This window comes from Mastigoproctus giganteus, chromosome 4 (genome assembly GCF_048544385.1).
Source record: "Mastigoproctus giganteus isolate SK-2022 chromosome 4, ASM4854438v1, whole genome shotgun sequence".
In the NCBI taxonomy this organism is placed as follows: Eukaryota; Metazoa; Arthropoda; class Arachnida; order Uropygi; family Thelyphonidae; genus Mastigoproctus; species Mastigoproctus giganteus.
In genome coordinates this window covers 70,297,175-70,585,532 of record NC_143578.1, presented here as the reverse complement: position 1 = coordinate 70,585,532, position 288,358 = coordinate 70,297,175, and the positions used below count along the sequence as shown (strand labels likewise).

The following is a 288,358-nucleotide window of genomic DNA, read 5'->3' as shown; positions in this document are numbered from 1 at the left end:
TTTCTCGTCGTCTACTGCAGGCAGTGCCTGAAAACATTTTGTGCGTAAATAGTTTCATCCTCATTTCATACATTTATAAGTAATTGGAGGTTGAGCCTAAGGTCTAGATACAAATAACAATCAAAGATAAGATGTTCAGCTGTCTTCTGGGCCCCCATTTACACAATGGGGTTAACTTATAGTTAAGGCTACCATGTCCAGATAATAGAAATGACGCATTTAATTCAAGATTCAGCCGTGTTATCTGTTGTTTAGCAATTTCCGAGACATTTGGAATGAATTTGTAAGTTGTTCTGCCTGTAACTAGACAGTTTGCCAGTCGTTGATTAGTTCAACTCTTGAATAAAGGAGGATAATTCTTGAATTATCCTCCTTTAACGACAAATTCAAATCCAATGTGAAGTTTCCTATTCTTGCTGGCAAAGCTATCCTTCTGGAATACTGTAGGTAGTGAAACATTACTTCGTAATTAATTGGTAATTTTCTGTTTAACACCTGCAGTGCTAGAGTAGAGACTGTTCTACAATTTCTAGATATGGCTAAAAAGAAAAACTTTTGAGCTTGTATAATATATTTTTTAACTAGGCAGTTTGCAACAGAAAAACCCCAGTCTCCTTCTGTATAAGAGATAAAGATACATTTGTAATGTAATTTAATTGTTGTTGGTCTAACGCCCCAGACATTTTTAGAAATCCTGATTAGTTTTGATTTTTCTGAACCACATATTTAGCGTGCGCTATAAAATTAAGACGGTCATCAATTATGATTCCTAAATATACGTTCTTACGATTTGGATTGCATTATCATTCAATCTATCTAACAGTGGGTGGTCTATTCAGGTTTAAATACTCTTTCATTAACATTTGTTTAGTCTTTGTTGTAGAATTTCTAATTTCTGGGTCAGAGACTAACAGTTTAGGTTACTTAAAATTTCATTACCTCTCTCCTCTAACTCTAACCTGGATTTCCCCGAATACTAATACCACTAGGTCATCTGCATAACAATTTTAGGACTTTCTCATGTCTAACAGAAATGAGAACGTCCTAACAGGCAAAAACCCCGGCCTCCCAGAACCTCGCCAAGACACTCTGCCACCATAAGGTGTCAAATGCTTTGAAGTGACCAAGAGGCCAAGGACATATTTCCAGTTGGTAGTTAGCACAGAATTCATAACATGTCTGATCGCATCCACAGTGCATTTTCCCTTAGAGAATCCATATTGAGTTTCCATCTGTAGGTTTTTGCCATGATAATATACTAAGAACCTGCCAACTATCAATTTCTCTAACACCTTGCCTAGAACAGGCAAAAGGGCAATTGGCCAGTATGACGATGGTTCAATGGATGTTTTAGTAAAATTTTGAGATTGGCTCGTTTCCAAAGACTAAGGAAATAACCATCCCTAAGACATGAATTTAGTAAATTTGAAATAAGCCGTGGGGACACAAGCCAGATTCTTTTTAATACAATGACTTCAAGCAGATCTAATCCAGGACATTTTCCATCCTTCATCGAGTCAATTGCCTGAGCTATTTTTTCATTGTAAGACCAGAATATGACAAATGCGCCATTCTTAAATCTGTTTTCTCTGTATTTTCTGGTACAGCGTTATCTTGGTGGATGATGCCATCCAAGATTGAATTAATTGAATCTGCCCAGGAAAGAGTTTCGTGACTATCAACTGTCAGAATTGAAGAATATATCTCGCTAGGGTGAATTTTTTCTGCCACAAGTTTGTATGCCAAACCTCAGGGTTCTTTGTTTAATGTCTGCTTAACCATACGCTCCCAAGCCAGTCTTTTTTCCTTATAAATTGCGTTGAAATAAAGGCGCCTGGCAGATTTATACAGTTCTACCAAATGGTCAACTTCATCCCTTGGTCTATTTGGCACGCTTAGCTGGAGGTTTCTCCTAGTAGTCTTAAGTTCCCTTCTCAAATTCATTAGGCTTTATAATTACAGGTAAAATATACTGAGGATTCACAGGCTTAGTTGCTTTTATGCCCAAAACACATCCAAATTTAAAACTTCGTCATTATGGACGTTCTGAGAGTAGAGTGTAAAAGACATATATATAAAGTGTTTTTTTTTTTCCCCCCTTCTTTCCCTGTATTTATCCCGTAATTATGCATTGGTAGTGTAGTCAGCTCAGGGTTCGTTGGGAGGAAATAGTCTTTGCTCTGCTCTGCATAGGATTGTCACAACCAATATAAAAATGTTAATAACATCCTATATGCTGATTGTTGGTTGGTGTAGGGTTTCTTTAGGCGCATCAGCAGTTTAGGTCATATTGCGCCATATATATATATATAATATGTCTGTAAATTGTGTGTGTTTTGAGGTCGATTTTCTCAAAACACACGCAAGCTTATGAGAGATTTGCTGTACGAAAAACCCGAGTTTATGAGAGATAAAACCATGGTACCCTCGCCTGATACCGATTAACTCAGGCACATTTTGAAAAAGACCTGTAATAATTTTTCGGGTCATTGACGGGATTCGAACTCGGGACTTTTCCACCCGCTCTGAGGAGGATGGTGATTGTACCAACCGTGCTACCCAAGAAATTCCTATATGCTGAGGGCCGATGATCGTCCTGTGTGTAATTGGGCACATTTTAATCGAATGTATTTTAATAATGGTCGCCGTCTGGTTTTTAACCATTTGTCTTAGCCTTATGCACTTAGATTTTATAGGATGATAATGTGTTCAGCTATCCAAGCTTTTATAACTTATTAATTTATATTATAAAATCTTTTCTAATATATTAATTTATTATATTGTTTTTTATTTATATTTTATACCCTTTGACTTGGTGCACTATAGCCTCAGACATTGATGTGCCACAAGCTCCCTAAACAACCAGCTAACCAACCGTATTCACCCCAAAGTGCAATACATTTATTGCATTTGCTGGGTATGGTAACGTTGGGTCCCACCAGGGGCCCGGCGGCTAACAGACCGGATGAACAATGAGCACAACACACTACATATCACATGATCCATACACTTTTAAAATCTCTGGCTTTGACAGGGTACTGTCACTCAATACATAGAATGTACGCGGAGATGGGAGAAATCCCAAGAGCCGTCAGACCCTCAATTTACCTATACCTATTGTATTTAATCTGCAGAGTTTAATTCTTCAAAAAAAAAAAAAAAAACAACCACCCTTTAGGCTGGGACTGAAGCTGCACAAAAAGTAAAAAGGAAAAAAAAAAAAAAAACTCATATTAACGTTGCCCGAAAATTACTTCGTTCACGGGTGAATGAATAATGTATTATGCCTATAAACTGCGTACGTTCAATGTTCGGTTTGCCGGACGAAAATCCCGAATTGTCGGGAGGTGGGGGGCGGGGGGGGGAAGAACATTGCTTTTCTCGCCTGAGACCGCCTAAGTCAGGCTACATAGTTGTTATTATTTGGTTTTTAGGAGCATTAGCAACTAAGGCCATATTGCTCCGGGATATGCGGTGGTCATTTCCTGACCTTTCTGTATCCTTCGTATTTGGTGGTGAGGCTCGAACCCCGGTATAATCAAGAAGCGTGTGCTACGCACTGCTGCTCCTTCCCACCTGGCTACGGAGGCGCACAGCTACATAGTGAAAAAAGCCAATAAAAGTTCGCGTCATGGACGGGATTCGAACTCGGGCCTTTTCCATCTTGTGTGAGAAGGACGGCGATTATAGCGACAGTGAAGAATCTACTCGTGAAGATTACCAGGCTTCAACAACTGCTTTTAGCCTTCATTATCTTTAAAATGAGTTTCACGAAAATGCAGTCTGCACGTGTAGCACAGTGGTATCGTTGCCGTCCTCCCCACACCGGGTGGAAAAGGCCTGGGTTCGAATCCCGTCGATGACGCAAGGAACTTTAATGGGCTTTTTTCACTCCGTGGCTGAGTTAGTTGGTCTCAGGCGTAGATAGCAAGGTTTTTCTCCCCAGTAACTGGGGTTTTTTCGTCCAGGAAAACAGGCAAATCAACCATAGAACATACGCAATTTACAGACACAAATACGGGTTAATGTATTTAATTACGGGTAACCCTAAAATAATATATATATATATATATTTTTTTTTTTTTTTCACGAAAATGCAACTTCAGGTTTCTGAACAAATAATAAACAATCACTTGGGGCCAGATCTGAACTGTATGGAGGATGGCTTAATTGTTCAAATTGACATTCATGAATTTCAGCCTGTCTCCATGACAATACACACGTGCACTCTAGGGTTTGTGCACGTGTATATTGTCATGGAGACGCAAAACCCGATGACCCAACTTTCCTTTTCTTTTTTTCCCGAATTATAGCTTATAACTTTAGCATAACATTTCTCCTTTATTATAGTTTTAGGTGCAAGGTAATCAATTAAACAATTCTTTTGCGTCCCAGAGAACTGAGTCCAACACTTTCCCAGCTGATGGTTGTGTTCGAAGATTTTTTTTGAGGTTGGAGATCCCAATTTGAATTTTCCATCATAAAAATGCAGCCAGGTTTCATAACCAGTTGCCAAACGGGATGAAAATATTTATCTGGATTAGCCAGAATTAATTTGAAGTTCTCTTTTGAAGACTCCACCCTCTGATATTGGTCATGAATGGAAAGGTGTCTGGTGATCCATCTTGCGCAAACTTTCGACTTTAAAATGCTTCCTTCATTAGTCGGTCGGTCTCAGGTGAAGATAGTGTAGTTTTACTTCCGGAAACTTGGGTTTTTCATGCTGTTTTCTAAAATTTTCTTCTTGTTTCTTTCTTTTGTTTTCTGAATTTTTTTTTTTTTTCAACAGTGGCAATTGTTTCAGAATTGAGTGCTTCAGATGGCCGACCAGACCTTGAATCATCCTCTTTTGAACCCTGCCGACCATCTTGCAACAGCAACGTAATTGGGTGATACTCCCCCAAATACTTCAGTCATTATTTCCCTGAATTTTTTAGTATGTTTGCTCTCTTTTGTCAAAAATTTGATTACTGAATGATGCGCAATTTGCTGGATTTAATTCATCTTCCGCCTACCAATATATAAAAAAAAATAATTTTAGAAACTGCATGAGACACTAGCATATAGTTTTTCATGTTATTTTATAAGACATTGAGTTATAAAAAATAACCAAATCTATAATTTATTAATACATTTTATATAATCTGTTCTCAGAATTTTTTGACCAATCCGCGTACAACAAGGATTCTAGCAAATCCGAACAATACCTAAATTTTTAACTGCGTCAGGCACTTCATAATAAGGCGCATATTCCAAATGTAAGGCGATCATTTTGGGCACTTACTTTAAAGATAAGTTGGATTATTATTGGAGCACAAAGGAGGCTATAACTAGGAAACAAAGTGATTTTGAGCATATGCTTTTATAAACTTTTTTCATTGTTCAAGTCCTGAATCGATCCTGAAGGTACATAAGGTACATCTTATGTATTATGAAACCACACGTGTAGGGAGCATTACAGAACGATATTCCAAGTGTGTGTGTGTGTGTGTGTGTGTGTGTGTGTGTGTGTAAGAGAGAGAGAGAGAATAAAAATACGGTGAAAAGAACGTTAAATTAGGCAGACTCATGCAGTGTTCTAAAGCTTCATTATTTGAACGGTTTCATATTTACAGAAACACTGAATGCAAAATCTTGAAAATCAGTATCTTCCTGATTTCTGGATAGAGTGCAGAGGAGACCCATTATTGTATCCATTTTGTCCCCATTCCCTCTCCCCAAAACCTTTATTTATGTATTATTGTTATTTTCTTTTTTGAGAATATTAAAAATGAAGCTGTGACCATTTTAAATAAAGGTTATATAATGAATGCATTTTGGAAGAGTTCGCCACTTCCAAAATGTGTAACTATATTGTCCGGAAATACTGTATATTAGAGAATTCGAAATTCTGATTTCTGCGGGGCTACAAATGGAAAGCATATCGAAGTTTATTAGCTATAAAAGTACAGTATTGTAGTTTTCTATCTCTTTTTATGTGTAGGTTTTTTTTTTTTTTTTTTAGGAGCATTAGCAACTAAGGCCATATTGCTCCGGGATATGCGGTGGTCATTCCCTGAACTTTCCGCATCCTCCGTATTTAGTGGTGACGGGCTCCAACCCCGGTCTAATCAAGAAGCGTGTGCTACGCACTGCTGCCCCTTCCCACCTGGCTACGGAGGCACTTTTTATGTGTAAACTGGCTCTTAGCTTACATTGTTTTAGTCACATTACATAATTTGAAATAGGGAAGGTGTTTTGAATTCTCCGTCGGAAATATATTTTCGACTTTTCTTTATAGCAAATAAATAAAACAAAATAATAGGTATGGGTGATTGCAAGGAGGATCGTTAGAACTCGGAAGCTAACTGTTTATGAAAGTAGGACGAATTGCTCTAAATCCTAAGATGTTAAGAGATTAGTGGTTTAATAACTACGCAGTATGAAATATGAGGAACAAGGACGACAAGTAGAAATCCGACGTTTAAGTTAGCGTGGGGTCTTCCACAAGGCCACTTCAGTAAATAGACACAGTTCCTTATTATGTGTGTGTGTGTGTGTATATATATATATATATATATATATATATATATATATATATATTTTTTTTTTTTTTTTTTTGTGAACGAGAGCCACCATTACAATTAGGTCATGAAAATTTATTTTTAACATATGGAATGATCTTAACGTTGCTATGCAACTAGTTTCCACCCGCATCGTTTAGTAAAGTAGTGTTTACGGAGTTATAATGAGAAGAATATGAGTTGATAAAACCATAAAGAAAGACTTATTCACTTACACTTATTCTTTCATAAAAATGCGTGAACCGTATCAGTATTTATTTTTTATACTAATCTCAAACAATAGGTTGTTGAGCTTTGAGTATACTTTCGTTCCATGGATGGGCTTGAGGATTGGAAAGGAAAAGAAATTTAACATTGGACTTGAATTTGTAAGGTTGTTTTCGAGTACTGTACACATAATGGAAGAAGAGTAGAGCTGAAGAATGAACGTCACTTTATTATTTTTCAAGTCATAATAACCTTGCCGTCTCTGTACATGAATGAATATATATATATACGTATATATAAAAAAAATGTGTTATCTCTCAAAGCATTTTGAAATGGCCAACCTTACGCATTCTAAACAAGAATTAGTGTGACTATCTTTTTTTTAAGCCGATAACTTCATATACTCAGCAGCCCTCACTGGTTTCCTGTTGGATAAAATAACTGCTCTGACACAACTATTCCAAAGATATATTCCAAGTGATCGCTAAGGGTTAATAGTAAGAAACACAAATTGCCCTACGTTTTTAAGAAGGAAACAGATCTTCAGCGTGACTAGGTTTAGCGTCGTTACTTTTTCACACTATATGGAGATGGCTTGTTTATGCGCCAAATCTACTAAGGTTGTGAAGCGTTTAAGTTGATGTTGATAAATTTCTTGTATTCTGTGGTTTGTGTGCCTGTTCTGATTGATGAGAAACTTAAGTTCTTGTGTGTGTTGGGGGAAGGAGCTAAAACCATGCAGTCCTTGAATGAGATTAACTAGGCCATGGTGTGAAAAAAACCACAAAAATTCCTCTTTGAGGGGGATTCGGATCCAGATGTTTTCCGCTTATCAAAACCGCCCATCAAAGAGCACTGAAACCAGTTTAAAAAAAAGACTATAAGAGTTCCTCCTTCTTAACAAGGAGTATTTCTGAACCTTGCCATGCAGTACGACTATCCTCGCCGGTGTTTAACTTTATTTTTTATGAAAACTGTAAGTTTTTTTTTTTTTTTTTTTTTAATCTTACGGGTACTCGAGTTTTTATTCCGCAAAACAGGTAAACCGACCATAACATGCAATCAGTTTAAGGTTGTTGTTGAAGTGGGACTTATTGGCGCAAGGTCTGCTATGGCCAAAATGCGCTATAACTTAAGATTGTTGATCAATATATGAAAGGAATTGTTCTAGAAGTGACTGTATACGTTTATCATTTTTAAGTATTTAAACAGTTCTGATAGATTGGCATCATCTCCAAGTATTGTATATGAGCTAGTTGCGAGGGTTTTTTTGAGTTGGTTAAAGATCTGAAACATTCAATTCTAGCTGAACCATAGCGTGCACATTCAATAATAATATGTTTCACTGTAAGAATGGAACTACAATGCGAGCAGAGAGGAGGCTCTTCTCCTAGCAGTAAAAAAAGGTGCGTTAGGTGCGTATGACCAGTTCGTGCTCTTGCAAGCACGACCTCTTCGTGCCTGGTTAATCGGGAACTAGATCTCCATAGCTGTGGGTTTTGTTTTATTTCAAGAAGTTTGTTTGATATCTGATTATGCCACATATGTACAGAGATGTTCAGACCACATCTCTGTACATATCCTCCGTATGATTGCCTTGTAATCAGAAAAAGGAACTGGGATGGGATCAAAGCAAGCAGGGTGTTTTGCTGCTTCGTCTGCACACTTGTTTCCTGGAATTCCAACGTGGCTGGGTATCCAGCAGAACGTGACAGTCAGCTTATTTTTATTGAGGTAATATAACTGGGATATGATTTGTGTGAGAAGTGGATGGGAACTTTGTGGCTTTTCCTGTAGGGCATTCATTGCACTTAAAGAGTCTGTGTATATTATGACCTGGGTATTTAGAAGATCATTAAGGAGATTTAGAGCCATTTTGATTGCATATAATTCGGCAGTAAATACACTGCATTCACATGGTAATTGTACAGAAACAGTGGATGTAGGACTGATTACTGCAGCTCCCACGGATATATCAGTTTTGGATCCGTCTGTGTATATCTGAAGACTGTGAGCATTAGTCAAAGCATGGTCCTCATGTAACTGTCTAAGATTGTGGTTTGATAGGGAGTGTTTTCCCCACTGTAGAAAATAGTTATCGCAAAGAGGTATATACATTGCCCATGGTGCTTGTACTACATCTGCAGCTTGAGAGATGTTTCCTAGACAGACGTTCCAATGTCTGGTTAGCTCTTGTAGCCGGATACCAGCAGGTTTGTTTTCATTGGGTTTATTTTTATACAAATTTTCCCACTGAGGTTCAAACAGATATGTCCAGATGGGGTGAGAAGGGAGGCTATGTAGTTTGTCTGCATAGTTAAGGAGCAATACTTTTCTCCTAAGATGTAGTGGTGGTTCATTGGCGTCTATATACAAACTTTGCACTGGGGAGGTCTTAAAGGCTCCTAAAGCAATCCTCAGAGCACTATGCTGGACTGGATTGAGCCGGGCTAGTACTGTCTTACGCGCAGAGTCATAAACTGGGGCTCCATAATCTAAACGAGATCTTATTAAAGTACGATATATAATTTAAGAGTGTGAAGCGATCAGCTCCCCATGTCATAGAAGAGATAACTTTGAGAATATTCATCTTTCTCATGCACTGAGTTCTCATTTGCATTATATGTGCCTGAAAGGTAAGTTTAGTGTCCAGTACTAAACCCAAGATCCTGATATTGTTGCTAAGTGGTATTAGTTGGGCTCCTAACCTTAGCTCAGGATCTGGATGAAGCTGTCGCTTTTTACAAAAGTGAATAGCAGTTGTTTTTGTCCTGGATAGGCGATAGCCATTGTGGGATGCCCATGACTCTATTTTGTTTATTGAGAGTTGCAGTTGGCGTTCAATGGAGCGCATATTTAGTGAATGACAGGATATTGTAAGGTCGTCTGCGTATAGATAAGTGTCGACATTAAGCGGAATATTATCTGTTGCATTGTTCAACCTAACTGCAAAGAGCGTTGCACTAAGAACTGATCCTTGTGGGACCCCTTCTTCCTGAACAACTTTTTGGGACAGTGTATTTCAGTAACACACCTGAAATGTTCTATTTTGGAGAAAGCTCTGTATGATTAGTGGTAGCTGGCCCCGAAGTCCTATGGCATAAAGATTTTGAAGAATGCCATAGCGCCAGGTTGTATCAAAGGCTTTTTTCAATGTCCAGGCAGACCATGACGAGATGTTCTCTACGGATAAAAGCATTCCGTATGTTGGATTCTGCCTTGATCATAAGGTCTAGAATTGACCGATTTTTCCTAAAGCCATATTGATTCTTGTCCATTACCGAATAAGATTCTAGAAACCAGACTAATCGAACATGAATCATTTTTTCCATTATCTTACCAAGGCAACTGCTGAGACATATTGGTCGATAGTGTTTTGGATCTGACTGATCCTTTCCAGGTTTAGGAAAGGCTAGGACAATTGAGTGGCGCCAAGAATGAGGGAAGTAACCTTCTGAGAACAGCCGGTTGAAATATGCCAGTAGTGAGTTCAGAGCTTGATTGTTTAGGTGTTTAAGCATCATGTAGTATATTCCATCAGGCCCTGGTGCAGTATTTGCTGACCGGTTTAGGGAGCTCTCTAGTTCCAGTAATATAAAAGGTCGGTTATATGAGAGAGATGCCGTTGTATGAAAGTTCAGTTTATACTTTTCTGCGTTGGCTTTATGCTGTTTGAAGGCAGGCTCATATGCTGCCGTGGCTGATATTTGAGAAAAGCATTCTGCCAGGGCATCTTGCAATATCCACTGAAGAGGAAACTCTTTACCCTTCCATCTTAGAATAGGTGTTAGTTCTGGGAGGTATTTTCCATTTAGTTTCTTTATTTTATTCCACATTTTTCTACTTTCAGAATTTTTGTGATGGTAGAAGCAAACCGGATCCAAGAGTCTTTTTTTTGCTTTTTTTCTTTTTGCTTTTTAATTAGGTTGTCGGTTGTTGGGTGCTTGCGAAAAAGATTCCATGCCTTATTCTGTTCTTTTTTAGCATCTCGGCAATCACGATTCCACCAAATATTAGCATATCTATATGGACCAATTATGACTTTGGGTATGGCACTGGTTGCAGCTGTTATTATCTGTGTAGTGATATGGTCGGTAACATCATCAATAGGCTGGTTTTTAATAACTTGATCGTCAAAGGAAATTGCATTGGTGAACTTGTTCCAATCTGCTTTGGAGAATTTCCATTTTATGGGACTGATTATATGTGACGTTCTGTTTGTTTGCAATTTGCAAATAATCGGGTAATGGTCGCTGTTCAGTGGGTTATTTGAGACTGACCACTGAATGATTGGGAACAATTTTGGGGAACATATTGATAGGTCTATGGCAGTAGACACTCCGGTGGGAAAGTGGATATAGGTGTCAGCACCAGTATTTAATAATGTGAGATTCTGGTTATCAATAGCTGTTTCAATGAGTTTTCCTCTTTTGTTTATCTGGGGAGATCCCCACATAGGGTGGTGCCCATTGAAATCTCCTAGCAGAATAAAAGGAGATGGAAACTGCTTTATGAGTTCCTCCAGCTCTTTCACAGTGAATTCTTTGTTTGGGGAAAGGTACAGTGAGACTACGGTTAACATAACACTCAGATCTATTCATACTGCTACAGCCTCTAATGTGGTCTGCAGCGGGATCTGTTTTGTAGGAACCTTGTTGTCGACAATTATGGCTACGCCTCCTCTTGTTGAATTAGTATTGTTTCTGTTCTGTTGATAGATACTATAGTTTTTGATCACTGGAGTCACTTGTGGAGTTAGATTGGTTTCTTGCAAGCATAGGATAACTGGACTATGCTGTTTGATTAGTTCATAAATATCAAAAATATTGCTTCGTAGACCTCTACAGTTCCATTGTATAATGTTGTGCATTATTTAATTTTAGAAATTGTGTATGGTTCTGTCTGTTTTTTATATCCTGCCTGTTTGGCTCGATCTAGTTTCATCTTTTCTTTTTTTGGAAAAGTGGGGCGTCCAATTTCTATATCATCTTCTGCATGTAGATCTAGTATTGGTTCATTCTGTAGGGTACCAGAATCTATATCTATATTTGTTGAGCCTGGTTGGTTTGAACTGTTTGGTGGTGATACTTTTAATTTTGCAGTTTCTGGTAGGGTATCAGAAGCGGTTGGTGGAACTGTTAGCGGGGTATTGTTAGCAGAAGTTACTTTACATTGTTCTGTAGGTGACTGCTGTGGGGATGATAGCACTGATCGAGCCCAATCAGCAATTGAAATGGATGGTGGTACTGTTACTGCCGTTTGTGTTGCTGTTGACTGGTATTTTTTTGTTGCTGCAGCATATGTAATTTTTGGTATATCGAGCATAGCTTGCTTTCTAGCTTCCTGATAGGTGACCTTTTGTTCGACTTTGTACTTCTGAATCTTTTTGCCTACTCTCCAGAGTTCGCAATTTTTTGAATACGCTGGATGCTGGCCTTTGCAATTTGGTCATTGTGGCTTTTCTGCAGTGCAGTCAGTTTGTGCATGGTCTTTGGAGCCGCAGTTCGGGCAAGTAGTGTCCCCTCGACATACTGTTTGCGAGTGTCCAAATTTTTGACTTAAAACATCTGATTGGGTTGGGAATGTACGGTCGTACTCGGCAATTTAGGTATCCGGCTTTCACACATGATGGTAAGGTAGGTGTATCGAACGTTAGAATAATGTTTCTAGTTGGAACAAGTTCACCATCCTTTTTAATCATTATTCGTTTTGCCTGGACGACTTTTTGCTCTTTTAGTTCTTCGACTATCTCATTTTCATCGACATTCATCAAGTCCCACTCAGCTATTACTCCTTTTGAACTATTTAGTGTAGCATGAGGGATGACCTGTATAGGAATTCCTCCCAAATTTGATAATTTTAGTAGAGCCTGAGAATGCTGATATTTCGCTGTTTCAATCAGTAGATCTCCGGATCGGAGTCTTTTCATCATTTTCGGTGAACCAGCCACGCTTTCTAAACATTTATGAATTAGAAATGGTGAAAGGGCACTCATAGGCTTGGATGAGAGAGAGAATGGAATATAAGGAATGTTGGGAATTCCTGCTGATTCTCATTTCTACGTTGTCTTTTGGTTTGTGATACGTCATTTTCGGTTTCAATCAGGTCATGAGTTGAGCGTTTAGGTCAAGTGCGGGATAATTGTCAAAATCCATGATTGCTCCTTTTGGCCCCGGAGGATAACTTTTCCCCCAGGTTACCGGCCCCGCCACGTGGAGGCAGGAGCGGTGCCACCAGTGACCAAGCGATCAGAGGTTAGTGGTTAGTGTGTTACATAAATTAGTTCAATGTACAAGAAGAAAGGTACATTTCCTTTCTTTTTTTAAGAGCTTGCTTCTTTATTCAGAAGAGTAGAAATGAAATAATTTTGCAAATAAAGACTTAAATTCTCAGTAATCTGCTGATTCTGGAGAAGTCGCTTTGATGTTCACTTTTTAAATTCGCTTTGATCACTCGCTTGGTACTCGGGGCCATCAGTTTAAGGACGTTTTATACCAAACACCTTAGTTTGCCTGGTGAAAATTGTAATCATTCACGCAATTACACTGATTGGCCATTACATACCACTACTTAATGGCGATAGTTCCCCTTTTCGCCCACCGAACAGCCTGGATTCCTAAAGCCATGAACTAAATGAGATGTCGAATGTGTGCTACAGGGATATTAGGCCGTTTTGACTCAGTTGCTTATCACACTTATTGCAAACTCGATGGATGCAGATATCTATTCCAAAGAGCTTGTTCCACCTCATCCCACAGATAATCAGTTTCATTGAAATATGGTGAATGGGGAGACCACTGCAGCAGGCTGAATTCACTCTTATGTTCCTGGAATCAGTTCTGTACAATTTGGCTTTTTGTAACGGCATATTATCCTTTTGGAGAACTATGAAGTTAGGCGCCTGTCGGGAACAATTTCTGGGTAACTTGTGGCATCTAAAAGTTGCTTTACTTGTATTAATGGGGGAAGTGTACATTACAAAAACTCACCACACCATTATACCACACTAGAAAGGTTGGGTCATGGAATCATTTTTTCCATATTTTGATCCTACCATCAGCGTGAAACAATAGGGGCTAGCATTAGTCAGACCAGGCAACATTTATCCAGTTGTGCAGTGTTGGTGTTCCTAAGCCCATTGTTTGTGAATATTCAAAGTCACTTTATTCTTTCTTCGTTTTACTCATTCTAGCAACGAATTGTACATACATATATCTTTCCTAAGTATCCACCCATTGGTTTCATATCTCATAGTACAAACACGTGATGCTGTTACTTAATGAGCTCTATGTTTCGCAAGGTCGGTACCTATACCTAATAAAGTGGCTAAGCGGCCACAGATGGATAAAATACACCATTGGATTTATATCCATGGATGAATAGCAAATGCAATTAATTATTTAATTACGTCTGTAATTACCTTCGGATTATCATAAAAGAGAGGTGTTATACTGTTGGTATAAACTGATTAAAATTTGATAACTCGAAGAAAGAGAGTGACAGATCTCAGAGTAACTTTTATTAATCGCACAACTGCAGTTGAGTGATTAATAATCAAGGATTCTATGAATTTTAAATCGCTATTTTAGAGACTTTTAACACCAGCTGTGTGGACAAAATCTATTAGTTAGCTTTAATTACAATTTTGGAGTATGCCACACTCTTTGGTCGCCATAAAAAATGAAAAAAAAAAAAAAAAAAAAAAAAAATTATACTCGGAATGACCAAATAAAGTCAGAGGAGTTTACAAGACAGAGCTCCAAGAAACATTGCCATATTTAGTACTCATGCGAGCTTGAACCGCGGTTATTCAAAGCGCGTGTGCTTCTGTACCCTCTGGCTCGGCTATGGCGGTGTTGTATTACGGGTTGAGTGAGAGAGATATCGAAAGAGTACAGAAGTCACTTATTAAATACCTTTGTTTCAGAAAACACCTAATTATAATACTAAAAATTATAAGGAACGGTGTGCATACTTTAAACCCCTTTTTATTAGAGGCACAACAAAAACTTAGAGATTTTAATTTAATAAGCAAACAAAAGTAATCACGCGATGTAATCAAGTAACCTGCCTTCTGGCAGAAGTGAATTTTTATTGAACACCTTGACGCCAAAAAAAAAAAAAAAAGAAAGCAAAGTGCTGTTTAAACCGAGAACACTTCTAATATTAGGGGAGTTCAAATGGAGGAATTTATTCTAAGTCAGAATTTGAATATATTAAATTTCCCTGACAAACCTTACACTTTTGATAATGTTCATGGAAGCTCTAATATTGATATAACCTTGGCTTCTTACCAATTAAGTAGGAGATTATTTCATTGGGATGTAATTACTAATTTTACTAGTAGTGATCATAGGTCAATTGTATTTTATATTAATTTGATGGATGGACAGTTGGTTGAGACACATTTGCAGGAGTGTTCAAGGTTTAATTTCAGGAAAATTAATTGGTTTAGATTTGATAATTAGGAGTAATATTACAAATGAAGTTAAACTCAGTTTCTGTATATTGAATGCACTTGAGTTAGTTTATTTTTTTCAATCAGTTATGCATAATGCCTTGAGCTTTGCTGCAAGAAGGAGACGAGATAGGGCATACAATGTACCATGTTGGTCTGATGGTTATCTATATTAAGATCAGAGATATTTAATCTGAGGAAAAGGTATCAGAGATTGAGAAGTCGGAGTATGGCTGAGGCCCTGGTTAGTAGGGAACTTTTTAGAATTAAAAGGAAACAGTGTCATAAGGCAATCTATTCTCATAAACTCAAGGCATGGCAAGATTTAGTGTTGTCTGTTGGGAATAATGACCCATGGGGTTCATTATTTAAAATATGTAGAAACAAGTTAAATATTAATAATATAATAAGTACTGTCATAACAGATGATATGGAATCCTGTGATTGGTATACAACTATCAAGTCTATTACTGATCAGTTATTTTTAGCTGACTGTGAAGCACAGGATACTGCGTATCAGGCTATGGTTGGGGGGAGGAAACAGAGCTTATCAGGGTTCTAATGACACAGACTTGTTCAGTTTAAGTGAGTTAATGGTTGTGTGTTCTAAGTTAAATATAAGACCCCAGGGTTGGATGAAATTTAAAATAATTGCATTATTAGAGCCACACAGTCGTGTCCTGATGTGTTATTAAATGTATTTAATATTTTCTTGAGGGGATTTTTCCCTCATTTTGGAAGTTTGCTTTATTGAAGTTGATTCAGAAACCGGGAAAGCCTTTAACTGATCCCAGGGGGTTTCGCCCAATTTCATTACTAGCAAATTTAGGTAAAATATATTGGAATCTTTGTTTCTGGATGGAAATTTCGAATTCAAGTTTCAGTATGGTTTTAAAAGGGGTTGCTCTACTGAGGACGCCATCAATGATTTAGTGAATTTCAGTAAGCAATCTAATAGCAAGTATGTATTGGCCTTATTTGTTGATTTTGTAGGAGCATTCGATACTGTTTGGTTCAAGAGTGTTCTTTTCTACCATTAAGATTATTAAAATGCCCGGATATGCTATGTGGACATGTGTATAAGTAATGGGCAGCACCTAGAACGTCTGTTCAACTCCGCGTCGTGTCTCTGTGAAGAACAGTATCACTACTAATGGGCCAGATATGTGTGTGACGTAGGTTTGTGTGTATTATGTGTGTGTTCTGTTATGTTCTGGCCACTTGGCTACCCAGAAGCATCAATCACCTGGACAGATGATCCTGGGTACTCGTCCACGCCACGGGAAGGTGGGCTAGTTCCAGTAGAGCACGTAATGCCTCAAAAGAGACTCTGACCCACCTGATGTTGCCAAAAGGTGGGCCAGATTCCTCCGGGGGCCCATTCCAGAGGAAAAAGGAAGGAGCGAGAGAGAAAAGAAAAAAAGAATAATAATAAATAAATAATAATAATGATAATAATAAAGTAAGCACAACCGGTGGTGCTGGTAAAAAAAAAAAATCATTAGCGAGAAAAAAAAAAAGACACGTTGCGATAAAAACAAAATACTAAATAAATAAAAGAATAAAATAAAATAATACTAAACTAATATTAAAAAAAAAAAAAAAAAAAAGGGGTAGTCTTCTATAAATACTCTTGTATCCAGAATAATTCAGATGTGGAACTGATGACCTTTAGGATCAGTGCAATGACAGACAATTCATGCACACATGAACCATAGAAGAAAATAAATCAGAGAAGGAAACTATTGTCCCGCTTACACAGTTGGATTTGGTGGATTGTTCTGGTGCGCTAATCTGGCGTTGATTCTTTTTCTGCGAGCAGACACCTCGGAGGCAAAGTTCTGAAGAGCTGAGAGATGATTCTTATTATGCAGAAGCATTTCCTCTTTCCCCGGAGAGAGATCTGGCATATCAGTTCGGAGCTTCACCCTAAGATTGTCGTAGATTGCACAGTTAAAGAGCAGGTGACTCCAATCTTCTGTATTCCCGCAGCTGCAGAGATCGGTGTGATGCAAGCGAAACTGAAAGAGTTTTTGATTGAGAGAGCCATGTCCTGTTATCAGAAAGGAAGTTTGCATAGTTAAAGAGCACCAGGTTTTAACCGATTTAGAAAGTAAGAAGGTCACATCAGGCAGGAATTTTCTTGTCGTCGCTCCAAGTGCGGTGGTGTCCCATCTGGTCTGCCAGATGCTAATTAGCTCGTTAAACCATCTGGATTTCTCTTTTTTAGGATCTTCATTTAAATTTAGCTGGATACCAAGTAATTCTGAAGGTATTTGTTTTTTGTGTCGAAAGCAGATGCCACGATAGATTACAAATAGATCCAATGGGAGGGACCCCGCAATAACTTGCACTGCAGCGGTGGAAACTGTTCTACAGACTCTAAGAATAGAGAGGAGCATGCTCTGCTGGATGGAATTCAGTTTTAACCTCATTTTGGAATTAGTGGCCCGATGAAACCAAGCTCCTGCTGCATAGGTGACTATGGGCAGGAAAACAGCATTATAGTAAAGAAAGAGTGACTTCCTAGAGAGACTACACTCCCCTTCTGGAAATTTGAATAATTGACTCTCTGAACTTTTTGATTTTGGTACTTATGTGAATCAGATGAAGATAGAAGGAAAGCTTATGGTCAATAATGACCCCAAGGAGTTTTGCCTCAGTTACTATAGGAAGCCGCTTGCCAAATATTTTGACTTGGAGGCCGCCTGAGATCTAATTTGGATTTAAAAAGCATCATTTTTGTTTTCGCTGGATTAATTTTAAGTTTGTTAGCCAATGACCAGGTGGAAAGGTCAGTTAAAATCTGGTTTGCATTCACCTCCAACACTGCCCGAGACCACAATTGTCAGGTCATCGGCGAAAGCAAAAATTTTGCAATTCTGGAGAGAGTGGCCCAGCCAGTCTTGAAGCACAATGTTCCAAATAAGGGGCCCCAGGACTGAGCCTTGGGGGCTCCCTCGAAAAACCTTCCTAGAGACTTGGAGGAATTTGGACTTGACAATTATTGAGCGGTCAGAGAAATAGTTTTGAAATAATTTGTACATATGAAAGGAGCATCTGGCAGACCGGAGACGTTCAAGGGCGCTGTCCCACCAGACAGTGTCAAAGGCGCCCTCGAAGTCGACCATAATAGCTAGTTCAAACTTGGATTTAGAATTTATAATGTGCCAGACAAAGTCAGACAAGGCCTCCTCGCAAGAATGACCTGGGGTGAAGCCATATTGACAGGGAGAAAAGAGATTTTGTTGTTGAAACAGAGCTGTTAGTCGAAGAGCCATAAGCCGCTCCAAGATCTTCCCTAGATTAGCAAGCAGAGCAATTGGTCTGTAGGCATGTGGATTTGAGGCAGGCTTATCTGGCTTTTTAATAAGACGGAGCAAAGAAACCTTCCAAACAGAGGGGAAAATGCCTTCCATGAGGCATTTATTGAAGAGCAAGTAGAGAGGTCTTAATTTTAACAGCCGGAGAATGAACACATATTCAATCATATCCATTCCCGGACACTTGACATTGATCGTCTTGACCACCGGTAAGTTCCTCTAAAGTAAATGGCTCGGTACGTTGCTCAGTGGTGTATTTGTTATTTGCCTCCCGAATTGCCATATGCTCTGAAGAATCTTTAGAAGGATTATCCATAGGGAATAAGTTATCAAGAATTTGGTTGATAGAGTCTGTCCAGTCAGAGGTGTCATGAGACTCAATGGTAACAGTATCAAGGACATCAGAGGTAAATGTTCTCTCCCGAGCTATCGTGTACATGAGGCCCCATGGGTTTTTGCTGTTGGATTCTTTTACAAAGATGGTCCAGGTTTCTCTTTTTCTCATTGCAATTGCCTTACAGAAGGCATTTTTTTGGCAATGTAGTCATTATATAATAGCATAACGTCGTCAGCAGGCCAGTTGCGGTGTCGCTGATATGATATAAACCCCGGATATGCTATTATTATTATTATTATTTTAGGGTTGCCCGTAATTAAATACATTAACCCGTATTTGTGTCTGTTCTATGGTTTGATTTGCCTGTTTTGCTGGACGAAAAAATTCCAGTTACTGGGGAGAAAAACCTTGCTATCTACGCCTGAGACCAACTAACTCAGCCACGGAGTGAAAAAAGCCCATTAAAGTTCCTCGCGTCATGGACGGGATTCGAACCCAGGCCTTTTCCACGCGGAGTGGGGAGGACGGTGACGATACCACTGTGCTACCGCGCAGACCCCCCCCCCCGGATATGCTATATATATATTTTTTTTATTTATTTGTCTTGGGCGGCACCTGGAACGTTAGTTCATCTCCGCCTCGTTAACTTATACAACTATACAAAGATTAAATACTGTACAAAAGAAAACCTCAACAGATTGAGGTACACACAGATAATTTCAAAGTAAACAATGAAAGTAATCTTATATTAACGTATTAACATAAAGCATATTAAACAGAAAGCATATTAACATAAAAAAAAAAAAAAGTTCAAAGAAAATAATTAAGGATAACAGTACCATTCAACCGACAAAACTTTGCACAAGCCCAGAATCAGGCACAAACCTTAAAAACAGTTGAGGTTAAATCCAGTAAGTCCTGCAGTCATTAGTAGCAAAGTCACAGTCAATCACCAATAACAAACTCACAGTCAGTTAACAGCCATCCGAGCAAAGGAGCACAGGAATTTTCATCGCCTAATTGAGTTGTAGTTGTAGGACACTTGTAGAGTTTCAAAAAAAAAAAAAAACACAACACACACACACACAGAGAGCACAAGTCCAGAGTTGTAGATCTTGTTGAGAAAATGGACGTCACTGCAGTGAAGGTGAAGAGTCTTCAGCTGAATTTGAAACATTCGCATGTATAGTCATTGCAGTGAAGGTGAAGAGTCTTGAGCTGAATTTGAAACATTCGCATGTGTAGTCATTGCAGAAAGGATTGCGAGCCTTTTATTGAAGGTTGCCTTAGCAAAATCCTGAAGAGCGCGGTAACTCGTGGCATTTGATACAAAATTAGGTTCCAATCCTAATGAAAAGTTGGGAATTACATTCTGCAGAATTACTCGAAATTCATTGTATGACGGACAAGAGTACAAACACGTGCTGCCAATCTTCCACACCGCCACAATGGCAGAGTTCCGTAGGAGAGAAGCGAAATTTAAACAATTTCTTATTTAATGATCCGTGTCCTGATATCAAATAGGAGGTAAACAAGTCAAGGCTAAACCAGACTGTAGATGTTTTATCCGTAAGAGAGCCTACTTCAGGAAAAGACTTACGCGTTACACTGCCCAGTGTTGTGTCATCCCACCTACCCTGCCACAAGTTGATCAACTCTTGCCAAATTCTTACCGGTATTTGGCGCATTATAGCCTCAGTTGCTGATGCGCCAATAAACCCCAAACCAAACCAAACCAAAGCCAAATTCTTTGTCGTTCGGCTTTAACATCGACTTGAGTGTTAATAGAAATACCAAGGATCTGAGTGGGAATCTGACGTTTCAGGCGATAACATAAGCCTCTGAAAATTACGTAGAGATCGAGTGGTAACGTCCCGGCTAAAACCTGTAAAGCAGGTGTTGAAACTGTTCGACAAATCTTCAAAATACAAAGTAACATTGTACGCTGGATTGACGTCAATTTTGATTGAAATTGTACAGTCCGCACCCTATGGAACCAAGCGCCAGCAGCATAGGTCACCATAGGGAGAAACACAGAGTTATAGTAGATTCTTAAACACCTTCTAGAAAGACCCCACTCAGTTCTAGAAACTCTGACAAGAGCGCCGGTGAAATTTCTGATCTTAATTCGCAGATTGGATAAATGAGGGAGAAAGTTTAACTTGCTGTCAATAGTTATTCCAAAAAGTTTAATTTCCGTTATTAGATTTATTTGTCTTTGTTTATTTTAACTCTTGGTGGTCGACGAACATCCAATTTAGAGCCAAGGATCATAATTTGGTTCATCAAGGATCATCTTGGTAGAACTAATTTTTAACTTATTTTCAACTGTCCATTGTTGAAGATCAGATAGAACTTTCTCAGCGGTTATTTCAATAGAAGACCTTGAATTTCCACCAACAAGGACTGTCAAATCATCCACATATGCCATGATCTTCACGTTGTCAAAAGTTCGGCTAATCCAACCTTGCAGGACAAAGTTCCAGCCCAAAATGGAGCCTTGAGGACACCCTCGAAAGACCTGACGCAAAATTTGTCTGTACTTAGATCTGGCGGTGATAAATCTGTTAGAGAAATAGCTCTTAATTAGAAGATAAAGTTGCTGGGAACATTCGGCATGACGTAAACGTTCGAGGGCACTTTCCCACCAAAGGGAATCAAAAGCACCCTCGAAGTCAATAAAGATAGCAAGAGTATACTTGAAACTGGAGTATTCAACAGAAGAAATGAAATCTACAAGGGCGTCCTCGCAGGACCTTCCAGGAGTGAATCCGTATTGATTAGGCGCAATTAATCCCCGTTCCAATAACAAGTTGTTAATCGCAGGGCAATTAAACGTTCTAATAGCTTACCAAGGTTGGCCAATAAAGCTATAGGCCGATAAGATCTCGGTTCCTGGGGGGGCTTGTCAGGTTTCCTAATCAGCTTGATAAGGGCTGTCTTCCACAGATCTGGGAAAGTCTCAGCATCTAAACATTTATTGAAAAGTTGTAGAAGTATACTGGGCTTAATCTTTGCGAGCCGTACTATAAAGGTACTCTCCAGCATGTCCATCCCTGGGCATTTCTTAACTTTCACTTGTTGGACCGCTGTGTCCAGCTCGATGGCACTAAAAGGCTCAGTCTTAATTGAAGAAACATACAGAGAATTGGCAGAACGAATATTAGTGTGAAAATCAGAGTCGGAGCTCACATTGTCCTGTAGAAAAAGATTATCTAGAATAATGTTTACAGAATCCGTCCAGTTAGTGGTCTCCAGACCATTGTATATGATCGATCCATACACTTCTTGTGTAAATAATTTATTTCTTACAATTTTATAAAGTAGCCCCCACGGGTCTGCATTACCAGAGTTGTGCACAAATTCTGTCCAAGTTTGCTTCTTCCTGGTGGCAATTGCCTTCACATAACGTTTCTTGAGATCAACGTAATTATTATAAATGATGCGAACATCAGCCTGAGACAAATGACGATTGTGCTGATAGGTGCGTCGAGCGTGGTGGACCTGTTTCCGAAGCAAAGATAATTCTGACGACCACCAGGAACAAGTTCTGGAATTGACACGTTTTTTCCTTGATGATTTATATGATGCATTAATCAAAATTTTTTGAATCTGTGTCGCAGCTTCAGACACAGACATGGCGTCAAAATGAGAGTTAGTCAGTTTGGAGAAATCAGCATTTACAGAGTATTCAAATATGTCCCAATTAATGTTATTAATTGAGAAGCGAGCGTACTCAGGCACACAGATACTCGAATCTGAGGGAGGAGAAGGTATGGAGACCGAGAAAAAAATTGCCCGATGGTCACTTGTTGTCCACTTAGGCTGTACAGTCCAATCGTTGATAGCTAGATTGCAGAAGGAATTTGAAAAAGTGATATCAATATTTGATTCTCCCGAAAAGCTGGAGAACGTAGTGAACTGTTGAGGTCTGTTAAAAATCTTCATATTATTATTAATAATAAATTCTTCCAGTAATTGCCCTCGAGCATCAGAGCGTGCATTAAACCAAAACTTAGACTTGGCGTTTACATCCGCTGAAATAAGGACATTATGAGGACCCAGAAAATTCAATGTGGATTCTAAATAATTTAATGAGTTATTTAAGTCTTCAGATGGAGGGCAGTATATTGAGATGATATAAAAGGTCATGGTAGAATATGTGACAAGGATACAAGTCGCAGTTTGGTGACAGAGACCATTAATGACAGTTACATCAATTTTGTCGTTTAATACAACAATACAAATCTTCGGTTGCTGGTGAGCAGGTTGGATTACTCGGGTGGAAAGAGAATAACCTGTGATCTTTGAACAATCTCCCATTCGTCCTTTAGCAAAATATGGCTCTTGAATAGTGATGATGTCGATTGAGTTTTGTTCTACTGTTAATCTAATCTCGTCCGAAACAACTCGAGAATGATGCCCGTTGATCTGCATAAATTTCAGATTAATAGACTGAACACTAGGCAAGTTCGTACTATTAACATCACCAGCAGGGGAATTATTTACACTATATACACTGGAATTGGGTTTGTTACTCATCGGCAATCCTCAGTCGTGTTATTTCAAAGGCCTTTTTGTAGACAGGACAGTTGCTATCTCTCACCGAATGATGAAAGTCACGTTTTCCTCTCTTACAATTGATACACGATGGCTCTTCGTTTTTATTGGGACACTCGTTAAACACATGACCACCCTGCGCACAGTGACTGCAAGACGGGGACTCGCGCGTGCAGTACTGAGCGGTGTGACCATATCCCAAGCAGTGAAAGCATTTCGTCACAACAGTATAAGGTCTGTGTCTATGGGAACTCCAGGCAAGAAATATGCGCTCCAGAGTAATTTTATGTTTGTAAATCTTGGGAGAAAAACTAACAGCCCAGTTTACAGATAAATTTGACCTTGCTTTAGTTGAGAAACGAAAGAAAGTTCCGTTCTTAACCTCCTCAAATGTAAAATCCGAATCGCCAAGATTTTTGTTATATAAATTTTCAAGTATCTCGTCACGTGTCAATTCCTTTGGGACATCATAAATCAGTACAGTGGGGTTTCCCTAGAGGCCGTTCCAGCAAGACTCCTTTGTTCCTCACTAGCCTAAGAGACTTGATCTTAACATTTTTTAAATCCGATTTAAGAGTTTTAGCCACCAATGTCTTAACGTCAGCACTTGACTTACAATCACTGTTTTCAGAAGCTCTAAGAATTAAGACATTGTCAGGTTTCACTTTAGGAACATTTGCAGCGGAACGGACAGCATCAGCAAAGGTCCTGACAATAGAAGTGTCAATAGCAGTGTCTTCTTGCAAAGTTGAATCATCCGTGACAATCGGGGAAGGGGACGCATCATGTCTTAATGTAGGTTTGTTGTCTGTAGAGGAACTGTCACTAACAGATTGTTTGGCCAAACAAGCCTTATTTGTTGTTGTTATACCGGAAAATGTATTTATAACTCTTTCCAAAAGATTGGTACGTGTATTTATTTCTATGCTATTTAAAAAAATATATATAAAGCATAGAAATAAATACACGTACCAATCTTTTGGAAAGAGTTATAAATACATTTTCCGGTATAACAACAACACAGGAAATTCATAAATAGTAAGGTCCCAGCATTTGAAATATGAGAGGGTTATAAACCGCGGATGTCCTCAGGGATCAGTGTTGGGCCCTGTTTTTTGGAACTTGGTTTTAAACTTGTGGTTAGCCTTTGATAAGTCTGAGTGTTTTAAGATAGCTTTTGCGGACGATCTGGTTTTGTTGGTAGAGGGTAAATCTATACAACAAATTGAACATAAAATTGGAATAGTGGTGAACAGTCTTGCTCATTGAGCTTCGAATAACAAACTCAAGATTTCTCCTTCTAAAACAGTGATGATGCTTACGAAAGGTAAGCTTGATTACAATCGTCCACCGAAAGTAGTTATTGATAATAAACAGATACCTCTTGTTCCTTAGGTTAAATGTCTTGGAGTTGTTTTGGATGATAAATTTACATTTACTGCTCATTTAGAATACTTAGCTAGCAAGGTTAAAAATTTTACAGCCTCTGTTGTCAGAATTACAAGAAAAGACTGGGGATTGAATAGAATTCTTTCCTTGTACTACAAAGCTATATTTTTGCATATTGTGTCATATGCTTCATCTGTTTGGTTTTTGCGAGTGAGTACTGTTAAATTTAGGAGTAAGTTAAATTCATTACAAAGATCTATGTTATTAACTATATTACTGGCGTGTAAAACGGTATCTACGAACGCAATACAGGTTATTGCGGGTGCTCTTCCATTGTATTTGTTTATAATTTTAGGGCATTTTGTTATTTTACCAAGAACTCTGTAGGTACTTATTCAGGTTGATCGAAAGATATCTAATAGGAATATTATGTCAAAACTAATAGAAATTTGGCAGGAAAGATGGAATTCCAGTGTGACCGGAGCTGTGACCAGGAGGTTTATTCCTGATGTAACTTTTAATGTAGATTATAAGACAAGTGGTTTAAATTGAGAATGTAGACTTCTTACTTATTAACTGGTCACGGATCCTTGAAGGGCAAGTTGTGCGAGCTAGGGATGGAGTCTGACCCGTATTGTGTTTGTCAGATTTAGAGACTTGGGACCATGTGTTATTTGATTGTTCGGTTTACCATCAGATGAGAATTAATCTTGTAAATGTGGTGGTTGATTTATGCAGAGGTAATGAACATAAATTGTTATCTAGGTTTGAGTATTTTCAGACATTTCAGGAGATTGCCAGAAAAGCTTTTCACAAGAGGAGGCAGCTTAATGTTCTGATTGACAGTGATTAAGTTTTTTTTTTATTATTTTATCTATGCAGTCTCACCCTCTTTTTGTTTTTTTTTTGCAGGCAGTCAGAAGATTGTTTTTTAATTTTATTTTATTATTTTATTTTTTTTTTTTTTTGCTGGCATTACGAACTGATGATGCGGGATTTACTCCTGACTGCTTGCATATGTTTTTTTTTATTTTTATTTTATATTTTGTTTGTATTCCTGGTGTGGGCAGCCAGGATGCGGGAAAGGTGACACCTATCGGTATTGCACTTCATCCGATGGTTGTGGAGTTCGTGCATTGTGCACAAACAGGAATAATTTACCCAGACTCGGCTCTAGGGATGGGCACCGGGAGGCAATCGCCAATTTGGTGTTTGCTCCTCGGTTGCAGAGTGAATTTTTTTTTTTTTTTTTTTTTTTTTTCACTATTGGTAGATGTTCTGATTATGTCTGATTATGATGGAAGTCTAGGTGCCATCTTACATACATCTATATACTATGACTGTTTAAACCGAGTTTTGCACGCATTTACCATCTTTTATTCACTATTTTGACAACCAGGCACCTTAGAGATGACCTTATTGAAGTTTATAAGGCTCTCAGAGGGATTAGTAAAATGAATGCACGTGGAATTCTCACTGTCTAAAGAGTTCAAGAACTAGGGGTCATAAATTCAAATTACAGGCTTGAGATTTGGATTAGACTGTAGGACGTTTTCTTCTAGCAAGCAAATCGATGATAGCTGGAGCAAGTTGCCCTCGCAGGTAGTTGAGGCTGACATTCTTCTCTTTCTTGGTGAATCCTTTCTATTTCTGACTCTTGTTTTTTCTCTGTATCTCTCAGGGTAATTCAAAAAAAATTTTTTTGGATGGTGCAGCATAAGCTTCAGGCTTCCTTGCACCATATAGCTAATAATAATACCTAAACAACGTGCTCTGCTGATCCCGCGGCATTCCACAAGCATCCTCCTCGATTACGAGTGCAATGTTTCAACTGCGTGTGTAGGAAAAAGTTCACTTCCTTGTCCGCTTTGCACGTTTAGGTACTTAGAATCTTAAAATTTTGCTGTCATTTTATTGAAACTATTAGTTAGTGGACCTCTCCTGAAATTTTTTAACCGAGTAAACTCGCAATGAATGATTGGACACTGTTGTTCAAGAAATAACGCGGATCTCCCTATAACGTACTTCATTTGCATACAATCCCGGTTCACGTTAAATTGGTGTATCGCGACGTGTTTTTGCTTTGTGCGCGCCTCACTTCGATTCCTTTGCATGCGAGACGGCGCATCTTTGTACACCACTTGACCTGGAATCAGCTACAACGCAATGCTGTGCGACGTTGGCGGCGCATATTCTCCGCTAGTGTTATGTGGATATACAGGTAACCCTCGTATAACGGTAGTTAGGTTCCTATAAAATGTCGTGTTGTGCGAAACCATGTTATACTGGACTAAGAAAAAGAACAAAAAGGGAGGTTACGTTACAAAAGCTAACAAAAATACAGAATTTCGTTAATAAAATGTTAACAGAACTAACAAAAATACACCATTCTAGATTTCGTGCATCTTCTGCTCTCTTTAAAAAAATCAGTAATCTGGTTTTGTTTACTTTTGCTTGATAAATCTTTGTGTATTTCATCGTATGGAAGGAACTAAGCATTTTTGAAGCTCCCTTTTGAACTTTGGGCACCTTTCATTCAACGATATGCATACCAAAAATAAGATTCTAATTGCTCGGCTAACTTTATCCCTTCCCGTATGCTTTTTAGTGTAAAATTTGGAAGTTTAGAATTTTCATCTGCGCTATCATCCTTTGAATTGATTTGGTTTTACCTCCGATGCCATTTCCACCAAATCCGCTTCGCCAGCCTCTTTTTCTACCAGTAATTCTTGAATATCTTCAGTAATCATATCTTTTTGTTATTTTTTTAGGAGCATCGGCGACTAAAGCCATATTGCTCTGCGTATATTGTCTGTAAATTGCGTGTGTCGCGAGGTCGATTTTTTGTTTTCCTTACGAAAAACCCGAGTTTCCGGGAGAAAAAAACATGCTACCCTCGCCTGAGCCCGACTAACTCAGCCACGTTGTGAAAAAGACCCATAAAAATTTTCACCTGTCATCGATGGGATTCAGACTCAGGTGTTTTGTATCCGGTGTAGGGGGAGGAGGGCGATTCTATCAACTGTGCTGCACACGAGGGCTTCAGTAGTCATATTATTATCCGTTAATTTCTCTTTCAAGACACCCATAAACAGCATGTAGCTGAAGGGTTTGGTTACATTATATCTGTATTTACAAGCATATTTACATGAACTTATTTACAAAGTTTGGAGATGAAAAAACACAGAGCATGTGGTTAATGAATTAATTATTAAGTTAGTTTAATTAATTACTAGATAATTGTTAAAAGCTAAATATTATTATATAAATTATTAAGTTAGCCTTCTTATTATATTTGTACCTGCCGGTACACATTACCAAATATTTCTATCCTATACATTTTGTCTGTACATAGTTTTTCTGGATCTATATTTAAATTATTAAAATAATTCACAGTATTTGCTGGGGAAAATCTCCCCAGAGAGTCCAATTGAGTCAGTTGGCACTTGAGACTTGGTTCTTCTCTGTTTATTCTCGGCCTTATCATCCGAGGGCGAGTGATGACGTTTCCCACTTTCGGCGCATCTATTCTTTCCGTTAGTAGCTTTGCCAGTGTTAAGATGTTTCTGGTTATGATGATATATTTCCAGGGTGTGGTGTCCATATTGGCAAACAAGACCGCTCTTGAAATGGTAAACGGTTTCCCGGCGATCTTATTTAGCCATCTCAGGAGCCAGTATTCTACTCCTAAGAAGGCCTTGATGTTGTTCTCTGGGGTCCGATTACCAGATAGTCGATGCATACAACGGAATCGGTGTAACGCGTTTAAGGATGTATTGAATCATAAGATGAGGGCTTCGGAAACCGGTGAGTTCTTGCCTAGTGCCGCGTATATCTTTTTCCTAATGTGTTCAAATTGAGGTATGAAGTTTAATCCTTCATCCCACTTAAGGCCAAGGTCGACATGTGCGGATGATTTTTGGACTCTGGTATTGTTCACAAAAATCGAAATTTCATTTTTCTCCTTTTTATTGGTGAAGGTTATTTGGGCAGTTTTCTTTTCATTAAGTTTCAGGCTAATGTAGTTCAGATATTAGCATTAGTAGAGGCATATGATGCAAGAAAGCAAGCTTATTCAGCATCAGCCAAAAAAAAAAAAAAAAAAAAAAAACAACCACTACTCCCATTTCACCCCTCCGTTCGTTCGAAATACCTGTCCAGCTGAGCCTTAAATTTATTTAGGCTATCAACTTCAACAACAAGCGATGCGAGTCTATTCCACAAACCAACTGCCCGCTGGCTAAAGGCAAATTTCCGCACATCTATCCGACATCCGTCCTTCCTCAATTTGAATTTATGCCCTCTCAGGTGATTATTCTGAGCAAGAGGAAGAATCCCATCGGCATTGAGCATGCTCAAGCCATTCAACGCCTTATACACCTCTATCAGATCACCTCGCCGATGCCTAGTCTCCAGGCTCTGTAATTTGCAAAACTTAAGATACTTAAGATTAATATTCTTCTAGCTTCCTGATTGTCTTGTTTGCTTCCTCTGATAGATGGGGTGCAGTTTCTTGTTCTTTAGAGGTTACAAAAAATTTCACATCGTCAGCATATGTAATAAATTGTTCACAGTTTTGAGCTAAAAATGGGGATAGTGCTATTGCGAAGAAGGTGGCGGACAATACGCCCACTTGAGGTACTCCTCTGGAGATACAGTAAGTTGCTGTTTGTTTCCCGTTTATTGCGATAATTTGTCTTTCTTGAAAGTGTTAGTCAGAATGCTTAAAGTGCTTCCTGAAATGAGGAAATACTCCTTGAGGATTACTGTTATAGCTGGGATTGAGACGTTGTCGAAGGCTGCTGCTACATCCAGTAAAACGACGTCCAACTGTTGTTTATTATTTAATGCTAGCTGTATCCATAGTAGAGTCTCCATTAAATTTGTAATAATCGACCTTCGAGGAAGCACAGAATGCAAGTATTCTGGCCTGTCCCCAAAGCAGTGCTGATTGACGGTGTTCAGGATTGCATTTTAAAATATTTTCGCTGCAGTTTTTCCTGTTCAGGGGTATATTTTGTTTTTTTGGAGGAGTGAATATGGTGTCCAAAATGGTGCCAACCGTGTCTCTCCAGTTGGTGGTCATATGTCCTTGGGGTATCCTCACCGAAGTAACAACCTCACCCCGTGGCATCTTATTCATTGTATTCCGGTGCCCGATGGATCCTGGTTTCCCACCGAGGAGACAAGCTGCTTCCTGATAATTGCAGTGTGGGTGTTTCTTGTCTCCCGGTATTGCTGCTTAAGCGCTTCAATATCTTCAGAGGGGCACCTGCACGCCTTGCCTGCTGGAAGGCTTGTCATCTCCTTTGCACTTTGTTGCGTAGAGAGTTTAATTCTCTTGATCATCATGGCACCGCTCCCGGTTTCAGGTTTTTCTTTTTTATGGCTTGATTGACCGCATTTATAATCCGTTTGATCATTGCACGCTGATGAGTGTCAGGTTTTTTTGTCCGATTACCATATTTATGCGTATTATGATTTGCTCTTTTAACTGATCTCATCTGGCACGATCCACTGCAAACCTGTGCTGCTTGAAGTTGGCTATCAGTGGCTGCTGCAGGAATCGCCGAATGGTGAAGGTAATTCCATGATGATCTGATGTCCATTCATTCCTCGTGAACCACCCAGTCCGTCACGTAATTGGCGAGTGACCTGGGAATTTGGGAGTGCTAATGTCACATCCAGTGTTGTCTCCCGGAGGGTGGAGGCAAAAGTTGGTAAGTTGTTGGGACGATTCAGGACTATTAGTGCACTGGAAGTGAGGTATTTGGTATGTTGAGGGTTTTGTGGCTCCTGGGATTTCTCTCATCTCCGCGGTGTTCTCTGTATCGAGTGACAGTACCCTGTCAAGCCAGAGATTTCAAGTGTGTGGATCGTGTATAGTGTAGTCTGTTGTGCCCATTGTTCATCTGGCTTATTGGCCATCGGGCCCCTGATGGGACCCGACGTTGCCCATACCGCGCCACGTGGAAGCTAGCCAGGTGTTACCAATAAGGAATCAGTACTCTGGCAGGTCCTGCCACCTACTTTTCTCAAATTTCAATGGCTAGGACCTATATAAAAAAAAAAAAAAAAAAAAAAGAGACATTGCTTTAATCGCTGTTGGTGCTTTGTTTGGTCATAGAGATTTGCCTTAAGACCGAGAATGGATTGTACGCTGAGTGAGTTTTATTTTTGGCCGAAAAGGGTCGGGCAAGCAATTTTGGTGTAGTTACAATTTTGACATGTGGGGCTGTGCGCTGCGAAGGTAGGCAGATTTGGGTGGGGAGAAGGAAGGCTGGAGGGTAGAAAAAGAAGAAAGGGACCGATAGAGGAGGTGGCCCCCAAATGTTCAGTGGGCATGCCCATGCCACACCAGAGGGAAAGTGGGTTTTGCAGGGAGAAGGGGAGACAGGGGTGACCCCCACCGGGAAAAGGAGATAAAGCAGGCCCGGAAAGGTGTCGGATCTGGGTCGCCATTGCTTCAGGCGGGTGGGAGTGCTCTTTGCCTCGCGAAGAGATTTTGAGCGAAAAGCGTGAAAGCCTTATAGTTTTCTTCTTCCTGCAGCACTATGTCCTCCTGATTTCTAAGGATGGAGCGTAGTTTGGTAAACAGCAGGCCACGGAGGTCTTCATATATATTACATTCATAGAGCAGGTGCTCCCAAGTTTCTTCTTGTCCGCATCTACACTGCGCTATGTCCGAGATTCCAAAATCGTGTAGCTTCTTCCTGAAGGAGCCATGCCCTGTCAGCAGTTAAGTGGTATGAAGTCCAGGAGAGTACCAGGTCGGGGAAATAGGGTAAACACGTCCAGTGTCTGGTATGAAGCTTCTAGTTATGCGGCCTTTAGTGGAGTCATTCCATCCATTCTGCCACACTGTTCTCATGTGGTCTGTAAGACGTCTTTTTTCCTGTGGTCTAGCCAGAGTTGGGTCCGTAGTGTATCCCAAATGTGTGATTACCCTTCCTTTGGCGTGTCTGGCCGACAATCTCCAAGTCCAGAGGGAGACATCCCGCAAGGACCTGGAGAGCGTGGGTGCTCACCGTGCAGCATGCTCTGGTTGTTGTGAGGAGAATTATTCGATGAATGGTTTCCAATTTCCTTCTGTTAACAGCAGTGCTTGCCTTAGCGTACCAAGCTCCCAGTGCTGGGATGAAGAATGCCTTGTAGATGGCGAGTGCCCTCTTCTTCAGACCCCAGTCTCTGCGTGTAACTCTAGCGAATAGGCCGGAATATTTCCTGAATTTTACTCTGAGGTAACTAAGATGCGGTGTGAAGTTGAGGTGTCTATCGAGGATAACGCCAAGATACTTGACTTCTGTTTGGAGTTTAATGGTTGTTCCATTTATCTTGATCTGGGGAGGCCTCCTGGGATCAAGGGAGCCCTTAAGGAGTATTGAATGTGTTTTTTCCGGTGAGATGTTGAGTAGGTTCCCATTTGCCCATCCTTGCAGAACAGAAATGGCCTGATTTGAATGGGTCTCCAGCTGTGTCCTGCTATTAGCCTGCGGCATCAGTATAAGATCATCGGCGTATGCCTGCGTTCTTATATTAGGGATTTCCATATTGAGGAACTCATCCAGCACAAGAGTCCACAGAAGGGGCCCTAGAATTGATCCCTGGGGGCAGCCTCTGTGGAGAGAGTGGCAAAGGGAGCAGTCACTGTAATCCTTCTGTCATCCAAGTATGATCTAAGGTAGCAGAAAAGGTTGCCTGGAATTTTGGCGCGCCGAAGTCTGGCCAGGATTCCGGGCCACCAGAGAGAATCAAAAGCGCCAGCAAAGTGTATTGATATGAGGAGAAAATATTTCACGTCGCAGTTTTTTGCTGCCTCAATTATGTTTTCCAAAGCGTCTGCCGCTGAGCGTCCTCTTCTGAAGCCGAACTGGTTCGGCGACATCATGTTCGCTTCCTGGAAGTGAGTCTCTAATCTATGGTATAGAAGCCGCTCAAAAAGTTTGCTCAAGGTAGAAAGCAAAGCTATGGGTCTGTACGATGTTGGCTTATCCTGGGGTTTGGTTGGATTCTTAAGTATAAGTCTTATTCTTGCTGTTTTCCACTTATTAGGGTAATAGCCTTCTGAAAGACAGCGATTGAAGAGATTTAGAATGATGTCTGGTATCTTCTCTACTGCCTTTTTGGGCATCTCTGGTTCAATCATGTCGTCACCAGGGGCTTTCCTGTTTTTAATGTTTGCTGCTGCTATGCTCAGCTCCATGATTGTAAAGGGGGGCCTCAACTGCCGTGATACAATACTGGGTTACTGGTATTATGTCCTCTCCCGGACTACAATAGAGGGAGTTGAGGAACATCTCTCCCAGAGGTGACACAGTGTGTGCGCAGGCAGCCCAAGGTGAACAGAGGTGAGTGACTTTGGTGATTGTTAGGTCCGGGTTCCGCACAATGATGGCTGCCCAGGGGGTTATACCATCTGCCTGTACAATTTTGTACCTTAAGGGATATCTTTAGACTTTATTTGCAACTGTGTAGGTTTCCCGAATTAGTAGAATATCACGGTTTTCTTTTTCTGCCTTTGTTGTGATTTGGCCTGCGACTGCATATGCTCTTTGGGCGTTTGTTTGCATAAATTTTATACTCTTGTTGTTATATCCTTTATTGCACAGTTCCCATAATTTATTCTTTCCTGGTGGATGCTCTTGGCTTTCAGGTAAGTGGGATAGTCTGTATCGCGAAGGGAGTGTGTATGCGGCATCTTCAGGTCCCTGCAGTTCACACAAAATGGATCTTTATCCATGTTTGGGCAGGAGTTGAAACTGTGTCACTTCTCCAGCATACAACACGTGTTTGGGAACACGTGTTGTATGCCGAAGTCGGCAGCAGCGGAAGCACTTTGGGACCGCTACATGCTCCTTCTATCGATGTACTCCCCAGTTTATGTATATTCGGGAATGCCTCGTTATGAATCCCCAGACGTGTGGGGTTAGTTCAATCACCCAATTAATGGCGCTACCGTTCCTACTTTTTGTTTGATATTTTGGTCTTACCGCTGTTGCTGGGCCAACCTCTGGTAGGTCTTGTTGCAAGTTTCGTCTGTAAATCCCTTCTATAATGGCGGTAGACGTTGTGTCCTTTTCCACCACGATGGCCGGGCCCTTCTACCTTGGTGGTTGAGCTACCAATCCAAAGGTGGGTATTTTGGCATTTTCTGAGATACGTTTAGCGTTATCGCTGGTCACAGTTTCAGTTATCACTCCCGTGTTTCGGGTTTTCCTGATGGACTTTATTCTTGTGCTCTTTAGGTCTTCTGTTAGAGAGACCGTCACAGCTTTCTTAACATCTTCACTTGATTTGTGTGTGTCCGGTGTAGTGGGCTTGAGCACCACTAAGTGTGGTTTGGGGAGTAACGTCTATCTCGTGGTGGTTTGTCTTTGCTGTCTAGCCGGGAGGCAATTGTCCTCAACACTTAAGAATAACTCGGGGAGCGCTGCGGCATTTCATTTTTCCTTGCCTTAAACGAATTCTTTCAATTTAGCGTTGGCCTTTTCGGACTCGATATGGGACTTTAGGAGAATAGTTTCCATCTTTTGCACATCACAGGTGATAATAGACCCCAGGCCTGGATCCTAGTGGCAGGATTGGGCACCAGGCAGCATCTGCCCAGCTGTTGGATGCTCCCTGGGGGAACAGTGGCCTGACACAAAACATAACACACACTAACATCTCCCACCCAAACATTTACGGTTTTCCAGGCCCACTATACAGAGTTCCAGTACCAACACAGAGGACAAGGTGGAGATGGGCTTTTAGACTAGGAGCAAATAAATGAATGTACTTAGAGTATCAGAGTATACGGAGTGATACGTCCGTATGATATGTAAATCAAAATTAACCGGTGGGGAACGGTAGTTAGATCAGTGGGTAATGAGAACCTATGGGGAACTGTCCTATAAGCTATGTACTGTCAAGACTAAAATATAATGAATATTCGGCGTACGCTATTGGAGGTGTTGACGAGGAAATTACGAGTTGAAGAGAAAGTATGTCTGCGAATTTGGATCATCTGATTGGGGACACTGCCTCTGAGCAAGATGATGAGGAACATACTTTGATGAAAAGGCTGAATCATTCTTACATGGGGGGTACATGATGAGGATCCCTTTAGTCTGAACTCTGTGATGCAATACAGCGCATAAGGAATAATAAATGCCCGGGGATCGATGTCATTGAGGGAGAGGTCATTAAACGGGCTCATCGGCTGATACCGGGGATCCTTTGTGAATTCTTTAATAGCTGCCTGCGTAATGGGGGTCTTTCCATCACCATGGAGAGATGCCTTATTAAAGCTAATGAAGGGACCATCCAGGCCAAAAATGATCCACAATCTTATCGACCTATTGCCCTCCTCCCTGGATTAGGAAAGGTGTTTGAGAGAATGCTGGGGAGACAGATTACCGATTATATTGAAAAAAAAAAAAAAAAAAAAACCATTACACTGGTCTGGCAGACAATGTGGGTTTACTCGAGGTTGTGGAACAGAAGATTGCACTTCGCGCAATGCGAAACTATATATTAGGCTCATACAGTAAGTATGTCCTTGAAGTCTTTATTCACTTTGAGGGAGTTTTTGACTCCATTCAATGGAACAGCATTCGTATGATGTCGCGACTTGTAGGCTGTTCAAGTAAGATCTTTAGGGTGGTAAGGGACTACTTCACGCACTGTACGGTTACTCTAAAGTCGTCGATTGGTTCCATTGTACTAGAAGTGACCAGGGGATGCCGATAAAGATTGGTTTTTGGATCGCTAATGTGGAACATAGTTTTGGAGGATTGGTTGCGTAGGGACTTCGAGCATGCACAGATGTGGTGTATACTGATAATGTTGTGCTGCTTATCGAAGGAAACTTACGGATACAACTGGAAACCAGGTCACAGCGGATTTTGCTTGAACGTAATTACACATAAACTGACTGTATCAGAAACCAAATCAAGGACAATGGTTCTCAAGGGTAATTTTTCAGATAGAAGACTTCCAGTTATGAGAATGAATGTCGAGCCTAAAATCGACAAAGAAATTAAAATATCTAGACATTATTCTTGATGGAGCACTAACTTTCAAGTAACATGGAATAGTAATCGTGGCATGGGATGCAAAAAAGCAAGCGTATGAGCTTATGCAGCATCAACCAAAAAAAAAATATATATATTCACATAACCATTCCCTTTAAATTTTGTCAAGTTCCTCCTTAAATTAATTTAACCTATCAACTTCCACAGCAGATGGAAGTTTGTTCCAGCAATTAACCACCCGCTGGCTAAAGGCAATTTTCCGGACATCTATTCTACAGCTGTCTTTCCTCAATTTGAATTTATGCCCCCTTCGAAATCTGAACAAGTGGAAGAATCCCAATAGAATTCAGCGTGCCCAACCCATTCAAGGCCTTATACAACTCAATCAGATCACCTCGCAGGTGCCTAGTCTCCAGCCACTGCAATTAGCAGAACTTAAGGCTCTCTTGGTAAGAGAATCCCTTCATTCCCCTCACCAATCTTGTTGCCCTTCTCTGTACACGCCCAAGCAAATCTACATCCTTCCTAAAATGAGGCCTCCAGACCTGTACCCAGTACTCAAAGCGTGGTCTGACCATTACATATACAGAGGGACAATCACTTCCTTTTCCCTGCTAGCAAAATTTCTTTATATCATTGAAAAACCCCATGACCTGCTGTGGCAGCCTGTCTGCATTGCTCAAAAACTTCATATCTGACTGCACAATTACTCCCAGGTCTTTTTCATTTTCTACCACCCTAAGTGTAGCACATCACAGTTGGTACGTTCCTCTGGGGTTACTTCTACCCATATGAAGTACTTTGCATTTGTCAATGTTAAACTTCAGTTGCCACTTCTCACTCCATCGTCCCAAATTTTCTCGATTCTGTTGCAGTAGCACACTGTCATTAACAACCTTTGCGTCATCTGCAAACTTCGACACTAAGCCTGATATACCTTAATGTATATTATTGCTAAATATACAAAACAACAGTGGCCCCAACACCGAACTCTGTGGGACTCCACTAATAACATTAGTCCACGAAGAGCAGCGTCCATTGATTACCAACCTCTGTCTTCTCCCACTCAACCATCCTTTTATGTATTGTAGCAACTTACCCTTAATACCATTCTGCTCCAATTTATACAGTAGTCTTCCATGCGCAACAGTGTCAAAAGCGTTCCTGAAATCCAAGTATATGATATCAAAATTATTTTATGCATCCAGTTTCTTTGTAGCCACATCATAATATCCTATAAAATTTGTCGGACAAGACTTTCCCTGAACAAACCCATGCTGTGTCTGAATTATTGCTGCAGTCTTGCCTAGATGATCCTGCAATGCATCGTTAACCAGTGACTCCATTATTTTACCCGGAACAGAAGTTAAACTAACTGGTCTGTAATTACTCGTGTCACCCTTCGGTCCCCTTTGTGAATTGGAGATACATTTGCACATCTCCAGTCCGAGTGGACATCCCCTGAGTCCAAGGATGCTCTCATAATTATGGCTAAGGGTTTGCTTACTTCCTTTGCCACCTCCTTTAATATAACTGGATAGATCCCATCCACCTCAGGTGCCTTTTTTATGTTTAACTTCAACAATTTCTCATCCACTTTGCTCTCAGTTATTACAAAATCATTAAGCATCGTGTTACAATTTGATAACCTTCTGGAATTTTCAATCCTTAATAACTCCTTATGTGTGAATGAAGAGGCAAAATACTCTTTCAATTTGTCTGCTATCTGAGCAGGATCATCAACAGTCGAACCATCGATATCAAGTGGACCAATTTGATTCATCCCCTCCCTTTTAGAGTTTATATAAGTAGTGAAATCCTTTGCCAAAGATTTCGCGTAATCTTGCTTCCCCCGCCTAACCTCCTTTGTGGTTTGATTACAGACTATCTTATATCTGCCATAGGCCTCTGTGTCGCCTGATAATTTATATGCATTTTTCTTCTCTGGAAATAAATAGTTAACTATTCCAACAAGTGTTGTCTCCCAATCACTTATTTCACAACTACCTGACTTAATATTAGATAACAAGGGACAAGGGACAAGGTATTCTTGTATTGATTGCGGCCTCCAGGGTTACCCCTATATACCGCTGTAGCATCTGTAGGTTATTTATAGCCGGCAAGTGTGTGTAAGTGTGTGTGTGTGTAAGTATATATGTGTGTTGTGATGGTTGTTGTTTGCCGGCCCTGGAGTCTTAGCAGCCGGGAGGCAGGGAGCAAGCTACCTGCGTCCCGACTCCCGTCCCTAGCCACGTGGAGGCGCTCCAGGAACTATCTAAATTACACTTAGTGGGATTCCAACAAGTGGAATCCCGGTTATAGTAAATAATGAATAGGGAGAATAAAGTAGGAGAAAAGAAAGTAGAAGAAGAAATGAGAGCAAAACACTCTCTCAGGAAAAAGAAGAAACAGGAAAGAGGAAAACACTAGTTGGAAAATCTAACAAGCAAGAGAGCTTGAAGAGGTAAAATTTTGAAGCCTGAAGGCTTGTACATTTGAAAGAAAGATTCCCCTAGCCGGGAAGGAAGCCCAACTTGCACCGACAAGGGGAAAAAGAAAAGTCTCAAGGAAAGAACATAGGTAATGTACAAGTGGCTATTAGATAACCACTTAAAAGAATAAATTAAGATAAATAATAAATACTTATGTCACCGATATGAAACATAGCAGTAAACATATTAACAAATTACACTGCATAAGCAGAGAGTAAAATATACAATATTTACAAAAAAGTAATTAAAATCTTGGCTGAAAAATTAGTCAACCAAGAAATTAACAGAAATAGTCAACCAGACGAAATGTAGAAACATATATACAAAACACAAAGAGACAAACAGAACTCACCCAAGGCAAAGATATGCCAAAGGCAAAACCAGTAAATACTGTACAAATACATTAGTTAACCGAATCAAAAGCAATTCTAAATTTAAATCTAAGTATAACAGATCAAAATAATTAGTTAAGTATTAAACAATAATTAATTAATATGCAGAGAAAATGTCTCTGCACAAGTAATCTAATCTATAAACATATGTACATAACCAGCAAGTGCAAGGCTGCTACCACAAGCTGCGAAATACAAAACTTGTTTCAAATAAATCCCACCCCTCAGAACCAAAACCCATTTACAACTAAAAATGCTAGACTAAGAACTATATGGTACTAGCAAAAACCCAACTGATTGCAGCTGCAATCAGGCAGGAAAGAAAAATACAACAAATAATCAGCCCCGCAGGAAAACAAAATTAAATCAAAACACAAGCAGCAAGAGAAGCAGCCAGCAGTAAGACAGGCTAGAGAGGAAAATCATCTCACTCAACCAGAATAGCCAACTGAAGGTTGGATCTGAGAGAGCAGGGAGAGGTCCATCCCACTCCTCAGAGCCAAACAGACAACGCAAGAAGAGAAAAACTGTCTCTTCAACATAATAATGAGCTAACTACACAAGTAATGTACAATATAAACATTTAAGATTAACTGCTGATTTAAAACACAATAAAATCAGTTACTCTCAATTCTGAGAGCAAACAACAAATCAAACAAAAGCACCATGATATTAACAAGATAATTACAGTATTTACAAAATACATACAATTTAACACAGAAAATCATTTCAGGCAACCCGGACAGAGTTCGAAGTGGGAGAGGGGAGGTCCATCTCTCCCACTCGGCCAGGCAAAAACCTGAAACAAGTCTCCAGAAAAAGACGCAAAAACTCTGCGTCCAAAACACAAGACAATTTAGGCAAGGAAGAAACTCCTCTCAAAAAAAAAAAAAAAAAAAAAAATCAATACAGTAATATATATAAATATTAAGAACAAATAACGAAATCAAGGGTTATTCCTTGATAAAGCCGCTCTTCTCCGGAAGACACTATTAGCAAAAGAAGAGAAGGCAGAAAGAGAGTCCGCCGACCCAACCAGGCGCCAAAAATCATCTAAATTATATACATTTGTACAGATAGACAATTGTTGTCTTAAATCCACATATAAATTACAATGTAGGACAATATGTTCAACCGTCTCCTCAGAGCCACAAGAGCAGAGAGGAGAGGGGACGAGTCCAAATCTATACAAACGAGAATTAATTCCATGTCCCGTGATTAAGAAAGTGGGAAATAACCCAAGTTGGAGCCAGTTAAAATTTTTATCTTTAATAAAAACACGAGGAAAGAAAGCGTATGTGATTCTGCCGAGAGAGGAATCATCCCAAGAGTGTTGCCACTCTTCCAAAGCAAGATTGGAAAGTCTGGCCAGATCAACATTTGTAGAGTTCTCATAATTATTAGCAAAATCTCCCACCGAGGCAGGAGAGAGAGATTTCCTATGGTAAGACAAGAAATGCAATATAATTTCCAGGTAGATAGGGAGACGACCATTAATAACAAGCAGGGCATCAGTAGAAACAGTTCTACATGCCCTGCAAGTATAGAGAAGGAAGGACCGCTGCGCCTGCAGAAGGTATTTTTGGACCAGTGAATTAAGAATTCTGAAGCCCCAAGCGCCAGCACCATAGCAGACGATGGGGATGAAGATACACTTGTAGTAAAGACCAAGAGAAGACGACTTAAGATTCCAGAGGGAACGGGCAAGACGCAACAGCCAGCCGGTAAGAGAACGGATTTTCTGCCGAAGGTACTTACAATGGGGAATGAAAGATAAACGATCATCAATCACCACCCCAAGGTATTTATATTCACTTACCAATTTAACAGCCTGGTCAAGAATTTTAACCACAGGGGGACGATTACGATTCAGTAGGCCTTTCAGAAGAACCTGTTTAGTTTTAGGGACTGAAATGGAGAGTTTATGGAGGGAACACCACATGTGAAGATCATCCAAGATGTGGTTTGCTTTAATTTCCAATTCAAGACGAGAATTCCCAGGTACAAGCAAGGCAAGATCGTCGGCGTAGGCAATGTTGACAATATCATCATGAGGGGCATTTAGCCATCCATCAAGGACCACGTTCCAGCAAACAGGGCCAAGAACGGATCCTTGAGGACAACCCCTAGAAACCGGCCTCGTAACCGAGCAAAAACCGGAGGAGACCACAAGGCTTCTATTATCGAAATAACTAGAAATTAGTTGGTAGATAGGACAGGAGACCTCGGCCTCCCGAAACCTCGCCAGGACACTCTGCCACCATAAGGTGTCAAAGGCCCCTTTGAAGTCTACAAAGAGACCGAGAACGTATTTAGAAGGAGATGCTCGAACAGTGCTCAGGAGAAGATTAATTGCATCTGTAGTTGATTTACCTTGCGTGAAACCAAACTGGGAAGAAGAACAAAGATTTTTTGAGTTATAGTAACCCTTGAAACGTGAAACCAGAAGTTTTTCCAACAACTTGCCAAGAAAAGGAAGAAGGGAAATTGGACGATAAGAAGAAGGAGAGGCAACTGGATTGCCAGGACTCTTGGGAAGGATTTTTAAGTTGGCAATTTTCCAGCGATCAGGGAAAACACCAAACCGAAGGCAAGAATTCATTAGGATAGAAATAAGGATAGGTTTGATTTTCCAGATTCTTTTAATCACAGAAACCTCCATGAGGTCCAGACCTGGACTTTTGCCAATAGTAAGGGTATTAATGGCAGAATCAATTTCTATATTAGTGAAGGGATCCTCAGAAGAAGAGCCTTCAAACACAAGATGCTGTAATCTAAAAAGAGTTTGTTCATTGCTCTCAGGAACAGAGATGTCCCTGAGAAGCAATTCATCCAAGATGGCATCAACAGATGCCGACCAAGTTAAAGTTTCAGTGTAATTTGGAACATGGATCGAGGTCTGAGGAATATGTGGGTGGAGTTTAGAGGCAATGACTTTATAGGGTAAACCCCAAGGATCTGATTTAATAGTTCTTTCCACGAGACGAGCCCAAGCCTGGGCCTTCTCCTCTCTAATACTGTTAAAATATCTGTTGCGAGCTGCCTTATACAAGTCAGCAAGCCTATTTACTTCAATTTGTGGCCTGTTATTCCTTCTAGCTCTATTAAGGTTTCGCCTGGTAGTCCTAAGATCTCTTCTAAGAGAGGAAAGACCATCAGACCACCAGGGAACAGAATTGATTCGACGAGATTTTTTAAGAAAACTAAGGTCAGAGACCTCAGTAATAATTCCAGTTATCTTTCCTTCCAGGGAATTTGGATCCAATTCAGAAAGATTAGAGATGAAATCCTCAGTAACCAAACTCAAAAGATTAGAGTCGAAAATGCTCCAGTCAGAACCCTTAGTTTTATAGCGAGGGAAATCATGATTAACTCGAGAGGAAGAAGGCCTAACAGTGGTGACCAGGTCAAAAGTGATAGGGTGATGGTCACTGCTCGACCAAGAAGTACGAACCGACCAATTATTTATACCGAAAGAAAAAGCACGATTTGAAAGTGTGATGTCAATGTAAGATTGACCCTGCGAACTGGAAAAAGTTGGGGGATGACCCTGGACATTATGGACAATTAAGTTTTTTGCAACGATGAAATCCTCAAGGAGATCACCCTTGGGGTTAGAAGTAGGGCTTCCCCAAAGGGGAGAAGAAGCATTAGAATCCGTCATAATGATTAACGGAAGACCAGAAAGTCTGGTTAACAACAGTTCCAGGTAATTTAAGAACGGCTCAATAGGCTGTGCATACTGCGAACATCGCATGTACAAAGAGACGGCATAAATCCTACCGAAGGAACCCTCAAGACAGGCACAAGCAGCAAACTTGGAGCAGAGACTATTGATCTTAGTAACCGTGATCAGAGGGTCCACGATAACCAGAGCAGCCCAAACCCTAGTCACCGCGTTGCCTCCAACCCCAGACGTATCAGGGATAGATTGAACTAACTGAGATTGACAGGGCAAGCCCTTAATCACACCTTTATAGGAGTATGGCTCCTGGAGAGCCAAAACAGAAAATTTATGTAAAGAAATTAAACTAGATACATCATTAATAACAGATAAACTTCGCTGACAATTTAATTGAAGGAATTTTACACTTATATTTACAACTGTAGTATGGGTACTATTCATAAGATGTCCTGAACCTCACCTGGTCTTGGGCCCTGAGATATTCGGGACAGGAAATGTCCTTGTAAGAATGGTCAGCTTTGCGTTTCCTAATTTTACAGTTGGGACAAACTATGGGGGAAGATTTACTGGGGCAATCAGAAATTTGATGGCCCTGACAACCGCAGTGCCCACAGGTGTTTTCAGGTGACCTACAATTTTTAGATGAGTGGCCATAGCCCAGGCATTTAAAACATCTAGAAGATATTATGAAATCCTTAATACCGTGGACTGACCACCCAATATAAATTCTATTATTATTTTGTAACAAAATATGCCTGATAGGGCCAGGGACCTCAATCACCCAGTGGTGGCAGTCCTTTTGCTTGGAATTCATCTTAAATCGAAATTTAACTAATTTCTTAAGATCCTCAAGGGAATAATCCGTGCCAATGAAGTTCTTATCATGAAGATCCTGGATGAAATCATCTTCAGAAGTGTCTTTACCAATGTCGTAGATAACTACCGTAGGATTTAATTTCTTTGGAGTGTCAAGAGAAAATTTTAAGTCTTTAAACTTCTGACACGATTGCAGGGAAACAAGGTCGGCTTTAGAAGCTGTTTCGATCACAATACCACGGTCCCGGACCTTGCGGACCGCCTTAATTTTAATCTTTCTAAATTCGTCCCTGAATTGAGTAGTAATTTCTTTCTTTACTTCCTCACTAGTTTTTAAATCCGAAGATTCAGAAGCTCGAACGATGATTATGTGTTGCGGCTGAATTGGACGCTGAGAAGATTGGGCTGGTGCCGTAGATGCCATGTTGGCATAGGTATTGGAAGGCAAAGGAAGAGAAGCCAAAGGTGCACTGACAGAAGGAGCTGACCTTAAGGCACAAACATCCAGGTACTTGTGTTCCAAAACGTTAAAGATCTTAGTAACTTCAATCACAGTGGTTGCAGAAATATTAGGATCTGACTCCAAGACGCGAGTCAGCAGGTCCCGCAAACCAAAAACCGTGTCCACAGAAGCCTTCACAGTAGGGTGAGAGGGAGTAGAAGAAGTAGAACCCCTCTCATTACCAAACATATCAGGGAAATCTTTACCAATGTCACTAACCATAAGTATGGGATTCATATCAGCTCTCAATTCCACAGGGCCAATAGACAGGTTAGGAGGAGAGGACAAAGTATAGGTAGAGTCAAATTCTTGTGCACTTGAAGAGTCCATTTTAATAACTCAATGACGAACAACACTATAATAACCAAAGCTGGCACACTGAAAGATATGGTAGGGAACAGTCCTCACACCAAAATCAGTCAGAAACGCCCAATAGAACAGGTATTATGGACAACTCAAAATGTTACCACTAGAGGGCACTGTAAAAATTCCAGAAATTAAGTAATTGAATTTTAAGTATTCTCGAAGAGAATGAGCTTTATTTAGAAAAATGCAGCAGGAAAATTTTGTTTGATCTCAGTAAAAAATCAGGAGAAGAAATCGCACTAAAATGAAAGTAATCCTTTAGTTCCCAGAACTGGCCACCAGGTGGCGGTGTCAAACCGAATAACAGGCTGGGAAAAGGCTGTATACTAAATTTCACTTAAATCGGTAAAATAGGGGCTGAGATATGCCTCCTAAACGATTTCACATAAAAATGACAATTTCCCGGGATGAAAATAGGGTTTTGGTGCACTGGTAACATCTCCGGTAATTATTAGTCTATAGAGATGAAACTTCGTGGGTAGTAAGAAATGTCTGTCTTCATTACATATATGCAGTTTCCAGAGGAATAGAGTCACTAATATTAGATAACAGGGGACTGATATATATATATATATATATATATATATATATATATATATATATATATATATATATATATATCCGACAATACTGTATGCTTCAGAGATATGGGCATCGACCGCCGAATCCAACATTAAAAGAATATTCTCTGCCGAATCGAATTCTGGCTTCTGAAATATGCCAACAGCAAACTCCACCTCCCCCCAGCTCTCAGATCAACGCAGTTAGCAGAAGCTCTTCACGTACGCAGGTTCCGGTCCAACATCGGAGAAAGAAGGCTGCTGTTCACCATCAAGATGGCCACCGGTAAAATTATAGAGCCGAACTTCTGGGATCACTGCTCTTGGCGCATTCGTCTTCAGCACAGCTGCTAGCAAACCGTAACCGGCTAGTACTAACCGACAGATTCCTGCCAAAGCAAATGCTGCCCTCACTGCAAGCCATCGACGGGGACCTCCAAGAAGTGTTCAATGATAAAAAATACAGGAAGGGTATCCTCGTCGAACTGAAAATGTAAAACTGTTCTTTGTTAATAATCTGATTTATCTTTTTTTCTCATGTGTATCTCTTTTGTAAATATGTTTTGTTAACCCCTGGCACCACCTTGCCGTGACGGGACTAATTGTATGTCTATCATTGCTGCAATTAAAGATTCTATTCTACTCCATATATATATATATATATATATATATATATATATATATATATATATATATATATAGAGAGAGAGAGAGAGAGAGAGAGAGAGAGAGAGAATCTGATCTAACAGGCAGAAAATTGAGTAGGGGTGCCACATACAATAAGATAAAGAACTTGGGTGCCGTTATTAAAAAAATATATTGAAAACCACTGCAATAAACTGTTCCTGGGTTTGTGTTCCCGAAATACAAGTACAGTAGTACTTGTAATTTCGGGCATTTGGTAAAATTTAGCTGCAATTTTTTAGCTCATATGTGCAATGTGTCCAAATCCTTGTGAAGTAGTACAGGCAGGTTTCATCGTTAACTATCCTTCCTACCTTTAAGTCATCAGTTATTCTCAGCTTCCCCTGTATTTCTTCATCAGTATCATTTATTATTATTATCATTGCTCTTATATTATTTCTCCCTGATTGGGTGTTCCACCTCGTGACGGGTATTGCTACCAAGTACACAGGGTGGTGGTGGTTGTTATGCCTGGTGTTACTGTTGGTCGAGGAACTTTGACTATCCTACTGGCGTTCAGGATTGCAACTTTCTGGAGTTCCTTGTAGGTATTCGCTGGGAGACCTATTGCAGCTAGGCTGTTATGTACGGTCTTTGGCACCATACCTGTGGATGACATGATGATCGGGAAGGTCGTTACTTGTTCCATATGCCACATCTCTTTGATCTCCTGTCTTAGGTTCGTGTACTTCCTGATTTTTTTTCCATGGGCTTTCTGCAGGTTGCCAGTGTTGGGTACCGTTTTTTCAATCTGATAGGTAGTCTTTTCCTTCTTGTCCACAAGAATTATGTCCGGTCTGTTGTGCGTGATTGTCGTATCCGTTATTATGGCGCGGTCCCAGTACAGCTTGTGGATTGGGGTCTCTAGTACTGCCTGTGGTTCGTACTTGTATGGTAAACTTTTTTTGGTCAACTGGCATTTCTTCGCTAGCTTCTGATGTATTATTCTTGTTACCTGGTCGTGTATATGAGTGTATTCAGTCTGGGTGATCACCTTGCACCCCGCGGTGATGTGTTGGATCGTTTCTGAGGACAGGTGGCATCATCGGACAGTCCGGGCACATTGGCGATGTATTTTCTATAATTTCTGGTGTTGATTAACTGGTCATGGATGGCAAGCATGAATCCTTCAGTATCTGGAAAGAGCGTCCCGCTGCTGAGCCGTCCATTGGAAGCAGTTTTATTATGTGATTTTGATGGAGATCATTGTAGTGTCTGCTATGGAGTGTCTTCTTTTCCCATCTTTCTAGCTTCGATTGTACCTCCTGGTTGGGGGGGGGGACTCCTTGCTTAGGTTGAGTGGGGTATACCGCTTGTTTGTCTTCCTTATGGCCTGGTGGAGTGCTGCTGTGTGTTTCTGGAAGTAATCCTGATGTTAGCTATCGCTGTCTTCTGTTGCTCAATGAGGTCGTTCAGTCCCCTTCCTCCTCCTTCCCGGGCAATTGTCAGTCTCTCCACGGCAGATTTCGGGTAGTGTTGGCTGCTCTTGGTCGTCATTGTCCTTGTCTTTCTCATGATATCCTCCAGCTGGGTGTTAGTCCAATCTATGACCCCGAAGGATTATGTTAGCACTGGGACTGCATAGGTGTTTATGGCTTTAACTGTGTACCCTCCATTCAGCTTTGCTTTCAACAGGTTTCTGAGCCTCTGATGGTATTTTTTGGTCAGTCAGGCCTCAATTTCCTTGTGCTGTAACTGATGAGCCTGCATCATTTGCAAGTGTTTGTAGGCCTCTCCATCTGCCATGGCTTCGATCACTTTACTAGTCTCTAGCTGATAGTTTTGGTTGACTAATTGTCCCTGGTGTAATCCGTGGGTCTTGCATTTGTCTACACCAAATTCCATTCTAATATCTTTGCTGAATTCTTCGGTGATCTGGAGTAGTTGCTGGAGGTGCTTCTCGGCTCCCGCGTACCGCTTAATGTCATCCATGTACGTCAGGTGGGTGAGGGTGTACAGGTTATTCCTTTCTTCTTTGAGGTTATATCCGTACTTGCTACCGTTGAGCATGGTGGATAGCGGGTTAAGTGCTACACAGAACCACAGTGGCTCAGAGCATCTTCCTGAAAGGCCTGGATGTGATGTTCTCGACCTTAATGGTGGTACTCCATTTCGTCATTGTTGCCCCTAAGATGTTTGTCACTATCGGATTGACCTTGTAGATCTTCAGGGTCTCTATGAGGAACGGAGTCGACGGCCTTAGGGTAATCGATGTAGGCTGTGTACATGTTGCGGGCTTCTTGTAGGCTTGCTCCATAACCGCGGCATCTATGGTTAATTGCTCCTTGCATCCTTTGCTCTGCCGCTTGGATCCTTTCTGCTGTTCGGCCATTATATTCTGGCTCTCCAAGTGGTCTGATATCTTCCTGGTTATGCAGCTGGTCAGGATCTTGTATATTGTTGGAAGTCAGGTGACTGGCCTATATTTCACCGGGTTTCTTGTATCTTCATCTTTAGGCTTCAGATATGTAATTCCTTGAGTGAGAAACTTCGGGATTGTCTCTGGGTGTCTTATCGTTCGGTTGAACCGCTCTGCCAGGTGCTTGTGTGTGCAAGTGAGCTTCTTGTACTAGTAGTTGTGGATGTTATCTATTCCTGGAGTTCGCCAGTTGTGAATCTCCCACCCTCTCATTTCCTGTATGTCTTTGATTTTCTTGCGTTCTAGTTCTATCCAGGGCGCTCGGCTGTTATGTCTTACTTCCCTGCTCCATATGTTTCCCCAGAACTCTTCAATCGTCTTCTTCTCGGGTAGTCGTTCCCTTCTTTCCTGTCTTCTCCGAGATTCCTGTAGAAGCCTCTTTGGTCCTCATCGAATATTCGGTTGTTTATTATCCGCTGGGAGCTCCCTTTGTATTGGCATAGTCTATTGCTGAGTGCAAGGAGGTTCTGCTCAATGTGTCCAAGTACTCTCCTATTCTCTGATTTTTTTGTCTCATGTTTGCTGTGGACGCTGTCTCTTTTGAGGATGCCAATCAATTTCTTATTCCTATTGCCCCGTTGGTACTGGGTCAATTGGCCTATCTTCACTCTTAATTCTTCTATCTTCTACTGGGGGTCTTCTTTCTCAAACTGGTGGTTTCTTCTGCTACTGGTCTCTCGCTTCTCTCCAGTTAATCATCGTGGCTGCTGCCGCAGCCACGGAGATACACGGCTGTGTGGATGGCCTCCAGTGTTCCACCATTGCTGTCGAGGTAATGCGGTATTATGTGCCGATTCGGGTGGTCTGTGACTCTCCACAAGGTGGCCTCTGATTCGGTATCACGTGAGTTTTTGTGGGGGGTCCATTCCTTCGAATTCTGTTAGGGCCTTCTTCCACTCGTCCTCAGTTGTGGATATCATGACCTCGTCTCTTTCCACTTCAGCTGCTGTGGGTTGTATTTCTTCTTGATCTCCTTCCTCTGGTTCGTTGGTGGTATGTTCTTCCTCCTGTGGTTCCGTATTCTTTATTGATCGCTCACGTCCTGCTTGAGTTTTTTCCAAGATTGCAGGAGCTATCAGATTCTTCGTGACGATGGTCCTTCTCTGGTCCTCTATTATTATTATTATTATTATCATCAGCAGTTTATTTAACAAACACCCCTGAAAAGAAACTTATTAGAGTGTAAAATAGAATAAACATCAAAAAATGTATAAAATAAATAAATATAAAGGAAAAATTACATAGATACAGAAATCACATACATAGAAAAATTACAAAATGTGCGTATACTGAGTGATCACTGAATTATGACCACCCCTATAAAAACTGAATGCGACCCGTTGACCATGTGGAGTACGAGAGTGCGGAGTTAGTCGACCTACGTAACATAGATAAGGTATCAGTGGTTCAGTAGGTAATAAAATTCCGAGCGTGATGGGTAAAAGGAAGAATTCATCGGACTTTGATAAAGGACAGATTGTGGGTGCTCGACGAGCCTCGATGACGCCTCGATTTCCCAAACGGCTGAACTGGTGGGGTGCTGGAGAGCGGCCGTAGTTAAAGTGTACCAGGACTGGGTCAAAATGGTAAAACAACGACCCGACGGCAAAACTGCAAAGGTCAGCAAAAAGTTGATGTTAGAGGTAAGCGCCAGGACCGACGACGCGAACAGGCGCAGCACTGTTGAAGAGTGCTGCGCCTGTACAACATGGGCCAACCCGGAGCAATATCTGGCATGACCGTGCGTCGCACGCCCGCACGTATGGGCTATACCAGCAGACGACCCCTACGGTATCCTCTCCTAACCAAGGTTCATCGGCGTAAAAGACTCGCCTGGTGCAAATAGCATGCAAGTTGGACGTTAGAAGACTGGAATGCTGGGCGGATGAGTCACGTTATTCACTCCACACCGTGGATGGTTGTGTACTGATTTGGCGTCAACAGCATGAGGCTCTTGATCCATCATGCATGGTATCAAAAGTGCAGGCCGGTGGAGGCAGTTGTATGGTGTGGAGCATGTTTCACTGGCAGAAACCTGGACTCCTGGTGCATGTGGAACAACATATCAGTGGTCTCTGCTATCGTCAACTGCTTGCTGACTGTGTACACCCCGCTATGTTACACTTTTTCCCGAATGGCGATGGTGTCTTCCAAGGTGACAAATCGCCGAACCATCGGGCACTTGTTGTGCAGGAATGGCTTGAGGAACACATTTCTTACTTCCAGCGTATCAATTGGCCTCCGAACTCCACCGATATCAATTCCATTGAGAACTAATGGGATACTATGGAAAGGCATATGAGGCGTCTGGATACACCAGTCACTTCCATACCTGCATTGCTGACCGCATTACACACAGCTTGGTTGGCCATACCTCCCGAACGGTTCCGACATCGTGTTGAATCAATGCCACGTCGGATAGCTGTTGTACTGAGGGCAAAAGGAGGACCTACGAAGTATATTGGCGTGCAAAACTTAAGGACCGATCAGGTTTTCGCCTGTTACTTCTCATAGGAGTGGCCTGGATATGGGAAAAGCATACCAAGGAACCTCGTGAGGTACAGAAATGATGAAGGAAATAACACCGACACAACAACGGAAACAAAACGCTACAGAGAGACCTTATTCAAAAATGGCAACATAGCACTGGCTGCCATGACAGATGCATCAGTACCAAGATGGAACAAAGAGAAGAGGTGGTCCTCAGTAGGAGATATGGCCAACCCTAATGTCGATGAATGCTTTGCTCCGCCTATCCATACTTAAAACAGTGTTGTTGATAAGTTCTTGCGGTAACATCGTCCATTCCTCTGTCAGCGCCATCTTCAGCTGGTGAACATTTTCTGGTGGGTGTGGACGTGTCGCTAGGCTTTTTCCCAGAGCGTCCTATATGTGTTCGATGGGATTTAGATCGGCGAAAACGGGCAGGCATATCCATATGAACAATGTTCTCACTTTCCAAAAGCATATCAACAGCCGGAGTGCGATGTGGTGTGGCATATCAACAGCCGGAGTGCGATGTGGTGTGGCGTTATCATCAATAAACACGAACTCAAGGACAATGGCACCTCGGAACAGACGCACATCTGGAAGGATTACCTCAATACAGTAGCGTGCATCGGTTACAGTATCGCCTTCTAGTATCTGAGGTTGTGTACGTCCATCCGAAATAACGCCTCCCCAGACGAGAACACCTCAACCGCCATATCGATCCCTTTCAGTGACGTTTGCGGGGTGATACCGTGTGCTAACCTCTCGCCTGATTAGCTGACGTCCAGAATCGCGGCTGAGACTGAATCTACTCTCATTAGTAAAGCGTCCCTTAAGTAAAGATTTTGTGGTTGTAACCTTTAGAAATAGTGTTGTTCCTGAAGTTTTGAACACTAGTGTATTAGGTAGGTGGTTATAATTCAGTGATCAATCAGAGTATATAGAAAAATTTAAATTACAAAATATACATACACAGAAAAACGACATAGTCATTTACACTATGAATTTATTCTGATAGGCATTCTGTTGAACAAAAAGGAATATCCTCAGTCTTATAAGAGTCTTTTGAAGACACTATAAATCGTTCATTTCAGATTTGATTTTTTATGTTTGTATTTTATGAATAAATAAAACCCCAAGGGTGGATGTACACCACCCGCCCTTGGGGCTTTACATTCTCTCAGCTCCGTAGCGTTTCAGATAGGGCCTTTCTGGTATTACTATGTCACTCATTTTACAACGGTCCAAAGGCGGCACTGTCACTTTCCTTTATCTAGTTGCATAATACACAATATATCTGTTCAACTCGGCAACCATTTCCGTTGGATTGTTGATTATATCACTTTGATGTCTGCGCGCGTGGCACAGTGGTATCGTCATTGTCCTCCCAACATCGGGTGGAAAAGTCCCGGGTTCGAATCCCGTCGATGACCCGAAGAGCTTAAATGGGCTTTTTTCACTCCGTGGCTGAGTTGGTTGGTCTCAGGCGTAGATAGCAAGGTTTTCGTCCAGCAAAACAGGCAAATAGACCAGAGAACACACAATACATGAGTTTATAGAAGAAATACTGGGTGACTAATAAATAAAATAATTTGAAATACCACTCTGATGTTGCAAAGGCCTATTTAATTTACTTTCTGCTTCTTTGTATTCATATGAATATGACTCCTTTTTCCCGTTCATAGCTCTCTTCGCCACCGATTTTTCATATTCAGCTTTTGCAGGTCTTACCCGATCCGGTTGTATTACCTATCTGCTTATAGCTATCGTATGAAAGACAGCCTGCAAACTGTCTCATACTTTGTTTTTTTTTCAGCTCTCTTGTCATCCACTTTGACATCTTTCGTTTGCGATGCGTTTCAACTGGAATGAATGTGTTTTTGGTTATAAATAAATACCTTAAACACTTTCCCAAAATGTAGTAGGATGAAATAACATAATTCCAGTTTACTAAGCTTAAGAAATAGCTTAGTCCACCATAGTTCTCCTCCACCTTCTTCTTACTGTCATTAAAGCCCTGACCTTTCCCTTTGACCACCCGTCTTATCACATAAACTCCTCGCTATCAGTTTCTGAATTCTCTTATTTTTGATACTGCTTGCATATTTGATCCCTTCGTCCTTAACCTAACGTGTTGAAATGAATTGTAGTCATCTAATTGATTCAAGAAACTATTACCCTGCATGTGCGATTTTCCAAGTGACAATTAAAGTCGCCCATAATGATGCACTCGCACTTATTTACTTACTGAATTCTCCTAAGAATCGCTGGCCTACATCACACTCACACTGTCACTTTAGCACTAATCATTTCACACCACATGGACTCATCTGACTGGACTTGATTAGAGTCTGGGAACCGTCCTGTTGCTATCACCGGCCTCCGTAGCCGAGTGGGCAGGAGCGGGAGTGCAGTAGCACACGCTCTTTGAGTAGATCGGCGTTCAAGCCCCTGACTGCTGAATACGGTCGATCTACCAACCCGCACTGGACCAGCGTAGCAGATTATGGTCCATTTCCCTCAGCATGAATTGTTGAGGAGGCTTCCATCCTGCAGTGGGTTGATAATGGCTGCACTTTATACTTTTTTTTTTTTTTTACTGTTTCTATCAAGCAGCTTTTGATAGGCAGTAACCACCTCCCCCTTTCTAACCGTAATGAAATTCCTCATCTATATTGGTGATTGTTCCCATGTCTCAGAATGATACCATGTTTCAGTTATTCCTACAATAACAGCATTAGTTGATATGTCCAGAAGATCAAGTTCGGTAATTTTATTTACAACACTACTAGCACTTACTATATATTATAGACGCCCTCGTGAGTAGCACAGTTAATATAAGCACCATAGTTCCTATACCTGGTGGAAACGACCAGAGTTCGAAACCTCTCACTGATGCGAGGAACTTTTATGGGCCTTGCTCACAACGTTGATGGGTTAGTAGGTCTCAGGCGAGGATAACATGGTTTTTTCTCCCGAAAACTATTTTTTTGGAAGAGAAAAAAACCAGCAAATCGACCACAGAACACACACAATTCACAAACATTATGTACGGTGCAGTATGGCCTAAGTTGCTATAAAACTCTACGACAGCAACTGTACAGGCAGGTTAAGATTTTTATTTGTTTTTATATTTTGCTACCCTAATGTAGTACGTTCCTTATAGTTTATCTTTATTTATCTCACTCTTTCTGTGCAGCATATTACTGCTGGAGGTGCACTCACTGGGGAAGCACAGCATACATATAAGCACCGTCTCCCCACACCGGGTGGAAAAAAGGTTCTGGGTTCGAAACCCGTCAGTGACGTGAAGAATATTTTATGGATCCCCCCCCCCCAAAAAAAAACATGATGGAGTTAATCGCGCTCAGGCGAGCGCTGCATGATGTTTTCTCCCGGAAACTCGTGTTTTTCGTTCAGCAAACAGGCAAGTCGACCACAGAACACACGCATTTTACAGACACAATATATACGGTGCAATATGATTTAAGTCACTGATGCATTTAAAACAACAACTGGTGGAGATAATGTGTCTAATTCATTTGTTCTTTCCACATATATGGAATCATGACGTATCCTATAAGTACTCGTCGATACACTTCATCTGAGTTACCAGATTAACAGTTTCATATCCCTAATTAGCAATTTCCCCGAACCCATGGCCTCTCCGTGACATTAACAAATACCCTTGCGCGATTGTTCAAAGAAATCCTTCTTTAAAAAAAATAAACAAATCCCTTATATTAACTAAAAAAAAAGGTAAACTGCAGCCATTATCAACCCATTGCAGGATGGAAGCCTCCTCAACAATTCATGCTGAGGGTAATGGACTATAGCCGACCGGGCTAGCCGGGTGGGTAAAGTGCCTGCCTGACAACCCAAAGGTTGCGGGTTCGATTCCCGCCTCGGGCTTGGATCAGAGTGCTGCAAAAACCTTGGGAGGTGCATTATGGCCACAGAAGCCCATGTGCCAATAACTACCAAAAAAAAAAAAAAAAAAAAATGGACCATAATCTGCCACGCTGGGTCTAGTGCGGGTTGGCAGATCGACCGTATTTTAGCAGTCAGGGGCTTGAACCCCGGTCTACTCAAAGAGCGTGTGCTACTGCACTCCCGCTCCTGACTACTCGGCTTCCATTAAGTAGGGCAGGCCAACTGAGAAAAACAGTTTCTACTTCATACGCTTTACATTGTAGTCCATCGGGTTTCGAGTTAATCCGTAAGGTTTTTGGTCATATAGCTCCACCTATCATGTTTGGATAAAACTGCAGACTAAAAATTTCTCCAACGTCTCAGAATTTTTCTAACATGATCATGTTTTCCTTGACTAAGCCGTCAGTTCCTTTTTGTTTTGAGTCATTGGCTCTCCTATATAACCAGCAACCCTTTGTTTGGGACGGGAGGAATTTTTATGGGTCTTTTTCACAATATGGCTGAGTTAGTCGGTCTCAGGCGAGAATAGCATGGGTTTTTTTTCCCGGAAACGCTGGTTTTCCATCCAACAAACAGCGCAATTGTTGTTGTTGGGTTTTAGGAGCATCGGCGAATAAGGCCATGTTGCTCCGTGCATATTGTCTGTAAATTGCGTGTGTTCTGAGGTCAATTTTCTGTTTGCAGGAGAATAACCCGAGTTTCCGGGAGGGAAAACCATGCTACCCTCGTCTTAGACCAACTAATTCAGCCACGTTGCGAAAAAGACCCATAAAAATTCCTCCCGTCATGGACGGGATTCGAACTCAGGTCTTTTTCCCGGTGTGGGGAAAAAGACCTGATATAATATATCTTATATATTATATCAGGTATATGTAAATTCAGGTATATGTAAATTGCGTGTGTGCCCACGAGGGCACACACGCAATTTACAGATATATTATATAAGGCGCATGCGGCCTAAGCTGCTGATGCGCCTAAAATACAACAACTAATGTCCCAGTTTCCCTGACAATCGAATCACTTTCCAACATTGCCTCACTTGGAGCTGGAGTATTCTCTATATGACGATCCGTTCCTTGTGCTTGATTAGATAAGAAGGAAATGGGGGTACACAAGGTTTTTCCCCTTCCTGAATCTAATTTACTTTAACTCTTGGATTTCATTTCTGTTCTTTGACAAAAACCTGACATATAGAAGCATTTTAACGTTCATTACCTGTAATTTTTCAAACCATATCTGGGACCGATGCAAGCCATTTTCGGTAACAAGTTCTGTTTATGGTTACCGATAAACTTTGATAGCGTTCTTTGTAGACCTTCAGGGAGGAGAGGAGCATGGCATAGCAGAAAATGTAACTGATCTTTAAGCGACTCTACTTGCTATAGTGGTCCGAACTGTGAAGAATTACCATTTGTAACCACCATTTGTCTTCTATTCTCTAGCCAGCCCCCTGATTCAACGTAGCTTCTTCTGGAAATCCCTTACTGCCGTTTGTATAATACCTTACATGCGACAGCGTATCAGAAGTTTTTTAAGGTCAGGATACATAATGTGGAATCGTTTATTTCCATCCACCTGTTTTATGATTTCGTCATAGTAATTCTCCAGATCGGTCAGGCAAGACCTCCCTTTTTGAACCCATGTTTCATCCATCATGGGTACCATTCTAAACGAGATGATCATATATCGTTCCTTAGCCACAGATTCTATGAACTTCCCTATTACATAAGACAAACTCTATAGTTGCTGATAAACTCTCGCATCTATTTTGTGAATTAGGAAGACAAGCGCTTCTCCAGGGGAAGGGCGTTGTACAGATGTCTGATAGTGATCTTATTAACGGTCCAATGGATTGATGCACTGATATGCAATTGTACAATAGGTTGTATACCGTCCACCAGGTAGGTTAGGCAAGACTTCAGGTAAGTCTGCTTCATCTCTAGATGCTTCCGTTTACTCAGCTTCAATAGCTTTTCTGATAGGCTCTTCGAGATCGTTATATCAACTTTTTTTTGCAGCAGTCTGCCTTCTTGTCAGTGTTCCTTCCCGGGTTCGAACGGTCTTTCAATTAATAAGTATCGTTGTAAAGTACCTGTTGAACTCGTCTGTCATTTCTGCCGGGCCTTCTATGATTCTTCCACTTTGATCAAATAAGGGACTCATATGTATCTCCCACCTGCATCCTTTTCTCTCTCTCTATTTTGTATTCACATATGAGTAGAACTCCTTGTTTCCATTCTTAGCCCTCATTGGTAGTGATCTCTCATACTCGACTTTCGCGCAGCTTATCCCATCAGTGGTTTTGTTACTTTTTTTTTTTTTTTTTTTTTTGATTTGGTAGTTGTTGGCGCATCGGCTTCTGTGGCCATATTGCACCTCCCAAGGTTTTTGCAGTACTTTGATCCAAGCCCGAGGCGAGAATCGAACCCGCGACCTTTGGGTTGCCGGGCAGGTACTTTACCCACTCGGCTAGCCCGGTCGGCGGTTTTGTTACGTATACGTTTATAATGTTTTCATAATAGATGTTTCGCGATAATCTGTAACTGTCGCATGGCTTGTTTCTTTTGCTCAGTGAAACTTTTAATCTCTTTCTCCTACACTGATTACCACAGAGATTGCCCTACCTAGAAAGAATGGACGAATTTATCTGAAAATTTGCATGCATACTATGAAGTATATGTAAAGAAACGATTAGCTTGTCAAGCTGATCGGCGATCTACCTCAAATACTCGTACAGGCGTCTGTTACCGCTATGAGGTAGAATTTAAAAGTGCTGTCAGTATGTAAACGTTAGCAGAAAAACAAAAATGTGAGCAAATGACCAACGAGTGAGCGTTGTCTTTAACACGTACCCAGCCTGCTTCAAGGGGGTGTATGTACGGCTGAAGAACTTTGAAAGAGGTCGGATCATTGGGTGGTTAGGAGCTGGATGACCAACACAGTAAGTCCCCGTGTAGGTGCCCGAACGGTTGGATGTTGTTGGAAACTGTGGGTATAGAGAGATACTCGGATAAGTCAGTTGAAATAAATTTTTATGGATTTAAGATTTATTGCAAATCTCCAGTTTCATTTAAAAAAAAATCAATTCTTTTCACTCTTTCCATTATGCCATTACACTTAAAATTATTGAGCATATAGGCGTCTGTTACCGCTATGATGTAGAATTTAAAAGTGCTGTCAGTATGTAAACGTTAGCAGAAAAATATGTAATACTGATATTACATCAGTATTCATCAATGCATCAGTAACATACTGTTATGAGCATTATGACTTTGTATAATAGGTTTTATGTATAATTTATGTTGATGAATTTTTATTTCTTTTCTCAGCGAAAAACATTTTGGAAGGTACGATTTCTTGAAAAACCGATACGCTATTATAATCGGAGCTAATTTTCGATATACTCACAATCTTAATCCACGTGGTTTTTCTTAACCTTTTACTACTACTTTATGACTGGTCCTAATTTATCCTTGGATTTATTTTTCCATATTCTTCACTCAATTAAAGTAGAGCTGACGATATTGAGAACTACAGTTGGTTCATCAACTTTAAGTTGAAAACTGGAACACACGGGGCAGTTTATGTGGCTGTGTTTATAATATTTAGCATTTTTATGTAAAGGGATCATGGTCGCTCGTATATTTATAAAAAGTTTTAATTTTCGTTATTATTATTTTTTTATAATAATTGTTGTTTGTTGGCTTTTGTTGTTGACTTCCATCCACCGGAAGTCACGGGCGGATACAAATCGCAACTCTGACTGCAATTTTCTGAAAATTCAAAATTCTAGAGTGCGTAAAGGGGTGTGTTAGCAGAGCATTAAAGACGACACAAAATTTACATAAATAACAAATTTTTAATGAGCCTTATAAAAAATTTACATATACATTTAGGAACAATGATACAAAACAATCCACCCTCTCACACACATCATCAACTATTCTTAGAAAAGGTGCTTCTCTTCTTTCACAAGTTTACGCAAATCACTTTACATCAGTTGTCTCTTACTTACTACAAATCACCAACGTCTATCAATTCACCTCTCAAATCAGTTACTATTTTCATCCCTTACATCAGTAGTACTTACTGCAAATCACTTATTTCTATCAGGCGTTTCCGTAGCGAGGTGGGAAGGAGCAGCAGTGCGTAGCACACGCTTCTTGATTACACCGGGGGTTCGAGCCCATCACCACAAAATACGGAGGATGCGGAAAGGTCAGGGACTGACCACCGCATATTCCCGGAGCAATATGCCTTAGTTGCTAATGCTCCTAAAAAAAAAAAAAAACAAACCAAACAACTTATTTCTATCAAATCATCTCTCTGTCAACATCAAATCAGTTGCTGTTTTCCATCCCCTTACATCAGTAATACTTACTGCAAATCACTTATTTCTTAGTTAGCATCTTAGTTACTCCCCCCCTTTCTAATACGGGCAGGGTTCCCCTTTTCTCTCAAGGTCTCTGAATAAAAAATAAAATTTTTCTTTCTTTACACCTCGTTGACATTACGTAAAATCTTATCTGTTATGTTATCAGATGTTAACGCATTGTATAGAATAAGAATATGTTTCCATATTCTCCTACTATGCCTTTGATTCCTATCTATTATTAATTCTCTTATATATATTTTTTTTCTTTCTTTACCCCTTTAGTAACCTTACATCATTTCATGGTCATTAACTTATCTATAATCTAACCCAACTTAATAACTTAATTGTATACTACAGAAAATTTTTCGTTTGAAAGAAACTATCAGACGTGATCTCAGAGTTCATCATAAAAATTCAGGGTTCAATAAAAACTGGAACACACTTTTTTTCCAAAATAGGCCACCACTTTCAATTCTTTAGCACTCTGGTTCCTCCGTGACAGACAGGCCTTACTTTCACTTCTTTGGTAATCTGGTTTCCTGCTTGGCAGACAGGCTTCTCACATCAGTTTCAAATCTTTTTCTGGCGGTCTGTCTCTTCTTCGGGGACTCTTGGACTGGATTTCTTCTTCGACGTAAGTTCTCAACTCGCATATTTGCATCCCTACTTGGTTATACTTAAGAAATACGGCATGCGATTTCGTAGCTAGGTACGCCGAACAACCGAAGACTGGACCCTTTCTTTCCACGATTTTTTTTTTTTATGAAAACCCCAAACACGAGAGGTATTAGAACCTATAGTACTAAGGACCGTGCATGAGTTGGAGGTTCAGAAGACGAAAGAAGATACGAAGGGTTTCCAAAAAGTATGGTAACACATTTTTTCCCTTAATAATGGTGAAAGGGAATGAGATAAAACGCGGTGGACAGATAGACACGTTAATAACGTTCAAAAAGACCGCCAGTTGCAAAATGGTGGCTACCATGCGAGTGTGGGCCAAAACAGGTGTTCGTGAAGTTATTCGCTTTTTGCAAGCAAAAGGGTCCTCACCAAATGACATTCAACGTGAACTGGTTGCTGTGTATGGCGAAAAGGTGATGATAAAGAAGCAGGCGTGTTTTTGGTGCAATGAATTTAAAGCGAGCCGTGTTGATATTGAAGATCGACATCGGGCGGGCAGCCTTCACCGAGCAGAACAGAAGACAACATTTCGCGCATTAAGGGCATTGTTCTTGGAAACTGCGTGAAATTGCACAAATAGTGAACGTGAGTAAGTCGACTGTTCACGATGTCCTTGATTTCGAAAGGTGTGCTGCCGCTGGGTGCCCCGACAATTGTCAAAGGAGGACAAAGCAAAAAAACCCATGGGGATGGGTCTGGAGAACCTGTTGCGATGCAGCGACGAAGGAGAGGATTTTCTCCCTTGCATAGGCACAGCAGACGAAACGTGGGTTCATCACTTTACCCCGGAGAGCAAGCAATACGCCATGATCTGGAAACATCCACAATCTCATGTGCGCAAAAAAATCAAAGCTGTTCCCAATGTCCGAAAAGTCGTGGCCACAATGTTCTGGGATCGCCAAGACAAGACGTTCTGTTAGTGGATTTCTTGCCGAAGGGTGGAACAATCAGTGGACAGCTTTACTATGCAACGTTGGAAAAACTGAAAGCAGACATTCAACGCAAACGACCAGGACTCCTGAGAAGCAGCGTAATTTTGTTGTACGACAACGCAACTCCACACTACTCGTGAGTGGTTGCGCCGTAATCGTTGGGAAACTCTGTCACATCCCCTCCCTACAACAAAGACTTAGCACCTACAGACTTCCATTTGTTCGGCCCTCTGAAGAAAAACACCTTTCAGGAAAGCATTTCACAACGAATGAGGAAGTTCATCAGGCGGTGCGACGTTGGTTACTGCGTTTGGGCACAGTCTTCTTCAGTACTGGTATTGATAAACTGATCCATCGTTGGGACAAGTGCATCAATAAAACTGGAGACTGTGGAGAAGTAGTGCATGTTCACTTATTTCTTGGTGTGCAATTTCAACTTCGTATTATTAAACATCATCGAGAGAAAAATGTGTTACCTTAATTTTCGGAAATCCCTCGTATTTGTTGACATTAGACTTGAACTTCTGTAGACTAATTTTCAGGAAATACGTATGAAGGAAGTTTGTTCCAGAAAACGGCAGTTGAATGAATAAACGAGGAAGATGAAAAGTTGGTTCTGTGAGTTTGAAGTTGGACGGTAAATCTATGTTGGCTGATGACGGCACGTGTTCTGACTTTTTTGAGAGCGGAAATTATAGACGCCAATTCAGAAGAACGGTGCCCATGCAAGTACCTGTAGCAAAGGCATGCAGAAGAAACGGAACGTCTATGAAACAGAGAGTGGAGAGACTGTTAAAGGTGAGTCATTAATTAACCTAATTGCTCTCTTCTGAATGGAATCTAAGAGCCTGAGAGAGGTTTTGGGGGCAATTCTCCAGATGTGGGAACAATATTCCATGGTAGGGCGGATTTGCTATTTGTACAGAGTGAACAGCTGTTTGGAAGAAAAGTGACGCCGAGAGCGAAAGAGAAAACCAAGTTTTTTAGATGCAGAGGAAGCCTATCCTATCATCTTGCCTAGAAATCGGAGTGTCACCAAAGATAAGCATAGGAGCAGAAAAATCCTTTTTGCGAGATATAAGACAGGACTGAGTTTTAGAAGGATTGAAATCAACTAAATTGTCTTTGCTCCACTGGAGATCGGCATTTAAGGAATTGGCAGCGGATATTCGAGAAGTTGATGCTGATTGAGCAAGGCGAGGTTTCTCAAACTGAAAAGTGGAATGCAATGTGCTATCTATCACAGCAAAACTATGAATAGGATTTCCGGTCAATCGAAGAAGGTCATTAATATACAAGAGGAAAAGAGTGGGGAAAGAACTGAACCTTGGGGAACACCAGCATTAATCTAGACCGCTCACCCTTAGTGAGCGGTCTAGATTTCTAGGCAAGGAACATCTATCTCCGAGGTTCCCGTTCATGCAGATTCGTTGCCTGCGGCATTCATATGGTCAATACGGGATCCTCGGTCAATTGATAAATGTTCGCCTAAAGAAGTTTCATTTCCGCTATGCTTGCTCGGCGCACACAATTTTATTTTTTTTCTTCTCGCTTCCAAAATTTCTGACCACTGAACTCCAAAAAAAAAAAAAAAAAAAAAAAGAAAGGAAAAGAAAAGAAAGGAAACTTCAACTTCAACCCGCTACTCACGGCTTCACCACACTCCTCACCTCCGAGCCCTTTTTCTTCAGTAGTTTCAGATGACATCTTGGGCTATCTTACTGTGTGTAAAGGACAAGTGTGCAAGTGTCAGTCCTAATATGCTGATGTCATTTTATATTATGCTTAATTTGTAGTCTTGTTTTTTAATTAAGATTAGTTTCCTTTTCAGATGTTTTGTGTTTAATGGTTACTTTGTATTGTTATGATTGGTCACTTGTATAGTGAATGTGTTTTGTAAGATTCCTCTGGTTATCTGTGCAGGGAATCAAAAATGTATACCAGTTAATTTATTAAAGAATTTTATTATTATTATCTATGATGACAACTCCAAAAATTCCTGTTTTCGTGTTTACACGTTTGCTAAAATGTTGCCAACTTATCGAAAATTCCGCCACACAGGGGCGGTCTGTTCCACACAAACGCCAGACCCTCTCGACGTATTTCTGTCTAAAACGAGCCCTAGATCAAAACACTTCTTAATTGGGTCCCATTGTTCACCGCTCGTTGCAATCCTTTCTCGCCTGTTCGCAAATGCCCACTCCTTCTCTAGTACGGGCCACTGTCTTTGTTTACTCTCAGTTCACCCTCTTGTAATATTTGCAACTTCTTGTTTCCATTTAACTGCTATTTTAATTCACACGTCTATAATCTCCCTGTATTTGAAACAGGGAGATTATAGACGTGTGAATTAAAATAGCAGTTAAATGGAAATAATTATCGTATTGAAACTTAATATTTTCCATATTCAAACATTAATAAAAAAAATTTTTTTTCACTTTTCTCTGACCTACATGCATTTAATTCAAACAAATAATATTTTCATTATATTTGTAAGAGTGTACTCTGACAGGATATTCTTCCATTAAAATTAAATTAACAGAGTAAATAAAAACGTTAAATAAATGAAAATTAATATTTTTATGCTATGGAGAGAATGTCTTCGTCTTCTTCAATCGCATTTAGAATCATTAACACAGTTTTAAACTATTCATGAATACCGATAAGCATTTGGCCTTCTCTCACAACTGTCTGCTTCATACTTGTATCAATTTCAGAAGCAATTTTGCGAAACAGTTGTATACTTGTCAGGTGTCTTACTTCAAACAGGCAGCATCTCAATTCATCAGTAGGAAATTTTTTTGCTGGCCTTCGGTAAACTGACTTGGAAACTGAAAATTTGAAGTCAGCGCTTTTGTATCATTATACTGATGCACTGATAGACTTGAGTTATGAATGCGAAAGAGATGGCAGCTTTAAATACCAGATAAACCGTGGTGTTCACATACTAGATAATATTTAATTCAATTATCAACAAAAATTTCGAAATAGTTATTAAAGCGGTGGTCTGTAACAAGTCAGTTTAATGCTAATTACGTTTAATTTTTCCAGTAATTTATATTGCATATCTTTGCTCCGCATTAACAAAGGAGCTGGTTTTTAATGCAGATCTTCTATTACAAATTATGAAATTATTCTTTCATCTAGAATGTAGTGAAAAGAGTTTCTAAAGTGTGGCTGCCTCTTATTGTGGAGTATTTTTTGAAACTTGTAACCTTTTGATGGCCCAGGTGTGCGTCATCTTTGCCCTGCTCCCTCACCTCACATTCTCACCTGAATCAATAGTGCAGTATATAGGAACTGCCAACTTTGTTACTGCATGTTACAGCAGGAATAAAACGGTATTAACTGTTGGAGGGGGTGATGTGTGTGTGGGGGAGGGAATTCTTATAAGTGTGTACGTCTGCGTCACCGCGAGAGTAGATGACATTCGCTTCACGAGAAGGTGCGTAGGAGGAGGGCGGTATTACGACCAACACTCGTGAAGCGCGGCGGACGAATTGCGGCCGACTGTCGCCTACAGCCCTGTAGTTTCGTGACTAATATTTAATGCACCGATAAGTCCTGATCGGCCAGTTGCTTCACGTGGGAGGTTGTGTGGTCCTGAACATCTCGACGGTGAAATCCACAGTAACCCTTTTCAGTGCTACTGGGAACAGACAACGAAAACTTCTTTGCATTTACCACCCCGCTCCGTGAGGGGACTTATCTACAGGGCATACAAGCGTGCTTGAACTCCTCTTCCTTTCTCTTTTTTCGGCCATCCGAAATTGACTGGTAGGTATCTTGATTTGCATAACAATTAAGTTAATAGAGCTTTATCTAATGCTATAGCCATGTTATACTGTCTCACAGTATTTATGCCTATAAAGTGTTCTCTGTGTAATTAAAATTAAGGGTATACTAATGATTATCAACCGGAAGCGTAATCAGATTTGTGCTTGGGTATGAAACGGAAGTGCGTAATAACGCAGGTCAAGGGTTAAAAATGAATCTTGGCAATCACGCCTTTTCATAATATCAATTATGGTAATAGTGTTGAGATAGAACAAAGCATCAATGGAAGAACTACCATCGAAGCAGATAAATATTAGCTGGATTTCTAGTAACACTTTCATGATGAACGTTTCGTATAAAGAAACATCTGTAATGTTTCATATGAGACGCGAGAATGCGCTTTATAAAGTCAACTGTGCAACAGGAGCTCTTTGGAGAAGAAGAAGAAGAAGAAAAAAAAAAAAAACGTTTTTAGTAAGCTAAAGATCTGAATAAAATGAACAAAATTCTATTAATTTAATAAGAAAGGCTCTTTTCCTGTAATGGTGATTTAATTCTGTGTCGAAAATATTTACACGTGATTTTTAAATTTTTTTGCGATCTGCATTCTCTCCACATCACTTAAAGTGGAGAGGATAGTTTCTCTTTTCTTCCCTCTTTTCTTTTAATTGCTGACTTTTATTATTATTATAAAGGACTTTCTAGCATCTCAGATAAAAGTCTTAGTGATGTTCTGAATATTAAACTTATACGTAATGATATATTAATTAATCAATGTTATAAAGGGGCTCTCATATTATTAAATATTTGTCAAATATGTAATATCATTCGCGTTTTTTATTTAGCCAGTTTCGATTTGATCGTTACATTTCGTAAATTTGACATTTGTGTTGCTCTTTTATTCTTTTTTTTTTTTTTTTTTTTTTTTTTGACTCATTAAAAGTTATTTAGTTATCAAAATTATTTTCATGAATCTTTTGTGTGTCTGTTTTTGTGTTTTTCAAGCAAGCTTTCAACAATTTGAATATTTTCCTTTCCCCTCTTGCGCATCTTATCGTAAATTTTTTTTACTGTATTTCCGATTTGTTATTTTTTTTTATTATTTGTTTTTAATTTATAATCTTACGCTATATTTTATTTGCTGGAACTGATTTCTGTATTTTGCGCGATTAGCCAATGATCATAAGAACTGATTGTTTTTATGGCCGCATTCCTTACAACAACCACAGATGTAATGTGAAAATGGCCTTCTTAGTTTATATACGTATATATGGCTGTCTGCAAATTGTGCTTATACCAGAAGATTTTTTTCTCCGTTTTTGAGGGAGCATAATAAATCCCATGACTGGAAACAATTAATTCAGAAGTCGAAATAACCAATTCGATATAATTCCGTTAATACAATGATGGGATTTGAAAAAAAAAAAAAGTGACTTCTACTCATTAAGGCAACGTATGAATTACTGTATATCAGGGGTCGGCAACCTTTTTTGAGTGAGAGCCATTTTTGATCTAATTTAAAAAAAAAAAAAGAGAAAGAGAATCCGAAGAGCCGCACCACAGCTCAAGCTGGGAGGAGTGGTGGACGGAAAGTGTTTTAAAAATATATATTTTTTTATTATAAAACATTTTTTATTAATAAATTATATTTATTTATTGATACCGAAAAAACGCAACAAACATCCAATTAGGTACGAATTAATGTGACTTTTGCTGCTTTGCTTCTTGAGCGAGTCACTCAACATCAGGGAAGTATGCCGTAATTTTCATCTTTAAACATGCTGAGAGACTCGCATCGTTCAGACGGTTTCTTGATTTATTTTTAATATATAGTTCATGTTCGAAAATATTTGCCCGCAGAAATTCGTCGAACTAATTCTCTAACTCCATTTCAAATTGTGCTTCATGTGTGCTAAAAGATAAAGAGGCGCAATTTGGCGACTCTTGCTGTATATCAATGGATGAATGACACTATTGTTCCATTTTGTAATTTACGTTTAGTGTGTACTGGCAATTATCCTGCTTCCAACGTGATTTTCATATTGTTTGTTTTTGACAATGACAATTCGTGGTTGTGTTCTGGCATAAAATCAGCATCTTTTATGCGCGAATCGAATACCGAGAACGTTTCGTTTCTATACACCTTCCGTATTGCCTATTCATTCCTCCAGTAAGAGCTTATGAGCAAACATCCACTACTTCAGCTACGATATACTGTTATGTGAATAGCTATGATATGTATTAAAAATAGAAATAAGAACTGACCAGTTTCTATTAGTCGATTTTAATGAAATTTGAGACAGCTTGGCAAATGCTTCTAAGTGCTAAATTTAAAATTTCACAAAAATCCAACCACTGCGAGTGGAGTTACCCGTGGACGGACGGACATCGTGAAGACAATAGGCGCTTTACGCATATATGCTGACACGCCTAAAGTAGTTGGTTAGTGTTATTAAAAAAAAAAAAAAAAAAATTCTTCAAAAATTTCAGATTTTTCCAATAAAACTTGAAAGCTAATTATGCATGAAATATAGGGTCTTTATAATTAAAGTATTCCTGTTCAGAGCCTCTAGAATGTTATCTAATGATCACATTGAAGTTAAATCGTGTGCTTATAGTTCACCACTTAGGAAAGAGAATGGCAGAAATAAAAGCATTTCACAGCCCTTACCAGAGGAAGAAATTGTGCCATTGCTGGCATGTTTTGCATATTACAGTTGTGCAGATGGGTTTAAAGGAAGTGAAACAGTAGCAAGTAGTATGAAAGATGACTTTCTACGAGATCGTCCGTCCTCTAGTGAAGCTGCTTTTTGTGAGAGGTTAGCAATGCAGAAGCAGTACCTCAGAAATACCGACACCAGAAAAATATTCGAAAAGGTACACAACACCATTCTAACTCTATTGTGTGACAACTGGTCATGTCTGCTTCCACAGTATAGGTGACATACTGTGGAAATGTCACGTACAACGCAGGTGGCCCACTTTCTGGAGCTTGCACCTTAATGTAACTTAAACGAATCACGTAAGTTAATGGGGCGCACATGGTAACAACGTGTCAGAACTGGTCATCGCTGATTATGTTAATCCGTTTGCAGTGAATTTTAGTTTAAGCTTGCTGGTTGTCAATGGCTGAAGCAGTGTCTATTGTGTTGTTGCCGTGCGCTGAATGGAGGAATGAATGGGCAAATGGCGGATGCACAGAAGTGAAACGTTCTCAATTTTCGGGTTTTTTTTTTTTTTTTTTGTCAGTTTTGTATATAATCGATTATCCTTGCTTCCTCTTCAAACTTTCATCAACCGGGATAATCGAGAGTGCACTGTATGTTAAAATTTGAATTACGTATTATAAATTTACTTGTTTTACGCAAGAAAATATTAAATTTAAAATTTAGTTATTTTTAAATTGTTTGCATATTTATGCTTGTCCATTTAAATCATATGGTCTCTATTATCCGATTAACTTTATTTTGTTCGTTGTTCATATTGACAATTATTTTTATGATTTCTATCCATCATTAACTCTACTTATATTTGAGTTTCCTGCTTCTGACTTTTTACTTAGCATATTTTACAGAATTTGAGCAGCAATAATAGGCATTTTTGTTGCTGTTTCAATTAATATTTACTAATATAATAAAATAAAATATCAAAAATATAAATAAATATTTATTGTGAATGAGGACAAAGCCGAACCAATTTTTATCCTCGACGACAACGACAGCATCCCCAGTATTTACAGTACTAACGCCTGAATATGCCGAAAGCAGGGATAGAGAAACGACTCGCTCATCTACACGGTTAGAGGAATACTGAAATATGATTAGATAAATACAGAGAAAACTAAATTATGGAATCGAGATTGGTATTGCATAATTGTTTCCTCTGGTTTCGAAAAGCCCCGGGTTTCACTTTCATTTTATATTATATACCCGACATTTGTCCGACTGCCTTACCCTGCTTATCGAGTCAGAAAGATGCACGTAACCTATAACGATTCGTTATACGTACTTTTTAATAGACTATGAGCACCTATAGTGAAACCAGTTTCTGTATATATCGCTCGTTGACTACTGAAGAGAGAGAGAGATATAGGCATAGGATGGTTTGTTAAGGCATTGCAAACCGATCGTGCGGGGATTTGAGCAGTTCAAATGTGTAGTGTTTATCAAAGATACATCTTCTGAAATAAATTTTTGTCTCCTGAGCTGTTAAGAGTGTTTGGGTGTGTGAGAAACTGAAGAGAAGTCTGTGTAGTCCTGATGGTGTGCACAGGTATATTTGAGCGTGGGAATGAATATCCTTCCAGTATCTTGGAGGATACTTGCGACGAAATTTACATGTTCCGTGAATGGAAAGTATTGATTCCTCAAACGGAATTTAAACTGTCCTTTTAACGTTCATAGGGAAGAGTATAGTTCTTCAAATAGAACTACACCTGCACCCACCTCTAGCAAGCTATTTCAATTATCCTCCAAATGTTTGAAGGTCCTCTTGAGTAACATAGTTGCTTAGACACCGTCCTCCCCGGGAACTGATGAAAAATACATGAAGTTTTTCGAATCCCTTCAATGACATGAGCCTTTTTTACAACGTGACTGAGAGAGTTGGATTCAGGCGGGGATAGCATGTTTTTTGTCCGGAAAAACGAAGTGTCCATTAGATCTTTCAACGTTGCTATTTTTAGGAGAAGCCTCGTATCATGAATAATTTTATTAAGTGTTAGAATGTTAAGCATAACCTTTAGTTCAGTCGTATTGTTCGGAGCGTTAATGGCGATGGTGCTTGAGCAGGGTTACCAGATCTGAAATTCAAAAGCGAGGACAAAGTAAAAAAAAAATTAGGACATTTTTAGTTTTATAAACGAGGACATTTTAAAAATTGTATTTATTACTAAAAAATTACAATACATATTTATCGTTACTGCCAAAATCATTTTCAGTAAGTTTGGATTACAAAGTAATTATAGAATAGTTTTCAATCCATTTTCAAATTATAAGCAACCAACAAAATACTATTCCCAGTATTTGTTTCCATTTTTTTTCTAATATTGCACCAAAAATTGCTAATTAATGAAAATACACGCTCCACGTTTCCATTCTGGGCAAAAATAGAAAACGTATTTATTGAACAATTTTTAAAAGCTCGGAACATATCTCGGAACTCTTGCATTGATTATAATATTCAGGCCTCTTTCTATGCGCTAATAAATTTTCATTTTTCTTTTTCTCAGAAACGAATTCCTTAAAATTCATAAATTGGTCAAATAATGTACCATCATCGATTTTAAATTAGTATAATAAGTGATTTTAAATTAGTAATTTTGGTATAATACAATCCACTTAATGCAACTAGCGCGTTGTTTTTATTTATTCTGTTGTATTGACCGAAGGTGCAACGCACAAAATATTTAATGAAAATTCATTTTATGATGAGATAATTTTTTTAAATTACAAAAAACTATGATGCAAGTATAAAATCCGCGAGGACGTCTGAGGACGCCCTAAAAACGAGGACGTCTGGTAACCCTATGCTTGAGTCCAGCGTAAAGTCCACAATTCCATAGAAACAGTTGTTACAGACTTTAATGCTGCTGCAGAGCCCTATTCTTGGCTGCATATGAATTATTTCTTTACCTCGTTACTGAGCCGTCATTTCTACAGTACGAAGATTCATTATTTGAATAGGCCATATTATGTGCTCCGCCCCTATAAACACTAAAACGGTAGTTTAATTACTTTTGAGGAATCCATAGAATCCATTCACAGAACATGTAATTTTTGCCCAAAATAACCATATCTTTAATGAATCCGTCTTTATTACTTTATTATACTCTCCAAAAATGGAAAGTAGCCCTAAGATCCTACTGTTGTATGTCTGTTCCTCCAGTAACTTTTGGAGGGACAGACGCAAACTGCGATCCAAACCAGATTTGTAGTACGTGACGGGAGTCATAGACTACCCTTGAAGACATACTTTTTATATTGATTCAGTCTTGAAGAAATATAGCGATGATTACAAATTTACAGTACGAAGATTCAAGGGTATCCCTAATGTGAGGTATTTTCACTCGATCCACTGACACAAGCTGAAAGATTTTATTTTAAAACAAAGAAAAAGTGAATTTTTTAAATAGGAAATCGTTACAATTTACCTATTTACGGAGCCATCATTTCACAAGCATGGATTTGATGTTGAACTTGAACACACTGAAATTCTCCCCCCCCCTAATTTTTAACAGCTTTAAATTCTTGCTTTAAACAAATTTCTCCATGGAATTTTAAAAATTTCAAAAAGAATTTTGCTTTGCGTTTTATTAATAAATAGAATATCTTCTTTCTTTTTTTTTTTGTCCCATATTACATTTGCGTGTTGAAAAAGTGAGGTATCTGAACAGCGAAACTGATGAATTATTTTTTTAACACCCTCCCCCATCCCAGCTGATAGAAAAATGCTGAATGCTTATTTTTGCGCTGTAGTGCGGAAACATCCATAAGAAAGCGCAGTTCTACACACAATTGGTTGTTCGTATTGGTATTCAAGTTGAAGATACCGCGAATGACTGAACGCCTCACTTGAACACGTGAGGCGTTCGGTCATTCGCGAAGGCTACAGCATTCACAAGGCCAAGCTCACTGTTGAGATATTCATTTAAGACGATGGTTCATATGAATGGCCTTAAGACAGATCCTTAGGGAAACTCGTGGTGACGTTCATAGTAACAGACTGGAACTTTGTGCAAATGATGACGGTCCTGACCGCAAGTTAGATGCGGACGAACTTGTAGAAGTTGAGCGAGTCTTAATCCAGCGGAAGCGCCGAAGGATGCTTTCCGACCAGACATGGTTGCAGGCTTGTTCAGAGAGTGCAGAGATGGAAAGGAGATAGTTCTTTGGGATATTTTCTGCAATTGTTTTGATTTTTGTGGATGGCATCCTCTGTGCTGAGTCCCTGTTTCAATCCAAATTGTCGGTTTTGGGGAAGTTGGCACTGAGGTAGTTAGTGAAGGCCAGAAAGAGGATGGGGCGTTCCAGAATCTTTCCGAGTACAGGCAGAAAGGCCTTTGGATCTGTAGGCGATTTGTCATGTCCTTTAGGTAGGAGCCTGAGAATAGTAGTTTTCAATGTTACCAGGGGGATACTTCTTTCCAGATAGTATTCTCTAGGTATTGTGTAGCTGTGAATGAAGGCTCAGATGCACGTAGCAGAACCTCTTGACTGTCTCCACCTCCAGAAAGTCATGACCGGAAACTTTCCGCTCCTAATCTTGTTTCACTTCTTGTAAATATTTCTTCCCTTGGGAGCTTTCTGTAGATCATCCTCTTCACTGGGATCAGTGTTTCCTGTAATCGTGACAGAATTGCACTACGAGTTACGCTTGCTGGTACTGGTATGCCTTATATATATCTTTTCCTCAGGTCTTTGTACTCGCTGTGCTGAGCTTTCACGTCACCAGGTACCTGGCTTGATCTTTAGTGCTGGAATTTCTTCTTGGAGGCTTTAACCTGCGGGTGGTGTGCCGGAGACTACCAATGCACCGCACGAAGGTGGGGCTTATTCTTAAACATGAGAAGTAACAAGCTTTTGTGAGAGTGCTTGTAAGTAGGAAGAGCATAGTAGACATAGTGTTTGTTAGGCGGTTGTTTGGTTTCCCACAAATTTACTCTGTGATGGTGCACAATGTTCCAAAACCACTCTGTGTGGATTATGCGAGTATTGGATCGTTCGACTGGTCACATAGTTACTGGGAGGCACAGTCACCAGGAAGAGACCTCCCTGTCCATAGCACGAGGAGCCGGGCTAGGCACAGTTTCCTATCTTCTGTGCCTATCTTCTGTGCTGGGCTAGGCACAGAAGATAGGAATACTTGATAAATAGGACTCTTATAGGCTACCAACACTAGAGTGAAGGTGACGTGAGGGAAAAGGAATTTGGGTATAGTGTAAGAGTTGGATAACAGGGGGACGGCAAAGTGGAGGATATTAGAGGAGACATCCCCAGGCGAAACGGAGCAAGGAAACAGGAGGGCCTTGTAGGAGGAAGGATGCTGGGCAGTGGGTATTCCTTGGTATCCCACTTTCACAGATTGTAGGAATCAGCGTGTGTAAACCCACGACGTGAAAGGTCCAGACTCCGACAACTGAAACGAAAATGAGGCTTATTCTTAAACATGAGTTGTTGTTATTTGGCTTAACGACACAAGGACTACTGAGGCCAAATTGTGTCTGCTCATAGTTTATTCTTAAACATAAGAAGTAACAAGTTTTTGTGAGAGCCCTTGGAAGTGGGAAGAGCATAGTGGACATAGTGTTTCTTGGGCGGTTTCCACATCATCATCATCATCATATGTTAATGTATATATGGTGACACCCGGGCAAGCGCCCATCTCCACTCAATATCATATATCCAAAAAAACGAACTACTACTAATAGGGGGGAAAAAAAGAAAAGAAAAAAGCCTCATCGCCACTAGGAGGCATGCACTCAAGCATGACTGCCCCTGGTGCTCGTCCCTTGGCACCTGTAGCCAGACCTGGATCATCTCTGTCGGTATTAAGTACCATCGCCACGCCCATTGGATGTAGTGCAATTCCAATGGGCGTCATCTTCTCGACCTTGGTTTCCACGCAGGTTCCCACACTGGCAGAGGGTTTGTTAGGATAGTGGCTTAGTGTTTGGGTGGGGGGGTGCGTCCAGTGGTTTCTCACATCTGCGCTATTTACTCTGTGTGGTGATACAGTACTCTGTAAGAGCCAAAGGTGTGAGTCGTGTTTGTGAAGTGTAGTGCTAGGTTGTGTTGTACATCTGGCTTTTCGCCGCGGGGCCTCTGATGGGTTCCCACGTTGCCCGCCACCAACCTCTGGGAAGGTAGCTAGGCAGTCCCAAATTTCTGACAGGCCCTGCCGTCAAATTGCCTGAGCTTTCGGCAGCAAGGACCTTAAAAAAAAGTGTAGGTAGAGAGAGTACACGGGATGGATAGTCAAGAATGGGGGCGGAGACAAGTGTGGGGGAAAAAGGGAAGGCATCCCCAGTGGGCAATGGAGGTAACTACATCAGGTGAAAGTAAGGGAAGGGGCTTGCCAGTATGTTAACAGTTGCATAAATTCTTACATCTTAGGATATAGGGATTAGCTGTTGGTGATTCCCTGATGTATAAGAAGGTATATAAACGCCGTCAGCAAGGAATATATTCCACATTAAATAGTAATTTGCCAATGTCACCAGGTATGATGGAATCATACTTCTGTGTAATAGGGATAAGCAAAGTAGGTTATTCCCACAGCAGAGAGCACATCTTACCTCTGCCGTCAGTAGTTTAAGATAATGACGTAACGCTTACGTTGGCAGGGTGAATTCATCATCTGAGATTCTTGTGTTGTTCACCTACACGTGGGGGATATTGCTACCCCTGTGTTATAGAGGTTAGCAATATCCCACCTCGGTGTAGGTGAAGAACCGAAGTCAACAAGGTATATGTTCAGTTCAGGGGTGGCAAGCCTTGTGTTAAGAGTGATTTGGTTGTGGTACTACAGTAATATGTCTTCTAGCTCGTTTTTGCAAAAACTTCTTATGTGGGAGGGGGGAAGACATTTAAAATAAAATAAATTTCCTGTTTATACCTGGAGACAACCACATCATCAGAGAAGTGGCTCTAGTCACAAATCAGGATGCGTTCTTCTTATCTGCTATTTATGATATTTCATTAATGTTTATGGCGATATCAAACTCCTCCAGTCCGGGAATTATGACATCGCGACTAGACGGGACATTCATGAGGAATGTGCTTCTGATCTTCTGCTTCGCGTGTGAAATTAGGTAAGGTCGCTACTCCAAAGTGTCCTTAGCATTTTATTAAAGGAACTTGGCCATTAAGAGGGAAATTACATGCAAGCCAAGAAAAAATCAGGTGTCTTTGGTAACAAATGTGACCCTTCCGGAACGAAGCGTTTAATAGTCGCCCGTTTAGTGTATTTTGTCCATTGGGTTTCCATAACTTTTGTATGTTCATTGTAAATTCTCATCTTCTCGCACCTGATTTCTGTGTTCAGGTGGGTTTGAATTCCTAGGTATCGGGTGTTTATTTTTCCTGAGATGGTAGAAGGACTCTCTAAAAATGACCTCCAGGTCTTGAGACAGTTTCCTTGTTAGAACTTACAGGACTCATGTTGATACTGGACATCTCGTTGTAGCGAAAAGAACGTTGTGTTGCATTGAATCTTAAGTGGCGCTGGATGATTTTTCTGTTTATTTGTTTATACCAGTTGCTAGCAGCATATGTAGCCACCGCGATAAAGATACTATAATAAATTAAATCGAGAGCGTTGAATTTGTCTTCCTCAATCACGGGCGAGCAGATCGCAGTAACTTTTGATTTTGTCTCTCAGTTACTGTACGTAATTTAGAAAAATGTGTTGTTCTTGAAGTATAGGACAAGTGTACTTTTTGGATGGTGGTGTACCTCAATTGGTGATATAAAAAAAAATACAGTAAACCCTCGCTAATCCGGTTACAGTTAATCCGGATCGAAATATGAAAATTCTGTTCACAGTTAAGTACTTTGAAAGACACACGGGATTTAGGAAGGCTGATGAGTAACTCTCACTGCACGCTAATTGACTGTGTAGAGAGAGAGAGAGAGAGAGAGAGAGAGAGATGGAACATATATTACGTGTCTTGCGTGTTGTTCAGTATCGTTGTTGACTCTGATTTGGACGAATGCTGTTGCTTATATCGCTTCATTTGCGTACTTCTTTATACGTATATATGTACATAAGTTAACATATCTTATATAATTATGGGTTCTTAATGATTAAAAAGTGAAATAAAAAGAAAACATTTTACTTTAACTATCATTAACTTGAAAATGGTGTTTCTGGAAAAAAAATCGCTGAAGAATTTGTATTGGCCAACAGGCTGTGTTAAATATTTCTAAATCCTGTGATGACATTTCCAAGGTTAGCCATGATGCGAATTTACAGATGTGCGGAATTATCAAGTATTTGAAGAATCTCAATATGACTATAAATGCAAACAAATCTGCTCAAATAACTTATTCCTTACAGAAACAGCCAAACCACATAGAAATTAAAATTGCAGATGTTTCAGTTCCAAACGTATATGCTCACAAAGACCTACGAGTTGTTTTTGACAAAAATCTTTCATTTAATCTTACTATGTATATATTGCTAAAAAAAAAAAAAAAAAAAAAAATTAAAAGCAAAATGGTTGATCAAGCAAGAAACAGCAGCGATTCAAGATAGAAAAACAATCATAAACCATGTTCAGAGATGCATTTTTTCCATTCTTCTCTGTCTTATGCCTCCGAAATCTGATCTTGTGCTCCTCAAGTTACCGTCAAGAAATTCCTTGCTCTAGAGTATTGGGTTCTTAGATGGCTGAAAAATAAACTTCGCTTTCCCCGTACAATATCCAGGCAACAGGTTTATGAAAACTTAAAAACAAAGCCTCTGCAACAAATGATCAACGAGTCTGGAGGTCATGCTTCTTGCAAAGTTAATTACCTCTGCAACCGATTCACCAAACTTAGCTAACCTAATAGCTCCCACCAACAGAGAAGTTGTAAACAAATACCAGACTATCACAAGATGCGTTGGCGCCTCCGTAGCCAGGTGGGAAGGGGCAGCAGTGCGTAGCACACGCATCTTGATTAAACCGGGGTTCGATCCCGTCACCACCAAATACGGAAGATGCGGAAAGGTCAGGGAATGACCACCGCATATTCCCGGAGCAATATAGCCTTAGTTGCTAATGCTCCTAAAAAACAAAAAATAACAATAACACAAGATGCGTTCACTGGGGTTGCCCCCAGGGCTCTGCCCTTGGGCCATTCCCCTGGTCCATTGTTCTGGACGAGTTCCTGGGGTTTGACCTAGGTGGGGCCAGGTCCTTAGACTTCGCTGATGATCTCCTGGTGGTTCAAGCTGACACAAGAGCGGCACTGGAAGCAAAAGCAAATACAGCTCTGGAAAAGGTCCAAAACTGGACAGCACTCCACAACCTCTCAAATTTTTGGTGAGAAAACAAAATCGATTCTCCTCAAGAGCAAGCTACAAATACGCAGGCCTCCAACAATGAAGTTAAATAACACCCCCCATCCGTCTCTACACAGAAGTCAAATACCTGGGAATCTACATTGACACCGGTCTTACCTTTCACTCTCATCTGAAGTACTTATCCACAAAAATCCGAAAGAATACGGCCATGATAAGAAGAGTCAGCAGAGCGGACTGTGGCTTGAAGCATAAAGATTTGTCTCTCATCTATAAAGCGGCGTTTCTCCCAATTGTGTGTTATGGAGTCTCAGTTTGGTGTACAAAGGCCATCCTGGAAAAGAACAAGCATAAACTTGACTCAATACAAAGATTCATGCTGTTGTCTATCTGCAGGGCATGTCGCATTGTCAGCACCCCTGCCCTACAGGTTATTACTGGATGTTTGCCACTCTATCTTGAGGTGATTAAAAGAGGCCTTTACCATCGATTAAAGAAGGGATTTCCGACACGGTTGTTAAATCTTCAACTGCAGCTTACCAATGACCTGAAACAAGAAAGAAAACGCACCTTCAAGGACTTGAGCAGCATTCATGAGAAACCACACCCAAAGGAGAAATTACCAGAAGATTCCTCCCATCCATTGACATGACTTTCGCAAAGTCTCCTTCCTGTTTTTTACCTGGTTTGCAAGTTACATTCCTGATCATAGGACATGGGCCCTTTCAACAGAAACTGACAGCAGTGGGAATTGAAAGCAATTCATTCTGCCACTGTGGCGAAGAGGAGTCGTGGGGGCATCTCATGTATGAGTGCCCTGCTTACTATGATTGTAGGCTCAAATTTTTTACTGAAATCCAGGGGAACCCTCGTAACCATGAAACATATCTGCTTCAGAATGAAACAACATACAAAGCCTTAAAGAGTTACGCGCAAGCTGTCTTTACCATCAGACGGGCAAATTTGCTGAACTTAGAGCTGCTCAGAACAACGACCCTCAAGTGCGCTATCCGACCCACTAACTCGGGTCGGATAGCATTTTCCCAACTGATAAAAGAGTAAGATTGAAGATTAAAATACTATTCTGGCATCATTATGGTTGGTACTCCTTGGAAAGCTGACTCCCATAGAGTGCTTGGCCGTTGGCACTCCACAGTGGCGCCTGCCCCTGTGACTTTTGATCCCTCCCCCATCCCCTATTTCTCCCTACTCGGGTGGACTGCCTTCTCTATCTGGCCACTTTAGCTTTTTCCTTACATTCAGACACCCCTTCCTCTTGTTTCCCCATGCCTTCTCTTCTCTTCCTTTTTTTTAATTTTTTTTTTTAATAGGACGCTCAGGCGACCCTGGCGGAGACCAGCCAGAGAATAAAGGGCAGCCTGACTACCTCCTAGCGGTGTGTGTGTGCGGGCAACGTGAGGTCCCACCAGGGGCCCTGCAGCCAAATGCCAGGACACCCAACAGAACCTAACGCAATATTTCATATACAACAGACAACACTTTTCTGGCATTTTTCTGTATTTCTGTATTTCTTCACAGCGTACATATGGCGGAGATGTGAGAAATCACAGGTGGCGCCTGACCCTAACACTATTCACACTATGATGGAGGTCATCGTATTGTCTGCCATGGAGTATCTTCTTTGTCCATTTTTCTAATTCCGTTTGTGCCGTCTGGGCAGGAGGGAATTCCTCGCGTTGGTTGAGTGGTGTATGCCGCTTGTCTGTCTTCCTTATGGCCTGGAGGAGTGCTGCTGTGTTTTTCTGGATGTAATCCGAAAGGTTAGCTATCGATGTTTTCTGTTGCTCGATGAGGTCTATCAGGCCCCTTGCTCCCTCTTTCCGAGCTATTGACAGTCTCTTCACTGCTGACTTCGGGTGGTGTTGGCAGCTCTTGGTCATCATTGTCCTTGTCTTTCTCATGATATCCTCCAGCTCGGTATTAGTCCATTTTATGATCCCGAAGGCGTATGTTAGCACTGAGACCGCATAGGTGTTTATGACTTTAACTGTGATACCTCCGTTTAGCTTTTCTTTCAGCAGGCTTCTGAGTCTCTGGTGGTATTTTTCGGTGAGGCAGGCCTTGATTTCCTTGTTTTGTAACTGCTGAGCCTGCATCATCCTCAGGTATTTGTAGGTCTCTTCCTCTGTCATGGCTTCGATATATTTACCAGTCTACTGCTTGTAGTTTTGGCCGACTAATTTCTCCTGATGCAATCCGTAGGTATAGCATTTGTCTAGACCAAATTCCATCATAATAGCATTGCCAAATTCTTTGGTGATCCGGATTAGTTGCTGGAGTTGCTTCTCGGTTGCCGCGTAGAGCTTGATGTCATACATGTACATCAGATGGGTGAGGGTGTACAGGTTTTTCCTTCCTTCTTTGAGGTTATTTTCATACTTGCTTATGTTTAACATGGTGGACAACGGGTTGAATGCTAGACAGAATAGCAGTGGGCTCAGGGCATCTCCTTGAAAGATTCCTCTTCTGATGAGATTCGGTCTGGTTGCGATGTCGTGACCTTATGGTGGTGCTCCATTTTGCCATCGTTGCTTCTAGAAAGTTTGTCACTGTCGGATTGACTTTGTAGACGTTCAGTCTCTGTTAGTCAGCTATGAGCACGGAGTCGAAGGCCTTGCGGTAATCGATGTAGGCTGTGTATAGTTTGCAGTGCTGCTTGTAAGCTTGCTCTACTGTGGCATCTCTGATTAATTGCTCCTTACATCCGTTTTCTCATCCGCTTGTATCCTTTCTGTTGTTCGGCTATTATATTCTGTATCTCCAAGTGGTCAGATATCTTCGTAGTTATGCAGCTGGTCGGGGTCTTGTACAGCGTTAGGAGACAGGTGATTGGCCTTTATTTCGCCGTGTTTCTTGTATCTTGGTCTTTAGACTTCAGATGTGTGATTCCTTGAGTGAGAAACTTTGGAAATCCCTCTGGGTGGCTTATCATTCGGGTGAACTGCTCTGCTAGGTGCTTGTGTGTGCAAGTGAGCTTCTTGTACCAGTAGTTGTGGATGTTATCGATTCGTGGGGTTCGCCAGTCGTGCAAGTTACTGATCGATTGTTTTACTTCTTCCTCCCGAATCTCCCATTCATTCATCTTGTATGGCCTTGGCTTTCTTCCATTATAGTTCTATCCATGGGGCTCGGCTGTTATGACTTACTTCTTTGCTCCATATGTTGCCCCAGAACTCCTCAATCATCTTCTGCTCGAGTGGTCCGTTTCTCTCTTTCCCGTCTTCTCCGAGACTCTTGCAGAAGGCTCTTTGGTCCTCGTCGAGGCTGTCGTATCGGCGTAGTCTCTTGCTGAGTGCGGGGAGGTTCTGCTTCAGTGTCCAAGTACATATTCTCATAGTCTGTGATATTTGGTCATGTGTTTTGCTGTGGACGCTGTCTCTCTTGAAGATGCTCTTCACTTTTCCAAATTTCTTGCTCTTATTACCTCGTTGTTACTGGATAAATTGGCCTATCTTTACTCTTAATTCGTCTATCTTCTGCTGAAGTCATCTCTCCCATGCTTGTCGTTCCTTCTTTTTTCGGTTCTTCGGTATGTGTCTCGACCTGTACATTGTCATATCGGTCTCTAGTTTCGTTATTTCGTAGTATGCTCTCGCTGTATGTATTCATTTCGATTCTCCACTTCATTCGTTGGCGTCACATTAGTGCAGTTGTGCAGGAAGCACTTCCACTTGGTGGGGCCGGATGGCCTTGCTCTTCTCTTGTGGTAGCCATATGGGAAGGACAGCGCCACTTGCTCCACTGTCTTCCTCGGGAGACTGTCTCCGACATTTCGAACTGACACCTCTGCCTAAGGCCTGAACGCGAGTGACTGTCCTGCCACACTCGATGCAGTATGAATATTATTTCTTTTCGACATCATCCATCTGGAGGTGGACCTGTTTAATTTTGGCTTACAGAGGTAGCGTTAGTTCTTAAGGAGTAACACCAGATTATTATTATTATTTATTATAGAAATGTGATTTTAAATTGTTTAAAAACATGTTTTCCGCCGGCATTCTATGCAACTCACAGTATAAATCAGTTTTATTTCTCTTACCGGTGATAATGTATAAAACAATAAACTGGAATCGCCAGTTTTAGGACATTAGAATAAGAAAATTCTAATACCACAATTAATTTGGTGGGTCTCGACATGGTGTGCATAGTGTTAGGGTCAGGCGCCACCTGATTTCTCACATCTGCGCCATATGTACGCTGTGAAGAAATACAGAACTACTGTAAATGCCAGAAAAGTGTTGTCTGTTGTATATGACATATTGCGTTAGGTTCTGTTGGGTGTTATGGCATTTGGCCGCAGGGCCCCTGATGGGACCTCACATTGCCCGCACACACCGCTAGGAGGTAGCCAGGCTGCCCTTTATTCTCTGGCTGGTCTCCGCCAGGGTCGCCTGAGCGTCCTGGACGAAGACCAAGTGTAAAAAAAAAAAAAAAAGAGAGAAGAGAAGAGAAGAGAAGAGAAGAGAAGGCCTGGGGAACAAGAGAAAGGGGGGGTCTGAATTTGAGGAACAAGCTAAAGTGGACAGATAGAGAAGGCAGTCCACCCGAGTAAGGAGAAATAGGGGATGGGGGAGGGATCAAAAGTCACAGGGGCAGGCGCCACTGTGCGAGTGCCAAAGGCCAAGCACTCTGGGAGTCAGCTTTTCAAGAAGTTCCAACCATGATGATGCCGGCATAGTATTTTAATCTTCAGTCTTACTCTATTATCAGTTGGGAACGTTAGAAGCAAAAAATGCCTGAAGGGGAGGTTGCGGCACCGTACACTGCCACAAAAAATGCATGATCGGGCGTGAACTGTAGAGCCGAAAATCTTGCTGCCCTCAATAATTAATTCAATATGTATACAGTTATAACGAATATGTAAACTCTTCTGGCCTTGGCTTTATCGAGAATACACGGAAATTTATTTTTATTTCATTTATTAGCGTTTGACATATTTGATTAAAAAAAAAAAAGTTCTAACAGCTGGAGAATTTCCCCAATGGGGAGTGGCCAAGAAATTCCGCTCCTCCCTGGGATAATCTAATCACTTTGTTCTTAGGTTATTTTATTTTATTTAGTGGTTACAGAGTACACATCATGCTGAGGATCCATTTTAATGACGCTTTAGTAAGTTACTGTTTTTACATAGTTTCTGTTTACCTGTTTCCACTTATCCATAATTAAAATCTTTTTGGTTTTCATTAACTCCACTTTTCTAATCTGGTTTGCCTTCCTCTTAATGGATTGAAACTTAGTTTTTATGGTAATGTTTAAGGAATTATGCACATAGTTTTACTTGATCGCTAACTTCGATTTTATTGCAGGACGAAGTCGAGCGAGAATATATCAATATTTTAATCGAAATTGGTCGCGGGTGGTAACTGAAAGATATGAGTAAACGTGGTAAAAATTAAAGATATGAGTAAAATGAAAAATGAATAACGTGCCTCACTCTCAGCTCATTGCACTTATCCATTGTATTTAAATCAGTTTAAAAAGAGACTCGTTAGTATCGAAAGCTACTGCTAATTATATATTTTATTATATTATATTAAACTGGGTTATCATTGTATGTATATATTTTTCTTAAAGATATGAGTAGTTGTCAGTTCTTGTCGAAATAGCAGTCATTTGCACTAGCTAGGTATCAGATAAATAAATCTTTATTTGTCCTACCAAATTTAAAATATAGGTGTACATTGGTAAGTGACAAATTCCCTTCACGGCAGACAATGCCAGGGGATTATCATAAAATGCGAATAAAAGAATGTCTAAAATATACAAGAAAGGTTAAATATACACGAAAAGATTACATTTAAACTACATTCCTCTTCACTACATTTCTGTCTAGAGTCCTGGCAATTGTAATACAAAAGTTCATCTTAACATCACATCCACTGATCAACTTGTGCGAGATATACATTATTCAATTGCGTACACACAGTTCGACAGAAATTCACACAACTACTAGGCAACAGTACCCTCAGCGAGCCACACTGCGGTTTGTTTCCTATATTTCGGGTCTTCTATGAGCCTTAGTAGGTCAATTCCGATATGTGTTAGGCACTGAATTGATTCTAACGCACTGGCGGGTATAAACCTGTCGGCCATCTTCAGTCTGTTGGTCTTCATTCTCAAGAATTTTGTGCCTCTCAATGCAGATGGCGGGATGTGCCACTCACAAAGCTGCCAGAAGCACGGTGATGATATCGTGCCAGTCATCATTTTGATTGTAGTTATTAATCGTTTCCAGGAAATGATGTCTGGTAAACGCTGCAGTTTAAGCTGTTCAGAGAGCTGCGTGGTCCTTAACTGTTGAGGGAGGTGGTGCTTATGGTTTGCCCACTTCAGCAGCCAGAATTCACTCGCATATATTCTCCTAATGTGGGTAGGGGTGGCTGACGCCCACAATTCAGCGCCATACAAAATGGCTGAATACACTGTGGTTCTTAAATATCGTGCGGTTGTTGCAGTCTGTTTCACGTGCAAGAGGTGCTGTTTTGTTGCCCAACGTAAGTAGTTCATTTTCTTTACAGTCAGGTCAATATGAGAGTTGAACGTAAGTTTCGTATCAAATGTTACTCCCAGATCTCTATGCGTCTCAACAACTGGGATAGGTTTGCCATTAAGTTTCGGGTGTACGAGCGTAGGCGATTTTTTGAGCGAGTACACCATGATTACAGTCTTCTGCGGATTTAGGGCCAAGCCAAATTTGTCCAAGTACACGAATAAGTTCAGAAGCTTATAATTAATCTGCTCACACAATGCCCTGTTGTTCATGGACGGTTGGATGGGTGTTAGGATCTTAATGTCATCTGCATAAGTGCATACATCATCCCTACCGTTGCAGAACGGGATCATCATGGCGGTAAAGAGGAGTCCTGATAAAACTCCACCCTGTGGAACTCCTGCATGGAGTTGGCGTTGGAGGATCTGATTATCTGTGCGGTAATAAATGGACCGACAAGTAAGTAGGGCCTGTAGGAACTTCAGCAAATTTCCTTTTATTTGGAAGGCGTGTTGGAGCAGATTAAGTAAGGCATGTACATCCAGACTATCGAAAGCTGCTTTTATATCGGCATAAATTATTGCGATTTCCTTTCTGGCTTGGAAAGCATTTAGTATCGTGGCCTGAACTGTGAGGAGGTTAGTTATTGTTGATCTTGCAGTCATTGAATAATGAATTTGTTGAGGCTGCCCAGCCAGTATCTGATTCGACAACTTTGGCAACAGAGCTTTCTCCAGTACTTTTAACAGGGTAGATGCAGTAGATATTGGCCTATAGTGCTCCACAAGGTTAGGCTTTGTAATTTTCGGCATTGGAATTACAGCGTACTTATTCCAGTTCTCAGGGAAAACTCGGCAAGCAAGGATAGAGGTATAAATTGCTTGGAGTGGTTCAATTAGGTAAGGACTAAGACACTTTACCATGAAGTGGGGGACTCCATCAACTCTAGCTGTGTTAGTTGGCCTGAGGGAGTTAATACTCTGTATTAGTGCTTCTTTAGTTATAGGAACAGACTCTATCTCATTGTCAACTAATTGATCCCACTCAAACTCCCTGACTTGAGACTCATGATATATGCTGGAGAATCTGCTGATGTGGTCCATCCACGCTTCTTTGTCAAGCCCCTGATTTGTGTCACTTTTATGTGTGCAACGAGGTAGCTTTCCCCTGTCAAGTGTGTCTTTCATGTAGCGGTTGATTGCTCCAGATTTTTCCCTATTAAATATTGCTCTGGCCCTCGAGTAGTTAATTCTATCTTGTGTGTCATTAGACAGTTTCCATTTTCTGTGCAGAGTTTGCTTTAGTTTAAACGATGTAGATAGGCTAGAGTTCCACCAAGTTTTAGATTTTGATGACATCCTTACTACTTTGGAAGCCGCAAATTCTGTAATAGAGTTGATCCAACTTGTTAAGAGAGTTGTTGCAAATAAGGCATCACATTTGAGTAGACATTCCCACGGGATACAGCTGGCAGCAAATAAGCATTTATTTGGGTCCAGAAAGGCTGGCGAAGTGACAAGCTGGCTCTTAATTTTTTCCTTGACATTGAAGTCCACATACGGTAGCATTATGAGCATTGCAATTGGGCTATGATCGGATGGAAAGAACATTTCGGGGGGTACATCAATTATACATTTACCAGAAGACAGAATTAGGTCAAGTCTATTTTCACCTCTTGTAGGTTGGTCATTGATAAGAGAGATGGAACATGGCTGTAGTTTATTTAACATGGTGTCCAGTAGGTTATTGAGCTGTGGTGTAAGGTTGAAATCTCCACATACTATATGGGTGGCTGACACATGTAATTTGTTGAGAAGCCAGTCTACTACATTGTTTATCATTTCTAGACTAGGAACAGGTGGAATGTAAACGACTGCTATATCCAAGAGTGCTGAGTGGACTTTTAGAGTGACGAGTAATGCCTCATAAAACTCTGAATCTGAGTAGGCGACCGAGATTATTTGAAGTGCTATGTCACGTACAAACAGGGCTACTCCTCCACCCCTCGCTACAGATCTGGATTTGAAGTAGGCATTGTATCCAGCAGCGTCAGCAGCGACCAGAGACTCTTGATGTGGCTGGAGCCAGGTCTCTGTAAGACAGATAACATCAGCAGACCGTGACAAGAGCATTTGTTCCAATGTGTCCAACTTGTTTCGTATGCTCCTAACATTCTGATAAAAAATCTTCCCCATGGATAATGGTTTTATCTGTGTTCTAGTAGGTCTTCTACGGGGTATAGTCTTACTTTGTATCATGTGTCGGGTAGTGACTATTGTAGAAATTCGATTGACATCTGAATGGCGATCCGGTAGCGGTTCAGTATCCTGTAACTGACGGGGTACATATATTCTGCGATGGTCTGGTTTCCTTCCTTTGGCGTCATACTTGTGAGTTTGTGGTTGGCTTACTGGGATATACATAGCGAGGTAGATTTAATCTCGGCTGGCCGTTGTGATAAAAAGGTCTGATGAGAGCTCTCACTGGCCAGAAGGAAGTGGCGGCAACATTATTAATATCTTTTTTGTCACACTGAATTTTGAAGGACGCATGTTGTGTAGACGGTTGGATTTCTACTGCATTCCGTTCTTGAGACGGCAAGACTGCCGTCTCAAGAACAGAATACCGATGTCTAAAATGTTAACTAAAATAAGTCTAAAGGATTCACAGCTTAGCAACTGCATATTTCTGGATAAATATTGCGGACAAAAGATTTCAATAAGACGTAAACCTCACTATCTTGTAATTCTTGAGGTTTCTCGAAAAGTTGTCAAGATTATTGTAGTCTTACGTGATCTGCGAGAATTATGTATTAAATTTTGGTATATAACGGCACATGAATCACATATTCTAGATAAAATGCATTTGACGTTGATGCATATTCTCATGTTCAGCAGTATTGAGATAGTCAGAACTAAGGTAAGAAAAACTATTTCTTAACATAAATTTATTAGGAAATATTTATAAAACAAAAAAGATAATATAAACAGTATAGTAGTGGCGGTGCCATTATGTAAATTAATTATTTGAGAAGTATGGAATGGTAAATTTAAGTATGAATTTTAGCCTTCTTCCCGAACTGTAGGAAAAAGGAACCAGCATATAAAACCTACAAGTATTGGCAATTGAGTTTTAGTACCGAGCCCATGGTGTGTATGTGAAGATACGTAGGACCACGATGCAACACGGCGTTGTCGTCTGACCTACGTAAGATCTTTCCTCTACAAGGTTCTTTGCATATCGTAGGTCGTTTTTAAGCAGCCGGAGTTATTGTGTTGTTCAGTGCGTTGTCGTTTTAATGTGATGGAACAAACTGAGACATTAAATTTTGCTTAAAGTCGGAGAAGAGTGCAGTCCAACCTTACGAATTGGTAAAAAAAAGTGTGGTAACCGTGCTCTATATCGTTCGCCTGATTTAGTTTTGATTTCAAAGATTTCGGGATGGGTGTGAGGAGCTGGAAAACGACGACCACTGGACGTCCAGTTAACACCTTGAATCAGTGGAAAAAGTTCTCATATTGATTTTCGATTGTCGAGTTATCCTTCGTTTGATGGAAGAACAGTTCTACATTATCAGCGAGACATTGCGTATTCTGACAGAAGATTTGGACAAATGGAAGATATGTGCTAGGTTCGTTCTCCACTGCTTAATTGATAAATAAATGTGGACATGTATATATGTATAGGACGCCACCTGGACCGTCTGTTCAACTCCGCTTCGTGTCTCTGCGAAGAACAGAATCAACTGTAAAAGGGCCAGAAATATGATTGGTGCAGGCTTGTGTGAGTAATGTGTATGTTCTGGCCACTTGGCTAGCCAGAAGCATCAATCATCTAGAGGGATGATTCCGGGTATTCATCCACACCACGGGAAGGTGGGCCAGTCCCATTATAACACATACTGTCTCAAAAGAGACTCTGATCTACCTAGTGTTGCCAAAAGGTGGGCCAGGATCCTCTGGCGCCCGTCCCAGAGAGGGGAAAAAAGAGAGAGAGAGAGAGAGAGAGAGAGAGAGAGAGAGAGAGAGAGAGAGAGAGAGAAGGAAAAAAAAAAAAAAAAAACAACCAGTGGTGCTGATTAACAAAAAAACAGTCGTCGATAAATAAAAGCTGCCCAGAAAGCATGCGAAGAGCTCACTGAAGGGGTGCGTAAGTGAGGCACTTGCCACAGGCCCTGCTAGATGCGCTACTGCATATATATATATATGCGTGTTAAGATAATATGAGTTAGGCTCCGTGACAAAGTTTTTCCTCGGGCGCCACAAACGCTAGTGCCGTTTCCGACTGAAGCTGTTGATGGTTCTTTCCTGTAAACAATGATACTGGCCATCATTGTATACAGAAAAGTATCTCTCAGACAAATTTCCTTTTCTGAAATCAAAAACGAAAGTGATATTTATCACTTTATTTCATTCAGTTTCGAGTAAAAGGGACTGGTTCCTGTTGCATGACAATGCAAGGTTGCATTCCGAGTTGATTATCAAGGACTTTTGACAAAAGTTGGGGTTGTGGAGCTAAACAGCTTCTTTGTTTCAGGAGCACAGGTTTCGAAAACAAATAGAGAAACGCTATCAGAACCTGGATTTTTTGGCATCAAGGTTGTTAAAATATTTTTCTGACGTCCTTTTGATGGAAGATCACAGGTGGCATTGAATGGAGTGTATTGAGAATGGTAGGAGGTAGTTTACGAAAATCGCCAATACAATAGTTAGAAAAGCAGCATGCTGGTAAGTCGGCTATAGCTTTAGCTGAAGATGTAGTAACAAAATATATCTTTCTATGCATTAAAATAATTTTCCTCCTAATGATATTTATTCAGCCAATGGGAGAAGAGGGACGCGGGTTACGTGGTAATACGTAACAAATACTAAAATACGTAACGGAAGCTTTTACTGTGGTAAAACAAGTTTCTGTTTAGCGTAGTCACGCGCTATGTTTATCTAACATGACCACCCGGTACCATGCTTCATTTCCATATGTAACATATTTATTTAAATAAACTGAATGCAACAAAGCATAATATTTTAAGAGTTTAAGATTGTATACCCACCGATGAAAAGCCAACAAGCTTTGAAACGGTGTCGTCTGGGTGGTGGTGCCCACCAACAATAAGTGACAGTAGTCTTCTCTATTAGTGAAGCGTTACTTATTCGGGGTAATGCAATACTTCGTAACTCGTTGTGAAGGATGGGCACAATATGAGATACCAATATGAGATACAATATGATATGAAATGATGCCTTTCATACTACGATCGTAGTTTTTCTTTAAGAGTTATATCGTAGTTTTATCACCGCACTTAGTGATATTATATAGATATAATAACGCATTTATGTATTCATAGCTGAGGAAGAGACACACAATCAGAGTCAAAAGCTTCTGTAAGTATTTTATTTTATCAAAAGCAGCGAGTAGGGGACGAAGCCCCCTAGTAGTATTATTAATAATATTAACGAAAGTCTTGTATGTATGCCAAAAAATAAAAGTAATTATCTTATTTTCATAGTTATGGCCCCAAATCACAAAACAATTTCAGTAGTCCCGTTCACAAATGCCATTAAATGTTCCTCTCTGAATGATGATTTAAAGCAAGAAATCGAACTTCTCACACAAAGTTTTCACAAACGAGGTTATCCAAATTGGTTAATACGGAGTACAAGCCAAAAGTTTCTGGATTTGTCGCGTTGAGTGGTAACTACATGTAGTATAGCAGTGTGCCATTAAATACCTATGAACTAATTCAATGTCAGTTAGTGTGGGGTGTTTTTCGCCATTAGGGCGTTGTATTTTCACGCAACTGATATTTAAATGTTGAATGTGTCTTGCGATTTTTGTAGCCGAAAAAGATGGTGGACGTTACTGAACAGGTAATTTGCATCGAATTTTGTCATAAACTTGGAAAAACAGCTTTGACGACTTAAGAAATTCTTAAATAAGCATTTGGTGATAATGCAATGGGTAGAACACAAAACTTTTTCAACGGTATTCGTGTTTCCGAGGAAATCATACTTCGGTTGGGGGATTTTGAGCTCTCATGTCCATCGTGAAGTAGGGCTGATGAAAAGTTGAAGTGCTCCAAGTCATCCATGAAAACAGATTAACTATATTTGTGACATTCTAAATATATCGAACAGTACATAGTGGATATAATATGTTTTTCGGAGGTTGCCAGTGGTTTCTCAAAACACCGCACTTAGTGACGCTGTGAAGATACAAAGCCGGGTGAGCGTGAGTTGTATTGCTCCGTATATACTGTTTGTAAATTGCGTGCGTTCTGCGTTCGATTTTTCTGTTTTGCTGGATGAAAAACCCTAGTTTCCGGGAGAAAAAAAAACCATGCTGCCCTCGACTGAGACGACTAACCCAGCCACAGTGTGTAAAAGGCCCATCACAATTATTCACGTCATCGATGGAACTCGAACTCAGGCCTTTTCCACCCGGTGTGGGGAGCACGGTGATTCTACCAGCTGTGCTACCCACAAGGGCACATAACGAGGAGCTGGGCCAGTAGGGTTTATCCATGTCCGTGTCAGACGCCTGATGTCTTGCTGTTAAGGGTGCTTTGGTGAAAAAACTTTAGACAATAAAAACTGATTTACACGTGCCCTGTAAAGCAGAAAGCCCTTCCGCCTTTTCATCTGTAAGATGAAATGAGTATACAATTAAGGTTATAAAATAACACGAGAGAGGCATTCATGCAACTGAGAAGACCTGAGAGAACATCTTCCAAGTATGTCGGAATTTAATTTCACCTTTTAATTCATTATGACTCAAGTTCAGCGTCCTGTTTAATATGGTCTTCATTAAAATTTCCACGAGTTTTTATTTGATATCAAAATATTCCTTTTGAATTTGTCCAATTTCTTCTGTATTAACATTGTCATATTCTGGCCATTATGCTTTGAGGAAATCCAGTACAATCTTGATCTTTAAACAAATTCGCAGTTGTGAATGTGCTCTGTAGCACCGAGTGGGGTTGTTCTGGACGATGACCAAAGCAATGGACAGTGCAATTATTGCGAACACAGAAATAATTTGCATACGCAGATGATTTCAAAGAATTCATATATTTACATAAAAGTACGAACTAAAAGGCACTTCAGAAGCAGAGCAAGCTTTTAAAAACGCGGAAAACTACCTAAGACAGTTAAATTTCAAAATTAATGATTTTTTTCAAGTTAGCTTTACAGTGGGTTTTTCCATGCTGTCTTATAGTTATATCAGCACTCATGCCTTTTTCCTATATACTTTTCAATTCTAAATCTGTGGACTCATAAGTTCCGCGATTTCTCATGTTCAATCGCTAAAGTCATCATATTCTTGACAAATAAATAAATTCGTTGAGGTTGATTATTTAGCAAAAATTTCAGTATTATTAGTATGCATTCCTCTTTTATGCCATGTTGCACGAAGAATTATTAAATATTCTTTCCTCAAGAGTAAGACGCACTGCATTAGTTCACGATTAATCAACACTTCGAATATTAGAATTTATGAAACGTTCACTTTTGCGTTCTGTAGATTAGTAAGCAGATTTTCCATAGCTGAGTAAGTAAAGTAGAACGCGTAAAATTTAATTTCATTTCTATTCATTTATAAGCGACTTAATTATTTTAAAGTTTTCTTTTGTCAAGCAAAAAGTCCGATATATCTTTCTCGTTATTATCCTGTAGTGGCAGTAATGTTGAAGTCTTTATTCGTCTTGACTCTGATAACGCCACCCTCTTTCAACTGTTATTTGATTAAAAAACTTTTCTTTAAATTGCTAATACTAAAGAGAACACTAAATTCGATCTACTTTTGCCACCATCTTCTTTCAAATGAAGCTTATAAGGATTAAATTTTTTTCCCTTTAAAAAAGAAGCTTAAGTACTTCAATTATTGCTATTTGGGGGACTACTGCCAACGATTTCTAGGTACTGACAGAAGGAGTTTAGAGCATTAGAAAATTAAAAAGTTTTTTTTTGAATGAAAAGGACTGATTGATCTAATAATTCACTGTTAATGTACAGCACACGGTTGGTAGTTTCAACGAACAGCTTCGCTATGCAGGCGTGCTACGTAACTGAAGCTTATGTATAAAAAGTAAGCACAGTTATCTTTCTGGAAAGCAAAATATATGTGAAATACGTAGAGTAAGCAAGCGCAAAAGTTGGTTGTTCAGAATAATGATACTGTAAGGAGCTACGCCCAGAAGCTTCACTAGACCTATATCATTTCTCTGAATTACTTGTATTTGATGATCGATCGGGTTACTTCTTCTGCCGGATGGGAAATACTAGTTTTCGGTATATTTTCATTTTATTTATTTATATTTATTTTTATGAAAACTCCAAACGTGAAAGGTTTGCAAATTATGACTTGCAAAAATGCCCCAAATGAAGGCTATTTTCGTATTACACGAAAGGGGAAAAAAAAGACAAAATGACACATCTTATATTGAATGTTCTTAAATGTTTAAATGACGATTGCAATTTATTTAGTTTCAGTGATTCATTTGAAAGGACGTCCACATGTATGACGCATTGTGGCCTCCTTTCCACTCCTGTTACAATTATCGAAGTAAATGCATACTTGATGGAGGTCTTGCAGTGGACGGGAGCTCACCGGAACGCCGTTCTGGTTCACCACACACATCGGTAATAATAAATAAATAAATTTTCTGTTTATATTCCGGGACGACCAAATGGTCAGAGGAGTTCACAAGACAGACAGAATACAAGAAACAGCACCGTATTCAGTAGTCACGGGCTTGAACCCCGGTCACTCAAGGCACGTGTACTAATGCACCCGTGCGCCTGACCACTAGGCTACGGCGGCTTTCTGCCATGTACGTACTTGAATACTAAAAATAAGATTTTATTAACGAGTATTCCGTTTCATAAAATTTTACGTTTTGACCTCTGCCGTAATGTATTTGTCCACATGCCATTTTTCCAACGAAATCATTTTACAAGTAAACAGCAAAATAAAATTTATATTACGCTGATATACTAATAGCAAAACACATGTCCTTAAGTAAAATTGTGACATCAAAGAATCGTATCATGGTTTTCATAATGAAAAATGGGTTTGTGCATAACGATTGAACGCCAGCTAATTACGAGGAGATATCAAAAAGTTCGTAGCCTTAGCTAGAAATAATAGCCTTAGAAAGGTGAAACTTTACAGGAACTTTAATCCTTTGCTATGTACTCTCCATATATAGTAACACATTTCTCCCATCTATGGATTGATTGTTTAATGCCTTGATCATAGAAGTCCGCACTTTTTGCCTGAAACCAGGATTCCACTTCATTGATGACTTCCTGAGACGAATCAAAGCGGCTTCCACGCAAAGGCTTCTTCATTGTACACCTAGAATTCATCATTTGTTACCAACCGATCAAAAAAGTTCTCAACATCCGCATTACATAAATCCAACAGTTCGAGAAAACATTGCATTCGACATTGCTTCTGCAGAAGCGTCAGAAATCTTGGAACCCATCGTGCTTAGACCTTAGACATGTGCAGATGGTCATGTAAAACGGTCTGCGCGGATAGCACAGTGGTATCGTCACCATCCTCCCTACACCGGGTGGAAAAGGCCCGGATTCGAATCCCGTCGATGATGCGAGGAACTTCATTTGGCTTTTTTTTAGTTCCATGGCTGCGTTAGTCGGTCTCAGGCGTAAATAGCAAGGTTTTTCCCCCAGAATTTTTCGTCCAGCAAAACAGACAAATCGACTGACCATAGAACACACGCAATAAACAGACATAAGACACACAGCACGGCATATGAATTTAATTATTCGGGTGGCCTAAAAATAGTAGTTTGTGTTTTTTTTTTTTTTTTTTGGTCATGAAAACGCTGTGGGCTGATCCATAACTGCATTTGCGATTAAATGAATTGTCACACGTCTGTCACTCAGCACCAGCTTCTCAAGCTTTGCAACCATCTCACTGTCTATGGATGCTGATGGATTTCCTTTTCTTGGCTCGTCAAAGACACCTGTACGACCTCACTGGAACTCGAGTTTCCACTTTTTTACAGTGTTATAGGATGGACAATTCTGCCCATACACAGCTTTCATTTCTTTGTCAATTTCCTGAACTTTCTTGTACTGCTCGATACTCCACTTTGTCAACCATAGCGTCTTTCCTCAGATTTCAGGCTCCACCTCTGGTGTACGATCACCTACGGGAATGAAATTTCATATGTTAGTTATTGATTATGTAGACAACTTATATGAAAAACAGCATCTTCTACCGATGTTTTTTCGAGGTCAGGGTACGAACTTTTTGATACCTCCTCGTATGATTTTTGTTACAAAAAATGAAAAAGCCGGATAAGTGTGTTACGACAAGTAGCACAAGTTTGGCGCAGCGTGTATTGCATGTTGTGTATTGATTTTTATGGAGTAACATAGAAGAAATATTGTATTAAATGTTATTTATCAGTATTTTATTAAATATAACATAAATATTGTATTCATCTATTTGCAATAAAGATATTCTCTCTCTCTCTCTCTCTCTCTCTCTCTCTCTCTCTCTATATATATATATATATAGAGAGAGAGAGAGAGAGAGACTTTTTTCCGAAAACATGCTTTGAAAAATCACCTGCGTCCTATATCCGGAAGTGAGCCCTACCTCGTCGGGGCGAGCGGGCAGGTTGCATTACGCCGTTCGGTCAGAATATTTTTGTTTATGAAGGACAACGGGACACCCTAAGGTAAATTTGGACTTGCAGAGTTGTTTGGAATCAGTTCCAAGAAGTTTCGAAAGCCAAGGAACACAGGAAAAAGCCTTAGAAGGCGATGGAAGCTTCACGATGCTTCTCCAGTTTTCTCAATAGTTGGCCGATCCTTTAAAAGGTGACACGACCGGCGGGCAAGTTGGTTCTGTGCGGGTTTTCTTGTTGTTGAGTGTGTCTCCGTGTACGGTAGTGTACTTTAATTGTGTTTTAAGTGACTATAATCACGACAGTCTGCTCGTGTAGTACAGTGGTATCGTCACCGTCCTCCCCACACCGGGTGGAAAAGGCCCGGGTTCGAATCCCGTCGATGACGCGAGGAACTTTTTAGTGGGATTTTTTTCACTCCGTGGCTGAGTTAGTCGGTCTCAGGCGTAGATAGCAAGGTTTTCCCCAGAAACTGGGGGGTAACCCTAATATTATAATAATAATAATATAATCACGACAATGAATTGTATTCATTGTGGGTGACTGAAATAAAATAAAGAACAGTGTTAATTGTATACCAGTTGTTTTTAATCAGAACGCTGTTTCATAACAATATTGTGTAATCATGGCGTTTTACCCTCAGAAAATGGCTGCAGGAGAAAAGAGGTTGAGTTACACTATCGGATATAAATTAAGCGTAATAGATTACGCTAAAAAACAGGGTAATTGAACTGTGGAGAGGTTTTTGGGCTACCGCCAACGGAAAAATGATACGCGTCTGGCGGAAGCAAGAAAAAGAACATCAAGCTGCTAAAAAAGTAAACATAACCTTCGTCTTCCCGCCACACGTTGTCTAGAACTTGAAGATGTAAGAAAGTGTGTAGTAGGTGAAAGGAATTTAGGAAGAAGCGATTCTACCAAAATGATTATGCATAAGGGCAGGATATTAGCAGAAGGACAGGAATTCCGAATTTTTCTGGAACAGAAGGTTGGTGTTACCCGATTCATGCAAAGGCATGGTTTATCAATGAGTACAAAAACATCAATTGCACAAAAATTACCAGCAGATTATGAAGGAGAAACACTGCAGTTCCATAAATTTGTATAAAGGCACGAAAACGAACTTCTTTTGAACTTGGCCAAATAGGAAATATGGATGAAGTCCCACTGACTTTTGATGCACCATCCAACAAAACTGTGAATATCAAAGAGTCTAAAACGGTGTCAATAAAAACCACTGAGAAAACACATTACACAGTAGTTTTGGCCTGCTGCACAAAAGTACCAGCATTTTTAATAATTAATAGAAAATCCCCACCTAAGATAAAAATTCCATAAGGTGTATTTTTTCATGTTCATCCAAAAGGATGCATGGATGAATCTGGAATGAATTTATGGCTCCAAAAAATATGAGCAAGGCGTCCTGGTGTTCTCTTAAGGAAACCATCTTTTCTCATTTTGGACCAGTTGAGAGTCCATAGCACTGAAGCCATTGAATACACAGGTAGTTATCATTCCTGGTGGACTGACAAGCCAATTGCAAACTTTGGATGTGTCCATAAACAAGCCATTTAAGCAAAATATGAGAGAACAGTGGAACAAATGGATGGGAGAATAAGATCATGACCTCACACCCACAGGAAGAATGAAGAGGCCCACCATTGCACACGTGCGTGAATGGGTTAAGGAATCTTGGAGAAATATAAGTGCTAAAATAATTATAAAGCCTTTCAAGAAGACTGGAATTAGGAATGCCCTTGATGGCACTGGAGACAGTGATACCAACATTAGCGAGGAAGAATTTTTTGGATTTGAAGGCAATGGTTTTTTTTTTTTCGTTTTCAAAATGACTGAACTTTCCCCCTTGCAGAACACTAATGTTTATTTTACCATTCCCTCACTGTCTTTTTGTTCATTTTCAATTCTAGTGGTAGTTTGCTTCATATAAAATATTTTCTAATGTAGCTAAGATTCTTTTATTTCTTTTTTAAATTTCTTGATTTGTAAAATAATAATAATAATAATTAAATTAGTATTTTTAATACAGTATTAGTATTTTTCTTGCTGTTCTGATCACATGTTTAGGATCAGCTTTTTTCTGCTATACACATTACAAAACGGCGCCTCCGTAGCCAGGTGGGAAGGAGCAGCAGTGCGCTTCTTGATTAGACTGGGGTTCGAGCCCGTCACCACCAAATACGGAGAATGCGGAAAGGTCAGGGAATGACCACCAAATATTCCCGGAGCAATATGGCCTTAGTTGCTAATGCTCCTAACAACATCACATAACACACATTACAATAAATATTAAATACCGAAATACGCTAAAAAATTTTTTTCTTAATTTCCTTTCTAAAATGGGGGTGCGTCCTATATTCCCTTGCGTCTTATATGCATGGGAATGCATACATATGCTCCTACGTTACTGCCATTCTTCAAAAACACGATGGAAGCCATTTTTTGACATGCGTTTGAGAATTGCCTCCGATGTCTTCAACTTCCTACTACTGGAAACGTTTTCCTCGCAGCTCCTTTTTAACTCTGGGAGGAAAAAAGTAAAAAAAAAAACCAGGTGCAAGGTTAGAGGGCGGATGAGGAACGCATTTGACATTAATGCTGACTAAGTACTCGATGACAGCATGAGCAATGTGAGGTGTCGTGATGTAGCATCCACTCACCTGTCTGCAGTTGTGGTCGTTTGCAATAAATGTGATCCCCCAAAATGTGCATTACAGTTCTGCTGTAACAGTCGTATGACGTGGCTGGTTTTTAATACGACGAAGAAGCTTTCGGGATAACGAACCCCTTCCTCGGCAAGAAAGGTACATACAGAAATGCAAACATAACATAAAACTTTAGGAATGGAATTAACTAAACTAAATAGGCTGTGCATGCTCAGATGACTGTGAGAGCTCGTACATGAACGGGAGAGTATTCAGTCACTTACTAGGCCAGATCAGGTGATTGTTGTTGGTACGCAGCGCGCAAATGGGAATGCTGCCAGCGTTTGTCGTGCTTCAAAACTGCTAACTCCGAAATTGGGTGTAGCCTTTTACCTCTACTGCGATTTAAAATTTTGTGACAGCTGGATGTATATTTAAGGACTCTAACCATAGGCAGTGAGAGTAGTGTCGAGATTAGTCGATCACCGCACTATCGCGCCTGGGATTGAGGTCATGTGGAGTTGACCAAAAATGCTCTGCGATTGCAGTGCTGCCGATGGACCTGTCATGTTCCGCGATGCGATCCTGAAAGCGTCTGGAGCTTTCCCCTACATAGCAGCTGCCACAGTCGTGGCAAGTAATCCGGTATACAACTTATCTCTTGCTTTTTTCAACAAAGCCATGTCTCATCCGCCGTTATCATCTTGTGTAGAACCTTCAGAAACCAGCTTTACCAGCTCCTGACACTTCCATGCCAAAATGCTATTGTGAATAGTTTGGGAACCTAGCGTGCACAAACACGTGCTATAAGCAAATGCTCATGGAGAATACCGTGCATACTTTCTACTGGTATTCTTAACATCACTGCCAGTTGCTCAACTGTTATGTGATGGTCTTTTCTCACGAGTACAGAAGCAAAATTTGACAACAGCGTTCTGTTCCTCGCGTGTCACGTCCATTGTTGCGTAGGCGAAACTGAACATGCATAAACATGACCGACCGCCAAGGTCACACCGTGCGCGCGAGTCAATTGCGCAGTTGCTATGTGATGTAGCTTAGTTTAGTCTTAAATTTCGGAGCTAAGCTAGAAATAGCAAGTAGCACGGTTTTCATGAAATATATGATAATTCTTTATTGAACGGTCCTCGTATGTTTTAGCAAATCTAATGGCTACCTGTCAGTTGAGAATCATTGCCATAAAAATTGTTTTTATGAGCTTTCCAAAACCGATTGTTGAAACTACGCTACTGCCATAATTTGTACTACTTGTGAAAATATGTTCCCTTTATATGCGCTGCATTTAGAAGCGTTATTAACTGAGCAACTTTTGGTTAATGTTATATTTCGATTTCGTTAATTTCCATAAGGCTGCCTTGAGTTACACTTTGTGGTATTACGAAATGAACAGAAGTTCTTGCTGGAGATAATTTCAGTAATAATAATTCGCTTAGCAACAAAAATAAAAATGCAATAATGGAAGAACGGCCGGGCTTATCAATATGGGCCGATATGGGCAGAATGTAACCAATAGCGAACTATAAATGGCTGTAAACAATATGTATTCATTTCTTGGTGTAGGAAGTTAAGAAGAGATAAGCGTTCAGTATTATTTCACTGAAGTGTTGTTGAATACCTTACAATCTGCTTCCACATTTTAATTTTCGTAGACATGTGAGCTTTAAATAATTTCTTTATGCTTACTTGGAAAAGCCCAATGCCAAGATATATGCATGAATAAAGTGATGTGTTATCTTTTACCTCGCGACAATGTCTCTTTCAAAGCTTCACTTGGTTTTCATATTAGGCTGCCATAATTATTATGATAGATGCATTTTGTCGTATAACACTTAGCTATAAGAGACAAGTTTGGTCAGAGGTAAGCCATGGCGTGAGATGCTGATAAACTTTTATTTATTGTGTAATCTTTTCCCACATTCTTTCTTCAATAATGTCATTGGGTGTGATAGGATAAAGTCCATTCATTTGTTATTTACAGAATAGGCAGGGCCGGTCCTTGGAACCGTCCTGACAACACGAATTTCCTTCAGTGAACAACTTCATTGGAGATGCGTATTAGAAAATGTAATCTCATTCAGGGTTTCTAACTGTCCATAAAAAGATCTGATATGAAACGTGTCCGCAAAAATAAGTAGGTGTCCATGAAAATACAAAAAAGATTTTCCATGGATTTAAATAATGTATATTTATCTTGTAACTTAGGTGAGGTAAACAAGGGCCAGCATCGATTCTATAAGAAGTATAGGTGGCAGTTGTGATTTGATTACCTGTTGTTATTTAGCTATTAAAGCATATGCCGTCATCACAACCACAATTTTGTTCGAGCGCGAGTCTTTTTGCTTTGTGTATATGGGAATCATATTAGGCTATTACGTTTTTTCGTTCATATTGGTGCTATGAATAATGTACATGTTCTCTATATTATTATGATCTTATCCCTTTACCATAGGCTATAAACAGATTTTAAATAATATAAAAACAAGAGCTACCTTGCAGCGTGACCAGACTTTGGAATGGATAAAATTCAATATGGAAACATGCAATTTTGACATCTGCAATGAAGATATGCAAAACAGATTTAAAGAATTCAATTCTTATAAACACGCAAATAGCGTTCAACGTGAAATGCTTCCTAGTCAAGCTCTGCTAATCAACCAACTTGTAAACAAGAATACAGTTCAGAAATTTATTAACAAATTACGAATTGATAGTAATGAAGGCCCTGACGGCATCCCTAGTTTTATTATTAAAATGTCCAGTGCATTCATCATTGATTCTTTAGTTCATATTATTTCCAGTTGCATCTCCCAGCCATTCCTTCCAAGATTATGGAAGACTTTTAGAATTACCCTGATTCCAAAACAGGCTAATAGTAATAACCATATAAGCTATCCTCCAATTGCTGTATCGTCAATAATCGCTAAAATTATTGATAAGATCATGTTGCCATATCTTCGGGATGCGATCTTCGCTAATGCACCCGACAACATGCATTTTGGTCCTACAGGGCGCTCTACAACAACAAGCCTAGCTGACACCATTGTGCGCATCGAAACTGCGTTTCAGGATAAAGCACAATGCGATGTCTTTTACTTAGACATCAAAGGTGCTTTCGACAACATTGATAACAAGAAAGCCATTGAAATACTGAAAAATCATTTCCTCATTGACACAATGGTTATATCCTATCTTCAGTACAGCCTAAATCATAGAAATCTCATCTTCCCCACTAATACTGATAATATTCTCGCCACAACAACAGGCATTCCTCAAGAGGTGTTCTCTCCAGTGTTATATTTTCAGCATCTATACAACCACTTCTACAAGAAAATCCAAATCTGCTGGCTTATGCCGATGATTTAAAGTTGTTTATTATTTCCAAATCCTGTGATGACGTTTCCAAGATTAGCCATGATGCGAATTTACAGATGTGCAGAATCATCAAGTATCTGAAGAATCTCAATCTGACTCTAAATACAAACAAATCTGCTCAAATAACGTATTCCTTACAGAAACAACCAAACCACATAGAAATTAAAATTGAAAATGTTTCAATTCCCAAAGTATATGCTCACAAAGACCTAGGAGTTGTTTTTGACAAAAATCTTTCATTTAATTCTCACTATGTATATGTTACCAAAAAAATTCAAAAATCAAAATGGCTGATCAAGCAAGAAACAGCGGCGATTCAAGATAGAAAAACAGTCATAAACCATGTTCAGAGATGCATTTTTCCCATTCTGTCTTATGCCTCCGAAATCTGGTCTGGTGCTCCTCAAGTTACCGTAAAAAAATTTCTTGCCCTAGAGTATTGGGTTCTTAGATGGCTGAACAGTAAACTTCGTTTTCCCCATACAATATCCAGGCAACAGCTTTACAAAAACTTACAAAGCCTCTGCTACAGATGATCAACGAGTCTGGAGTCATGCTTCTTGCAAAGTTAATTACCTCTGCAACCAATTCACCAAACCTAGCCAGCATAATAGCTCCCACCAACTGAGAAAACTCAAGAAACCAACAACAATTCAAATCCAAACTCTCCAGACTAAAACAAATGGACAGGATGTTCCCCAATGCATTCCTTCACCTCATAAATTATCACAACATTGATTGTAAGAGGTTGCTCAGCTCTGAAGCCTACAGGAGTCTCATTTCCAAACAAATTATGAGAAATACAAACAGCTGCCTGCCTGCAACCCAGTAACTACATCCGAGAGCCAAATGTGATGTTCCGTAATTTATATTTTTGATCATTATAATTCATATTCGTTGTTAACGTATATATAGAATATCCTATGTATTTTTTATACATATATATATTTGTCTCCTTTGTACTGAATTTATGTCCCTAGCCTAGTGCTGTGATGGGCTTGCTGTAGTTGCAATAAATGAAAAATTTATTTATTTATTTATATTATATGGCATCATAGCTATAGGGAAAAATTGAAAGACAGAAGGACATTGAAAGACATTGAAAGACAAATTGAGAGACAGAAGGTTCCATTCAGGGCATTATTGGTGCATGCCCATTTTTTTTTTTTTTTTTAATTATACTTGCGGGTATTTTCTCAGATGTGATTATTCAAATTGTCTGTCCAAGTTGGTCGACAGGATACTTGGTTGTCACTACTCTCCATGGAACCTCAAATTTCTCGCATATTAGGAATTAGTAAGTGGGAAGGAAAATATTACTTTGGATGTCATCATTATAGTATAATAAAAGACTATTATATTACGGATTTTTGATATACGATTGGACAGAGTAACCCATCATACTGGCCGCTTCTTTCCACACTTAGAACCACCTGCTTTTGAATCACAACATGGCTGAGTTAGTCGGTCTCAGGCCAGGGTTAGCACGATCCCCCCCCCCGGCTAGTTTTTTTTCGCCAAGAAACATGCTTATCGATTACAGAGCACGCAATTTACAGATATAATACTCGTGCATATGGCACAATATGGTCTAATTCGCTGATGCGCCTGAAACCCAACTAAAATAATAGCACTCTGCTTTTGCTGTATTTCAGCCTTCAGTCTTTCAATAGTGGAATCCGAAACATCTTTTAAATCTGCAGCCAGAGTAATGATTTCATTATGCGGTTTATGTTTTAATTTTCAGAATATATTCCAGGAGATAACTTTGGTAGAACTTCGTAGCGGGTTGATTACAAAGTTTTGTCATATACTTGGCCTTTGCCAAGAAATACAGAAATTCTTGCAATTCGCAAGCATTGCTTAAATCTGAGGGGCATAAACACACATTGAGGAAGAACAATTAAAGAACAGACGTGCGGAAATTTGCCTTTAGCCAGCGGGTAGTTGATTGCTGGAACAAACTTCCATCTGTCGTTGTGGAAGTTGATAACTTAAATAATTTCAAGGAAGAACTGGAGAAACTTTTGGAGCGAATGGATGGGTGAAATGGGAAGGTGGGTTTTTTTTGGGGGGGGGGAGGGCTGATGCTGTATCAGCTTGCTTTCTTGCATCGTATGCTAATGCTAAAAGGTTGCCATTTAAAAATTTCCGAGTGACAAGCAGAAGCAATTCTAGCGAGAATGCTATTGGTCAGTATTCGATTTCACGGGATACTTGGAAACGTCTAGGATTTTTTTTTTTTTTTTTTGGTAGTTATTGGCGCATCGGCTTCTGTGGCCATAATGCACCGCCCAAGGTTTTTGCAGTACTTTGATCCAAGCCCGAGGCGGGATTCGAACCCGCGACCTTTGGGTTGCTAGGTAGACACTTTGCCCACCGGGCTAGCCCGGTCGGCTATCTAGGCTATATGTGTGAAATAACTATTAAAATTATATTTAAAATTAAAATTAATTAAAACACTAACTCCATGTTTCAAAAGCAATTTGTGTTTATTGTTGCATTGTTTTTTCTGGATCTACTTTAGACAAGAGTGCATTCAGAAACGTAGTTTTAATAAGCAGTTAATCTGGTTTATTGTATGGTTTAATATATCGAATTGTTTCTATGCTAAACCCCTAGCATTTTTGCTGTTATGGGCATTGCATCAGGCATCCGTGTAAAAATTTACTTATTTTCGCTGATTGCAATAAAGATATTATTATAAATTGGATGTTCTAGATCAGTGGTTCTCAATGAGGACCATGCCGTATTTCTAAAGTGAATATAATTGTATTATTGTGAATAAACAAAATATTATATGAGTAAAAATTCTATTATAAATAAATATTGTAGTTAATAAACCCCTTTTTTACTATTAATATTCCTTATATTATGAACAAAAACTGTAATACATGTTATAAATAAAAAGTGTAGTTGATAAAGTACATATTTTTTATAATTTATTATATTATTATAATTAAACATATGAGGAGTGGGCCACAGAATGTAACTCAGAAGTGGGCCACGAGCAAAACAAAGTTTAGAACCACTGTTCTAGATGAATGTTTTCAGCTTTACAGAGTCAATAAACAAATTGTTGCTTTTAAAACGTGGAGTTAAAGTGTTTTTATTAATTTTAAATTTAATCGTTAATTCTCACGTCCCTTCGCTCAACATATAAGTAAAAGAAAACATCCGAAGTTTAGAGGGAAGGTGTATAACCGTCATATAATGGCGGACTATACGTCTATACATCTGTACTGCTTATACACTGGAAAACATTAGTCTATAAATTCACACTTCTAGATATTTAAAACGCATATCAGTAGTTTCTGTGCTATCAGTACTTACAATTGCTCAACTTTACGAGTCGCCATTAGTCGGATGAAGATGAGCAGTTTGTTGGCACACCTCACCAGACTGAAAAAACACAAAAATGAAATTTAGGTTTTCACCATACTCCTATTGTCCATCGTGATACACACACTGAATTGCTTCACCGCATTATAAACATTGTTCGAAATGATGAACGAAATAAAATGTTCGAGTGTCTTCGATGTCATTAATTCATAGATAATAGATAATCTTCACCAGTATTTTCGATGACATCGAAGGTATTTATATCTAAACTCATTTTAAGAAATTATTTATCTGTTCATTCTGATATATTCCTCCCCACTCTCGCCAATTTCGAATTCTATTATTGACATACCAGAGACAACTCTAGTAAAGTGTAAAGTGTATTGATGTCTAACGGCACCAGGGGTTTCCTCTATCTCCGCGTTGCTTTCATTGTAGGTGTACCAGTTCACCGGGAAGGCCAGAGCTTTAAACGTGTGTGGATTTTGTATATGTGTAGTCTTGTGTATCTTGTTCATCTGGCCGTTTAGCCGCTGGACCCCTACTGAGGCCCAACGTTGCCCAAACTTGGCTTCGTGGAGGCAGACCAGGTACACAGAATCAAATTTTACTCTGGCAGGCCCTGCCACCTAGTTTCCTGAGATTTCAGTGACTAGGGCCTAAAAAAAAAAAAAAAAAAAACTCGGTAGGGGGTGAGCGCTGGAATTAGAAAAGTAAATTCAGGTGTATGCGGTTTAATTTGGACGAAGTTAAGTTTTTGCAGTTTGTGTGGGCTTATACGCTGGCGTATTAGGCAGAGTAGGGGGGGAGACTGAAAGCTGGGGGAAAAAGACAGAAGTATGGGGACGATAGAGAAGGCGACCCCAGGATTTTCAGTGAGGCAGGTCCAAGCCCCACCAGGAGAAGAATCAGTGTTGGCAGGGGTGGAGAGGAGACAAGACTGTCTCCTCCTCCCCACCAGGGGAAAGGGAGTAAAGGTACCAGGCAAGGGAGCCCGCTACAGATCGCCATCAGGCATTGACAGTTGTGAGCACGTGAGAGTCCAAGCGATCTGAATCGGATCTTCTTTGGTGATCTTTTTCAATGTAGGAGTCAAATCCCAGTCGCAGGGTCATACATGAAAAGTCTTGTCCTATGGTTGGTCATGTGACCTGTTCAGGTCGCCTATTGTGCATATTATGAGGGTGCAGCATTGGGTCCTGGTGATATCATTTTCTTAGTTCGTGCGTTGGTCATTTGGTTTAGTCATCCAGTTAGTGGTCCAGTGCAAATAATTTGTAGCCAGTTCATATCAAGTCCTGTGTCAGTTTGTCTCTGGTTCAGACGTAGGTCTTCCTAGTTGTCAGTTCCCTCGTGAAAAAGGCTAAATGATGGTTATGTTCGTGGTTGTGGGTTATTTGGTACAGTTTTGTTGTGTATTCCGCTTTTCTCTAGTCCTGGTGTTAGGATTCATCATCAGCTTCTGGGTGCTGTGCATGGTGGTTTGCTATAAGTGCTCGCCTTCTAGCAAAGAGTTTCTGTGCAAAAATGGTAAGGGCTTTGTATTTTTGTTCCGAGTCGAGAAGATGCTGTTCCATGTTCTGCGGGAAGTAGGTGATAGCAGTGGTAAACATGCATCGGAGGTCCTCATACTGGTCGCAGTCATACATGAGATGTTGGCATGTCTCCTCGTGGCCACAGAGGCTTTTGTTTGTTTGTTGTTATTTGGTTTTTAGGAGCATTAGCAACTAAGGCCATATTGCTCCGGGATATGCGGTGGTTATTCCCTGAATGACCTTTCCGCATCCTCCGTATTTGGTGCCACAGAGGCAACGGGAACCCTCAGTGATTCGGAAGCTAGATAGTTTTACATTAAATGGCCCGTGCCCTGTGAGCAGAAAGGTGACGTGGAGCCCTGGTTGGAACCAACTCGGGGGTTTTGGAAAGATTCTGTTTACGCTAGGGAGGAACTTCTTGGTGATTTCCCCTTTAGTGGATTCTGTCCACCGATCCTGCCATTCCTGTCGGAGGTGGTCGATCAGTCTGGTTTTTTCATGCTTCCTGTTGTTGACGAGATCCAAAGTGAAGTTCAGGACAGTACACGGTATTTCTTTTGCCATATTATATATGTCAGGGCGCATCTGATGATTTCCAAGTCCAGCGGGAGGACTCCGGCCAGAACCTGGAGTGCGTGCGTGCTGACTGTGGAGACAGCTCGTGTGATTGTCAGAATTATTGACCGCTGGATGCTGTCCAAGGTTCTTCTATTTACCACTGTGGTTACCTTTTCGTACCAAACTGGTGAAGCATATGTGATGACCGGGATGAAGGTAGATTTGTAGTAGAGGGACAACTCTAGTACGACTAATGTTTCTTCGGAAAGATTAGTGGTTAAGCAATTCATGACATAGCCGGGTGGTCAGATAGAAAGTGCAATAACACGCGCTGTTTGGACCGAAGTTCAAGCCCGTGACTACTAAATACGATTAATGTTTGTATTGATGATTTATTCTCTAAACTCCACTGGAGTTTACAATAAATCATCAATACAAGAATTTGTTTTTAATTATTAGAATTATTAGATGACTTTAACTTGCCTAAAATATCGCTGGGCACAGCTGATCAAGATTCCATTATAAGAGATTTTTTGAATATTATGCAATTATTTAATATAAAATTATGTAACAAAGCCCAACCCAGGGAGAAAAAAATAAAAAATATTTCTGGATGCTAGACTGTTTTTTCAAGTGAGGTATTGTTATCTCTACCTTATAACCTTACCATCTTACAATTTTACCATCAGACCATCTCGCGCTCTTTGTTTTCCTCCAGTTTCAACTTACTCAAAAAAAATGATTTATTTAGTAAGCTTGATGATAGTGATATAATAAGTCAATTGGATTATTAACAGCAAATTGAAACGCACACTGGTGTCCATTTTTTGACTACAGACACACCTACAATGGAGACTAATTCTCCATTGTAGGTGTGTTCGAATATCGTAAATATATGCATAAAGCGCGTATTGTTCTCATCATGTCTGTCCGCATCTCTTAACTCAATTCTCAATGCACAGATTTTCTTAATTTTTTTTTAACTTATGTCTTTTAGAAAGATTTGTTAAACCATTCCAAATTTTATTAGCATCGGGCAAATAGAATTCTGATAATTATTATTTCTGTTTTTTTTTTTTTTTTTTTTTTTTAATTCATATCACATAGGCTAATCACATATAACATACTTTAGTTTGATATTGAATACCCCGTATTTCACTGGATATTGTGTTTTGCTGTGCGCTGATTGGAGGAATGAATTGGCAGTTTTGTGGATGCGCAAAACGGCATGTTTTCTTCGCATATAAAAGTCGTTTTATATGGAGGCAACGAATTTTATGTGCGAATCGAGATAAATATATTAATCTCTATTAATTATGAATTGTTACTGTTTACTTATTATGTTAATCAAAACAGAAATGTGAATACGTGTTTCACTTGTTATTAAATTCCAGAAAAAATTAAGTAAAGTACATTCTCCAGGCTTGCATCAGGAACTCAGATTTCGGATCTTCAGTGTTATCTTGAGACAGATCACAATCTTAGGGTTACAGTTCGTAAATTACCAACTCTTTTCCCAACTTATTCTTTCTTTATAAGCTCTAGTAATATCACTCTTTGCAACACTTCAGTCGTCAGAAGGGCCTTCGATGAGTTCATTACCGGGTTGCTCTCAACTAACAGGCTATCTTAACCAAGGAACCCTTCTTCGGCGCACTCATCAGCAATATATTTATATATTATGCTAACATCTGTAGTTTTGTGAAAGACATCGTCTAACTACATCTCTTCTTGCAGCTACAAACCTTTGCAATGTATATTGTTTACCGAAACATGGCTACATCCCACCAGCATGGACAGTGAATTATCCACTGATTCTTACTACATAGATCTTTAGTCTTCTTACTACAGATCTGTCAAAGTATATGAATTCTTAACCTCTTTTGACTTGGAGACTGTCTCTCTTTCTTTTATCAGCTATACCGGCCCTCGCGGGTAACACAGTGGTGTTAATTACCGTCCTTCCCACATCGGGTGGAAAAGGCCCTGGTTCGACTCCCGTCAGTAACACGCGGAACTTTTATGGGCTTTTTCACTCCGTGACCGAGTTAGTCGGTTTCAACCGTGGACAGCAAGGTATCTACCTCCTCCCCCGGAAATTCGAGTTTTTTGGCCAACAAAACAGGCAAATCGACGAGAGAACACATGCAATTTATGGATATATTACACATGGGCAAATGAGTTTACCATATTGCTTTTTTTTATTATTTATCTCCTCTTGTCTCCACGAATTTAGAAAGATTCCTGTATGATACTCAACCACCATGATAGATCAATACTGGTATTAACTGGGTATTTCAACCTCCTAGATGCCTTCGATCCTGATAGAGATTCACTTTCATCCTTTGGAAGGCAGTTACAAAATATCTTTTTAATGATCTTTCTCACATTGTCACATTCTCTACTTGTAACCAGGCAGGATCTCGACCTAGTATTTATACGTCCCCTTTTTCTGTGTCTTCTGAACTCGGATCATGCCTAAGTAATTCTGGATTTCTCCCTCCAGGTCGAACCATGTCGCAATTTATTCAGTTTCAGCCGAGCTGATTAAAAGTCAGCCCATTATCCTGTATACAGTGACCTGATTCACTTGCTACTGCAGAATAATAAGTACTGTGCACAGCTTCCATGTGTGATATCATATTCATTGCTGCGAGTCTATTTTCTCATTCATTAGTTCGCGTGTCGACAACCGGTTTACACCCTTGGATGTCAGTCAATCTGCGAGTATTAAACACAAGAATCGTTTATTTCATCCAAATCTCTTCACCTTTGCTGACTGTTTTCCGAGGTCAGATATTCTGTGAAGATGGGAAAGTAGGCTGCAGTGTTCCCGATAACGTACAATACATTGAAAATGAACTTGAGAAAAGCCAATCTCAAAACTTTTCTGGCGACACGCAATACGCTCTGCATCAATCCGACTGGCAAAGCTAATGAACTAGCCATTACTTTGACAAGATATTCCATCCTCTTCATCCTAATCCTTTTTATCTGAGAGTATTGCACTCCCATTACAAGTCTGCATCCGTTCTGTTACCCTCACCAATGAAGTGGCCACGAAATCAGTTGGTCATTTAAAAGATCGCGTTGCTCTTTACCTGTCATTTTATTCAAAAAATGAGTCGGTCCATTAGCGCCGGTTAAGACGAGTTCTTCAACTTATTTCTTAGAGCAATAGCCATATTTTCAAGGAAGTCCACATTGTTCCAATATTTAAAGTTGTGGAATCCAATACGATCAGTTCTAGACGAATTTTTAATATACAGTATATATGCTAAAATATTTGACGTCGTTCTCCTCGCAATCACCTGAGCTCATTCCCTCTGCCCTGAATAAATCCCACTCAGTATAGTTTCAGTCTTAAAAGTTTATAGTAACTAACTTGTTAGTATTATTATACCTCCTTGTTAGAACCAACTTAGATTCATCAGTGATGTCTACTCTTGTCTGTTGACTTTGACGTTAATGTTAATTATATGCTGATATCAAAATCTACCCACACGTTGAAGTATTGTAGCGTTATCATCCGACTATAAACATCTGGTACTCTCCGTCTTAGATTACGGCAGCATCGTTTGGCCACGTCATCAGAAATTTCTCTCAAACAGGTTAGAGTCTGTACAAGTTAACGCCATTCGCTTCTTATACTACCTTCAGCATATACCTTTATCATGACAAGGAATACTCCCACATGAGTAAGGGGTGCGAGTATTATTCTTTGGTTTATTGCTGCTTGTTTTACGAACTGCAATTTATAACTTAATTCATTACTGAGTAAATGCACCTTCCCTACTATCTGAACTTCATGTTCTGTACCTCACTTTTCATCCAATCGGCATAATACTTTCTGTGTTCTTTATTGTATCACTAATTTTTCTTACTACGACTCCATTGTATTCACAAAGACTGGTCAGTCACCTTCATTTAGATATTTTCACTTCTTATGTTGTTTCATCAATGAAGTTTCTGTTAAACTTACATAATTTTTAGGTGTTCTTATTGTTAATTATCATGTAATATATTTTGTTGGGAAATTATTGTTATATTTGTATTATACCGTACTATTTATTCCTAATTTTTTTACCCGCTGTATATCCTTGCATACGTGGTAATTTAGGTTATTCCTGTAATATATGTATTAAACGATAAATAGTGTTGACAGCATACTGCTATCTAAGGTACATGTTGATATATGTTTAATTAATTTAATCAGAGAGCATGAAATACGTGTTGCATTCAATTTTATATTAAAATCAGGAAGGAAATAAGTAAAGGGCATTATAAAAAGGTTGAATGAATATTATGTTCAGGTATGTGCAGTGAAGTGAAAACAATTATTTGTATATATTATTAGTTAATTAATTTGTACAACAAAACAGGTAAATCGACCTGTTTTGTGACAAATTGTTGGAAAAATTAGTAATTAACTGGCAAGTTAATTAGTTATTTTCTTTTAACTTCCATTAATCAAAAAAAAAATAATAATAATAATAATAAATAAAATAAATTCTATTAATCGAACACGACTGAAATGCAGCGCACTGCGAATATTAACAAACTTATTCAATATACCAAATGGTATAAATTCTACTGTACCTAAACAATAATAAATATCCTCCCTAGTTCGATTAAACTTCAGATTATTACGCCGTAAATGACTTTCTCACATAAAGTTTCTTTTTTTTTAAAAAAAAAAGAACCTTAAGTAACTTATCATACTTTCCAGAGTTAAGAACTGAAGCCAAGAAGAGGATAGATAGCCTGTTTAAACACTTAGCAAACATTCAATTCAACGAAGCGCAGTTGAATACTTTCGATTTTCGTGTTTTTTGGTCTTTTACGAAATGCTTTCGGAAAAAGAACAAAATCTCTGTTCCTTCCCTACTAGTTTCAGAAAAAGATTATTGCTGACAGTCTTGCATATATGTTGCATTTGCTGATTATTACTGTAAAATGGACAAAAAAAAAAAAAAAAAAAAAAAGAAGAACAGAGAGGGGTGGGGGGAAGAAGAGAGACGCTGTTTTCACAAACCCTTCGTCCCGAAATCGGGTCTGATATTTATCACCTAATTTCACTGTCTGAAACTGTTCTTAGAAACACTCAATTCTTTAAGGATTAATCAAAGGACCTGTCGGAATTCATTACTATTCTGAATGAAACCATTTCTTTATGCATTGGACAATACCCTTTTAGATAAAATTGCTTATATCACTCTTACTCACCAAAAGAATTGTTACCCATTTAAATTCTATGGTCAAAATATTTGTTATCATGGTAATACGCAATATAACCCCGATACTTTAACAATATTTTCTCTCCCATTCTGCATGGCTTTCTGCCGGTGAGTGGTAACAAACACATGTACTATTTCTGGTAAACAGGTCGACGTGATTTTTGTCGACCTGTTCGCAGCATTTGATTCACCATGCGATTAAACTTCAAGGCAAACTTTATTCTCCTAGCATAACTAGAATCGCATGAAAGTAGGAATCCATTGCTTCACTGGGTCCAGGGCCACCGCAGGTGAGTAGGCGAGGTAGGCGTCGCCTAGTGGCGTCAAAAGTTTTTTGACGTTGCTTTCTGATTGGTTAATGTTTATCAGTATTCAACATTTATAGGACCACAAATTTTATTTCGCCTACTAGCGAGCGGTTCATAGGGTCGCAGCACTACTGACTGGGTCAAAGTCTATATTACCAAACTATTTTTTCAAATCAGTACAAACAGTGCTACCTGGTATGTTTTTTGGCTCGAAGAGGTGGGGGGGGGAGATCCCGCAGGGATTTGACCTAGGTTTCTGCTATTTAATATTTATACTAACGATTTAGCTTTGATATTTAAGAACATTTCTATTTTTTATCATACTCAGATTAAATCAAATTATTCACAGATATGCAAAGTACACAAACATTAGTTAATGGGTCTTCAAGAAATAATCTAATGTTCAACATTTTCAAATGTAAAGTAATTAAAATGTTAAAGTAATGTGAAGTAATGACCTTCGCCCACCCAGATATTAAAAAAAATTGCTGAGTATCCATCCATTAGGACTTAGGAGTGGTATTAACTTCTAAAGCTTCTCTCACAGATTTGTACAATGGAAGTAACAAAACCAGCCTATAATGGAACTGTAGAGTCCCATCAATTTACAGATGTTCATTAATGTTTAAAAATGCTCTCATATTTCGTCACTTATACGTCCATAGTTTTTTTTATACAAACCCCAAATACGAGAGGCATTAGAACTTATAGTACTTAGTACCGTGCATGGGTTGAAGGTTGACAAGATGAAAGAAGATACTTGTTGATATTAGACTTGAACTCCTGTAGATTGTAAATTTTAGGAAATGCGTATGAAGAAAGGCTGTTCCAGAAAACGGAAGTTGAATCTATAAATGAGAAAGAAAAAAGTTGGTTCTGTGAGTTTGAAGTTGGACAGTAAAAGGATGTTGACTAGTGACGGCACGTGTTCGGACTGCTTTGGAAGAGAGAGCAGGAATTATAGAAGCCAATTCGGAACAGTGCCCATGGAAGTATCTATAGAAAATGCATGCAGCAGAAACAGGACGTCTATGAGACAGAGTAGAGAGACTCTGTAGAGATGAGTCATTAATTAACCTAACTGTCCTCTTTTGAATGGAACCTAGAAGCCTGAGAGAGAAGTTTTGGGAGCACCGCCCCAGATGTGGGAACAATATTTCATGGTAGGGTGGATTTGCGATTTGTACAGAATGAACAGCTGTTTTAAAGAAAACCAAAGCCGAGAGCGAAAGAGAAAACCTAGTTTTTTAGATGCAGAGAAAGCAATATTTGTAATGTGCTTATGCCAAGAGAGATTAGAAGTCAGGGTAAACCCCAATAGAGATATATGATCTTGCCTAGGAATCACAGTGTCATCAAAGATTAGTAGCGAAATCTTTTTTGAGAGATATAAGACAGGACTGAGTTGTAGAAAAGATGAAATCAACTAAGTTATCTTTGCCCCACTGAAAATTATCTGGAGAACAGCATTTAAGGAATTGGTAGCGGATATTCGAGAAGTTTAATCTGTTGGGGGCAGGGCAAGGTTTCTCAAACTGGAAGGTGGAATTCAATGTGCTATCATCATCAAAACAATGGATAGGATTTCCGGTCAATGGAAGAATGTCATAGGTGGTGACAAATAGTTTTACCGATTTGTCACCACTGACCTGATAACGCATTCACTGGAAAAATTCAACAAAAATTAATAAAAATCATTGCTTTTGGTTCAATGAACGGTTATCATTGCCTGTACTGATGCGGTACGGAGTCTGTACAGCAGTGTGTAAATACTGTTGTATAGAGTTCGAATCCCGTCAATGACGTGAGGAATATTTATGGGCCTTTTTCTTTTTCACAACGTTGCTTGGTTAGGCGGGCTCAGCCGAAGGTAGCGTGATTTTTCTGGTTTTTCGTCAAACAAACTAGCAAATTGACCAGAACGCACGCAGTTTACAGACATATTATTATATACGGCGTGTTGTTGTTTGTTTGTTTGTTATTTGTTTTTTAGGAGCATTAGCAACTAAGGCCATATTGCTCCGGGATATGCGGTGGTCATTCCCTGACCTTTCCGCATCCTCCGTATTTGGTGGTGACATGCTCAAACCCCGGTCTAATCAAGAAGCGTGTGCTACGCACTGCTGCTCCTTCCCACCTGGCTACGGAGGCGCCGGCTATATACGGCGTATTATGGCCTAAGTTGCTGATACGCCTAACCCTGTATTAACAACAACCGATGATTTCTGACAGACAGACAGAACTAGGTTTAAAGAAATCTGCGAATAAGTCAGGTCGACTCTTCGTACTAAGGTGGACTGTAAGGTTTTGGCCTTGGCGACTTACAATTTTGCTCTGGGCCAGTCCTCCCCACCCCCCGCCTTTGTATCATCAGCTGTTGCAGAGCCGTTTGAGAGAATAGTAGGAATTGGGGGTGTGGCATTTCATGTTATTAACAGAATTACAGAAAGGTTGGAGGTTATCACCTTGCAACAGAACTCATTAGAATTCCTGTGAACCGCGGAAAAAGCTTCTTAATCAGATTTCTCTACTTAATATAAATTCTATGTAGAGCACGTTTTGCTTTAGCTAGTGAACCAGCTTGCTTACTGGCAGAGACATTACATCTTCTGAGTATCGTGTAGAAACATGGATATCACTGCTGTCATTATTCGTGACCATTATTATTATTATTATTTAAATATAGTTGATACCATTCCAATCTACATATTTGTACATCCATTTCAGATGGGATAAAATGTTATAATTTAGGATGAGAATTCACTAGAATATATATTCCAAGATCCGTTTCAGGTGAAATAAAGTATCATAATTAAGGTAGGAATTCACTAGAATATTCCAAGCTAGCGCGGTATGGTTGGAATCCATAATAGGTGCAGCTTCAGTTTGTATTGATCGATCATTAAACATCAGATCAAAGAAATAATCATTCATCATTGGTGTGGTATACATTTGTTCTAGGTTATGTGCCTATGCCACGTACTGAGCGGTGGAATCAGCAGCTTATATAGTATCTTCGTCAGCATCAGTGCCACGATAGGTAAGGCATATGGTGCATTGAAGTTACCCACAACTTAGGTTCTGTTCGGAGCCTGTATATGTCGAGACAGTACTTGTTAAATGCGCTATGAGAAGATAATGCGAATGCTACTGAAGAAATCTCAACAGATTTGACACCTCATGTATTAACTTTCAAATGAACGTGGAAAGTACACTGTACTCTCTTTTATGGGAGGCCTTAGCAGTTGTCGAAGATTGTTCTGATCAGTTACGCAGCTCCAGAGTGTCGGGTGGCGTAAATTCATAAAGAAAAATATAATATAAAGCACCAAACTCATATTTTTTTAAACTGAAAAATAACTAAAGTAAACTTTCATCCCTAAAACTACATAGTTTTACTTTTTTTATGTTAATTTTAATGCATTTGTTTGCAAAGTTCACTGCACGAGTATGCATATGAAGTATCTGTACAATACCGTTAATTGCTGTCTCCTGCTGATTATATGCTGTTATAGAATTAAAATACGGGTAACATTATAAAATACAGTGTACCGTACTATAGTTCTAACTTATTACTTTGGATATCTGTCATCTTTTTATATGGAATTTTGGTATGCGTATAACAAGACTTTTTAGGAACCCATATACGTGTTAAGCGGGGATTGCTGTTATAACTAGAGATTTTATAGAAGAAATAAAATGTTTATTGATTCGATTTTAATAAAATTTTCATTGCTCAATGGAGTTGTCCAAAATAACCAAATGTAAAATTAAATGTAATTATTCTGTCAACTGGGAGTTGATCGTTACATTGGGGACCGTCTTGGTGAAACATTAGACGCTTTACTTGTTTGTGAATGTGCCTTAAAACTGATCACTCTGTAAAAGTGCTTCATTTTGAAGTCGAAATATATAACAAATAAACATTTTGTTATCCAGTCTCCCTATTTCAGTCAACGTGAATATGAGATTACTCTGAATGACGAGAGCTTATTATATATAAAGTTACACGTAAGCGTGTACGATGTTCTCTGTAAATGGGGAAATTGCGTGCTTCGTTTCAGCTCAGATTGTAACACTGGTTTATTTCTGTTCGCAATACGTACTATTAAAAGCTGGTGGAAATACGAGTCTAGAGCCAAGTTGCCAGTAACGTATTTCCTAAATATGTGGTGATGGGTAAAAATGGAAATCAAATATGAATATTTTCTAGAATTGTTGGGCGTTTATGTGAAACTGTTAGAGTACTTCCTGTGATATACTTATCTTAGGTAATGAATAAACGATGTCATAGCTATAACAAGCCAAAGCGGAGTTGTTGAAATTTAGTCTCAGATTTGATGGTAACTGAAGCGCCTAATATCCTTAATTAAGAATAACGCGTGGGCATTCCATGTTTGAGTGATTGGATATTTTCGTTACTGTGGCGTCTGTTCCTAACTTAATTTTTCAATTTTAATGTATCTAGGGAAAAAAATTATATTTGCTTTATATATAGATGGTTTCAATTAGAATGTACCGGGCCTATTTGTCACCTGGACCTTTTTTTTTTGTAATATTTGAGCTGGAAGTTCTGAATTTGATATTAAAATCGGATACTTGTAGATTTTTACTGTCATTAGTGTTCTGCCAGGGAAGCAAGCATAACTCAACAACTACTTCTCCATATCTTCCTATTCTCAGCCCTACGCTTCATCTCTCCATCTCTCTTTTTCCTACTCATTTCATCAGTCATAGTCTCTCTCTCTCACACACACACACCTTGTTTAAAGCCTCGTTTCTCACTACCTTTTCAATCTTACCTTAAATTTTATTTCTAATGTTTTTCGTTTAGATTTTGCGATTACTAAATTAAAAATTTGCCTACAAATCAGCTGCTTTCCCCCCCCCCCAGTACTGCTAATCAAGAAGCGTGTGCTACAGACTGCTGCTCCTGCCCACCTGGGTACGGAGGCGCCTTGGTTTAGTCTGTGATTGGTGTACTTCTAAAATGAACCTAAACCCATTTGATTTGGAGGGGGGATATAACAGAACGGTTGCGTGCAAAATGTTCACTCTTTAGTACGCGCGTTTAGCTTGTGGAACAGCTAATGTACGGTGCGCACTATGTCCTAAGTTGTCGATGTGCCAAAAAATAGAGAAGAATATTATTTGTAATGTGGATGTGTTTATTGTGGAATAAACCGTAGGAATTTACTGTGTTATTTACCGTAGACATTTGGAAGAGTGCGATACTTGATGAAATTCTGTTGCAGTTACATAACGTTAGTTTTACCTCCCTGACAGTGTAGTGGTTCATCATGCATTACTCGTTTGGGGTGATCTGGTTTCGAATCTGTCGGAGATTGAGGGAATTATTGTCAGGGATATAGTGTCAACTATGTATAATATAAGCATGTCAGCATAAACTTTTATATACCATATTTTAGTCTTCCTTCACCGTCCTCTCCACTCTGGGTGGTAAAGGCCCAGGTTCAAATCCCGTCAATGTGAGGAACTTTTATGGGCTTTTTTCTCCCCCCCCCCACTCTCTGGTAAAGTTTGTCTCGGGCGAGGATAGCAACGTTTTCCGCCCAAGTAGGTAACACAGTTGGTAGAATCGCCGTTCTCCCACACCGGGTGGAAAAGACCTGAGTTAGAGTGCGGTTGATGACGAGGGATTTTTATGGGCCTTTATCACAAGATGCCTGAGTAAGTCGCTCTCAGGAGAGGGTAGCATGGTTTTTTCTCCCGGGAACTCTGGTTTGTCGTCTAGCAAACAAAAAATCGACCACGAACACACGCAATTTATAGACAATATATACGGAGAAATATGGCTTTAGTCGGTGATGCTCCTAAAAATAACCACAAGGTTTTCTTTCCTTAGAAACCCATGTTTTTCGTACAGCAAAACAGGCAAACTGACGAGAGAACACAAGAAATTTACAGATATAATACATGGCGAGTAGATGAGGTAATTCTCGGGTGACCATAATGTGACATTTTTTTATTTTTTATTTATTTTATTTTATTTTTAGTTTTTATTTTTAGACAGTACACAAATAAATGAAATGAAATTGCTCGCTACGACTAAAGCAGTTGATAAAATTCTCTGTTGCTTTCCAGGGAAAAGCATAAAAAGAACATTTTAAGATAAAGCTTCGTTGAATTGAAAAGAAACAGAAAGATGCAGACTTGAATTATAATAATAATTTTTAATGCAATTACACAGTGGAATTTTTATTTCATAATCAGTTACGAGCTTCTTGAACCGGTTTAGTTAAATGGCATTTTTGATATTTTCAGGAAGATTATTACAGATTTTTGCCTCTGTATTTTATATTTTTCTGACCTATGGTTTTCTAAAAAGCGGAACCTTCAGTTTCCCTTCATTTCTTAAATTATATGTTATTTCTTCTTCTTTTATTATTATAAAAAAGATCTGAAGAGTGAAGGAAAGTTTACTGTTTTCAAAGCATTGTAGACAGAGACCGCCTCAGCATTTTGTATCAGTTGGTAGATGCTTAAGAGTCTCGCTTCCTTATATCTCGAAGTCATCGATGCATTCCAGGGAAGGCCTAAAATTGAACGAACACATCGATTGACAATTGAATTGATTCTCGCAAGGTTATCTTGACTGGTAGTACCTCATAAGATGATTCCATATGTGAGATGAGGCTGTATTAAGGAAAGGGACACTAGTCTGGTTGACACGAAGATTTGGATGGTCGTTATTTGTTACATATACCACATCTCTTTGCTCTCCTGTCTTAGGATTTTCTCCTCATGGGTTTTCTGGAGGTTGACAGTGTAGGGCACCCTATGTCAATCAGATATGTAGCCTTTTCCTTCTTGTACACGAGGGTTACGTCCAGTCTGTTGTGAGGGATTGCCTTGTCCGTTGTTATTACGCGCAGTACAGCTTGTGGGTTGGGGTTTTCCAGTATTGCTTGGGGTTCGCACTTGTAATACGGTAATTTTCTTTTGATCAACTGGCATTTCTTTGCAAGCTACTGATGTACTGTATTATCCTGGCTGCCCAGTCGTGCTTACGAGTCTTGGTATTCATTCTGAGTGATCACCTTGCATGCCGCGGTGATGTCTTGGATCGTTTCTGAGGTCAGGTGGCATCGCAGACATGTGTCATCTGACACTCCGGGTTCCTTGGCGATGTACTTTCTATAGTTTCTGGTGTTGATTACCTTGTCTTGGATGGCGAGCATAAATCCTTCAGTCTCGGTCAAGAACATCTTACTCGTGAGCCATGCATTGGAAGCAATGTTATCCATGTGATCTTGATGGAGGTCATTGTAGTGTCTGCCATGGAGTGTCTTCTTTGCCCATCTTTCTAACTTCGTTTCTTGTGCTGTCTGGGCGGGAGGTGGTTCCTCGCTTAGGTTGAGTGGAGTATACCACTTATCTGCCCTCCTTATGGCCTGGTGGAGTGGTGCTGTGTTGTTCTCGAAGTAAACCTTCAGGTTAACTATCGCTGTTTTCTGTTGCTGTGTCAGGTCTATCAGGCCCCTTCCTCCCTCTTTCCGAGCTATTGTTAGTCTCTCCACTGCTGACTTCGGGTGGTGTTGGCGGCTCTTGGTTATCATTGTCCTTGTTTTTCGCATGATATCTTCTAGCTCGGTATTAGTCCAATATCTGATCCCGAAGATGTACGTTAGTACTAGAGCTGCATAGGTGTTATGACTTTAACTGTGTTCCATCCGTTCAATTTTTCTTTCAGCAGGCTTCTGAGTCTCTGATGATATTTTTCGGTCATGCTCTTCTTGATTTCTTTGTGCTGTAACTGCTGAGCCTGCATCATCCCTAAGTATTTGTAGGTTTTCTCCTTCTGTCATAGCTTCGATCTCTTTACCAGTCAGCAGCTGGTAGTTTCGGCCAACTAATTTTCCCTGGTGCAGTGTGTGGGTCTTGCATTTGTCTAGACCAAATTCCATCCTGATGTCCTTGCTGAAGTCTTCGGTGATCTGGAGTAGTTGCTCGAGTTGTTTCTCGGTTGCCGCATAGAGCTTCATGCTATCCATGTACATCAGGTGGGTGAGGGTGTACAGGTTCTTTCTTCCTTCTTTGAGATTATATCCATACTTGCCGTTAAGCATGGTGGATAGCGGGTTGAGTGCTAGACAGAACCACAGTGGGCTCAGAGCATCTCCCTGAAAGAGTCCTCTTCTAATGGGGGGATTGGCCTGGTTGTGATGTTCTCGACCTTAATGGTGGTACTCCATTTCGCCATTGTTGCTCCTAAGACGTTTGTCACTATCGGATTGACCTTGTAGATCTTCAGGGTTTCTATTAGCCAGCTATGAGGTACGGAGTCAAAGGCCTTACGGTAATCGATGTAGGCCGTGTAGGTTGCGGTGCTTCTTATAGGCTTGCTCAATAACTGCGGCATCTATGATTAATTGCTCCTTGCATCCTTTGCTCCTCCGTTTGCACCCTTTCTGCTGTTCAGCCATTATGTTCTGACTCTCAAGTGGTCTGATTTCTTCTTGGTTATGCAGCTGGTCAGGGTCTTGTACATCGTTGGAAGGCAGGTGATTGGCCTGTATTTCGCCGGGTTTCTTGTATCTTCGTCTTTAGGCTTCAGATATGTGACTCCTTCGGTGAAAAACTTCGGGATTGTCTCCGGGTGCCTTATCATTCGAGTGAACTGCTCCGCTAGGTGCTTGTTTGTGCAGGTGAGCTTCTTGCCCCAGTAGTTGTGGATGTTATCAATTCCTGGGGTTTGCCAGTTGTGGGCACATTGTTCCTCATCGACTGTTTTACTTCTTCTCGAATCTCTCACTCTCTCATCTCTTGTATGTCCTTGGTTTTCCTCGTTCTGTTTCTATCCAGGGTGCTCTGCTGTTATGTCCTACTTCACTGCTCCGGATATTTACCCAGAACTCCTCGATCTTCTTCTTCTTGGGTGGTCCGATTCCTAATTTCTCATCTTCACGCAGTTTCTTGTAGAAGGCTCTTTGGTCCTCATTGAAGATGAGGTTGTTTATTTTCCTCTGGGAGCTCTCTTTGTATCGGTGTAGTCTCTTGCTGAGTGCGAGGAGGTTCTGCTTCAGTGTGTCCAAGTATTCTCCTATTCTCTGATTTCTGGTCTCATGTTTGCTGTGGATGCTCTTCACCTTTCCATTCAATTTCTTACTTCTATTACCCTGTTGGTACTGGGTCAACTGAACTACCTTGACTCTTAATTCTTCCATCTTCTGCTGAAGTCTTCTTTACCAAGCTGACGGTTCCTTCTGTTTTCTGTTCTTCTGCTGCTGCTGGTCTCTTGTTTCTTTTCCATTAATCATAGTAGCTGCACAGTATACTGCTGTGTCGATAGCCTCCAGCCTTGCACCATTGTTGTCAAGGTAATGTGGCATTATTTGCCGATTGAGGTGGTCTGTTACTCTCCACAGGATTTTATTTGGGTATCACGTGGGGGTACATTCTTGTGGGGGTCCATTCCTTCGAATTCTGTTAGGGCCTTCTTCCACTCGTCTTTTATTCTGGATGTCATGACTTCGTCTCTTTCCACTTCAGCTACTCTGGGTTGTATTTCTTCTTGCTCTTCCTCCTCTGGTTCCGTTGTATGTCGTTCCTCCTCTGGTTCCATATTGACTATATCATTTGTGCTTTGTAGTTTGATCGCTCACATCCTGCTTGATTTTTTTCTAAGATGGCAGGAGCTATTAGGTTAGTGACGATGGTCCTTCTTTGGTCCACTAATCGGTGTTCGGTGACCTGAATATTGGGGTATCGTTCCAACCACTTGGTATGTAGTCGCGACCTGTACATTGTCATATCGGTCCTTATTATTATTATTATCTTCATCTCTTCTGGATTTCACGGTAGCGAGAAGTGATTAGGAAAAGAAAAAAAAATGGGGGCTGGGGGAGAGAGACTATGAATTTTAATTTTACTTTGAAATAAGTACAGTACTCGCTTCTTTGGATACAGTAATGCTTACCGTATGTCTTGAATTACCGCTTATTTCATTATCCAGAGTTAAGAATAGTTCATAAAATGTACATTTTTTATATAAAAAATGTCTTATGTATTGCCGGATTTTTGTGTTTATATCCGATAACATCGTGAAAAACCTCTGGATTACTTAATTAAATTGGTATTAAGAGTTAGTTGGTATATGAGAAGAACCTCAGTAATATCATGTAAGAGGTAAACAGTTCCTCTGAAAGTTGTACTTATTATTTCTCCGTTTACAGGCATATTAAATAAAATCATTAAACTGCAAACAGCTCACCATACAAAACGAATGGGTAAGAAAAGCAATTTAAACTTTACCTTTTACCTCTTGATAGCAAATCATTCAAACGATCCTCCCTCTCTCATTTGCGTAAATTGTTTCATCAGCTTTACTCCCTTTGAGGCGCGTTCGGACCGTTGCTTTATTGGTTTTATTGTAATGCAAATCTAGACAAATTGCGGTGCGTTACGTTAGTCAAAAGGAATGGCACCTTTCTAAGGAGATGCTTTAACGATGAAACCAAAAATATTAGAGAGCATTGTTATGTAAATAATCCGGCCGAAAGCTAAGAATATTAACAGTGTGAGTATGTTTCTGATCAATGTGGATATGCTCTTGAGAGCGAAAAGAGGGTATTAGAAACACTTCGAATTTCACTTGCTTGGAGTTATATTTAAATTCAAATTTTATTTATAATCCAAAGAATCAATCTTTCTTATAATACTAAGATTAAAAGAAATTAATTAATTCGGTTCTTCTGAAAATTGAAAACAGAAAAGATTAATCACGATTTAATACAAAGTTTCTGTGGAATTTAGAGATAACAATTTTTGAAAGTTGAATTAAAGTTTTTCTCTCTTTTTTGTTACACTTGTTAGGATAAAATAGCAAAAAGAGAGGAAGAGCTGATAAGAAAGGCTTTTTGGAGGGTGTTTTCTCAAAAAAAAAAGGGGGGGGGGGGAACTCTACTTTAGTAACTGACCTTTCTACTTCGAAATTCTAATACCTCTAACATTTTAATAATTAAAATAAAAAAAATACTTCTAATAAATATACTCATAACTTCAATAAGTTCGAATTGCTTCTCTGGCATGGGGAACTTTGGAACTTCAGGAATGGGCAAATTAGGCAGTCTCATGCAATGGCGGATTAAGGATAGTTGGGGCCACTAGGCAAATTATATTTGGGGGCTCCCAAAAAATAATAATAAAAAAAAAAAAGAATAAAAAATAAATAAAAGTTAGGTGGCAAATAAATGAAATTTTGTACTTTTAAATTTTCGCTTAAATTAATCAAGATTTTTATGATGTTTACTGAAAACATTAATCTATTTTAGAACACTATAGGAAAATGTCTTGGCTTGGGGGCCCCCCAAAGCCTGGGGTCCTAGGCACGTGCCTTAATGGGTAATCCGCCACTGGTCTCATGGAGGTTGTGGGTGTTTCCACCCCATGATATACAAGGGTGACTCCAAAGGTTTTTGCAATCTTATCATTTTATTAAAGTTTCATACTTCAAATTTTTAGCTATATACAAGTTTTCATCCTATACCAATTATCAAATCAGTTTGAACAGTCATCTTTGGAGATCGTATTGTTTCCATCGATGAAGACCTGAAAAGCTTCTTCATTCCTCTTATTTTTTCCCTTTGAGTATAATTTTGACTTTCAGGAATAAAAAGAAACCACAAGGCGTTAAGTCTGGAGAATAAGGTGGATGGGTGACTAATTGAACACTAGAAGTGGCCAAAATGTCGGAGCTGAAGTGTGAGCCATCGCGTTGAAACAAGATCACTTTAAGTTGTTCTGTTGGTTCTGTTTTTGAATGATTTTTTTCACACTTTAGGATGACATTTAGTAGTACGAGTATACCACTCACTGTTGACAGTCTTTCCATCTTCTAGCCTTACACTTTCTAAAAATCCACTTTTCTGAAGAAACAAGCAACCATTTGTTTTCCAGCGCTTCTGGCTCGGCGAATTTTCTTGGGTGGAGGGGTTGTTTGAGAGCACCAAACGGCTGATGGTTGCTTTGTTTCTGGATCAAAATTGTATATCCAATTTTCATCACCTGTAACAATATCATAAACGACCTTGGATTCGCTTTTTATCAAACTTTTAAGCATGAAACGGCACCATTCGTCATGAGCAACTTTTTGATCATCATTCAGGCTGTGAGGCATCCATCTGCTAACAAGCATCCTGTACTTTAAATGATTATTAATGATAATATTAACTGCTGATTATCCAATGTCCACGTCTTTCTCTAACTGCCGATACGCAATTGTTCAATCTTCTCTCAGTAAAGTTCTTACCAGCTCAATTTTTTCAGGCGTAACGGCTGTTGATGGCCTCCCTGAGCGAGGTTCATCTTCAAAATTGGTTTTTCCAAATTTAAATTCATTAAACCAATTAAAAACTGTTCTAATTGATGGTGCTTGATCCCTTAAAGCAGTTACTAACCTTTTTATAGGAATGGGATTCTTTAGCAGCTAGATTCGATTTAAAAGCATAAAAAATCATTGCGCGTAAACTTTGACAATTAATCTCTATTTTGGCTTACTCGGTAATTATTTGAAGAATTTCGACAACGAAACTTGGCATTTAGGGTAAATAAAGAACGTAGGTTTTAATGGTACTATTTATTTTTATTATTTAACATCGATTACAAAAAAGTTTTGGAGTCAAACGGATTCGATTTTTTACTCTAAAAACAGGTAAGAAGGTTTATGTGAACACAAATTTATGTGATTTATGTCGATATTTTACTCTTAAAAACAGGTAAGAAAGTTTATGTGAGTACTAATTTTTGTCCACTAATTTGCTGGTTGGTTTCAGGAACATGCCAGTGGATTTTTCGTCCTCCCATGGTCACCCAACATAATATCATGTTTATGGTCTTATTCAGACCAAAAGAGCTTACGAAGCCTTGACGTACGAAATTTTTTGTTTTCCATCTTGAATCAAGATGGCCCCACCGAAATTATAAATGCTATCTATTTATATAACTGGATTTTACAACCACATCAGCACCAACTTTATAGTACACTTAAAGGGGATGTAGGATATCCTGAAAATGATATATTTTTTTTAAATCTGCCATTTTATTTCAAGATGGCAGCCATTGAGGTTATAAGGACTACCCTGTCAAACTGTTTTAGAGTACAAGAGCAATCATTCAAGGTTTTCCACCTTAAAATAAAGTTAACACAGGTCAATTATTCGCTATGCTGAAAGAAATGAGAGTAGACACCATTATTTCCATAACTTCTTGCAAGTTCAAGAATTTAGAACTTGCTTATGCGCGATTTGACAATAAAGTTCAATATGCTCCGGTTTTGTGGTCACGAGAGTACCGTGAGTAGCCCAACAGCGGTCGAAGGACCAGCCAAAAGTCACACGTGGGAGACAGCCACGTGTGGTCGGTGCCTGTGGTGAGCGTTGTGTTGTCTCGTCATGTAACACAGCAGTGGCTCCTCCAGTATAACGTAGGAACATCACGACCATTATCCACGTGGACTAGTACATAGTTTTTAGGGTCCAGCGTCACAGTGGTTTCTAGCAAATCCGCGCTCAGTTCTCTTTTGTTGAATACCGTATTCTGTAAAGGCCAGATGAGTTATATGTGGTTCATGTAGTGTAGTGTAGGGTTACAAGTATATTGCCCATGTGGCCTCTTAGCCTAGGAGCCCGCAGAACACCACTTACCGATGGAGCAAAGAAACCGGCCAAACAGAGAGAAAGATGCATTTCTTGAGGCATTTAGTGAAGTGAAAGAACAGGTAGAGAGGTCTTAATTTTAACAGCCGGAGAATGAACACGTATTCAATCACATCCATTCCTGGACACTTCTTCACGTTGATCTTCTTGACCACCGAGGTAAGTTCCTCTAAAGTAAATGGCTCAGTACGTTCTTCAGTTTGTACTTGTTATTTGCCTCCCGAATTGTCATATGCTCTGGAGAATCTTCAGAAAGATTATCCACAGAATAAGTTGTCAAGAATTTGGTTGATAGAGTCTGTCCAATCAGAGGTTTCAAGTGGTCACAGTGCCGAGGACATCAGAGGTGAATGTTCTCTCCCGAGCTATCTTTTTTGTACATGAAGCCCCATGGGTTTTTTGTTGGACTCTTTTACAAAGACAGGCCAGGTTTCCCTCTTTTTCGTTGCACTTGCTTTATTAAAGGTGTTCTTTTTTTGGTCAATGTAGTCATTATATAATCGATGGTTTGGGGACTGTTTTAGTGGCATTCCCTGGATTATCTGATCACCGTTAATCAACTGCTCGATGGGTACGCCTGTCCATCGTCGCCGACCAAGTGTACTCCCTTCATGATGATAGTGTATACAGACAACTCTGACGTCTATTAACAAGACAACACGCCATGCAACAAAGCCCACTAGGCTGCTGATTGGTTTCAGGAACGTGCCAGTGGATTTTTCGTCCTTCCTTGGTCACCCAACTCACTCGATCTGAACCCACTGAGCACGTTTGGACCTATTGGAAAAAGACATTCAGTGCTATAACAATCCACTTTACAATGTGGATTACTGGACACATTGTGCAACGCATGCGTAGCACTACCACAGAATACCCTGCAGCTCTTTGTAGAGTCCATGGCAAGAGTCTATGCTCGGGCTTTATTACGGAAAAAGGGCGGCCCCATGAAGTATGTTAGCTTTTGCTAATGCAAAGCCAACGCAGTGTATTTATTCTGTCTTTTGTTTAATTTACCTACCTTGATGTATGTGCTTATTTATTATAACTGTTCCATTTAATTTTTAACTTAATGAATTGAAACTTTATATGGACAGATTACAGGGTACACTTTTTAGTCATCCTTTTTGCCTTCACTACTCTTTAGTTGTTCGCTTGCTAAGGACGCAAAGCACTAAAACTCTATTCACACAACCATTAAGTTTTGAACTTACGGGTCTTTTGGCGAACAGAAATGCACATTTGTAGTTGTGCATCTTTATTTGCATAGCTGTTCACACTGCACATTTATGTTAGCTTTTTTTTTTTTTTTTTATGCAATGTGATTCATATTGATCGCAGATTGATCCAAGGGAATAAATAAAAAAAAAAAAACCTGTTATATTCCTGAGAACAACCTCACCCCGGTGTATTACGTCCATAGCCCTCATGGGTAGCAATTGGTAGAATCGCCGTCCTCTCCACACCGGGTGGAAAAGACGAGTTCGAACACCGTCAATGACGCGAGGAATTTTATGGGCCTTTTTCAAATCGTGGCTGAGTTGGTCGGTCTTAAACGAGGATAGAATGGTTTTTCTTCCAGCAAACAGAAAATCAACCACAGAACACACGCAACTTACATACAGTATACAAAGAGCAATAGGGCCTTAGTTTCTGATACTCCTAAAACTCTACTATAACAACAACATTAAGTCCATAAGCTGCATGTGTTCTCAGACTATCATTGCCTGAAGCCTACTAACCCAACCACGGGGTGTAAAAAAAAAAAAACAAAAACCATAAAAGCTCCTCACATCATTGACAGGATTCAAATCTGGGCTTTTTCCCCCTCCCAGTGTGGGGAGGACGGTGATTACAATGAGTGTGCTACCCACAAAGACGCTGATCCAAGGAAAACAAATCCCAGCAAGTGATATGCTCACGGACTTCGAAATAGTGATTAATAGTAAACTTAGGTTTTCATTATCATGTTTGAAGCACTACTGCCGAAATGTTCAGATTTGAGTGAAGCAACCATCTTATTCATTGTAGGACCATATCACGGGGAAGTGTATTCAATCCTTAATCCACTTCACTATTTTCCATAGTTAGAAATTTGGGCATCAGAAGCTCTGACAACTACTTAGTGTACTAAATAATATAATTCATATGCGCACATGTACAGGTGAGCTAATTCACGAGTGCTTCTCTGAATTTATATTTAAATGTTTTGTAATTTTCAAATTTTATTTAAAAGATATTATGGGTTCACCTAGAGAAGGTTAGTCATAGTATGCCAAACAATGTCTTGACTGAAAGGAGAATAGCAAGCGATGATTGTTTCCTGTTCAGGAGAGATAGAAAGGAACAGCGAGTACTTCAGAGTAGCGCAGATATTGAGCAAGTGTGGAATGAAGTGACTTGCAGTAAAACGAAAATAATAGTGGGGATACGTAACAGGCTGAATGACTCTGAAGAGCATGAAAAATAATCTCTTCATGCTGATTGAATAGGCTAGTAAGTACGATTATCTCATTATGGGCGACTTCAACCTACCTCTTATAGGAACATGTGGACCGGAAATATACTATACAGGACCAGTTTTTAAACGGGACGATTGCTGCTGTTCCAGTATGTCTGAGAGAGCACAAGAGACTGTAATAACCTATATTTTGTTCTCACTAAGGAGCCCAATGTATCAAAAACTTTACAGTGGGAGAAATCTATAGCAGGCAGTGGTCAAAATACTGGAAAATGGGTTCTATCTGAAGAGACCGATATAGTCAAAGGTAAAGGCGAGAGCTTAGGAAGGTTCCAAGAGATTGAGTTTTTTTTTTTTAATTTATTTTTTTTTTATTTAACGAAATAATAAAATTCTTTATTCACAAAATTAATATAAGAAATTAGTTATTTCTTGGGCTTTTGCTGGAGAGACTGTATGCTTTCGGATACAAGAATGCTATGGGAAATATTCAAGGGATTTATCCTCCAAGTCATAGTATTATTCATACTAGTGGACTTGCGTACAACTTAGTGCAGTTGCATCATTTCTGTACGTAGCCAACTACTGAGGGCGCCTCCGTAGCCAGGTGGGAAGGAGCAGCCGTGCGTAGCACACGCTTCTTGATTAGACCGCGGTTCGAGCCCATCACCACCAAATACGGAGGATGCGGAAAGGTCAGGAAATGACCACCGCATATCTCGGAGCAATATGGCCTTAGTTGCTAATACTCCTAAAAACCAGATAACTAACTAACCAACTCCTGAAGTGGTTACTAATTGACATCATTTAAGTATATCTCATGTTGTGAATACCTTCACAACGAGTTACCATAATATTGTACTACCTCGAAAAAATAACGCTTCGCCATAGGAGAGGACTATTGTTACTTGTTCTCGACGAATACCACCACCACCACCCATACGGCACCTTTCGGAGCTTATTGGCTCCTCATCGGTGGGTAGCCCTAGATTACGTTTTAATCTAAATTACCTTACGCCATTAGGCATCTCTCATATTGTAGAGTTATATTTCGCAACTGGGTTGTTATCATTGCAACACCAGGGTACCTACCTACCTGCCCACCCACCGATGAGGAGCCAATAAGCTCTGAAACGGTGCCGTATGGATGATGTTATCCACCGACAATAAGTAACGCTTCTCCTATGGTGAAGCGTTACTTATTCGAGGTAGTACAATATCATGGTAACGTTGTGAAGGTATTCACAATATGAGATATAGTTAAATGATGCCAATTCGTAACTGCGTAAGTAGTTGGCTACGTACAGAAATGATGCTATTGCACTAACTTAATTACGTTGTAATCATATTACTGATTAAGTTCCGTAAGCGTAAGAGGCCGAAATGGATGACAGGCAAGGTTAACAGCTTAATTGAGCTAAGGAAACAAGAGTGTTACAGTTATGGACAATCACGTGATTCCGATTTGATTTGTATGAGCATTATAAGAGAATGTATAACAAAACCATTGCTGCAGCAAGCCGTACGAAAACTGATTAGGGGAAAGCCTAGCAAAGAAAATTTAAGAACGGCAATCGGGTGTTCTTATATTTGAATAATAATAACAATAAAAGAGAATAAATCAGATATGTTCCTTAATTGGCTGCAGTGTACACAGTGCACAGAAATCATGGACACCTAGCTAGTAACGGGTAGTTTGACCTTTCGCCTGGATAAGGGCAGCCACACGGCGAGGCATGGAGTCCACTAGTTCACAAAAGCGTTCCACAGGTATTTCCATCCATGCTTGCTGCACCGCTATCCATAATTCATCACATTTCTGAGTGGAGGATCCAAAGCTCGAACAGCCCTTTCCACAGCATCCCAAAGAGTTCCACAGGGTTCATATCCGGTGAATGGGGAGGCCATTCCATGGTGGTGAAATATGCGGAATACTCTTCGAACCATGTTGTAGTCACCACGGCTCTGTGGGGAGACGCATTGTCTTGCTGGAAGAGTCTATTGTCCTGTGGGTGCACGATGACTATGAAGGAATGCAGATGGTCTGCAAGGATGGTCACGTAACCTGTACCGTTCAGAGATGCGTCTAGACCTGACAGGGGTCCCAACGTGTGCCTGTCGAACACGCCCCGGACCATCACCGACTGTCCATTTGCCTGAACAGTTCCTTGTTGATATGACGGGTACATAGCTTCGTGCATTTTCCCGCCAGATACGCACCCTCCCCAATCATCCAAATCCAGTGCTGATGTTCTTTCGCCCAGTTGAGAGTTAGTCCTATGTCATGTCGTGATATTAGCAATGGGACTCTGGTGGGTCGACGGCTCCTATAACCTATTGCGGCTAATGATCGCCTGATAATCTTGGTGGAGACGTTTCTGGCACCTCCCTCGTTGAAGTCGGCATTGATTTGTGCCACTGTCAATCTCCAGTTGGCTGAAACAATGCGAGACTGACGTCGACGGCCATGTTCATCCACCACTTTTCTCTGCCCACGCGCTGTCCACGATAAGATGTTATTCCGAAAATGGCATATTCCCGATACACTCTTGTTACTGTCGAACGGGGGTAGTCCAATTTCTGTACACCTCCACGATAGACCTATGCGTCGGGCACCCATTATCATCCCTCTTTCAAAGTCGGTTAACTTACGACGTTTATCCATACTGAAATCGGATTACCGTCTAGGTGAATGTAGTGTACCTATATACCTGGAAAGTGGTGAGTTCTCCACTAGCGAGAGGGGTGACAGCGTAGCGTTGCCCAGGAACCAGGTACCCTATGAATTCTGTCCTTTCAGTGTAAGTCCCATAAAAACCCAGTAGAAATGGCAGATAAGTTGAATAGGTTTCTCAATGACATTTCATTATTATTATCGCTGCTCTTATATTATTTCTCCCTGATTGGGGATTCCACCTCGTGACGGGTATTGCTACCAGGTATACGGGGTGGTGGTTGTTATTTATTATTATTATTAGCCATATGGTGCAAGGAAGCCTGAGGCTTATGCTGCACCAGCCAAAAAAAAAAAAAAAAAAAATTCTGAATTACCCTGAGAGACAGAGAGAGAAGGGAATCACTAAAAAAGAAAAGAATGATAATATCCAGCTCAGGATCCCTGGGTGTGCCAAGCCCGTTTCGCCAGACTTTAAACAAGCTGGAATCGATATACGGGGAATTTTTAGAAGCCAGAATGCTGCAATCACATAATGATCTCAGAGGAACGTTAGAAAAGCTACTGTGGTTGAAGAAAGGCAATGCTCCAGTTATTGATGGTATATATTCAGTTATAATTAAAAAGGCTGCATGGATTCGTAAGGGAAGGTTATGCTTGGCTTCTAGAAAATTATTATGATGTAGTTATTAAACAGTTCTGATATTATACACCTAGACTTTAATAAAGCTTTTAATAGTGGCTCCCATGGAAAGCTGCTGTGTAAATTAGAAGTTGGAGTTATTAATCTGGTTAGTAGTACAAATTTTGTGCGTGCGTATGTGTGGTTGCAAAATGGATTCATTTTAGTTTGCTTCCAAAAACGTTTTCACCGAAGAGCCCTGTTGGATAACGATTTGGTTCTCCGAATACGCTTATATTTAAGTTAAATATATTGAACGTAATGCTTCCGAAAACTTCAGTTTGCATCTTGATATTTATGAATTCTGTTGGAATCCAGCAGACTTTCGACTACCATAAGGAAATGCCCTTTGGTCTTAGAAATATATGATAGAAAGTTAGCTGACTGCGAAACTAACACTGCTGTTTACCAGATTTATTCATAATTTGATATATTCACTGAAAATTAGAAACATTTATATAATATCTGGTAGGTACACCTTTTGCTCGAATTACACGTGTCGTGGATTTCATTATGTGCCTGAGGAAGCCTAAATCCAGATTTGATCATTCTTGCAGAATTTTTGTCAGATGCTGTATTGTTATTGTCGGTAGAGAACTGCGGAGCCAAATTTCCCTTTCCAACATGTAGGCCACATATTCCCAGTTGTATTCAGGTCTGGAGACTTATACGGCCAAGGTAGATGCTGGAAATGTTCCTTGAACCATTCAGCTATAATTTTTGCACGATGGATAGTCATGTTGCCGTTTTGAAAGAATCCATCTCAGTTCGGGTAAAAATTAAACATTGCAGGGTGAAGTTGGTCCGATATGACAGAAGGTTATTCACTGAAGTTAACGCGACTTTCTAACGGTAGAGCGGACCCATTCCGTACCAACAGTCAAGTTACGGGGGGAAATGTTTAGATTGGATTGCAGGAAGTTCTATTTTAGCCAGCGAGTTATAAATTACTGGAATAAGTTGCCTTCATGGGTGGTAGAGGCCGACAGTTTGGGGAAATTCAAAGGTCATCTGGATAGTACTTTCGGGTAAGGGAAGCACATAGGATGATAGGTTTAATTTCCTTTTTATTTATTTTTTATTTTATTAATTATTATTATTTAGATATTTATTTTTATTTTTTTGTTTTTATCATTGTTTTGTTCGGATTTATTTTTTTTTATTTTTTATTTTATTTTATTTTTTTTTTTGGCTGGTGCAGCATAAGCCATAGGCTTTCTTGCACCATGCGGCCGTTACTAATACTAATACTAATACATACCCCATACTATGATTACACCTCCAGCCACTTGAGTGGCGAACAGGAGACAGTCTGGCTGCATTTCTTCATGAGGTTTAACGCCGCACTTTTGACCTTACCATCGGTACAAAAAAGTGTAAATTGCGAATCGTTAGACCACACAATCTTTTTTCCATTGTCCCACAGCCCAGTCTTGTTGTTGGTGGCGCTACTCCAGTCGAATCTTTCGATTTTTTTTTTTTACAGAAAGAAATGGCTTTCGTACTAAATCTCAGATTCTTCAACTCTTGCCGCACAGTGTTGGAAATGGCTTTCTTTGACTAAATTAAAGTTTGCGAAAACGGCATCATTATTGTGAAATCCCTCAAAACGAGTTGTCTAGTCACGAGCTTTCGAATAAATAACACTTTTCCAGTAGGAAAGAGTATTGTTTGTTATCAGTTTTGAGTGCCATAAAGCTGGTGTCTACTCGCACACTCAGAGTGTGCGAGTAGACAATCGAGAAGTAAAATTTTTTCACGATATGAGAGATCTCAAAAGTTATTAGATATTATAATTCTCATGCCGTTTTTGAAAACTTTGTTTTCGTTCCTTGTGAATATACTGCCGACCGGGCTAGCTGAGTGGGTAAAGTACCTGCCCGGCAACCCAAAGGTCGCGGGTTCGATTCTCGCCTCGGGCTTGGATCAAAGTACTGCAAAAACCTTGGGAGGTGCAATATGGCCACAGAAGCCGATGCGCCAACAACTACCAAATCAATGTGAATATACTGCCTATTAAAATGCTGTTTGCGCTATCCAGTATGTGCTAATTTGTCGAATTTAAATATTCGACTTCTATTATCTTTTGTGCATAAATTCGTGTAATAACTTAGATCTTTTTTTAATGATTACTAGGGGGCTTCGCTCCCTGCTCGCTTCTCACCAATCCGCCCCCCCGCGCACACTTTTCTACGTAAAGTGTAGAGGTATGACGGAGTAAGTGGTATTTTCTATGTAAAAGACATCTGTCGAGACGCACTGATCGATATCTAATCAGGAAATGACCTATGTAATTGTTTACCTGTGCATTTGTAGTGACATAATTTCCCCGCCCACTTGTACCACGTGACCTACATCTCTCTTCTTCCATTGGCTACCCCACCCCCACCACTCGGCATTCTCAAGGTGGAAATAAATACACTAAAATTATTTATCTGCGTTTACACAGGTCACTTAGGAAAAGGCCTTTTGATTCGGGTTCCCTAATGAATGAGGAGTATTGTTGCATCTCAAAGAGTAGGACTAAAATATTTAAAAAATACATTTACAGTCTATAGAAATATTTAAAATATTTACAAAATACTAAGCTATTTACAAAAATACAAACTATATCGGATCCCTTCATCAGTTGACATTACAATGGACAATCAAATGATGCCGGGCGCCGTCATGTATAAGGCAGTGAAGCATGATGTTGGTGAACTTTATGGAGGCAGTTGTCTTTCAGTGGAAGATAACAATGTAATTATTACCTGCGCATTTTTAGTGACGTAATTTCCACGCCCTCTTCTCCCATTGACTCGAATAAATATAACTAGAAGGAAAACTTTTTTAATGTATAGAGAGATATACATGTATTTTAAATATAATTGTCCTATACAGTATACAGTATTGTAATTGGGCGCACACCTTTGATATGTAGATAATAGACAAATTAGACATTTCACCGATTACTATATAACATTCAACAAAAAGCAAAATAATATGAAATTACAATTGAAATCGTTATATCCATGATGAAACTGTAAAAGGAGCAGTGAAATTGAAACAAAATTTGGATTAAAAAGATCGAAATCTTATTAGTAAAGTAAATATGATCACATCATCAAACTGGTCAATTTCAGTCTTATAGTTTTTCTAGCACTAAGTTTAAATTCAGTGCTGAACTTATACAGTGTACTGAAACATCTGTAGTGACTTCGTTTTTCTGTAAAGTACACGAACAGAAATTTGAGGATGCAAATCAATAATCAGTTGTTTATAAAATGTTCAGATTTGAGATTTATTTGTTTTAAATTACCACGTAAAATGTTGAAAAAAGTCACAAACTGAGCCATACCAATCGAAGGTTTCTTTAATTTAACCGTCAATATTTAAATGAAAATAGAAGAGAAAATGGGATATAATGAAAGTTATGTCTTTCTCTGAGCATACTGTATATTTGCACGGTGAAAAATATAGGCTAGGAAAGACAGGAATTTGGAATAGTTTTCTGTAATATATTTATTGGAGTGATCCATTTAGTTATATTGGAAATATATGTTTTCACAAAAAAATGATAACATTAAAAGAGGAAACTTTATTCCATTTATTTGCAGGAAAAATAGTACATTTATTTCAGTAACGACCTTCATGGTGCTTTAAATGTTAAATTTCAAACCGATGAATTTGATACCTCAAATTTATCTATATAAATGTATTCAGTTCTTTCACTTTCCTAGCGGCGCATATTTTTCTCTAGATGGGAAGGGGTGTGGGCGGAACGTTCGAAAGGCAAGGAGAAAAAAATGGGTATATTTTTCAGTGTTATCTGAGTTGGCCGGAGTCCTGGAGAAGTACGCTTGTTGCGGGATTGAATCTTAGCCCGACACAGAAATGCACAAAAATGTACGTCTTATTGTTAACTGAATTATAGTATATCAGCTACCATAAAAAGAGCTAAAATGAAGTAAATATTTAAATGCCTGTCTTTAGAAGTCTGTATATCACTATAAAAATTAAAATAAAACATTTCTCTTTCAATGATATTTTATTATGTTGTTATTTTTATCTTTTCAGATATACGTTATTCTCTCACTTTTCGAACATGATCTGTGGAAATAACTGTTAATTTCCTTACTAAAATATTAATTCATATTTGCCGCGGTTCCCCCTCAGATAGATTTTGCCTATCTGCAAAAGAGACAAAACCTATCTGCAAGATTTTCAATAGAAATATTTTACAAAAATTAATATTGTTTCTAATAGCAGTCTTTTCTTTTATTTAGAAAACTGATCACAGTGACAACTGTAAGGAGGAGAACGACGTCCCATTGAGAGGGACGCTAACCTCAACCTCGTTGGGTTTAGGTAAAACGATAACTGGAGCTGAAGCAATGATGTGGTTTCTTTGGAGGTTGTTTCTTCTAAATCTTCTTATCGTCGCTAGTCGTTCAGATAAAACTGTTAGTCAGCCAAGGAGACGGTTACAGACACTGCTGGAACAGGTCATTGCGGCTGGAAAACAGAACAGTCGGAGAGATATTTTAACAGTCGAGAGGAGACAAAGTGAACAAATCCCTGCCCACATCCCAGAAGTCTCCACTCATGAACCTTCCTGCTCAGAACTACGCGCAATGTGGAGACACATGAAACGGATGGCACGGCACAGTGAACTTACTAATGAAATTCCGCAGATTCCATTCTCAGAAGAAATGTTTGCGTATTTAATGGGTCAGTCGAACATCAATTCATTTCCAAAGGTTCCCCATCACAAAATTTCGCCTCAGGGACATGTAATTCCACTATTACCATTTGCAGTTGGCGATCAAGCATCATTTGGGAAAATTTTTCGTGATCCAGATACTGAAGTTATCATAGAGGAGGAACAGCTAGGTAGCATGCCGAGTTCCCTAAAGATTGATACTCCTGCGTCTGTACACGAATTTCATCCTTTTGGAGGGGATGCCTATTTTTCTGCAGAGCTGCGTCATCGGGCAGGACCAGGTTTTCCCCGCGAGACTATTGATTTTCCAGGAAGGTTTCTAAATATTCCCATGCCTGAAGATACTCTAGGTATGTTTGGTACTGTAGTCAGAAGTCCAGATGAAAAAGCCCGTCTTGAAAATGAGCGTCAAATTTTGGACCAGGCCGAACACATCGCTGCTACCACAGGGGTTGGATTCGATGGCATGGATGTGAACCCAAAAGTCAGATATCCTCTAGATATTGATTTTGGCACGTTTGGTGATTTTGATACTAATGACGATGATACAAAAGTTTCAGGAGATAGCTACGGGTATGGAAGCGTCGTCCATACATTGCCTTCTGATGGAAGGAAATCGGGCCTCTCTTTACAACCCATTGATCACACTCCTGCACAGTTCGGGGTTACTCTGGAAGATTTTGATGATTTAGGAGGTTTTCAGCACTTTGGCAGCAGAGAATCGGAATTGAAGAATCAGGTAAGGGTTTTTGTAATTTTGATTATTTTACCAAAAGTAAGTTGAGAAAATTTAATTACGTATAACTTGCGTACGTGATAGATTGGTTTATAATATAATACTTTTATTATACGAGTAATTAAAACTTAAGCTGCACTCACCTGTTTAATCATTTGGCTATAAATTCTCTGATTATTAATAAACAGCTGGAAACCAGGTAATTCGTATGTTAATAGTGTTGAAGTACTGTAATTTGAAATTCGTAGTTAGGAGAGGGGCTTTTTTTATTTCTTAATTTTTTTCTTGTTCTGTTTACGTCGCTATACTTATCGTTTCCATTATTATTATTATATTTTATTTTATACATACTTTAATTTATATTTTTAATATTTTAATACACACTTTAATTTATATTTATATTTTAATTTAATTTATATATGATTGCCTTGCTTTTGGAGGAGGATCTGTGTGGCCCTGTTTTAGAGTGCTTAGCTTTTGGCTTTCAGTGGATGCGAGATCCTTAGATTAGTCCTTTTAGAGTGGTCAGTACATGCACAGTTGCGGCCCGTCCCCTCGTGACATGTACAGGTACTAGGAAGCAGCTTTCCTCTTCATTCTGCTTCCTGGTTGCCAGAAGCAACCAGGTGCAACCAGAAGCAAGTGTCCAGAAGCAACTTAAGAAGAGAACACACACACACACCGCAAACCTAACACTACACTTATTTCTGGCCATTTTACGCAGTTTTGTAATCGTCACAGAGTACTATGGAGGATTTCAGCTAGCGTTCAAGAACTGCCGCACCTAAGACACAACACATGTTCATCTTCATGAGGAGAATGAAATCCCCATTACATACGAGGCATGGCAGTATAATTCCCGGACTGGTGCTGTTGTGGTCATGTTCGATGAGTTTGAAAAGAAACGGAAGAGGTATGTTGCAATTCAGACTTCCTCCAATAGAGTGGTACAGAGATTGTACGGTAGGCCGACAGGTTATGCAAGTAAATAGTTTTGTTAATAACGTTAACGTTCCGTGTAATGAATTTGCAATGGAGCAAAATTAATATATCAAATTATGCTTTAAACTGGGAAAATGTGCAACGGAAACGTATGAAACGTTAAAAACTGTTTTTTTATGGTGAGAAACCTTAATTCGCACAATTGTATTTGAATGGTGTAAGCAGTTCAAAGACGGACATGAGAATGTTTGCAATGACCCAAGAAGTGGGCGACCGTCAACGTCTCGAAATGAGGACAGATTTACAGAAGTTCGGGATATTGTGGCAAGAGATCGTCATTTGACCCCCCAGAATGATGGCTGATGAGTTGGACATGAATAAGGAGACAATTCGTCAAATTCTAAGACTTAATCCAGATATGTCAAGACAATCCTAATTTCCAGAAGCAACCAGGTGCAACCAGAAGCAAGTGTCCAGAAGCAACTTAAAAAAGCAACTTATTGAAACACCCAACGCTTACCTGGAGGTAAGCGTTGGGTGTTTCAATAAGAGCCAGAGACGAAGCGTCAGAGCATGCAGTGGACATCAAAATCACCAGCAAGCCCCCCTCTCAAATGTTCGTTTTCAGAAGTCCAGGATCAAGACTGTACTGATCATGTGTTTCAACAAACGGCGTGATTTAGAAGGAATTTGCACCTGAAGGGGGGAGAGAGAGAGAGAGAGAGATTCTCTCTCTCTCTCTCTCTCTCTCTCTCTCTCTCTCTCTCTCTCAAATTGCTGCCAACCATTAGAGACCATTTCAACCTGCCAAGTAATTGCATCTTTCAGTACGACTCTGCTCCTTGTCATCGGGCGAAAAGTGTAAGCAAGCACTTCTGTAGTTACTTTAGCTTCATTTCTACATTAGAGGATCGACAGTAATGTGTTTACATTTGTTACAGGTGAAAAAATGGTTGGAAGAACATTACAACTGTTAGCTAGCCAGGAAACAGCCCGGCTGGACCTGAATCCTATAGAGAACTGTTGGCATCGTGTGGAATCTGCTGTTGCCAGAAAGAAACCAGAGCCATAATTGGTGTTTGGAACCACGAACTATCAGTTGATTATCTTCAGAAATTGATCATGTCAGTGCCTCGACAGTGTACTGCTGCTGTCATCAGGGCCAAGGGTGGTTCAACTAAATATTAGTTTGCACCTGGTAAACTTTTTCATTTTGTTTTCCATTTAAAATGATGAACTGAAAATGAGGGCTTCTCTTTCAGCCATAATTGTCGTGTTTACCAAAACTGTTATATAAAAGTTGTAAATGCTCATTTTGGAATATTTTGAGAGCACCTGTCAAATATTACTTAGCTTTGCCTTAACTATTAATAAATATCTTTTGTTTATATTTCTATTTGTGATGCTTGTCATTAATGTAACATACCATCGCGAAAAAGTGTTAGAAATGTGAAATCCTAGGTGATGCGCTTTCTTTGAACACCAGTGTATATATAGTATTTTATACTTGTTATATAAATCAGCTTTGAAATTTTAAACGACTTTTTAATACTTTAAAAGTTGGAGTATACTCCCGAATATACTGTAGTAGTAATACAATACTGTACTAATAGACTATAAATGCGCTGGACTTGACGTCATGAATATCTTTTTTATTTTTGTCAATTGGACTTTTCCAGTTTGAATTAACTTTTATTGTACAAAGTATATTAGTCTACCATTTATTTTTATGTTTTGTACAACCTTTGCTCTGTTATACACTTTAACTGGGCGAATGCCTGTTGTGTATATTATATGTTAAAAATAAATAAATAAAAATAAATAAATAATATTTATTTATTTATATTTTTGAAAGTTGTGGCTTCGAAAAACATTGATGGACGCCTGTTCGAACTATAAAACCATCATTATGTTATGACCTTGATTCGTACTGTGCGCGTTGTATATTTATTTTAAAATTTAGTTGAAAAATTAATATATCACTCCTGGACTATTCGTATTACGAGTATATATAGAAAATTACACAAACATGTTTGATTTATTCACTCCATTCCTCAATGGTGGATATCTTTGAAAAACGTAATCCATCGATTGAACTACCTATCTCTTAGCTCACCCTTATTTCCAACAGGATAATATACCATGTCACCAGTCCGACTACCCATGCATAACAAAATACATGCAGGCAACGAGTTTTGGTTCCGCATCGTGCTGCAGGATGTATACACTGAAATAGTTTTGCGTTAGAATATCAACAATCGTAAGTTCATGCGTAGTGTCTGCCACTACCGCCACCGTGTAACTCACTGTTTCTGTATAAGAGCAGAATATAGGACTATAGCATTCAGGAGACAGGTATTTTAGGCGAAGATTAAGTCAGAGATCTTTTCATAATTAGGTTTCAATCGGGTATGATCGTTGGAAGTGGGTAATAGGTGATGTATCTCCGATACAGTTGACTTCGTCCAGTGTTCGCGTACGACCGTATGTTGTATGTCTCGTGACTGTATCAACAATGGAAGAAAGAACCACTAGCCACAGGTTCCATGCAAACCAGCCACACGTCGTTAACCAAAGGGACGAGTGGAGTGTCCAACGTGTGGCACATAGCATAGTAGTGTGCATAGTATTAGGGTCAGGCGCCCCCCTGTGGTTCCCACATCTGCGCCATATGTACACTGTGAAGAAATACAGAACTCTGTAAATGCCAGAAAAGTGTTCTGTGTTCAATGCGTAGTTTTGCGTTGTGTTCTGTTGGGTGTCCTGGCATTTGGCCGCAGGGCCCCCTGGTGAACCCCACGTTGCCCGCACACACCGCTAGGAGGTAGCCAGGCTGCCCATTATTCTCTGGTAGTCTCTGCAGGGTCGCTTAAGCTTCCTGACAGAGACCAATGTAAAAAAAAAAAAAAAAAAAAAGAGTTAGAGCGGGTGGGCTTTAGAGTCAAGAAAAGGGGGGGACAGATAAAAATATGGGGGATGAAGAAGGCATCCCCCAGGTACAATGGAATATATCCATCAGGCGAAATTAAGGGATGGAAGTGGGACAAAAGTTGCCGTGCAAGAGAGCACAAGCGTGATCGCCATTTGGCAGAATCTTCTTGCTCTTCTCGTCAGGTCCGGTCGTGATGTCAATTTCAGTGGTGATGTCATCCGGTGATCTGTGTCTAAGTCAGTAGGGATATAAATAGGAATGCAGCTGTGGTTGTCCTATACTGGATCTTCTTAGATTTGGTGATGGTGTAGTCTCATTTGCTGGTAGGCCTCTGCATTGATTCCCAAAATATAGGTGGTTGTCTTCTCTTGGTTTTGATGATGATCGGAATAGTGATAATATCCATGGTAGGGTCTTCCTTCGTGCGAATAAATCTTATGCGTAGTACGTAAAGGCGACATAATCTTCTTCTCTTTCGAGGATGTGCTGTTCTTGGTTTTTAGGAAGGTAATGTATCCTAGTCAGGAGGAGGCATCTCAAATCTTCATATATTTCGCACTCGTACATCAGGTGGTCCCAACTTTCGAGGGAACCACAGAGGCATTGTGGGTTTTCGGTGATCCCGAGTGCAATGAGCTTTCCTCTGATAGATCCATGGCCAGTTAACAAAAAAGTGACGTATAGGCCAGGGGAGAACCATGTGGGAGATTTTGGGTATACTGTTGCTATTGTAGGAATGAATTTTCTGGTGACTTCTCCTTTTGTAGACTGTGTCCACCTAGACTGCCAGACCTGCTGCAAGTATGCAGTGAGGCGCTTCTTCTAGGCCTTGATGTTATTTGAGGGGTCGGTGGTAAAATCCAGACAGGAGATGGCTTTACCTTTGGAAAGCATATAAAGCAAACCACATTTGATGATTTCTAGATCTAGAGGTAGCACGCCGGCCAACACTTGCAAGGCATGTGTGCTGACTGTGCAGCAGGCCCGGGTGATGGTGAGCAGGATGACACGCTGAATCGAGTCAAGCTTCCTCTTGTTAACTGCTGTGGTGGCCTTTGAAAACCAGATACCAGATGCATAAGTGATTATTGGGGGTGAACATAGCCTTATAGAAGAGGGTGAGCGCACGTCGCTTCAATCGCCAGTCCCGACGTGCGATTCTTGCCACCAGCGCAGTATATTTTCGAATCTTGGTATGTAGATATTTCAGGTGTGGTGTGAAAGATAGGTTCCTATCCAAGATCACTCCAAGGTATCTCATCTCAGTTGTTAACCGGATAGTTCTCCCTTGGATTTTGATTTGCGGTGGCCTCGCTACGTTCAGAGAGCCTTTAAGTAGGATGGAGTTTGTCTTTACTGGTGAGATTTCCAGGTGGTTGTGCCAGGCCCAGTCCTGTAAAGTTCCGAATGCTCTATTTGCTGCGGCTTCCAGTTGGGATCTAGTATCAACGGCAAGGGTAAGGACTAAGTCGTCTGCATATTCTTGAGATTGGACATTCTGCAGGTCTATGTTCAGGAACTCATCAAGTACGACGTTCCATAGTAGGGGACCCAGGACAGAGCCCTGGGGACATCCTCTGTAGATTTGGCGCGTAACTTTGCTATATGGTGTCCTGATGGTTATGCTCCGCTGTGATAGATAATTTTTTATGCATTGGTACAGGTTGCTAGGGAGATTTGCTGTACGGAATCTGCCGGGGACGCTTGGCCACCAGAGTGCGTCAAACGCCCCGGCAAAGTCCACTGAGATGGCTAAGAAATATTTTCTGTCCGTACTCCTTGCGCCTTCAATGATGTTCTGCGTAGGTGTGCCACATTGAAATCACTAGGCACATAACAACGGGGTGTAGGATTCATTTTAGTGCTCTTCACTAGAAGAGCCATTGGATAGTGGTTAACTGGAAACAGATTGCGTGATCCGATGAATCGCGTTTCCAACGTTTCCATGCGGATTGATGGATTAGTATGCTAGTTACTACAGAAGAAAACGATTAAGGAATTTTGTTTTTGCGGAACTGATTGGGAAATTTACGATGCGCAGTACTATTTTCTTTTGAATGAAATTCCTCCAGATTCTCTTCCTAAAAAATGTCAAAAATGCTTGTGAATTTATTGATAAGTTTTATAATTTTTACTCTTTCTTTTCAAATTTAATTAAGTATATATTATTTAATATATATATACTTTGTATATATTTGTATCATTATGCAAACACAAAGATATATTAAATAATAAAAACATTGAAAATCACTAAAAGCAAAGCAGCTAATTTTTCTGGTTATTTTCCTAAGGCCGTCAGAGAAGGCCTATGTACAGTGCCAAACTAAAATCGAACAATTATAAAAGTGTAAAGTTTGTGGGGTTATTAATTTCAAACGACTTAAAACAATTTCTTTCTCATCCACAAGATTTTTTCCATCTTTTTGATGATAATGATAATAAATATTTTATTTTTCACTATTATCTGAAACACATTAAAATGTGTTTCAGATATTAGCGAAAATGTTTTCAAGTTGTTAGAAAGACGCAAAAGTATTTTCTATTCCCTTCAGTTCTCGTCAATTCTGACATCTTGAAAGAATCATATGTTCCGACATTGCTGTATGCAAGATAAGACGGGCTTTGACAACATATTAAATTGCAAATTTCTAGAGCGCGCTGCTGTCGGTCGTCAGTTGCATTTCTTGTCACTAACAGCTGTGTCAACTTCTTATAATGCAAGGTTTTTAACCTGCAAGCGAACGACAACGAAGCAAGATTTGGAAATAAAATTTAACCTTGAGTGATACATTGTATCTCTGAGTTAAAACAAATGGTTATCTTTCAGTCGCACGTTTTACTGTTTCAAGTACGTATAAAGAATCGTTTCCAAAAGCTAGATTTTCTTGTTTGTAGCTTTAGCCTGTCAGTGAAACCTGTTTGTTGTGTTAATTCATCTAACGATACAAACATCGGTACTCCCTGTTTATATTTTTTTACGATCGCTATGGTTTTGTTTTTTCATTTACTCGCTTTCAATTTTCCATCTATATGAGTACATGGATTTTCTATATTCATCACACTGTTTATAAAATGCTCTGAACACTACATGATACATTTTTTTAATCTAATGGATTTTAATTACACTGAGTTGTTTCTGCTATGAAAGTTTTTATTTTCTCTGCATTCTTTGTAATTCTCGGCGTTGCCTGATTTAGGTCTATAGCACGTGCAATATCACATGGCCTTTCATTTCGCTCAAAGCGTTTCACAATTTCATATTTTTTCTCTATCGACAGAGGCGGACAGAAGCCTTACGGGGGAAACCACGGTGGGCCGGAGGCCGGTGTGATTTTGGCCATAAACTGTAGTATGAGGCCACTATAAATTTTCCCGGTTAAGAATTTTTGATCCAGTCCGCCTCTGTTTATCGATATTGCTTTTTTTTTTTTTTCTCTGAATCTGCAGTGTCTTAGCCAGAACGCTTCCTTTTCACACCTTTTAAGTATTTTACTCATTTTTAGGGAATAAAGCACAATTACAAAACGAGGAGGCACGCTTGATACACATAAACAAAGCTGCGCGCGTGTAGCAACTGAATAAACAACACCGTAAAGGCCGAGTACACTATTAACACCTCACATTTTACTAAAGCACATTTCTGGGGGTTACTACCATAAAACAATAAAAACAATTCCCAGTTGCGTTTCTGCTAGTGAAATCTGTTATAAACTGGTAGTAAACTCTATCTAATTGCATTTGCTATTATATCGATAACTGGAATTGTGTTGGTTTTTACGTTATTATGGTGAAATGTGTTTCCCCTTCACTGATATAAAACACATAAATACATTTTCAGAATCTTCTTCATTCCTATCGTGTTGCGTTCAGTTGGGGTGATTCCGCGTTCGACTGCCATTTCTTGTAAACACAAAGGCGAATCGTGTATAAGCGAATTCGGTTCGTGTTATATAAGATAACGTTCCCCTATTTATAAATCGTGTATGATCGAATTCGTGTAATGTAAACACGTGTTATACGAGGACCGACTGTACCTTGTTTTTAAGACACAAGAATTGGAAGAGATGGAACGGCTGTCATCTGTTTGGATAGAAAATCAAACAAAAAGCAAGTTTGCTTACGATAGAAGCAAAAGCATTAGCAATATTTTATTACGACTTACGTATTATAATTTATACTTACGTATTATAAAATACGTAAGTATTTTATTACGACTATTTTATTTAATATAATAATTTTTTTACGAATAAAATACGTATTTTATTCGTAAAAAATACTTTTTTAGTATTAAAAAATACTAAAAATACTTTATTATAATATTTTTATTACGTATTTTAATCGTTATAAAATACTTAACGTATTTTATAACGATTAAAATTACCCGATTATTTATTGTTTGGTAATGTTTTGGTTCCAAATGTGTGTTCAATCTTGGGTGGTCGGCACCTAACCCTACTTTTCCCATTTTGGTTTTTTTGGTTTGTTTTTTTTTTTTTAGGAGCATTAGCAACTAAGGCCATATTGCTCCGGGATATGCGGTGGTCATTCCTTGACCTTTCCGCATCCTCCGTATTTGGTGGTGACGGGCTCGAACCCCGGTCTAATCAAGAAGCGCGTGCTACGCACTGCTGCTCCTTCCCACCTGGCTACGGAGGCGCCTTACTTTTCCCATAGGGCCTGTTGTTTATATTGCACGAGGGTTTCTAGGAACGCAACTATCGTGCTATACGAGGACAGACTGTACAGTAGACTGTCGAAATAACAATACCCCAAATAACGCAACATTCGAGCTAACAGCACATTGAGATCGGATGTTTACATACAGCGCAGATGTCTTGCACGTACGCCATTTTGAAAGTGAATTTTGTACTGATATCACTGATTATACCGCTGTTTTACATTTATAGAAGAAGAACTCTTTATTGCAAACAGGCACACGCCGTACACGGCTACAAGCCAGGGATTTAGAGTAAAGGCTAATACAATCAAGGATAAGATAGGAGAAAAAAAAATATTACTAATTATAAAAGTGTAGGATTAAACATTGGAGAAAACAAATTGCAAACTTACATATTAAGATATATACACAACGACATGTTATCAAGTTAAATTATTCTCCAGGGAGCAGTCCTTTTACAGTGCTGGAGTCATCTGAGCAGGCGCAGAAAGTTGGAACAATGTAGTGAGGGATCCATGGCAGTGATGGACAGATCCGCGGGAGCAGGTTCTAATGCTCTGTGACGTGATCCTGAGAAGGAAGTCGATGGAGTAAGTTCTGCCTGTATTTTTTATCCAATGCGAACTTGTAGAGGTCGCCATCCAAGGAGTGTATATACTGCAGCATTCGCACGGGTAAGGACCGATCGGATAATTTTAACCGGTTTGGGGTGGCCTGAAAGACTGGATTGGCCCGAAGGCTTGGTACTGGGATTCTCCATCCGCAGTTAGCCCAGAAGTTTGGTTCCGAAATAATGCCAACCATCATTTTTACAGCAAAAACGAGTCTTCTCTCGTGGATAATGGCAGGAAGACGTCTGATGTTTTGAGCTGCCACCATCTGGGTGGTTCTTGGTGCAGGGGGAAGCCAAAATTTCCATATGGCCCACTTCAATAGCCAAAATTCGTCCGCAAAAATCCGTCTCAGATGCGTTGTGGCAGTTGCAGACTTTTGCGCCATAAAGTATGACCGGATGGACACATGTCTTAATATACCTGCACCCAACAGCCTGGTCATGAACATGCATAAGTTGTTGTTTAAGCATCCACTGGAGTCGACAGAACTTTATTTGCAGGTGGTCTACGTGTGGTAGAAAGAGTTTTTTTGTCAAAAATAACGCCCAGTTCAGTGTGTTGCTGAACAGCAAAATCGCGAATCCTCTTATATTGGGTTGCACCATTGTTGGATTCCGTTTGATCGAGAAAGTCAACTGTTTCGACTTCTCAAGATTGATGTGAAGGCCAAAGCCGGAGAATAAGGCCTCGAGGTTCTGGATTTTCTGTACGATTAAGGCATTTGTGTAGTCAGCAGTGTCTCCAGCAGTGTCTCCTGATAGCAGTGAACAGCTTTATATCATTAGCGAAGGTCATAATATCAGTTCGGCCCGTCACGAAAGACAGAAGAACAGCTGAGAACAAGATACCAGAGAGAACCCCACCTTGTGGGACTCCAGTTGTAATAGTTCTGGTGTGGCGCCGATTGCCATAGCAAACAATAATAGTCCTGTTCTCAAGCATTGTCTGAATAAACCAGAGCACGTCTCCGCCAATGAGGTAATACTCACGTAGTAGCCTTGCCTGCGCATTATAGCCTTAGTTGCTAATGCGCCAATAAAATCCAAACCAAAGTAGCCTTGCCAACGCGTGAACGGATACGGAATCAAATGCTGCCTGGACGTCGATATAAGTAACAGTGATTTCCGTACCGTGCTCAGATGCCTCGAGGATCTTTTATTTTAAATTAAAAACCCCTCACTATGGCTCCTAAGGTTAATGAACCTCATATAGAGAAGAAAAGAAGAATACCATTAAAGCTTAGTAACAAACTTGATATAATCCAAACTATTACATTGGGGTCACCCGGAAAGTTAATTCATATATCCGTGTATTGTGTCTGTAAATTATATATGTTCTCTGGTCGATTTGCCTGGTTTGCTGGACGAAAAACCCCAATTTATGGGGGAAGAAACCTTGTTATCTACGCCTGAGACCGACTAACTCAACCACGGACTGAAAAAAGCCCATGAAAGTTCGTCACGTCATCGGCTGGATTCGAACCCGTGCCTTTTCCACCCGGTGTGGGGAGGACGGTGACGATACTACTGTGCTACCGCGCAGACTAAACTTGATATAAAAAAGAAAATAGAACGGGGCGTAAACAGGAGTGTATTAATCGCAGAATATAACATTGGATCGTCGATATGTTTAGGTGCAGTTAATAAAATTGCATTATTAATCTCTCTATTTCTTATTTAGCGTGATTATTTCTGCATTAAAAATAGAACTTTATAGATAACGGAAAAATCGAAATAACGGCACCTTGAATCCCCGAAGGTGTCGTTATTCTGAAAGTCTACTGTATAATGTAGTATTAAGCGCAACTATTATTCAATAATGGTTAGTATTTTGGAGTTACACAAGTAATAGCAAAAAAAGTAATAACAATAGCTATATACTGGATTTTTCAAAATCTTATGCAAAAAATTTGTGAGACAATTATATTCGTTAGAATAAGCTGACTTTTGCAGCACTGAAAAAAATCATCAAAAATTTCAAGGTAAACTTATATAATTTTAAAATCGCAATCTTGAATTAAAGTCACGTGCTTACCGTTAGAAAGACATAATTAATATCACCATATTTACAAATCATTACATATATTTTTTTACACAGATATTCGTCATTCCTTACCTTTTAAAACTCAAGAAGTTCTTGTGATTATAGATTTGAACTGTTATATTTATATTATTAACTTTAAAATTCATTTTCTGTTGTTTCTTTTCTTTTTTGATAGTAATTATTCTGTTTTCTATGAATGACACTGGATCCACTAGATCCATAATTCATGATTAGAATTGCGTAATCTGCTTTCATAAGCTGTTTCTATTAATTAGATTTCATTAAAATTATTTATGGAATCTTTATATATAACTTTAATTTCTTTCATCACTTTTTTGAGCAATATAATATATTTTACAAATCGTTTAATAACTTTTTAGGAAATATTTCATTAGCATTAAATGTTCTACCAAATATTTGTTTCACTTTTATCACTCATCTCTCTTTTTGTTTCTCTTTCATTAATTCTAAACTTTGTTAAAGCTTCTTTTCTTCTTATTTATGTGTAACCACGAAATCTATTTCTACAAATTAATTTTTCAATTCACTAACTATTTTTGAAGAATATATTGAACTTTATTAGCTTTTCATAATAATTTTAATGTAAAATAAAATTAATTAAATTTTCTTTTTTAGTATGTCCTTTAAAATTTTTAAGCTTTTAATTCTTATTTTTAGTGGGGATAAATCAGCACTTATAACTTAAGAAAAAATTTTATCATTTAAAAATTGAATCATTTATATGTGATATTTCTCACAATTTTAATCAACAATGATTAAAATTTTCATTAAATACTCTTTGTTTTCTCGCATTTATAATTAAAAAATATTTTAAAAATTTCATTGATTGCCCACTTTTAAACATTTTTGTTTAAGGTTCGTGCTATTTTATTATTTATGTATGATTTTATATATATGCCCAGTTTTTGAACTTTCAAGTTGCAATGGCGTTCTGATTAATGAGAATTTTTTTCACATTCTCTACATAATGATGCAGTATTTGAAGATTAAATGCGCTAGGCATAATACGATATGGGTTTAAATTAACTATATAATATCGGTGTAGATACACCATAGTTTACCCATAAATTAAACTACGTACGTAGTATGAAGGCATGGTTTTTAATTGTATCTCATATTATGGCTACCTTCACAACGAAATACCAGGTATTGCACTACTTCGAATAAGTAACGCTTCTCTGGTAGAGAAGACTACTGTTATTTATTCTCAGTGGATACCACCACCCAGATGGTCACCGTTTCAAAGCTGTTGGCCTATCATCGGTTGGTTAGCAGGTACCCAGATCCCAAAAATGATCTTGATACCTGCCCATCCATCGATGATAGTCCAACAGCTTTGAAACGGGTGGTGGTATCCACTGAGGGTAAATAACAGTATCACTGTTATTTATCTCGAATAAGTAACGCTTCACTACCAGAGAAGCGTTACTTATTCGAAGTAGTGCAATACCTGTATCTCGTTGTGTGAATATAGCCACAATATGAGATACAATTTAAAAACCATGTCTTCACACTACTACGTACGTAGTTTAATTTGATAACATACATCACATATGGGCAGCCCGCAGGCTCTACTTCTTTTGATCCGGCCCTAATCTATTTCAGCGAAGTTTGTCTGATTCATGGTGGGAGAAAACATGGTATGTGCTACTAACTCACATTAAGCTGACGTCATATGACTTGCGCAAAACACACCATGTTTTCTCCCACCAAGGTCTCTTTCTCACTTTGACTAGCGGCGTGTGTGAACGTGTTACAACGTGTCAGTTCGGTGCCTGCATTGATGTGGTGTTCTGTTCGGTGCCTGCATTGATGTGGTGTTCTGTTTAGTGCCTGCAGTGTAGAAGACAGTTTGTTTGACAGTTCTGAATATCGCTTATAAATTTGGGACAATGTCAGGGGTTATATAAAAAAAAAAAGAAAAGTAGATGCAGAGAATCGTCAATTTCAAGACAACTGGACGGAGGATTATTATTTTATTCTGAATAAAGGATTTCCTGTATGTTTGCTGTGCAAGGAATCCGTATCTGTCAACAAAGAATACAACTTGAAGAGACACTTTACTTCGAGACATGCGGATCACCAAAAAATTGGACAACTACGAAAAGATGAAATATAGAAGTTGAAGAAGAACTTGGATACCCAGCAGCAAATGTTCAACAAGCAAAGAACGCAGCATTGTCAAAGCCAGCTTTGTGGTAAGCGAAAAAATCGCTAAGCATTCTAAGTCATTTGGTGAAGGAGAATTTATCAAAGAACGTCTGCTGGATGTTGCAAGTATAATATGTCCTGAAAAGAAAAAAGACTTCGTTTGTCGAGAAGTACTGTTGTCGAACGGATAGAAATTATGGCTTGATGATATCAAAAAAAAGTTTAAAAGAGAAGATTGCTAGATTGAAAGCATTTTCAATTGCTTTGGATGACAGCACCGATGCCTCCGATACAGCCCAACTAGCAATATTTCTTCTAGGAGTTGATGCGGATTTCAACATCACAGAAGAATTATTGGCGCTTCGGCTGTTAAAGGAACAACTACCGGTGAAGATATATTTGAAACAGTCAACACAGTCTTCGAGAGATTTGGGCTTAAATGGAGTTCACTATCTGGCATATGCACTGATGGAGCCCCTGCAATGGTTGGTGCACGGAAGGGATTTATTGGAATAGTTCATGAAAGAGCAATAGAACTACAGATCCATCAGGAAAATTTAACAAATTTTCACTGCATTATCCACCAACAAAATCTGTATGCAAAATCGATTAAATTCACAAATGTTAGAAGTTGTAGTATACTTTATTAACTTTAACTTTATTAAGTCGCGTGCACTTAATCACCGCCAATTTAAGAAGTATTTGGCAGACCTATTTTCGGATTATGAAGATGTGTCTTATTATTGTGAAGGGAGGTGGTTAAGTAAAGGTATGTTAAAACGATTTTATCATCTGAGACAAGACATTGCAGATTTTATGGACATAAAAGGAAACACAATTAACCAAGTAAAAGATGATGAATGGGTGTGTGATTTAGCATTTCTTGTAGATGTCACCGAATACCTAAACGAACTGAATCTCAAATTGCAAAAACAAGGACAATTGGTTCATGAACTGCATGGACCTGTCAAAGCTTTTTGTAATAAACTAAGATTGTTGGAAAGTCAGATAAGAGTTAAAAATTGTTATCATTTTCCTACTCTAGCAACTCATAAAAATATCCCTTATAATTGTTATGGAGAGGAACTGAAGACACTATGGAGAAGAACTGAAGGCACAGTTTTTTTTTCCAGGATGAAATACAGTAAATAAAAATTTCGGACAATAATAACGGACGAAAACCTCGAAAATTCTATGCGATTATCCTTAAGTAATATTAACGTCAATATTGATAGTCTCGTAGTTCAAGTACAAGGCCAATCTTCACATTAAATTGTTATGTCGTTCATTATATTATAAAATTTATGTAGAGCTTTATACCAAAGCATTATATTATAAATAAATGAAATATGAAGTAGCAAGTTGTTTTAATTCATTTAATATTAATTTATTTTATTTAATAATTTGGTCCGACCCTTGACTTGAAGACATAATGATAATTTTGCCTCCGAACTAGGAAAGGTTGCCCATGCCTGACGTACATTATGTAGAGAGTATACTATATAATATGGTGTATCTACACCGATATTATATAGTATATTCCCTACATAATGTATGTTATCTACCGTTCTTTGAATAATTTTTAAAATTCCGATGTTTTCGCTTCCGACACATTACATACCTCATTCACTTTATTCCCATAAAAAAATTCTTACATGTGAATCGACTTTCCATGTCTCTTCAAAAAAATTACCTGAATTTTTTTTCCATATTCGGATAAAACGATTTTTTTGTGTTCGTTTAAATTTGTACGTCTATATTTTTTGTTATGTTAAGTTTTTCTTAGAATGTTTACAGTGTGGATGAGACATTAAATTCAGTTTAATATTTTATTTTTCTTGTACAGTTTTGTAATTTTAGTCTCCATTTATAAATAAAATATTTTTAAAGTGAAATAATTTAAAAGACAAAAATTTTCTTTATAAATGGAACTTGTTGATCCTCTTTATTGAATAAAATCATTTAAAATGTGGATAAATCATTTAAAATATCAATTGCAAAATATGGAGAAAAAATATTCGTAACTTTATCTAATGATAATAAAACTATTTTTAAAGTATGTCTATCTGGTAGATTTAAAAGCGATCTAACACATGAAAGTATTTCGTCACTAATATTAAAGAAAGTAAAGTAATTTATAAAGAAATGCAAAAAAAAAAAAAAAAAAATTGAGATAAATTAGGTCATATAATTGATTTTTAAAATATAGCGGACGCCGCTTATAATAGAGTGGCTCATCTAAAGTGATAACAATAACAGATGGAACAAAATGCAGCTGTTCAGCTGTTGATGGCAGAGCGGAATGTATGCATAAAAAAAGGTGGAAGTGCACAGAAAGAAAGCGTTAAAATCAAGCAATATAATGTAAAATACTATGCACTATTTCTTCCAGAAAGTCATCAATAAAATGAAACTTTGATAATGTTTTTGCAAATCCATACCAACCGTTAAAAACAAAAAAAGAAATTATTAAAATCAAGAATTAGAAAAGAGTTAATGCTCTACTGTAAAACAGCCAGATTGGTACTTTCTTTCCTGAAGTAACGGCACCGGCAATCAAACGAAGGAATATCAGTAATTAGAAACAAAACATATCGGAGTTCAAGGACAAATCGGGATGTTACTTAACCACTTCCATTGCATATGCTTTAACTATGCTAAAAAAAAAAACAACAGCACTGATTATAGTAAATGCCGTTCATTTCTATTTTAAAATGATAATATTATCCGTGATTACAATAAGTACTGTATTTATTCGATTTTTTTTTATTAATTCGTAATGATAGTGTGTTTGATTTTAATGGGGATTTAATAACTCTTTTTACAAAAAAGGGTACTGTATAAATGCTCTTTATTTTCTCTAATCACATGAAATTCCATGTGCTTTGCACTGTAAGGTATTTTATAAAAATGCCCATTGTTTTATTAAAAATGTGGGATTTATGATAATTTGAGCTAAGCCTCCATATTTTGTTATAAATTTAAAAATATGCATATAACTTAAAATATATAATCTGAATAATTATTTGATGGAAAACTACGGGTTTTTATTACGAATTTCGAAAAATGAGTATTTGGTCATTGAGCGAAAAGCTACATTATATAATACTGCTGGTACTATCCCCAGCCAACCGAGATTAATCCTTTAATCCTTAATTATATTTTATAGTTAACTATTCCTTCCTGGGAATATATTATTTGAAACTGAAATAAATACATTAGATGCTGTACTTGACGTAATATGCGGTTTCAAGTTCTGTCCAATAGCTAATATTCACAGAAGTCCATTAGATTTAGTCCATATTAGAAATTATTTAAGCATTAAATATTATCCACTACAAAGTAAGCTCCAATCTCAGGAGTGTAATAAACTTGGCCGTGTATATCTCGGTTGTAGTTTCATGGCCACACCATCAAAAATAGTTGTCTAACTAGTCGTTGTTAGTCGCCGGAGGGTGATCCTAATTTAGCAATTACATCCTTCTTCCATTTACTGGCGAATACTGTTTACCCAGGGAACGGAGAGATGAAAGTAAATATTAAGCTTCGAAAGTCAAATATACACACAATGCAGCTGGGAGTATCAGCATATGGGAATTGTGTACTGCGGCTCATATTATTAAGCGTACGATAGCAATTAAAATCATCAGATTCAAATGTTTCGATTATGTTGGTAATTCAACCGCACATTTGTTATGCTCACTTGCTCCTGTTTAACGTTTCTACCTGATGAGATTAGATAATTGAGAATAAATGTTAATGGTATTATTTCCTTTTCTTTACTGCAAGTTAAATCCCAGCGAAAATATCATCCGAAGAAGTGTTATGACTAATTACTTCCTTACATCATTTTTATTTCAAATCACATTCAATTCTGCATGTAGTTCCGTCCAAATATAGCCATTTACATCTCTTACAGTTTAGGATACTCATTCACATGCTCATATCAGATCCATTTTATTGATAAGTGCTGAGTGGTTTTAAATTTCCTTTACTATAAAGACAGATGTGGTTGTCTTCAAGACTACTGTAGAAAAAAGGAACACTGAATACCATGAAACTTATCCATAAAATTAATGTTACAGTTATGGTTATACCTGGTAAGGTGCCGTTCTGTTAAGTGAATATCGATAAAACCAACTGAAATATCAGCATATCCTTCCTTATATTCAAAGTTAAGTTAAATAAAATTGTAAAAATAAGAAAGAAACAAAGCGATACTCATTCCCACAGGGCAAACGCACAATTCTTGCCCCCAGCCTCCCGAAAGCACACGCTGACAATAAACGTAACAAATTGCGAATTGGAACATCAACGGCCCACAATCGTTAGGTCTAAACCAAGCATGGGCAACCTTTTTTGTTCAGCGAACCACACAAGACTAAGTCCATCCTGATTTGGGCCACACTACTAAAAGAATAGCAAATTTACCTAATAGTCGTAACTTGTAACATACAATAATAAAATTGCGACTATTTTATTATAAATAAATCACAAAAATTATGGATTAAGAAATGAGATAGTTGAAGCAATAATATTTCCTATATCTAATCGCCATTCATCAAATTCCAAAAATATATATTGTAATTATGATAATTGCATGATTATAGAAACAAAGTTGATTAGAAAAAAATGTAACCTTATTTACAGTTAGTAAGATATTTACGCTTGAGAATCTTTTACCAAATTTTCAAGGTTAGCGGGAATAGAAGTTGTTGCTACCCTCAAGTTGTTTAACCTTGTTTTAGACTTGGTGAATTTCATTCTTGAAAGTAACTGTTCACGTTTATAGGCCAAAAATTACTGCCAAAATTGAGGCATGTTTTCTAGAAAATTTATCAAAGCGAGTTTATCAAAAAAAAAAAAAGGTTAAATTTATTCATGGATGCTTTTAGTTCGTTGAAAATATCATGATACTTCGAAAGCAAAGCATTTCTTCAATAATAGAAAAATCGCTATCAATTCCACGAATAAAAATTATCAGCCGGGCCGTATCCGATATATCGGTGCTTTCATCGAGAGCCAACGAAAAAGACTCAAATTTAGAAGCCAGCATTGCTAAGCTTTTATGTATATCTGCAGAAATTTCCTCTTCTTCATTCTTCTCTGGATACAAAATATTAACAACAGAGCACTCCTTGACAAATTCACCATCAGAATAACTTTTTGAATGCTTGACAATTTTCTCTGATACAATATAACTCGCAAGCAAAATGTCAGAAAATTTCTGCTTTTTCAAAAATAATGTAGTCAGGCTCTTAGTCTATTTCATCAATTTTTCTAGTTTCATCTTTCTAATTTCTCCTTGAATTCATGATATTCACTGTGTTTCATATTGTAATGACGCTTAATATTGTATTCCTTGAAGGCAGAAACAGTTGCAGAACAGATTAAGCACACGGGTTTGTTTTTTGATTCAATAAAAAAAAAATAATCATTTGTCCACCGTCCTTGAAACACTCTCTCGTAGGATAGCTTTCTTTTGTTTGACAAAGCCATTGTAAGGGTTATTATTCATCAAAAATCAATGATCAAACTTGTGAAGTAAACGCACAACCACAGTAAGAACTATGTACCACAAACGAAAATGTTATGACTGCAGGAGTGAATAGGACTGCAGTTGCCGGTCTAAACACGTAGCTCATTTACACGAGTTGCCGATTAGTTCAAGTTTACAAGAAAACATGAAATGCCACAAACTATCATCCGCGAAAGTGAAACACATTCCTGTAACGCTAGTTAATTAAGTTAATTACTTAAAAATAGTTCAGAGCAAGCAAAGACCTTTGCGTTCCGCAAACAATTTTAGGTAAAAATAGCGCGGAAATATGAACAAAGTAAGATTTTTCCGGCCAAACTGAATGAGTTGTCAGGAGAAAAGTAGAAAACGTGCCAGCTGTTTAATGGAAATAAGAGAAAATGGCTGAGGGAAAGGATAAGAGGCTAAACTTATCTAAAACAACGATTTGGACTTATACATATTAAAATTGCGTCAAGTAGAACGGAGTCAATTTTGCTTAAATAGCTAATTTACTTTTATTTCATTTTAGGCATATACCAGTATATGAATTAACATTATTATATATATTATTAATTTATTTAACCAAACGCTTATACTTAAAAATTATCTATCATAGCCGAATTTACACTTTGCTGTGTATTAAATATATTGTCTGTAGGCCACATCTGGCCCGCGGGCCCAAGGTTGCCCATATGTGGTCTAAACCAAACGTAGGTATGTGCAAATTAACTTTAAACCATAATAAATTGGATTACCTTAAATAAATAAATTAACTCAGTTGTGAAAATTAAGGAAAACATAATGAAGGAAACAAGGGGCGATCATATGCTTTCGAACTAGAGGAAATAGGGAGACAGAAGAAAGCTAGTAGAATCGCATCTTGCCAAGTGTATCCTTAATTGTAGCTTTAATTTGCCGCATTAGTTTCGTGGTCGTGGTACCTTTATGTTTCTTTTTTTTTTTTAGTACAGTAATCTTGGAAATATAGCCACATCGGTTATATTTCCAAGTTTATGGTAAAGTTGCTTTATGCAGGCGTTAAGCGTAACTAACGTTCCGGGAGATAAAACTACAGCAGTGCCACCTGCTTGGTCAGTGATGACTAGAAATTCGGCATAAATTGCGTAAAATTATGACATCACGAGGCAGCTTCATCACTGAATAAGAGCTACTCCATTTATATGGCTGCGGCAGGTTTAGTAGTTTAATTTGTTAATTTGTTAAACTACTAAAGCACCGAAAGATATATGCTCCCAGAAGGGCCTTCCATGGCGGAAAGGTTTCAGTGGAGACGTCAGACGAAACCCGTTTCAAAAGGTCCACACACGACCTTTTCAACTAAATTGTGATCCAAGAAAGCAACGGGAAACTACTTGGATTATCCTTCCCTTGAAAACTTCAATGATAGCAAGCAAAATAAACCACGGCCCCGAGTCTCGGCGTCCCTTGAATGGGGCAGGGGTGCTAAGAATCTCCGAGCTTGCGTCGAAGAATTTTCTGAAACTAGCTACATGGAACGTTAGAAGCCTACTACAACCAGGAAAACTAGCCAATGCTTTACAAGAAATGGAACGCATTAACATCAACATACTTGGGTTAAGTGAAACCAAATGGCCTGGAACAAAGAAGTTTATATCAAACGACCACCACGTCTTCTGTTCCGGAGGAGAAGAGAACACCAAGCAGACGTACGGCGTCGCTTTCGTTGTCCACAAACAACTGGCCAACAAAGTCACCAGTTTCACCCCAATATCGGAACGAATCGCACTACTACAGCTAGCAGGCAACAAGATCAACCTGAATGTGCTCCAGGTCTACGCACCAACAGCGGACAAAGACGATCAAGAAATTGAATTGTTCTACGACAAGCTAAGCAACACTTTAAAGTCGCTGAAGAAGCACGACATGACGGTCATCCTCGGTGACTTTAATGCCAAAATCGGTCAAGGAAAGCTACAAAACATAGTCGGAGAACATGGCTTGGGGACACGGAATGAACGAGGCGACAGACTCGTCCAGTTCTGCCAAGAAGAAAAATTTAGCATTGCCAACACTTGGTTCAAACTATCACCTCGACGACTATACACCTGGACCTCACCACAAGACTCTGACAACAATATCGTCAGGAATCAAATTGACTACATCTTAATCAACATCAGATATAAGTCAAGTGTCCTCAATGCAAAAACTTACCCCGGAGCTGACATATCATCAGACCATAACCCAGTAACAGCAACACTACGTCTCAAATTACGAGCAGTCAAACGCACAAGCACAACAAAAAGAATCGACCTGGAGAAACTGAAGAACACCGCCAACAGACGACAAGTACAGCTTCATCTCAACACTACAATCCGATCGATCGAAGCAGTAACAACAGACGTGCAAGCATTCGGGCGTTCACTCAAACAGTGCATCAATGAAACAGCAGAAACCCTGCTAGGACATCAGGCGTCGAAAAAGAAACAACGGTGGATGACCCAGCACATACTAGACCTAATGGATGAACGGAGAATATTCAAAAACAACAACAACCGGGAAAAATACAAAGAAATACAACAAAAGATCAAACAGGAAATCCGGAAGGCGAAGGAAAAATGGATGGAAGATCAGTGTGCAGAAATCGAAGACCTAATCAAGAAAAATGACAACTATAACCTGCACAAGAAGCTTAAAGAAGCTGGAAACATCTACAAACCGGCTCCTATCCCAAGTTTATATACGGACAACAATCAACCTATACTAAGCAAACAAGCCAAACTCGACACCTGGAAGAGCTATATATACAATCTGTTCGGCACCAACAGAAAACCGGCAGAAACGCAACAACAAACACAGGAAGACAATCTCCACATATTAACATCTGAAGTGGAACATGCCATCCGAATAACAAAGCCAGGCAAGGCCTGTGGACCTGATCAGATTCATGTGGAACTGCTGAAACAACTAGACTACAGCAACATCCAACAACTAACGAAATGGTTCAATCAAATCTACAACAACAACGACATTCCATCCGAATGGCTCCAATCCATCTTTGTGGCCCTACCAAAAAAGGCTACCAGCCGGAAATGCGAAGACTTCAGGCTGATCAGTCTAATGAGCCAGGTGCTAAAAGTCTTCCTCAAGGTGATTCAGCAAAGGATAAGATGTAAGTGCGAAAGTGCACTAGGAAACACACAGTTCGGATTCTGCAGGGGACTAGGCACCAGAGAAGCAATTTTCTGTTTACAAATATTGCTACAAAGGTGCTATGAACATCAAAAAGACGTGTATATATGTTTTATTGACTACGAGAAAGCCTTCGATTCAGTAGACCACGACCGCCTAATTGACCGACTGAGAAAACTTGGGCTTGAAAACAATGATATCAACTTTATTACAACTCTCTACTGGAATCAAACAGCCCGGCTTCGCTATGACAACGATCTGACAGACCCAATTCCAATAAAAAAAGGCGTCCGGCAAGGCTGTCCATTATCTCCCATTCTTTTTAACATCTATTCGGAAATGATCTTCGACCAAACACTGGCTGACAAGAACATCGGCATAAAAGTTAATGGACACTACATCAATAACTTAAGATATGCCGATGACACAGCACTAATAGCGGATTCAGAACAAGATTTACAGACCATCTTGAACGAAGTGGACATAGAAAGCCAAGCATGGGGGCTACGAATCAACAAAAAGAAAACAAAGGTGATGAAGGTCAGCAGGACTGCAAGCAAAATCACGATCAAACTAAACAACGAAAAATTAGAGCAAATACACCGCTTCAAGTATCTCGGAGTGCTCATTGATGACCAGCTGAACCATGAGGCCGAAATCAAAAGCAGAATTGAACAAGCCAGGCAGGCATTCACCAAATGGAGAACCCTCCTCACCGACAGAAGCTTGAACATCGTGCTCAAATTACGCACATTGAAATGCTACATCTGGCCAATACTGCTCTACGGTGTAGAAACCTGGACTCTAACATCAGCCACTACAAAAAAGCTCCAGGCCTTCGAAATGTGGCTCTACCGAAGAATGCTGAAAATTCCGTGGACAGCCAAGATAACCAACGCACAGGTCCTGCAGGACATGCACACGGAACGGGACCTGCTCAAAACCATCATCAGCAGGAAATGCAAATACCTAGGTCACATCGCTAGGAACCAACAAAAATATCACCTACTACCACTCATCCTGGAGGGAAAGATCGAAGGCAAGAAACGCCCAGGCAGACCGAAAATGGCATGGCTAGATAACATCAACACCTGGCTTCACATGACAACAGCACAAATTCTACACGTAGCGCTAGACAGAGAACAATATCAAAACGAAGTCGCAAACGCCATTCGGCAGCATTAAAGAAGAAGAAGAAGCGTAACTAACGGACACTCCAAAAGTGATGCCTACAATTTTGTTTACAAAGCTGTATTTGTTCTACGGTATTGTTAATTGTAAACTATAGGTACATCTGCTTCTTATTATACTAATGACAGCCTCCTCTTACAGGTGGTTTTGCTATAGCAGCTATCATGAATGCCACTCATAAGTAGTTATGGTCATAACCATTATGGCATTTTTATAATTGATTATATGCTAAAGATTAGCATAATTGATTATACGTAACGATAAATGTTTTAAAAATTTCGATATACCGATTATATGATAATCGAATATGACGATTACTGAGAGAGAGAGAGAGAGAGAGAGAGAGAGAGAGAGAGAGAGAGAGAGTGCGTGCGTACGCGACTGAGTGTGAAAAACACTAGTTTTGATAACTTCGGATCGAATCCTTCCGTCTTTTATGTATATGTGCTTCGTTCAGGCGCAGCAAGAGCATCGTTCCAATGCTCCACCTGTAATCGCTTATAGATGTTTCTGCAGGGATCCATGTTTTACGACTGCTAAAACAGCACCACCTGTGGGAAAACGATGGAATTAGCATAATAAGAGAGAGGATGTACTTATGCAATGTACTTAAAAATTCTGTTCAATTTTTAAGTGTACATTAAGTATAGCTATGAAATAAAAGTGTAGGACATTATTACTGGAGTAGAGTAATCCTTTTACAATATTTTATTAGTATTAGATTTTAATTTAATTTTAAATAATATTAATATTAGTAGTGGCAAATGATGCACGAAAGCAAGCTTATACAGCATAAGACCACCCCCCCACCCAAAAAAAACCGCACTCCACATCCCGTTCAACAGTTTGTTTAGTTCTGTGAATTTATTCAGGCTGCCGACAATAATATTTTTCTTTTCTATACATAAAAATAATTTTCCTTCTAATGATATTTATTCAGCCAATGGATGAAGAGAGATGAGGGTTACGTGAACAAATACAAAAATACGTAACAGAAGCTTGTTCTACTGTGGTAAAACAAACTTCTGTTTAAGCGTGGTCACGCGCAATGTTTATCTAACATGACCACGCGGTACCATTCTTCATATCCATATGTAACATATTTATTTAAATAAACTAAATGCAACAAGGCATAATATTTTAAGAGTTTAAGAGTCTATATCAATATAATATCGGTGTAGATACACCATAGACAACTCAAGAAAAACTGCGATCGTAGTGTGAAAGGCACCCACCGATGAAAAGCCAACTAACTTTGAAATAGTGCCGTCTGGGTGGTGGTGCCCACTAAGAATAAGTGACAATAACCTTCTCTATTAGTGAAGAGTTGCCTATTCGATGCAATACATGGTAACTCGTTGTGAAGGATGAGCACAATATGAGATACAAATGAAATGATGCGATCGTAGTTTTTCTTTAAGAGTTGTCTATCTACACCGATATTATATAGATATAGTAACGCATTTATGCATTTATAGCTGAGGAAGAGACACATACAGAGTCAAAAATTTCTGTAAGTATTTTATTTTACCAAAAGAAGCGAGCGCAGCGAGCAGGGGGCGAACCCCCTAGTTGTTAATTGTTATAATTATTCTACTCAATAAGCTATAATCGCTAACGTTGCTATTAATTCTGATGATTTTTATCATTGCAGAAATTTGCAATGACATCTTTCTGTTCTCTAATTCAAAAAGTATATTTTCAAAAATGTCCATCATTTGACTGAATTATCCCGGTGGTTATTTAATTTTTTTATTTGCTTTCATTTTCATATTAATGAACCTCCTGTGAAGCAGTCGGGCGTCGAATCTACTTTGCCATTTTTGTGGTGATAATCGAATGCTAGCAGGCATGTGTAGCAACACTTTATAAGCATGATGGCCATTTTCAAATGCCTAAAATAGATTCATTAATGAAAGCTATTGATTTCTGTACTTAGTTTGTTATTTCTGTCATGGAAAAAATGCAAAATAGAACACTGTCTTCATTTCACACACTAGTAAGGTGTACAGATAATTACGCCAGACGTCAACGTTTATTGATTGAAGGGTTATTAATTTTATCTCTTTTATGAAGTAAACTTTTTTTTTAAAATAGTTTCTGTAAGACTTTGGTTTCTGCCATAATTACTACTTGCTTTGCATAGAACCTTGTAGACTATTTTCATCTTATAAACTTATTTAGGAATCAAAACACCCCCCTTTTTTTTTGTCACAATGACATTTCGCTTCAAGAATTTTAAAATTGAAAAATGTTCCATTACTTCAGTTCACTGTTTCCAATTACTAACTTCAAAAATTACTGAAAAACTCTTTAACTAGTAAGTTTAAAAAATAGATTTATTTCCGCACTTTGAAAGGACCTGCTCATTCACTAAAAAATATATATATATATATATATATATATATATATATATATATATATATATACAGTACTTGTTAGTGTATGCTTGATTACTTTAAATTAAATCCTGACATTGTGTGGCACTGTTTTTACCACATACTGTATATGTTTTCGGTATATGAGATGCTACTATACAACATTGTTTTTGTTCCTTATTATATGCATGTAATGCACTACTGTCCAAACGTTAAGAAACAGTCACAGAAAGGGAGAATATCTCGGAAACTTGTGTAATTAGTCCATTTAAAATAGATGACCTTTATATTTTTTTATTAGACCTCACTTAGCTGAGTGGTCTGGTGCGAGGACCATGGTTAAAGCTCGCGCCGCTTTTAAATTAATGATTGTATTCATGATTTCTTCGAAACTCCTCTGACCTGTGGTAGTCATGCCGGAGTATAAACATGAGCATATTTAACGAATACTATATATTGGTAAACAGCAAATGAAAATTGCAGTACATGTAATGGTAAAATGAAAATACACAAAACGAAACAACATACCGTTTAAAATTGACAAATCGTGAATGGAATGTCAGTTGTTGGTCAGCAGAAGTTATTTTGACCTGGTGGAGTATAAATAAGAAACTTTTTTTTAAAATATGATTAGCGTTTGTATTGATTGATTAATTGTAAAGTCCATTGACTGGTGGTCGTGTCCATTATTATTATTATTATTAAATTTCCTACTCTACGGAAGAATTTCACGACTTGCTGCATTCACCAAAATAAGTGAACAAAGACTTAGAAGCTACACAAAAGCAGGCGAACACCCTTAATATGGAAGACTTACTGAGAAAGCTATCCAGTAAAATCCATTTGCTGGATATACTAATAGAGATAGTACCAATAAAGAAGCAAATGGAAGACCTGAAGACAGAAGTAGAAGATATCAAGAAATCGATTTCATTTGTCTCAGATTCCTTTGACAGAATACAAAAAAGCATAAGCAAACTACAGGACTCCAACACAGCAATCGGCAAAAGAATTGTGGAGCCGGAAGCTTCATTCAACCAAATGAGGAAAATTCCAACTTGCTTAACTTAAGGATAGACTCGATAGAGCAGCAGTTGTTAGCGAATAATGTAGAAATAGTAGGATTAACTGGATTAGCAGGCCAAGATCTAGAGCTTGTTATACAGCAGCTAGGACTTGCATTGAAACTACAGCACAACAAAGAAATAGAACACTATTACATACTAAACAATAAGAAAACAAATGACAATCAACACTAATTGTGAAGTTTTAAAACCATGTGGCAAAGGAAAAATGGATGAGAAAGGCAAAGGAGATCCGACTAACAGCAAAAGATATATATCAGAACAATAGCAATATCCCAATCTACATAAATGACCACTTAACAGCCCACCTCAAGCAATTGTTTTGGGAAACAAAACAATTAATAAGAACTCACAGTTACAAATTTTTATGGCTAAAACATGGCAAAATTTATGTGAAGAAGAATGAATCTTCAAGAGCCATTAGAATTCAGAGTTCAAAAGATTTGCAGTTTATAAAATAGACTCTTTTATTGTGAATAATTGAAATTTCCAGAAATCTAGATTTAAGGTAAAATTAAGACATCAGATGTGTTTTTTTAGGAATCACAGTTTTTCAATTCACCTTTACATTTTATAAGACCTCAAAATTATTTATCAACAGGTAAACTGGAACAGAACATAGAAAACATGTTAATACAAGATCAAGCATCTTACGCAACAAATGTAAATGTTTTTTCAAATAAGATAATACAAATTATAAACAATTCGAGGTTTAATACCGTGAGAAAAGTTAATCACACAGCCAACAACACAAACACTGGGAGTAGCAGGATTAAGCTTAGGAAACCTTGGATGACTAAAGAAATAGAAGAACTAATGGTACAAAGGGATAAATATTTCAGGCAGTATAGAAATTGTCCATCAAAGAAAGAACATTATCACAATTATAAAACACTAGGAAATAAAGTGACAGGTATGATAAAAAAGCAAAAAAACGCTTATTACAATCATCTTTTCATGGATAAGCAGATAACACAAAAGGATAAATGTAGCATTATAAATAACATTAAGTACAAGGAAGAAAAGGTCAAGGGGAAACCAAATTAAAACACTAGTAGAACAGATTTCTGGTGCAAACAAACAATATGAGGCTGCAAATAGGTTTGCCAAAGCTGTATTAGATCTCAACAGATATATAATACATTATTGCCAAAATTCCTTTACTCAACAAGATAGGCTTCCTCAGATAATGAACTCTTGTGTAGTCTTAGCTCCACATTATACTGAGATTCTTAAAATTATAGAACAATTAAAGAACAAGAAATCTTACGGACTGGACTGTATTACAGTAACCGAGGTAAAGAGAAACAAAGAACAGTTCTCTGTTCTCTTGGTACAGCTATAGCACTGATGTTAGAGTCGGGAAGCTATCCTACAAATTTACTCTCATTTAAGATAATTCCTATATATAAAAAGGGACCACCTGATGACTTTTGCAATTACAGACCAATAACAATACAGTCAGTTTTAAATAAGATAATAGAAAATTATATATTTTCCCATATAAGCAAATATTTACATCAATATGGACTGTTAAACAACTCTCTATTCTCATATCAGAAGGGCAAGAGCACACAGACATTATTAGAGAACTTAGTAGACTCTCTAAACTTACATTTAAACAACAATAACTTCATATTGATTTTATTTATAGATTTGACCTAATTGATATCCCAATATTGCAACAGAAATTACTGAAATATGGTATAAGGGGAAGACTCAATCAACTCCTAGCAAATTATTTAACCAAGAGAAAAATAACAGTAGAAGTAGAAAATACAAAGGGAAAATCTTATAATGTAAAGAGAGGAGTACCTCAGGGCACTCATGCTTGGCCAATCATGTTCAACATCTATATAAATGAGATATTCGAAGTAATTAAGAATTCCTTTATAAAAATTTATGCAGATGATATAATCTTATATACAATAGGAAAGAACCTAACAAAAATGGCGAATGATTTACAACAGGATGCAATACATTTACAAACTTGGTTGCACGATAATAAATTAGCACTCAGCTTTGAAAAAACAAAATATTTGGTAATAAGACCTCCTCATCAAACCTTGGCCATTCAACCCTCTATCAAATTGCACAAACACGATTGCCTACATGATCAGAATTTCAAGAATTGCAAATGTCTAACTGTGGAAGAAGTTTCAAATTATTGTTACCTTCGGGTTATGGATTGACTACAGTCTAAGTTGGGTAATGCATATAACAAACTTGTACAAAAAATGAGATTTTATGTGTACTTTTTCTACTGCATTAAGAATAAGTTAAATCTTAGAACAAAAGTTACCTTATTTTATGCATTAGTGCACTCCCAACTCAATTATTTAGTAAATATATGGGCACGAGCAAATAAAACAGAAATAAGGGCAATAAACAACTTAATGAACAGGATTCTGAAACTTTTAATGGGGACAAACTCTTGGAATGACCTGAACAAGAGAAGGCAATTTTTGTTGAAACATAAAATACTGTATCCAGTTCAAAAACTGAAGTTAAATCTATTCTTAAAAAATCTTAACACTATTTTAGAAGAGTCGAATCTGCAAAGAAATGTCTCACAAAATTTAAGGAACCCAAAAGCAATTACTTTGCCTCACCTTAGGATACTAAATAGATTTGTGGATAGGCACACAATGAATATAATAAACAACTTGTTGGCTAGCATTGATTTCAGGCTCAGGAGAAGTTACTCCATCTCCAAATTAAAATTCCTAATAAGAAAATTCTTGATACTCAATGACACAGTAGATTAGAATTGATATGCAGATAAACTACTACCTCTGTTTACAGTGTGGAATATACTATGTGTAGTGACTTCATAGTCTTTTCTGTAAGATAACAAATTTGTACAAAACTGTTGTAAAGGAAGAATTACAACTTGTTGTCAAGAAATTTACTTTTCTTAACAAGTTCATTTATTGTAAACGAATTCTCTTGATAAATAAAATTGTATTGTATTATTATTATTATTATTATTCCGTATATATAATGTGTTTATCTTCAATAGCTATCAATCTGGTGCGATGTGGCGAGTATTATTCTGTATGAATAAATTGTCTATATTGCACGTACATAAGGGCTCAGAGCTCGCAACTAGGTATATAATGTCATTTATATACTTCTGTGGTTGTTGTGGCCGCACGAAGTTACCGCTCATATTATACCACCCTCCCCCACAGATTGAGGTACATTTTAATTATGCAGTATTATCGGGAAATTATATGGTATAATTTATTTTATCAAATTGATCATTATGTGTAATCTCAAATTATGATATGCTACTCTTGTTATCCATTATCTTGTAATTTAATTTTAGAATGAAATTATACAGATTGTTAGCTTTGTTTATTCTACTTTATTTTTTATGTATTGTAATATTCATTGTATTCTTTTATATATTACATAACCGCGCAGTTGTTACTGGATTATTTCGTCAATTTAGTCCGAACAAACAAGCACTGGGTATCTGGCATCCACAGATGAGTGTACATCTCGAATCACTCTGGAGAAATCTGGGCTCATGGATAAACAACGCGCAGCTATTGGCATTGGATCCGTGTAAAACGCTGTCTAAACCAGTCCAGACACTCTCCTGTGATTTGAGTTGAGAGAGAACGCATGCACACCATCGGTCGTCTTGCATAGAGGGTACTTTTTTTTTTTTGCAACTTCCTTTGTGTCGTAGAGACAGAACACAAACGTTTCTGTGGCGGTCACGAGGTTTTAACGCAGTCGAGATGGCGTTGTCCAACTGGCTTGGTATCATCAATCGAATGTTACCTACTTTTAAAGGTTGCCTTAGATCTACTTCCATCAACTTTCTGATAACAGACGAGAATACGGATTCTTCTTCGAAGTTTGTGCGTAGCCACACGATTAACATTGAGTTGTCCGCTTGAGATTAACCAAACCTTCCAGTGGCTGTCTAGCGGAAACATTCAGGCGATGTTTCTTTGATACATGCCCGGCATACTGGCAAATCTGACGCGACTAGTTAGTTCATTTCAAGTTAGTTAATATTTCATACCCTTAATGTATACCACGTCATGCTACGATTGCGTATATTATCTTATTTATCGTAGTGGCTTATTTAATTTATTTTTATTATTTTTATTCTTATACTTATTTATTTTAATACTTTTGTATATTTTTACTTTTAATATTATATTTTTATTATTTTCATACTTATTTTAATACTTATTTAATTTATTTTTAGAACGAATTAAGAATAAACTAATCTAAAATTAATTTATTCTTAATTAACAAAAGGACCTTATCAGAAATAAACGCCACTGATTAGATGAGCAATGGTAATCGGGACCGATTACCAGTGTCAACTGATCAAACTGATCCAATCCAGTGTGGATTGGATGTGAGAAATTTATATTAATATTAATATAGTCCAAAAGATGCATGAAAACCAAGAATTTACTGCATCAGCGTCGTCCCCAATACAAAAATAAATAAATAAATAAAAATTTCGTCTGTGCAACCTCTTTCATTCTTGTTACATTCTTCCTCCTCTCAGAAGATTCAGATACCCCGTAAATTACTCCATACTGTCAAAGGTGAACTTTCTGGAGTCCAGTCTTTAGTTGTCGTAGCAGTTCATACTTATACTCCCAGGATTTTGTGGACCAATTGAATATAGAAATTCCGTCTTCATTCATTTTTCACTCCTTCCTTATACACATCTATCAGATTCTCGTATGAGATGCCTAGTTTCCAAGCTCTGTAATACAAACTTCGAAGTTTTTTCTCACATCTATATCTTTTTTCTGTTCTCACTAGACGAGTTGTCCGTCTTTCGTTCTTTTCAGGAAGCTTATTGTCTTTCTATACATGCGACTTTCAGACCCGAATACAATATTCCAGTTGCGGTGTCACCATTGAATTGTATAACAGAACAATAACGTCCTTCTTTCTAAACGCAAGAGTACGGTAAATATTGTAATACTTGTAAATATCCTGAGTAGTGGAAAATCTTCTCAGTGGTGGGTGGTAAATCACAGATAAGACACGGCGCCTTTCTGGCTACTTGCATACAGTGTGTAACTTTCATGGAGGAGCGGCTCATGCTCACTGGGATGAACCCCAGTCGTAAGTCTTGAAGGTTTAAACCTTGCAAGCCTTAATATTACGTCTGACTGAAGACATTTTTGAAGAAATACTGTATTGTCTTGAACCTCTTTGATAATAATAATAATAATAAAAAAACAGAAATTTACCAGATATTTAAGAACAAAATCCTTCTTAAACTAGCTTATCCTTCTAATTGTCCTGGAACACTAGGAATGGGTTGTCAGCCCAAACTTTAATTTAAAAACATTTTAAACTCAGGAACTTACAAGATGGAAATAAAATTTAATATGAAAATATACATACCTTACATACCTTATTATGCAATTTTGTCTCTCTATGTGTTTTCTTTCGAAATTGATTTTTATAATCTAAAACAAGAGGAATTGCTTGTGAAATCTATCTCAAATAGTCCGCCCACTTGCATAAATAAAACTAACCATTGTATCGTCAGCTGCAGGGCATACATGAGTTGCTATTGGAAGGAATCCATTATTTTTTGCATCTTATTTTTCATTTTATCACATTATAAACATATTCCTGCTCTACCGAAATATGTTAATGGTAATGTGTTGTTGTAAAGCGTTCTTCAGCGCAGAATAGCCTCTTTATGTTGATAGTAGGGTTAGAAATGTTACTGATAAATAAATATTGCCGAAATTAATGGCTGTCGATTTTCTTTTTTATTTTAAGAAAAACTCTCAAGGGTATTATTAACCATTCATGTTGAAGTACTTTGTTTAGGAAGTAGGATCTTCATCTAAAAGTGCATTCACCAAGTACGTGGTAGTGCCTAGGTAGTATTTTAAAATAATGCAAGATCAATCACGAAGTTCATCTAGTAATGGATGGATCAGTTGCATGGTACTTTAGGGAATACAAACCCCGTGTTCATCGGTCCAGAAAAGAAAGAATGGTTGTTCTGAAATAACTTACTGGAACGTGGAAGAAAAAAAAAAAAAAAAAGAAAGAGAGAATACTTATAAAACTGTACCCAAATCGAGAGAGAGCGCGAGCGAGCCTGGGACCGACTAACTTGACCACGTTTAGATTTATTTTTAACAGAAGAAACATTTTACATAAGTATAATGTAAATCAAAAATGTGAATCGTAAATCATCATAGTTTATTTACAAAAATACAGTGTAAATAGGGAAATATATGAACATAAATAAAAGAAACTTTGCAAGTAAACAAGCAATTCTGAAGTAAAAAACTGATATAAGGAAAGTCTATTGTATGAGCGAGAGCCATACAGTCTCTCTCTGTTTTGTGCATATTTATTAAGGATTTTGTTGATGTACTGCCAGAATTGGATTTTGGTCTCCCTCGTTTTCTACGGCCGTTTGTTGTAGAGAGCAAGCGGGATGAAGTGGGCTGCTAGCGGGTCTGAGTTGGTGTCCTAGCCAGCTCAATTGGCTTTTCTGAGGAGTCGTATTGTCTTCAAATTGTCTGGACCCGTATAAATTAATTCGGAATTTAGATTGTCACTGGAAGGATTAGACATCTTAAGTTCATCTGCATATGAAAGGAAATTCGCATGCAGCGATAGAAATGAGTCTGTTGCAGTGCTAAAAACCAAAGCAGAGGACTCCATCCTGAGGGACTATTAAGCAGTACAATGAATTTTTCTTAATAAATAAGTTCATATCTCTTGAGTTTATACTACCACTCGAGAGGTATAAACTTATTATACACTGAGTTGGCCTTACATTAGCAACATCCCTTTGTGTAATAATGAACTTTGTGGAATAATGGACTTTGTGTAATAATGATCACCATGTGTAATTCGTACACATGGTGATCTGTTTTTGAGTGTCTGTGAAGAATAATGGGTCGGCGTCGAGATTTTTCTGACTGGACAGTATTTTTTATCGCAACATGCATTTTAAAGAAGTCATTGTCGATTGAACATCCAGCAAGTTAATAGGGAATTTTTAAACTATGCTGAACAAATGTTCTGATTAAAATTATTTGTATGACGGTTGCACTACTGCTCTTGGGAAGCGACTGCCACTGCAAAGTTCAGAAGTTCGATGGTAAAGAGGGTTTCACAGGCGCTAGAACTTCGTTAAGAAAGCTTCTGGCTAAAATAAACAGTAGATATAAGCAGATAACAGACGTTCATCGGTCTAGAAAGGAAAGGATGGTTGTTCTGAAATAACTTACTGGAACGTGAAAAAAAAAAAAAAAACTTATGAAACTACTCAAATTGAGAGAGAACGCGAGCGAGCGAGCCTGGGACCGACTAACGTGGCCACGTTTAGATTTATTTTTAACAGAAGAAACATTTTACATAAGTATAATGTAAATCAAAAATGTGAATCGTAAATCATCATAATTTATTTACAAAAATACAGTGTAAATAGGGAAATATATGAACATAAATAAAAGAAACTTTGCAAGTAAACAAGCAATTCTGGAGTAAAAAACTGATATAAATGAGCGAGAGCCATACAGACGAGGGTATGTATATTCTGAGTTTCTGAAGCGGTTAAAGTGAAGTAAAAACTTCCTCCATACGCTTCTGAACTTATGCGCAGACGGATACCTCCAAAATCGTTGTTCACACACCATGAAACTCGCACTACGAGTACCAACAGTGAAATGCTCATCATAGAGCAGTTAACCAGCTGAAAGGCCATCTGACAAAACCACTACAGGCCAACAGCAGTAAGTGCTTAAATACATGTCAGCAACTAATTTAAGACGGTTGCCAGTAATGAGGAGGGATCAAGGAACGTATTTTTTGTAATATCTATCAATCATGTTCAGAAAATTTACATATTGAGAGGGGGGGGCGTTTAAAATTACAAGAAATGTTAAACTCCATAAATATAAGTGTTAAAGAAAAATATAGTAAAAATGCAGATAATGGATATTTTATTATTATTAAGTTTAGCAGTCCAAGTACATTACAGGTATTTAATGTTCAGCACAATAAATATCTATTTCTCCAATAATCTTTATGAAAATATCTATTTCTGTAAGTACAACTAGGCATATTCCAATCTAGAATTCTCGCTAAAATAAACAGCAGATATAAGCAGATAACAGACGAGGGTATGTATATTCTGAGTTTCTGAAGCGGATAAATTTAAGTAAAAACTTACTTCAATTTAATTCAATTCAATTTTCAACTCTCTCACCCTTTCCTGTTTTTTCTTCTGAACAACCTATTCTAAATTTGAATCGTGTTTCAATCGGTATATCTTTCTTCTAAAACGCATGAGATCGATTAACTCCTTAGTTTATTCTTCTGTGCAGTTTCTCTCGGCTTATTTGTAATTTCTCTTGTCATTTATAGAGTAATTAATTGACATTGATTTGTCCATCACCCATCCTATGCACGATGGCTTCATTAATCTACTACGCCAAACTCCAATAAGTATTTAGCCTCTTTCTGTAACATCATGTCAAGGGCGTGATTCCGTGTTCTCTTCATTAACTCGCGTATGAAATTACTTTCTCGACTGAAATTATTAAACATAAGAAAATATTTGCTGAATGATTGATCTCTCCCAAATCTCCTTACCTTTCTTTTCTTTTCTTTTTTTTTTGCGAAGATAGAAACGAGTATACATTGCATTGAATGTATCGATACTTTGGATACATTCAACACATCGAGATCGAACTCCCAATAAAACCAAATTCGAGCTTGACTTGCTTACTGCTAGCACAATGGTTATGATCGTTGCCCTTCCACATCGGACAGAAATAATTTTGGATTTAGTCCTGTTTAAAACAAAAACGAGATTTTACCTCACCTACTGCAGGTCAATCGCTCAATATTTCGCCGAATTTAACTTGCTTTTCCCTGAAATTCTTGTTTTTTGCGTTCTCACAAGGTGAAACGTTGTGGCCGAGTTAGTAGTATGCGTCGGGCAAAGGAGCGTATAATTTATTTTCTTCTTCTCGATACGCGTGTGTTTCTTTGCAAAACAGAAAAAACAGAATATATACAATACAGACGCCTCTGCACAGAAAAAAATTCGATTTCTCTCTTATCGGATACTACAAAATATGAGCCTGTTAATCAACGTTCTTCATTATTACCATTATCGTTATCCTACACAAGCACATCAGGCCGTGTTTTCCTTCCCTTCATAGACTATCCCTCCAGTCCAGTTTCAGGACTAAAAGTTTAATAGAAATTAACTAATGTGTTACAGTGGCGGACAAAAAAAACTGCATCACCTTAAAAGAAGTAACATTTGTAGTGAAACGTATAAGATATTGTTTGATTACAGTCATTTTGTTTGTCGCAAAGCAAAGGTATTGCATCAGCCGCTTCTATAAACACGGCGTTGGAAGGGTATAACCGCTCATTAGTATCTTGTTTTGCGGAGGTTTCAGCATGGCTCCATATGTTCAGTTGAACCAAGAAAGAAAGGTGTAGATGTTGCTCTTTCCCAGGAAGGGCTTTCTACGCGTGCTATCGCTGATAAAAGAGACTGCCACCAGTCAACAGTATCCCGGTGCTGAAATTAAAGCGTGAAACCGGTGATGTGAAGAGAAGACCTGGATCAGGCCGTAAGAGAGTGACTACTCCTTCCCAAGATCGATATTTGAAACGCCTGTGCCTTCGTAATCGCCAAGCTAGTGCTCCTGATCGAAACCTGGACTTTGAGATGGCCTCTGGTTTTGAAAGAAATGCACTAACTATCCAAAGACGGCTTACGGAACGTGGTCTGCATGCCTATCGGCCCAAGAAGAAGCCTTTGTTGACCCAACAAATGAGGAAGAAGCGACTTTCTTGGGCTAAATCGCATGTTTCATGGACAAAAGAGCAATGGAACACCGTAATCTTTTCTGACGAATTGAAATTCAACCTGCATGGCTCGAATGAGAAGCGATATGTCAGAAGACGAAAATCGGAGGCATGCCATCCTGACTGCATAATACCGACTGTAAAGTTTCCCGCCTGTCAGATGGTCTGGGGATGCATAACAAGCAAATGGATGGGACGAATTAAGTTTATTAACATTACGGTGAAGGCGTATACCAGGTGGAGTCTTTTTATTGGATTTCATTCACAGAGAAGATATATATCCCACCTAATAAATGCATTTCGAACATTTCTGCAACTCACAATGCTGCGCAAAACACATTATTTGCAACATTCACAAGTGGTGCAGCTTTTTTGCCCGCCACTGTACACTTAGATCTATGTTATTTGCATTTGACAAGGTGCAGTCTCAAATTTTCTTGCACACGCTGCTTGATGACATTCTCCTCCTTCACAATGTATGGCCAGGCCTCAACAAATTTGTTCAAGATAGCTACTATCAGTCAATCTCACGCTAATTGTCAACGGATAATTAAACGTTATCAAAAATAAGTTTTTAAATTTATTCACGTGATTAAATTTTCTCTTTGAATTAATGATAAATGCTATATTAAATGTTACCAGCTTACCAAAACAACACAAATCGAAAAGCTCAAGGGATGATGCTTGCAGCACAGCACAGCCCAGCACGTCGACACAGGGAAAAAATCACACTTCAGACACGTGACGCCCCTGGTGGCGGCGGCTCTGTTGTTCGTTTTCTTTCCCGTGTTGACATTTCTGTGGGTTTTGTTCGCTTGACGATCGAGTTGAGTTACAGTAACTGCACATTTATTAAGGGGCTTTATTATGGCGGTTTTTATTAACCTTAAATGTAAACTTAAATATATTGGAATACTATGCGTATTTCTTTTGAGCTTAATGGACAGGCCTTACTCTCCCTTCTTATAGTCTATTGAATCGAGGTTTTACTGTAATATCGTCGTTGGAATGCCATTCCAGAAAGGAAGAAAAACATTATTCGATTTGGATAAAAGAATAACATTTTTAATTTTTGTATAATAAATGAAGGAAGACCTCAGAAGATGTTTAAGAAGTCACGGAAAGTGTTTATGAAGTGTAGTTACAAAAGTCTCACTAACTTTACATGATCATTAATTTTTATATTGAAATGCTGAAACTGCAAAAATAAAATGTAAAACCTGAAAAATTAAAAAAAAAAATTAACAATAATAAATAACTTTTGTAAATATTTTCGTATGGAAACTTTAACGTTTGGAATAGAAATTTTATTTCTTTTCCATATTGAAGCGAATGCGATATTATATCTCTACCATTCTACAATAGTGCAACGATAAATTCTGGCACCAGCCAAATTTTAGACCTTTTTTTTAACTGCTTAGACAATGCAATGGGCTCAGTTCTCGTAGTACAACACATTTTATTTTGCAACCAGTTGCCTTGGTATTGTACTACTTTCAAACAGAAAGTAGTGAAATGCTTCGCGAAAATTTTTAATTACCCATTTTTTAAGGTGGCATGAGAGTGCTATGACAGCGTGTTTTATGAGCTGGCTCCTCATTACATATTAGGTGGTTTGCAGTGGCAATATGCTGACAGAACAGTTGTAAAGAATTTGTTCGATGTGAGCTGTCATGCGGTTTGGAGTTTCAAAGTTGTAATATAGCTAAAGCTATCTTGTTCTGGATAGTGTTTTTTATAATAAATTTTCTGTTTATGCCCCGGGACAACCACACGGTCAGAGGAGTTCACAAGTAGATCGCAACACATATTTTAAAGAAGTCATTGTCGAATGAACATAGCAAGTGAATAGGGGATTTTTAAACTATGCCGAACAAATGATTCTTCTTGAGTATTGTCACTGGAGACCGCCTTCTATCCGATGAAGGATTGGTTAGTCCTGATGAAGGACCGGTTATCTTCACAAGTACAAGTTCACGAGTCTTAGATAACAGTGAATGCAAAGCTGGCACGGACTGTCTAAAGCTATTAATACTGTTAATAGTATTAATACTATTAATAATAATAATAGTATTGATACTGTCAATAATCTAAAGTTATTAAAAATTAAAACCTTATTTAATCTGTGAATTCCTTTTCTTTCTTTTTTTTAATACAAACTGTATGGGGAAAAAAAAGAAATAATAATTATCGGATTTTTGTTTAATAAAATTTAACCCTTTTATTAAATTTGGGATGGCAAGAATCCGTCCACTTGAGTAGAGCTTTTACATACAGATGGACGGACATGGCGAAGACAATAGATGCTTATGTATGTTTATATATACGAGGAGGTATCAAAAAGTTCGTACCCTTACCTAGAAATAATAGCCCTAGAAAGGTAAAACTTCACGGAAACTTTAATTCTTTTCTATGTACTCCCCATGTATTGTAACACATTTCTCCCATCAGTTTAATGTTTAATGCCTTGATCATAGAAGTCCCCACTTTTTGCCCGAAACCACAATTCCACTTCATTGATGACTTCCTGAGAGGAATCAAAGCGGCATCCACGTAATGGTTTCTTCATTTCTCGAAACAAGAAGTCTGACGGTGCTAGGTCAGGGAATAGGGTGGATGCTGCAGTTGTTCGAAGCCGCACTAGGCAATAAAGTTTGTGGTGGCAACGGCCGTGTGAACAGTTGGCGAGAACATTGCATTCGACATTGCTTCTGCAAAGGTGTCAGCAATCTTGGACCAATCGTGCGGAGACCTTAGACATGTGCAGATGGTCATGTAAAATGCTGTGGGCAGACCCATAACTAATTCCCACTGCATTTGCGATGAAATGAATTGTCGCACATCTATCACTCAGCACCAGCTGCTCAACCTTTGCAACCGTCTCACTATCTGTGGATGTTGATGACCTTTCTTCTCGTGGCTCGTCAAAGACACTTGTACAACCGCACTGGAACTCCCGTTTCCACTTTTTTACAGTGTCATAGGATGGACAATTCTGCCCATACAAGCTTTCATTGCTTCGTCAATTTCCTGAGCTTTCTTGCCCCGCAAATGCAGGAACTTGACAACTGCTCAGTACTCCACTTTGTCAACCATAGCGTCTTTCCTCATTCCTGGCTTCACCTCTGGTGTACGATCACCTACGGGAATGAAATTTCACATGTTATTGAATATGTAGACATATTAAAAACGGCATCTTCCTACTGATGTTTTATCTTTGATATATATATATATATATATATATATATATATATATATAAACGAACGCACCTAAAAACTTGCAAGGTTTTTTTTTTTTTTTTTTAATTTTTCAGCTTCTATTATCGCTCCTATTAATCGTAAATAAAGAAAGAAAAAAATCGAATGGGTCTGAAATGGACGCACTGCGTACATTACCTAGCTTGTATTATGTACAAATAAATAGTAATTATGTAATAGTGAGACTTAGTACATGTACTTAAACATTTTATGAGGTCTTTTGCTTAATTCATTTACAAAATTAAAGCCGTTATTATTTTAAAAATCTAAATCGCAGAATGTTTTTATTCCTTGAAGAAAAATATTCGAAGATCGAATATTTCGGCGTTACAATCACGATATTACAGTAAAACGTCGATTTCCGAGCAAAAAAACCAACCGGTGCAGTGCATCAACCGCCAGCGGCGTCACTTGTCTGGGTTGTCTGTATTCCGGTGTTGACGTTCTATATTTTAACCGAAATGATAAATTACTAGGTTAGCTCCTCGAGTTACGAACATCGGACTTACAATAATCGTGCATGCCCACGAAGCTCCATAACATAAACACGACAATATTTTCATGAATTAACAATCTTCGAATATTTATTAATCTTCCTTGATCAATGAAAAAAATAATGTTTTCTGTGTTTTGATGTTGAATACAAAACTAATTACGAAATACTCTCCAGGTAACTTTACTTTTCTCGCCATCCTAACGAAAGCCGGATCTGATTGTTTGATCATTATTCTTCGTCACATTCAGTCAACCGATAAGATTCCTTCCGTAAAATATTATTCTTGATAATTTAGCGTCCTAACTTAGAGTCTGTCTTAACGTACCTTTGTCGAAAGTCGAGAGTCCATCGTATTGTACCTATGTGCCAATCCTTGCGAGAAATAGATCACAGCGATCGTAAAACAAAGAACTTCAGGTCAGCCTCGCAACCGCTAGAAATACTTGTAAAATGGTAGTCGACAAGCCGGATTTCTTAGTCACCATGTCCTCGTGGGTATCACAGTTGATAGGATCGCCGTCCTTCCCACACCGAGTGGAAAAGACCTGAGCTCGAATCCCCTCGATGATGGGAGGAATTTTTATGGGTGTTTTTTACAACGTGACTGAGTTAATCGGTTTCAGACGAGGGTAGCATGTTTTGTTTTGTTTTTCCCCCGGAAACTTGGGTTTTTCATAAGCAAATAGAAATTCGACGTCAGAACACACGCAATTTACAGACAGTATACACGGAGCAACGTTGTTGTTTGGTTTTTAGGAGCATTAGCAACTAAGGCCATATTGTTCCGGGGATATGCGGTGGTCATTCCCGTCATTCTCTGACCTTTCCGCATCCTCCGTATTTGGTGGTCACGGGCTCGAACCCCGGTCTAATTAAGAAGCGTGTGCTACGCACTGCTGCTCCTGCCCACCTGGCTACGGAGGCGCCACGGAGCAACATGGCCTTAATTGCCGATGCTCCTAAAACCCAGCCAACAACGACAACAATTAGTCACCATGACGGCCGTGTTTGTCGTGCCCCTACTTATATCTGATTGCAGTTCCAAGATGAGAAGCAAAAACTTTGCTGCTCACCTAAAGTTTTAATTTATTTACTCTGTGAAGACCAGTTTTAAACTGATTTAACAGTTGTGTCATATCTGCTAGGAATGAAACTTTGTCCTATAAAATAATATTATAGATGATCTGTGTTCTTGATTGTAAATCAAGAGTATAGATCACACATATTTATTTATTTAGAATACAGGAAGCTCTGAAAACTTTCAAAATAGACAAATTACATAAATGTTGAATATCAGGATAACTTTCACCACGTTTAGCATTTTTAAAAGTTTCATTTCATTGTGATTTGAAGAACCTTTTCAGCACTTTGTCCCTTTTGGGCCAACGAACCCATCCCGGTGAAATAATGGATATCTCCATATGACTTAAGTTCTCTGAGAAATTCCAGGTAAGTGATGGTTCTGTTCTCCTGCTCGAATATATAACACGTTTTCGTGTTAGGAAAAAAAAGTAGTGAACATTTTATGTCGTGGTGAAAACTGAGATCTTTGGGGAACTATAAGGATACATTTTCTTAACGAATACGATAGCAACTTAATAAATTTAGTGTATTTAACTTTTTTACCCAGGAGATAAATAAAATTAGACCCTGTACCGAGCTTGGAGGAGCAACCATGATAAAAATTATTTCTTTATTAATCCATCATCTTTTGAGCAGTATTTACAAAAACAGCAGTGAAGCTGTCGTTAGATCTCGTTACGAGTCCATAGCTAATGGGAGTGGCACTCCCATTTTCTCAATGTGTATTGAATGTGATCAAGGAACCAGCAGTGGTTCCAAAACGTTATGCTCTGTAATACTATATATTAATCCGTGTTAATATAAAGTACAGTATTACAGTTGGTATCACTGTCGGTACTCGTAGCGCGAGTACCGACAGTGATATCTTCATGGTGTGTGAACAGCGATTTTGGAGGTATTCGTCTGCGCATAAGTTACAAAAAAAAAAAAAAAAAATATATATATATATATATATGAACATGCACTTTTTACTTATTTTCCTGTTTCCGTATGAATTGCAATTTTAAATATCTACTATGTGATTACTGGGGGTAAAAATATAACTTCCTTGTTAATATTAGCGCTTTGTTTCCGAGCTATTTACAACTCGCAAGCGTAGATGGATCCGACGTCAAGTTGCTAAATATCACGCTCTCCGCCTCCATCGCAGAGCAAACCGCTTTAAACGAAATAGTTTCTACAGGGATTTGTTCTGGGAAGCGTGAGATTTAATAGCAGTTGTATCTACCCTATTCATTATTCCACTAAAGACTTCATTTTCACGCTTCTAAATGGAGTCACATTTCCTCTGGAGAAACCAAAAATGAATTTATAACTTGTAATTGTGCCACACGTTATCGACACATTAATATTAATCTCAAGAATTATGAAATAACGGAAATGTAAATCTGTGAGCATTTCCTTTCGTGGAGTGCTTGCTTCATTGAAGAAAAGGAACTCTGGGGAATGCAAAGGTTTTAGTCGATTCTAGTGCGTGCAGGTTAACGAAAGAAGTCTGATGACATGTGCCAAACTTGAAAGTTGGGTCACTAAAAATTTTGATGGAATGTTTGGATTGCTTTTTCTGAGCGAAAAATATAAATTGTACAGTTAAGATTTATTGTTAGTGAAAGAAGAGTGTGATTTAATAGACCAAGAATTGTTTAGGATTTGCGCCGAACAAACTAAGTAAGACCATATATTTGATATATATACATATAGGGTATATTCACAGTAGCTTTATCGATTTTCGATTAAAAAAAAACTAGTTTTGGTAAAGAAAAACATTCAACCTTTATCGGAAATCTATTAACATGGCCACTGTTAAAATAAATAAATAACTATACGCATTCTTCTTGACCCAAGCCTTTTTCGTACGGTGTGTGTGTGTGTGTGTGTGTGTGTGTGTGTGTGTGTGTGTGTGTGTGTGTGTGTGTGTGTGTGTGTGTGTGAGTGAGAGAGAGAGAGAGAGAGAGAGAGAGAGAGAGAGAGAGAGAGAGAGGCTGTCCTCTTTGTACCACACACAAGAACTTTAACAGAGCGATATTTTATACTTTGAAGCATGCGTATGACACAGGTCAGTCGCCATGCAGTCTATGCATTATCTTACACAACTCATACATGTCATCTGATTTTTGATAGAGACTAGCGGAATCCATATTGATGATCGTTAATCAGATGGAAAAGTTTCATGATAGGGTATGCTATCCTTTTTAGAAATTGGCTGGATGTGAGCAAATTTCCATTTGGATGAAAAACCACCAGAGGAATAAGAGTAAAAAAAAGTGACAGAATAGTAAGTTCTGGAGGACGCGTTTTGAGAAAAATACCTGGAAACTTCTTGGCATCATGATTGTTCAGTATTCTACTAATGTTCAGTAGAAGGCCAAAGGAAGCATCGAATGAAATGGGTTTCTTATGATACGAGGAGATTTACCAAGTTTGTCGATGAAAGAGGAAAAGTAGAATGCTACTAAGTTAATTTTATCGGTAGATCAGGATGCAGTAGATTGTAACACAGGTGGAAGTATGGACGATCAGAAGTTGCGGCCAGTACCATTGGCAAGAAATTCAAATTCCATTTTTAGCAAGCTACACGTAGCTTGCTAAAAATGGAATTTGAATTTATTACTTTTTTTTGAAACTTTTGAGAACTAGAAAATGAAGTTTGAGATTTGGATACAAGGTAATTGCGATATGCTGTGTTCGAACCTTGGAGCGCCTTCACACATTTAATGGCAAACATACGTGGAAAAAAATTAGGAGTAATTATAAGGCGCTGTACAGGTAGAATGTCGGTCCATCTCTCCAGATGTGTTTAAGTACTTAGTAACATCCTTGCGAAGATTCATGCATGCGTCGCAAGAATGTTACAAGATATTAGATAGGTGGCCCTGTTTCAATGTCTATTCAGTTCAGTTTGTAAGAACGAATTCGTTACATTTAATGTGCCTTACTCTGACTGCTAGCTTATATTATTATTATTATTATTATTATTAGTGAGTGTTTTTTGCGGATTCGCCGCTTTGTCGTCTTGTGGTGAGGAAGCGCCATCGCCGGCCGTTTGTGCGTAAGTGTTGGAATATGTGAAGTGTGTGTGTGTGTGTGTTTTTTTTTTTTTTTTTTTGTGTGTTGAGTGGCTGGAGTCAGGCGATTTAGCATCCGGGGGACAATAAACACGAGTTCGATTTCCACCTGCTCACATCTCTAGCTGCACAGAGGCAGGCCAGATTCATCTTTTAGCTCCTGCTGGGCGAAACCAGAACTGATGGTCTGGGGAAGCCCGTAGAAATATAGGAAAGAAGAGTGGACGTATAGCAGGGAGAAGATGGGGAAGGAGGGACTGGGGGGAATATAGTGATAGAAAGATGGAGTAGTTAGAGGCATCCACATAGAAATAGGAAGGAGGAGTTGTTAATTAAAGTGATAGAGTAGAGCACTAGACAGTATGTCCAGGAATCCCACCCCTTAGTAGGGGTCAGCAGTGCAGACTGCACCCCCGGGTGGGTGTCAGTAACTGAACTCCCATCCCAGTAGGGGCAGCAGGCAGTGAAGATTCCACCCCTCAGTGGGGGGCAGCAGCAAAGATCCCACCCCTCTGTGGTCAGCAGGCAGCAAAGATCCCACCCTCAGTAGGGGTCAGCAAGTATTGAAGATCCCCCAGGCAGGGGTCAGCAGGCCATGAAGATCCCACCCCTCTGTAGGGGTCAGCAGGCAGCAAAGATCCTGCTCCAGTTGGGGTCAGCAGTGAAGGTCCCAACTTAGGTGGGGTTCAGCAGCATATATCCTGCCCGCCCCAGGCAGTGATCAGCACAGAGGTTCCCAACCTCGGAAGATCAGGGTCTGCAGTGTTTTCTGCCAAGGTGTGGTTCTGTAGGACAAGTGAAGCGTCCATCACTGGATATAACTATGAATGATTGGTCACATTAATGTGTCTGATCTTGTTAGAGCTTACACGTCAGGAAGTCGTTGGCGTTGTCCTTCAGTAATAGTTGTCCTACGTCTGAAGAGGGCATTAGCATACCTACAGAAGGCTGCAGTTTGCCTGAGTGGAATTAATTCTGGCACTTCATCTTGGGTGTAGCAGCCAATCTCAATTTCAAGTTGTGTCCGGATGTCCACGTACAGGTGACAATCATACATCAGGTGGCCCCAAGATTCCCTGTTTCCGCAGGTGCAATCTGGGGTGTCTGTAAGGCCCATGCTGTGAAGTTTTTCGTTGAAGCTACCATGGCCCGTTAACAAGAATAGGGTATGAAGCCCTGAAGTGAACCATTTCGTGTGGTTTTTGCTGTTCTCGGCTACCTCTGGTAGGAATTTACTGGTGGTTGCTCCGTGCTGTGTGTTGTTCCATTTCTCTTGCCACCTGGAACTAACAACATTCTTATTCTATTCAGATCTTGTTTAGCAGGAATGGTGAGGTCTATCTGGATGTTGTGAGCATTGTCCTGTATGTTCCTTTTGCAGAGAAACTTTATCTGATGATAAATAACTTCCATATCAAGAGGAATCTTGCTGGTAAGGACCTGGAGTGCAAAGGTGGAGGTTGTTCTGTAGGTCCTGGTCATTGCTAGGAGGGCAGCCTAGAAATCAACTACTACAGGCCGAAAGGGTCTGTAGTAGTTGATTTCTCACAGCCTGTATGTTGACTCTATGCCCCCCAATGCCCCTGCTCCATATGTAATTATTGGAAGCACAATACAATTGTATAAATGTAGGGTTCGGGGTTTAAGGCCCCACTCCTTCTTAGTAATGTTAATAATCCTTTTTATATATGTCTTGACTTTTTCTTTGATATACTTGACATGTTGGAGAAAAGAGAGCCTGCAATCAAAGATTACTCCAAGGTATTTTGTGCTGGCCACGCTTTTAATGGAGTGGCCATTGTACCTAACAGTGGGTGACCTTGCTGGGTCTAATTTCCCCTTGAGGAGCGTCTGCACTGTCTTGTGTGGGGAGATCTGTAGCTTATGCTGAGTAGTCCAGTCTTGGAGGTTTGTCATGATTACATTGATCTGCTGGTCTATTTGGGCTCTGGAGTTTCCCCCTCTACCAGCATAGTAAGGTCATCTGCATATGCCAGGAAGGTGGTGTTTGGGTATTCTTTTCTCAGCCAGGTATCAAATACCATTGTCCAACACAGGGTCCCCAGGATGAACCCAATGTGGGCAGCCTCTGGTAACAGGCCTATGAACTTCCAGTTGGTTAGACCTGACAAGACGTGTTTGGTTGGAGAAGTAGCTGGTAAATAGCAGATAAAGCGGGTTCGAGACTTCTGAGTCCCGCCAGGACACTTTGACACCATAAGGTGTCAAAGACCCCTTTGAAATCAACAAGGAGGGCAAGCAAGTACTTCTTGGTGGTTGTTGTTGCTGTGGAGACTAGAGCTGTCATCGCATCTTCAGCAGAGCGCCCTTTAGTGAACCCATGGAGTTCACTAAAGGGCGCTCTGCTGAAGATGCATCCCCTCACCAGTATGGTGAGGGGATGCAAGATGTTTGTGATGGTAATAGGTCAGTACTCTTTGTGCCATCAGTTTTTCAAGAATTTTGCCTAAAATTGGCAATAGAGCAATGGGTCGATACGAGTTTGGAATCCAGTTCAGGCTTGGTAGGGCTTTTGATCAGGTTTTGAGTAGTGCTTTGTTCCAGGTCTGAGGGAAGGTTCTCTCCTGTAGACATGTGTTGTAGAGATTTTCAAGAACAGAGGGATTAGCTTTCCAAGCTTGTTTGAAGATTTCTACCTCAACTCCATTAATGCCAGGACATTTTCCAGCCTTGCTTGATATTATGGCCTCTTCAGTCTCTTCTCTGGTAAAAGGATTTTCTTCAGTTGTACTTCTGTGAGTCAGACTGTTGATTCTCATGGTTGTTTGCATTGTTGTCTCCTGGCTTGTGTCATTTTGATGGACAATGGCATCAAGGATCCCATTCACGGACTCCATCCAAGATGTAGTTTCTTCATTTTGTCCATCTTGGATAGAGGAGATTTCCCCAGGATGGCATTTTGTGGTTACCAGCCTGTGCACAAGACCCCCAAGGGTCTTTGTTTCCACTTGTTTGTACTAGGGTTTCCCAGGTATGTCTTTTCTCTTTTGTTTGTGTATTTCTTGATGATACAGCCGCCTGATATCTCTGTACCGCTCCAGAAGTATTGCTACATCATTTTGACTCCTACAGTGATCTCTTCTTGCTGCCCTTGTTTGCATTCTCATAGCTATGAGATTGTTTGTCCACCAGGGAACATGGTTGGATCTTCTTTTTTTCCTTGGGATAGAGATTTCAGATGCTTGTATGATTATGTTTTGCACCTCTTCAGCTTGGTGCTGTGTGGGGAGCCTTCTAAGGCATTCTGAGTCACGTTCAGTTATTATATGTTGAATCTGGGATTTAAATGTGTCCCAGTCTGCTTTTGCAATTTTGTACCTCGACAAGCTGTGTATGTCGTGTCTATGGCCTGGTGTGGTTCTTTGGATTCTGGTTATGATTGCATTGTGGTCACTTGTAGTCACTTAATAAACTGCATGTTAACTCCACTGCATATTAACTCTCCATTCTGTTACTTTTCTGCTTAGGGAACTAGTGGCCATGGTGAAACCTATGAAGGAGTGACCCATGGGAGTGACACAGGTGGGTGGATGGCCTGGTCTGTTTAGAATTTGCATATTGTGTGCCAGTATAACCTCATCAAACAATTCACCTTTGGGGTGTGTGCGTGCACTATTCCACATGGTTGAGTTTGCATTCACATCAACTGCAATGAGGAGGTCAGAACCCCTTAGTTTATTAATAGCATGATCCAAATAACTGACATATGGATCTGCAGTTTGGAACTTAGTCAGGACTTCCTACATTGTGAATAGAAGCTTATCAAATGAAGCTGTCCTGTGGAACCCTCAACGCATGCACAGGCAGTATGGGTGGAGCATAGGCCAGTTATTTTTTCCCCCTTGTCCAGTTGTAACCACTTCAGACTGGATTATTCTGGTTGTAGATGGCATACCCTTAACAACTCCTTTGTAAGGATTGGATTTTATTGGCGCATTAGCAACTAAGGCCCCTTTGTAAGAGTGGGGCTCCTGTAAGAGTAAGCTTGTTGGTTTTTCTTCGTGGATTAATTTTGCTAACTGTCCCATTGCTAGCAGGGATCTGTGACAGTTCAAATTGAACTATTTTTATCGTTGCTCTATTGTAATTACTTCTGTGGGTGTGGTTATTCATATAGATTCCACAGTGCCCACAGGTTGGGTCCTGTTGTCTGCAGTATTTAGCAGGGTGCCCATAGCACAGACATTTATAGCATCTGGTAGGAACCAGATAGTCTTTAATGGTATGTGCAGTCCACCCAAGATAAACCCTGTTGTTTTGTGAGAGTAAAGATCGCCTCATGCTGCCTGAGGTCTTTAATATCCAGTGCCTCGTCCCTTTGGCTGTAGGTTTGGTGGCAAACCTAATCTTCAGGTCTTTGTTCATCTCTTCTTCAGTGATTCCATGGTCTTCTAAGTTTTTATGTAGTAAGTCTTCAAGCAGTTTCTCCTTAGTGATGTCTTTTGGCACATCATAAATAGCCAGTGTTGGTCCAAGCTTTTTTGGCATCTCTAATTTCATGCCAATGGAGGTAAAGTTGTTACAGCTTTTGATTTTAGTTAGATCTTCATTGGTGGCAGTTTCAATTATAATAACTTTTGCCCTTGTTTTCCTTATGCTTTTTATTTTTACACTGTTCAAATCCTTCTTTAGCTTTGTTGTTATCTCCATCTTGATTTCTTTGCTTGTTTTTTGTGTCTCATTGTCAATAGACTTGACTAGTATGATGTGGTTAGTCTTCTGAATATTTTTGTTCCTTGATTAACTCCTTTCTCTAGTCATAGGGACTGGGATGTACTTTGCAGTGCCCTGGGCATAAGAAGGTATATGCTGATACACTTGTGGTTGAGTTGATCTTATCTCTTCTTTCTCTTCAATTTTTCCTTTCAGCTTTTCATTTTCCATTAATACCTCAATAATGAGGCTCTCCATTTGTCCCCATGCTTCATTTATCTTTAGGACAGCAGCTTTGGTAATTTTTGATCCCTCCTTTAGTTTTTCTGCTAAGACAGTGCATAAAGCATACACTCTGGTTAATTCTGACTTGTCTACTTCTTGGGGGACCTGAAGGTCCTTGGGGGAAGATTTTTTGGGGGTTACTAAATCTTGAGGGTCTGCATTCCCTTCTGGAACTTCTGGTTCTTTTGGGTCCGGATCCCTTTCAGGAACTTCTGGTTCAGTGAGTGGGGGACGATCCTCAGGAATGACTTTCTTCAAATGGAGCCGGGCAGCAGCCATTGCTTTGTGTTGGGATGGTGTTGTTTATGTAATGAGGCAGGCAAAGTTCTCTGACAGTTTTTAGCGTAAAATGTAGTGTTTTTTATTGTTTATCTATACTCAAATTGGATCATGGGCAATTCTTTGTGTTTTTATGACCTGTTGTAAGTTGTAATGTTAAACACTAATGGGGGGGAAGCAGGCATACAGCAGTTTAACCCTAAAAATACTAAACATTTTAATAAGATATAAAAATGGGGTCAGTTAAGGATAATTTAGGGGTTCTGATTATGAATATGTAGTTAAAATAATTTTACAGGGCCAACTTGGGATCAAAAACCTCAAAAAGGATTAGGATTTTGAGCAGACATAACATGGGGAGAGAGGAATAGGGAAAACATGTTTAACTGACAGAATAAGGCAAAATGCAATTTAAAAGGGAATAGGAATAAAGAATATAATGTAGAGAAACTAGCAATATAAATTTAAATCTAAAATTAAAATATTTAAACACAATATAATTGTTTTTTAAGCGCTAATTGGGGGGAAGAAAAATAGCAATTCAACACAAAATACTAAGAATTTTCACAGAATATATAAATAGGGTGAGTTAAGGATTATTTAGGGGTTCTGATTATTAAATTATACTAAAAATAGTTTAACATGGTCTTATTGGGGGGGGGGCGCCGACCGGGCTAGCCGAGTGGGTAAAGTACCTACCCGGCAACCCAAAGGTCGCGGGTTCGATTCCCGCCTCGGGCTTGGATCAAAGTACTGCAAAAACCTTGGGAGGTGCAATATGGCCACAGAAGCCGATGCGCCAACAACTACCAAATCAGTCTTATTGGGGGGTCGAACCTTAAAAGGATTGGAATTTTGAGCAGCCATAGCATGGAAGAAAGCGGGGTAAATAAAGCATATTTAAATATAACAAAATAAGGCAAAATACTAATTTAAAAGTGTAGGAAACAATATGGTATAGAAATATCTAGCAATATAAAATTTTTAATCACTAAATCAAAATTTGAAACATTATGATCATTTCAATTTGTGTCATTTTTGGCATTGAAATAACATGGGGGGGGGGGAGAAGTACAAAACATTTTAAAATTAGGTAATTAATGTGTGTAGATTGGCCAAAATTGGCGAGAGGTGTATTTATGGGCCCTCTTTGCGATTCAACACTCCGAGTAGTATAATAACACCTTCCAATGAAGATAAGGTGCCTGTTATCTTAACGTATACTACTCACTATAGTCACGTGACAAGCTTTCATGTTCCATATCAAATTGGCACAATTATAGTATTAACGATGCTGATTTTGAAGATTTAATCAGTATTTTCCAATTCACAACAGGTCGTAAGTGATATCTCTTCAAAATTCCAAACCGACTGTGGAAGCAATATGGCGCCGTTCTTTGTTTAGTGTTAAAGGCATGCTGCCATTAGTACTATAATGGCATAGTATAGTATATGTAGACATGATAAAATCACCCAAGGTTAGCAAGTAGCATCTATGAACACTGTATTACTGGAATCAATAGTCTAATCTTTGTGTATATTCTGAAATATGAAGTTCCAAGTCTCCGAAGTTTGTTGTTGATCACTGCGTATAATCGCTATGGCTACGGTGGTATTGTTGCCATGTTGATAGCGGTCAAGAACATTTTCGGTAATATTTCCGCAAATACACGTCGGAAAATCATAAAATTTACCTGGGTGTCATATGTAGGGTCCCTCTATCTCAGCGAGTGGTTGACAGTCTCTAAATCCTCGTTTATCCGATAGTGCCTACCCTATTATACGGAGCTAGTCACAGCACTCTTTCTTTCACTCAGAGAGAATCTGAGGGATACTCACAAAATGAAATAAATTACTTAAAGTGCCATTATTAAAAAAGGTCGAAAACCACTGACACAGCTTGACTTTTTTGTTACGCATCTGTTAAAGCCTTTGCCAGTCACTACGCTTAATAAAACCATGGCTTATTCAGGGCTGTTATGCAGCCATAGACATACATAGTAAAAAAATAAACCGCAATAAGAAATATGAAACGTACTTTTACTGTGGAAATCTTTATTAAAACGATAAAATGTTTTGAATAATAAATGAGTTTTATTAAATTACCCATTAAATACCTATTAAATTAGTTTTATTAATTAGTTTTGTCCAATTTACTATACTTTTTGTAATTTGAAATGTCAGATTAAAGCTTATGACGCCGTTATTTAAAATCTCATCACTGGAAAATGAGAACGTTTACCGTTTATTGGGTAAGCGGTATTATTGAAGTATCAAATAAAGGAAAAGGTGAGCGTGCAGAGCCAGTGAAAGCAAGAGGCACCTAAAATTATTAAAAATATTTTTTTTTCTCGAGATCTCAGAAAAAATCATTGAAAAACTGTTTAAGAGTGTAAAAACCCCTGAAATTTGAATTTGGCGCCATGATTTTCTAAAAATTTTACCCGGAAATACCCTTTCTTCCTAAGAGGACTTCATCAATGTTCCGAAAGTTTATACTTTACAAAAAAAAAAAAAAAAAAAAGCTGACTATAATCATGTTATAATATTTTATTTATTTCAGAAGATAATAGAAGTGCCTTGTATGTTTGTCATACATACTATAATATGACAAAACGAGATTCGACACTAGAATGTTGATAAAACATTCTTGTGTTGAATCTTCCCTCCACTTATCTTAAATCAATAACTAAATTATATAAGCAGTTTTCTATATCTTTTATAAAAGTTATTCCAAAAATTGTTTGCAACATTATTTAATGTAGTACAGGGTGGCAAATAGTCCATTTGGAAAATTGAATCCCATATTGAATCCTCTTAACAGGAAGGGTATGATTGCCCCTTTCTAAATTTATATTTATATATATATATATATATATATATATATATTTAGATTTACACGCAGGAGAAGCATTTGAAAAGTTCCTGGTCTGAGTATGAAAGGTTAGTTATACAGTGTTAAAAATTTCTGTACTTGATGTACAACACTTTAAATAATAACCCACCAAATTTCATGCAGTTCCAATAAAGTATTTTTGTAATTATAGGCCCTATTTTTTTTATTGTATTGTATGTATACATGTTAAGGGTGGCACCCAGACTAATGTCCATTTCCACCTGTATATTTTGTATCAAAAAAAAAAAAAAAACACAGGCCTCTTCGCCACCAGGGAGTAGACACTACCTGAATGCCTGATACCTGGTGCCATCCCTAGGACATAAAGCCGGGCCTGGGTGTACTGCTCTGTCAGTACAATTTGCACTAAAAATCCCACACCCACCAGAGGTAGTGCAATACTGGTGGATGCCAACAATCCTGCTCCAGGGCTACACAAACCTGGAAGCCAGCATTAATAAATAAATAAATAAACTCCAGAACAAATAAAAAAACAATATTTTTTATTTGTTTATTATTTGTTATAATAATAAAAGGTAATAACACAAAAAATTTAATTAAATTAAAAAATAATAATAATAAAATACAACAAAAATAAATAAATTAATTAAATTTAAAAAAAAATTCCAGCACTCGGTATCAGTCAACTCTGACTAACAGGACCGCTAGAAATTTAAACAAACAAACAAACAAAAAACTAATATATATATATATACTGTATCTATTAAAACAGCCAACTGTTTCCTTTTTTTGAAAGACTAATCTACAATATTCTCGAAAGCCTAAATAATATTCCTTGGATTGAACATATAAATATTCAAAACCTTTATCAAAGTTAGAACATTTGTCCCTTAATATATATCTGTAATTCTTCATATAGTGGGCACCCATATAGAACATGCTCCCAACTCTCTACCATTTTACATTCACAGTATGGTTGGGACTCTAAACCAAACTGATATAACTTTTGTCCTAGAGAACCATGACCAGTTAATATAAAAGATGTCTGAATATTAGGATAAAACCACTTAGTCAACTTCTTATCATAATTAAAATTAACAAGTGGAATGAACAAACGAGTCACAGCACCAGTTTCACTAGTATTCCATCTTTGCTGCCAAATATCAATTAATTTCATAAGAATATTTCTGTTTTCTTTCTGAATATCTATCATTAAATCATTGGCTATGCCCAGAAACGTAATCTGTTTACCCTTTTAATATCTAAAAATAATATCCAATAAAAAAATATCCAAAAGCTTTGAATACTACCACCAAATCTAAATTAAGTGCCCCAGCTAAAACCTGCAGTGCAGGTTTTTACAGTTTTACTTGCTCTCACTATTGTCAAAAGCATGCCTCTTTGAACTGATAATAATTTCTTCTGGAACTTAAGATTAATAATCCTATGATACTACACTGAGGCTGCATGTACAAAAATAGGAATAAAAATTGCCTAATAATAAAGACTTAGAACACGTTTTCCAATCCCCAGTCTGATTTAGTGATACGGACAATAGATGCTGTAAAATTTTAATACTTATATTTTCGAGGTGTGTGGTAAATAACAACCTGTCGTCTATAATTATTCCTAAATACTTCACCTTAGATACTAAGGGTATTTGTTTATCATTTATATGTAACTTAAGGGGCCTACCATAATCTAATTTCCCTCTGAATATCATCATTACTGTCTTACTAGATGATACTGTGAATTTATTGTTCTTAGTACGTAATTCCCCATTTCTATTTCTATTCTAGAGTTTCCTTGAACACAAATAACCAAGGCATCACCATATGCAACAAAGTGACATATGGTGATGACTTGGTTATTTGTGTTCAAGGTTTGAAGCCATTGATTAAGAGCCAGATTCCAGAATACTGGACCGAAAACTGACCCTTTGGGACACCCTCTATCTATATACCCTTTGTTGAGCTCTAACCAAATTTCTTCCACATAAATAATTTTTAACAGTGCTATATAACAAATCAGGACAATTAATCGCCCGTAAATATAGGTCCTAAAGTCAACGAAGTTGTATGAATGGAGAAATAGGGATTAACGCCAAAGCCAATTCATGCCAATATGGTAACAACACTGGGGGATGTCCCTTCTTATTTCATGGTTAAGAAGTAGGCAGTAGAATTTAAACGAGGGAGGGAAAGCCTGGAAGATGACCCACCCTGTGGAAAACCCGCAACGTCCATCACTTCAAAAGTTGTTGACAGTGTGCGTGATTTTGTGATAAGTGATCGACGTGTGGCAGTTCGTTGCATTGCCAGTATCTTGGGCATCTCAACTGGATGTGTAACAGCGGTATCAGAGGTACAGCACAACAGAGGTAAAAGGTATCAGCATGATGGGTCCCAAAGTTGACAGCAGATCAGAAACGTTTAATAGTTGTTAAGTCAAGTGAACATTTGCATATTTTTCCAGCAGATCTAGCAAATTTCCTTGCAGCATTTGTGACAATGGATGAGACGTGGATCCATCACTTTCAGCCAGAGACAAAGAGCAGTCCAATTAGTGGAAACAGCTCTTCTCCCTCTCCAAAGAAAGCCATGCCAATTCCTTCCACAGGCAAAGTGATGGTTGTATCGGCTTTTTGGGATGATCGTGGAGTGTTGCTACTGGATTATCGCCAGAAAAGCCAGACAGTCACGTGAGCATGTTACACAGACCTTGTGAAGCGTTTGCGTGAAAATATCAAAAACAAACGGTGAGGAAAACTCAGAAAAGGAGTCATGGTTTACCAGGACCTGCTCACAAGTTATCATTGCCGTAGCTGCACTACAGTGCTGCTCTGAAATCTTGGTTGGACCATTCATCATATTCACCAGATCTAGCACCATCGGACTTTCGCCTATTTCCTAATTTAGAAAAAAAAAACATGGCTGGTATTTTTTCAATCAATTTTCCCAACGACAGTGACATTATTTGCTGCAGGGGATGCATTCCTGGAGGCCCAAGAGAAAACAATTTTCGCAGCTGGAATTCACGCATTGCAGGCATCTGTAGCAAAAGTATTTTGACTCCAAAGGGGAATTTTGACACGTTACTTTGAAAAGTAACGTGTTTCTATACTTCAAATAAACACTTCATTCTGAGGCCACAAACTTTTCAAATGGCCCCTCATACCATTAGTATGCACGACGTATACGTCATTAAACATTAAATTTATTACATTATGTTAGGAAATCATGCCGTTAAATTTATGGAGGCTATTTTATTTATCATGCTGTGGCCAGTTTCTTTGCTTCATGAACAACTCATGGAAACTAGAGTTGTTCATTTAGAAATCAGGCAAACCGAACACAGATGCGCCGTGGTCTTCCTCGGAATTTTTTCTAAACCCTCCAAACACTATATGTTACTTTATGCTATCAAATAGTATAATAAAATAAACTTCCCTTTATTGCCTATTCTGCTTTTAGCATTCTTTACTTCTAGTCTTATGATCAGTCCTATGAAATACCATGCATCTTTTTTATGTCTATAGCTCGCATTTAAAACGTTTTCCGCTTATGATGCTTTTTTTTAAAGTTCCAAGAAGGAATAATTCCGAATAGTTATCCCTCCCCCTTCCTCTTGAATTTTGATTATGGGAAACCGGTGATTAGAGACTAAATTCTAGGAATTTTTACAGTGCACTCCGTTTACTTCATCGAAATATTTTCCCGGGGGCAGGTGCTGTTTATTTTGTATTTGACTCGAAACTTTGTAGGTAGAAAGGTTGCTCTGTACAACTCAGTGTCTAGCCATTTATTCAGCGTTCTTTGCCCACTTTCCTCTCTGGTACGGTTATCGATATCTTTTACATATGTGTGTTCAAATGGTATCAATAAATTTCATTAATGACAGCATTAATTATTGGTCGCAATAGTATGTTATTGTTACATTTAACCCATTTATACAGTAATACTCAAGATATTTTTCGTTTAATTATTAATAAAATCATTTTATAAATTTTTATTGTTTTTAGCATTGTACAAAAATGGTTCAAGGTGTCAAAACAACAAGCGTAGTATATTAAGGGTGCATATTAAAAAAAAATCTAAAAATCCAATGCCGTTTACCCAACTATTGATAAAAAAAAAAAAATAGCATCGAAAGTGGACGGGGAGCTTGTAACGCTTTTCCCGCTTATAGTGCTGTTTGGGGCTTCGAAAGAGCTGTGACGGGAGTTTACTGTATTTTCCCATTGAATCATTTCTCTTTCTCCGTCTCTCTTTCGCAGACACGCACACACACACACACGTTCTCTTTAACTATCTCTCCGAGACTGTAATCCTTCTGTTTTCGTTCATTGTCCTGCTTATCCCTTTATTATCGTCTCACCTTACCCGAAGGACGATGAAAGCGGAGACTCGCTCTTCATTTTCACGTGTCGCTGAAAGATATATTAAATCTCTGACCTTACCGATTCCCTATGCGGCAGACTCCGGAAGGATCGTTGAAAGCAAGAGCGCTCCCAAAACAGAATTAAGGAGGTTAGACAATACGCCTTAGAGTGGTGTGTTGTATGATTTCTTCATCAGATACCGTGTCAGAAGTTTGAAGCTAATTACATAGCAAAGTAGCAACAGGTGATACTTTAACCTATAATCTGTACAGGTCGGTTAGCTTCTGAAAGTGTTCCCTGCTTTTTTATGTGTATTTGTTTGTTGTTATATTTGTTACTGTTTAGTATGTTATATTATGATGTATTAGAATTAGTTTTAGCCATATAGTCAAGAAAGCCACAGGCTTTCGCTACACTAGCCAAAAATTAAAATAAATTAATAAATAAAATAATAACTGTATAAAAATAAAAAATAAATATGAAAAAAGAAAAGGAACAATCTATGTTTCCCTCCTCACTTGATAACTAACCAGCTTTTAGCCAAGCTGTCAGCCTCAGCTACTTCGAGAGGGAACTTAGTCCAGTAATTAACAACTCACTGGCTAAAGAAAACCTTCTTACAGTCCGGTCTAAAACTCTTTCCTCGCACTTTTAATTTATCGCCACTAGTTGTGGAATAATTTATAATAGTGAAAATTTCGCCGTAATTCAATTTACAATCCCTTCTCGCAGCCTCATATACCTCTGTGATGACCCGTCTAAGGTGTGTAATTGCAAAGTTGTGTACCGCAAAGCTGTGTTGCTCACATATTTTAGCGTTTTTCCTCGTGCAGATTACTTCTGTAGATTTTTGCATGTTTCTCGTTTTTAGACTTTTTCAAGGCGCTCGATATGCGTTTAGGGGCGGTCTCTTTGCTTGGGCATAGTATTCCAAGTACTCTCTCTCTCTCTCTCTCTCTCTCCATACTTGGATATATTGTTTTAAGTGCTGTCTCCATACTTGCACATGAATTCTAAGTGCAGTCTTACAGTTGTATTATGCTGTGGGTGATAGTCTCCCTATCTATACAAGTAAATGTTCGATAAATCATCGATAAGGACAGCCGTGGTCTACCCTTGCTGCCAGCCTGCACTCTTTGAAGAACTTTGTATGTCCGACCGTATCGTAACTGCCTGTACTGTCTTCATCACATTCTTCGATGAACGAGACAGTACTTAAGATTTTAACGGGTGACTTTTAATTTTAAAGTAATTTTCCAGAATAAATATTATGATCTTGGATAATACTATGTGGAGGCAGCCATTATGTCAAGAAATAGAAGAAATTGTGTTTTGTTGTCAATTGCTAACTGAATTCTCAGTACTGTGTCCAGTAGATTCATTAGTCTCGACCTTTAAAAAAAAATGTTCATGTTTATACTCCTGCACGACCACCAGGTCAGTGGAGTTTACAATAAATCAATCAATACAAATGTTAATCGTATTTAGTAGTCACGGGCTTGAACTCCGGTCCACTCAAAGAGCATGTGCTACTTCACTCGCGCTCCTGACCTCTCGGTTTCGTCAGGCCTAATGTTACTTAATACAATTCCATAGTCCTGGAGCTGAAACATTATGCCATGAGAACAGATTTAATCGATTAAAACAGTTAGTATAAAGTGTTTTACAGGCACAACATATTGACGTTTCACAGCCTTTTAGCGTTTAAAACACATACACACACACCGGCAACGCCTCCTCTGGGAAAGTGGGACACTATAAAATATGAAGTGTTTGAAATTAGTTAGCCCTGTTATGTTTTTATATGTTTCGTGAATTGCAGCCGCCTTGAGAGAACTGCAGTGAGAAACGTTGCACTATTGCATCATAATTTCAACCCTCTTTGTCTGAATTTTCTCTTCCTGTAGAGCTCTTGGCTATTTATTTGAGAAGTAAGTAATTTTTCTAAAAATCTTCGAAAATGACGTTTATAGAGATTATCGTGTCGCAGAGTTCATTAAGAAAGTAAATAAAGAAGGTGACGTCTCTGTGCAGCTTGTCACGCTTTTCTTACTGTTAGGGGAATAGATGGCGAGAGCGGAACTACGCGTATATAGGAGAGGAGAAGTTAATGTAACTATCATATTTCGTCTGGCTAATAGCTTCTGCATTCAATCACTGGGTAAACACATTTCCATGATCATAACTACCCGAGGCGAGAAAGTTAAACTTCGTTAGGGAAGTCGGTAGAGCCATTTGTTCACTTTCGTTCAGCAGAAAATCATCAGTATTAGTGTGAGAATTTTGAACATTGCGTCAGTATATGCTTTACTACTTGTTACACGACTGGTTCATCATCTTGAACCATAATTAGTCCGCCAGTATAGCGCACAGTGAGGAAAATTTCCGATGGGATAAAATAAGTGAAGATGGAAATTGGATTCTTCTGTAATGTGTTTGGTAACAAACACCTGCCACGTCTTGAAGTTTGGAATTGATTTGCTCCTTAATACACCCTTCCTCCCTCCCTCCTCTCACCGTCTGTGTATCTGCCATGTTCACTCTGCCAAGAGAAATGCTCACAAATTTGTTACTAGCTATTCTGAAGCAGTTAGATGTGTATTATATAGACATCCATTGTTCCCGTTATACTAAAAACACTTTCCCAGAGGAGGCGTTGCTGGTGTGTGTGTGTGCTTTCAACGCTAAAAGGCTATGAAATGTCAATATGTTGTGCCGGTTTCTAGGTTGCTAGAGACGAAAAGCCCGAGTTTCTGGAAGGGGGGGGGGGAACCACGCTACACTCGCCTGAGACCGATTAAGTGTGCCACGTTGGGAAAGTCTAAAAAATTCCTTGTGTAGACGGGATTCGAAATCAAGCCTTTTCCAATTCCGTGTGGATGGACGGTGATTATAAAAATCCCAATAGCAAGGTTTTGCTGTATAATAGTCGTAAACCATAGTTTACAACTACTATACAGCATCACTTTTCTTCAGAAGCCGCTTATTATTATTCAATTTTTGGTGTAAGAGACTATTGGAAAATGTATTCCTAAGCAACTACAGAAGGCGTTTGGGAACGATTCTGTCGAGCGGAGCACAGTTGGTCCTTAAATCAGTTGGATATACACTGGTGTTCAAAGAAAGTGCATCAGCCCTTAAAATTGTAATTGTCGTCCGAATAACGTACGTATATGGCAGTATTTCTTACAGATTGCATCAGATAAGATTGACACGCGTAGGTTATGACGTAATATTACATCAGCTGTTACTTTCAGCTATATAAGCACGCTCTGCAAGAGTTGCAGTCATTCCTTGCTTGTGTCAGGATGGCGAGTTACGTGGAGTTGACGCCACGAAGAAAGAGTGTTATTTTTGCTTTACGTGAGGAAGGATGTTCTTCCCATCATATTGCTTATAGAATATCTTGTAATCAGTCGACAGCGAGTAGATTTCTTTCCAAACTCAAGAATACTGGTACTGCTGATTGGAAAAAAAAGGTACCGGACGCAAACGAGTCTCTATGCCAAAACAGTACCACTTTTTGAAGCGCTTATGCCTTAAAACCGTAAAGTTTCTTCGTCTGAGCTGAAAAGAGAATGGGAAGAACATACAGGAGTGGTAGCAAGTGCAGTAAAAGTCAAAAGACGCCTCTTCAAAAATGGACTTGTAGCCCCGCGTCCTAAAAAGAAGCCCCTACCTCACACAAAATATGAAAAAGGCCCGATTAGTTTTGTGTAAGGAACATGTCACATGGACCCCCAAGCAGTGGAAGTCAGTTATTTTCTCGGGTGAGAAGAAATTCAACCTGCATGGGTCTGATGGGAGTTAAACGATTCTCCGTAGATGTGGTGAACAATACCATCCAGACTGTATGGTGCCCACAGTAAAATCCCCTACAAAATTAATGATATGGGGTTGCATTTCCTGGCGCGGAGTAGGTCACCTGCAGTTTATAAAAGGTTCCGTCAATGCCAACAGATACCTGGCTGTATTGGTAGGCAAATTGTTAGCATTAGCATTAGCATTAGTAGAGACATATGATGCAAGAAAGCAAGCTTATTCAGCATCAGCCAAAAAAAAAAAAAAAAAAAAAAAACACACCACTCCCATTTCACCCCTCCGTTCGCTCGAAATACCTGTCCAGTTGAGCCTTAAATTTGTTTAGGCTATCAACTTCAACAACAAGTGATGGAAGTCGGTTCCACCAACCAACCACCCGCTGGCCAAAGTTAAATTTCCGCACATCTATCCGACATCCGTCCTTCCTCAATTTGAATTTATGCCCTCTGAGCTGATTATTCTGAGCAAGATAAAGAATCCCATTGGCATTGAGCATGCTCAAACCATTCAAAGCCTTATACACCTCTATCAGATCACCTCGCCGGTGCCTAGTCTCCAGACTCTGTAACTTGCAAAACTTAAGCCTTTCTTCGTAAGAGCAACCCTTTGTTCCATTCACTAATCTTGTTGCCCTTCTCTGTACCCGTTCCAGCAGCTCTACTTCCTTCTTGAAATGAGGCCCCCAGACCTGTATACAGTACTCAAGATGTGGCCTAACCATTGCCTTATACAAGGGAATAATCACCTCCTTATCCCTGCTAGAAAAATTCCTGTATATCATTGACAAGACACCATGAGCTACTCTTGCAGCTCGTCTGCACTGCTCAAAGAACTTCATATCTGCCTGCACAATTACCCCCAGGTCCTTTTCATTCTCCACCACTGTCAGTTTAGTACCGCAGAGTTGATACGTTGCTCTGGGGTTACAGTTTCCCATATGTAGTACTTTACATTTGTCAATGTTAAACTTCATTTGCCACCTCTCAGCCCATCTGTTCAACCTTTCCAGATCCTGTTGCAGCAGCATAGCGTCTGGTGTCCTTAACAACCCTGCCAACCTTTGTATCATCTGCAAATTTGGACATTAAACTTGATATCCCATCATCAATATCATTCATAAACACCGAAAACAACAACGGACCCAACACTGAACCCTGAGGAACTCCACTAATAACATTAGTCCACGTTGAGCAGTGTCCATTGATTACCACTCTCTGTCTTCTGCCACTCAACCATTAGAGACCATTTCAACCTGCCAAGTAACTGCATCTTTCAGGCCGACTGTACTCCTTGTCATCGGGTGAAAAGTGTACGTAGACACTTCTCTAGTTACTTTAGCTTCATTTCTGCATTAGAGGTTCGACAGTAATGCGTTTACATTTGTTACAGGTGAAAAAATTGTTGGATGAACGGTCCATTACAACTCTTATCTGCCCAGGAAACATCCCTGCTGGACCTGAATCCTATAGAGAACTGTTGGCATCGTGTGAAATCTGCATTTGCCAGAAAGAAACCAAATACCCTTTGTGAACATCAGAAAGCCATGATTCGTGTTTGGAACCACGAACTATCAGTTGATTATCTTCAGAAATTGATCTTGTCAGTGCCTCGACGGTGTGCTGCTGCTGCTGTCATCAGGGCCAGGGGTGGTTCAACTAAATATTAGTTTGCACCTGGCAAAACTTTTCATTTTGTTTTCCATTTAAAATGATGAACTGAAGCAAATTGAGGGCTTCTGTTTCAGCCATAATTGTCGTGTTCACCAAGAATGTTGTATAAAGGTTGAAAATATCTACATTTCACTTCACATCATCCCCTTAGTACCAAAAAAGCCGTCCTATACAACCAAATCTACAGTGCTATCAAATTCAGCTCTTCACAAAACAATCTACACAATGAACTTCAATACCTTACTGATAAATTCATAGCCAGGAGCTATCCCCCTCAACTCATCCAACACACAATATCCACCGTTAAAAACAACATTAATAACCCCATCAGACACAGTAACAAGACAAATACTCGCATAGTTCTCCCATACCATAGTGAACTCGCAGCACAATTCCGACGTACATTCAGAGATACCGACATCTCCCTCACCTTCTCTACTTATAATAAACTAGGTTCCCTATTTAATTCTTATAAAGAAACATACAAGTATCCCATCAATGATCTCAATAATATAATATATCTCATAAAATGCCAACCAAACTGCGACACCTGTTATATTGGCAGCACTACCACCAAATTCGGTTCTTCCACAACTTCCAACACCCGCGCATACTACCACTTCAACAGTTTCAGGACAAGTCAGTCCTGCACTGAGTTAACAACCCATGCCCAAAACCACAACCACAACCACACCCCCCCCTTGTTGACTCTGCCATCACTATTATTAAACTTAGATCGAGCTCCAGAATTCTTCAATATGAAGCCGTCACCATCGAATGGTACCGACACCATTCCGATCTCAATATTATTAACGCAAAACTTCCCTTCAACCTCTCACTGGTTTGGAACCTCTCGCAGCTAAAGTTCCCACGTGTCAAAAAGAGCATCAGGAGAGTATAGACCAACTTTAAATACAACACGCGCTCACTTCTCTTCCATTTGCCAACTGATGACGGTTCATTTAACGTAAGTCTCTCGCAACGACTATTGGCACCACCGGTCTTCTCTTTTTTTCTCATTCTTTCATTCGCGTCCTTCAACCTTTTTATGACAACCAAGGATTGGAGATCTCTACTTCCTTGCACTCATTTTAAAATCTGTTAAAAAATATTTTTACCCCATTCTCTGCCTTAGTTCTTTTTAATGCTTCTTCCAAACTAAATTCAGCCACCATTTACCAATAAATTTATTGCAGATTTATACAAGGTGAGTACCGTTTTTTAGGCATTTTCCATTCAATTTTTTTAGTCAGTTTTGTCACGGTATTATAAGACTACTATAATTTCACTATCGTTTGTACAATAAAGCAACAGAACCCAACAGAAATGGTTACAAGCACGCACCTTACACACATTTGACTTTAATAAGGTTCTCACAGACGAACACGAATTGAACTCGTCTCCACAGGGAAGGGACAGAAACCACAAAATTGGTATGCTCCCTTACCTGGGTGGACTAAGAGGTCGATCATACAACATAACCTGACATTACGCTGCAACGCACCAACACTACCTACATTGATTGGACTTACTAGATACGGTATCTTCACAAATACGTATATCAAACCGCTCTCGCATTCAGTTTGTCATTGCCTACGACAGAAACTCATTCTGCGTGTTTGTAATATCTCTCCTATTTCCTACACTTTTTGAAACATGTTCCTGCTTTGGCTATATCAATTTTAAACAGTTCCCTACATCGAGAAGAGTATCTGAATATTTTTCGTAGGGTAGTGTATATAAACGATGAAATGTAGTGGATTCTTTTCCTTAAAATCTTGCAAGCGACATTGATGGACTAATAACGGAAACTTAAAAATAAAATTATATCATATTACATTCAATATAATTTTTATCATAATCAAGTTATGGCGCGTGCACATACCCCAGGTAAAAGTGAATCCCCGGCCACTTAAGTGAGACGTGATGCGTTTATCAGATTGAATGATGCGAACATTCTCGCAGATGGCCAAACTACTGTAAGCAGACCGATCGTAAAAGCTGACACTGACACACTCTCTCTCTCTCTCTCTCTCTCTCTCTCTCTCTCTCTCTGATGGTGTTAATGCGATGCCATTTCAGTATAGAGTAATTGACAGTGCTCTCACATTAACCTCCAAACTGTACTTTGTGTTACTAAATGCCGACATTAGAATCGGTGCGATCATGGTCACCTGCAAGATATGTCATTTTCGCCATTTCACTCTCTTCGCGGCTGAGCACATTGCCGGCTCCACAGCGCAAGAATAAGTGTCAGGTGGTTTGTCAACTTTTCTAATTATCAAAGCATTAGCAGTGCGGTATGTGGCGTGTACATACACATGCTCTATGTGTTAAGTTAATTGCTTACAGCGTAACATTTTCTATAGCATTTATTTTCGTCATGTTTAAGGCAGACGAGATTTCTAAAGACTGCAAGTGTGATCCTGTTGGCTTTTGGCACCAGAAGGCCATTGAACTCTTCGCTATTATCGGATGTAGACGCTTATTATATGTGCATCACATGTTTTGCTGAGTACATGTTCAGCATATCCACATTAAAATTTTACTTATGGAAACATCTAAAGACGGACAATAAGTAATACAGCCTGGACGGCTAATGCGCTTTAGTAATAAAAAATAAACAAGGTTTGGTGTATTTGTTCAATGTAACCATGGTGACAGACAAGACTCGTAAATGGGCGGATCGTCGGCAAACTGCATGGATACGAAATTAGAGGCCACTTTAGGAAATGGCAAAAGTTGATTTTTTTTTTTTTTTCTAAACATGAGTTTTACAGAACACGCAATAATTGTTATTCTATTATATGTGATTTCCACAGCGCTATGATTGGAGATATTAATTCGTTCTTAAAAAAACACAAGGGGGGCGAACGTGAATTCCTTCATTGTACGGTATTGTAAACGTAGCTATATTACGTACGATAATGAAAGTATAGTATATATAATATATTATTCTTATATTACACCGATTAGCTTATAATGAATACGGTTTCGCTAGAATTTTTTCCCCACTAACTGGAACTCAGTAAGACTTGGAAAGTAAAGGGAGTAATCTTATTATTATTAAATTTTATGAATATGTTTTTTTTTTTAACTTTAGGCTTAAGAGATGACAGTAATCTTTTCTCTGACTCCCTTGACACCCAAGTGTTTCGCTTGGATTTCGAGGGATACAGAGGTCTTTCCTCAAAGAGGGTTCCGAATGTCCGTCCAAATGAGAGACAAAATCGACCTTTATTAAATTCCAGACGCGGTGCATAAAGCCAAAGTATATTCACAAAAATTAATCGACTGTCTGGAGTAAGGAATCAAAATCGTTCAGCGGTTCAGTTTTCAGGAAATACATTATTTTCTAGGACAGCATGAGAAAAGTGAACGTTTTTAATTTGTCACAGTAGCAAAGTTTATTTAATAAAAAAAAAATGATTTTCGTTGTGTTGATTTACGATTAACATAATTAATATGCCGTAACTTATCAGTATTTGGCATAATTTTTATGAGTATAATTAAAGTAACTCTCTGTTGGTGAATTATCTTTAACGAATTTCGTTTTAGAAAATAGACTCATAACGAAGAGTGCTAACGAAAGTACCGACGACTATTAGGCAGCAAAATTTTAGCTTTTCGCCACATTTCATTTATGTATCAAATTTATCTTTGTGTTAAAAACTAATTTTAAAATTAATTTACATTAAATAAAAATTTTATTTTAATTGATTTATGCCTTCGGCATTACTTTATAACTCTGTCTCGACTTTGAAGGTGCTGCGCTCGAATCAAAAGCAAAAGCAACTTAAATATTTTACGCTTGCAGTTTCAAAAGTGCACGGTTCATTGTTAACTGAAGCCGACCGGGCTAGCCGAGTGGGTAAAGTACCTGCCCGGCAACCCAAAGGTCGCGGGTTCGATTCTCGCCTCGGGCTTGGATCAAAGTACTGCAAAAACTTTGGGAGGTGCAATATGGCCACAGAAGCCGATGCGCCAACAACTATCAAAAAAAAAAAAAAAAAATTGTTAACTGAGCGCAATTTTATTGGCTAAACTTTTATTAAAAAAAATTAAACCAAAAGCTGATTTGACTTACAATGTTCAGGCTAATTTTTACTTTTGATTATTTTTTATTTTGATTTTAGTTTACTCAGCTTTTGCGATCAATGTTTATTTTCTACTCTTCATACTAACACATATACTCGACATATTATACTATAGATTCCATTATGGTACATATTGCTGCCCGAATGGGGCTAGCCTATAAACCGTATGATGAATATAATAAAGTATTAAAAACTAATTAGTAATTTTTACTATTATTGTATCGCCATACTGTCTAAATCTGTAGCTATCTCGTAATGTGCAATCTTAATATCTTTTAATCTGACTAGAGTCATTTCAGTTTATGATATTTTTCCTTGAAGTACGTGTTGCCTATTTCGATTTATTATATATTTTATGTGTAAAAAATTATATACATATCCTTACTAGTCTTATCCCTATTGTAAACCATGATAACAAAAAAAAAAAAAAAAAAAAAAGAGACGATAGTTCTACAAAAACACCGAACGCACTAAATATTGAAATAAAAATGGAAGTTTTAAAAAAGTTTGAAGAAATACTAAAAGTGATTGCACGTGCTGTTAATTTGTGGAATTGATTGTGCTTACTGTAAAACTAAACGAAAAAAATAATGTGCAAAATCGATTTGTTCTACTACGGCCGTGAAGATTATATGACCGCGTTATTCATTAATGTATTGTATGGAGAAACTTTTGTATATACCGAGATATCCAACCAAAGGCAGAAGGGTGCATAGTTAAATCTGATTTAATTTAATAAACTAAAGCAAATTTTATATATGAAGAGCTAAAATTAAAACAAGGCTCAAGTTTGGTCACAGATTTTAGCACTAGTTGCTGATGGTGTCAAGGAAAGATTTTGACCAAAGAATTCGTATTTGCATGGAGAAGCTGCTCGTGCAGATAAGGAGTCTGTGGTTAAGGATACGATTCAGGACCATTGCAACAAGAATGGTGTCTTGAATAGATCTCAGTATGGGTTCATTAAGGGAAGGTCATGCATGGTCAATCTAATGAATCATGATGTAGCCATTAAACAGGTGGATGAAGGTAACAAATTTAATATTTATATATACTGACTTTAGTAAAACTTTTGATACCGTTCTTCATTTAAGGCTGCTATACAACTTGGGGAATCTGGAATTACTGGTAAGATCTTACACAAGATCACAAGCTGACTAAAAGATAAGAGACATAGCGTTGTCATAAATGGTCAGTCTTCAAGGTGGACCACTGTACCGAGTGGGATGCTTCAGTGCTGGGTATTAGGTCCCCTCTTATATCTAATTTTCATAAATGATATTACGAAGGTATCCAAGGGGAAGCTGGCAAAGTTTGCTGATGATTTGAAGAGGGGAGGGGAGGGATGGTTGAGGGTCCGAGCCTGCTATTTTTCTTAAAATGGACTTGGATCGGCTCCATACATGGTCCAAAAATTGGCACCCAAAGTTTAATTCTTCTAAATGTAAGATTATGCATTTGGAGAACAGAAATCCTAGAGTCACGTAAGCTAGGAAAGAGGAGATAAATGTGGTTCAAGACGAAAAAGACGTAGGTGTTACGATTCAATCTGACATTAAATTTTCCATGCGGGTCAAAGAGGCGGCTAGGAAGACACTTAGTGTCCTGTGCATTATTTATAGAATCTTTGCTGGTGGGGAGAAGGACGTCATTAAACCTTTGTACAAAATGATAGTTGGAGCGCATTTGGAATATTGTATTAAATTCGAGTCTGGGGACTGCACCTAAAATAAGGTTTTGAACTTCTGGAGAAAGTTCAAAGAAGGACATCCAGATTGGTGATGAGTGAAATTGAAGTACATATTGAACGGTGGCTTGCAAGATGTGCGTTGCAAAGCTTGAGATAAACATCTAAGGGGAGATTTGATCGAGATGTGTAAGGTGATGAATGGATTGAGTAAAAATGAACGAAAAAAAGTCTGTTCTCCCTCCTATGAAAAGAACCACTGGGCACAAATATGAAATTTCAGGGAATTACAGAAGATTGAATCTTAAGAAGTTCACCTATAGGCGGAGATTTGTGGAACATTGGAATAAGTTACCTCCCGACGTAGCAGAGGTAGTGAGTTATTATTAAATAAATAATAATCTTTATTACTAGTAAATGGCTATAATAATAGTTACAATGTATTACTAGTATATGCTCATCACGGTAACAAGGCCAGGAACTTTACAATTTGATGATGAAATAATTAATGTTATTTCGGATATTTATATTATATCCCAAATAATATTAAGATATACCCGTAATTATTATCTTTCATCATGGCAGGGTTATAATGATGATGAGAGGATGACGTTACATATACTTATACTGTATATACTTATATATTACACAATTACAAACATGCAACACAGTTCGAATGAATTCATTGGATCAGTTTTTCTTGATGTCCGCACGTTACTGACAGTTCCGATTCATATAAAAGGCATCTGTGAGAGGAGTGTAGTTGCCTCGACCCTATTTGTCACACTCATTTCTGGTACAGCGGTTTTTACTTGAAGTCATTTACTTCGCCTGATATGAGAGATTCACGCTGTGAGGATTGTCTGCGTTTCTTGTCAATTCACTAGTTTCTGTAGATCAATTTCCATTTCTTTGGAGTGCTTTTACGCATGGAAGTGGAACTGATGGTAAGTATGGAAGTGCTTCAGGTAGAGCCAGTACAGCTTGTGGGTTGGGGTCTCTAGTATTGCCTGGGGTTCGTACTTGTAGTACGGTACACGTTCTTCGATAAACTGGTATTTCCTTGCTAACTTCTGGTGTATTATCCTGGCTAACTGATCGTGTCTATGAGTGTACTCAGTCTGGGTGATCATCTTGCATCCCGCGGTGATGTAGTGGATCGTTTCTGAGGCCACGTGGTATCGTCGACATGTGTCATTGGACACTCCGGGCTCCTTGGCGATGTATTTTCTATAGTTCCTGGTGTTGGTTACCTGGTCTTGGATGGCGAGCATGAATCCTTCAGTCTCGAGGAAGAGCATCCCGCTCGTGAGCCATGCATTAGAGGCAATTTTATCTATGTGATCTTGATGTAGATCATTGTAGTGTCTGCCATTGAGTGTCTTCTCTGCCCATCTTTCTAGCTTCGTTTGTACCTCCTGGTTGGGGGGGACACCTTGCTTAGTTTGAGTGGGGTATACCGCTTGTCTGTCTTCCTTATGGCTTGATGGAGTGCTGTTGTGTGTTTCTGGAAGTAATCCTTCAGGTTAACTATCGCTATCTTCTATTGCTCAATGAGGTTTATCAGGCCCCTTCCTCTTTCTTCCTGGGCAATTGTGAGTCTCTCCTCTGCAGATTTCGGGTGCTTTTGGCGGCTCTTAGTCATCATTGTCCTTGTCTTTCTCATGATATTCTCCGGCTCGCTGTTAGTCCAATCTCCCCGAAGGAGTATGTTAGCACTGGGACTGCATAGATGTTTATGGCTTTAACTGTGATCCCTCCGTTCAGCTTTGCTTTCAGCAGGCTTCTGAATCTCTGATGGTATTTTTCGGTTACGCAGGTCTTAATTTCCTTGTGCTATAATTGCTGAGCCTGTATCATCCCCAAGTATTTGTAGGCCTCTCCCTCTGCCATGGCTTTGATCTCTTTACCACTCTGCAGCTGGTAGTTTCGGTTGACTAATTTTTCCTGGCGCAATCCGTGGGTCTTGCATTTGTCTAGACCAAATTCCATCCTAATATCATTCCTGAATTCTTCGGTGATCTGGAGTAGTTGCTGGAGGTGCTTCTCGGTTCCCGCGTAGAGCTTGATGTCATCCATGTACATCAGGTGCGTGAGGGTGTACAGGTTCTTCCTTCCTTCTTTGAGGTTATATCCGTACTGGTTGCTGCGCTTGTAAGCTTGTTCCATAACCGCGGTATCTATGGTTAATTGCTCCTTGCATCCTTTCTGCTGTTCGGCCATTAGGTTCTGGCTCTCCAAGTGGTCTAAATTATTATTATTTTAGGGTTACCCGTAATTAAATACATTAACCCGTATTTGTGTCTGTAAATTGCGTATGTTCTATGGTTGATTTGCCTGTTTTGCTGGACGAAAAAACCCCAGTTAATGGGGAGAAAAACCTTGCTATCTACGCCTGAGACTAACTAACTCAGCCACGGAGTGAAAAAAGCCCATTAAAGTTCCTCGCGTCATCGACGGGATTCGAACCCATGCCTTTTCCACCCGGTGTGGGGAGGACGGTGTGATACCACTGTGCTACCCGCGCAGACTCTCCAAGTGGTCTGATATCTTCCTGATTGTGCAGCTGGTCAGGATCTGGTGCCTTGTATCCAGTCACCTTGGGAAGCAGGTGATTGGCCTATATTTCGCCGGGTTTCTTGTATCTTCGATTTAGAGTTCAGATATGTGATTTCTTGAGTGAGAAACTTCGTGATTGTGAACTGCTTTGCCAGGTGCTTGTTTGTGCAAGTGAGCTTCTTGTACCAATAGTTGTGGACGTTATCTATTCCTGGTGTTCGGCAGTTGTGAGAGTTCTTGATCGTCCGTTTTACTTCTTCTTACCGAATCTCCCACCCTCTGATTTCTTGTATGTCCTTGGTTTTCTTGCGTTCTAGTTCTATCCAGGTGGCTCGGCTGTTATGTCTTACTTCCCTGCTCCATATGTTTTCCCAGAACACCTCAATCGTCTTCTTCTCGGGTGGTCCGTTCCCTTCTTTCCCGTCTTCTCCGAGATTTCTGTAGAAGCCTCTTTGGTCCTCTTCGAAGATTCGGTTGTTTATTTTCCTGTGGGAGCTCTCTTGGTATCGGCATAGTCTCTTGCTGAGTGCAAGGAGGTTCTTCTTCAATGTATCCAAGTACTGTGCTATTCTCTGATTTTTTTTTTGTCCCATGTCTGCTGTGGACGCTGTCTCTCTCTTCACTTTTCCAATTAATTTCTTACTCCTATTGCCCCGTTGATACTGGAGTTCGGTCAATTGGTCTTTTTTGACTCTTAATTCTTCTATCTTCTGCTGAAGTCTTCTTTCTCAAGCTGGTGGTTCCTTCTGCTTTCCGTTCTTCTGCTGCTGTCTCTCGCTTCTCTTCCATTAATCCTCGGGGCTGCTACCGCAGCACAATACACGGCTGTGTGGATGTCCTCCAGTGTTGCACCATTCCTGTCGAAGTAATGCGGTATTATGTGCCGATTGAGGTGGTCTGTGACTCTCCACAAAGTTCTATTCGGTATCACGTGAGCCTTTGTGGGGGTCCATTCCTTCGAATTCTGTTAGGGCCTTCTTCCACTCCTCTATTCTGGATATCATGACCCCGTCTGTTTCCACTTCAGCTGCTGTGGGCTGTCTTTCTTCTTGCTCTTCCTCGGTGGTGGTGGTATGTTCTTCCTCCTGTGGTTCAGCATTCTTTATTGATCGCTCACGTCCTGCTTGATTTTTTCCAAGATTTCAGGAGCTATCATGTTCTTCGTGACGATGGTCCTTCTCTGGTCTGCTATTCGCCGTTCGGTGACCTGAATATCCCGGAATCGTTCCAGCCATTTGGTATGTAGTCTCGCTCTGTAAGTTGTCATATTGGTCTCCAACTTCGTTATTTCGTAGTATGCTTGCATGATGTACGTATTCATTTCGATGCTCCACTTCATGCGTTGGCATTTTCTCCCTTCCTGGGTGGTCACTATTGCAGTTGCGCAGGAAGCGCTTCCAGTTGTTGGGGCTTGATGTTCTTGCCCTTCTTTTGTAGCCATACGGGGGACAGCGCCACTCGCTCCACTGTCTTCCTCGGGAGACCCTCTCTGATTTTTCGAACCGACCCCTCTGCCTAAGGCATGAACGCGAGTGACTTTATCCTAAGCCACACTCGATGCAGTATGATTGATATTTCTCTGCGACATCATCCATCTATGTCCAGTGTTAGTTCTCGGGAGTGACTTCATATGGCGCCACAATCTGCCTTAGCCGCCACTCTGACCTTTGGGTAGGTAGATCCCTTGGAGCAACTTTCACGATGTTTATTTATTTATTAATTTTTATTACTATTATTATACCGGTCTTCCAGCGTGATGGAGCCGCTTTCGCTTCCGCCAAGGCGGTACTCGAACCCGGGTCCATCAGGCTGCCAGTCCAGTGCCGTAACCACTGGGTCATCCCGCCCATTATTATTATTATTATTATTATTAGGTATTTCGATGAAAGCGAGGAAAACGGCATTAATTGACAGGTGAAGGCACCTCCCTTTTCTGATTGTTTTGTGTCGTTGAGGAGAGGGCTTAGTTTAGGTAGGGTTTTTATCCCTCCATCCCGCTATTTTAAAATGGGAAAACGAGTTCCCGATTTAAAAAAACAACTGCAAATGTGAGGAGAAACACCCTAGGCATATCAACCTAGGAGGACAGTGGGCGGGGAAAGCAGTGGCATCTGTCAATCACTGCTTGGTTCCTGTCCGAATGTCGAAATATGGGAGTCACAACTTATCAATCACTGCTTTCCGACTGTTTTTCTTGCCGCCACGTTGGAGGGTGTACACTCTCCAACGTGGGGGAAAGAAAAACAGTTCTGGAGTTTATCGTGATATTTATTCGACCTTGCGAATGCCACCCACTACAAGTGCACAGGTACATGATTATATAGGCCATTTCCTGATTAGATATCGACCAGTGCGTTTGGAGAGGTGTGTCTTTTACGTAGAAAAGATTTAACTCAATCCGTATACCTCTACATTTTACGTTTAAGAGCATGCGCGGGGGCGGGTGAGCAGGGGACGAAGCTCCTAGTTATTATTATTATTATAAACAAAATGTCGATAAATTTGGAATTGAAAAATCAAGACAAATTATCTAGTCAGAACAACCTTGATTTATAATGAAGACAATTAAAACATGTTTTTCAGTTGATGTTATAACTCTTTTTAAAATAATATAAAATAAAAATTCTGCACACGTTGTAACTATTGCACAGATATATCTCTGAAATATCTCCAGTCTGTATATGAATTGGATATCTTTTTAATGTCTTTAATAATTTATAATTAATAATTAAATAAATTAATAATTTATTCAGAGAATTACAGGAGCTTACGTTTCTTTTCCTGTAGTTCATATAACGTATGGGAAAAGCATTTTGTTTTTTGCAATAGTCTAATGTATTATAACTGGGGGGGAAAAATTGTTAACGATGATTAACAATTTATAGTAATGTAAACATTAAGAATAATTAATAAAATTGTATTCTATTATTATTTGATAATAGAATTTCGATGTTTTTTTTTTTTTTTCTGAGATGAAAGTCCTCTTCCTTGCATCATTTGTCCGTACTAATATTGATACTATATCTTTCTTAATTATTGTATATAATAGAACTGAGTTTTCCGTGTTTTGTATGCAGAAATAAAATAAGATAAAATAAAAATTCTGCACACGTTGTATTACACAGATATATCTGAAATATCTGCAGTCTGTACATGAATTGCATATCTTTTTAATGTCTTTAATAATTTATGTTAACCGAAAAGTAATTTCCACTATCTTTTTTCAGTAGGTTTTTATTTTCATTAGCACTTAATTCGCAGCGTTTATTTATTTTAATATTATTATTTCCTCTTCTTGATTCTGGTGTGTAAAACCTTTTATTACAGTAACAATTTGTAGTACCCACCACCAAAGCTTCAGAAAATAACTTCATGACAGTAATTGAATTAATGAAGTGCGGCTCGACGACTCTTTTCTTTTTTGGCGATCTCAGTTTTCAAAAGGGTTTGAAATTTAGTCACCGCACTCGTATGTTTGAATCGTAATGTTCATATTGGCCTTTTTGTTCGCGCACACACACACACACACACACACACACACACACACACACTGTTGCCGTTACTTTATCGGTGTCAGCTTGCGTCCATTTATTGAATGGGTGACGGGAGGAATTTTTATAGAGGTTATTATCCGTAACGAAAAATGATGTTATGAGGAAAGTAATGTGGCTTTTTGTGGAATTTTTTTTTTTAAATCCTGAAAGCAGATAAATAAATCTTTAAACAAATGTAATTTGCAAACACAGTTGATGCACTATAGTGTTGATATAGCAATTGCCCTAACCTAAAAGAATTCTAGAAGAACCGATTAACAAATATTTTTATTCAATTGATTGCTAGTTTCAATCGTCCCTTGTACAGCGTGCAAGCTAGAGCGACTGATCAACTTGTATAAATAGATGCGGTGGTAGTCCTGACAGCATTATACTTTTTTGATCTTATCACTCGTTTGGATACGTTTGAGTTCAAATCCTTCGGAATACTGAAGGAATTCTTAATGGCCACCTCAGTCGAGAATGTAGTTATTCGATATTAGGCGGAAGGAGTAATCCCCCCGAGCCGTTCCGGATTTTTCACCCCACTCAAAATAAAAATTTCCCTTGAACACACACAAACACTGAATAGTGGGTACACAATAAACCGTATCAACTGCGATACCACAAGACCTGATGCGATTTGGATTGAGTAGTGGGTGTACCAAAAATTCCTGTGAACAGCAACGATAAGCGATGAATCCCTTTTGCTTCCCATTGGTATATTGAAACAGTGTGCTTTTATTTATTAGAGGGGAAAAAATACGGGCGACATTGTATTGGCTAATTTCTTCTCCCGCTATTTCATCGCATAAGGAACAGAATGTCATCCAGCATGTTTGATAGTATTACTTACTAAACAAACTGCCATAGCACAGTGATAAGCGGAAGGTTCTCAAGAAAAGAATTTAATTTCAAGAACACATCGATTGCCCGTTCACCTGTAATGCTTTATATATCAAAGTGTGACATTTCATATACGCCTTTTCTAAAACGGCAGAGAAGATATTTTCGTTTCTACAAACTCATTGGCTGATTTCCCTTGCTGTTCACTATCGCAGTAGAAATTTTGGAAATAAATATACCTGCAACAATAATGAAGAGAAATAATGGCTCCTAGAATATTAAAGGGGTACTGTATCTGAAGGAGCATATGTAAGACGAGAAATATTTTCTTCAAGAGAATTTATTACAATGCCATCAAGTTGTCAGAACTTTCTCTCAGTTAGGCGCTGTTATTGTTTTCAGTGAAGCTTTTGGAAATTTTCAATAGTAATGACTTCTCTGTTGTTTAATCTTTTCTATACTTTCGCAATCATACAAAACACGAAAGAGCTTTATAAACGAAGTATGATGCTTTATTGTGTTACTAGTAAACGCATTGTAAATTCATAGGGCTGTGATTCTTGGTTAGCAGCATGCTTTTATTGCTCGCATTGAACGTCAAAACCAGTCGTTGAATCTGAATACGGTTTAATTGTGGGGATATTCTATTACTTTTGTGTTTACTCGTCTTTCAACTTAGAAAGTTGCTTTGAGCTATGTAAACAATGATCGTTGTGCACTGACACACTGTTTTTAACTGATACTCACGACTTATTCAAGAAACGATTATACAGTATACATATTTCAGCCAAATGTCCATTGTGTCTTATAAAGTACATCGTAGTTTCTAATTCTGTATTTTCTTTCTTTGTACTAAAATCAAATATAGTAAGTGAAATAATAACGAGAGAATTGATTAAACATATAAAAGAATTAACTTTGTCGTTTTTTTGTTTTTTTTCTCTGAAATTCGCGAAAACGCCAAATTAAATTTTATGGAAAGGCTGTATCGCAGATTACTTTTTTTAATTGATTATTTAAGATAATCCAGATTATATTAACAGTCCTTTCACATATTTCACTCCATCTGGGACGTATACGAAAAGCGGACCGTTTCAGACAGTCCACAGTGAGTGGCGCCGCTGTCATCCATTTTTCCTATTACACTTTAGGCGACGTAAATGTAGTTGACCCAGTCGTTGAATCTGAATATGGCTGTCATAGGCAGTACATTGTGAAATGTATTGCCTATGACAATTAATACATTATTAATATAATGTATTGATATAATGTATTACTGTATTATTAATACAATAATACATTATATCAAGTAATACATTATTACTTGATCACAAGGAAATCTCGCCCACTGCTATGTTACATGCTAATACCATATTTTCACTTCATACATACCGTATGGCATACATAAATAGCATTATGCTTCTCTATTGGAGCAGTGCTTTTTATTTAAAGTACATATTACAATACCTGAGCAACTTTTGCCTTCACAATATGTGATTACTGCACTTGGTAGAAAACTGAGTTTGCTTAGTGCTCGAATACAATCTGTAGTTCTACCTAACGTGTATAATTATACCTAGTGATGGAATTATTTGAATATTTCTGTTTTAAGATATATTAAATTGTATGCTTTCTTGTGGCAATGATATTTCTTATTCGATTTATTCTTAAATTTTTTTGCAACAATAATGAATAGAAGACGCATTCACATATACAGTATATGCATATGTGCCTGTTGTCTTCACCATGTCCGTCTGTCCGTCCACTTGTCTGCAAGTAACAACTCAACTCCTAATGGACGGATGTTCATGAAAGTTTATATTTGGGTCTTTTAAAAATATTTTTCGAGCTATGCCAAAAATTTCATTAAAACCGGAAAAATATATCCGGCAATTATTATTTATTTTTCCATACAGTTTATATGTTAGTAAGAAATTCATAGATTAAATATAGTTTTTATTATTAACATAATTTTATTTCCACATCAGTGGGCATTAGAATTAGCATTAGTAGAGGCATATGATGCAAGAAAGCAAGCTTATGCAGCATCAGCCAAAAAAAAAAAAAAAACCACTCCCTTTGGGTTTTTTTTTTTTTTTTTTTTTTTCCCCCTTTGGTAGTTGTTGGCGCATCGGCTTCTGTGGCCATATTGCACCTCCCAAGGTTTTTGCAGTACTGTACTTTGATCCAAGCCCGAGGCGGGAATCGAACCCCGCGACCTTTGGGTTGCCGGGCAGGTACTTTACCCACTCGGCTAGCCCGGTCGGCCTAAACCACTCCCATTTCACCCCTCCGTTCGTTCGAAATACCTGTTCAGCTGAGCCTTAAATTTATTTAGGCTATCAACTTCCACAACAATGGCTGGAAGTCTGTTCCACCAACCAACTACCCGCTGCTAAAGGCAAATTTCCGCACATCTATCCTACATCTGTCTTTCCTCAATTTGAATTTATGCCCTCTCAGGTGATTATTCTGAGCAAGAGGGAAAATCCCATCAGCATTGAGCATGCTCAAACCATTCAAGGCTTTATACACCGCTATCAGATCACCTCGCCGGTTCTTAGTGTCCAGACACTGTAATTTGGAAAACGTAAGCCTTTCTTCGTTAGAGCAACCCTTTGTTCCATTCACTAATCTTGCCCTTCTCTGTACTCGTTCCAGCAGCTCTACATCCTTCTTGAAATGTGGCCTCTAGACCTTATACAGTACTCAAGGTGTGGCCTGACCATTGCCTCGGAACAGCTTGGTTCGGCTAGAGGGGTGTACATAATAAATATTCAAGGCAATTACAGGTTACATTGAGTTTAAAATATAGGAAAACACATTGTATCTACAATTAAGCTGACATAAAATAACACTGAAGTTTCAAAACTGTGAAGGTGGTACACTCAATAGTTCTGCTTTGTACAGTTCTTTCAGGGTGTCCTGTCTGTAGCGCTTCGAGCTGCAGAAAGCTGAGGCATCGATTCCGAGGGAGTTATATGGTCCGACCGTATTTGCTGGAAACAGTGATCCTAGGTATTGCAGGTTTTGTAGAGAAGATCGTGGACAAGGTGTTCCACTGCACCGGAGTACACATATATATATGTCGGGTATATATATATATATATATATATATCACTTCCCAGATGTCGGGTGAATCCATTCAGCCACAAAGGAGTTGAGCCAGTGTGTGCAGGTTCCTCTTCTTGATGATGGTTCCCCATTGTTTCAGGCCGAGGTTTGCATAGAGAATGCTCCGAGAGATGGTAAAAGGGTGGCCCATCATCCTGTTTAACCATCTCAGGAGCCAGTACTCAGTCCAAAGGAATCTCTTGAATTTTAGTTTTAATGCAGTACTGTTAGTTTTAGACATCCGTTTACGTTTCGCGTGTATTGTTATGCAAGACTCCTGAACGTGGTGTCGCTCGTGAAGAGATGCATATATATAAAGAAAAGAGACTTAAAAAATAAATAAATAAATAACATACGGGAGGAGAGTAATAAATGTTATACTATTGTAATTAAACTGAACGGCTAAGTTTAGAGAACATAACAGTGCAGAGTACATTATTAGTAAATGTTGTATAAAGTTATGATTGATCTTAGTAATTAATTGATAAGAAGATAACTATATTTACATTTAACTTCAGTTAATCACAGAAAAAGAAAAAAAAAATCATTTAATTTCATTTAAGAAAAAATCGAACTTACCTGAAATGTAACGTATTGCGTGCATTAACTACGAGTAATTTATTTGATTACCTACTCGTAATTTGTCTGTAAGAAAGAATTTTATTATTGTGTGGTGAGAACCCCATTCTTGATAAAGAAAGTGTAAAAAAACTATGTAACACTGTTTGGGACGCTCCGATGTCGATTTATTGAATATTCAAATAAATAATGAAAATGGCCCCATTACCAAATCGGATTTAATACCACGAAGGTTATTTAAAAAAACAAAACAAAACCCAGACACTGTAGAAGCGATAAATGAGTAAGAGGGGAAAAGTTGGTTTTGTGAGTTTGGAGTTGAACAATGTATGGATGTTGTAAGAAAGTTCAGCTGCATTTCATTGAAAACGATAAAGCTAGATTTTGAAGAGCGCACAAGTGTTTTTGACTTTTTTTCTGAGCAAATTCTTTGGCATCTAGACTGAGGATGAGACTGCAGTAACCTGATGTACACGACACGATAAGGCTCCAGTAATAGAGAACTCTCCACAATTGACTTTATGAAGAAGCATATGAAAGAATTTTCGTTTCTGATCTTCTTTCCGAAGAAGATACTGTTTTATATCTTCCTTTTTAATAAATAGTCTTCCCAGCAGTTGTTCCAAGGTGGCAAATGAGTTATCCATCTTGAGAGAGAGGGGAAATGAAGTGTCCGTTTGGGTTAAGGCGAATGGGTTATGACTTGTAGGCTGCAGAATTTTGTCCAAAGTAAGAGCAAAGATCACGTAATAGCCGTATGGCAATGAAAATGCACTTCAGGGTCGAATGTCAAACAGTGTTCCTGTTTGGAGCTATGCTACACAATGGCTCAGAGTAGCATTATACATTATGAAAACCTGAACGTAAGAAAATATTACTTATCTTTACGATGACTATAAAATTCATCAAAAATGACTGAAAATAGGCTAAGGTACCTGGTAGATTACAAATTTCACAAAAACACGATTTGAAAACTACTTATATATAGCTATACAGCAGCAGGAACTAAATCACAATCGCCTTATTCGTAGGCCACTTGGCGGACTGATTACGTATAATGCTACAAATAATATCCTGTAAAATAACTGCATACATAATAATAGATACAAATAATATAGTCCTTAGGAGAGAAGCTGAATGGAGGTAGATCGAGATTTGTTGAAACGCGGAACCTTTGGAAGGGGAGTATACCTGAAACTGCTATTGTTCGAATAAGTAATACCTGTCATGTCCTGTATCTTCTGAGTCTATAGTCTTTATCGTAACAAACTCTATGTGGATTACTGCTTATTAAGAAAATAAATTTTTACCACGTGATAAGTTATTGGCCAAACGTTTACACATTTTCGATTCAGTCAGTTCCATTATCAAAATTTAAATGCCAGTGCTTCGGTATCTTATTGATCCTGGCCAGGAGTTCGCATTGCAGAATTCGGACTTTAATTTGTAAAAATTTTATCCAGTACCGATAAATCTTAAAACTTGGCATGTGGAAAAGCGTGTTTTCTTAAAACTAACGCATGCAGTTAAATTTTAGGGTGACGATCGTTTTGAGGATGTTGGCAGAGGAAAACCTAAGTACGGCTAGATTGTGTAAGGTTCTTCTTTGGTGTATATATGCATCACTCTGAAGGCCCTGGCCAGTCTAGAATGTACACCACGACGTTGTGTACATTATGGCAGTGGCGTATCATCCTGTGGTTCAGTTCGATAAGTGGCACTAGAATCCTGGGCTCGGGGAGGGGGAAGGAAACAGAAAAATAAGAACATTATTAAGTTTGTGATGATAAGCCGCTACATTCGGAGCTTCAAGTTGGACAGGATATGCAAGTTACCACCTCCTCCCTTTCACTGGAATTACGTGGCAGTTTACTGCCATTAGAAAGTGATTCCAGGGTTTAGGTTAAACATATATTTCGAGATGATTAAAGGATAGCTTGTAATTCAGTTCAACTATTTTAATAACCAGTACTCGATATTTAAGAATTTTTTTTAATGTTATAAATTGGGGCAGGGGACCATATTATCGAGACATAAATGGAACTCGGAACATCTAGTAACTCGGAACCAGGCAGGTTGGAATATGTTGTACTGAGTAGCAAGAGCCTGATTGGTTGTTCACTCTAACAAACAAATTCCTGTGTGATCATCTACATAGCCTACCCGACAAGATTTTTGTTTTTATGTATTCAGTAGATGCCGCTTATTGAGATCACTTCGGAACTCAGTTAAACTATAACAATAACCGATGAAATAAGAGTGCAGCTGTTCAGCATTGTTTGTTGATGCAGAGCGAAAATGTGTACTTAAAAAGGTAGAAGTGGAAAGAAAAAAAAATATTAAAATCAAGCAATAACAAATACTTTAATTTGATGGCCCATTATTTGTTCGATACAGTACTTTTTTTCATGGAGTACAAATATCGGCAACCATATGAACTGTACGAAGCAACATCAACAGTTAGACACGCAACAAGTCGGAGTTCAAGAACAAATCGGGATGTTGCGTAATCACTTCCACTGCACGTGCGTAAACAACGATAAGGTTAAAAAAAAAAAAAAAACGATAACAAAAACCGAAGCTCTGATTGCAGTAAACGACGTTTTTCTATGTAGGTATATGTCTGATCGGGACTTCTTAAAAGTGACAACATAAAACGAATTACACGTTATCTGGAATCACAATAAGCGGCGTGAACTGTATTGGAAAATTGCTGTGTGAAGAGGCTGTATGTAATGCGTTATTATTTTGCCATCCACATACTATATCAGGTTTCGGCAACCTTTTTGAGTGAAGAGCCATTTTTGATCTAATTAAAAAAGAGAATCCGAAGAACTGCACTTCAGCTGAAGCTAGAGGGAGGGGTGAGGGAGTTTTTTAAGAAATTGTATGGAGTGGGAAGGTGTTTTATTAAAAAATATATATTTTTAAATATTATTTATTAATAATAATATTCTAATTAATGTGACTTTTGCTGCTGAACTTCTTGAGCGAGTCTCTGAACATCAGGGAAGTATGCCATAATTTTGATCTTTAAGCATGTTGAGACTCGCATTGTTCAGACGGTTTCTTGATATATACTGTATTTAATATAGTTCAGGTTCGAAAATATTTGCCCGCAGAAATTCTTCGAATCAAAAACTGAGAGAAGTCCAAATGCAAATATTTTCAAATTTATATACGTGTCCGGTAAGCTACACCAACCATCGAACGCAATTTGGTCTTGCTTTTTCAACTCATCTATCGGCATCCATTTATGTAGAATTGCAAGGGCAGCCTTTGCCTCTCCAAATCCTCAATTTCAGTTTTAAGACATTTTAGTCTTGCACTCCACATGTTCTTGATTTTTAAGTCTTCTAACTCCATTTCAAACTTTGCTTCATGTGGGTTAGGTTATTAAAAGTTAAAGATAAAGTTTGAGCATACCGCAAACCGCGGTATGCCCAAAGAGCCGCGTGCGGCTCGCGAACCACAGGTTGCCGACCCCTGTACTATATTGTTTCGACCTGTTGATGCATTTTAAAAGTTTCTTGCGTGTTTGTCTAGTTTGTCTAGCGCTGAATTATAGCTGATAATTCGCTTTTAGTTATTAAAACTAAATGTGACTTTCCTTAATGGAAAATCTCTTTTATTGACCTTATGATTAAGTTGGCTTTTATTTCTAGGTTATTAAATGTTAATATGATAAAAGATAGTTGCATAATTTATTAAATGCATTTATTTTCATGTAGGCCGACTGCGTCAGAATGGAAGGCATGACTTGTAGGAACGACAAAGATTGTGTCTGTAAGGAAACTAATCGTCAGTGTATAGCAACCAGATGTCGTACAGTTTCCCCTTCTAAACAAGGTAAGTTGGAATGTTTTTATGTGTTTTCAGTTAAATTAAGAAGAGCTGAGCCACTTTTAAAATAATATGAAATAATAAATTTATTGTTACTGTAAAGGAACAGGAAAGTTCTTGATGTCAGTCTCAAAAGATAACAAGAGTATTAATCATTCTGTAACTCTTCCTAATCGAAAGGTATTTACTTAGGAAAAAGATAAAAGTCGTATTACATCAGTTAATCAAGACTAACCGATGTGCTCCTAGCTTGAGTTGTCGATGCATAGAAAAAAGACATACACATAGAACAGAGGAGAAAAGTGAATTTTTTATTCATATTCCAGACGACCGTAAGCTGCAGGAGCTTACAGCTAACCATTTTAACAATACTGAAAACATTAACCGTATTTAGCAGTCATGTCATGCAGGCTTGAGCACGTTTCCGCGTTGTGTAGCGTTAAGACAGAAAAGCGGTAGCATAAACCAAAGTGTGATTACAATAAACCAAAGAACTGATAACTTCGTTTTTTTCTGTTTTATACACCGTCCCCCCAAAAAAAGTTTTGAATGAAGTTTCATTTTTCTTAATTTTCAAAGTTTTATTAAAATATAGCCAACTTGTTTATCAATTTTTATTAAAATATTTTCTATTATGTATAAAAAATTAAATAATATTCAAGAAATTTCTAGAATATTCCAGAGACGTGTGGAAGAATAGAATAGAATAGAATCTTTAATTGCAGCAATGATAGACATACAATTAGTCCCGTCACGGCATGGTGGTGCCAGGGGTTTACAAAACATATTTACAAAAGATACATGAGAAAAACATAAGTTACATCAGATTATTAACAAAGCACAGTTTTACATTTTCAGTTCGACGAGGATACCCTTCCTGTATTTTTTATTGTTGACCACTTCTTGGAGGTCCCCGTCGATGGCTTGCAGTGAGGGCAGCATTTGCTTTGGCGGGAATCTGTCGGTTAGTACTAGCCGGTTACGGTTTGCTAGCAGCTGTGCTGAAGACCGGAGATAAGGGGGAGGAATGCGCCAAGAGCAGTGATCCCAGAAGTTCGGCTCTGTAATTTTACCGGTGGCCATCTTGATGGTGAACAGCAGCCTTCTTTCTCCGATGTAGGACCGGAGCCTGCGTAGTTGAAGAGCTTCAGAAGCTAACTGCGTTGATCTGAGAGCTGGGGGAAGGTGGAGTTTGCTGTTGGCCCATTTTAGAAACAAGAATTCGGCAGAGAATATTCTTTTAATGTTGGATTCGGCGGCCGAGGCCCATATCTCTGAAGCATACAGTATTGTCGGGTAAAGGATTGATACGATGTATCTTTTTACCAGTTGTGGGTCGGTGGTGTGGAGCAGCTGTTGTTTGGCGACCCAGCGTAGTGAATTCAGCCTCGACTGTATGAGGTTTATGTGATCGTTTAAAGATAGTTTGGAGTTGAAAACGACCCCCAGATCTTTGTGTGTTTGAATACTTGGAACTGAGGAGCCGTTAAGCACAGGCTCCAACGTTGTTGGGCTGCCCTTTAGAGAATAAGTTATTTGTGCCGATTTTAGGGGGTTGATTTGGAGGTTGAAGGTATTGAGGTAGTCAGCCATGTCCTGCAGTTTGCTAGTGATTTGCTGAGTGAATTCGGCTGCCGATATTCTAGTAAGGAGCTTGACATCGTCAGCATATGTGATCCAATTGCACTTATTGGTCACAAATGGCACCATGATTGCTGAGAAGAGAATGCCAGACAGGACCCTCCCCCCTTGAGGTACACCGGCAGTTATGTAACGCGTGAAGGTCTTTGTTCCGATCTTTAGAACAAGGGTCCTCTTCGATAGGAGAGATTCTAGGAACCAGAGAACATCGCCGCGAAAATTGAAGTAGTTTTCTAAGAGACGTAGGAGATTAGGTATATAGATGGCATCAAATGCGGAATGGAAGTCAAGATATATAACTGACAATTCCTGTCTTTGTTTGAAGGCATCTAAGATGTGCAGAGTGGTTGTTACAAGGTTAGTTATATTTGACCTTCCTAAATGTGGACTAGAACATTGTAGAAGAGTCCTGTATGTGGTGAAACGTTGTAGATATACTTTCACTTTCTATTTTTTTTTTTTTTTTTTTTTTTATTTGGTAGTTATTGGCGCATCGGCTTCTGTGGCCATATTGCACCTCCCAAGGTTTTTGCAGTACTTTGATCCAAGCCCGAGGCGGGAATCGAACCCGCGACCTTTGGGTTGCCGGGCAGGTACTTTACCCACTCGGCTAGCCCGGTCGGCCACTTTCTATAATATTCTAGAAAGTGGAAGTATTGTTTCAATATTATAATATAAATTATATAATAATTATAATATAATATTATAATATTTCAATATTATAAATTATTTTAGGGTGTTTTACAATAATATAAATTGAGAAGTAAGAGCTGTAACTTATAAAATTCAACACTCAGTGTTCGGTATAAGTTTTGTGTTTTTCTTGAAAAACATAGCAAGAAATAAATAACTGAGTGTTTAAAAAAGAAGTGCTGTTATAACTCTGTATAAATAAAGATATTCTCTGAAAAAAGAAGTACTATTATAACTTTGTATAGAGAAAGTTATTCCATGAGAAGTATGGGCACAAAACTAGATGTTTCATTTAAAGGAGTGCAAACTATCATTCGACGATTGAAGGAGATTGGCAAACAACGAAAGCACAAGACAAGACTATAACACTCATTTCTAAACACAATCAACGGCTTACTGCACCTCAAATCCGAGCTGAGTTCAATTGGAACAGAGAAACTCCCGTGTCTACATTCATTGTAAAATTTCATCTTAAACAAACAGGACTTTATGGCCGTATCGGTCAGAAAACCCTTATTTCAACTGGAAATCGAAAGAAACAGTTGGCTTGGGTTAAGCCACCGACATTGGGCAGTTGAAGAATGGAAAAATGTACCGTGGACAGAGAGGAATCTAAATTTTCTGATCCAAGCATAAGTTTATGCGAGACGATCAACTGAGAAAAAAAAGTGCCACATTGTTTAGTGCATACGGTCAAGCACGAGGGTAATTCCATCGTGATCAGGGGTTGTGAAAAATAATATTTCAATATTATAAATTATTTTAGAGTGTTTTATAATAATATAAATTGAGGAGTAAGAACTGTAACTTATAAAATTTAACACTCAGTGTTCGATATAAGTTTTGTGTTTTTCTTGAAAAACATAGCAAGAAATAAAGAACTGAGTGTCGAAAAAAGAAGTTATTTTTTTTTTCTGGAGTAGGTGACATCGTCAGAATTGAAAGATTTTAAGAGGAGAAGGCCTTAAGAAATTTTATATTACAGCAAGACAATTACCCGAACTGCAGCTCTAAGCTGTTCAGGGACTTCTAGCAACTAAACAACAGGAAGGGGTATTGCAAATTATGATGTGATCACCCCCAATCACCTGACTTAAAACCAATAGAGCTTTTATGGGATCACCTAGACTGTTAAGTCCGTGTAGTCTACACATCTTCATAAAATTTATGGGAACCCTTGCAGATCGTTTGGAATAATGTTAGTCAAGACACTATTATAAAATTAATCGCCAGAATGCCACGTCTTTCATCGAGATAGAGAATATTTTGATGAAAAATCATTATAGTTGTTAATATTAATATCATTTCAATATATATATATATATATATATATTTTTTTTTTTTTTTTTTGCTGTAAAATTTTCAGTGCTTAATAAAGAATCTTGAAATACTTTGTAGTGTGTGTAAGTTTTTTTTTTTTATATTAAACTTTAAATTGTCATATCTAATTAAAAAAAAAATTAAGAAAACTGTTAGCATACACTGTGATTCCAAACTTTTAGGCGGGAGTGTACGTCTGATTGGAACTTTACAAAACGTGATAACATTATTAGTAATCATAGTAATTGGCGTGCACTACATATAATAAGTGTTAGAATATAAGAATTTTTTATAAACATTCTGTTACATTGTTAATATTTGTATAAAAATAACTAAATAACTGCTTTTGTTAGGCGCGTTCGCACTTGTATATGCATATACGCCTGTTGTTTTCAGCTTGTCTGTCTGTTAGAACGTCCTCATGTAGCACAAGGACTTCCAGTGGACGGAATTTCATGAAATTTTATATTTGGGCATTTCAAACATATGTCAAGCCATTCCAAATTTCATTACAATCGGACAAATAGAAATCCGACATTTATTATTTGTTTTCCATACAAATTTTGTGGAAAAAAGAAATTCATATGTAGTTTTATGCAGTACTGTAGCTTGCTCTCTTCGCCTGAGACCGACTAACTCAATCCTTGTTGTAGCACAGTGCCTATAAGCTCTGTGCTCTCGTGGGTTGGCACAGTTGGTAGAATCGCTGTCCTCCCCACACCGGGTGGAAAAGATTTGAGTTCCAGTCCCGTCGATGACGTGAGGAATTTTTATGGACCTTTTTCACAATGTGGCTGAGTCAGTCAGCCTCAGGCGAGAATAGCATGTTTTTCCCCCCTAGGTTTTCGTCCAGCAAACAGAAAATTGACCACAGGACACGCGCAGTTTACAGACAGTATATACGGAGCAATATGACCCTTGTCGCTGATGCACCGAAAATCCTACTACAACAACAATAATCGTTGTGCTATCCCACACACCGCTACGGAGTGGAAAAAAGCCCATGATTTTTATGGGCTTTTTCCACTCCGTAGTTTAGTTAGTAGGGCTCAGGCTTGGACGGCAAGGTCCCCTTCCCCTTCTGACTCTGGTTTTTCGTACTGCAAAATAGGAAAATCGATCAGAGACCATACGCAGTTAATTGACAAATGAGGAGATGAATTGGATGTGAAATGATTATGACTTTTAGTGATGAAAAAAATATATATATATACTAATAATAACTAGGGGGCTTCGCCCCCTGCTCGCCTACCACCACGAACGCCTTTCTACATAAAATGTAGAAGTATACGGAGTAAGTCAGATCTTTTCTACGTAAAAGACACACCTGTCTAAACGCACTGGTCGATATCTAATCAGGAAATGACCTATGTAATTATTTACCTGTGCGGCTGAACTCCAGATTAGGTTACCCCGTCCAACGTGGTGAGGAAAGAAGTGATCCAACTAGGAAGACAGTGAGCCGGAAGTGGGCGTAGTCACAACTTGTCAATCACTGTTTTGCTAGCCACCATGGACAGGGTACCCTAATCTGGAGTTTTACCACGTGTGCATTTGTAGTGCGCGGCATTCTCAAAGTCGAATAAATATCACGGTAAACTCTAGAACGGTGTGCGCCCTCCAACATGGCGGTAGTGTAGAGTGTGTGTAGAGTGTGTTTAGTGTCAAACGGCACCAGGGGTTTCCCCCATCTCCGCGTGCTATACATTGTGGGTGTGAAACAGAACACTGTCAATGCCAGAGGTTTAAAAGTGTATGGATTTTGTACATGTGTAGTGTCGTGTACCGTTGTTCCTCTGGTCATTTAGCCGCTGGGCCCCTAATGGGACCCAACGTTGCCCCACTCCGCCCCGTGGAGGCAGACCAGGTACACTACTTAGTTATTTACTCTGGCAGGTCCTGCCACCTAATTTCCTGAGATTTCAGTGGCAAGGACCTAAAAAAAAAAAAAAAAAAAAAAAAACACGCTATAGATAGGGGTCAGCCAAAAAACAAAGGGAGTACTAGTCGGGCGATTTGATGTTGTTAAGTTTTTGGATGTAGGGCTCAAACAATTTGGAGTTGATTCAAACACTAGTTGAAAGTTAGAGAAGGGGAGGGAGACTGAAGACTGGGGGGAAAAGACAGAGTTACGGGGTCCATAGGGAAGATGACCCCAAGTCAGTGGAGCAGGCCCATGCCCCACCAGAGTGAAAAAGAGGGGTGGCGAGGGGGAAGGACACCAGGGATGAACTCCCCCTCCCGCCAGGGAGTGGAAGCAAAGGACCACGCAAGGGAGCGTGGCTAGGGAGGCCTAAAGGCAACAGCTGAGCTGTGCTGGTGTAGGTTCTGTCACTCCTGGGACGAAGGAAGGAAGGAGTTTTTTTTTTTTTTTTTTTTTCCCTTCTCCTGAGAGGACTGTCATATCCAGGAAGTTTCTTACTTTGATCTTCAATGGGTGCTGTTTGGGTGCCTAACCCGTCTAGCAGTGAAGACAGACTGCGCAAACTCTGTAAAGGCGGCGTAGCGCTGCTCGTCCATCATAATCAGGTGTTCACAATTCCGGGGATTTTCTTGCATTTTAGTGGCAAACCTTAGCCGGAACTCGTCATATTCATGGCAATCATACATCACATGATCCCACGTTTCTTCAGCCCCGCAGTGACACAGCGGATCTTCTTCTATGCCTAGGGATGTTAGCTTCGCTTTAAAGGGTCCGTGGCCTGTAAATAGAAATGTAGTATGGAGGCCTGGTGAGTACCAGGGAGGAGGCTTTGGACTGATGAGGTTCACAGAGGGGATGAACTTTTTGGTTATCAATCCTTTGTTGGTGGTGTCCCATGTCTCTTGCCAGGTCCTGTACATAATTTCAGAGATTCTCTTCCTTTCCTGTTTGGGGTTGTTATCAAGGTTAAGAGTGATGCCTGCTGTTTCGGTGGGAATACTCTTCTTCAATCGTTGATATAATCCTCTTCTTATTACCTCTAGGTGTAGGGGTATACATCCAGCTAGCACCTGCAGAGCTGGGGTGCTTACTGTACGGCACGCCCTTGTTACGGCAAGGAGCATAGAACGCTGTATGGAGTCTAGTTTACGGCGATTTCGGTCGAGGGAGGCCCTAGTACACCATACTGAGGCTCCATAGCAAGCTATTGGCACAAATATGGCATTATAGATGAGGGCCAGAGCCCGGCGCTTTAGGCCCCAGTCTGCACGGCTTATACGGATGATCATGGCCGAGTATTTTTTTATTTTCTGTGACATATATTTCAAGTGAGGATGGAAATTTAGCTTCATATCTAAGACGATTCCTAAATACTTGATTTCAGGGTATAATTTTATGGAGGTGTTGTCAATTTTGATAACCGGTGGTCTTCGTAGTTGGAGCGTTCCCTTGAGCAATATAGATTTGGTTTTCTCTCCCGAGATCTTTAGTCGGTGAATGGCTGTCCAATCCTGGAGCTTAGTTAGTGCGGTAAGCAAAACAATGGGAAAGCAGTGATTGACAAGTTGTGACCTCTATATTTCGACGAACGGGCTGGAACAGAGCAGTGATTGGCAGGCGCCATTGCTTTCCCTGCCCACTGACCTCCTAGGTTGATATGCCTAGGATGTTTTTCCCCACATTTGCAGCTATTTTTAAATCGGGAACTCGTTTTCCTATTTTAAAACAGCAGGATGAAGGGATAAACACCCTACCTAAGGCAAGCCCCCTCTCCTCGACGACACAAAACAATCAGAAAAGGGAGGTGCCTTCACCTGTCTATTATCGCCGTCTTCCTCGCTTTCATCGAAGTACCTGCCAATGTATACTATATTAGACTTCAGCCAATATCACTATGTAATTATATAACTGCGTTTACATAGGTCACTTAGGAAAAGGCCTTTTGCTTGGGGTTCCATAATGCATCAGGAATATTGTTGCATCCGAAAAAAAGAGCAGGACTAAAATATTTAGCTGAAATATTTACAAACTATACAAATACGTACTGTATTTGAAATAATTACAAAATACTAAACTACAGTATTTACAAATATACAATCTTCATTAATATACAAAAAAACTGTTACAATGGAACATCAAACGTTAGAGCGAATCACGTGCACGAGGTTGGTGAACGTTATCAATAATTAATTGCATTTGTAGTGACGTAATTGCCTCGCCCTGTTCTCCTGTTGGCTCGAATAAATATTACTAGGAGGAAAACTTTTTTTAATATATAGATATATAATAAATTTAAAAAAATAAAAATAAAAAAAATATATATATACGAGGGGTTTCCGAAAAGTAAGGAAACACATTTTTTTCCTTAATAATAGTGAAATGGAATGAGATGAAAAGCGGTGGACAGATAGACCCGTTAATAACGTTCAAAAAGACTGCCAGTGCGTGTTGCGGTACTGTCGCCAGACACAGCCCCATGCAAAACGCACGGGGATGTGTCTGGCAAACCTCTTGCGATACAGTGACGAAGGAGAGGATTTTCTCGCTCGCATAGTCACAGCAGACGAAACGTGGGTTCATCACTTTACCCCGGAGAGCAAACAAGACTCCATGACCTGGGAACACAATTTCTTGTGCCCACAAAATTCAAAACTGTTCCCAATGTCGGAAAAGTCATGGCCACAGTGTTCTGGGTGGTGGATTGAAATCCACCATCTGTTGGTGGATTTCTTGCCGAAGAGAGGGACAATCAATGCACAGCTTTACTGTGCAACGTTCGAAAAACTGAAAGCTAACATTCGACGCAAACGACCAGAACTCCTGACAAGCGGCGTGATTTTGTTGCACAACAACGCAACTCCACACGTTGCCCACACTACTCGTGAGTGGTTGAGCCTTAATCGTTGGGAAACTCTGTCACATCCCCCCTACAGCCCAGACTTAGTTTCCTCAGACTTCCATTTGTTCCGCCCTCTGAAAAAACACCTTTCAGGAATGCATTTCACCACAGATGAGGAAGTTCATCAGGCGGTGCGACGTCGGTTACTGCGTGTGGGCACGGACTTCTTCAGTACTGATATTGATAAATATCAGTACTGAAGTATTGATAAATATCAGTACGCGTACACACACACACACGTGTGTGTGTGTAAAAAAGTGCCCTTGTGAGTAGCACAGTTAGTATAAACACCGTCCTACCCACACCGAGTGTAAAAGATCTGAGTTCAAATCCCGTCAATGACGCGAAAAATATTTATGGATCTTTTTCACAATCTGGCAGGGGCTAGGCTAGTTGCCAGCCTAGCCCCTGCTCAACAAACAGTTTTGGGAGGAGACTTCACTATGCCTGTCCCGAGACATGTTATAGCTCTGCAAGACTTGACATTAACCTTGAACTCTTTGGACCTCAGAAGACATATCACGCCGCCGACAAGAGCAGATCAAGCCTTAGACCTTGTTTTCCACAACTTTCCTAACTGTAATAACCTGCCGAACTCTTTCGCATTTTCTTCAGATCACTCACCTATTACCTGTGGTTTCTCAGGTATAGGTGAGTGATCTGATAGGTGTGGTTTCTTATCAACGATATCAGGAACACAAGTTATAAATTATAATTCAGATACCACTCTGAACTCATATTTTCTACAAAATTCTTGTAGAACTCTGGAAATCTTATTATGTCAAACCAGTCCCTAAAATTGGAAACCCCAAGACCAATTCCGTCCAATTGCCATAGGATGTACTTTATTAAATTTTTTTGGAAATAATACATCCAGTAATTATCCAGCACTGTTTTTCTCGCTGACCACCTTACCTCCACACAGTCATACACCACAGATCCACTAGCTAAAATCTCCTCGATACTCTCTCTCTCTCCAGAGCACAAAAGGCCCTGAACGACAGAGCTCAACTGGACATTATTTTTTTTTATATTAAATCTGCTTATGATACTATGTCAATCCCTACCCTTTTATACATCCTAAAAGAATATTTCAAGGCCTCAAACCAAATATTCGGCATTCTGGAGTCTTTACTACACCGGAGAGAACTAATTATAGAAAATGTATCTCACCAAAAAACTATATATGCAACGAGGGGGGGTGCCTCAGGGTGGGGTGATGTCGACCACCCTCTTTGAAATTCTACTTGAACCATTCCTTGCTGCACATCCAAATTTCTTCTCCTTCGCCGATGATTTAAATTTTTTCATTATTTCAAAAGACCCCCAAACTGATTCAAGAAATTAATAATCAAACCTCCAATTAAATTCAAAAATTAATATATTATTTACAATTTGCCGGACTCCAACTAAGCAATGCGAAGTCAGCCCACATGAAAATTACGAAGAGGAGGTTCAGGAATGACATCCGAGTTGTAGTTAATGGCGAGACGATTCCAAAAGTATCATCGCATACTGACCTAGGGTTAACATTTTTTAGCATTTGTAGAGGCATATGATGCAAGAAAGCAAGCTTATGCAGCATCAGCCAAAAAAAAAAAAAAACACGCTCCCATTTCACCCCTCCGTTCGTTCCAAGTACCGGTCCAGCTCAGCCTTAAATTTATTTAGGCTATCAACTTCCACAACAAAGGATGGAAGTCTGTTCCACCAACCAACCACCCACTGGCTAAAGGCAAACTTCCGCACATCTTTCCTACATCTGTCTTTTCTCAATTTGAATTTATGCTCTCTCAAATGATTATTCTGAGCAAGAGGAAGAATTCCATCAGCACTGAGCATGCTCAAACCATTCAAGGCTTTATACACCTCAATCAGATCACTTCGCAGGTAACTAGTCTCCAGACACTGTATTTTGCAAAATGTAAGCCTTTCTTCGTAAGAGCAACCCTTTGTTCCATTCACTAATCTTGTTGCCGTTCTCTGTATTCGTTCCAGCAGCTCTACATCCTTCTTAAAATGAGGCCTCCAGACCTGTATACAGTACTCAAGGTGTGACCAGACCATTGCCTTATATAAGGGGATAATCACCTCCTTATCCCTGCTAGAAAAATTCCTGTATATCATTGCCAAGACACTATGAGCTACTCTTGCAGACCGTCTGCACTGCTCAGAAAACTTCATATCTGCCGGCACAATTACCCCCAGGTCCTTTTCGTTCTCTACCACTGTTAGTGTAGTACCACAGAGTTGATACGTCAGTCTGGGGTTGCTGCTTCCCATATGTAGTACTTTACATTTATCAAGGTTAAACTTCATTTGCCACCTTTCAGCCCATCTGCTCATCTTTTCTAGATCCTGCTGCATCAGCGTACTGTCATTAGTGTCCTTAACAACCCTGCCAACCTTCATATCGTCTGCAAACTTGGACATTAAGCTTGATATACCATCATCAGTATCATTTATAAATACAGAAAACAACAATGGACCCAATACTGAGCCCTGAGGGACCTCACTACTATCTAAGGGACTCCACTAATTAGTCCACGATGAGCAGTGTCCATTGATTACCACTCTCTGTCTTCTTCCACTCAACCATCCCTTTATCCATAGCAGCAATTTGCCTCCAATGTCACACTGCTTCAATTTGTGCAGCAGTCTTCCGTGTGCAACAGTATCAAAAGCCTTTCTAAGATCCAAATATATGATATCAAAGTTATTCCCTGCATCCAGTTCCTTTGTGACCACATCATAGTATCCAATCAAATTGGTCAGGCAAGACTTTCCCTTAACAAAACCATGCTGTGTCCGAGCTATAACTGAAGTCTCGTCTAGATGATCCTGCAGTGCCTCCATTAATTTTCCTGGAACAGAAATTAAACTAACAGGTGTATAATTACTTGTGTTGCCCTTTGATCCTCCTTTGTGAATTGGAGTCACATTTGCACATCTCCAGTCCATGGGTACCTCCCCTGAGTCCAAAGAAGCTCTCATAATTATGGCTAAGGGTTTGCTTACTTCCTTTGCTGCCTCCTTTAATATAACTGGATTGACCCCGTCCACCCCGGATGCCTTTTTTATGTTTATCTTGAACAGTTTCTTATCCACGTTTCTCTCAGTTATTACAAATTCATCCAGCTCACTGCCAGAGTTTAACGTCGGATGAAGATTTAAGACCTATGCTGCATTCTGGGCTATCCGCCAGCAGCTTGTACGCTCCCACAACATCAATCTGCTTTGTCAATACATTGATCGGTGTCTCACTCCTATACCTTTATATGTATCTGAAATCTGGTCCTCAGCACCTGCCTCTCTGCGTAACAGATTCTTCGCGATGGAATACTGGATTTTGCGGTGGCTGAACCGTCTGGGAGGGAAACCGTTCACCATCTCCAAATCTATTCTTCTAGTTAATCTAGGCATGACTATCTAAAAAAAAATCTCTGCACATTCTCTAAGCTGCTAACCCGTCAGATTAATGCCCCATCGATAGAGGATATTATCTCACTTCCCAAAGCAAGCAATAGAAACCATCAGAGCGGGCAACGTTCACTTGGGATGAAGCTCACTATCCTGGACTCCCTAAAAGGAATGTTCCCGTGTAACATGATTCAACATCTTCTCCATAGATCCAAATAAGTTTGGATCGATGGAGAAGATGTAAACAGGGATTGGCTAATATCTCGGGGTGGGTCGTGGTGGAACATGCCTGGGAAACCGGCCGAAGGAGCTGTAATTACAGAAAAGTTAGAGGGTTTCTGGAACCGGAAGTGGCTGGAGAATCTAAGGATTTGTTCCTTGGGTGATCATAGCCTGAATAGGGATAAGGGTTGCATTTAGGAATCTATTAGATAGTGTAGTATTGATAATTAATTAATTAATTAAATTTATTAATCTTAATAATTTTCATTGTTAATCAATAGTATTCAATATCATGCCCCAGACTAGAGCAGCAAAGCAACGGGCACAAAGTGACAAGAGTGCTGTGACTCGAGAGAGAACCGAGGTTTGGGCGATGTTCTGCTGGGATACCCTGGGTCCAGTCATCCACGTGCATGGCACTCTGACGTCTACCACCTACCTAAATATCATTTAACATTCCACTTACAAATTGCATACACTTTTAAATCTCTGACCTTTACAGTGAAGGCGCCTCCGTAGACAGGTGGGAAGGAGCAGCAGTGCGTAGCACACGATTCTTGATTAGACCGGGGTTCGAGCCCGTCACCACCAAATACGGAGGATGTGGAAAGGTCAGGGAATGATCACCGCATATCCCGGAGCAATATGGCCTTAGTTGCTAATGCTCCTAAAAACCAAATAACTAACTAACTAACTAACTTTACAGTGAACTGTTACATCTACAATGAAAGCAATGCGGAGATGGGGGAAACCCCTGCTGCCGTTAGACACGAACACACTATATACCTACACATCATTGCTGACTAGGTACACCCTTTCATGTCAACGGTCTTCCACTCTGGCGCTGCCGTCTTTCACCAGGATAATGTGCCATGCCATACATATAGGCAATAGGATTCGAGACTGGTTCACGGACATGAGGAAGACTTCCAGGTATTGCCCTGGCCTCTAAATTCCACAGACATCAATCCCATCGAGCATCTGTGGTTTGTGTTGGAACAGCAACTCCGATCTGCTTCGTCTCAACCACAAACCTTACAGGAGTTAAAGGATATGCTGGTTACGTGTTGGTACCAGATACCACAAGCCACATTTAGAAATCTTGTAGCATCCATGCCTCGCCGGGTATGAGCTGTTTTGGCTACACGTGGAGGACCAACATCATATTAGGTAGGTGGTTATAATGTTTTGGCTCATCAGTGTATAAGCTAGTCTGTAATCAAGTCACAAAGGAGGTTAGGCAAGCGAAGGCAGATTACGAGAAATCTTTGGCAAAGGATGCTAAAAAACCAGCAAGAACTTCTTTACTTATATAAACTCTAGAAATAAGAGGATGAATTCGATTAGTCCACTTGATATCGATGGTTCGAGTGTTGATGATCCTGCTTAGATAGCTGACAATCTGAATGAGTATTTTGCATCTACGTTCACATGAGGAGTTATTAAAGGAGGAGAATGCCAGAAGCTTATCAAACTGTAACAGGATAGTTAATGATTTTCTAATAACTGAGAGCAAAGTGGAGCAAAAATTGTTGAAGTTAAACATAACAAAAGGCACCCTGGATGGATGGGATCTTTATTGTTATATTAAAAAAGGCGACAAAGTTAGTAAGCAGACCCATAGCCATAATTATGAGAGCATCCTTGATCTCAGGAGAAGCCTCCACGGACTGGAGATGTGAAAATGTATCGCCAGTATTAAGAAGGAGATCTAAAGGTGACACAAGTAATTACAGACCAGTTAGTTTAACTTTTGTTCCAGGGAAAATAATGGAGTCAAAAAGACCTAAGCTTAAGGATGTGGTTACAAAGGAACTGGATTCAAAAAATAATTTTTAATATTATATACTTGGATTTCAGGAAAGGTTTTGACACTGTTGCACATGGAAGACTACTGTACAAATTAGAGCAGTATGGTATTAAGGGCAAGTTGTTGCAATAGATAAAAGAGTGGTTGAGTGGAAGAAGACATAGAGTGACAATCAATGGACGCTGCTCTTCGTGGACTAATGTTATTACTGGAGTCCCCCAGGGTTCGGTGTTGGGCCCACTGTTGTTTTGTATATTTATCAGTGATATTAATGAAGGTATACTAGGCTTAATATCGAAGTTTGCAGATGATACAAAGGTTGGCAGGGTTGTATAATAGTAATGGCAGTGTGCTACTGCAACAGGATCTAGAAATTTGGGTAGATGGGCTGAGAAGGGGCAACTGAAGTTTAAAATTGACAAATGCAAAGTACTGCATATGGATCGAAGCAGATGCTGTAGTCGTAAAATTAGCAGGAGGTATACTTTATGAATGTTACGAAAAGCAGAGAGTATACTGTGCATATTAATCGAATTCCTGCTCTGGCAGTCTGTCTGCACTGCAGTCAGATATGAAATTTTCCGAACAGTGTAGACAGGCTGCCAGACCAGGTCATGGGGTATTGTCAGTAACATACAGGAATTTTGCTATTTGGGATTAGGAGGTTGTTGTTGTTTGTAGTTTTGTGGCGAAAAAGCTACTTCGGCTATATTGCGTCTGTTCAAGTTTTGTTATTTTCAATAGAAAAGGAGGTGATTATCCCTTTGTATAAGGCAATGGTCAGGCCTCGCTTTGAGTACTGCGTACAGGTCTGGAGGCCTCATTTTAGAAAGGATGTTGCTTGAGCGTGTACAGAGAAGGGCAATAGGATTGGTGAGGGGAACGGAGGGGTGGTCTTACCAAGAAAGGCTTAGGTTTTGAAATTGCAGCTTCTGGAGACTAGGCACCCGCGAGGTGTTCTGATTGAGGTGTATATAGCCTTAAATGGGTTGAGCACTCTGAATTCTGATCGCATTCTTCTTCTTTCTCAGATTACGAACCTGCGTGCGCGTAAATTCAAATTGCGGAAAGACAGTTATAGAATACATCTGCGGAAATTTTCCTTTAGCCTGCGGGTTGTTGGTTGCTGGAACAAACTTCCATCTGTCGTTGTGCAAGTTGATAGCTTAAATAAATTCAAGGAGGAACTGGACAAACGTTTAGAGCAGAGGTTCCAACCTTTATAATTCCGCGTACCAGTCATTTACATTGGTATCTTATGACGTACCGTTGTGTTAATTAATGAGTACATAAGTCTGTTTTGAAAAGTAACATAAATAAAAACATTTTCCTCTTTACTTGAAATTTTTTGTTTTTGTTTCGAATTTTTAATCTGTTTCGCTTTTACTAGCGAATGGATATCTGGATTGATGAGTGTCAATTTTAGTCGAAGATCTGATTCAATATTCATCGAAGTTCTATAGCTATTTTTCATTGCAGTCATCGCTGAAAATCCAGCCTCACACAAGTAAGTCGAATTAAATTGCATTAAAACTTTCAGTGCCTGCTCAGAAAGTAGCGGACATCCTTGGCGGATAGATAGCCAAAATTCTATTAAATTTGAACTCTTAAACTTCAACATTAAGCCCCCGTCAGACACTAAATCTATGACTGGCTCCTTGTCCATCACCTCTTCTGGTGAGATCTCATTCAAGGAATGTGAAAGGGAACCCTTTCTGTGCTGTAAAGTCTTCCTGGAAATATTTTTAAAACTTGTGTGCAAAGACTTTATATGTTCTGGATGTCGTCAGTCACATTTTTGGTTATAGATATGTTATTTTCTTGGATAAAATCGCGAAGTGAAGATAACATGCTCATATTGTTTTTTAATACCCTCTCTTCCATTAGTTTTAATACCCGCTCTTCCATTAGTTTTAGTTTTCTTTTAAAAGCATTAATTTTATCACTGGAATCAAAATATAATAATTAGGATAGCAGTATGTCGTAATTTCTAAAGATCTAAATTTCCAATTACCTGTGAAATCACTACAACTGCAAATAATACTTTTAACATTCATTAACCAACCTCTGAAGGAAGACTGATCGTATAAAATAAGAAGAAAAAAAGAGGGGAAGTATAGAGAAAGTTCTATGAATTAAGAGGTACAAGAAAGAAAAGAGGTATATTTTCCAAGAAGAAAGATTGATATACTCGCATAGATACGAACCGTCAAAAATAAAAAGAAGTTTTGGCATTATTAAGATATTAACATTTAAAAAGTTTACTCTCCCATGAGAGAAATTGAAGATAGTCTCATTCACAGCCCGCGTACCTGTAGCTCAGTCCTCGCATGTTACCGGTTCACGTACCGGTGGTTGGGAACCTCTGGTTTAGAGGGAATGGATGTGTGAAATGTTTTATTTTTTATTTTTTTTGGCTGATTCTACATTAAACTTTCTTTCTTGCATCATATGCTTCTACTAATGCTAATTCTAACTGAAATTACAAGCCAGAACTTAAATTCGACTAAAAGAAATGAGAAAACTTTCCTGAAGTGAATGTTTCTTTTTAGTACCAGCAATAATTTACTGTAAATTATTGCAGGTGCTAAAATGTCACACGTAGGTAGTGAACTGAAGAAAGAAGCACCCATAGACATTATCAAGGGAAAATGGGGGGGGGGGGGGAGATTCATGTATTTTCAACCGTCCAGCCTCAGTTTCTTCTAAATAGCACTTCACTTTTTGAAAACTTGGTTTCGCTCTGTGAACTTTCGCTAAGTTTTTTCCGATAGAAAATCCTGCACAGTACGCATAGAGTCGACTCTTGAAAGTATCAGGTCACAACCCTCGCCATGTAATTCCCACAGCTTCTGATATTGATTACTGCGCCTGGGAAAAGGCATTAAAAGCACTTAAGAGTTGAAATCAGTAGATATCGTTTGGAGTGCCATAATCAACCGACGACGGTTTTCCCTGCAGATTTTTGTTTTATTCTTTTTTTTTAACTTTTTTTAGTTAGATGATACAAGAAATTTTATCACATTTAAAATGTGATGGACGGAAAATCTAATTTCTTAAGTTGTGGATCCTAACTATATTTCATTTGTTTTGGAAAAATCGGTGTGAAAAATTTATCTTTTATCTGCAGATCATTATACTGCTTTCACACGCGTCTATCACACCTTCAGATAATTTTCTATTTGACGAACTACTAAAGCAATGAATTTCTTAGTGTGCTTGCCTTAAGAAATATAGCAGTTCATTTATGGAAAAAAAAAAATAATCTACACCTCTCTGATTAACATTAGTAAATAAATAAGTCTGTAAAGAAGCGACAGTCGGAAGTCTGGTCTTATGAGTTGCTTTAAAGTACACTACTTTTGGAGAAATTGAATCACCGAAAGACTACTGTGTAAAAAAAATTTCAAGATTTTTTGGTCTCTCATCAGGTAGCAGAGGGGTACCAGTTAGTGTATTTCGCATGACTTCTGAGGACGCAATGCACACAGATGCCACAAGCACTAGGTATCTTAGGTGATTAAACCATCTATTTAAATGACTGGTGACGATAAAAAATGTTTTTCATAGTCTCGAGACCATAATCGTCTCGAGGCTATGAATATTACATTTTAAGTTCATAAAATTTAAATTTTAATATTCCAATGCTTGATATTTTTTTAAACTATGAAAAACTCTAGAATAAGAGAAGATAGTACAATGAGCAACCACCGATATACTGTTTTTGACCATACGAATTCGTAAAAATTACAGCAATTTGTGATATGACTCGACTCGACTAAGACACACGGTGGGAATAATTATGCACAGGTATGCCAGCTACACGGTTAAAGAAGGTGGTGTCGGGGGAGATAGTGATATAAAGTGATCTAGCCAGTAGCAAATGGGCACAACTAATGAGCTTAAAAATCCTAAGCTTAAAAAATCAGCTGGGTAAGTGCCTACGTGAAGAAGGAAACACTTTATATCATCCGTACAAAAATATAATTTGAATAATGATTTGAAAATTTGAAACAGATAATGAAGAAAATTAAAATAAAAAATATATAAAGCATTCATCAGGGGCAGCATAATGCAAATTCCCCAACATGATGCCTAAAATATAGTTAATCTGAATTTTAACTAAAAAATAAAATCAAATACTGTACATGCCAGTAGCATGGCAAAACAGTAGGGCAAAAATAAATATCAAATTAATCTAATAAAAACCGGGAAGAGAAGAGAAAAGGTAATAAGACAAGACCTATTATAGTTGAAACTCTCCTAACTTAATTTAGAAATTAAAATTACAATTATAAAATAATAAACTTTACTGGCCAATTATGTGAAAATTTAGCTGCATTTCCCCCCCCCCCCTCTGACGGGTGCCAGGTCCAAATTGCGTGAAATATCACAAATAGAGACATATTATAACTACAATAAAACAAAAACAAATTAACCAAAAACAGACTGACCATTATGCCCCATATCTTCGGAGGACCAGAAGGCAATAATGGTTAGGGAGGTATGAGGTATATTGAGGGTCTAGCGGCTTCTGGGATTTCTCCCATCTCCGCGAATGTTCTATGTATCGGTGACAGTACCCTGTCAAAGCCAGAGTAGTGTTATATGTTGTGCCCATTGTTTATCCGGCTTATTGGCCGCCAGGCCCCTAATGGGACCCGACGTTGCCATACCTCGCCACGTGGAGGCTAGCCGGGTGTTACCAGTGAGTCAATTGTACTCTGGCAGGTCCTGCCACTTACTTTCCTGGGATTTTAGTGGCTAGGACCTAAAATAAAATTGGAACGACCGCGGTTGATTTTAGTTCCTACGTTAAAGCGGTAATATGGGGTTTGACGCTGAAGGCCTGTTTCTGAAGTGCCTAAAAGGTTGGGCGAAATGTTTTTGGCGTATTTTAAATTTGGACGTGTAGGGCTATACACTGTGCAAGAGAAAGTGATGGGAGGGGAGAGTGAAGGCTGGTGGGGGGGGTGAAATAGGAAGAAGGTCGATAGGGTAGGTGACCCCCAATTATTCAGTGAGGCATACCCATGCCACACCATTCCTACCAGAGGGAAGGAATGGTGTGGCAGGAAAGAGAGGAGACAGCAAGCCGTCACCTCCCCCCCCCTGCCGGGTGTGGGAGTAAAAGGATTGCACTGCACAAGAGAGTGCAGAGCCTTGAGCCAATATGGCTCCGTCAAGGCGGCAACTTGGAGTTTCTATATCTTCGTCGGCCTTCTCTGTCATCGATAGCCTTTAGTATCCAGATTTGTCCTCAGCTATGAACACTGGTCAGGTCCGTTGCTAGTCTGTTTTCAATTCCTGTGGTTCTCTTCATCATGTGAAGATCCGCATCTCCATGGGGTTATTCTTGCGTTCGCTGGTTTTAGATGATTAGTAGTGAGCAGATTCCTGAGGGAGATTCTCCTTGAGTCCTCCATGCGTGTTCTGTGTCTCATTTTTTTTTTTTTTATCTGTTTCTTCTGTAGATGGCTATCAGTGTTTTACGCCTAGCAAATAGTTTTTGGGCATATTCTTTTAGCTCCCTATATTCCTCTAGTGAGTCCAATAGATGTGATTCCAGATTCTTGGGGAGGTAGTGTATTGCGGTGATCAGTCTGCACCTGAGGTCCTCATAATGGGTGCAATCATATAATGTGCTCCCAGGGAATCACAGCATTTCAATCGCTAGACAAATCGCCGCAACGGCGAATCGATCGAAGGTTCAGACCCACTCCGATCCACCGATCGAACCGCCGATGCAGAGGATTTGAATAGCGATGGTCCTTATGTAGTGAAAAATAAATAATAGAACAGACAAACACTCCAAAGTAAAGCCATTCCACTGACTCGCTATGTAAACGTATCCAGATTATATAAGCAAAAAAAAAAAAAAAAAAAACTGTCAGTGGTATGGCCTTACTGTAGAGTGCTTGTCTGTTCTGTTATTTATTTTTTACTGCATAAGGGCCACCGTTATTCAAATCCTCTGCATCGGCGGTTCGATCGGTGGATCGGGTGTGGCTGATCCTTCTATCGATTCGCCGTTGCGGCGATTTGTCTAGCGATTGAAATGCAGTGATTCCCTGACCATTATTGCCTTCTGGCCCTTCGAAGATATGGGGCATAATATAATGGTCAGTCTGTTTTTGGTTAATTTGTTTTGTTTTATTGTAGTTGAAATATGTCTCTATTTTTGATATTTCACGCAATTTGGACTTGGCACCCATCAGGGCGGTGCCGCTAAATTTTCACATAATTGGCCAGTAAAGTTTATTATTTTATAATTGTAATTCTAATTTCTAAATTTGTTAGGAGAGTTTCAACTATAATAGGTTTAGTCTTGTTAACTTTTCTCTTCCCTTCCCGGTTTTTATTAGATTAATTTGATATTTATTTTCGCTCTACTATTTTGCCATGCTACTGGCATGTACAGTATATAGTATTTTATTTTATTTTTTAGTTAAAATTCACATTAACTATATATATATATATATATATATATATATATATATATATATATATATATATATATATAATAAAAAATATATATATATATAAAAAATAAAAATAAATAAATATATATATATATATATATATTTTTTTTTTTTTATTTTTTTATTTTTTTTGGTTGGCTCGTGCAGCAAAAGCCTACGTTCGTTGCAACATATGTTAATAGTAATACTAAATCACAGGGAAAAAAGGTAAGAACTGGTGAAATCTCTTTTTCAATGAAAACCAAAGAAAGAAAGAGAGAGAGAGAGGCCCATTCGTGGAAATTTTGTATTAGCGGCCTGTTAGATTATCTGATCCCAAAAAATGAAAAGATCTTAAATTTCGTTTAAGGTAATTTCATCTTAAACAATAGATGATTGACAGTGGAATAACGGAGATCTGAAAAATGCGGAATGGGTTTATATACAAATGCAGATGCCATTTGAGAAGAAATAAATTAAATTCCCTTAAAAAGACAAAGTTAATTTCTGAACTCGATGTAATTTATTACTATACAAATAGCAAATAGTGGAAATTGAAACGTGTTTTATTGTTTGTTTAGTTCAAATTTACGGGAAGTAATTTTTCCAGATAGATGGAAACTGCTGATATTAATGTGCTGTTAAAACATCTGGATAAACTAAGATCAACCCAGATCACATAGACCCAGTGATGATCCCAGAAATTTCTATATGGAGGGTTGGGGAGTTAAGCAGTATTCCGGGGAATCATTAAGCTTTAATCAACATGTAGCAGTAAATATCGACAGTATTTTGATCATGGGGGCGCTATAGCCCCTTCAGCCTACATGGGGCTTCAACTGCACTATTGTGTTGCTTCCTATATTAGACAATAAGAGAAGAGAAGGAAATCGAGGGAAATATTATCTGGTGCGGAAAAATTGAAGCTATTGAGAGAGAAATAAAAAATAGTGAAGAAAAAAGTAAAGTACCGTAAATACTCGAGTATAAGTCGACTTCGAATATAAGTTTACCCTTAGTTTTGGGCCTAGAGAAGTCGCAAAATGTATTGACTCGTATTATAAAACATGCTTGAAGGCATGTTTTCTAACACGCCTTCAAGGATCATACATAACTTTTCACTCGATTTAAGTTTTTCGTCTCGCGTGGAGATGTGGGGAAGTTATTTCCGAAGTTTTTTCCCCGAAAACAGATACAACCGGACTAAAATATAGTCGTGTTTGTGTGTAGTATGGTTGTTTACTGGCGCATTTAGGCATAGTGCGCCTAAATGTAGTAGTCAGAGGCAGAAACATAACAGACATGGAAGGCAAAAGAAACAGCAAACTGTTTAATATCCCCAAAATATGGGCGCTTTGTATTCCAATCGCCATCCTCCTTGGAGGATTGCACATAGGAGGAGGAGGAGGAAGATAAGAATGTACAACGCTATGCAAAATCAGTAGAAACGTTTTGAATAAAGTCCTATAAATAAAGATTTCCTCCCATAAATCTTTATAACTAAAGATTTTCTTGCCTTATTTATATGGAAGGCAGCACTATTAATGCTGAAATACCTCGTTGTAGATTAGAGATTAGGAAGAGTCTCAGTAGGGTGTGCTTCATGGTATAGAGGACAAGCCATGTAACAACTTCCTAGATGGTCCATTTCTTGAGTTGTAACTCGCTGAATATGTTTTGTTCAGTAGGTTAATTTGTATTCCTTATTTTTGTTGATAATGATATTTCTTTTGTTTTAAATAAAAATCTTTCTGTTTTTCTTTTCTTTTAGATCTAAGAATTCAGATATATTTATAGTTCTTCATAAATTGGAGAAATATTAAAAATTAAGATAATGAACAAGAAAAACCAAAGATAACTATCTGTTCCATAAAAAGAATAAATGAAATAAAAAGTCAGAATAAAGAAAAAGAATAATTTCGAAGTCTCATGCAAAATATAGTTAAAGCGAACTAGTTACTGAATCGAAAACAAAGATTGTGACAAATTAGAAATGGAATGAGCTATTACATGATTATATTCGAATTTAGGCAGGTAGATATAAGAAATATAAAATAAAAACCAAGGTGAGATGAGTTAAAAATAGGTGCAACTCAAGACATCCAAATCCCCTTAACACTGAAAGAACAGGAAAATAAGGGAATTAAGATAAAGATTTTTTTATTCACAAATACCGAAATATCAGTTAATTAATAGTAGAAACAATGAAATACAAATTAACTACATATGGTAGAACGTATATTGAGTGAGGCATAACTAGAGAATCCCACCTAGGCGAATGAATGATAGGAGCTATCCTCGTTACCATATAACACCCCCTTTAACCATTCTCAATAATTCTAGAAAAGCAACGCTGATATTATCAACAGAGTGCAGTAACAAATATTACTCTCTGTAACTTATATAAAGAAACTTATAAGTCTCTGAATGTTAATCTAACCATTCTGCCCAAGGAGTAGATCATGTCATGCAAGCGTTTTCAAAATTATAAAATGAAGTGAATTGTAATGAATAAAGATGGAGAATAGAACAGACTGGAGAATAGAACAGATTTTTAAACTAATCAATGATATTATGAGGGAGCTACACTATATGAGTGACTTGATGTTGCTATCAGTGCAAACAGTTTATACATCAGCTTTCAAAAAGAATGAATATCATTTAAGAAACTATGAATAATGCTATGGATGTTATTAATTCATCGAAAGCATTTTCTTGAATAGATTATTTCGTTACCTCCTTAGAAATTTGCGTTCAAAACACTTGCTTTCCTGTTGATAAAGAACTTTGATATTAAAGACGACATTAATTAGAAATTCCTTCATAGCTGAAATTTTTAAACTTGCGCGTGAAGTGTATGTATCTTGCATACTGCATGCTGATTTTGTTGATAATGATATCAACATGGGCCTCGCTGTTTTCTACTGTTGATTTGAATGTTTGAGGACTCTTTTCAGAAGCGTCCTTAAACATTTAATTTATTCTAGAAATGACATTTTTCCATGGAAGACAAAGTTTGTGGTTTCATAAAGATCTGCCTGGAATCACTGATGCCAGTCAGGAAATCCGATATTCTACTAGATTATTTTGAAGGTAAAAAATTTAGAGTTAGTTTACTCGACTTGTTTACCAAAGAAGTTGTTCTCACTCACATCACTGACTTAGAGAACGTGCAATAGCAGTTGAAGTGATATTCTCCTTTCTGGAAGGATATAGGCTATCTGGTAGCAGAAATTATTACGTGGCCGCCTTGTTTGATAATGTAGGCAAACTTACCAAGAAAATATTTTTAAGAAAGATTTTCGCGCTATCTATGGATTGTTTCTGTTTTGCTGCCATTGGAAGTAGCATGCTTGTATAAGAAATATTTCCTATCATAGCTCTTATTAAAAATAAGCCGAAGAACTTTTTTTTTTTTTTGTAACTACATTGTAACCAGGAGTTTTTTGTTTGCTAGCTTCATTGCTCCCAGACTTCAGATGTCTTAAAAAATATATTCAGAAGTCTCCCATTAGAAATTTTATTTCAGATGTTTCTACTTGAGTTTGTTATAATTGTTTATCTCTTGTTGCCGATCTCCTGTCTATAGTTACGTTATCATCGGCTTCATATAAGAATACATTTCAAAAGGAAAAATTTGCACAATTTTAAGATACGAAAATGTTTCAACTATAGTTTGAGCGAGAGTGTTTTGTAAAAATTTATTGGAACAGAGCATCAATAATATAGCGTAGTTATCTCTTCAGATAGTCTCCCTCTTTATCGAACGCTTCTGCTGCCTTTCTGCAGAATACCTTTTTCGAAGAAGCTTTTTGTTGTTGCTCTCGGGAATCAGAAATGCACTGCTTCGGTGACTTCCTTGTTATTTTGGAATTTTTTTTTTACCGTTTAAGAGTTCTTTTAAAAAATAGTCTAAACAAATTACTTGTACTAATAACATTTGTACTAATTAATTTTCTCCGTAAAATCAGTAAACTGAAAATGTTGCATCATCCGCCATCCATTTTTTGGATCAAGTTCATTTCCAGTTTCTTTGAAAAATAATAAAACATGCCATATTTAAAAAGATTAGGCTTGGATAGTGTTAAGCATGCAGCTGCTGGTAAATATAACGGCAAATGGCACTCAGTTCTGGTTGGGAGATTGTCATGTATACCGACGTATCCAGCCGGCTATTACTGCTTTATGTATATCTTGATCCGTATAATCTATTCTCGATTCTTTCTTGAAATGGAATACAATGTGTTCGTTCTCTTTCATATGGAAAAAACATATGGCACGGATTGGAGGTTCGGAATTTTAAAAGATATTTACAACTTTGACCTTAGTGGACACGTCATTTTTTCTTTTAAATTTCCTTTCAAACAGGCCATTTAAAGTTCGTGTAGGATCCACTCTCGTCTATTTTGCCAAAAGGAGGGAGTTCCTCAAGGAGCAGACCAAAGTGTAACGCTTTTTTCTATCAAAGTTAATTCTGTTACTGAACAACTTCGTCCAACCGTAAACAGTGCCCTCTTCGTTGATAACTTCATCATCTTTTCACAATTATGCAATATGGTCCTTGAGGTTGTCACAGACATTTTCTCAGATATGCCAGGCAAGCTGTACTTGCTACCTGAGGTCTAAAACGCTGATGGAACTGATATTCGGGTGACACTCACGTCAAGTGGACCCAATTTCGGTGAAGTCCGGACGGTCTGTGACAGCCAGATCCTCTGCTTGCACCATCACAATGGGGGGGAACTGTTAGTAATCCTGGGTATAACCTCCACGCACAAGCACACTGTGGGTGCACCCAGGTGAACCAACGTAAGCAGAGGTCGAGGTGTGCGCCCACACCACATGGAGGAATGCTGCCTCTCTGTGTTACCAGGCAATACTAGGTGGTAGATGGCAATACCACCACTTTTCTTATTGGAGGCTTGAAGTGGTGGAACCCATGTTTAGTCTCCAGAGCTAAGTTCTGGTTCACCCTTCCCCATCTGTTCCATCATGCAGCATGAGTGATGACCTTTGAGGTTATGATGAACATCATGGCGAGATCCAATTTTCCTTACATTTCGAGGGTACAGCTCTAAAACGGTGTTCGCAGGCCGGCGGCTAGTTAGTATCACCGGACCGAACCTATTGGTAACTCTTTAGGAAGCTTCCGGATCAGCTAGTTTATAACCTTGCTACCTCTGCTCTGCCAGATAGTAACTGGAGGGAGTCCGAGTAGTGTGTATGTGGGGGGCATTGTCGAGGCCAAGTTATGTCAAGGATCTGGGTATATTCTTACCATGTGTACGCCATATCCAAAAAGTTCATTACTTCATACAGCATGTCCCCCCACTTTTTCTTAATATTGAATACACAATGAATTGTCAAACTAATAGAGTAAGCTTATCTGCGAAAAGATTTAAACATCCCAAACACTTCCTAGTTCATTTCACAAATATACATGGTCTCAATTCTAATCTCAACGATATCCATTTTTCTGACAGAATCTCAGTTATCGGTTGATTCAACTACTGCTCATCTCAGATGCCCAAACTACTCGCTGTGTGATTCCTTTCGCCTCAAAGGTGGTACTTGTGCATATGTCCGTTCTGGTATTCCCTGTCAGAGACTTGGCAATTTGGAATCTACTCTCTTTGATCTTCTCTGGCTTAAAATCTCTCTACCTCATTATGTAAAATTCATCTGTTGTCTCTACTGTTCTCCCAACTCCACTAATGACTTGGAGCGCTTTGACTTCCTCTCTTTGCAATTTGACTTTCTCCAGTCCAAATTTCCTAACAGTGAGGTAATTTTCCTTGGTGATTTTAATGTTCACAACTCCAGCTGGCTTCCGTTTTCTAGTCACACCGACCCAGCTGGTCGAGATGCTGAGGCTTTTGCAATTACTAATGACCTTGCACAGATTGTTCATTTACCTACAATAATACCGGATAATCCTAATCATACAGCCAACACCCTTGATCTTTTTCTCACAAACAACCCTTCTAAGTACACGGTCGAAGTGAGAGGTCCTTTAGGCACTTCAGATCACAACTTGGTGATTGTCTCTTCTCCAATGGAGCCTTTATCTCATGGCTATTCCCAGCCTAGTGTTGTTTGGCATTACAAGAATGCAAAATGGGATGACCTGCGGGATTTCTTTGCTTCTTTTCCTTGGTCGGATTACTGTTTCAAAACTTCTGATGTCAACGTTTGCTCAGATGGTGTCAGTGAAATTATTCTTGCAGGAATGGAATCCTTTATCCCACACTCCACTTTAAAATCTCGTCCTTTATCTCAATCTTGGTTTTCCAATAAATGTGCTAAGGCTGTTCAAGAGAAGAACGTTGCATATCGTAATTGGCTTGTTTCTAATTCTTCAGTTTCATTTTCTGCCTACACCAAAGGTGTAGGCAGAAAATGAAACTGAAGAATTAGAAACAGTCCAAACTAGAGTTTGAACAGTCTAAAAGTAGAAAACTTGCTTCTTACCCAAATGGTAGCCGAGCATTCTGGTCCCTTGCCAAAGCTATTGGCCGCAACTTTTGCCCATGTCTGCTAGCATCTCATTTTTCTTCCAACTCATATATTAATGATCTTGGTAAAACACCTCCCACCATTCCCAACACGGTCCATTCAATGCCTCCTGTGGTCTTCCGTCAAAAGGATGTCAGAAGGATTTTGACGAATCTTGATGCTAAGAAAGCTCCAGGTCCCGATGGTATTTCTCCACTTGTTCTCAAAACCTGTGCTCCTGAACTTACTCCTATTCTTTGCCGCCTTTTTTCACTTTCTTATTCCAAAGGTGTTTTTCCTTCTGCTTGGAAATTTGCTCATATCCAGCCAGTTCCTAAAAAGGGTGACAAATCCCTCCCATCCAATTATCGTTCCATTGCAGTTACTTCTACTCTTTCTAAAGTAATGGAGAAATCAATTAACCGCCAACTCTTAAACTACCTAGAAACTTTCCGTCTGATCAACGATCGCCAGTATGGATTCCGTCGGTGTCGATCCACTGGTAATGTTCTGGCTTATGTTACCCGTTTATGGACTGATTCAATGGAAAAGTTCGGTGAAACACAAGTAGTTGCTTTTGACATCTCAAAGACTTTCGATCGTGTTTGGCATAAAGGTCTTGTAAACAAGCTTCCATCTTATGGTTTGCCAACTGTTTTTTGTAATTGGTTATCCAGTTTTCTCTCTGTTCGCTCACTGAGGGTGATGGTAGATGGCTCTCTGTCTTCTACCTTCTCCGCTAATGCTGGTGACCCCCAAGGTTCAGTTCTTTCCCCCACTCTTTTCCTCTTGTATATTAATGACCTTCTTCCATTGACTGGAAATCCTATCCATAGTTTTGCCGATGATAGCACATTGCATTCCACTTTACATTTTGAGAAACCTTGCCCTGTTCAATCAGCTTCAACTTCTCGAAAATCTGCTACCAATTCCTTAAATGCCGATCTTCAGGTAATTCTCCAGTGGAACAAAGACAACTTAGTTGATTTCCACCCTTCTAAAACTCAGTTTTGTCTTATATCTTGCAAAATGGATTCTTCTGCTCCTGTGCTTATCTTTAGTGACACTCCGATTTCTAGGCAAAATGATATATCTCTTTTGGGGATTACCCTGACTTCTAATCTCTCTTGGCACAAGCACATTACAAATATTGCTTCCTCTGCATCTAAAAAACTTTTTTTTTTCTTTCGCTCTCGGCGTTACTTTTCTTCCAAACAGATTCTCACTCTGTATAAATCGCAAATCCGCCCTGCCATGGAATATTGTTCCCACATCTGGGGTGGTGCCCCCAAAACCTCTCTCAGGTGTCTTGATTCCATTCAGAAGAGGGCAGTTAGGGTAATTAATGATTCATCTCTGACAGAGTCTCTCCACTTGCTGTCTCATAGACGTAGTGTTTCTGCTGCATGCCTCTTCTACAGATACTTCCATGGGCACTATTCTTCTGAATTGGCTTCTATAATTCCCGCTCTCTCTTTCAAAACAGTCCGAACACGTGCCGCCACCAGCCAACATCCATTTACTGTCCAACTTCAAACTCACAGAACCAACTTTTCATCTTCCTCGTGTATTCATTCAACTGCCGTTTTCTGGAACAAACTTCCTTCATACGTATTTCCTGAAAATTACAGTCTACAGAAATTCAAGTCCAATGTCAACAAATATCTTCTTTCGTCTTCTCAACCTCCGATCCAAGCACGGTACTAAGTACTATAGGTTCTAATACCTCCCGTGTTTGGGGTTTACATAAAAAAAAAAAAAAAAGAAAGGGACCTATATGCGTTACGGGCTATATCGTTCAACAAGTGGGTATGCAGATCGTTGCACGTTACTTCAACGTCATCGTGCACTCTTGTGTTCTAAATTAAATTATGGGTCCCAGGTATATGCATCGTCAAGAAAGAGCTTTCTGCGACTGCTTGATCCAGTAACCATCATGCTATTCGTATTACTACTGGAGTGTTCCGAACATCTGTCTAGAGTCAGTATGTCAAAGCAACTGAAGAATCTTTGTTTCTTCGACGAAGGCAATCGTCACCACAGCACACCTTTAAACTAAAATGCCTGCCAGACCACTCCACCATGTGGGCACCCATTTTTGAGCAGCGTTGGGAAAACTTCTAATAATAACCGCAAGACTGCCAACCGTCTCTTTGATATTGGTATCCAAGATTTACTAAAAGAATTGAACATCACGATAGACAATGTGGCTAAGTTATCAAATAATAAAAATAAATTTTCTGTTTATACTCCGGGACGACAAAACGGTCAGAGGAGTTCACAAGATAGACAGATTACAAGAAACAGCACCGTATTCAGTAGTCACGGGCTTGAACCCCGGTCACTCAAGGCACGTGTACTTATGCACCCGCGCGCCTGACCACTAGGCTACGGCGGCCTCAAAGCAAGCACCTTCCCCCCCCCCCCCCGGCATGCTTGAATACCATCATGCAACTTCTCTATATATATACTGAATATATATATAAAAAAAAAAAAAAAAAAATACTGATACAGACTCTTTAAGTATATACTGGCTTTATCGGGGTTGAGATATAATCCTCATCCATTCCTGCCCCTGGTCCAGCAGTGTTACAATCTCTTTCTGAATGTTCATTTGACATCCTTTTCTGTTGAATCTCAAGTCACATTTTTATTAAGCATAACGAACTGGTTGACGCTCTAGCCAGGTCACCACTACTGCAGAATAACCGTAACCTGTTAGTACCCTATACAGACTACAGGCAAATAATACGGAATAATTTACTCTCCCAGTGGGAACAGTCGTGGCATGAGAAGGTCACGAACAAGCTGCATCAGATAAAGCCTATAGTTAAACACTGACATTCTAGTCTGCACAGGAATAGCAGAGAGGAGGTTGTTCTTGCTCACTTCGAATAGAACACAGTCATCTTATGCATTTATTTTTGTCAAAGGCAGATGACTCCCCTATGTGTGAGCACTGTGACACCTTTTTAACCATACGACATAGTTAATCCGAGTGTCCACGTTATAGACACGAACGTGTTTTATGTTTTGCTTGTTTTAGCCATCTGATTGAGCTTCAGTCAGTTTTTATTCGACTGTGACTATGTGTCAGCCGTTTTTAATTATTTAAAAACTTTAAATCCTTTCACTCTTATTTAAAATGTACTTTTTATACTTTTTTTTTACATATTTTTATTGTTATACATTTTGACATAGTGTATAATGTTTCTTGTCAGTGTAAAATGTAATATATAATCAGGATTAAAAAAAAGGTAAACTCAGCCATTACCAGCCCACTGCAGGATGGAAGCCTCCTCAACAATTCATGTTGAGGGAAATGGACCATAATCTGCCATCGCTGGTCCAGTGCAGGTTGGCAGCTCGACGGTATTTAGCAGTCAGGGGCTTGAACCCCGATCTACTCAAGGAGCGTGTGCTACTGCACTCCCGCTCCTGACCACTCGGTTATGGAAGGATACTCCCCTAACTCTGTGTAGCAGTACAAACTCTGTAAATGCCACAGATGTGAGTTTTGGTGTTGGTCTACTTAGTGTAGTGTTGATCCTCCGGCATTTATCCGTTGGACTTCTAATGGGACCCACCTTGCGCGTCCACCGCCCCGAGGAGGCAGCCAAGTATAGTAAGGAATAGATAGTCTGTGGCAGGCTAAACTCTGGACTTCCACCTGAGCTTGCCAGGTAGGGTTCCATGTGGGGGGGGGGGAATTTTTACATTGTGACTTAATTGCGTAGAACACTGAAATCTTAACTTTAACTGTTATCTTTTACTTTTATATTATTTTTTTGTCCTATCAATGATTTTTCGAACAATTGCTAGTAGAGGACTATAAGGACGCCATAATCCCATTATATAAGGCTATTGTTAGACCACACTTGGAATACTGTGTTCAGGTATGAGACCGTACCTAAAGAAAGACATTGTGTTTCTTGAAAGTGTCCAAAGATGGGTAACTCGCCTGGAGAGATCGGGAAAAGGGCGTCCATATGAGGAAAAACTTCGAATATGTGGGTTGCAGAGTTTGGAAACTAGGCACCTAAGAGGAGATTTGATTAAGATGTTTAAGGCATAAGCAAAATGAATAAGGACGAAATTTTCACAGTTATAAATGATTCTAGAACAAGGGGGCCATAATTTCAAGTTACGAGGGGGAGATGTTTAGACTGGATTGCAAAAATTTTTATTTTAGCCAGCTAGTTATAAATTACTGGAATAAGTTAACTACATAGGTGGTAGAGGCTGACAGTTTGGGAAATTCAAAGGTCAGCTGGATAATTACTTACGGGAGGAGGGAAACGCATAGGTTATCTATTTCCGTTTCTCTTATTATTATTATTATTATTATTATTTTATTTCTTTGTGTTATTTTATTTTATTATTAGTATTTATTTATTATTATTTTTTTTTGGCTGGTGCAGCATAAGCCATAGGCTTCCTTGCACCATGTGGCCATTGTTAATACTAATACGACCAGGTGTTGTACACATAACATAACCCGCATACCGCAGAGTATAATTGCTTTTATAAAGGACAGATTTTAATATTTCCTTACTAAAGAAGCATTTACTAAGCAAGTCAGAAGTTTCGTGAAGACTACACAGGTGAAGAAGTAGAAAATTATTTTTTAAAACACAGAATTAGTACAGGTAATAGGAATATTTATGCTTATTACTGGGAGTATCTGGGGTAATCATTTTTGCTCACCTATTGGTGTGTTCTTATTTTATTCGCTTATATTCATTACTTAACTTGAAAATAAAATGTAAATGCTGCATCTTTTTGAGTTATATATTTGAACTGAAGAGCTTGTAAAATGCACAACTACATGTTTGATGTGTGAAAATGCTTAACACACGCTTAACTTAAAAAAAAAAAAAAAGAAGAAGAAGAAGAACACACAATTTACAGACATATTATATACGGCTGAATATGGCTTAAGTTGCTGATGCTCTTAAAATCCTACAACTACCACCCACCCATCCATAATCATTTCAAATAATGCTGATATAAACAAGAAATAAAATACCCTTTTATACTAATATTCATAACCACTTATCCTCGTGTAGTGTACAAGATACTTTACATAATGGAAATCTCTGAAAGAACATTTCCTGTGGCATAGCTCTTTCCGCCTAACCTATCGTTTAGTAAATGTCGCTTTCTCAGCAATTATTAAATAATATTAGGATGATCCCTTGCTCATTTCCTGGTTCGCGCTTATCCCTCATTTCCCCTTAACCTGTGCGAGGGCTCACACACACACACACGAGACGCGATAAAATCCTGGAGGCTGTAAACGATTGTACGGTTTGTGAACATACGGGCTGGTGAGAAGAGATAGCAGAGTTTATGAGTTGTTGTTTCGTCATTCATCCATCCCTACCTAGTAGCTCTGGATTGACAAGGGATTACTGTTATTTGTCATGTGCCTCCGCGTTGCAGAAATAATCTGCTTGGATCCGTATATACAGTATTCCGCAAATCTGACTGCAACACTAAAAAATGGTAAAGAAAGGCTTCACGTTAAAGACTAAATCAGTAGTCGTGATTTAAATGTTAAAATAAAAAAGAATGAATATTGTTGTGAAACTATTCTTATTTTACAGATTTTCCACAGTGGATCATTTTCAGGCCCTTTCGCATATATGCAAACATTCGCTTATGTCTCATCATCCACTTTATCCTTCAGGATTTAAATGAATTAAGGGTTTTTGAATAAATGGGCCTGATGCTCATTCAGTGGCAACAACAGTATTCAGGGGCGCAGGAACTCTTTTCTGTTTAGTTAAGTGCAATGATCTCGCGATACTACTGACTATTGGCGTAGTGACTTAGTCATTTATCACCTATTAGGAAAGATCCGGGTTCGAATCCGATTGCTTCCTCAAAGAACCTCTTTAAGGTTCACAACGAGTGATGGATGATCATTCGGTGTCGAGTGAAGGCAAAATTGCTTTCTTTACTCCCACTCCAATCTTTCATCCGGTATACAGCGAAGCTGACTATAAGAATTCACCACAATATAAGAAGAATGAACTGCAGAACTTAAAATTTGAGAAATATTTAATATTTTGGTAAATGAAAATGAATGCAATAGGAATCAAAAATCAGGACAAGTCAACCAATGTTGTAAATGGTCATACTGAACAGTTTCTTCGACAATCTCTAATTTCTTTAATTGATACATAAAACCATAGCTTGCATTTTTTACATCAAATAAAAAACGTTTTGTTGAATTTTTAAAAGTCTTCATTTTCAGTTCGTACTGTATTTCCAGAAAAAGAATTGATCCTTGGGTAAAGAATGTAAACCTTTAAAAACAAAGTGAAGACTAAAAGCAAACTTTTTTTTTTAGTACGAAAAGCACTTTCAAGACAGAGAAAATGATAAACGGTTGCCTCGACACTTACTCACTGGACATACACTCACGTGTCAGAAAAATTGACCCCTTGCCTCCAGCCTAAAGGAGTTAATGTACTGTTTGAAAATTTGCATGCAGAGATACATTGTTATAATATACGAGGGTATTTCAAAAATACAAAATGTACAAAAAAAATCCAGTATGTATTCTAGGAAATTTTACCTATTCCAGGAACACAAATAAGAAAATAAGTCATATTAACGTGCCTGAAAATGCTTTATTTCGAAATTATTACATTAAACTTTCCAAAATGGATATAATTATAAGAACCCTTAACTTTTAAAGTTCACATACTGATTTTATAATAATTGTTCGAAGTGATGCCCTTGTACTTGAATGTGGAAATAGGCTCGTAAAATTAGTGATTACTGAATACACTCCAACATTACCTCAACGATGTAAATAGGCACCTAGTAACATTCTATTCACTGCTGCTAGTCTGCAAGATCCGGAACTTCTGTTTCATACATCAGCCTCCTCAGATAACCATCCCTCTAATTTCTTTAATGGTATTTACAAGACTATAGCAATCATTTTTTTACATCACATAAAAAACTAGTGTATTACAGGACGTAGTCAAGGGATTTGCATCCAATGACCATGGTGACAAAAATTTTCAAAATTGAAATTATTTTAATGGCACCAGAGCGTTTTGCTCATATCCGTATCACTGTCTGATTTGCATGTTGTGTTGGCTGAAAAACGCGGAATAACTCAAATACCCCACTTCCTCTGCCCGAGATCAGCTAACTGCATCTTTGATTTAGAAAGACTTAAGAAATTCTTCAACTCGTCGACGGGAATCAAATCCAGAGGAGTAACAGACGGCATTGCATCCTGACGACTCTTGGCCAGCACGGAGGACGACCATGCTGGCTTATCCTTCCGATAAGTAGCATCGAGGTGAGACTGCCTTTCGGCTTAACTGGATAAGAATGCTGTCGTGCATGAACCAAATACTGCATCAAGTCTTATTATTATGATTGTCATCATAATAATAATAAAGCTGTGGATGACACCAATGTCATCCACAGCTCGGGCTGCACTTTCTTACCTGCTGGCTGCAGTCTATTGCTCGAACTGCAGCATCAAAAACAGTTTCAATCTCCTGTCGAAGCAAAGCATGGTGGATCCAAGATCTCAGCCTTAAATTTCGGAATAAACAAAGATTGTATGCAAAATCAGACCAAATCATTGCATGCACTAGACAGAATTGCATACTCAAGAGCCCTTGCCCAGTTCAATAGAAGCAAATCTGAAGCCATTAAAACCTACATCGACAAAACAATCAAGATCGGGAAGGCACTCTCAACAACTTAATCCAATTGAATGGCTAGACTACATCACAAGATTTAAGCCAAAGTCAGCGGCAGACCTTAAAAGCATCCACAACAGTTGTCAGCGAGATGTCCTCGCTTCCATCATCATCACAAAAAGAGAGCTTATCCAGGCCATCAATGATATCCCACCAACGTCTTGCACTGGATATGATGGGGTCCCACAATTCCTTCTTAAGAGCGTTAGTGTTTTAATCATTGATGCACTCCTAGGTATCTTCAATGGAATCCTTACAACGCAAAGTTTCCCAACAGCCTGGAATCAATATTGTCCGATCAATTCCCAAAACACAAGGAGCAACATCAATTTCACAATTCAGGCTAATAATGGAAGCCTCGTGTCTCATCAAAGTCATGGAGAAGTGCCTTCTTCCCATCCTAACCAACCAGGTTCTGCCATGTGAATCACCATACATTCACTATGCCTTGAAACGTAGGTCCACCATTACCAACCTACTGCAAACCACCAACACCATTCTGGGAGCTCTACAAGATAGGGCTGAGATGGCAATTGTTTATCTGGATATCCAGTCTGCATTCGACAGCATAGACATCCAGCCCCTCCTGCAACTTTGTGAGGATGGATACCAGATAAAAGGCAATATACTGGAATTCTTGAAGTCGCTACTTACGACCAGGGTCCTTCACTTGACTGTGAATAAAAAAATCTTTCACAAGGAAAGTTTGTGTAGGTGTACCCCAGGGCGGAGTTCTCTCAGGGCTCCTCTTTACGGCTGTCATCCACCCATTCCTGTGTCAGAAACAGAATTTATCAGTTATGCAGACGACTTGAAGCTCCTCTATCGGATCAACGGGACCGCCCGACCTGATTCTGTTTCTGGAAACATTATCAACAGCCTTAAGAATATGATTACATACTTGGCACAGTTTTCTCTTAAGATAAATCCAAAAAAATCTGCACAAATGGTATTTTCCCTCAAATCAAACCAAACGCGACTAAACCTGGAAATCCACGGAACCCCCATCACTCCAGTCATCAAGCACAAAGATATCGGTGTTATATTCGACCCTAAACTCAGCTTCAAACACCATGTTGCAGACATTCACAACAAGGTCTGCAGAGCAAGATGGCTTGCCAAACAACACCTCCTTCATGTCACAGAGCCTGAGTACACGCTCCAATACATATACCGGTTTCTGCAGCCAGTCATCACCTACGGGTCAAAAATCTGGGCGTCGGCAACGAAAACCACGCTAAAAACCATTGCATCTGCTGAGTACTGGCTTCTTCGGTGGGTCCTCTTCAAGTATAAACTGCCACCACTCATACATACTTCAGATATCACCCAACTTCTAAATTACAGAAAAGTCTCCAAACCGATATTTGCCCTCCGCTTGCTTGTGTCAATTAAAATGATAGCGGGTGAAATCAATACGTCAAATTTTTGGCAGATGTGCAATTGGAGGATCCCCCCCCCCGAAACCCTTAAGAGCCCTCCCCTCTCTGCAGTCTGTGGCGTGGAGGCTCAGAATAGGGGATAGATTCCTGCCCATGGAGATGCACCACAACGTCCAGGAGATAGATGTGGACTACAAAAAGTTCATAGAGGACAAATCGTACAGAAGACGCATCATCAGGGACCAGCTTTCGTCTTCAACCGAGTGACTGCCATCGTCTTTTCATCGCTTTTCATGTATCTTCATTTCACATGTAAAATATGTAATTATACGTTTTATGCCCTAATATATGTTTTATGTAATTTTTCTTGTATTAGTTATTTCATGTTAAATCCCTAGCATTGTCGCTGTTGTGGGTATTATTGCATCAGGCAATCATGTAACCAATCACTGCCTGCAATAAAGATATTTATTATTATGATTAGTAGTCGTAGCAGCAAATGATGCAAGAAAACAAGCTTATACAGCGTCAGCGAAAAGAGAGGGAAAAAAAAAGCTAACACTATATTTCATCTGTTCATCCCCTCTGACATTTTTTATGTAGTTCTTCCTTGAATTTATTCAATCTGCCCGCCTCTACAACACCAGATAGGAGGATGTTTCAACAATCAACCACCCTCTGTCTGAAGGCAAAATTACGCACATCCAACCTGCAACCATCCTTCCTCAGTTTTCATTTTTGCCCCCTCATGTGTGTAGTTTGAGAAAGAGAAAGGATTCCATCAACATGGAGCTTACTCAATCCATTCAAACACTTCAAGCAGATCTCCTCGCAGGTGCTTAGTATCCAGACTAGGTTCAGTTCAGTTTTTTGCAAAACTTAAGCCTTTCCTGGAAAGAGCATCCTTTTACACCCCTTACCAATCGTGTTGATTTTTGCACCCGTTCCACTGATCCACATTCTTCCTAAAATGAGGTTTCTAGCCCTATATATACTACTAAAAATGTGGCCTAACCATTGCCTTATACAATGAGATAATCACTTCCTTATCCCTGCTGGCAAACGTTTTGTATATCATTGATAAAATCCCATGAGCTATCCAGGTACCTGCCTGCATTGCTCAGAGAACTTCATATCTGACTGCACAATTACCGTTGTTTGAGGATTGCAGGAAAAAATCTTTCAAAAAGTTTCGGTAAGATTGACCGTCAGCGTGGAGGAACATGTGACCTGCACCATACGTTATTAGAGACTTGTTTTAGAGTTCTCGACGGGGCCTCTCACCATGCAGCTTTTCTTCCGTCCACTGCAAGTTATGAGCATTAATTATGCCATCCTGCGCAAAACTCTCTTCATCAGTAAACAGTACCCTACTCGCAAAATCGTATTTTTGTCATAACGATGGTGAGCTATTTAACAGAAACTGTTGTCGTTGATTCAGTGATTCCTGGTTGCTGGAGTTAGTAAATGTGCTATCTGCAGATGGCTTACAGTTGCGAAACTACCATACCGTCTGCCACCGCGGGGGGGGGGGCGGATTCGTTTAGTGCGGTTGCTAAATATTAAAATATTAGGGGATACTTGAGAAAAACTCCTCCAGCCGTGCGTATTATGATCTTAAATTGTGTGTTCTTTGATCAGCTTGCCTGTTTTGCTGGACGAAACCCTGAGAGAGGATTCCGTGAGAAGAAACTTTTTTATCCTTGTCTGAGACCGACTAAGTCAGCCATAAAAGTTCACCGTGTTATTAACCCGATTCGAACTCAGACCTTTTCCACACGGTTTTGGGAGGACGATGATTATAACCATTTTGCTACTCGCGAGGAGAATATGGTTAAAGAGCATAGTGTTAGGGTAAGGCGCAGTTGTGGGAGGGGGGACCTGTGGCCTCCCTCACAACTGCGCGGTTGTTAAAGATGGGCCGTTTGGCAAACTTACTAGGGACAATTTATAGTTTCTCCTCTGAAGGGTAGCCGTATAATGCGCCAAAGAAACGTGAGGAAGAACCCGTACAGCAGCACCAGTATGTTGGTTATTTGTCCAAGAGTCTTCATTTACCGTGGCAATAAAAAAGTCTTCAACGTTTTGGTAGTAAGTTGCGACAGCCTGGCAGTTCGACGAAATGTGCCGCTTTCCCTCAAACGGCTATCCTTGGCCACAGATGTTTCACAATTTATCAATCTTGTGTTAGAAAAGTTTTTGTGATAATCGTCTTCCTTCAGGTGAATTTCCTACAGCGTGACCATACATGAAATGCATATCTGCGTACTTATCTGAACAAGCGGGACGTTATCTGAACAAGTGTCGACCGGGTTGGCCGGGTGGGTAAAGTGCCTGCCTGGCAACCCAAAGGTTGCAGGTTCGAATCCCGCCTCGGGCTTGGATCAAAGTACTGCAAAAACCGTGGGAGGTGCATTATGGCCACAGAAGCCGATGCGCCAACAACTGAAAAAAAAAAAAAAAAAAAAAATCTGAACAAGTGGGACGGTGAACAAGTGGGAATACTACAGCACATATTACTGTAATTGTTTCTAGTATGTGGCTAAGGGCTATATGTACACTAGTGCGACCTACTGGCCTCCGAGAGATACTACTCGCCAGGTCTGTCTTGCATGCCCTCGTTGGTAGCACAGTTGGTATTATCACCGTCCTCCCAAAACTGGGTGAAAAATACCTGAGTTCGAATCCCGTCAATGACGCTAGGAAATTTTATGGTCCTTTTTCACAACGTGGCTGAGTTAGTTGGTCTCTAGAAAAACGCGGGTTTTTCGTCCAGCAAATCGACCACAGAACATATGCAGTTTATAGGCATGTTATATATGGCGCAACATGGCTTAAGTTGCTATTGTACCAAAACCTCGTACAACAACCAACGTGTTTTGCAAGCTGTCATGAGGTAAACCCTTGTGTTGGGTTGTTTAGAACAGCAATACTTAGCTTGTGGTCTGCGAGAATCTAACAGGTCCATCCATTAATCAAAAGATCAGTAAACCGATTCAATTTTTATTTAAAAAATATTCATTTTTTATATTTTACATGATTCTTTCATACTTCTATAATAATAAATTATGATTTTCTATTATTTTAATAAAAATTAAAAAAATATAAAAGATATTTATTGTTATTTGTAAAATTTGTTCAAGTGGAAAGGTGCTTAACGTCGAAAATGCTAAAATCGCTTAAAGTATGAGACAAGGCAGTTCAGACCATGGCAAACAAATATCAGTTTTTCTATCATTAAACCAAAGGCGTGTTGCTCCCAACGGATTTTTGCGTACTGACATGATCCTGTGAGCTTTACATTATTGTTATTATTATATTATTTCTCCCTGGAGGGGGGGATTCCACCTCGTGACAGGTATTGCTACCAAATACACAGGGTGGTTGTTATGTCTAGTGTTACTGTTGGTCGAGGAACTCTTTTACTATGCTACAGGTGTTCAGGATTGCAACTTTCTGGAGTTCCTTGTAGGTGTTCGCTAAGAGACCTATTGCTGCTAGGCTGTTATGTAGGGTCTTTGGCACCATACCTGTGGTTGACACGATGATCGGGATGGTCGTTACTTGTTGCATATGCCACACCTCTTTGATATCCTGTGTTAGGTTCGTGTACTTGCTGATTTTTCCCCATGTGTTTTCTTCAGGTTGCCAGTGTTGGGAACGGCTATGTCAATCAAATAGGTAGCCTTTTCCTTCTTGTCCACAAGGGTTATGTCCGGTCTGTTTTACGGAATTGTCCTATCCGTTATTATGGCATGGTCCCAGTACAGCTTGTGGGTTGGGGTCTCTAGTACTACCTGGGGTTCGGACTTGTAGTACGATACACTTCCTTCGATTAACTGGTATTTCCTTGCTAGCTTCTGATGTATTATTCTGGCTACCTGGTCGTGTCTATGAGTGTACTCAATCTGCTTGATCACTTTGCATCCCGCGGTGATGTGTTGAATCGTTTCTGAGACCAGGTGGCATCGTCGACATGTGTCATCGGACACTCCGGGCTCCTTGGCGATGTATTTTCTATAGTTTCTGGTGTTGATTACCTAGTCTTGGATGGCTAACATGAATCTTTCAGTCTCGGGGAAGCGCGTCCCGCTCGTGAGCCATGCATTGGAAGCAGTTTTATCTATGTGATCTTGATGGAGATCATTGTAGTGTCTGCCATAGAGTGTCTTCTCTAACAATCTTTCTACCTTCGTTTGTGCCTCCTGGTTGGGAGGGGACTGCTCGCGTAGGTTGAGTGGGATATACCGCTTGTCTATCTTCCTTATAGCCTGGTGGAGTGCTGCTGTGTGTTTCTGGAAGTAATCCTTCAGGCTAGCAATCGCTGTCTTCTGTTGCTGTGGAGAGACTGACAATTGCCCTTCTTTCCGGGCAATTGTCAGTCTCTCCACGGCAGATTTCGGGTGGTGTTGGCGGCTCTTGGTCATCATTGTCCTTGTCTTTCTCATGATATCCTCCAGCTAGGTGTTAGTCCAATCTATGACCTCGATGGAGTATGTTAGCACTGGGACTGCGTAGGTGTTTATGGCTTTAACTGTGCTCCGCTCAGCTTTGTTTTCAGCAGGCTGCTGAGTCTCTGGTGGTATTTTTCTGTCAGGCAGGCATTAATTTCCTTGTGCTGTAACTGCTGAGCCTGCATCATCCCCAAGTATTTGTCATGCCCCATGGCTTTGATCTCTTTACCAGTCTGCAACTGATAGTTTCGCTGGACTAATTTTCCCTGGTGCAATCCGTGGATCTTGCATTTGTCCATTATTATTATTGTTATTGCTCTTGTATTATTTCTCCCTGATTGGAGGATTCCACTCCGTGAATTATTATTATTATTATTATTATTATTATTATTATCTGTCTCTATACATTAAAAAAATTTCTCTTGCATGCTCTCGTGTGTAGCACAGTTGGTATTATCACCGTCCTCCCAAAACCGGGTGAAAAATACCTGAGTTCGAATCCCGTCAATGATGATAGGAAATGTTATTGTCCTTTTTCACAACGTGGCTGAGTTAGTCGGTCTCTCAAAAACTCATGTTTTTCCTCCAGCAAATCGATCACACAACATATGCAGTTTACAATCATGTTATATACGGTGCAACATGGCTTCAGTTGCTATTGTACAAAACAAAAACTCTACAACAACGAACGTGTTTTGCAAGCTGTCATGAGGTAACCCCTTGTGTTGGGTTGTTTAGAACAGCGATACTTAGCCTGTGGTCTGCGCTCACTTAACATGTCCATCCATTAATCAAAAGATCAGTAAACCGATTCTATTTTTTATTTCAAAAATTTCGGGGCCAGTGGGGTGGAATATGGTTCTACAGGATTTGCTTTCTCGCTACTTTGAGAACACCAAAGTTGTAGCCTTTGCCGATTACCTTACGATCGTTGTGTCTGGAAATTTAGGAGTGCCATTGAACATAACGCAAATCTGGTCCTATCGGATTCTCCTCCTAGGCAGCATTGAACAAACCCTGCATTAACCCAAGTAAAACCAAAATGAAGCTCTTTAATCACAAGCTAGACCTCAGGCGTCCACCACAGGGTAAAATCTTTGGAATCCGGCTACTCATAGTTACTGAAGCTACCATTCTGGGAGTGGTAATTGACCACAAACTGAGCTTCCTCCCACAGCTCACCCATCTCAGATCAAAAGTCAAGAAGCTCTCTTGCTCCATTATTCGTATCTCCAGGAATGACTGAGTCCTTTCCAAGAGGACACTTCGTCTCTACTATAACGGATGTCAGATGAACTCATGAGACATGTGGCTGAGAAGAAAAATGCATGGGATACATATAAATTAATGGGTGACATGGAAGCCTATGATAGATAAAAGCTGGTCTGTAACGACGTCAAAAAGGAGATTAGGCAGGCAAAGGCAGATTATGAGAAATACTTGGCAAAGGATGCAAAGAAAAACAACAGAGTTCTTTACCTATGTAAACTCTAGAAGGAAAGGGATGAATCAGATTGGTCCACTAGATATTAATGGTTCAACTGTTGATGATCCTGCTCAGGATGCTAACAAACTAAATGAGTATTTTGCATCTACATTCACCCATGAGGAGTTATTCAGGGAGGGGAATGCCAGAGGTGAGTTAAACTCTGGCAGTGAGCTGGATGATTTTGTAATAACAGAGGAAAGTGGAGGAGAAGTTGTTGAAGATAAACATAAAAAAGGCACCCGGGGTTGAAGGGATCTATCCAGTTATATAAAAGGAGGCAGCAAAGGAAGTAAGCAAACCCTTAGCCATAATTATGAGAGCTTCTTTGGACTCAGGGGAGGTACCCATGGACTGGAGATGTGCAAATGTGACTCCAATTCACAAAGGGGGATCAAAGAGCAAGACAAGTAATTATAGACCTATTAGTTTAACTTCTGTTCCAGGAAAATTAATGGAGGCACTGGTTAAAGAAGCACTGCAGGATCATCTAGACAAGACTTCAGTTATAGTTCGGACACGGCATGGTTTTGTTAAGGAAAAGTCTTGCCTGACCAATTTGATTGGATACTATGATGTGGTCACAAAGGAACTGGATTCAGGGAAAAACTTTGATGTCATATACAGTATTTGGATCTTAGAAAGGCTTTTGATACTGTTGCACATGGAAGACTGCTGCACAAATTGGAGCAGTGTGGCATTGGAGGCAAATTGCTGCTATGGATAAAGGGATGGTTGAATGGAAGAAGACAGAGAGTGGTAATCAATGGACACTGCTCATCGTGGATTAATGTTATTAGCGGAGTTCCTCAGGGTTCTTTGGGTCCATTGTTGTTTTCTGTATTTTTAAATGATATTGATGATGGTATATCAAGCTTAATGTTCAAGTTTGCAGACGATACGAAGGTTGGCAGGGTTGTTAAGGACACTAATGACAGTACGCTTGTGCAAAATGATTTCAAAAGTTGAGCAGATGTGCTGAGAGGTGGCAAATGAAGTTTAACCTTGACAAATGTAAAGTACTACGTATGGGAAGCAGCAACCCCAGAGTGACTTATCAACTATGTGTTACTACACTAACAGTGGAAGAGAACGAAAAGGACTTGGGGGTAATTGTGCAGGCAGATATGAAGTTTTCTGAGCAGTGCAGACGGTCTGCAAGAGTAGCTCATAGTGTCTTATCAATGATATACAGGAATCTTTCTAGCAGGGATAAAGAGGTGATTATCCCCTTATATAAGGCAATGGTCAGGCCACACTTTGAGTACTGTATACAGGTCTGGAGGCCTCATTTCAAGAAGGATGTAGAGCTGTTGGAACGAGCACAGAGAAGGGCAACAAGATTAATGAATGGAACAAAGGGTTGCTCTTACGAAGAGAGGCTTAAATTTTGCAAATTACAGTGTCTGGAGACTAGTCACCTGCGAGGTGATCTGATTGAGGTGTATAAAGCTTTGAATGGTTTGAACATGCTCAATGCTGATTGAATTCTTCCTATTGCTCAGAATAATCATTTGAGAGGGCATAAATTCAAATTTAGAAAAGACAGATGTAGGATAGATGTGCGGAAGTTTGTCTTTAGCCAGCGGGCGGTTGGTTTGTGGAACAGAGTTCCATCGTTTGTTGTGGAAGTTGATAAAATAAATTTAAGGCTGAGCTGGACAGGTACTTGGAACGAACGGAGGGGTGAAATGAGAGCGTGTTTTTTTTTTTTTTTTTTTGCTGATGCTGCATAAGCTTGATTTCTTGCATCACATGCCTCTGCTAATGCTAATAAAAACTAGTCTTCCTGCCGATCGTCGTATATGCAGCCGGTGTCTGGTTCCACCGAGTTGGCATGGTCAAGATGAGAGACATATTGAGTTCCATCCTACGTATAATGCTAATGTCTACCCTTAGAGTTTGCAGAACAGTATCTACAGCAGCCATCCAGGTCATAGTTGAAACTCTTCTTCTGGATCTGTATGTCGCCTACAGAGGACTAGTATTTAGAATTAAAAACAACATCCCCACTAAGTTCCTTGACATCGAGCTTCATCTTGACACCGACCCCAAAAGCTGAGAAAGCCAGATGCTACAACGAGGTTAGTGAACTTGTGGCAGACCTGCTGGAATACATCCCAAGTTGGGATGGTTACTAGAAGATTCCTTCCCGATGTCACCTTTACATCCTCTAATTCTCTTCAATCCTGGCTTTCTCTCACCATGGAGACTTCCTTTTTGGTTACAGCAGGACATGGTTCTCTTAATGAAAAACTGCACCAACTAGGCCTCTGCACGACTGACCTGTGCTACTGTAGAGCCAAGGAAAACTGGAGGTGCCTCCATTTTGACTGTATTCTGTACGAAGATTTGAGGCAAAATTTAGTGAACATCATCTCAATATCTGAAAATCAATTAGACCAGTTACTCCTAACCCCTGAACGTTTATCTGCTCTTCACAACTTTGCTACGGAAGTCTTTGCTGGTCGATGGAGGAGATCATATAGAGTGGTCAACACTCCTGGCATTCGGCCTGAAGTGGATAAAGGTTTTTTTTTTTTTTTCTTCTCTCTGCTTCTTCCTTTATTTTTATTATTTTTATGTTTTCCCTCAAGTATAGCTGTGTTATTTTATTTTATACATATATTTTTTCTTTTTATATATTTATTTCTTTTATTTTTTCCGTTTTTCTCTCTTTTATTTTTTATTTTATTTATTTTTTTATTATTTATTTTATTTTTATTTTTTTATTATTACTTTTATTATTATTATGTCATTTTTTTATTATTTTTTGTTATTATTTTTTCCATAACCAAAAAAAACCACGGGTGGTTTTTTTTGTTTTTTTTTTTTTCTCTCTATTTTGTCTGTCCCTCTGGAATGGGCCCCCAGAGGATCCTGTCCCATTCTGGCAACGTCAAGTGGCCCAGAGACAGTCCCAGTAATGCACGTACTGTCTATTTCGAGTGACGTAATTTGTAGGTGTGGGCGAGTACCCAGTATCATCTATCCAGGTGATTGATGCTTCTAGGTAGCCAAGCGGCCAGACACAACAACAGAACACACACATAATTCACACAAACCTACGTCACACACGTATCAGGCCCATTTGTAGTGATACTGTTCTTCACAGAGATGCGAGGGGGAGTAGAACAGACGTTCTAGGTGCCGCCTTTACAAAAACACATGTCTACATATACATTAAAAAAGTTTTCCTCCTAGTGATATTTATTCCAGCTAATGGGAGAAGAGGGCGAGGCAATTACATCACTACAAATGCAATTACTGTAATTATTGACAACTGCCCCCTTAACTTTCGCCAACCTCGTGCACGTGCCTCCCTGCCTAACATTTAATGTTCCATTGTAACGGGTTTTTTTTGTTGTTTTTTTTTTGTATATTAATGAATATTGTATACAGTATTTGTAAATAGCTTAATATTTTGTAAATATTTTAAATATTTGTATAGTTGTAATTATTTGTACTGCTCTTCCGGATGCAACAATATTCCTCATGCATTATGGAACCCGAAGCAAAAAGCCTTTTCCTAAGTGACATATGTAAACGCAGATAAATAATTACATAGTGATATTTATTCGACCTTGAGAATGTTGGACACTACAAATGGACAGGTACATAGGTCATTTTGTGATTAGATATCGATCAGTGCTTATCGACAGGTGTGTTAGAAAAGATTTGAATTACTCCGTATACCTCTACATTTTACGTAGAAAAGCGTGCGCGGGGGTAGGCAAGCAAAGCCCCCCCCCAGCTATTATTATTATCAGTTTATTTTCATAGAAATGTCCCTTTACAGCTATCCACCTAGAGGACACGGGTTACATGATAATATTGAATAAATATTGCCATACTATTTACAATTTATGTACAGAGTACTCAAATGAGTTAATACAATACAGAGCCTAAAACAGCATCTGGTTACATAAGTACATAATCGTAGATACATAAATACAACAATTCATGGATAATGAATGTAGCATCACCGAAATTATATCACCTAGAACTTGACGAAATTATATCACCTACATCTTTTGGACTTGTTCAGTGATGTTTTCTGCAGACGGCATGCAACGCCTGAAATTAATGCAACTCTTAATTTGTTTGCACTCAAGTTTAGTATATATATACCTTCATTTATTTCGGAACTAAGTAATGGAGTATTGATAAAGAAAGAAAGAAAGAAATGAAACCATTAATTTTTCTAGATCTGTTCACATGTGAAAGCGACTAAAATGGCGCAAACAGAAACGATCCCGTATAAATTTTCCATACTGCTATTTTAAGCCTGGTAGAATTTTAATTGCATTATTGGACGTTTGTCGTCGAAGCTTGCCACAGAAACTATTGAAGCAGAAGAGGCGCACCCTGCTTAAAGCTCTGGAAATTATCGTTTTTCGAGATTTTTATTCCTTGCGCAACTCTTCTTTTGTAGACTGTAATAAATAGCTTTACTTGTTCGGGAATATTGTTGTACAGAATTCATATAACTTTCTTTTGTTAGTGAAAGAAATTGGAGAAATTGAGCGCGCACAACAGCGAGAGCGAGCGAATTCCACCCAAACCCCATTCATCGAAATTTCTTCTGATACCATTCTGCAAGAGAGTTAGTGAATGAATCGTAGCATTTGCTGGAGGAGGAAACAGCTTCAGTTCTTGCTTGAATGCTCCACCGAACGCCCATTGATCCGGATCGTCAGCTGGGGAAGAACTTTCCCACCGCCCATGCAAAGTCATCAGTCGTCCCGCACGTGCGCCATTTCTGTCATGTGCGCTTTCTGCGGATCACCTTCCGATCACAAATGGCCACGGAAAAGTAATGGATGGCTAAGAACGGAGTTGTAATGCTAGAGGAGAGACAGCCATCCATATTTCTGTTCGTCAAAGCTATTGAAGAGAATGAGCGCTGTCTTCAACAGCGAAAGTCACGTGGCCAGGGAATTTCCTCTTGATCCTCGCGTCTTCAACTTACGCACGTTATTCATCACCTCGACGCCTAACTTTAAATGCCATTATTTAGTGCAGCTGTTACACAGTAACTTAAAAGTTACAAGTTAAATAAAATCAAACGATTTAACATTTCACTAAACTACTGCATATGAGACTGGGCAGAGAAAATTTTCCCGTTAAAGTACCGGAATTTCTCTCTGTCATAGCTTTTTCGCGCTAACAAGAAAAGCCTTTAGAATATTGGAGAACTTCCGAATATCACCCGTCCACATTTTTAGAAAATTAACTGTTATGGGTACGTGTTATTTATAGGAAAAAGCTTCAGAGGTTTCATCAGGTGCGTATTAAGAGCCTAAGCAACTAAGGCTATAAAGAGTGAGTATGTTGTGCCTGTAATTGCACTTATTCTCCGGTCGGTTTATTCGACGAAAAAAAGAAGTTTCTATTGGGGACGGGAGGGACCATGGAACCTTCGCCCCAGACCGACCAAGTTGTGGTTAAAAAAAAAAAAAATTTTTTTTCTACACCATCACGTGTATCGAGCTCGTTCTTTCATTGGGTGTGGAAGGATAGTGATTATAAACGCTGTGCTACACGCGAGGGCATAAACTTTCGAGAAAAAGACGTAAAAGTCAGCTGTGGTGATTAATGCTACAGAAAGAAATTAAAAAAAAAAGTTTTTCCGAAAGATGGGAATTCTGCTCTTTATAAGTGTACATTATTACTGAAAGGGCTCGAATAGATGAAAAGGTTATCTGTTTACTTTGGCTAAAGAATAAATGCAGATGAGGCACACTTTGAGAAAAAATTCGCCGCTCAACGGATAAATTTTCCGCTCACGTGCATTCATATAAACGGTGAGTGGCCACCCTTTAAATAGGTGCAATGGGTCTTAATCATCTTTCTTTCGCTTCACTTTTATTCTATTTTTCTCTGTTCTTGAGGCATAGACTTGCGTTCACGTTCAATTACACGTACGTGTATCTCCTAAATATCATGCACGCTGCGACGTTCTTGAAGAAAAGGAACCTTTGTTCTTATTGATTGCTTCATTCAGTTGATGTGCTTCCGACGCCTTCCCTGAAATTAGTCGTCCTCTTCCAACTACATTTCTCAGTTGAGTATTCGGTAAGTTGCATAAAAAACTGAGAGACTGTGTTGCAGAACACTGCCGTAATTTACACTGCTAGTTATAGTTAACCGCATCAGCCAGAGTTTCTGCAGTTTCAAGCGGTTTTTCGCCCCTTTTGAGTCGAATTCATTACATAAATGGTATAATTAAAAAAGGAAAGAAAATTTAAGATTCGAGATTAGCCATGTATGGATCAGTTTTTTATTTTATTTTTATTTTATTTATTATTATTTTTTTTTTCACTACAAGAGAGTTTAGTCCACATTTTTGGAGATCTATACTTATGTACCCAGGCTTTCTCCTTCTTTCCATTTTGCCCTCAGTAATTAGTTGTGGAATTGCGTATTTATTGTACAGATTTAGTCATCTGTTTATGTTCTCTGACTGGAACGGATTGCCAGTAAGTTTACTTTTTGCGACTTAATGAGACGCTTGCTTCTAGTTAGCTAAAACGCTTTTTCTTGTAAACTGGGTGATATTGGAAAATTAAAATCGTTCCAACACAAAAAAAAAATAATAATAAAAAATAATAATAATAATAAATAAATAAAATAAAATAAATACTAACAGACGAACAAAAATAAGCCAAGCAACAAAAGCCTACGCTCACCAGGGGAAAGGCCCCCTCAGCCTTCCTCATAGTACAAGGCTGAGGGGCTTTTTCCCTGGCGATACTGTTGCCTATGTTATGCAACGAGCTACAGCGCACAAAATTTGGTACTCAGAATTCCATCTCCAAGGATTGGTGCAGACTACAAAATAAGAAATTAACTAAATTTAAAGAAAGGAAAGAAAAGGAATTACAGGCATGATTTCTTCAGAGGAGTAACTTTATGATATTCAAAACATCTACTATACTAAGATGTAGAGAACGTTATAGTAGCAGCGCATGGGTATAAGTTGAAGTACAGAATATATCTCATTCAGTTGCAAGAAAAGTATTATGCTGAGCGGAGGGTTTAACAAGGACAAGTAATTGGTCCACATTTCAGAGACCTTCGCGAATCTCAGTTGTTATAAGTGGAAAATGCCGGGGTTTCAATCTCCAAGATGGGAGGGAATTATTGTAGACTTTTTTCGGTCTTGGGCGAGGGTTGCATGCTTTTGCTGCCCAGAAACTCGGGGGTTTTTTTAACCACAAAAATAAGCAAACCGACAATAAATTGCACTTGATTTTTACAGACATTTCACTGACGCCCAATATCCTGTGTAAGATAATTGCGCTCAGGTACATCGAGAACGAAGGAAGTGGGGATGAGAAAGTAGATCAGCTGCTCTGGCCTCAGACATTATTTTGAGATGGAGTGGGAGAGGATGTTCATGAACGAGCTGCAGCGCACAAAATTTGGTACTCAGAGATGGTTTACAGTGGTTGCCACGCCTCAGAAAAGTATATAATAGTGCTGATTATAAGTGTTGCACTTTACACTTCTACACACCTTTCTCTACGTTTATTTACAACATGCGTCACTTTGGGCACTGACTTGCCTTCTTTAAGGATGAAATAAATCAGAATGCTGAAGAATTACCAAAGCTACACTAATGTTTAACAATGGAACGCTTCAAAAAGTAGGCTGATATGGTTGGCGTGCGTTTCTGTGCATACAGAACGTGACGCGGAACTAACACAGCATCATTCCGCAAGCGTGAGAAAGATTAAGTGCATTTTAAGAAAACTTTTTAAAAATTCATTGTATTCACGTCATTACAGTTTTTTTGAAATGATTTACATCTGTTTAAATGTATTCTTATTTTTCCCGTACTTGATCTGTACTTGTACTATTTAGTAAAAAAAAAAAAAAAAAAAAAAAAAACGGTGCGGATCAGACTGCCAGAGTAATAAATTGAAGTTTAAAAAAAAATTCGCCAGTGACGTAATAAAGATTAAGTCGAGGATCGCTTGTATATTTTATACTGACACATCTCTTATTTAGGGATTCCTCTCTTACGGTTGAAAACGTGAGACGTTTTTCATTTTGTATATAAGCTCTTCAAGAGTTTTTCATTCATTCATTCATATACCGATGATTTATATGCTATTATCTAACTATATTCAAGATGAAAATAGAAAGGCACTTTATTTCGCTGATCTTGTGGCTCTATTAAAACAGTATAAAGTTTTTCATTTGTATTCTGTTCATTTAGTGACGCGTTTTACTTGCCTTCCACATTAAACAGCAATCATGTTATCAAATGGTGACGAAATTAAGTATCAAAATTCAAAGCCAAATCTGTTTCTGTTTAATCGAATTCATGTGCTGAATTATAACTAAGAATAGTTATGACCATATTCGGTTGTCAGATGCGTAAACACCTTATTAACTTAAACATTCTGTTGGGTTCTATGCATGCTCAATATTAAAATTAAGATGGAGATTTCAGCACGTTTCCTTTTGTTCTTTTCGTAACTTTACCACGTGATAGGAGTGCAGAACGAAAGAAATTTTAATTTTAGCAAAGAAATAAGAGCCGTAACCAACAGATTCTAATTATAAACACGAAAGGTGGATTCATTATTTGCCCTAGAAGGAAGTTCGAAGGAAATTAAACAGCCTTCAGACACTTTTGTTATTCCCTGTTCTTATACTCGGTAACCAGTAAAAGAGAGAGAAAAGGGCTATATCCCCCAGTATGCCCTTGGTTATAAATCGAATCGTTAACAGAATTTAAAAAAAAAATGTATATATTCACGTGTGTATATGTTATTATTATTATTGTAGAATAACTGGGAAAAAACTGAGGAAAGAAAATATGTGGAGAAAAAGCTGAAACCGATTCATCTTTACAAACTGTATGATCATACTTTTTGAAAATACTTTTTTAATTAAATGTAGTGAATTGCAGTACATAAGCCATTTGAAATAAACAAAAGCCATGCCAAAAAAAAAAAAAAAAATTCACAGAAAATCAAAAAGATATACGAGAAATAACATTGAGAATGAAATTTATATTTTTCATATTCAAGTTTTAATGCATACAGTTCTGTTACGCAATATTTTATGAGCACTCATTCCCACATCAATTATAAATTCAGTTATAAAATGAAAATAACTATACTGAAGGAGTGTGCACCACGGTAATGGGGGATTGAAAATTATATATTATTATATTATCATCATCATCATCATGAACTTGGTCCGGCTTGGGTCCAACTTCATGATGTTCCGTTGTAGCTCTTGGAGATGGTCCTGATCTCGCCATCGTTGTCTTGGTCGACCTACATCTCTCTTGCCTGTAGGTTTGTAGTTAAAGGCTAATTTTGGGATCCGGTCTGGGTTCATTCTTTCTATGTTGGTGATCCATTTTTCCTGATACCGTTTTATGTCATTTACTATGTTATCTACTTTTAATTTCTCGCGGATATCTAAATTTCTTTGGTGGTCTAGTCTTGTAAAGACTAATAATGGTCTTAAAAATCTCATTTGTGCTGCTCCTAGTTTGTGTGCTTCTTTCTTATTTATGACCCAAATCTCACAGCTCTAGAAAAGGGCTGGTTTTGAAGTGATGTTGTGCAGTCGTAATTTTGTTTCGGCTGTCATTTGTTTTCCTTTAATCGTTCCATTCATTTTATTATATTTTTGTAGTTTAGTGTGGATGTCTTTCCCTTCATTTGATATTAAATTTCCCAAATAGGTGAAGTCAGATATTTGTTCTATTTTATCATCGATAACAATTTTGACTCTTTGTATGTTTTATCCACATAATCCCATTGATTTTGTTTTTGAGGTAGAGATTTTCATCTCGTACTTTTTACCTGTTTTATTAAGTTCATTTGCTGCTATCTGTAGTTCATCTTCGGATTTTGCAATTATAACTTAATCATCAGCATATAATATATTGTAGTTTGGATTTTATTCCTGTTGTTCAACTGTATTCCGTTGTTAATTGTTTGTTTCCATTCTTTAAGAATTTTATTGATGTAGATATTAAATAAATTTGGTGATAGTTCACGTCCTTGTTTGACTCCTTTATTGGTGTTAATTGGGTCCGATAGAATATTTTATACAGACTTTTGAGTTTTTATATAGGCTTTGGATCGCTTTCCGGAGTTGGGTTGGGATATTTTCTTCACGTAAAATCTGCCAAAGTTTTTTCCCGGTTTACATTGTCATATGCTTTTTCATAATCAATAAACAGCAGAAATGTTGGTACATTGAATTCTCTTCTTTTCTCCAAAATTTGTTGTAGTGAGAAAATAGCATCTATTGTGCTTCTCCCTTTTCTGAACCCACATTGTTCTTCTAAGAATTGTTCACTGTATTTATTAAGTTTATTCTTTAGTATATTAGAGTAAAGCTTTGCAGCAGTTGACAGCAGTGTTATCCCTCTATAGTTGTTAGGGTTATGTCTGGAGCTTTTTTTGTGTAAATTGATTACTATTCCTGTTTCCCAATCTTTGGATATCTGTTGCTTATGCCATATGATGTTAAATAATTTTAGTAGTGCGTTTTTAGTAAGGTTCCCCCATATTTAAATAGTTCTACATTCAAATTGTCTATGCCTGGGCTTTTTCGGTTTTTTGATTTTTGTAATATTAACTCTAGTTCTTCCATTGTTATATTTTCTTCATATTTGGTTACCACAGAGTCATCTTCCAATTCCCTAGTGCCTGGGTTATACCATAGTTTGGAATAGTGTTGCTTCCATTCTGCTTGGGAGATGGAGTTGGTTTTTATTTGATTATTTGTGTCTAGTTGTAATTTCTTAAAAATTTTAAAACCTCTTCTCTGTGGGCTTGTGATATCACTTTCTAAAGATTTAACAAATTTATCCCAGTCATCTCGTCGGATTCTTCTGGTTAGCTTTCTGACTTCTGCTCTAAGCTGTTTATATTTTATGTGTAGATATAGATCTTTAGTTTGTAGGAACAGTTTATAGGTATTTTTTTTCTTATGATTGTTTGTTTCAATTCTTCATACCAAGTTCTTAGCCAGTGTTTCTTTTTTATAGGTTTATATCCAAGACTTTCATCAGCAGCTCCCAGAATTGATATTTCCTCAACATTATCACTTTCATATGATTTGAGTTTATCTTTCAATCGACTTTCATAAAGGAATTATTATATTATATTATATTATATTATATTATTGCGAAAATTTTTGAACTCCTACCTTATAAATATCTTAGTTCCTATCTTCACCCTTTTACCAATAATCATCAATATGCTTTTCTTCCCAAGGAAATCAGCTGTTTCAAATCTTGCCTTGTTTTCTCATTTCCTACAAACTAATTTGGACAAAGGAAATCAAATTGATTCGCTTTTCCTTGATATTTCACATACATTTGACTCTATCCACATCGATCTTCTGCTGTTCAAGCTGTCATCTTATGGTCTACGATCCCCTTTACTAGATTTGCTTGATTCACTGCTTAGAAATCGTAAACTATCCGTAATAATTGATGGTACTTCATCAACTCCGTTTATTGTTTCGGAAGATGTTCCTCGAGGCTTATCATTGGGTCCGCTCCTCTTTATTGTTTATACTAATGATCTGTCAACCTTATTTCAGTCCGTTAATGTTGAGTAGCAGCTCTATGCAGATGATATTAAACCTTACAAAGTTATTTGTTCTTCAACTGACAGCGATGAACTCCAGTCCTGTCTTGATTCCCTCTCACTCTGGTTAAATAAAAATAACTTGTTTCGCTAGAATTGCGTAGTTAGACCCTCCGTCCTTACTGATTATTGTATTGAAAACTCCTTAATTAATTGCAGGTACTGATACGTTCAAGGATTTAGGTGTCCTATTTCGATCTGACCTTCACCCTCTTCCCACGTTGATCACGTAATATCTCACACTTCTAAACTTCTTGGATTAATCAAGCGTTCTTCCTCTGTTTTCAAGAGTGACAAAGTTATAATTCTTCTCTCCAAGCAGCGTATACTTCCCTTTTTTGATTATTGTGATATTATCTAGTCCCCACAACAGGAATATCTTTCTCACAGACTCGAGAGAATTCAAATTAAATTCATTAAATTCTTATGCTATCGAAATCACATTCCCGTTCACCGTCGAAATTATGGAGCTCTTTGTGGTCCCTTCAGAATCATTCCTCTTAACTCTAGACGGAAACTCCATGGGTATCTTTTTGTCTACAACATCATAAACTCTGTTATCGATTCTCCATCTCTTCTTGAACAAATACCTTTCGCTATACCCCGTTTGAATTCTCGTTATAAAATTGATTTCTCACTGTATGTTCCTCGTACTCATCACTTACTTGGTAGTCCTCTGTTTCGTTTTCTTCAGGTAATGAATAACTACAATATTGATTTTACTCTTAATCCATATATATATATAATGTCCTAAGCTGAAAACGCACACACGCTTTTGGGATAGGAGATATTATAACCCTCCGGACTCTTGTTTAAAAATCGAGAAAATGAATGAATCGTTATTTATTTTTTGAAATTATCATTACTTCCCTTTTCGTTTTACATCTTCTTGTGGGGGGAAGGAGGAGTTATGCTGTGTACTGAATTGCCGAATATTTGAGGAAATTATGTTTTTCAGTTTCGAGTGTATAGCTTTTAATAAAAAATAATAAAAGACTATTGTGATTCGCACACTTCAATTTCAGTATAGCGTTATTTTCATTATATAAACTGAATCTGCGTATGATGCGTTCGAGTGACCATGCCAGGCATGCCTCATAAAAAGGCGCGTGATAGTTCGAACTGTGTCACGTGCCCATGTTTCTCAAACATTTTGATACTTGTTTCGCTTTCTGCTGTTTTCTTTTCTTGGCTTTTATTATTTCAATTGGTTTATTTATTGTAATCCATTATATTAAATTAAAAAGCATTTTCTTATTAGTAAAGGTTAATTTTCGGATTTTTCCCCAGTTTTTTTTTTTTTTTTTTTTACCTACAGATTTCTTTTTCCCAGTTGGACCTCACGCAGTGGGTGTCGACTAGCAGAACAGAACCACCACTCACTTTTGTAAGCTACGTGCTCTTCATCCCTATCCTGAACTACAGTTAAACAATAGTCCGATACCACTAGTTAATAGCATCAGATTTCTGGATCTGATATTGGAGAGGAAGCTAAATTTCTAAGCACATGCCACTCATCTACGAACTAATTGTCTAAAATAGTTGAACATACTTCGATCAGTCTCGTACATGCCATGGGGAGCTAATCGGTACACCTACAAGTCTCTAATCCGTTCACGCTTAGATTATGGTTCTTCCGAATACAATTCAGCTAGAAGCACACTAGAACGGCTAAAGTTATTCAGCACAGTGCTCTGAGGACAGCCCTGCGAGCTTACAGGACTTCTTTAGTCCAAAGCCTTTACGTTGAAGTGCATGATCTCCCATGACACCTTCGAAGAAAAACATTGATATGCTGCTAAGATCTGGAGTCTCATCACATCCTTTTTTTTGAATATCTGCATAATAACCGTTGGGATTCCTTTTATGATAGTAAGCCAAATGAAAACTGTCCTGCGGCACTGACTTAGATAAACTCTCAATATTGCAATGTTTGAAGTTGCGCGCAGCTCAAACTACCCTCAACTCCAATGCCTGTAGTACAATATACAAAGCTGACAATGTGGTTGGTGCTGAAGCAGTTTTTCCTTCATTCGCAGTTACAGCTTCATTGCTAGCTGAATGTACGCTCTCTCTCTCTCTCTCTCTCTCTCTCTCTCTCTCTCTCTCTCTGTGTGTGTGTGTGTGTGTGTGTGTGTGTGTGTGTGTGTGTGTGTGTGTGTGTGTGTGTGTGTGTGTGTGTGTGTGTGTGTGTGTGTGTGTGTGTGTGTGTGTGTGATATCACACACGGATTACAAGCCTATAATTCGCAAGGCCTATTATGACAACTGGTCACAGATCTGGAAAAATAACGCCAATAACAAAATTTTTCAGATAAAACAGGGTCCAAATTTGTGGATCCCTGGATTCAGAAGAAACTGATGAGAAGTAGTAGTATTAGTAAGACTGAAAATTGGGCATACTCATCTTACACAATTGTTTTTAATAATAGAATAGCAATTGCTTAAAAAACGGTACTCACCTTGAATAAATCTGCAGTGGTATGTTGAGAAGAGGTGGTTAGTATTTAGGTTGAATTGTTAACTAAGAAACTAAGGGGGGGGGAAATGAAGAAAAACGGAATTTAAAATAAGTGCAAGGAGGTAGAAGTGTACACATCCGATTCTTGGTTGTCATTGAAGAGGGAAGAAGTAATTTGAAAGCTTGAATAAAATAATACGATGAAACCAATAGTCATCACGATAGTATAAACTTAAACCTTTAAAACAACACGCGTTCTCTGCCCATTCAATTGCCAACTGAAGACGTTATTATTTAATGAAAGTCCTTCGTAATGACTATTGGCCTCATCGTATTATTTTATTCAAGCTTTCAAATTACTTCTTCCCTCTTCAGTAACAACCAAGGATCGGATATGTACACTTCTACCTCCTTGCGCTTATTTTAAATTCCGTTTTTCTTCATTTCACCCCTTAGTTTCTTAGCTAACAATTCAACCTAAATACTAACCACCTCTTCTCAATATACCACTCCAGATTTATTCAAGGTGAGTACCGTTTTTTAAGCAATTGTTATTCTATTATTAGTCCACCAATACGGTATTATAAGATTTCTAATCTTTTACAATTGTTTTTATTACTGGGAAAAGATCCACCTCAGTACGCATCCTCTCATATCCAACTTATGGTCCGTTGTAGACTGTCCTCTTTACTTATCCATTAATTCAAACGTCTTCCATTCAGCAGACTGAACGAACCTAAGATTTATCCCACCTTTTTTTTATGAGTATAGTATCAGATGCAATACAGTATCAGATGCTGATGCTTCCTGTTCTTTCTCGATTTTCAAGAGTGACAAATTTATAATTCTCTACAAGCAGCTTATACTTGCCATTTTTGATTATTGTGATATTATTTGGTCCCCACAGGAATATCTTTCTCACAGACTTGAGAGAATGCAAATTAAATTCATTAAATTCTTATGCTTTCGAAATCGCCTTGCCGTTCACCGTTGAAAACTATGCAGCTCTTTTTCGTCGCTTCGTAATTGAAACTCTGTTTCGTTTGCTTCGGGTATTGAATAATTACAATATAGATTTTACACTTAAACCATGTATGTATAAGAAATTTCTCTTTACTCTGTTTTTTTATTCCAAATTTTGTATATATTTTAATAGTAATGACCGTTTTGTATTGATTCTCTTTAATTCTCTGCGTTCTCATCATTATCTAAGTTCTGCGTGCCCTGTGGGTGAGAAGTTTGTAAATAAATAAATAAAACTAACAAAGGCAAATGACAACTTGCAGGGTTTTAATACGTGTTAAATAAAATTCGGAAACTTTCTCCTCAAAATAATCATTAACAGCTGCCGTGATGCATCATCATTTGAAAATCTATTTCTCTTAGATGAGATTTAATATTTATGAACAGATAATAGTGATTCTGGGCTAAATTTAGAATGTAGGGTGGGTAAGCTGTTTAGTTCCACACAACGACATTCTTTAATAGCATACTGAACAACTTGATACTTCTGAATAGTTGCATTGTGAAGTTCTGTAGGATCCATCTTGCAACCACTTTAGATGTGTAGATGCTCATGAATGTCTCTTCAGTGCTACCAGTAGATATATACACCTCTCTGCAATCTATGAAACCTTTAGACGCCTATCGCTCATGATGAATTTTCCTAAAGAGCAATTGTTTCTGTATTGACACCATTACATAGTCTTCTATACCTTGGGAATATGTTTAAGATGCCATTTTGTATGGTGGTGGTGTACAACAAAATAACGATGAAACGAGGAGACAGCGAGATTTTTCGGATGGGTATAAGGGACATTTATAGGGGTTGTATAAGAATTACCAAAAAAGGTCACATTACAGAAGTCGATACAAGATGCTCGAAAATATGGTCACATGACATCAGTACGGCGTATGACCCCCTCCAGCGGCTAAACAAGCCGGACAGCGGTGAACCATGCTTGATATTAGGGTGTGTATAAGATTCTATGGCAACAAATCCCATTCTTCCCCCAGTGCAGAATTTAGCACCCAAAGTGACTGAGGAGTTGGCTGTCGGCGTGAAATGCAACGCCCAGGGACGTCCCACACATGTTCGATTGGATTTAAGTCTGGTGATCGTGCTGACCATGTTATCTGCAGCTTCAAGATATTCCTCCACCACTGCTCTATGTGCTGTGGTGTTATCTTGCATGAAAAGAAAATCTCGGCCAACTGCATAACTAAAAAGTCGCATTATGGTTCGAAGATCTGTTCTCGGTACCTCTGCGCAGTTACGGTACCGCTCTCAAAAACGTGAAGAGGAGTGCGGCCGTTGATCATTATTCCGGCCCACACGAGAATATTACCTCCACCGTAAGTGTCTCGTTCTCTGATGGTGGAGGGATAAGACATTCCTCACTGTCTCCAGATGAAATAACATCTAGAATCTGTTTGAAGCTAGAACGAGACTCATCAGAGAAGAGAACTGTACCCCATTTGTCAGGACTCCTGGTCATATGTTCATGGAACTAGTTTCGACGAGCTCTGCGGTGGGTTGGGGTTAATGGTTTTTTTTTTTTTTTTTTTTTTTTTTGGTACTTTGTGGCGTAATCCTCGTGCGACCTTGGACAGCTCTTCTCGTAATGGTTCCTGTCTCTTGAAACTACTTCCATAGTGCCTAGACGACACTGCGTGATACATTAAGCCAACGTGCTACCACCTGCTATCCTGAGTACTGTACTGATGATCTGGCTATCCCACTGAGCAAGCCAAAAAACCGGAAATGAAGTGATGTTGTCGCAACCTGTGTTTTTATAGGCATGAATAATTTGCATGCCAGGATGCCTATTATTCAAATATTCGCTTTCGGCGACATTGTTCACAATAAAATATTCATGAAAAACATTTTCTGTTAATTTTGTCATGCAGTGTATTGGGTCTGTAAATTGCGTGTGTTCTGTAGTCGATTTGCTGTTTGATGAACGAAAAATCCGAGTTGCCGGGAGGAAAAATACAGGCTTCCTCCTTTGAGAGCGACTAACTCAGCTATGTTTTGAAAAAGACCTATAAAAATTCCTCGCGTCATTGAGGGGATTCGAACTTAGGTCTTTCCTAGCTTATAATCTCTCTCTCTCTCTCTCTCTTGGCATAACACAACTTCTTCTACATAACTGCTCACTCTGCACAATTCTCAAATCTGCTCTACCGTGGAATACTGTTCCACATCTGGGGTGGAACAGTATTCCACCCAAAACCCCTCTTAGGCTTCTAGACGCCATTAAAAAGGAGGCAGTCGAGTTAATTAATGACTTGTCTCTTACAAAGTCTCTTCAATTTCTGTCTCGTAGACGTTCCGTTTCTTTGCATGTATTTCTGTAAACATTTCCATGGGAGCTGTTTTTCTGAGTTCGCTTCTGTTATTGCCCCCCCTTCTCTCTCTCTCTCTCTCTCTCTCTCTCTCTCTCTCTCTCTCTCTCTCTCTCTCTCTCTCTCTCTCTCTCTCTCTCCCCCTCCCTCCCCCAAACCAATCCGAACACGTAACAACAAGCATCTTCTGTCTTTCCAACCTTCAACCCACACCCAGTACTAAGTGCTGTAAATTTAATACCTTTCGTGTTTGAGGTTTTTACGAAGGGGGGGGAACCAGTAATAAGAAAATTACTATTGAGCTATTGCGCATCAGAAATCGATGCAAGAAGACTGGATAAATAAATGGTGTGATCGTTTCATTAATCTAGGTTTCAGCTGCAGTGCGCTGATGGCAGGGTTAATATATATGATGAAAATAACATGAAATCATGGAACCTTCATGCATGATCCCAACACGTAAGACTAACAGAGATGTGTAATGGTCTGGAGCATGTTTTAGTGGTAGTCCCAACAAAACATGCCTTAAACTCATGATAGTTCCCCATATGTTTTTAGCGTTCAGGCTAGGCTTGCTCCTTTGAATCCCTTGGACCAGAGTCCGAACTATAGAGCACAATTAAACATAGTGCGGTCCATGTGCATTCCATCATTGACTACGTACACTTCTGCTAGCCTTTACTTCCAGTAGGATAGTGACCATGCCAGTGTGCTTACATCTCATTGAAACACTGCGCGGGACGCACAGTGGTATCGTCACCGTCCTCCCCACACCGGGTGGAAAAGACCCGGATTCGAATCCCATCGATGACGCGAGGAACTTTAGTGGGGTTTTTTGGTTTGGTTTTTTACCCCAGAAAACTGGGGTTTTTTTCGTCCAGCAAAACAGGCAAATCGACCAGAGAACAAACGCAAAATACAGACACATACAGGTTAATGTATTAAATTACGGGTAACCCTAATATAATATAATAATTTAAAATTTTTATCTCGTTGGAACTTGTTCGATGATCATACTGGAGATATCTCCTCTCTTCAGTGGCTCATGCAGCTCCCGGAAACTCGGTTTTTCGTCCAACAAACACCAAATCGACCAAAGAACACACGCAGTTTGCAGACATGTTATATACAGCGCAATATAGCCAAATTTGCTGATGCAGCAAAAAACTCCTATAACAGCTCTTACAGAACATATAGAATACGACATCAAGCATGCAAATAGCATGAAAAAGCCATCGAGCGCAGGAACCACTGCCATCCACTCTGCAGGAATTGCAAGACGCCAGTCAGTTATGCGTATGGGCCGAACATTATTGAGTGAGCATTATTCCCTGCCAAGGTAAATAGCTGCTACATTACACGCAAGGAGGACTTACTTAGTAAGGTGTTTTTTCTTAGCTAAGGATCACCGTAATGCGAAACACTTAGTCGTGTTACCAATCGAAGTGTGCACATCTGGAGAATTAATTTTAATACTCGTAAGTAGTGTTTTCATTAATTTTTATTACTTTTTATACGGCTTCCGTAAGTTCAATTCCATTTTTTAAAATTAGGCCATTGCCAGTTTATTTCTTAGGTATCAGTTAAGCTAGTTTATAGCAAGGCTCGACAAATTCTATTAATAGGAAGAGTAGCTAATGTTTCTGTACAGAAGTTTTCGGATAAACCTGCTTTACTAACCTCACGGGTCGATGTGTATTGGAAAGGATGAAATTAAAATAGAGTAGAACTAAAAGCATGACAATTGAACGAATGCAAATTAAAAAGAAACTCCGAATCTTAAAAAGTATTCTTTTCTTTTCAAGTATAAAAAATAAAATGAAGTCACCTAAAGAACCAAACAACTTAACAGTGGGTGTTTGTGGACACCTTCCGTTGATCCAAATGTAAGGAATGTCAAGAGAGCTCCATTTAAAAGAAATTCAAGTTCCATGGTGCACTACTGTAATGAGCAAAATTTAAAATTTTATATAGTTATTGCTATATCTGCGAGAAATCTGTAGACAACTAGATATTAAGAGCATTTAATATGAATTTCTCTAGAACCATTCGATGCCCAGGGCGTCAGTGTTAGTCAGTTGTAGCTGGATTTTAATTTTGTTAAAAATTGAGCTGAATCAACTAACGATGTGCAGTAGAGTGTATGTGTTGGCTGCGCTCTCTCTCTCTCTCTCTCTCTCTCTCTCTCTCTCTCTCTCTCTCTTTTGGAGTAATCAGTATAGAAATTTGCTTGGTAATCGTGTGTTCTAGTGTTAAATGTTATACCGGAACCATATTTGACAGTGGAACGACCGTTGTAACATGCAGTGCAATCTGGTTAGCACTGCATCCATTATACCAGTATTTCCCAAATGGGGTTCCGTGTAGTGAAAGTGTGGGTTCCGCCAGAAAAATTAAATTTTTTGTTTATATTAAACGTGATTTTTAAAAAACAATTAGTAGTAAATTTGATCTCATAATCATAAATTTATTAAGAGTATTGTTATTTTGTTATACATACTTAATTTGGCCTATTTTCTAGCTCCGTATATTATGTAAGAATACTATTGGGGTTCCGTAATTTTTTAAAGATTATATATGAGTACCGTGGGCAAATTAAATTTGGAAGCACTGTATTAGACTATATTTTGATGCCTTAAGTGCTATAACTAAAAGGATCTCTGTAATTGCCAAAGACGTTTCACGTGAGCGGGTAGCTAATATCAGGGAAGAGAGCCTAAAAAACTTCAAGGGTTGTGTTAGGGTTGTTAAATATACAAGAACATTAAATCTTAATTGTTTATACAGTAACGTTAGAAGTGTCGTCAATAAAATGAGCGAATTCGAACTGCTGGTTAAAACAAGTAACGCGGACATAATAGGGCTTACAGAGACGTGGTGCCACCCGGAAATTGGGGATGATGAGTTTCAGTATGGCTTGTATAATGTATTTAGGAAGGATAGAGTAGATAGAAGGGGTGGTGGGGTAATGCTTCTTATCAGAAGCAGCCTGAGTGCGACGATAGCTTTCCCGGATTCAGACGTTTCACATGCTAGTATAGAGTCTGTATGGTGTGAGATAGTTGGAAACAAAGGTACAATGCGAGTAGGAGTAATCTACAGACCAGGTGATTGTGAAGACTATGACAAAAGCCTCTACATGCAAATGGAATGGGCAAGTAAGCGTCAATGCCTTATTATGGGTGATTTCAATTTGCCTCTAATTGATTGGAGTAAATGGGAAGGAAACTCGACATGGGGAACAAAATTTTTAAATCAACTAGATGACTGTTATTTGTATCAACATGTCAGGGAAAGTACTAGAGAAAAGAATAATCTAGACCTTATCATCACACATGAATCAGATGACATAACAGGGCTGACAGTAGAGGAACCAGTAGCAGGAAGTGATCATGGAGTTCTACGGTGGATGATGACGAGAGAGGTAGCAGAAGTAAAAGGCAAAGGAATGGGTTTTAATTTCAGAAAAGGAAATTACGATGCCTTAAGGTACTACATGGCCTCTATTAACTGGGTAGATATCGCGCAGAGAATGAATACAATTGAACTGTGGTACGCTTTTAAAACATTAATCACAGATGCCTTGAATGCGTATATACCATTAAAAAAATACTCCACGAGAAGGGTTCCAAGTTGGATGAATAGTGAAGTTGCCACATTACTTGAGCAGAAAAAGGTGGCATGGAAAAGTTACAGAGCAATAAAAAGTACTGAAGCCTATAGCAGCTACAAGGTGATGTGTAATAGAGCCACAGAAAAGATTCGACAGGCAAAGGCAGTTTATGAGAAATCACTAGCAAACAGAGCAAAGAGGGGGGATAAAGAATTCTTCACATATATAAATGCCAAGAAGAGCAGGACAAACCAGATCGGACCTTTACGTAAGGGAAAGGGGATAGTAATAAATACACCAGCTGCCGTTGCAGATGAACTCAACAGTTATTTTGCATCGATATTTACAAATGAAAAGCCTTTTGTGGCAATGGGAAATTGTGGGAGCGAAGTTAAAAAATATGTAATTAATGATATTGAAATTTCGCAAGATTATTTAATGAAAAAACTTTCAAGCCTACAGACCAGTAAGGCTCCTGGAGTTGATGGAATATACCCTATAATCTTGAGAGAGGCGGCAAGCGAGTGCATTGAACCACTGAGGCTGGTTATGCGAGCATCACTAGACTCTGGGGAGATTCCCTTGGATTGGAAAAGTGCAAATGTATCTTCCATACATAAGGGTGGCTCTAAAAGTGAAGTGAGAAATTATCGACCTGTCAGTCTGACTTCAGTAGTAGGGAAAATCATGGAGGCAATGATCAAGGGTGGAATTCAGGATCATTTGGATCGAATTGAAATTCTCAAGGATACTCAGCATGGTTTTGTAAAGGGAAAATCATGTTTAACAAATCTGGTTCGCTATTTCGAAAGGGTCACTCACGAGCTGGATTTAGGGAATAATTTCGACATTGTTTATTTAGATTTCAGCAAAGCTTTTGACTCAGTCCCACATGAGCGGTTGCTTTATAAGCTGGAACAGGTTGGAATCACTGGGAAAATCCTTAGATGGATAGAAGGATGGCTTCAGGGCAGGAGGCAGAGGGTTGTGATAAATGGCTATTCCTCAGATTGGGTTGATGTAAGAAGTGGGGTTCCCCAAGGATCAGTATTAGGACCACTGTTGTTTTTAATTTTCATAAACGACATTGATGAAGGGATAGAGGGCGTGATGTCTAAATTTGCAGATGATGTTAAAATTGGTAGAGTAGTTAATGATCACTGTCAAGCTAAGCTTCTTCAGAGAGACCTAGATAGACTTCAAGAATGGTCAGAAAAATGGCAGCTGTGCTTTAATCCAACAAAGTGTAAGGTATTACACCTGGGAAACAGTAATCCCAAAATAACTTATTCACTTGGCGGAGTTCAACTAAACCCAGTACTGGAGGAAAGGGACTTGGGTGTTACGATACGGTCAGACATGAAATTCTCTGAGCATTGTAAACAGGTTGCAAGGAAGGCCCATGGTGTCCTATCGATGATCTATCGAACTTTTGCAAGTAGAGATAGGGACGTGATAATCCCATTGTATAAGGCTTATGTTAGACCACACTTGGAATACTGTGTTCAAGTATGGAGACCGCACCTAAAGAAAGACATCGAGCTTCTTGAAAGGGTGCAAAGAAGGGTAACTCGCCTGGTGAGATCGGCAAAAGGGCGTCCTTATGAAGAAAGACTTCGAATATGTGGGTTGCAGAGTTTGGAAACTAGACACCTTAGAGGAGATTTGATTGAGGTGTTTAAGGCTCTGAGAGGCATCAGTAAAATGAATGAGGACGAAATTTTCAAGATTATAAATGATGCTAGAACTAGGGGACATAAATTCAAGTTACGGGGGGAAATGTTTAGATTGGACTGCAGGAAGTTTTATTTTAGCCAGCGAGTTGTAAATTACTGGAATAAGTTGCCTTCATGGGTGGTAGAGGACGACAGTTTGGGGAAATTCAAAGGTCATCTGGATAGTACTTTCGGGTAAGGGAAGCGCATAGGATGATAGGATTAATTTTCTTTTTATTTATTTTTTATTTCATTTTATTATTTTTATTTATTTATTAATTATTATTATTTATTTAATTTTTGTTTTTATCATTGTTTTGTTCGGATTTTTTTTTTTTTTTTTTTTTTTTTTGGCTGGTGCAGCATAAGCCATAGGCTTTCTTGCACCATACGGCCGTTACTAATACTAATACTAATACTAATTATTAAACTGAGAACCTAGTTTATTGTATGAAGACGAGATCAGGATAATATAAAACTTAATGCTGTTGTTGGATTCTAAGTGTACTGTATAGTTAAGTCTGCTAAGGACCGAGTTAAATTATTGAAAAAGTTTATTAATTTGTTATTTATTCTCAACTAATAACACGTCGTCTGTGTTGTTAGTAGAGAATTGATTTTATTAGTAGAGAAACACATCGATTTTGGACCAACTGATGGCGTTCACGAAAATTTGCTGTTAGGATCTTGGTTCTTTTCACTCTTCACGTACCGTCACCATTTCACTTCCCCTCCCCCCAACAATGAAGAACTTTCCAAGAAAAATACACTTTTTCAGGGGATTCAAAGTTTATTTTAATTTTTTTTTTTTTTATTTGAATTCTTATAGTTGTCGTACTTTTGATTCCATTCTGTTTAATTTCATCCTTTCCAAACACGTCAAGCCACGTCCAAACACGGCTATTAAAGGAAGTAAGTTTTATACGTATTGAAGTTTTAGCTAATCTCCCTATTTCCTAGTTATCTTAAAATACAAAATTTTAAGCTTTTGCTATGCACATTAAGATTGTTTAAATTTTTCTGTACAATTTAAAGTTATCTGCACATTTTAAAGAAAGTATCTAGGTTTGACACCACTGGAATCCTTTATATAAAATATTTATTGAACTAGGTAAAAGATTTAATTGCATTATGAATACGAATATAAATTCTTCATTGCAAAGCTCAACTTGTATTTTTACTATATGAGGACATGTATTTTTCATTATTAGACTTAAGTTTACATTAAAATTTTCCTATCAGTCAGAGGATTAGAATTAAATCAATTATGTTGTTGCTTATTACTTTAACCTGAATTCATCTTACTAACTAAAGTATATAAAATTTAAGCTTAAATAATAAGTGTCAAGATACCTCTTATCATCTATTTTCTCTATTACTCTATTTTCACTGTAAAAATAAAGTATTAAAATTCCTTATCATATATAAAGTTAATTGAAAATATCAAAAATTGTATTTTTAAAATTCTTTTTTTTTTTTTTTTTTTTTATTCCAGTAGCACTCACCGATGAATGGGGTATGTGGCACAGTGGTCCTTTGGAACAGTCAAAGCTAGGAATCTCTCGTCAGAAACGGAGATATGCAAAATCAGTGATAATGTGAGGCATCTGTGGAGAGCAGTGGGTTAATATCATGGAAGCCCGCAATTTAAACAAAAAAAAAAGATAAAAAAAAGAGACATTCTCAGTGAGCCCACTTGTAAAGTTTCACGTTATCTGCACGGTTTTGGGGCACGTGAAGATCAGAGCGCATAGGGACGTCATAATGTGACAAATCTTCCACAGAAGCACATTTCCTAACAGAAATCCTTAAAGTTCTTTATGTTTGTGCGTGAGAGAGGAAGAGAGTGCTATGTATGTGCGTGAGCGTGTTCAGTGTCATCGAACTTGGAATGATATTCTACAAATATATACCTGTTTGTTGTGGTAATTCAGCTCCTTCTTTTCTGCCAAAGATACTGTAAATCCTATTTCATTATTCTCTTTTCCTTCTTAATTTTCCCATGCCTTTTACGTTCCAGCACTTAGAATCGTTTTAATGAACTTATTTTTCTGAAATAATTTAATGATCTGTTGAAACGAAAAAAAGAAATTTTATGGATACAGATATAAGTCATGGTGCAGCAGACTGTCACGCAATCCTTCCCTTCCTGCAATAGACGATGTCAAATACTACTCTAAAGATACTATTTTAAGAACACTTATTCGTTACCAACTGTAGAAATCAGTGCTGTCTGATATTGAAAATACTTCAGATGTAAACCATCAATGAATCTATAACCAAGAAGTTTCCATTACTAAGGGATAAATTTGGTACAGTACAAATTTTTTGAGACTCATGTTTTAAATTAATTTTGGTTTAACTGCTTTCTTGTTAACGAAGGAAAATGTGAACAAGTGTAGGCCCAAAAGTGTCACTTAACTTATTTGTCGTATGTAAACAGTACTTTGTTCTCAGAATTAATAAAAGTCTTGGTTAAACAAGAAACTTCTTGTTGAATCGTAAAGTGGACACAGCTGTATTTCTCAGTAACAAGAGAAGTGTAAATAGTAAATCCTTGTATGGCGAAAGTGTGGTTACTGCTTTTTTGTTTAATTCATTCTAACGAATCAAGGATGGATTAGATTGTCAATGTTTTTGCATTGCCCTCTGCTTACTTTCGCTTATTCTCGGAAATAATAGTGATTAAAAAGTGGAACTATAACTTGTTTTATACAAGTTATATACAAGCGATAAGGTTAATCAGTAATCGCAAACTCATTCCGCTTCCTAACTGATCATTCGTTGTCACAGAGAGGTTCATATTCTGCTGTGTGAGCTGTTTAGCCAGTTCGCATGTGCGTAAAGAATGTAACACTTTGGAAGAGCCCATCTAGTTTGCATGCCTTTTCCCTCTGCTCCCTGTAAAGCGAGGCGTTCGAAAACCCCGCGCTTTAAGCGCCCGTCTCTAGTTATAGACCTTAGTGGCTAGATGTTCATGAAATTTTATATTTTTCTCTTTTGGAAAGATTTGTGGGGCCATCTCAAAGTTCATTGATATCAGACAAAAAGCCTGGATCTCATGAAATTTACGAATGAATTGCCTGTCACAGTGGTCGAGCCGGATAGTTTGGTAAATTTCAAAGTGGAAGTGAATAGGCACTTTTTGGCGACGGGAAAGGCATGGATGATTGAAAATATTTCCGCTTGTTTTGGCAGATGTATTTAAAAAAAGCCGGTTGCTTGCATCATTTAGGCCATTATAATTCTAAAACTAAATAGAAATCTGGAAATATTATTTCTCCCCCCCCCCCATACATACCGCATAAGTTATCTACATAATGTATATCGGGACTGAAGTGCTGGATATTTTGTTTGTTGCCATGCACTTATTGGAGGAAGGGATTGGTAACATGGACAATGTGTAGAAATTAAAATTCTCGGCATCCTTTTTTTTTTGTTGCTTTTTGAAGAGCTTTTTTGTTATTATTATTATCAATTAGTAACTAAATGAAGGATAACTCACAATAAATAATCAGTTACACTATTTGTATATTATATTACTCACAGCATAAACTAAAATGCATTTCAATTTTTATTAAAATCTAGGAGAAAATGAAATACCAGAGAGACTTCAATAAGTTATTTCCTTTAAATATGCTTGATATAATTAAAAAAAAAAAAAAAAAAAAAAAAAACACTAGTATTATGATACGTAAATTTCCGTATCTTATTTGTGTAGGTCCGTCTGCACACAGTGAAGTACGTACGGAAAAACAGAAGATTGTTTGTTTGTTATTTGGTTTTTAGGAGCATTAGCAACTAAGGCCATATTGCTCCGGGATATGCGGTGGTCATTCCCTGACCTTTACCGCATCCTCCGTATTTGGTAGACACGGGCTCGAACCTCGGTCTATCAAGAAGCGTGTATTACGCACTGCTGCTCCTGCCCACTTGGCTACGGAGGCGCCAAAAAAAGTAGAAGAGATTTAGAGTAACCAATCCGAAGGAAAACATGGATGTCACGAAATTGGAGCGTTCGACCTCATAAAACTTTTGGCAAAATTTATATGTATGTATGTATGTACCTGTTGTGGGACGGAACTGAAACTACAGTTCAACTCCGCCAGTGAGCTCTGTAAAAAAAAAAAAAAAAAAAAAAAAAAAAAAAAAGGTTAGCATGTGAGTAGAATATTTTTTTGCGATGTGTAAACGTTGTGTTATGTATCTGTGTTGATTTGACTTCAACGCCACGAGGAGGTGGACCAACCTCAATTGTTCTAACGGTCAAGGATGGACGTGAATTCTGCACCCATTGGTGGGATTGCAATACCAGTGGGCGCCAGCAATCCCGTAGTCAAGGCTGCCCAAGCCCTAACCACCAGCAAAAGAGCAAAAAAAAAAAAAAAAAAAAAAAGTACCAATTAACTATTAACTACAGACTAACAAATAAGTTACAACTAAGAATTAATTGCAGCAGATGATGAAGTGCAAGTTCAAATAATTGCAATCAACAAGGCTATTGATCAAAAAATAGAGACAAAAGAAAGTAATGGACTAACAGTTATTAATGAACGCGTGTAACTTCTATAAAATGATGCTGTTCTGTCTGAATACCAGATAAAAATTTGGTCCAGGCATTTTAAATGGGAACGAGAATCCGAAGATGATCCCCTCTTGGGAGGAACGACGAAAGCAACTCCTCCAGAAATGAGCCGGGGGTATAAAAAAAATAAAAAGTGAAAAGCTGGTTATGCAGGATGGACGTATTAAAGCGTCTATGATTACAGGAGAATGTAATATTTCTTAGAGGTCATAACTGAACATCTGCCAGGAAAACTTGGCCATGTCAAAGTCCAGTTTTCGCTGGGTACCAAGAATGTTCAAACCTTTTCAGAAACAGTGCTCGGCTCGAAATGTGAGGTGCAGATTCACAAGGGTTTATTTCAAGAATTGTAACAGGTGGAGAAATGTGGATTCATCACCGAGATCCACAAACAAAACAGAAGTCCATGCAGTGGAAGCAGTATGGGTCACCACCAGAAAACGATCGTGGTCGCCATATTTTGTAATGTGGAGGGAACTCTTTTGATAGGCTACATACCACATAAGAAAATTACTGGAAATGTCTGATACTGTTCTCAAAAATTTAAGAGGAGGCCATAAAGTAACAGGGAAGAAGGAAATTGACACGAGGTATCCTGCTTGTTATTGCAGTGCCCCTGTACGCAAGTCGCACAAAGCAATTATTGCTCTGAGAAATTGGGAATTCCAGGAGTTGAACCGCCGCCCTACAGTCCAGATATGGCTTCCAGTTATTTACTCTTCAGAAATATAAAGAAACACGGGCTTAAGCACGTCGATTTTTTAAGTGATGACGATCTCAAGGAATGGCTTTTTCGGAAAACAGAATGATATTTTTTAAGATTTTTCCTCAAAGTGGAGGAGATATTTTGAATTCAAGGAAATATATATGGAGAAATAATAAAAAATTTAGACTATGTTGTTTCTATAATGCAGGGGTAATTAACTTTTTGAGTTCCCCTTATAGGTGCAGCGAAGTGAACAGTAATTAATTAACTAATAATATATAACAGTGAACTTTTATATATTATTAGTTAATTAATTAGTAATTAGTTGGCAACAAGTGTTTCCTCAGAATGTTTCCTCACAAATGTTTCCTCAGAAACTGTGCTAGCGTTTGTGGCGCCTGAGGCAAAACTTTGTCACGGTGCCTAATTCATATCGTATCTTAACACGCATATGGGCGCCTCCGTAGCCAGGTGGGCAGGAGCAGCAGTGCGTAGCATACGCTTCTTGATTAGACCGGGGTTCGAGC

At 38.8% G+C, this 288,358-nt stretch overlaps 1 protein-coding gene across 2 annotated transcripts; it reads left to right on the top strand.

Moving 5' to 3' along the window:
• Positions 1-63,655: 63,655 nt before the first annotated feature.
• LOC150086822 (uncharacterized) lies at positions 63,656-284,940 on the top strand. Of its 2 annotated transcripts, none has more exons than XM_090371597.1 (4): positions 63,656-63,956; positions 133,928-135,103; positions 217,708-217,825; positions 284,039-284,940. In XM_090371597.1, exons 2-4 carry the CDS (start codon positions 134,036-134,038, stop codon positions 284,140-284,142), a joined length of 1,290 nt encoding a protein of 429 aa, XP_090227723.1. In that variant the 5' UTR covers positions 63,656-63,956; positions 133,928-134,035; the 3' UTR covers positions 284,143-284,940. The 2 variants fall into 2 exon arrangements, with proteins under 2 accessions (XP_090227723.1, XP_090227722.1); XM_090371596.1 differs by having other exon boundaries at positions 284,036-284,940.
• Positions 284,941-288,358: the final 3,418 nt, after the last annotated feature.

Coding starts and splice junctions, on each gene's coding strand:
- LOC150086822 (XM_090371596.1), top strand. CDS start 134,036: ATGATGTGGTTTCTTTGGAGGTTGTTTCTTCTAAATCTTCTTATCGTC. Junction 135,104..217,707: donor AATCGGAATTGAAGAATCAG/GTAAGGGTTTTT, acceptor ATTTTCATGTAG/GCCGACTGCGTCAGAATGGA. Junction 217,826..284,035: donor AGTTTCCCCTTCTAAACAAG/GTAAGTTGGAAT, acceptor TTTTTATTCCAG/TAGCACTCACCGATGAATGG.